General features: G+C 45.4%; 24 protein-coding genes across 41 annotated transcripts; 12 read left to right on the top strand and 12 right to left on the bottom strand.

The window, feature by feature from the left end:
* Positions 1 to 23,950: 23,950 nt before the first annotated feature.
* On the top strand, positions 23,951 to 39,463 carry LOC111077232 (adenosine deaminase 2-A). The gene is made up of 4 exons (XM_022371423.2): positions 23,951 to 24,056; positions 37,184 to 38,139; positions 38,206 to 38,388; positions 38,447 to 39,463. Exons 2-4 carry the CDS (start codon positions 37,294 to 37,296, stop codon positions 39,071 to 39,073), a joined length of 1,656 nt encoding a protein of 551 aa, XP_022227115.2. The 5' UTR covers positions 23,951 to 24,056; positions 37,184 to 37,293; the 3' UTR covers positions 39,074 to 39,463.
* Positions 25,151 to 31,112, bottom strand: LOC111077229 (mediator of RNA polymerase II transcription subunit 12). 4 transcript variants are annotated; one of them, XM_041591867.1, is made up of 16 exons: positions 30,852 to 31,109; positions 30,505 to 30,787; positions 30,244 to 30,441; positions 29,979 to 30,167; positions 29,722 to 29,922; positions 29,445 to 29,657; positions 29,164 to 29,382; positions 28,898 to 29,092; positions 28,719 to 28,841; positions 27,603 to 27,728; positions 27,386 to 27,526; positions 27,184 to 27,327; positions 26,958 to 27,122; positions 26,241 to 26,888; positions 25,691 to 26,185; positions 25,152 to 25,629 (listed from the first exon to the last, which is right to left on the bottom strand). In XM_041591867.1, exons 2-16 carry the CDS (start codon positions 30,637 to 30,639, stop codon positions 25,525 to 25,527), a joined length of 3,297 nt encoding a protein of 1,098 aa, XP_041447801.1. In that variant the 5' UTR covers positions 30,640 to 30,787; positions 30,852 to 31,109; the 3' UTR covers positions 25,152 to 25,524. The 4 variants fall into 4 exon arrangements, with proteins under 4 accessions (XP_041447805.1, XP_041447801.1, XP_041447797.1 ...); XM_041591871.1 differs by having other exon boundaries at positions 25,151 to 25,646; positions 30,505 to 31,112; XM_041591863.1 differs by having other exon boundaries at positions 30,505 to 31,109.
* Positions 31,266 to 32,872, bottom strand: LOC111077237. Its single transcript, XM_041591875.1, has 2 exons — positions 31,620 to 32,872; positions 31,266 to 31,587 (listed from the first exon to the last, which is right to left on the bottom strand). Exons 1-2 carry the CDS (start codon positions 32,855 to 32,857, stop codon positions 31,410 to 31,412), a joined length of 1,416 nt encoding a protein of 471 aa, XP_041447809.1. The 5' UTR covers positions 32,858 to 32,872; the 3' UTR covers positions 31,266 to 31,409.
* On the top strand, positions 33,653 to 35,669 carry LOC111077231 (adenosine deaminase 2). Its single transcript, XM_022371422.2, has 3 exons — positions 33,653 to 34,659; positions 34,723 to 34,905; positions 34,983 to 35,669. The coding sequence occupies exons 1-3, from the start codon at positions 33,739 to 33,741 to the stop codon at positions 35,589 to 35,591; spliced, it is 1,713 nt and encodes a 570-aa protein (XP_022227114.2). The 5' UTR covers positions 33,653 to 33,738; the 3' UTR covers positions 35,592 to 35,669.
* Positions 39,464 to 40,573: 1,110 nt separating the features above from the next.
* Positions 40,574 to 42,355, top strand: LOC111077235 (adenosine deaminase 2). Of its 2 annotated transcripts, none has more exons than XM_022371430.2 (2): positions 40,574 to 41,647; positions 41,708 to 41,848. In XM_022371430.2, the coding sequence occupies exons 1-2, from the start codon at positions 40,655 to 40,657 to the stop codon at positions 41,747 to 41,749; spliced, it is 1,035 nt and encodes a 344-aa protein (XP_022227122.2). In that variant the 5' UTR covers positions 40,574 to 40,654; the 3' UTR covers positions 41,750 to 41,848. The 2 variants fall into 2 exon arrangements, with proteins under 2 accessions (XP_022227122.2, XP_022227121.2); XM_022371429.2 differs by having other exon boundaries at positions 40,575 to 41,647; positions 41,728 to 42,355.
* Positions 42,356 to 42,964: 609 nt separating this feature from the next.
* Positions 42,965 to 88,548, bottom strand: LOC111077233 (basic-leucine zipper transcription factor A). Its single transcript, XM_022371426.2, has 10 exons — positions 87,961 to 88,548; positions 67,261 to 67,368; positions 61,825 to 61,923; positions 61,703 to 61,724; positions 56,710 to 56,789; positions 54,777 to 54,921; positions 53,731 to 54,056; positions 53,491 to 53,643; positions 51,524 to 51,832; positions 42,965 to 43,999 (listed from the first exon to the last, which is right to left on the bottom strand). Exons 3-10 carry the CDS (start codon positions 61,918 to 61,920, stop codon positions 43,556 to 43,558), a joined length of 1,575 nt encoding a protein of 524 aa, XP_022227118.2. The 5' UTR covers positions 61,921 to 61,923; positions 67,261 to 67,368; positions 87,961 to 88,548; the 3' UTR covers positions 42,965 to 43,555.
* Positions 44,560 to 46,179, top strand: LOC111077234 (spermine oxidase-like). The gene has a single exon (XM_022371428.2). It carries the CDS (start codon positions 44,587 to 44,589, stop codon positions 46,093 to 46,095), a length of 1,509 nt encoding a protein of 502 aa, XP_022227120.2. The 5' UTR covers positions 44,560 to 44,586; the 3' UTR covers positions 46,096 to 46,179.
* On the bottom strand, positions 47,548 to 49,389 carry LOC111077236 (spermine oxidase). Its single transcript, XM_022371431.2, has one exon. The coding sequence runs from the start codon at positions 49,291 to 49,293 to the stop codon at positions 47,833 to 47,835; it is 1,461 nt and encodes a 486-aa protein (XP_022227123.2). The 5' UTR covers positions 49,294 to 49,389; the 3' UTR covers positions 47,548 to 47,832.
* Positions 52,399 to 53,093, top strand: LOC111077238 (S-phase kinase-associated protein 1-like). Its single transcript, XM_041591787.1, has 2 exons — positions 52,399 to 52,506; positions 52,580 to 53,093. The coding sequence occupies exon 2, from the start codon at positions 52,604 to 52,606 to the stop codon at positions 53,024 to 53,026; it is 423 nt and encodes a 140-aa protein (XP_041447721.1). The 5' UTR covers positions 52,399 to 52,506; positions 52,580 to 52,603; the 3' UTR covers positions 53,027 to 53,093.
* Positions 88,549 to 95,351: 6,803 nt separating the features above from the next.
* On the bottom strand, positions 95,352 to 105,878 carry LOC111077222. Of its 5 annotated transcripts, none has more exons than XM_022371410.2 (4): positions 105,786 to 105,878; positions 104,016 to 104,188; positions 100,659 to 100,846; positions 95,352 to 95,582 (listed from the first exon to the last, which is right to left on the bottom strand). In XM_022371410.2, exons 2-4 carry the CDS (start codon positions 104,179 to 104,181, stop codon positions 95,379 to 95,381), a joined length of 558 nt encoding a protein of 185 aa, XP_022227102.2. In that variant the 5' UTR covers positions 104,182 to 104,188; positions 105,786 to 105,878; the 3' UTR covers positions 95,352 to 95,378. The 5 variants fall into 5 exon arrangements, with proteins under 5 accessions (XP_022227102.2, XP_022227100.2, XP_022227101.2 ...); XM_022371408.2 differs by having other exon boundaries at positions 105,758 to 105,859; XM_022371409.2 differs by having other exon boundaries at positions 104,016 to 104,183; positions 105,758 to 105,858.
* Positions 105,879 to 108,439: 2,561 nt separating this feature from the next.
* LOC111077221 (alpha-protein kinase 1) lies at positions 108,440 to 116,237 on the top strand. The gene is made up of 2 exons (XM_022371407.2): positions 108,440 to 109,785; positions 112,700 to 116,237. Exon 2 carries the CDS (start codon positions 112,713 to 112,715, stop codon positions 115,323 to 115,325), a length of 2,613 nt encoding a protein of 870 aa, XP_022227099.2. The 5' UTR covers positions 108,440 to 109,785; positions 112,700 to 112,712; the 3' UTR covers positions 115,326 to 116,237.
* Positions 116,238 to 121,184: 4,947 nt separating this feature from the next.
* LOC111077225 (selenoprotein F) lies at positions 121,185 to 121,964 on the bottom strand. The gene is made up of 3 exons (XM_022371416.2): positions 121,854 to 121,964; positions 121,681 to 121,799; positions 121,185 to 121,624 (listed from the first exon to the last, which is right to left on the bottom strand). Exons 1-3 carry the CDS (start codon positions 121,896 to 121,898, stop codon positions 121,246 to 121,248), a joined length of 543 nt encoding a protein of 180 aa, XP_022227108.1. The 5' UTR covers positions 121,899 to 121,964; the 3' UTR covers positions 121,185 to 121,245.
* A 1,127-nt stretch (positions 121,965 to 123,091) lies between these two features.
* On the top strand, positions 123,092 to 129,054 carry LOC111077226 (NEDD4 family-interacting protein 1-like). Its single transcript, XM_041592895.1, has 2 exons — positions 123,092 to 123,184; positions 127,316 to 129,054. Exon 2 carries the CDS (start codon positions 127,318 to 127,320, stop codon positions 128,101 to 128,103), a length of 786 nt encoding a protein of 261 aa, XP_041448829.1. The 5' UTR covers positions 123,092 to 123,184; positions 127,316 to 127,317; the 3' UTR covers positions 128,104 to 129,054.
* Positions 123,113 to 127,146, top strand: LOC111077227 (protein spitz). Of its 2 annotated transcripts, none has more exons than XM_041592901.1 (4): positions 123,113 to 123,184; positions 125,813 to 126,778; positions 126,822 to 126,841; positions 127,074 to 127,146. In XM_041592901.1, exon 2 carries the CDS (start codon positions 126,069 to 126,071, stop codon positions 126,762 to 126,764), a length of 696 nt encoding a protein of 231 aa, XP_041448835.1. In that variant the 5' UTR covers positions 123,113 to 123,184; positions 125,813 to 126,068; the 3' UTR covers positions 126,765 to 126,778; positions 126,822 to 126,841; positions 127,074 to 127,146. The 2 variants fall into 2 exon arrangements, with proteins under 2 accessions (XP_041448835.1, XP_041448838.1); XM_041592904.1 differs by having other exon boundaries at positions 123,138 to 123,184; positions 125,816 to 126,778.
* Positions 129,055 to 131,030: 1,976 nt separating the features above from the next.
* On the top strand, positions 131,031 to 139,530 carry LOC111077241 (zinc finger protein on ecdysone puffs). Of its 4 annotated transcripts, none has more exons than XM_022371440.2 (4): positions 131,031 to 131,200; positions 132,045 to 132,141; positions 132,241 to 132,652; positions 137,409 to 137,540. In XM_022371440.2, exons 2-4 carry the CDS (start codon positions 132,134 to 132,136, stop codon positions 137,445 to 137,447), a joined length of 459 nt encoding a protein of 152 aa, XP_022227132.2. In that variant the 5' UTR covers positions 131,031 to 131,200; positions 132,045 to 132,133; the 3' UTR covers positions 137,448 to 137,540. The 4 variants fall into 4 exon arrangements, with proteins under 4 accessions (XP_022227132.2, XP_022227130.2, XP_022227129.2 ...); XM_022371438.2 differs by lacking the exon at positions 132,045 to 132,141 and adding an exon at positions 135,346 to 135,581 and having other exon boundaries at positions 131,039 to 131,200; positions 137,409 to 139,530; XM_022371437.2 differs by lacking the exon at positions 131,031 to 131,200 and adding an exon at positions 135,346 to 135,581 and having other exon boundaries at positions 132,123 to 132,141; positions 137,409 to 139,530.
* Positions 139,256 to 144,061, bottom strand: LOC111077242. 2 transcript variants are annotated; one of them, XR_002608137.2, is made up of 6 exons: positions 143,397 to 144,061; positions 141,182 to 141,398; positions 140,928 to 141,120; positions 140,505 to 140,869; positions 139,888 to 140,434; positions 139,257 to 139,832 (listed from the first exon to the last, which is right to left on the bottom strand). XR_002608137.2 is itself a non-coding variant. In XM_022371441.2 (5 exons), exons 1-5 carry the CDS (start codon positions 143,624 to 143,626, stop codon positions 140,162 to 140,164), a joined length of 1,278 nt encoding a protein of 425 aa, XP_022227133.2. In that variant the 5' UTR covers positions 143,627 to 144,061; the 3' UTR covers positions 139,256 to 140,161. The 2 variants fall into 2 exon arrangements, 1 of the variants encoding a protein (XP_022227133.2); XM_022371441.2 differs by having other exon boundaries at positions 139,256 to 140,434.
* A 3,009-nt stretch (positions 144,062 to 147,070) lies between these two features.
* On the bottom strand, positions 147,071 to 156,305 carry LOC111077224 (integral membrane protein GPR155). Its single transcript, XM_022371414.2, has 13 exons — positions 155,570 to 156,305; positions 151,670 to 151,959; positions 151,470 to 151,609; positions 151,070 to 151,401; positions 150,844 to 151,009; positions 150,541 to 150,780; positions 150,290 to 150,481; positions 150,073 to 150,226; positions 149,204 to 149,296; positions 148,790 to 149,138; positions 148,346 to 148,720; positions 148,153 to 148,278; positions 147,071 to 147,806 (listed from the first exon to the last, which is right to left on the bottom strand). Exons 1-13 carry the CDS (start codon positions 155,761 to 155,763, stop codon positions 147,605 to 147,607), a joined length of 2,853 nt encoding a protein of 950 aa, XP_022227106.1. The 5' UTR covers positions 155,764 to 156,305; the 3' UTR covers positions 147,071 to 147,604.
* A 2,070-nt stretch (positions 156,306 to 158,375) lies between these two features.
* On the bottom strand, positions 158,376 to 158,958 carry LOC111077228 (pupal cuticle protein Edg-78E-like). The gene has a single exon (XM_041592921.1). It carries the CDS (start codon positions 158,936 to 158,938, stop codon positions 158,456 to 158,458), a length of 483 nt encoding a protein of 160 aa, XP_041448855.1. The 5' UTR covers positions 158,939 to 158,958; the 3' UTR covers positions 158,376 to 158,455.
* Positions 158,959 to 161,420: 2,462 nt separating this feature from the next.
* On the top strand, positions 161,421 to 163,289 carry LOC111077217 (mitochondrial inner membrane protein OXA1L). The gene is made up of 3 exons (XM_022371402.2): positions 161,421 to 161,727; positions 161,847 to 162,921; positions 162,984 to 163,289. Exons 1-3 carry the CDS (start codon positions 161,641 to 161,643, stop codon positions 163,160 to 163,162), a joined length of 1,341 nt encoding a protein of 446 aa, XP_022227094.2. The 5' UTR covers positions 161,421 to 161,640; the 3' UTR covers positions 163,163 to 163,289.
* Positions 163,258 to 163,945, bottom strand: LOC111077219 (MIP18 family protein galla-2). Its single transcript, XM_022371405.2, has 2 exons — positions 163,741 to 163,945; positions 163,258 to 163,686 (listed from the first exon to the last, which is right to left on the bottom strand). The coding sequence occupies exons 1-2, from the start codon at positions 163,859 to 163,861 to the stop codon at positions 163,337 to 163,339; spliced, it is 471 nt and encodes a 156-aa protein (XP_022227097.1). The 5' UTR covers positions 163,862 to 163,945; the 3' UTR covers positions 163,258 to 163,336.
* A 754-nt stretch (positions 163,946 to 164,699) lies between these two features.
* On the top strand, positions 164,700 to 166,627 carry LOC111077218 (histidine-rich glycoprotein). Of its 4 annotated transcripts, none has more exons than XM_041591744.1 (4): positions 164,700 to 164,808; positions 164,880 to 165,554; positions 165,684 to 165,798; positions 166,024 to 166,627. In XM_041591744.1, the coding sequence occupies exons 1-4, from the start codon at positions 164,797 to 164,799 to the stop codon at positions 166,494 to 166,496; spliced, it is 1,275 nt and encodes a 424-aa protein (XP_041447678.1). In that variant the 5' UTR covers positions 164,700 to 164,796; the 3' UTR covers positions 166,497 to 166,627. The 4 variants fall into 4 exon arrangements, with proteins under 4 accessions (XP_041447678.1, XP_041447676.1, XP_041447674.1 ...); XM_041591742.1 differs by lacking the exon at positions 165,684 to 165,798 and adding an exon at positions 165,828 to 165,909 and having other exon boundaries at positions 164,880 to 165,602; XM_041591740.1 differs by lacking the exon at positions 165,684 to 165,798 and having other exon boundaries at positions 164,880 to 165,602; positions 165,828 to 166,627.
* LOC111077220 (biogenesis of lysosome-related organelles complex 1 subunit 4) lies at positions 166,595 to 167,276 on the bottom strand. The gene is made up of 2 exons (XM_022371406.2): positions 167,098 to 167,276; positions 166,595 to 167,043 (listed from the first exon to the last, which is right to left on the bottom strand). Exons 1-2 carry the CDS (start codon positions 167,239 to 167,241, stop codon positions 166,675 to 166,677), a joined length of 513 nt encoding a protein of 170 aa, XP_022227098.2. The 5' UTR covers positions 167,242 to 167,276; the 3' UTR covers positions 166,595 to 166,674.
* Positions 167,112 to 170,242, top strand: LOC111077216 (ATP-dependent RNA helicase DDX42). The gene has a single exon (XM_022371401.2). It carries the CDS (start codon positions 167,413 to 167,415, stop codon positions 169,852 to 169,854), a length of 2,442 nt encoding a protein of 813 aa, XP_022227093.2. The 5' UTR covers positions 167,112 to 167,412; the 3' UTR covers positions 169,855 to 170,242.
* Positions 170,243 to 172,039: 1,797 nt separating this feature from the next.
* LOC111077239 (zinc finger MIZ domain-containing protein 2) lies at positions 172,040 to 190,409 on the bottom strand. 2 transcript variants are annotated; one of them, XM_022371435.2, is made up of 10 exons: positions 189,178 to 190,409; positions 175,955 to 176,624; positions 175,709 to 175,876; positions 174,619 to 175,495; positions 174,406 to 174,538; positions 174,102 to 174,315; positions 173,270 to 174,024; positions 173,070 to 173,199; positions 172,620 to 172,988; positions 172,040 to 172,533 (listed from the first exon to the last, which is right to left on the bottom strand). In XM_022371435.2, the coding sequence occupies exons 2-10, from the start codon at positions 176,609 to 176,611 to the stop codon at positions 172,402 to 172,404; spliced, it is 3,435 nt and encodes a 1,144-aa protein (XP_022227127.2). In that variant the 5' UTR covers positions 176,612 to 176,624; positions 189,178 to 190,409; the 3' UTR covers positions 172,040 to 172,401. The 2 variants fall into 2 exon arrangements, with proteins under 2 accessions (XP_022227127.2, XP_022227126.2); XM_022371434.2 differs by having other exon boundaries at positions 189,588 to 190,409.
* Positions 190,410 to 236,498: the final 46,089 nt, after the last annotated feature.

Raw genomic sequence — 236,498 nt, 5'->3', positions numbered from 1 at the left:
CTCTATCTCTATCTCTGTGCCAGGTGCAACTAGAGTGTGCAACATATTTTATTTGTGTTGCCGCTGGTTGAGTTGTTTCCGCCAGTCCTTCCCCCTGGCCTTTCTATCGCCCATACGCCACGTTGTCACATCGCCTTGATACGCGTTATTTACAATACATTTGTCATGGCTTCGACGTGGTTGCATCTGTTGTGAGGAGCTGCACACAGCAGGACAAGTGCAGGAGGAGCCGGAGGAGTATCCCAAGCGAGTGAAACTAATGGTTAACCACTTTGGCTTCATTCTCTGGCACTCAATTTGGTAGCGGATGGTTCGATGGGTTGCAGGGAGACGCCTTCAGTCTCTACACTCGGACGGATTTATTTGCAAGAGAAAATACCAGAGGAAAACTCGAACAAGATACTCCAGAATGAAACTTGGACTTCGCCTTGGACTTCATTGCATAAACTAATTGATTAAATGGACTGCATATACATTAATTCACTTCTAAACCGAGCAATGAAAAGATACAAGTTACCCGAAGATATCTGCACCCCAGCCATAAATATTTAAACAATAAACTGCGACTATTTGTTTACTCTCTCACCCCTTAGAACATGCGGAAAGGCAAGCCAAAAACTAAACCTGTTTATAGTCTAGCTAAGCAAATGCGTTCCCATTACTCCAAGTCTAACAAGTTTAGTACCTCACAGCCACAGGAACCTTGGAAAGAACTTATATACATGCCACAGCCAGCCAGCCAGCCTGCTGCTTATCGTCAGTCTCCTCGCTTTGTGGCTGCTGCTTTTGCTCTCTAATAAATTAATTAAATTGAGCTAAGAAAATTCACAAACGCTTGCTGGCAGAGAAAGTTGTTCAACATTTTGCACGATTTTTAATTGCATTTTAATGACTTTATTCCGCTGAAATATGCCCACACACAGGGAGAGAGAGAGAGCTATTAAGCTGATTACTCCATAGCCATTGACACCTTGAGGCTCTAATTAAAGTGCGGCACTGGCCAAAAGGTTTCCTCTGCCTCATAACTGGCAGCCTGAAACAAGAAACGAAATAAGCTGAGAGCGGTAAGCCAGCGAGGACAAAAAAGGAGCCTCAACTTAATATTGTAGAGCTCTGGCTGTCTGTCAAACGGGGGGGAGAGTCGCTGCGGAGAGTGAGAGACTCGAAATAGAACTAGAACATGGCCGTGTGGCATGTGGCACCAGTGGCACTGGCACTGCCACTGGCACTGGTACCATTGGCATGAACAAAAAGTAAGTCTGGCAATTGGCAGTTTCACAAAATAACTTTGTTGCCGCTGCCAGTGGTCCCAAAATAGCCGACACAGCATATATAACTAATACTCTCAGTTGGCAGCTGACCACAGAGCCAACCGGCCAACCGGCCAACCAGCCAACCAGCCAACCCATCCAAACCAGAGACGACCAGTCGAAAGAAAAACCCTCCACCAAAAACCCCACCCCACCCAAACCTAACCAAAGCAATGGACAATAAAACAAATCGAATAGAACTTCATTTTCTCCAACAGTTTTTTTTCTTTTTTTCTTTCTGCTTTCCTTCTATTCGTGCGAAATGGGGTCGTGTCTGTGGGGGTCCGAGGGGTGCATGCAGTGTGAAAATGTCCATAAAATGTGAACGGAAAATCAGTGTTTAATTAAGTTATCAAAATGTTTTGGTCACTTAAGCTCGGCTCGCGAGGAGGAGTACTTGCGACTGGGCCGACCTACAGAGCTAATGAAATGGAAATTTTTTCTATCGAGCAGTTCAGTTATTTATATGCTATATATTTTTGTTCCATTAAATAAATGAAAGAAAAGAATTAGTTAATTTGGTATTGGCATGGAATGTGAACACTTCGGATCTATATCTAAAGGAATTATTAAAAACAAATTCATTTTTATTTATGTATTTCCAATGTAAGCTCTCCTTTCGTACTGTGCTTAAGTATTAAGTATTTATTTGTATAATGTCTGCTGCTGTTTGAGTACTTGGGATAGAGTACTTGTCCAAGGTAATCGTGCACCCCTTCAAGTCAAAAATCCTGGCAATATTTTCAGGCGACACTCGAAAATTGCTGGCCACCACAACAAAATGTGCACAGGAGAGCAATCTCTTCATCTCTTCTGCAATTCTGCATTCTGCATTTTGTTTTTGTTAGGTTTCTTTTCGTTATGGTGAGGAATATTTATGAGCATTTATACCCAGTAATCGGAGAGAGCAATGGCCTAACTGGCAGAAGAACGTTTGATTTCAGTGGGCTGGGAGTTATCACACATAAGGCGGGGCCTTTTCCAGCCAATCATTGAGCTGCTTATACACCTTTTGTGGCTTTAGTTGATTGCATCTCAAGATGCTGCATGCAATGGCAAATTAAATATAATATAAAAGAGTACAAAGCGGAAAGAGGGTATCTGTGCAGTCGCCACCCCCAGGACTCCATGTCCGGCTGCAGCCTGCTTACGAGTATACTCGTACATGAAATTCGTATGAGCTGCTGCAGCTTACTTATTCTGCAACTTCTTCATCCGTTTCCTTATGCGAATGTGCATGCTTAAGCTGCTTTTGCACGCACACACACACACACACAGAAAATGGAGAGCTCGTTGGAGACTTTTTCTTTTGGCCTGGGGGGTGGGGCAAAACAACACATTGAGCCGAGCTTAACGGCTGGCGCATAAGTTTCAAAGTCAGCATGGAAGTAGTACTGGGAGCAGCAGGAGGAACTCGCCTCCACTGTCTTGCAACTTTTGCAGCGTCGTCGTCTTTTGGGGCGTGGGGACTGCCGACCGGGGGGACTGGGCAAAATTTATCTGGGCACGTCGTCTGTGTATTTCAAATGCAATCCATTGTGCTCCGCTCCTCTGTCCTTCCAGTAGTAAATGTGTGTGTGTGTGTGTGCTGCTTTATGTCCAGTCTGTTGTGTTTGTGTTACCAAAATCCCCCCCTGTCCATGAGAAATACTTGGCTTTGGGGCCGCTGCGCTTGCACTTTGTCCTGGCTGGGGTAAAACTCTTTTAAACGCCTCTCGGATACGCATTTTATGTTTAAGTCTCTGGAACGGCCATTGGCCTCTGGCCCCTGGCCCACAGCTCGTAAATCTTCGGCGCTATCGCTCCAACTCACAATAACAGAAGCTGCTTAAATGTTTAGCTGCATTTTTCCGGCATTTGCCATATCATAATCTATTGCCTCTTCGTTAGTGTTAAGGGTTCTACAGCCGAGCAACGAATCAGCAGATCAGTTGGCTTTTTGAGCAATGAAACTGCTTGAACCTACCCTAAAACTGGCCCTTTAGAAGCCGTTATTCCAGCCGAAATCAGATGCAAATGAGCCGCCAGTTCATTTGGCAAGCTGCAACGCGTAATTGCCACGGGCCTGGCCTGGTTTGATTGAGAGATTCGAGGGCGACAGATTGTAATCGAATTGCAATGGAATTATGCTGCAGCTGCTGCCAGACGATGAGGCTTTGTGGCACGGAAGGTTGACTAGCTTCAAGTGGAAGCAGGCTCGAAGTATGGGGGGGGACGGACCATCGCTAAAGGTGCGCGGCTAATTGGTTTTCAATTTGGAAATTAATTCAATGCTAATCATTGGCTAGCATGCACACAATAAACCCAATTATAATTATGCCACACAAGCAGCAGCAGCAGCAGCAGCAGCAGCAACAAACTTGCAACAAAGACCTCAATTAGGATTGCATAATGCATGCTGGCTCTTTCTGCTCTTCATCACTGTCACACATGCCTGTTGTTGTCTCAGCTCCATTTTGTTTTGGTTTCTTTTTTTTTGTGTTGCCTAATTAATTTTGCGTCGACTGGGGCAGGGGGCATGTAATCAGCATTTCCCCTCATTTAGTTGTGTCAACAAATTGCATTAATTTTGGACAAATGCATTATGCATGCAGGACGACAGGCCAGTCCCAGTTCCAGTCCCCGTCACTGTCCCTCCTCTCTCTCTCTCTGGGCAGCAGCATTCGGTGTTAATCGAGCGAGACGGCAAATTGTTTACTCTGGAATTTGGTGTGCAAAATGGGTGGGGGGGAGGGTGAGTGACAGGTGTGACAGCGGTACAGGCCATTTCTTAATGGGTAATAATTGTGTGTACTAGGATATTAATTCATATGGAATCAGTGCGACTTGTGCACACATCCCCGACAGCTGAATTGAATGCATGGTGGCTCCAACAAATTGAGCAGCATCTATTAATGATTCAACCGATTCAACTGAAGTGTCAACATTTCAATAATTCCATTGGACGGGCAGCAGCTGTAGCAGCTTCTTGTGCATAGTCCAAGGTTGTGCTCGAACCCCACCAATAAACATTAAAGTTTATGCAACAATTCTTCTGAGCTCAACCTGTCAACCGCATTTGCACTCACACACGCACACACGCACCCATACACGCACCCATACACCCATGAATGCATAACTTTTGGTTTTCGGTTTGACATTTTGTGGTTAGATTTTAATATGTGTGCGTGTGTGTGTGTGTGTGTGTGGCAAAGTGAATGAGAAGTTACGTAGGACCCAAAACGGGAGAAATGGCTAAATGCATTATGCCGCTGCTTGCTGCCGCTTGCCACAGTGAAAACTTTGGCCAGCTTGCCACACACTGCCACTCCCACTCCCACTCCCTCTCTCTCGCTTGACTCCATTCCTGATTGCTATCAGTGGCAGCTGGTGGTGGTGGCTGCTGCTGCTGCTGGTGGCATGTGTATGGCAAATTAGCATTCTTGCCACCAGAAATTCAAGTGTTCGTCTGTATAGTTTTTGGTTGTTTGTGTTGCATGCCTCACTGTCTCCTCTGTCTGCCATTGTTGGCTGTTTGTCTTTGTAGTCGACTCTCAGGCCCAGTGCCGGTTGCCGGTTGCCGGGTTCCGGGTCCTGGGTGCGGGGCTTATGCTGTCAGCGAGCTGCAGTTTAAAGCCTGGAAAACGCACAGCCACAGCCAGAGCTAGAGCCAGAGCCAAGACACAAAGCCGAGACCACATGGCGGATGCGTGACATTGCATAACTCACTTTGTCGAATCAGAAGCAGGAGAAGAGCTGAGGTGAGCTGCAGGGGAGGCTGAGCACTGGTCTGGGTATGGGTCTGAGTGTGGGTCTGGGTCTGGGTATGGGTCTGGGTCTGGGGGCGTAAATTACAACTTGAGCAGGGATACCTGGGGTGGCCTCAGGGGCCTCTGGAGGAAACTTTGTCTTGAGTGTCTCTGAAGTTGCAACGTCTGCAGCGTGCAACAAGCAAATGCATTGCAACTTTATTAAAAAGTCGTAAAACTTATAAAAAGCTACTAAAAGCAATGGGTAATAAGTTATTGTTGCTGTTATTACAATTATTATTATTATTACTTATTATTACTATTATTATGGCTGAAGGGGCGGGGAGGGCTTGTTCTACGAAACTTGTCCACTGTGGACAATGTTCAGCATCGAAATACGAGCTCCATAAATGCAAGCGAAGAGCTGATGATGCAGCACAGAGCACGGGGTGTTTTCTGTGTTATTTGATAGGTGCGATATGCAATGCTAAACTTTGTTATTGTTCCACGAGTCTCCCTCTCCCTCTCTCTCAATGGCGGCTGTCTGTTTTCCACACCATAACACATCTTTTGCTGGCAAGTGTCCTATCATTTGCCATTTGATAAGTGCGATATGCAATGGGAAGCTGTATTGTTTTGCCGAAGGTAGATGGCAGTAGGGGTAGGGCTGAAGTCCGCATTTCTCAGGTATATAAACCATGCAGGATGCAATGGGAGCTTGGGGGCATTATTGCCTTCGTCTCTTTCTCTCTTGAAACCTCTCCCACTTCGCTCAAACGTTCCCCCCTGATTGTGTCCAGGCATCGTTTACCGAGCGCATGGGGCACTCGCACATTTGTGCTTGCGTCAGCTTCTGTTGCATTTGCCGTTGCCGTTGCAATTGCAATTGCGGAACCGGATGCTGGTCTCGGCTTTTGTGAGGCATGAGAACGGGTACGGGCACGGTTACGGGTACGGGTATATGCATGCTTTGTTGGCCGTCTCCACGTTGTTTGTTTCGCTTCGAAATGTCATTGTTAAGGGCCTGGCGGACAAACGTTTGCCGGTTGCTACGGCTCTACGGCTCTACGGTTCTACGGCTCTACGGTTTGTGTGGTGAGCCTCGTTGTGGCCATAACAATGGACTTTATCGATGTTTATGGTATTAGAGGCCAGCATCTTCATCACGAGTTCGCTGCAGCAACAATGCCTTGCCCTTAAAGCGTGTTGTTTCTGCTTGAAAGTTTCCCATCCTGTGCTGCTGCTTCTGCTGCTGCTGCCATTTGTTGCAAGTAATAATTGCAGCAGACTCGGGCAGCCTCAAGATGGGATGCGGTGTGGGTGTGGTGTGGTGTGGTGCAGAGGCACTTAAAAATCCAGCAGCAGCTGCAGCTGCCACATGCTCAACGCTTAAGGCGGAAGGCGTGCCAGAAAGGACCGCAGAAGAAGCATCCATCAGAAGGGGCGAGGCGGGGCTGGCTCGAGCTCGAGCTCGAGTGGCAGCAAAGTGGCATTAACATCAGGAACAGGCAGCAGCAAAAGCAGCAGCAAAAGCAGCAGCAGCAGCAGCTGTAATAAGACAGCTTCTTGTTAACTTTTGCTCATTTGTGCCCCAAACGGCTGCAGACAGGCAGACCGAGGGGCAGGCACAGAGGCAGCCAGGCAGCCAGCCAGACAGTACGGACATGACTAGGTGTGGAAGCTTAGCAGCTAAACTTGACATATTAACGCGATCGCTTAGCGAACAAAGAGGCGGCTTTAATGAGCAGAAAGGCTGCTTGGAAATTTATCAAATAATCGAGTAAATATTTAAGTGTCTCCTGCCATTGCCATTTTCACTTTGCACAAAACTTTAGTAATTAAAAACTTTGCCAGGAGCCCAGCAGCACAACCAGACCAGACCCAACCCGAACCCAACCAGAGATCCCTGCTCCGAGCGACTGGTAAACCAATTGCCTCGATACTTGCAATTAAGTATTGCTTTAATATAAAAGCGCTCTTAATGAGCATTAAGATAATGTCTCACACATGAGCATGAGCATACATACATACACATACACATACACATACACATACATACTCATATATGCTCGCAAAGTAATATATTTTTAATGGGGCTGAACGAGCGTTGCGTTGCGTGTCCGATGTGAGTCGATTGACTTGTTAACTGTCACCGATTATCGGTGGCAATTTTTGATATAGCTCGATGGGGTTGGGGGGTTCGGCGATGTATCGCAAAGCTGTTCCAGAAAGCATTTTTTGCACTTTCTAAAGTCAAAAATGTATGAAATTAAACTATTAAATGAAGATGACTTACAATTGTGTGTACAAATAAATTATAAATAAAAAAAAAAAGAAAACAAAAACTTTGGGAATTTGTAGGGAAATTGCATTCTAGAATGTGAAATAAATGGGCTTAAAACGCGTACATATCAATTTCCAATATATCAGCACACACACACACACACACAGAAACCCATACATGCCAGTGGAAAATGCTGATACGTATACGTACATATACGGATGCGGATGCGGGCAATGGCACCGCAAGTGGCAAAATGACACTCAACGAGCGTGTAAGTGCATGTCAATCGTGTTTGCCTGGCGTCAATAAAAAGTAATTTCATTCCACATTAAAAGCGCCAGAGAACGGCAATAAACAGCCATCCGCACAGGTGAGTGCTTAAAGGCGCTGTTTAAATGAACACTTCAGAGATGCTTAAATGTGGTTAATTATAGCAGGAAATGGAGGAACCTTAAGAGGGATTCAACTGCCCGCCCAATGTTACTTTAAAGCAGAGCCAAGCAGACAAGCAACTGCCCCTTAAATATTCAATCTCTGAAATGCACAAATGCAATCAATTATTCACAAATACCCACAGATAATTCACAGATAATTCACAGATATTCCACAATGAAAAAAAAAACACCCAAAGTCTGCTCTGGTCTATCTGCTATGCGATGCAACACACTTTGAAATTAATTTCAAACCAAATGTATCTGGCACAACATGTATGCTTAAGCTCCAGGATAGGCAAATCATGAAATCATTTTAATTGCAATTTTTGACTTGGCAACAATCGCAAGATATTGGATAATATTTTCAAGAAATCAATTTTAGAGGCTTTTATGGATTAAATTGAATTTGGTTCAATGAAATTTAATGGCGTGAATTTTCTTTGGCTTTTCTAGTCCCATTGCCTGTGCCTATTTTCTAGGGATCCATTTAAAAAAAAAAAAGACTCCCAGCATGAGGTTCCCGCATCGCTGGATGGTTAATTAAATGCTGACTGGCTTCCGTCTTCCGTCTTTCGTTGCTGTTATTTTTTTCTCCATTTGCCAGCAATTGCCAACTGCTTTTGGGACCGCTAATGTTGTTTGTGGGCTCAAGAGTGGCGCCGCCAACTGTCTCCGAGTTGCTCCTGTTCGAATGGCCATTGCGTATGCAAAGTGTGGGGCCCCCTCCACACGCCCCCCTGCCGAATGTGTGTCTCTGCCTCAATCAATTTCAATTTATCAATTTTTACAATCAACTGATTTTATCAATTTTATGGCGCATTTTAAGGACACGCACAGACCATCGAAGCGGCGCAGACAACGCATATATCGCTTGAAAAAGCCTTCGGGCAGGAAAACCAGCAAAAAAAAAAAAAAGAAAAGGACATGCCAAGGAGGAAATTTGACTGCCAGTCACAGGCGCACAGAGAGATAGAGGTTCTATGACTCGGAGAGAGAGAGAGAAGCCAGCGAAACATGTCAATAAAATCAACAAATGTCGTTGCCGGTTTATTGGTATCTACTTGGCCCGATCCCCATGTCCTTCTCCCTGATACTCCCAGTTCCTGCTGCCTGCTCGTGGCCTTTTCTTTGCATTCAAATAAGCATTTTCCAACATTCTCTTTATTGCTTCCAACATCTTAAAGCACACACACCACGCCACAAAAGAGGAAATGTTTGATTCTCTGGCCAAATGCCAAGTCTGGCTGGCTGGCTGGCTGGCTGGGTCCAATAATCCAGAAGTAAGTCGCTTAAGATCTTGGCAACGTCTCAGTTTAAATTATCATTTGGTTTTTTTTTCTTTTTTGTAATCTAATCGCCGTTGAAGAAAATTGAAAAAATAACCACAAGCGACGAGCGAATCTTTTTATTCATTTAATTATTTCGTTGAATTTTTATTTTAATAATTGGTACTCTGTAATTCCATAGAGTATATTGGCTCGGCATACTGCACATATATGTATTTAAAATTAAAAAGATATCCCAAACCCCTTGAAGCATTTCCGCTTTAAGAGAAAAATCTGCTATGGTAGCCGGGCTAATGGGAAATTGGGAAAGTGCTCGTATTTCCCAGCGAATCATATTGATGCCCGGAACCTGGCCAGGCTCAAAACTTCAGCCATTGTCCGTAATTAACGGATAATTTGTGGGTCGGAAAAAACATGGCATCACATGGCATGGCCCGGGAAAAGCTCATTTGGTTGCCATTTCACTGTCGTAGTGGGGGGGAGGGGCAGCATGCGAATGAGCGCCTGAAAACTCACTAATTAAAGTCAACACTCGTGACTATGACCTCATTACTGGCAAATCTGCCAGAGAATGCCAGAGAGAGAGAGAGAGAGAGCGAGAGAGAGAAGGGGCAAAAGGGAGGTGAAATAAAGGTAAGGCTGCTGGCTGCTGGTCACCTGGTGATTGTCTCCGAGTTGTTGTTGCTGTTGCCCGACACACTTTGACTTTGTGTACACCCGATACTTTTTTTCAAGTTCATTAGGGTAATGAAGCAGCCACAGGCCGCCTACCGACTGACTCGTGCCGCCTGCCGCCTGGCCAGACCTAGACCTGTGGGGTAATACTAGAACTACTAAGGCAAGAGAATGGCCGAGAATAAAGTGGCGTGTGCTTTACTTTACTTTACTTTACTTTATGGTCCTCATAACCATGTACCCCGCCCGCACTCTTCTACTTTGAGTATCTCCGCTCCAGTGGCTGGCTTTTTGCATAATGAATGGACATAAACATGGCACAACCACCCACCCCACCCCACCCCGCCCCAAGGAAAGTTTTTTTTTATCCCCCAAAGTTCTTTGCGTCTACTCTTTGGCGCACATGACTCCGCTCCATGCTGGCTATAGCCCCAGATATAATTTTAAACAAGTACATATTATATTTACTTAACGCCATTTACTTAATTAATAAGAAACTTTCTGTTGCTGGCTCTGGTTCTGTTTCTGTTTCTGGTTCTGGTTATGTTCAAGGGGGGGGGCTTGTCTGGAATTTGAAAGTTCTCTCTCCAGAGTTTGTCCATGCTTTGGGCCAAGGGGGAAATTAGTTTTTCCAATTTAATTTGGTTGCACAAGTGGGTAAATAAATGAGCAGAATTTATTTTGAAAGCATTTCTCTACAAATTTAATTAGCCCAAATACATAATACTCTTATTGCGTTAATTTGAATTGTTGCAAATGCTAATTAGGAGCAGTGCAGAAGCTAATCTTTGGTACAATTAATCAACAATTAGATGCAGATATTTTCAATGAATTTGAATATTGATTTAAAGACTTTTCAGCGTGCAGCAATTCAGAATGTGGCAAGTAGCAAAAAGTATCTACGGAAATCAGCATGAGGCACAGTCAAATCATATTCAATGGATCGAACACAAACTCTTTTATTATGGAATTATAATCCGCAGATTTCCGGGCATTGAATGCCGTTCGGGAAATGCATAAGCACTCGAAGCCCTCGAAGCCCTCGAAGCACTTCCATTTGACATTCCTTCATTTATTCACTCATTTATCAATATTCGAATGCTGACGTATATTCATTTGGAAATTGCTTAGTCAGCAATTGGATCTGATATTCATATAAATAATTGCAGAGCCAAACAGAGTGGATTTTGAGCTGCTTACATGGTGGTGGCTGGCCTCAGGAGGAGCTGACTTTGATGAGCATGGAAATTGTGGGGCCATCGCAGATGCTGATGCCAGCCGTTTGGATTTTGTGGGGCCAAATGATTTTTGGCATATTGCCGGGCCATGGATTATTGTCCAAACCCCTCCCCTCCCCCCCTCCGAGCACTCATAAATATGCACATTTGCAGCAATGGAAAATGTTTGCAAATTTGCAAATGAAATGCGGCCATCAATCAGGGGCAAATGGCAGCCATCCAACAAGTGGCAAGCTGCCGATACCCATGCAACAGACACACGCAGGCCAATGGCAGATGGTCACCCAGACAGACCGACAGACAGACAGACAGACAGACAGACAGACGGAGAGACGGAGAGACATACATGGCGTATGTGCAATTTGAATGATGATTTAATGCCATTAAAGAGCAGCGAATTATGTGCGCTCGATGTGAAAAATACCCAATAAATAGGCACATATTTTTTCAACCACAAGTTTCTTGCGTGTTCTATATCCGTACTGCCCCAGCCCCCGCCCCCGCCCCTGCCAGGGCTAAAATGGTTTGCCTATTAAATGTGTTATTGACATTGAGGCCACGTGTCCACGTGCATGGGAACGACTCCATGACCTCCATGAATAATAGTTGAGCAGTGCGGGCAATCAGCTTTAGCCTGGCCGAAGGTTCGAAGCACTCCAAAGGGTAACACAAAAAGCAGAAAAGGGCAACCAGACCCCAGGCGTATAATTGGCTTATGGTTTATTTATTTAGCGACCTTCAATTATCCAATCAATTGCTTTAAATGAAACTCATTCGATTAAATATAAATATAAATATAAATATAGAACTATGCACCGAATCCTAATCGAATTTTGCAATTAATTATATAATATTATATAGGGACAGGCACTCAATCGTTCGATTGTCACTTGAACTTTGGCTGGCCAAACAGAACCTTGCAGTTCGCATGGCTAATCCCCACAATTGGCTCTAAGCCCCCAAGACCACCATCCAAACCATAATCTAATTAAAGCAAATGATGTGTAATGCTGTCATTCCAGCGGCTTAGCCTGGCCTGGGCTGCTCTTCAAATGCGATTTACGTAACTCGATACAGATTCAAGTTATGAAATTAAATTTTTCAATCTCTCTCTCTCTCTGATTTCCAGTTTGTCCTTTAGATAAATTATATATAAATAACAAAATCAAAGTCACTCGTCTGGCAGCTACGAGGGGCGCAGGCACAGACACAGACAGTCAGTCAGTCAGTCAGTTGCTGTCCTTTGCTGTGCCTTTTAGCATTAAATATAAATTAGAGAGGGTCCTGCTGGGCGTGGAGGTTGCAGGTCAAAGGCAAGCCAGAACAGGGCCAAAACAAAAGCCAAGTACAATGTCCTTGCATGCAAATGCTGCCCGCCTGCCTGCCTGCCCGCCTGCCTTTGACAGCCAAAGGATAACAATATTGATTGTGGGTTCGGTCTGTATATGGATAGGTGGGCTCCATGTTTACCGTCTGGCTTGTCCTTTTCTGCGTTTCCCAGGACAACGGTATGACTTTGAGACCTCCTTTGAGTGTGTCCTCGTCCTCGAACTGTTTTCCTGTGTCTGTCTGTCTTGTGTGTCTCTGTGCCCTGATGCCATTCTAATGGCTTTTTAATTGAAGCACAGAATTCATTGAATGAATAAATGATAGTTGCCACAGCCTTTGTTTGTTTGCCACACTCACCGCCAGCAGAGAGTCGCACAAAATAAATATCAAACAAAGCTAAAGATGAAAGCAAAGAGTTTCAGTTAGAGTTTGAAAGTCAGAGGAAAATCAAATTTTCTAATTGAGTTCAACTTTTGGCGGCATTATGAATACGAGCGTAAGGCTAGTGGCAGAGTTCCCCCCCTCCACAATATGTCTGCCGCAGCAAGTGCTTCCAATCCAATGAATCGCCACAAGAAGTTTCGAGTTCGCTCAATAAAAATCAAATCAAAATGTGTGTGCCACAGAAGCTGCTGTCTGAAGATTTATTAAAGTATATTCAGCTTAGATAAACTATCTGTTTGTGACTGTGGGATTACGGATGCAAGAGCCACGATATCCCTTGATATGAATCCATTTCAAGCTGCCGCCTGCGAAGTTAGCCCCAGCATTAAATGGAAATAATCTGCAAAGAAATCAAAGGGCTTGTAATTATAATTGCTGCCCAGTCACAGTCAAGTTCCAACTTATTTGCAACGTTCTGTAATTTCAAATTACATCAGCAGCCAGCCAGGCCAAGTCCGGTCTGATTTGATTGGAATATTCAGCATCGAGCAGCCCAATTCAGTTTAAGGCCACATTCTTGAATGATTCTGCTGAGGCATAGTGCGCAATTAACCAAATCGAAACGGACAAAGCTGCTCGGTTAGCCAGCAAACAGAGGACCGGGGCCACGGGAGCCGGACTGGCCCACAGACTGTTGCCATTTGTTGCTGTGGAAGCACGTGTTGGTGCGGTTTCCTGCCCAAAACTGTGGCATTCTGTGGTTGCCAAACCCCAAGCCAAGCCCCAAACCAAACAGCAGACACGGACACACAGGGCCTGACTTTTGGCAGTTACTTTGCACAACTCATTAATGGTCATTGGACACTGAATGGAATTTAAATCCGTAACTAAGATGTAATTACATCATGCATGGCTCCGCTCCAGTGCCAGCCCCAGGGGATGCGCACCTCATCAGGATGCGGTGATCCCCCCCCCCCAAGCTAAATGAGTTCTGGCCGCCCCTCTTGGGTGTCAATTGGCATCATCTTCATTATTATCCTTCATAGACAACTAATAATTTCGCACTGCTGCTGCTGCTGCTGCTCTTTCCATTTAATTACAATTTTCTATGTGATTCCACTTTGATTGGCGATTGAGGCACAGCTGCGTGAAATGAAATTGAACCGAGGCGCGGCTTGGTGCCACTCGTGCCACTGCCACACACTCTCACAATCATTTTCGTGGTCACTGAAATGTTGTTCGCTTTTAATTTCAAATGTACGTGACTTGTTTTAATTAGTCAGCGGACAGGGACTAGCTATACAGCTATATAAATTATATATACGGGCCGGGAGTATATAGTACTCGTATTTATGCTTTTGTGTAATGTACAACATCCGCAACATTCGCACTTTAATGGGTTTTCATTGTGCGCCACTCTCGTATTTTGCGGTCCAATGAATGTGACAGCTCGTCTGGAGAAGTTCGCAATGTTTTACAGCCAAGCTTAGACCTAGAACTAGGTATATACCCTGGGGGAGAAGTATTGTTGGTAGAGCAGCTGTCAATGATACGAGAATATTTTTTAGATGCTCAGTTACTTAAAGAGATCCCCCCTTAAGCGACACTTAAGCAAATGAACTGAACAAAATGGCTCATCAAACACTTGAAGACTTGAGACTCGTTCCAAGTATCAGGCAAACAATGCATATATTATGCCCCAACTGGGGCTAGATGGACATGGAGATTGACTTGGTCCAAGACGACTTATAATACCAGCAAATTTTCAACTACTTGGCTAGAAGTTTTCGTATAAAACGGCATAACATCGCACAAAAACAGCCAACAAAAACAAGAAGAAGCCAGCTGCATGCCGCTTGCTGCATGCAACTTTCGCTTGCCAAGCTGTCGATAAAGACGGCAAACCCACCTCTCACTCTCACTCTGCCTTGCTGGGCACCCAGCTACCACCAGAAACTTGTTAAATAAGACTTCTAAATTCATTTGGTCCATACGCAACTTAACACCGAGAAAAACCCAAAGCGGCATCAAAAGTTTTCTACCAAAAAAAAAAAAAGGACTGCAGTAGAATCAACCAACAAAAGAGCCACGAACGAAGTATGCCTTACCCGGACTTAATTTACACAGCTTTGCAAGCAGGGAATGTCCAGGAAGGAACGGAATCAAAGGAACAAAAGGTAAGCGGCTCAAAGTGCAAGGAGCTCGAAGACCCATACAAATGGGCTCGGTGCCCAGTTGAAGTGCCAGTTAATAAATAAAATGACGCTACAAACATCTTGCCAAAGCCAGTGGATCCACACTGATCCCACGTAGGGTATCAAAATGAGCGAAACACAATAAACAACTTCATCAAATGGCTGTGGCTGCGGCTGCAATTGCTCGCTGGCTCGCCGGCTCCTTGCTGTTTTGTACGAGGAGCTGTGCAAATATTTTGGGCAATCCCGAAAGCGTAAAGAAAATAGAAAAGCCCCGGAAAAGTTGTACGCAGGGCTGCAGCTTAAATAAATAGCGTCGTTGTGTTGTAGCGGGGGCAGGGGCAGCAGTCTGAGGCAGGCATCACAATGGTCGCTTGGCCACCTAAAAAGTATGCAACACTTTCTCAAGTTATTTTGGTCCTTGCCAGCGCCTGCCTGCCTGCCTCCCTGGCTGCCTCTCTGGCTGCTACGCCTCTGATCCTTTGCAAGTTTTGTTTCTTGTGCATTTTCATTAAATAGTGTTGTTCGCCCCCATTGTTGCCGTCGCTGTACTTTGCATATTTTAACTGCTGCTTATGGCTTATGACTCGTTCCGACACGCCTTCGTCATACAACGCACACCCCCGCCCCCGCCCAACAGAACATTGTAATAAAAAATAAACTTTCCTCTTTGGGTCCTCCACTCCTGCGATGACACACAACAAAACTACTTTTGTCTTTGTTAATATCGTGTCGGGGGCTGCTTGCCTTTGTTTTCCAGGGGCAAATGCGAGCACGTACAAGTGGAAAAATTAGTTCCTGCTGCATGGAAATCGGGCATTCCAATTGCTTACATGGGCTACAGGCCATCATCGAATCATCAATCAGAAGAAATGTGTGCTAGAAGTTAGTGGCGAAAGAATACAAAAAACATTGATGACGAAAACAAAGCAATTTAAAGCATACAACTACGAATAATTCCCGTAAAAACGGTGACATCAGAGTGAGGGCCATCATTCTGAGTGTAACAATAAACAAGAACAACAACCTGAACAAGAAAAGTTTCAGCATTTTCATTTTCATTTCCATTTACGCGTCGCACCGTGCAGCCAGAAACAATCCGTGGAAAGAAGTGCATTGTTCGCATTGTAATTTGTTTCATTGCCAATTGTCTTGTCGTGTCTTCTCTCTTGACTTGCTTTTTATGACTTGGCCAGCGGCGGATTTTATGGCGCCCAGACGCCCCAGAACACGCCACTCCCCAAAAATAACAGCGACATCAGCTGTGGCAGGGTCTTCCATGTGTCTGTCTCTCTCTCTGTCTGTCTGTCTCTATGTCTGTCTGTCTGTGGCTGTCTGTTTGCAAAACTTGACTGCTGTCGAGGGCCCTGCTTCATCGCTGCTGTTGCAACTGTCGGTTGGTTAACTTAATTTGCAGTCACTGTGGCCGGCTTTGAGGTGTGGCCGCGGCCCTTGGTGCTGCTCCCATCTGGATAATTGGCTTATGTGTCCTTCCCCACAGTCTGCTCCACATGCTGAAATAATTATTACAAATACGAGTATCAGCTTAGCGCAGTCAAGTGTTGCACAATTAAGTGGGGCTCGTTAGTGCACCAAAATTCGGGCAATTCCCCGGAGTCTCTAATCTCCAAAGCACTTCTGACGTTGAGCTGTTTGCTGTGAACAGCTTTTAATTAGCATCAAATTACTTTTGTTCACACGCCAATGCGCCTGTCCCGGCCATATGCTGCACCTTTTATGCTCTTCTCCAATTTTTCTGTTTCCCTTGCCCAACGCATAGGCGAACGATCCCCTTTATGGTTAATTAATCCATGGGATTACATGGCTTTAAACGTGGTCTGGCACGACACGGTAATGCTAGGGTTAATTGCTGCCTTTGATGCTTCAAGTTGCTGCTGATAGAACGGATTATCCAGCACATCCAGTGGAATTAGTTATTGATGAATGGCTTAGTTATGGTCTAAAACGTCTCGTTAAAACCCTCGTAAAACTTCACATCTTTCACTTAGAGCAGCTAAATATTCGAAAGTGTGAACTCAAGGACGTTCTCCCGTTAAGAACCTGCCCAGAACCTGTAAAAGTTTAATTGCCGAAAATGTACAGCTAATTATATAAAACCACAAACAGGCCACAAACATTTTTTGCTGGCTGCGTCACAAATCGAGTTCTAGTTTGGGGGTAAAAATGGTACGCGCCACATTTGAGTGCCACATGTGGCTGGAACTGATTGGCAGGGGAGGCGCAACGGCGGACCCCGGGCGTATGCGTAATGTGTAGGGGGAGCCAGCGTTGCGTATGCGTAACATTTAAACTGCAAAAGTAAATTAAATTAAAGGCAAACTAACAGCTGACAAGCGGCGGCAAAATGTCAAACTAACAAACTAATATGCTGGCAGGGCGCAAAGGCTGAAGAAGGGTGAAGCCTGGAGTGGCATGGCGTGGCTGGGGCGGGGGCGGAGGCGGGGGCTTGGGTTGCTTGGTACAGTTTTTAATTAACGATGCACGAAACTAAATTGAAAAATTTGATTAAAAAGTTTTTTTTATTTTTATTTTCTGTAGCAGCGGCCATGCCGGCGGCAAGAAGATCTTCAAGTACGTATGTGGGGGGTGGGGAGCCTTTGGGTGGGGCCATGCGAGATATGTGCAGAGGGGCTTGGGCATACGGGATGGGTAGTTCTAGTTCTAGTTAGTTTGGCTTTGCAAATGTTTAAGCAAAATTTTATTTGCAGCATGCAAAAACGGCAGCTGAAAAACTTGATATGCCCGTGCCACAGCCACAGCCACTGCACTGGCTTGCTGTATGTGGGTGTGTGGGTGTGTGGGCGACTGGGCGTGGCTGGCATTAACACTTGTAGTGTCAGTGTCGCATGTCGCATGTCGCTGCATGTGAAACGGTTAAACTAAATACGCGCTGTCTGGGCTCCCGCCTCAGTACACCCGCGAGTGTGGCGCTCTCTCTCACTGTGTGTATGTGTGTATGTGTGTGTGTGCCGGTTCGTTGCATCCACAACACACACACACACATATACAGAGGCAGAGGCAGCCACGCTTGCCTGCTTTGCCCACATTATGTGTCATATATACTCGCACTCAGTACCATGTACCATATATACTTTCGGGTGGTAGGTGTGGCAGCCACGCAATTAGAAGTTGCTCAGTTTATTTTCATTTTCATTTTCTTTTTTCCATGCCCTTCAACCCCTCTCACATTTGCACCCGCTCCGCGTACACCTTTGTGTCGCGCGGTGAGCGAAACTTTTATAGTTTGTCACGCATATGGAAATTCAGATAGGGCTCCGACAAGCTCCCGACAAGCAATCAACTTGAGCACCAAAGTGGGGAGCCAAACACAAGCAAATCTGTACAGTGTACACGAGTATATTGTAGCAGCGAAAAGAAAGTTAAAGCATGCAAAATGCACCAGTATATCCACATCCGCAGACAAGATTTTACCCCAACAAACACTCGTAGTTGGAGGCCAAAACGATGGCATAAGAAACATATAAAATCAATTAGATTTATTTATTATAGAAAAAGCAAAAGGCACAGGAAAATGAAGCTTCAAAGATGCCTTCTGTACGGATATACGGATATATGCAGCAACGCTCTGGCTTTAATTCTTTATGTTTTTTATAAGAGAAAATCCAGCCTCATGTTATGGCTTAACATGTGCTAGAAAATGTGAAATTTTCAAATTAAACGAAGCAGTTTTCTTTATGGCAGCTTCCCCACAAAATAGCTCCGATTGTGACAAAAGGTTAAGCCACGCAGTGCCGTGCCGTGTGCCCTGCCACAATTCGTTTGCCACTTTGGAGTCAATCAGAGTTCTGCGAGTTGTTGGGAAATGCCGAGACGTTTGTCAAATCAATGTGAAATTGATGGATGTCTGGCGATGTCTGGCTGTGTGTTGGTGTAGCCAGTGCACTGGCTAGAGCCCCGGCAGAGCCCCTGCAGAGGTGCCAGAGATGGAGGACATGCTTAGCATACTTATTGGGGCACACAGATCTATGTATGCAACCCACAGGCAGCCATTTGCATTTGCGCAGATGTATTAAACATGATGCAAATGAAAAGCGGAAAAGCGGAAGTGCCAACCGTGTTCGGCGAACAATTTTCGCGGTCTCTTCTGCTGATGCCAAAAGCCAGAGAGCGAGAGCGCCGCCCACCTAAATGTAGGAAGTGCCTCCATTTGGCTTCCCTCTGCCACGGTGCACCGCGGTGTTTTGTGGCTTCATTTTGTCCCCCTTCGCATTTATTACGCATGCAAAGAATGCACCAAGTAAGCAGCGTGCACCAAGCTGCTGCTTGGGGGCACGACAAGAGGCGGCATGGCTATTGGCGTTTTGGGGCAAGGATTGGTGCCAGCGCCCCTTAGTGTGTGTCTGTTTGAAATTCATGACTTGTTTAGTGCACATGCCGCATAATGTAGCATGCATTTTGGGCGGTTGGTGGTGGCGCCACGGCGTATATTGCAGCTGCCACTGTTTGTCGTTGTTGTAGTTGTTGGCATTGTCTCTAAATGAGAAGCGCAGCGCCAAATATGCAAACAAATGCAGTGTGCAGTAAGGTGCGTTACGAAAGTGTAAAACTGTTCAAATAGCAGCAGCAGAATCAAAGGAATATATGTGTACACCTATACAGGCTATAAGTAGGAGAGATTTAAGTGATGGAATTGCTGCCGCACTTAAAAATTGTTTATAAATTGTACGCTCGGTTCTATTTCACATTACTGTAGTGTCAGTAATGAAACGCACTGCTCGCAAATAGACAAACACTCCATAGGGCTACATAAGTATGTGTGTGTGTGTGTGTGTGTGCATTTTGGGTAATATTTATGCGTTTTCCCATAAATGTACTCGTACCTACACACACTCGTATTCACTGGCGCGCTGTGTGTGTGTGTGTGTGTGTGTGTGTAAGATGTGCATTCATGGCTTTGACTTGTTTTGCATGCTAATTGCCTTTGCCGCCATGTGAGGGAGAGCACGAGAGAGCGGCAAAGGTAGGGAGAGAGCGAGAACGCGGATAGTGGTATCCGCTCCACTCGCAAATTGGCTGCATCCATTTGATTATGTGCGAAAATGGTTGACGGCGAACGCCGCCTTGATTAAACCACTTTGGCATGATAATTCTTTCTGTATTAAAAACATTGCGAAAATTATTTCTATTAACAAAATGATTGCCTAAATATGTAAATGGAATGCCATTTGAAGTTCTTCAGGTTTTCTGGCCCATTGATAAATAAATACAAAAAATCAGCTACTTAAATATGTACAATCAAGTATTTTTTCCATGTTATTTGTTTGCTTCATTTACAATAAAACAAAATATTTTCCATTGAAATTGCATCTGTGGGAAAATCATTTTCCAGCTGCGCCCCGAAAGTATGCAGCAATCGAATTTGTGGCATGTGCAGAAAAGCAATTTACATTTGAAATGTTTCTTTAAAGAAAACAAAAAAAAAATGGGCGATGAGCGAAATTTTTACAGCAGAAATACATAGCTGCAAGCTAAGGGGAAGGGTCGGGCATCTGGTTGCATAATTCACTGCAGGCACTCGGCGTGTGGCTGGCTGGCTGGCTGGCTGGGGTGGAGTGCTGCCAATCGTATGCTGCTACCCACCGTTGCCAATCCGTTGCCTGCTCTAATGGCATTCTGCATATTTCATCATATTAAGTGCCAAAACAAGGCATAATCAACTTCCTGTGCCGCATGCCCTGCATGCCCTGCCTGCCCCAATCCTCCAAATAGTTTGACAATGCCACAAATGCGTGCATGCGTGTGTGCGTGTGTGCCGGGGTTTATTTGAAAGTAGCAGAGGCTGGAGGGCTGGTAAGAAGCACTCTCCGTATAACTGCATCAGGCCCCGGCCCCACACACACCAAAGCCCAACCGAGCACCGCAGATTGTTGCAAACTGAAATTTCGCCAAATCATCAATGCAACAAGGCTGAGTGCCCGCCCACTGCGTGTAAGCCCTGCACATCCACCCACCCATCGCGTGCACTAATTACACAGCTAAACAATTTTGTATTTTGGGGGACTTTTGTTTATGCGACTCGCCGAACTTTGTATGTATCTGCCCCGCGCGTTTCGTGGAGCGTCGAATGGCTCAAATTGGTTGCGTAAACATTTACGATGCTCGTTAGATCAAATATTGGGTGTATTGCGCAAACACTGGGGGTTTGCCACTTCCCTGATTGGGTGGTATCTGCCATGGTGCCATGGAGTGTGCTGTACATTTGGCTAACGATCGAAATGTGATTAAAACAATGAGAATTAATGCCCTTTGGAAATCCAACTACTCTGACTGGGAACTGCAATCAGTTGCAAAAACAACTAAGCAATAAAACTAAGCTGAAGATTGTATAAAAACTTAATGGCCAGAACTTGTAAAACCTAAAGCCAAACTATTACTTTTAATTTGTAGTTCCCGAATAATCCATAATCATCTCAGAAATTTGTTTTTCAACAACTATCATCTGTAGATGATGATGCAGCATGAAAAATGTTCTATCCATTTGCCTTGCAATTTCTGGCCTTGCGCATCTGGCTAAGAAATGGATTTATTAGCGAACGGTTTGATTAATTCTGGACTGCGCTCAGGTATGGAATATGATGGCTGCGATGTGGGTGTGCAGCGATTTACGTCATGGACTGTGGAACAATGCAAATCATCTGTTGATGGACAAGAGCGTGAGCGAGAGAGAGAGAGATATGATAACGAATATAATTTGTATTCGAAAAAACAAAATTATACAATTGAATCATTTCCAAGTTGCATTCTTCAATGCGATTTGTTCAGCAGCATCGATGGAATGAGTTTGCAAACAAAACGAGGAGAGAAATTTCCTCACATCAATCACAGCAACAGGGAAATTATTTGTGCAATATTTTTTTATTTTTTGTTTTAACTTTTAGTTGATGGAGAGCAGAACTTTGATGAATGATGTTCGCTTGATTTTGCATTTCCTAACAATTAGTCATATAGTAATATAGTTAACTGTCGGGTGAGCGGTACTCATAACGTATATATGTACATACATATATGTTTCCTTAGTCAACAGATTCCTATGGTGTGACATCAGAGTCGGGACAAAGGCGAACAATGTGAAAGGGTTCAGCCCTGTAATTATGGGAACGGTTGAAAGCCCTCTTAGATTAGCACATGCCATAAATTCATTTAAGTCTGTCTAATCCCCCCACACAAACACACACACACACACGAACATAACCATAAAGGCACTCATATATTTGCTTAGACATTGCTTACGGATCCGGGATCCGCTTCCCCTGCATATGCAGCAGCATTTTGGCCCTTGAAATTTGCATAGGATGCAGGTTTGAATTTATTTATGATCCTCTCTCGGTCCTTAGTCCTGTCCTCCCTTCTCTGTCCGCCCTCCTCCGTCCAGACATTCGCACGATGCTTGTCTGCATCTTTATCTCGCCCACTGTGTGGCTCCACCTTTGATTGTCTGCTGGGTACATTTTACTAGCTCTCTTTATGCATATTACAACACTTTCCCTACCCAAAAATAGACATCCATATACATATATACATGTACATATGTATTTATGTGCGTCGTCTTCTTCTGCTGCAATCTGCAACATTTTTATAGCACGGCCATTAATTTTGAAACAATGCAAATCAGAGAACTTTTATTGTAAGCAAAATATTGTCTAAAATAGCCGTTGAAAATTTGTACCAAAATAGAACAGAATAGAATTCGCTGCACTAGAATTACTACAGCATTTTGCTTAAAGCTGGGATTCTATAGGAACTTTATGTGAATTTACATATACATATATCTTGGCCATTGTAATTGTCCGCTAAAAGAGCTTGCGTATTATTTTAAAGTGTTTTTTTTTTGAGTATTCCATGCCCCTTTTAATCAATTAAAATACTTTTTTTCTGCAATTCTGCGGTACTTTTTCAACGGAATATTCCTATTTATCTATGACAATATATCAATAAAATGTTATTCTTTTCCCAATTTTTCGTTGGTAGTGTTATTTTTCTGAAATACTCGTATTCAATTGTTTTTGTTTGGAGCTTGGTGGGTGGTCCACTTTATTTATAATTATTTTTCGCGTTCATTCCCGAATTGAATATTGTTTACAGCAAAAAATAGGAACGATTATCTGATTGAATAATCTGGTATTTTTGGCACGAATTTTTTGCAAAAACAGCCGTAAAAATAGTTTACGATTTTCCACAGAAAATGTGTTAAAAATATGTTTGGATTCCTCTCGCATCAAGAGCATCAAAGAGAACCGAAGAATTCATACATTTAAAAGGGATTACCTTTATGTTTAGTTGTTTAATTAATCATAATGTATGGCAAAATCTTTATTTATTTGATCTAATTTGATTTTTGGATGATTTTGCTGGCGTGTGCTGTTTATGGCGTGTGCCAAACAAATTTGTCAAAGCTAAAGTCGAAAATTGGGAGAGCCAGCGCACGCTGAATGACAATATCACTCTCTCTTGCTCTCTCTCTTTCTCCCTCTGTTAGTATTTATTCTTACTGTAGCCGGTCTCTTGCGCCGCGCCGGTGCGCAATGCAGCATGAGAGCATGTCATGACATGTCTGTCTATTCACGTGTGTGTGTGTGTGTGTGTGTGTGTGTGTGTATAAAGTTTGAGGCTTTTGTCGCCTTCTTCATTCTTTCTTTCTTTGCTTTATCTTTCACGTCTGATAGTGCACGAAGAACGAAATTACGAATTACTACAGCGCAGCTGTAGTTAACATATCGACTAAGTGATACCCTCAGCTGTGAACATCCATAATACCTGCCCATAGCTTATCCAACCGATGTCTATGAATTCTTGCAGATCAGTGCATAATGTCCATAGGCACATGAATAAAATATATTTGAAGCTTACCCATTTTTTACAGTGAATTGCAGCGACACATCTGTGTGTAGCCCAATATACCACTGCCAGCCAGCACATGCACAGGGTATGCAAACTGTTTACTGCCCTCTATGGGTGGAGACAGCCAGGCCACCGACTGGGAGTCTGACGCTGGCGTCGACGTCGCTGCCTGGTCATGCAGTCGGGAGGGAGGCCGCCTCTCCGGTTCCTTGGGATCAGTCTGTGGACTGAACTGACGTTTGCCGTGTCGATCGCGGTCCCAAAAATTCTCGGAGCAAAAACTGTTGAACTTTGTGGTGTGCCTTTGTTTGTGGTAAAGTTTCGTTTCGTTCAGAAAACATAACAAATTAAATATATGTAACTGTATTGAATGAGCCGCTTAAAAAATACATACATAAACTTGTGCCCTCAACCGGATAATGCCATAAAAAAGGAGACAATTAAATAATGCTAATTAAGTACAACTACAAACAAATTGATTTAACGAATTAAGTGCTATTTAACATAAACAGAAAACAGGAAAAAACGCAGTTGGTATTGAAAGTCGCATAATTGATTCATTAATGCATATTCAGCAGAAATATTTATGAATATTCCCCCGCCCAGCCAGTGTAAAGCAAAGCCCATTAAGACCCGGGACCCCATTGCTGGTAGCAACAAAAAGAAGAGCTGAACTAGTTGCCATTTCAATTTATGAATAATATTTAGCTAACTATACATGCAAACAAACATATTTAAATCAGCTTTTTGTGTGCGCAAATTGGTTTAAGAGTCCGGAAAAGAGAGCGAGAGCGGGCGAGCGGGTGAGCGGGTGTCTTTGTTTGAACAATTGAGTGGCAAAAGCCGACAGCTGATTTCACGTATCTTCGCTCTCTTAAATATCACCAGTTGTTGTCTCTTAAGAAAAGAATTTCATACATATGCATGTTCAAATAAATATGCTCTCCCACTGCTTGTTCCTTTTTTGTACCCTTCCAGAGGGTCCCAGGGGGGGAGGCATTTCCGGTATTAATATTTCTTATTTCTTATCAGCATGAATTTGCTTCTTTACTGGGCAGCACATACATGTAAATATGAACCAAATTAAAATACAAAAGTAGGGTAATGGTCCGCTAACTTCTTGAGATCTTTTGACATAGATGCAACATAGCCTTGAACTTTAATTGACCAAAACACACGAGTATACATAAAATAAGATGGAACACAAACATTTTGGTTTGTTTACTGATTCTGGACTGAATTCTATTTGTGGCAACCACACCATATGGATAGACTTGGCTAGCTAAATATTTTCTTTCAACAGGCAATCCCAAAATTAAAACATCAGCAAAAGCAAAAGCAAAAGCTTCCTTTGGTATACAAATTTCTCCGTCTTCTTATAAATTTTGGTAGCAAATGAAAAATGAAAATTGAAATTACGAAATATTTTATTTATGACTTGGATTTGCTTACTTAATTGGTCAGGGAGTCCATAAATAGGGGGCGATAAAATGATTTCGGAAGGTTCTGACGCATGAAATACGAGGATGATGTGGTGACTTTTTGTCGATAAAGATCGATCAAACGTGCTAATTTTATGGGGGCTATATGCCTGACACATACATATTCTATAGTTCTAACCGATTAATGATAGATTGTTGGGGTCATTTTTTACACAACCCCATTAAAATACCTCATCGATGCGGCAATACTCGTACCATTACCAGTAATGGAATTTGCTTCCTTTGATAAGTTAAAATTGGAATGAGTGACTAAGCCGAGCCCCCGTTCAAGCATTCGATTCAATGATTCGGATCCGTTGTGGCCGAATAAATATTCATACGAATGCTGTCATTGAAGAACTTCGACTCAAATGAATGGACACTCGCATTGAAATCAGTTGCGTTCTATGGGAGTTGATTAGCTACAAATAGTTGCAATGTAATCGGCTTCATAGTGAAAACTCACCGAATCCGAATGAGCGCTGGCGCGATAGTCGTTCTCGGCCTTCAAGTAGGCGCACAAACTCTGATTGACTTCAGATGGGTTCTTCGTCTTGAAATGCTGGTCAATGTCTGCCGTATAGATCACCGGCCGCTGGCTGGAGTCCTGTCTTGCCGACCGATCCTTGGACCGAGTTCTGTCCTGTGCGGATCTTTCCGCCTGGCTGAAGCTTTCCTTAGTGCCATAATTATTGCGAATCTCCTCCCGCTCATACTCGATGCGCATCTTGATGGCCTCCAGCATGCTGATGGGATCGACGAGGCCCAGCTTCTCCGGCAGCACGCCGGCGAAGGCGATCTCATAGGCATAATCGTTGAAGTTCTCGCGCCCATTGAGTGTCTGCTGTATGACATCGTTGCAACAGCTCTCCTTGACCATGGCCTGGAAGTACAGTTCTCTGGTGCGCACGGCAAACCCTTCCTCTGCTGTGCTATTAGCGGGCGGGCAAAAGCAAGTCTGCTGAAGAAGGTAAGGCTCGCAATAAATTGAAGAAAACTCTAGAGACATATCTTACATCCGAACCGGATCGATCGGTATAGTCGATCGTCTGGGTAAAGTCCATGGTCGGCTCCTTACCGCCATATGGCACTGGCTGTGGGTGCGGTGCACTGCGTGCATACGACCTGTTGCCCTGACCGCGCGATTGATTGTTGTACCGCAGTGTCACTGTTGCATCGGCATTGAATCTGTCCGAATGCATGCCGTATGACTGTTCGGTTGTCTGTGGTGCTGGTTGTCCGCCTTGGCTGGTATTCTGTGCTGGTTGCGCACTCCCTTTGTATGGCGTACTCTGCGCCTGTGGTGTGCTCAGGTCTCCCTGACCACTGGCTGGACCGCCGTACATCTGATGCGTGGACTCTGATTCAACGCTCCGATAGAATGAACCTTGATTCGTGGGGCACAATTCATTCCTACAGCAGGGTGGCGCCTGGTTGGGCGACTGGTTCATGCTGCGCTGCTCCATGGGCGACTGGTTCATGCTGCGCTGCTCCAAGGGCGACTGGTTCATGCTGCGCTGCTCCATGGGCGAAGCCGTCTGATAGCGCGACGTCTGATTCATACGCTGAACACCTCCAAATGTTATATCCGACTGCTGTGCTTGCCTCTGTGCTGGCGTCGCTGGCTGGTCAAAAGGTTCAACGTCCTTGAAGATATCCTCAGACTGTTTTGGGCGGGCATTTAGTAGAGTAGATGAATCTGGTCCCAACTCGACCGGGAATCTCTCACTTACCTGTGGAGGACTCTGCTGCAGCTGTATTCTCGCGGTTTGAGACCTTTGCAGCGCCGGACAATGCGACTCACAAAGCGACGGCTGGCTAGGTGGCAACGGTGCACCCAGATATGGACTCTGACTCTGCTGCGCTTGCGACCTCTGGGGCGGTAGTGGCGGCTGATACTGGGCGGGGAGGGATGCTTGGATTAGGAGCTCCTAAATCGTTGCATCAATGCTCACTTACATGCTGGCTGGTCTGCTGAGATCGGTCCCCATAAAAAGGGGCATTCACGGACGATGGCAGCTGCTGGAAGCTCGTCTCATTCTGTACGGAGGTGCCACAGCTCATCTGTTCGCCTCGAGGAAGCTCAGCCGAAGTTTGCATTGACTAGGGGGCAATGTGGCGGGGGAATACAAGGCGGAATGGCACTTATTACAGCACTTACCATTTGCCCGAGAGCCGCTGGGCTGCGCATGGACTGCGGCTGTGACCGTGACGGCGGCAGGCGGCTGCAGCTTCCAAGGCAAGTCGGCACACAGGCTTCCCAGGAAACATCTCTACCCACCGTCGTGCAACTGGCATCGGGCTTTTATCGGAATCGGAATGGGAATAAAATTGAAAGTGATACAAAATTCAGCAGCTTGCACACTTCGCACACTTACAAATCTTTCGCTGTTCTCGTGGCTTCTCAAGGGAAAATTTGCCTGCTGTTCTCGCTGCTGCTGCGACTGGTTCATGGTGTTTCGACTGCACTGTGCCGTACATGTCTGTATGCAACTGCGTTCGGGCTTCATTGGGAAAACAATTAAAATCAAAATAAAAATGATCAAGGCATAAATTACCTGCTGCTGCTGCGGTGTACCGCGGCCCGACTGGTTCATGGTGTTTCGACTGCACTGTGCCGTACACGTCTGTATGCAACTGCGTTCGGGCTTCTTTGGGAAAACAATTAAAATCAAAATAAAAACGAGAAGGAACGTGTGAGTCGCTTCTGGGGACGCGACTCTACTTATACCCGTACTCAGTCAGTATATACATTTTTGAGCTTATGATTTTTAAGAATTTTAGAAAAAAAAAAAAATTTTACATTTTACATTTTAAATTTTTTTGCTACATATGCTATCTACATCTAGATATACAATGTATATTCTACATCTAACATGTAGATTGTACATGTTCCAATTAGATTCTACATCTCCTCCGCTAGGGGTTGCTCGCGCACTGAACGCGGCAGAGTGTGCGAGCGAGAAGGAAAATGAGTTGCGTTGTTGTTGGCAGGAGGGGGCAGGGGAAGCAACAGAAAATTAATTTCTTCATTCTGGCTATAATTATGATCCGATCTAGTTCAGATTTGGCAATCTGGTAGATATGGGCATTCTCTACGATACTCTACGATTTTTAGTTTTATCGTATCTTCAAAAGTGTGCCTGCCACAGATTTTCGTTCTTTGTGGGGGCGGAAGAGGGCGGGGCGAAATTTTGAAATACACTTGTATCAGTGTGATATCACATGAGTCTGGAAACCAAATTTGGTTGCCCTAACTCTTATAGTCTCTGAGATCCAGGCGCTCAACAAGACGGACGGACGGACGGACGGACGGACAGACAGACATGGCTATATCGACTCGGCTATTGATGCTGATCAAGAATATATATACTTTATGGGGTCGGAAAACTTTCCTTCTCTGCGTTACACACATCCACTTTTACCACAAATCTAATATACCCCTTAACTCTTTTTTGAGTACGGGTATAAAAAATGATCAAGGCATAAATTACCTGCTCTGCACTCCGTGCTGGCTCTGGCTGCTGTGGGCGACGGCAAAGGGCGCGATTGCAGTGTGGCTTACAGCGCTCCCGGCAATCCACTGGACCTATTTTCGTGCTATTCAGTTCGGGTTCCTATCGGCACATAATTCGTAAATTCAGCAAAAACTTTGGCACCTTTCCACACTTACAAATCGCATGTCGCATGTCACATCGTTGTGCATCAAAGGAAAAGTTGTCTGCTGCTGCTGATGCTGCTGCTGCCTCGGAGTATCAATGGACTCGGGATACTGTACCGACTGATCCATGGTGTTTCGACTGCACTCTTCCTTACAGTTTTCCCTGCAAACGTCCGAACCGATATTCATGCTATTCACATCAAATTCCTATGGAAAGATTCGATTCAGTAAAAGTTCAACAGCTCCGCTCCGCTCTGTTCCACACTTCACACACTTACATATCTTTCGCTGTTCACATCGTTGTGCAGCAGGGGATAATTTGGCTGCTGCTGCTGCTGCTGATGCGGGGGAGTTCCAAAGGACTCTGCAGCCCGCACTGGCTGTGGCTGTGGCTGTGGCTGCTGTGGTCGGCCACATGAGGCCACATAATTGCACTGCGGCTTGCAGCGCTCCCGGCAATTCAATGGACGCATGTTCGTGCTATTGAGATCGCGCCCCTAGTGGAACATAATTGCGTGATTAATCATTAGTTCAGCAGCCTGCACAGTTTCACACTTACAAATCTGTCGCTGGACTCATCGTTGTGCATCAAGGGATAAGTCGACTGTGGCTGCTGCTGCTGCTGCTGCTGCTGTTGCTGCTGCTGCTGCTGCTGCTGCTGCTGCTGCGGCTTCGGGGTACCAAAAGACTCTGGACTGCTTCGACTGCACTGTCCCTTACAGGTTTGCTTGCAATCCATTGCACCAATTTTCGTGCTATTGAGATCGGGTTTCTATCGGCAGACAATTCGTCAAATCATCAAAATTTAAGCCCTTTCTGCAGCACTTTACACTCACAAAGCTGTCGAAGGACTCATCGTTCTCCAAGGGGGGAAAATTGCCCTGATACTGCTGCTTAGGCTGCTTTGGCGGGGAACCAAAAGACGCTGGCACCCCGGCCGACTGGGGTGACTGGTTCATGTTGCTGATGTTGCACTCTCCCCAACAGGCTTCCCGGCAAACCCGAGGAGCCAGCTGCGTGCTATTGAGATCGGGTTCCTAACGGCAGACAATTCATCAAAATTTAAGCACTTTCTGCAGCAGTTTACACTCACAAATCTGCTGTGGGAGTCATCGTTGAACAACAAGGGAGGCAGTTGCTGTTGTTGTGGCTGCTGTTGCTGCTGCTGCTGCTGCTCCCTCTGCTGCCACTCACCGTAGTTCATGCCAACACCTGAACTTTCATTCATGTTGGCATTGGCATTGGGATTGGGTTGGGTATAGGCAGTGCAGGTTTTCGGGCACTTTAGGCGATTATTGGAGAGGGTAATTGGAGCCGTAGCACTCGCAAGTTCTGTAGATAATCCCATGGATACTCACACTTCGAGGCTGCGGCTGACTGTGCTGGCTGAGGGGTAAATGTGCGGCTTGGGTTGTGCGTTGTATCTCCAAGCTAAACGATTGCACGGCCTGCAGAAAACGGGGTCGGCTGTCACGGACATTCGCATGCTCTGACGTGTCCTTGGTGTCCCTCGGGGCCAGATTGAACCTTTGTGGCGACACGTTGCTGCTGTAGGACTTTGGATGGCAAAGAACAGATCAGATCGGACCACGTCCAAGAACCTGCTGACTGAGACTCACTCTGGGCCTGGGGCCATTCTGCATGGGGCGGCTCTGTGTGCTCTGAGGCCTACGATTGGGCAGCTGACAGCGCTTGCAGCAAGCCTTCAGTTCAATGTTGGAGCTGGACCGCATAGTGGATCGACAGTTGCGCATGCAATCAGTCTCTGCGATATTGTTGCTATGGCCAGGGCAGGGGTTGTCCGCCTCGGGCCTGGTCGATTGCTGCTCGTTCGGTTTCAGCTCGTTTCCCAGAAAGCGACTGAATGCCGAGAACAGCTCATCGGGCAGCAGCACAGAGTTTCTGAGAGTTCAGTTTGGGAGACAGAACCATGAACAATCCTCCGCAGAGGCCCCCCTCTACTTACACAGCGTCGTTTGCACCAGAGAACAGCTTGAGGTAATTGTTTTGATCGTTCGGGGGGGAATATTCAAATATTTTTGCATATAGTGTGGGCTATAGGCTATGTGTAGGTGTAGTTGTAGTGTAAATATGTTGCATTAATTAATTTAACCGCTGCAAACCGAAAGAAAACATTTTATCAATAATTACTAGGAATTTTAATTTGATTTTTTGCTGTTCAAATGCTTTGTATACAGACAGAAAAATCTGAGCTTAAATGAGCGAAAATTTTGTGATATTTATATGGGTAAATAAGCTGGAGTATCCATATCCAATAGTTAATCCTCAAAGCAATTGCTGGCATTTGCCTTAGGTATAGTTAATTGCTTATAAATAATAATATAATTATGCCAAAGATTTTTTGAGCATTTATTTATACACTTAAAGACGTTTTAATGGCACTACTACGAGTATTACTTATTTTGTGGATATTTTAAATACTTAAACAGGATGTAGAACACTTCTAAGTACAGAGAATGAAAGCAAGGACATTCAGTTTGCTGTCCCTGGGCCATCCGGTGCCTCAGCTCTGGCATCTAACCGGTGCCCGCTTCCGTTGTTCATTAGACAAGTGCTGCAATTCCAACGCGACAAAGGCCAAATCGTTTGTCTGCGCTGCATCCGCATCCGCATCAGCATCCGGTCTTGTATCTGGATCCAGATCCGTGTGCGGTGTCCGTGTAGCTGTCATCCTGGGGCAGGCATCATGCCAAACGGAAACCTGCTGCTTTGCTGCTCCCTCAGCAGTGACAGGAACGTGGGCGTGGCATGCACATTACGCGTGAAATCCAATTCACGCAAACTGTCCGCCTGGCCGGCGAGGAAGGGCAGCAGGGCGTGCGCCACTCGCGGCTGCTGTGGCAGCCACTTGATGCTGCCATCCGCAACATCAAAGTGCACCGTCAGCTGCGAGTGCCAAGCGAAGCGATGCAGACGGAAGGTGTCCCCCGGGCCCGCCGCCGCCATGAGACGCAAGAGGCTCGCATCGAGCTGGCACTGCAAACGGAGACCCACAATGTGGCAGGCTCTCCTGTGCTGCAGTGCCTGCAGGCACGCCGCGATGGTGGCGCCGGCATTTGCTTTGTCATCGTCCGTGTGCCCGTGGCAGAGGAAACCCGTCAGGCGGCGCAGTCGGGGCAGTTGGAACAACTGCGTGGCCGTGGCACGCACCAGGCACGCCGGCAGCTTCAGCGACTCCAATGTCGCTCCATACTTGATGGCCGTCCAGGAGCGGGGGCAGCTCCAGCCGGGCTGCAGCTCAAACTGCCGCAGGTGCCGCAGCTGTCCGAAGAGCAGGTGGAGATCCGCCGGGGTTATGCCTTCGCCCAGACCCAGCTGCAGGTGCACCAAGTTGGGGCAGACAGCCGGCAATCGATGCAGCAGCCAGGCGCCGCTCTCCACAAAGCTCAGCCACTGCATGTGCCGGTGGACGCACTTCCGTTTCCGGTCATACAGCCACTGGCGACAGCCATCGCTGCTGCCATTCAGGTTGAGCAGCGCCCTCGTCCGGGCACTCAGCAGCTGCAGCAGTTGACTCTGCTCTTTGGCACTCAGACGGCTGCTTAATTGCTGCTGCTGCCAGTCAAAGTGCTGGGCATATTTGCGCCTCCAGATCCGCAGCACCAGCTCGGCCAGGCGCTCGTCCTGCAGCTGCAGCAGACTCCACTGGTCGCCCATCGACAGCCGTTCGCATATCAGCAGCAGGCAGTCGTCGTTGAGTTCGGTGAGTGTTGGGCTGACTCCTCGGCGAGCCCGAGCCTCTTCTTCGCTGCTGAATAGTATCTGTCTGCTGCTGCTCAGTCGCATTCTGAAGCTACTTTCCTCGCTGAGTCGACTCTTCGCACTGCGAGGAGCGGGGCGGAAACGCGTGTCATGTCTGTGTCTGCCGCCACCGCTGTCTGTGTCTCTGCCACCCTTGTCGTGAATCAGTGTGTCGGCCCTGCAATCGCAGCTGTGTCGCCGCCCGCCCATCTGGGTTGCAGTGCGTGCGAGGCGACACCACCAACAGCAGAAACATGCCGCACACACATGGACACGCACACGGGAATCATCCACTTTCCACTTTCCACTCTCCACTTCCCACTCGTGATTGTGCAGATCTTGCGGCAAACAGAGTGCACAGCACAGTGGAACGAACTATTGCTTTGTTTTCTTTATTTTTGTCTTACATATTTTAATCTTTTTAAGTGCAAAAGGCAGCCACAAACATTACTAATTAGTGCGGTTATTAGCTTCAGTCCCATTGCACTTTTATTCCCCCATTTCGCGCCACTGTTTGCCGCCCGCTGAGTGCCCTGACACTGGCAGGAGAGTATCTCCTCTCCTTGTCTACTGCTGGTGGTGGTGGCGACACCGATTCGAACATAAGTGCAACCCCTCGCTGACAAAGGCGATACCAGGCTTTACATATCCACACTGCCTCTACCTCTCTCTGCCTCACTGTCTCTCTGCCTCACTGTCTCACTGCCTCACTGTCTCTCTGCCTCTCTCTCTCTCTGAGATAGTCTCTTGTCGGTATTTTCAATACCCTGCCCGATAACTGCAACGCCAAGGCCAAGCTGGCTCTGTGGGCGGCACAGGCGTTAGGGTCCAACTATTTCGCGTGGAGTGGAGCCAAAGAAATCTCGATGGATCGCTGGCCAGCAGCGTTTATCTGCGCTGTCGTGTGGGGGGACCCACTGATAAGGCAAAGCTTCGGACCCCACCCCCCACTGTGTTCCTTGTTGTATCAGCAAAGTGCTCGCTGAGTTGTGAGTCACAGCAGATATCTGTCATTCGGTTTTGGATTAATACCCTTTTGGAGCAAACGAAACAAAGTTTCAGCAAAATTTAAGCCAAAATTGAAAGTTTAAATGGCCAGCAAAGGATTATCGCAGAGTCAGGGCAATGGCCGTGCCAGTGCCACTCCCCTGCCGGCGAGAGTGATCCGGCTGGACGTTGCGGGCCACTTGAATGGCAGCCCACAGCTCAGCCGCAGCACACTCAAGTACGACACCGTTTGCCTGAACGTTGCCATTTCGCTGGCCCTGTTTGCCACATGCAGCATGATGGTGGTGGCTGCGATGCTCTGGCTGGCGCCGCTCAAAGACTTCCAGGCCACGCCCGCGGAGCTGATGGCCCGCAAGCATCGCAGCATTGTGGCCAAGGAGCAACGGCTGCGGCTGGGTGGCAAGCTGCATCTGAGTCCCCTCGAGGAGGTGGCCAATGCGCGGCTGCTCGAGCAGCTGGACGCGGAGGTGCAACGCCTGTGGGTGAACTACTCGATGAACACGCCGCCGTTCCTCAGGCACCACAAGATCAGTGAGACGGATCTGTACGGGATGCTGAGGAGCATGCCCAAGGGCGGGCTGCTGCACATCCACGACGCTGGCATGATGCAACTGGACGTTCTCATCGAGCTGTCGTACCGCGACGACCTGTGGGTCTGTGTCGGCCTGGATAACGTCTTCGAGAACTTTCGCATCTCCAGCGTCTATCCCCACATGCCGCCGCCGTCGTCGGACGACGCCAACTGCATCTGGATGCTGATGAGCAACTTCCACACGTTCGAGTGGCACGACCGCTACGAGCAGCAGCTGCGCGATAGCTTCACCATCCGGGAGGGCGGCTACAAGAACGCGTCAGAGATGGCACGTCACATGCGGCGCAGCCAACGCCTCATCCACGGCCTGGTCACGTTCCACACGCTCTGGTCGAGCTTCCTGTTCCGCATGCTCGAGGATTTCCACAAGGATGGCGTGCAGTATGTGGAGCTGCGCTCCTCCCTGCCACTTGTGAGTGAAGCAACCCACGGCAACCCATCGGTAGTTCTCCCTATCCTCAGCCTTCTCCCCCAGTTGTACGACCTGAAGGGCACCAACTTCACCATTCTGGACACCGTCAATGCGATCGTTACCATCACGCGCCTGTTCAAGTCCACCTACGGCAGCTTCATTGGCGTCAAGCTCATCTATGCGCCGGCCAGGGACCGCAACGACAGCCACATGGATCAGTACGTGGCAAATGCCCGCCTGCTGAAGGTCCGTTACGGTGTCACCGTGTTGATTGGTCAGCCCTCTCTAATCTAGCCCTCTTCTGCCTACCCTGCCCGCATCAGAGCCATTTTCCCGATCTGTTTGCGGGCCTCGATCTGAACACCTTCGGGGACGAGTGCCAGCTGCCGGGACTGGGCGAGGCCACACAGCTGCTGCACATTGGCAAGGATATCGACTTTTACTTCCGGGCGGGCGAGTCCCGCTGCCCGGACATGACCAAGCCGCATGCGAATCTCATCGATGCCATGCTGCTGGGCAGCAAGCGGATCGGGCATGCCCTCAATCTGCCCCTGCATCCGGACATCCTGCGCACCATGCGCCACATGCAGGTCGCCGTCGAGGTGTGTCCGCTCTCCAATCATTATTTGCAGTATGTGCAAGATTTCCGCCAGCATCCGGCTGCGTATTTGCTGGCCGCCGGCTATCCCATTGTCCTGGGCTCCGATTATCCACGTTTCTGGAACGCAGCGCCCCTCACCGACGACTTCTATGTGGCCTTTGTGGGCATTGTCATTGGGGAGGGCAATCTGCGGCTGCTCAAGCAGCTGGCCCTCAACTCCTTCCTGTACAGCTCCCTGAGCTGCGCGGAGCGCACGGCGGCCATTGACCAGTGGAGTTGCAGCTGGAACAACTGGATCACAGAGTTTGTCAACCAGACGCTGACATTGTGACAAAAAGAAATTACCCCGTGATCCATGGCGAGGGGGAACATGACGTGTGTTGGGTGTTGGCCTTGGGCTTTGGGCTTTGTGCTTTTGGCTTGATTATTAAATTTGCTCAGCTCAGTGAGCTCAGAGGCTATTCAATTAATGCAAGCAAGGAAACTTCTTTCACAGGAGTAGCGCTCTATAACTGTGTTTCTCACTGTGCAGTAGGACTGTACAGTGCTGCATAATTTTCATCGAAATCTCCCTGTTTGGTGGTCCGTCGAACATAGTCAGTGGTGCAGCAGTAGACTAAATCTCTTATCTATTATAATAGTCAACACGAGAATTAGGCTGTGGCTAAAAATATAGATTCTTATAGATTTCGGGGTTTAAAAATAATAACAAAAATTATTGTTCGTCATTTATACTGTCCACTGGTGCCCACTGCAGCCGCCTATGCAGCCGTTCTCTTTTGCCTCTGCCATCGCCTCTCCTTTGCTTTGCCATCGCTCTCTCTATCTGTCGCTCTATCGCTCTCTCGCTCGTATTAGGGCACGGGCAATTTCTGCGCGCCTGCTCTTGAAGTCAGTCTGGACCTAGCACTCACTTCTGGCATATCGTAGACCTGATCTTCAAACCGACACAGCCTTGAACCGGCCCCGCGTCTTCAGTCGACCCCGTCTGGAATGGATCAATTGACCCATCGTAAACTAGCCATCAAATCTATTACCTCTCGCTATTTTTGGATACTACATACATACATAATATACTACACTACACTAACCTGTGACACTCCCCATTCAATCTTCAGTTGAGACATTCAGTAATTCTTTATTTTGTATTTATTATTTTTTTTCTTTTTTTTCTTTGATTAGTTGAGTCAGTCAGTGAGTCGTTGAGTGGCTGAGTCGCATGTGCAGGACGCACTCTCGTAGATTGGTTTCTTTCCGTGTTTCGAATCGTATCTCTAACACTCCTTTTTGAGGTTATGTTTTTGCCGACGGCGCAGCTGTTTTTTTTCCAACAATACAGTTACAGTACGAATTACTGGATTTATGCTTTGCTCTCTTTTGTTTTTGTTTTATATTTAATTTTATATTTTCAGTAGGGTAGCCCTCAGGTTTCCTCTTTTTGGGAAGCAAAGTGCCAGTGTTGCACAATTAGTGCTGCACAACGTTGCTTTTGCTTTTGTGTGTGTTTTAAATGAGTTCTTTGAACTAAAAAGAGTTTGGAAAAGGGTATCTTAAAGCCCTCCATCTGGTGCTGGTGCCTTGCCTTGCACTTGGCGGAGGCTCGCGTGTTTTCCGGCTCCATAAACTCAAAGCACTCGCACTCGAATGTCAGGGCCAGGGCTGCATAGCTACGAGTATACATAGTTACACATACGCCAATGTAGTTATGCAATCTTATCTGTGGTCCCTCGTAAATCAAGATGCCTGCCTGCCTGATTGGCTGCCCAGATTAAGCCCCCAGAGTCCCGGTTACCAACCCGCTGGGAAGTGGCTTCTCACTCGCTCCGCTGCTCGCCTTCCTCTCCATCGTTATGCTTATCGTTTGTGAAATCCGGTCGAACGCGTGTTAAATCAAAGATAATGCCAACTACGGAATCATTTCAGATAGCGGTGGGGGCATCGAAACCGAAACCGAAACCGAAATCGGAGCTTCTTGAGTGCCACCAGACATCAGTCGAAGCACGGACCTACTGGGGATCAGACCAACCATTAGAATGCCTCGTCCAAGCCAATGCAATCTTATCGCAGTGCTCGCCGTGGGCCTCTGCCTGTGCGTCTGCCCAGCTGCGGTTGAGTCGCGCACGCGGAACAAGAACGTGGACGAGAGGCGGCTGATGTCGCTGTACGGCAACAATCCGCACGTGGAGCCGCTGCTGGGCAGAAGTCGACCCACGCCGGACACCTACAAGACGCTGCGCAACGCCTTCTTCCGCTACGAGGAGTCCCGCTCCCTGGGCTACGACCTGGAGCTGACGGCTCGCGAGCTCCAAGCCAATGATACCATCATGGCAGCCAAGCTGCACGAGTACACCGAGGGACTGCTCACGCCGCATCTGTTCAAGCCCTCGCAGCACATCTTCGATGTACTCGACGGCGTCCGCGACACTCAGCTCTTCCACTTGCTCAAGAAGATGCCCAAGGGCGCGGTGCTGCACGCCCACGACACCGCTCTCTGCAGCACGGAGTCCATCATTGCGCTCACCTACTACGACAGCCTGTGGGCCTGTCTGCAGAGGGACGACCTCGACTTTTCCGTGCTACGATTCGCCAAGGAACAGCCGCAGGCGCTGGACAACTGCGACTGGTCGCTGCTGGCCGAAGTGCGACAGAGGTACGGGCGGGAGAAGGTGGACGAGTATCTGGCGGAGCATCTGACGCTGTATCCCACCAAGAAGTTCGAGGACAACAACGCCGCCTGGGCGACCTTCATGGACATCTTTGGGCTGCTCGACGGCCTGGTGATGTATGCCCCCGCCTGGGGCGACTACTACTACAACGCCCTGCAGGAGTTCTACGACGACGGAGTGCAGTACCTGGAGTTCAGATCGCTGGTGCCAACGGTGGGTGGGCTGCTCCCCCATAACTTCCGCAAAATAATCCTCGAATCTCTTGCATTTTACTTGCAGCTGTATGATCTGGAGGGCACTGTCTACACGCCCCTGGACACGGTGAGGATCTATGTGGAGACGCTGGATAAGTTCAAGCGGGACCATCCCGACTTTATTGGCTCGCGGATGATCTATGCGCCGCTGCGTAACACCAATCCCGAGGGCGTGCTCGGCTACATTGAGACCCTGAAGCAGATCAAGGTGAGTACTCGGCTGGATCCGTGCCTGGATTGATCTTTAATCTTTGCTTCATTGATAGGCCCAATATCCGGACTTTATAGCCGGCTTCGATCTGGTGGGACAGGAGGAGCTGGGGCGTCCGCTCAGCGAGTTTATCGATCAGCTGCTGGAGATTCCCGACGACATTGACTTCTACTTCCATGCGGGCGAGACGAACTGGTTTGGCTCCTCTGTCGATGAGAATCTGATCGATGCCATTCTTCTGGGCACGAAGCGCATTGGGCATGGCTTTGGCCTGGTCAAGCATCCGGTGGTGCTCGACATGCTCAAGAAGCTGAACGTGGCCATCGAGGTGAATCCCATTTCGAATCAGGTGCTGCAGCTGATCACCGACTTCCGGAATCATCCGTGTGCGCACTTCTTCGCCGACGGCTATCCCGTGGTGATCTCCTCGGACGATCCGTCCTTCTGGAAGGCCACGCCCCTGACGCACGACTTTTACATCGCCTTCCTGGGCATTGCCTCGCAGCACGCCGATCTGCGGCTGCTCAAGAAGCTGGCCCTCAACTCCATCCAGTACAGCTCGCTGCCGACGGAGCAGCAGTTCGAGGCCCTGGAGAAGTGGCAGGCCAAGTGGGATCAGTTCATTGCGGATGTCAATGAGGAGTCGCCGAATCGTGGCTCAGCCAGTCAGCACCTGGATTGACTAGCACGGGTGGTGACAGCGTTCCTGGTCGCCGTGTTCTCCCTGCTGAGCTCTGGCCTGCGACGCTAGTCGGTCCCATATCCCCCTGCATCTGCATTCGCATCTACATTTGCATCCCATCTGCGCGCCATGTCCATACTCAATATATATCCCATATGCCAGTTTTGTTGTAAGCTAATTGTTATGGATTAGTCTTTAGTTAGACTTAAGCCCGTTCTATGTTCTATATCTCTCTCTCTCTCTCTCTCTGTCTCCATTAACCCACTCTGTGTCCAACATACTCGAACCAAAGAGATTGTGTGTGCTTTGAGGGTTCCTCCCTGTCGCCGGCAAAGGCAAAGGCAAAGGCACAGCAAACTATCGCAATAAAGAACTTTTGCTAGAACGAGAAGCTAGACCAGCGACTAGAGTCCATGGAATTTATGTTGCCAGCTCAAACGCAGAAAGGCTGAGCAATAATCCTAATGAGTAGTTGGCGGAGATGGCAACGTGAGCTGCACTAACATTTTACTCTCTTTATATGAAAGCCAATCATATCTTACCTCTAAAGATTATACTGCTCGGAATCTGTCCTAAGTAATCATCGACTTCCTTTCCAGATTGGCTTCTATCTCTCTGTGATTTATGGCAGCTCCACCGCCGGCATTGCGCATTGGGTACATCAATTTGTAGTCACGCTGCCATCGCTAAGTGAAGCCTCCCTCATGTATAATAGTGGCTGCAGCAGCCAAGGCTGCCTCCGTTTTTCCTGTTTTAGCCCCGCATAAATCTCTCATTGCCACTCGCTGTGTGCGGCTGCTGTGCCGAGTGCACTGCAAAGTGGATACGAATTTTAATGAATATGCGCTATATGGTCGTTGAGTCACCACACCACCAACCCATCCAGCCATCCATCCAGCCATCCATCCGACCAACATCCCTTTGAGCTGTGCTCTGCTCTGCTCTGCTCTGCTCGTGGTAGCCATACAAATGCTGCGAATGTTTCAATTTTACGTGCCACTGTTTAGTGGCAAAGGCTGCTTCTGCCTCTGGCATCCTGCAACCAAACCGGGTTCGATTTTGATTTGGCTCGCGCTGGTAATGAGCTGGGAGAGAGTTTTATGGCCCGGCAGCAGCGGATGCAGCACCAGGTTCGAGGCTCGTAGCTCGTAGGGGGCCCATAAAATTGATGGCCGAATGTTGCGAGTGGGTGGGACGGGGCTAGGGCATATCATCTGCCACAGCCAGTGTGCGCGGCAGCCTCATCAATTTGATGTCGTGCACATTTAATGTGGTGTTGAGGGTAAGCGCGCGGATGCATAAAAAACCCAGTGCCCAGGCCCAGGCCCAGGCCGGAGCAGAGAGCTGAGAGCCAGTGCCAGTGCCATAAATTACTAATAAAATCCGCGTGGTGTGCGAAGGGATCACGGAAATGCGTTGCGGCCGCCTGTTTGCGAGGCGCTAACAAATGTGCGGCCTATTGACACATTTCGACACGACAGCGCACCGAACGAACGAACACACGTGACAGTTTCGTGCGAGTTCAGTAAATAAATTGAGTAAGTCGGGGGATTTTTCGTTCGATGAAAAACTGAATGACACATGTCCAAGTATTTGCCACGCCTGGCGGCACCCTGGAGGGGGCGGCCATCGCTGATGGCCCTGCGCCATGCCACTACCGACTGTGACAAGATCGCCCACACGACGGTCTCGATGGGTCGCAGCCTGCGCAAGACCTCGCCGTCGGCCTACAAGATCCTGCGCACCAGTGTGGCCAGGCTGGAGCAGATGATAGGCATGGGCCACAGGATCAGGCTGAGCGAAAAGGAGCAGGCAGCCAATGCGGTGATCATGGCCGCGAAGCAGAAGGAGATACAGAGAGGGCTGCTCGATCCGTCCAAGTTCTCGCCGGGCAAGCACATCTTTGAGACGCTGAGCAGCATACGCAAGTCGCCGATCTTTCGGCTGCTCAAGAAGATGCCCAAAGGGGGCGTGCTGCACGCCCACGACACGGCCCTGTGCAGCACGGAGTTCCTCATTGCGCTCACCTACCGCGAGCATCTGTGGATCTGCACCACGGACGAGGGCTGCAGGGCGATTGCGTTCCGCTTCTCCGTGGACAAACCCACCATGAAGGCCATGGAGGCCTGCAACTGGGAGCCAATGGAGGAGTTTCGTCAGCGGCGCGGCGAGGAGAATGTGCGACGGTACCTGCAGCAGCGCTTCAGCATGTATCCGTTCTCGAACTTCACTTCGAACAACGAGGCGTGGAGCCACTTCATGGGCATCTTCATCCTGCTGGACGGGCTGCTCTGCTACGCGCCGGTGTGGGGCGACTACTACTACAACGCCCTGCAGGAGTTCTACGAGGACGGGGTGCAGTATCTGGAGCTGAGATCCCTGCTGCCGCCGCTCTACTGCATCGGCGGCGAGATGCTGGCCATCAGGGACACGGTGGCCATCTACCAGTCCGAGATGAAACGCTTCAAGGCCTCGCATCCGGACTTCATTGGCTCCAAGCTGATCTACGCGCCGCTGCGTGGCGTCGAGCCCAAGGTGGTCGACGAATATGTCAAAACGGCGGTGGAACTGAATGTAAGTTGTCTGGCTTGGCTGGCCCTGGGAACACACACACACACACACACTTTAACTTAGCCTTTTGCACGCCACTGCAGAGGGAATTTCCCGACTTCATGATCGGCTTCGATCTGGTGGGCCAGGAGGAGCTGGGGCGACCGCTCATTGAGTTTGTGGAGCCGCTGCTGAAGATGCCCGAGCACATCAACTTCTACTTCCATGCGGGCGAGACGAACTGGTTCGGTTCGCCCATCGATGAGAATCTGCTCGATGCCATTCTGCTGGGCACGAAGCGCATTGGGCACGGCTACGCCATCACCAAGCATCCGCTGTCGATGCAGCTGTGCCGCCTGCTCGACATCGCCGTCGAGGTGTGCCCCGTCTCCAATCAGGTGCTGCAGCTGGGCGTCGACTATCGCAACCATCCGGCGGCCCTAATGATAGCCGCCAATGTGCCCATTGTCATCTCGTCGGACGATCCCTCGTTCTGGCGTGTGGCCCCCCTGTCGCATGACTTTTACTTTGCCTTTCTGGGCATCGCCCCCATGCAGGCGGATCTGCGGTTCCTCAAGTGCCTGGCCCTCAACTCGATCAAGTACAGCGCCCTGCGGGGCCACGAGAAGAAGGAGGCCTTCGCCAAGTGGCAGAAACTGTGGGACAAATGGATCGATGAGGTGATACAAAAGAACTCGGCGTAGCTTTCATTAAATTTCGCATTTTATTTGATGTGTATTTTTTTTTTGTTTTGTTTTGCATTGCTCTCGGGCCACTCGCGTGCCAGAGCTAAGAGCTTGAAACTTACATTGATATTCGTACAATTGATATGGCTATGTGGGGGGGTAGGGGGGTGTATTTGTGTGGGTGTATAAGCTTCATTATATGACTTAAATCAGGGCTGATAATCCAGTGGGTGGGGTGGGTGTATGGGGGATATGTCTGGTAGTGGCCAACAGCCAACAGCCTGGAATATACATTTACATTCATTTATTGCAGCCATCTAAATTCATTGTTAAGCTTACACATTTATGTACTGTACTGTACTGTACTGTACTGTACTGTATTGTATGTATAGGGCATAGTTTTGAATACAAGTGAGTATATAGCACAGTTATAACTTGAATGCACACCAATTAGCAGTTGCAGTTGCTTTCCAGGGGGTTCACCTCCCTCCCTGTCGGCAATTTAGACCAAAATACGCTCCTCGAAATTGTTCAAGCCATTTACTTTACATACAACTAGTTTTTGTTTGTTTGTTTTTTGTTGTTTAAATTAATATTACTAATTATGTGTATAAGTACGCATTTATTGTTATTATTATTATTATTATTATTATTATTATTATTATTATTATTATAGTATTGGGGGAAATTATGCATCTTCTTTTGCTTCTTTGTTGCTTGCAAAAATATTTGGAATTGGAATTGGAATTTTAGTTGTGTGTGGTTTTTTTCTGTTTCCTTTTCTTTTGGTTTGACTTGCTTGCCGTTTTTTTTTTGTTTCTTTTGTGTGCCCCCTTTTGGTGTTTCGATTAACCCTATCTCATCCATTCACATACCTAAACTTACGGCCTCGATATGTTCAAATCCTAAGTATAACTTGCATCACCATTTCCGAATTTTCCACTCCACTCCACTCCCACACGCGTATTCCTACTCTTTACAGTTCCATCACCATCCATCCATCCATCCATCCATCCATTGGGAATGGGAATGGGATTGGGAATGGGAATGGTCTTTTTGTTATGTATCGCTATGCTGTACAAATCTTAAACTCTACTCTCCTCTCCCTCCCCTAGCCTACTACACCTTCTGATCCCGATCCCATTCCTACTGCTGGTTTATCCTCATCTCCCACTGATCCTGCCGCTCTTTTTCCGGCCCTGCCCCAACGACTTTTCCTCTATCGCATGTGAGATTTATGTTTGGGCTATGTGAAATGTTGCCAGTGTTGCTGCTGCTGCTGTTGCTGCTGCTGCTGTTGCTTCTGGCGTAGTTTTGCGGTCTTCCAACTGGTCTCGCCCACGCTCAATGGATAGGGTATTATATCAGGCTGTTGTTCCGAGGACGAGCTGTCTATATCGTTGTGGTCTACGTCCATTTTGCTGTTGCCCACATCCGCATCCACATCCGCCTCGTTGTTGTCGTTGTTGTTGTTGTTGGTTTGCTCATTTGACTCGCCATTATTTTCGTGGCTATGCCGCTGCATCAGCCTCTGCCTGGGCTCCGATTTCTGTTGGCCCTCATTAATGTGGTTTTTGTAATTGCTGTAACCATATTTATTCGTGTTAGACATGTTGTCACGGGGTATGTTGCTGCTGCTGCTGCTGCTGCTGCTGCTGCTGTTGCTGTTGCTGCTGTCACCGTTGCAATGCTGCGAAACGAGAGTGGGCAAAAACGTGTTCAATTTTAATATAAATTCGTGCAAAATGCATAATGCACATTTAAGGGAATTTTATTACATTTTTACATTTGTTGGCTGTTTTTGTTAATTAAACAAAAATATAATTATGAAACAATTTGCGAATTGCTGCACGAATATTTCGAGTTTTCGATAATTTAACTATTAATATTTGTGCGCTATATATATACATATATGGTGTGTATATATGTATGTGTGTGATGTGTAGCTACGAGTGGCCTTATAGATTATTTGCACTGTGTGCTTTCGAGCTCGCAGATAAGCAGGCTGCAAATAAAGACAACCACAGGAACTGCACAAACAAAGAGCCAGATAAAGACTAAAGACAAAAAAAATACGAGTAGAATCCAAATTATAAGAACTAGCAGTGCCCATGCGTCCTCCTATATATATATATATATATATATATTCTAGCTATTAATGTACCCATATTTCATATGTAGCTGATGTGAAGCGATAAGCGATAAAGTAGCCCCCAGCAATGTGCCAATGCCATGATAGCGAAAAAAAAACCAACCACAAAAAGATAAGCCCACAAAATGGGCAGCATAAAACGCAGCACTTTCCAGCACTACGAGTATTACAAGTCGCTGCATGCCCCCGGCAACAACATGAGTCTCTGCACAGCAACTGCAACTGCAACGTGGGGCAAGAACAAGGAAACCGCTCGGATTGTGATCATTGGAGCCGGAGCTTCGGGCATTGCGGCTGCCACGCGACTGCTGGAGCAGGGCTTTCGGAATGTGCTGCTGCTGGAGGCGGAGGATCGCATCGGGGGCCGCATCCACACGATTCCGTTCGCGGATAATGTCATCGATCTGGGTGCCCAGTGGTGTCACGGCGAGCAGGGCAACGTGGTGTACCAGCGGGTGAAGGATTTGGATCTGCTGGAAAAGAGAGGCGAGCCAGCCATGCACTTTTTCCGCTCAAACCAGGAAGCGCTTGCGGAGGACCAGGTGAAGGCTCTCAGGAACTTCATGGACTCCTCCGGCACCCTTACCGATGCTGACTACGAGGGCTCTGTGGGCGATTACCTGACCCACAAGTACTGGCAGAGCTTCCCAGCCATGGAGCGCACCGTGGCCAAGGAGGCGCTGGACTGCATCAAGAAAATGATCTGCAGCTACGATGCCTGCGATCATCTCTTCGAGCTGTCCCCGCAAAACCATTTGACCTTCGCCGAGTGCGAGGGCGATCCAAACCTCAACTGGCGGGACAAGGGCTACAAGCAGTTCCTGCGCGTCCTGATGGCTGTCCCGGACGATCAGCCAGAGGATCTGGGCGTGCTCCGGGGACACGTGCTGCTGAACAAGCGCATTGCGGAGATTAACTGGCAGGGGGCCGACGAGCTGACGATCCGCTGCTGGAATGGTGAGATCATCACAGCGGATCACGTCATCTGCACCGTCTCCCTGGGCGTGCTGCAGGAGCAGCATAAACAGCTCTTTGTGCCCGCCCTCCCCGCGGCAAAGGTGCGGGCCATCGACGGCCTTCGATTGGGAACGGTGGACAAGTTCTTGCTGGAGTTTTCCGAGCAGCCAATGCCAGAGAAAATGCTGAGCTTCAACTGCCTGTGGCTGGAGGCGGATCTGCGGGAGCTGCGCGGTACCGATAACTTTTGGCTGGAGGGAATCTGCGGCTTCCATCGCGTTGCTCACCAGCCGCGTCTGATCGAGGGCTGGATCATTGGAGCGCATGCGCGCCACATGGAGACTCTCAAGGGGGAGAAAGTGCTCGAGGGTTTGCTCTGGCTCTTCCGCAAGTTCCTGCCCTTCGATGTGCCCCCTCCGAAGCGCTTCCTGCGCACCCAGTGGCACTCGCATCCCAACTTCCGTGGCAGCTACAGCTTCCAGCCGACGTACGCGGACGAGCTGCGTACGGGTCGCTGGGATCTGGAGTCGCCGCTGGCGGATGTCTCTGGCCGTCCCCGACTGCAATTCGCGGGCGAGGCCTCCAGCAGGACGCACTTCAGCACGGTGCACGGGGCCACAGAGACGGGCTGGCGTGAGGCGGATCGCCTGAATGAGTTTTACGCAGCCAGGGCCTGAACTAGGCCTGGAAAACATTCTGGGAATCCATACAGAAACTTTGTTAATCGAATAAAACCTCTCAAAGGCAAAGGCAAAGGCAAATCAACTCTGACCAAGTGAGTTAGTGACACAATTAAGCCAAATGATCCACGCCCAGACACTCACCAGCCCCATCTCTGACTGCATATCCATTCCCATTCACATGCCCATTCCCCATCCCATTTCTATTCCCATCTGCAAACACACAGAGCAGAAATACTTTGCCAGTCATAACAACCATTAACTGGACCATAACATAAGCACACCAAAGACAGGAGCAGAACAGAATAAAACGAACAGGAGGAGGACAACGACGACTCTTTGGGCTGCCAGGTGAATGTGTGTCTGTCCGTTGGTCAAACAGAGACTTGTTTAACATTGTCACTCGAGTGCGAGGGGTAGAGTGGGGCGTATAAAAACCACGTATCCGGCTGGCTAGACACCAAAGCCAAAGCCAAAGCCGATGCCAAACGGAACTAACGACTGTCGCCGCTGCAGCGCATTAACCGGCAGACTGCGAGCCAGGAGGCAGGAGGCAGGCACAAAGCTGCAGCAGATGTGGCCAACTTGTAGGAGAGAGAATTTTTTTTCTTTTTGTTGTTGTTTCCTTCCAACTGGAAGGGCGACAAAGTCGCATATGTAATTGGACTGCGGCGGCTGGGAATGGGGGGGTGCTAAAAGCAGGATAGCCAGAAGCAGATACCAGGACCAGGGCGACATGCAAACAAACAAACAAAGACAGACAGACAACCGGCCAGGGACAGGGCCAGGATCGGACTTGAATGGGTGTAAGGACCCGACCCCAAGTGGGCACCACGAGTCACATCAGAGCAGTGAAATTTGGAATGTTCTCTGGCCCCGTTTTGGCATAAATTTGAATTTTCAACATGGACAACCAAAGTGCTGCTGCTGCTGCTGCTGCTGCTCGAACCGGCAATTGTTGGAGCATTTTGCAGCAGGCACAATCTCATGGCCAATGTTCCTGCTCCTACTTCTGCTCCTGCTTCTGGTACGGCTGTTGTGGTTTTTGTGGCCATGCCTGGCTGTTGGTTGTTTTGGCTTGGCCCTTCGCCCGCACCCAGCTAAACTGATTTCTGCTTTCCGTACGAGTATTGCTCTCGTAATCTGAACTTTTGCATGTGTGAGCACGCCCCCTGCCCAGCGCCAGGGATGCCAACTAGTGAGTGAGTGTTTGTAAATGCCCCGAAAAACAGGCGCAATTACAATGTTGTTTGGAGCGCTCTCGCTCTCTCTCTCTCTCTCTGTCTCTCTCTGTCTCTCTCTGTCTCTCTCTGTCTCTCTCTATAGCTGCAAATGAGTTGGTCAACATGGTTTGGCTTTCATTCTACTTTCCATTTGGCCAAAGCCAAACCCAAATGTTTTTGTGATACTAAAAATGTTCCACTGAAACTCTTGAAATTTTCAAAGCAGAAATCTGCTCCTCCTTTTCAGCCAATACAATTATTTATTTATTTACTTAAAGTATCCGAGTGGAGCTCTCGCTGGTTTGCAGTGTTGAATTGCTTTCATGGTATAGTCCAATAAATGCTCAAATCGATTAAATTTGATCTTATCAAAATCTGTATTTAAGTTGAACAGCGCTGGACTCAGACCCGTACCCGTACTCGTACTCGTACCCCTACCCGTACCCGTACTCGTGCTCGTACTTATTGTATATTTTTTGTATGCCCCTTTATGGCCCTTCTGCATTCTGGCTCACAGCTGCGACGTTCGATGCCGGTAGTAGGCATTCAGACGCTCCGCCTCGCGCCAGCCCGTCTCCACGGCCCCATGCACGGTGGAGTAGTAGTGCTTGTGGGTGGACTCGCCGGCGAATTGCAGGCGTGGCCTGCCGCCAATATCCAGCAGCGGAGCTTCCAGATCCCAGGCACCGGTACGCAGCTCCTCCGTGTAGGTGGAGCGGAAGGTGTAGCTGCCGCGAAAGTTGGGATTCGCATGCCACTGGGTGCGCAGGAAGCGCTTCGGATGGGGCACATCGAACGGCAGGAACTTGTGGAGCAGCCAGAGCAAGCCCTCGAGCACCTTCTCCTCTGTGAGGGTCTCCATGTGGCGCGCATGCGCTCCGATGATCCAGCCCTGTAGAATGCGTGGCTGGTGCGAGACTGGATAGAATCCAAAGACACTCTCCAGCCAAAACAGCTCCGTGCCGCGCAGCTCCTCCAGATCCTTCTGCAGCCAGAGACAGTTGAAGCCGGGCCAATCCTCGGGCAGGGGCGGCGCAGCGAACTCCAGAAATAGCTTGTCCACCGTTCCCAATCGAAGGCCGTCGATGGCCCGCACTTTTGCCGCGGGCAGGGCGGGCACAAAGAGCTGTTTATGCTGCTCCTGCAGCACGCCCAGGGAGACGGTGCAGATGACGTGATCCGCTGTGATGATCTCACCATTCCAGCAGCGGATCGTCAGCTCGTCGGCTCCCTGCCAGTTAATCTCCGCAATGCGCTTGTTCAGCAGCACGTGTCCCCTGAGCACGCCCAGATCCTCTGGCTGATCGTCCCGTACAGCCATCAGGACGCGGAGGAACTGCTTGTAGCCCTTGAGCCGCCAGTTGAGCAGCAGTTCGCCCTCGCACAGCCAGTACTCCAGATGTCCGCGGCCAGACACTTCGTACAGATGATCTGCCGCCTCCACAGATGCCTCAAACTTGTGGAACACTTCGAGGAACTCCTCGGCAATGGTGCGATCGATGGGCGGCAGCTTGGCCAGCTCCTGCCAGTACTTCATGTTGAGGTAGTCGCCCAGCGAGCCCTCGTAGCCGCCCAGATCCGCCTGTCGCTCCGGAATCGAGTCGAAGGCGATTTTCTTCAGCTGGTCAGCAATAGCCTCGGGCAGCACCTCCCCGTTGGAGCGCACACACTTGAAGTTTTCGTAGTGGGGGTCCGTCACCTCCAGCATTTGCTGATCCTTCACCCGCTGGTACACCACGTTGCCCTGCTCGCCGTGACACCACTGGGCACCCAGATCGATGACATTATCCGCGAACGGAATCGTGTGGATGCGGCCCCCGATGCGATCCTCCGCCTCCAGCAGCAGCACATTCCGAAAGCCCTGCTCCAGCAGTCGCGTGGCAGCCGCAATGCCCGCCGATCCAGCCCCCACAATGACAATGCGGGCGGTCTGTTTGGTTTTGCTGAGCAGGCGAAGGGTGGCGGCACTCATGTCAAAGGGGTAAGGTAAGGCACACGCGGGCACACTTCTGCGTCGTCCAATGTGCGCGACTTTAATAAAAACTCTTTGCGCTCGATGGTGGCGACTAAATTTAGTTTGCTCACTTTCACACGCTGACGGATAGTTGCCCTCTCCCTTTCTCGCAAGGTGTATTTATATGGGGTGAGGCGCTCTCACGCAACACGTGAGGCCGCAATAAACCAAACCGAGAGAGCAATTCCACAGAGAGCGCGCATGCTCAGCGTTACATTACCGCACTCCATTTATGAACCTAAAGCTGCTCTCTCTCTCTCTTACGCTCTGTCTCCCTCTTTCTGACGATCTTTCATGCTCTATTGATTCACCGCTACGGCTCCGTCTCTGGCGCTCTGCTTATTACGCACTGCTGCTGCGACAAGATCAAACTTGCCGATTAGCGCAGTTTCATTGCTCCCGCGCGTGAATATTCGTGTTCAGCTCATGCAATAAAATCCGCGCAGAACAATTTCGTTATCGGCAGTTTTTATCGGCCTGCAATAAGAACGACGGCGGAGCAGCGCAAAAACTAATAAAGAAGAGAGCAAGGCCGCCGCCGCTCTCTTAAGTTACTCAAGAGCAAGCTCTTAGCACATGGGCTCTAAGTTCCGTTACGTTTTCACATACGAGTTATCGGCTGTGCCTTTTCTGGCGGCTATGCTATGAAATTTCTAATAAATCAATAACATTTTTAGTATTTTAATATACTAATGTTCTGATTTATTGAAAATTGAAAAAAATGTTTGGTAATTATGTATATAAAAATAAATCCAATCGACATAGAAATAAATTCAAAATAAAATAAATTCGAAGAAAATATTCAGAATTATTTACTGGCCAAAAATGTAACTGTAAAATCATGAATTGTGAAATTTTGTGAATTGTTGCCGATTAGAATATGAAATTGACCTGCTGACTGCACATTTCCATAAATCCATCGATTTAGGCCATTCAACTGCAGCATTTTGTCAATCGACAATTGTTTGAAGTCAACTTCATTGCAACAAAATCCCCATTCAGAGCTTAGCAAATGCAAAACAAATGCTTCACTTTAGGCAAAAGCCAAAACAATCTCACAGACAAAGCACAATCACTGCCCCAAATATACTCACAATACTCACAAGAATCGACTGCGAATACGTAACGTACATACATACATGCATATGTACATATGTATGCAACAAAATGTTCTGTTTTGGCTCCACTACAAAAGCCATGCCACTGCCACTGCGGCAGTGGCAAGCCGTGCGAGGGAGCCAAGGAGCGCCTTTGATGAATGTATTCATAAAAATCCAATCATTGCAATTGCGGAGCGCACTCGCAGCGAAAGCATTCGCATTCAAGATGAATACGCCGAAATAATGGGAAAACACAACGGACAGCTGGGTGCCGTGCCGCCAAACCACCTAACTGTGTGTGCCCCCCAGGCCCACCCAAGCCATTCCTTCTACTCCTTGCCCTTTGTTTCCCTTCGCTGGGAAAATACAAAAAATTGCAGCAATAATTTTTTTTCGTTTTTGCGGAAAACAAAAACACTTTTGTGCATAGAATGGGAAAATAACTAGAGTTGAGCTCAATGAGCATGAAGTAGACGACTGCGGGCATACCCTCAGCAGGAGTAGAATTTTGGTTTGAATTTTTGCAAAGAAATAAACTAAAAAAAAGTAACTTTAAAAATCAGAAACAGTTTGGTAAGACAGACTGTAATACTCCGTCCAAAGTTGACATGTTGCCAGCTGTTCCCTTCAGCCTAATACACCCCATCTTTCTGCACTACAAGGGGTATCTGTTATAACAAGAGAGGAGCGCTTACAGAACGTTTACAACAACAAAAGATGCGATTAAAATGACAAGTGAAAGCAATTTTCGAAAGCATCTGCTGCTAAAGCGCTAGAGGGAAACAGGGCGACAAAAGGAGACACGTACAATACAGAGTGAAAAGGAGAGAGATGACTGTCGAAGTATGGACACGACCGAATGATTGCCTCAAATGGAATGCGAATATGGCTGCCCAGAGAAATACGATAGCGCCCCTTACAGGGGGCAAGGGGCTCCTGCATCAAGCCAGGATACGGACACCCAAGTCAAGCCCCAGCGGGAGTTTGCCACCTGCCACCCTGAACAGCAGCAGGAGCAGGAGCCCCCCACCTTGAACCCAATCACACCACACCACACCGTACAATCCCTCTGCCGCCCCGGTACTCACATTCTTGCTGCATTCACATTTCAGTATCCATTCGACGGCAATGAATTTATTCTCAATTTGTATCTGATGTGATTGCAGGAATTCCTGATCGATTGGTTCCAGCGCCACGGTATCCCATAACTGTGCACTTTGCTGCTGCTCCTGCGTCCAGTTCTGCCCCTCCTTGGGCTCCTCTGTATGCTCCTCCTGCTCGCCATCGTCGTCATCATCATCATCGTCGTCCTTCTTCGTTTGCCTCTGTCTGGCCAGGACCCGCTGTTGTACGTAGTTAATTGGATCGACAGCATTTAAGGGACACAACAGCTCGACCTGAGACACCAAAAACGGAGAAAGAACAAAAGAATGGATGAAACAAAAAGGATTAAAGATGTGAGAGTCTGAGAGTCAGCGTCCAGAGGTCGGCTCCTTCTGTACAGGATGGTTCGCTCTCTCTCCTGCCAGGGAGGCGGGCGGTGCTAAATTGTTTCTGACATCGACACAGCATTTGACTTTTAATTATGCCGCCATTTGCCATTTGGCATTTGCAACTGCAGCTGCAAATTGACGTTTTAATGCAATTTGCTTTTTAATTAAAACTAAAAGGCGGCTAAAAGGCAAAGGCCAATAAACAACACAAAAACAGAAAGCAGAAAACAGAAAGCAGAATCTGTCTGTTGTCCAATGCGAGTAACCGACATGGGGATATCCTGTCAATTAGTTGTTCGAAATTAAACCCAGCGAGAGCAAGAGTGAGAGACAGAAAGCGAGAGCTAAGTCTGATTTGGGTCAGCTAAATGGAGAATAAAAGTTTATAAATTTTCTATTTTTCAGTGAAAATTCAGCTAAAAATAAATCAAGCGATATATCGATATCTATTTGATTATCGTTAGGTGTGACCGAAGATTGTCGGCATTGTGCAAGTGTGACCAAAGACTGCACGCACTGCGCTTCCGACGCTTCGGTCACTTCCTGTTTCTGCCCAACATACGCCAGCGGCCCCACAAGTAATTAAATTAATCTGCTTTTATCCACGAAATCAATAACTCTTCTGCTGTTTTCTTGCCAAAATACTCACAGACAATCCACAACGCATTCAACACGATGCCACAGATTAAACTGCGCACCGCCGATGATGTTATTTTCGAAACTGAACGCCGGGTTGTGAGGTGCTCCCGCACCATTCTGACCGAACTGGGCTCTGATGGGAAAGATGTCTGTGTGCCGCTGCCCAATATTGATGCAAGTAATTTGCGAAAAATTCTGGAATGGGCCGAACACCACAAGGAGGACTACGACAATCTCATTGATTACGAAACCAGCGAAATGACAGAGTGGGACGCCGCATTTATGCCCGCGAAGATATCGGAGATTATAGAACTATTTTCGGCAGCTATTTACTTGGACATCAAGGCGCTGATTGATCTGTGCTGCCGGCAGATAGCGCTCAAGATTCAGGGCCAGACCATGGAGCAGATGCGTGTGACCCTAAATATCAATCCGGAGGGCGATAAGGAAATTAAATAATGTGAACATAACCTCAGCTAAGCTTCGGAATGCAAATAAAAGAACAGAAGAAAAATAAATAATAATATTTAACATGTGCATATAATATTCTATGAGCCATCTCTGGATGCTACCTACATATACATATCTCTTTCAAGGGGTATCAATGCCTTGGTTGGTTGCCGCTGGGATTGCATCGGAATTAACGATTATTTAATTGAAACAGACAAATGGCAAGCAACAAGCAGGAACGCTACGAATGCAAATGCGGAAAAGTGCCTGCCCAGATGGAAATGAAAATGGCAATCCGGCTAAAAGAGAAACGCGCTGCAACGGTCTGCTGACGCTGCTTGGCGCTTAGCTGCCGAGAGCGTCAGGTGGGCTGCGACTTAATGCTCAGTTGAGTCCCTCTTAGCCCCGTTGATTGTTGCTGGCTGCTGACTGTTGGGGAGGGAAATCTTATTCTTTTCTTTGCCTGCAATCACCTGTATCGTGGTGGACACCGACGGGGCACAGCACTTGAGTGCGCGATGGCAACGTCCGCATAGCTTCGGTCGATACAGCTTACGGGAGACGCACTGCCCCAAACGAATCCGTGCCGGCCCCAGGCGCTGTATGCTGCGGCACTCGTGGCCCTTCTGTGGAGCAACCAAGAATAAATGCGGATTAGTGGGGGTGGGGGCACGGGCAATCCTTTAAGAGTGCTCCATTTGTTTGCAACTCACTCGTATCCTGTGGGCTGGCTCCTGGTGCTCGCTATTATGATGATGATGGGTGTGGGAATGCGGCGCTTTGGCATGCCCGTCCCCATGCCCATCCCCATGGTGTTTCCTTCTCTTTGTTAATGAGTGGCTGCTACTCCTCCGCCTATTGTTGTCCGGCTGGTTGTGGTCGCCGTCACACCTACGATTCTCGCAGAGCCGCAAATTGCTCAATTGATGGCAGCCCGCGTGGGGGGTGCTTGTCTGCCTGGTGGCCGTGCCGAGGCCACAGCCACGGCTGCAGGCGGTCCAGTTGCCGCTGGTGGTGCTGTTGTGGCAGGTGGCGTAAACTGCAACGATTCGAGTGGAAAAGAGTTGCTAATGGTTATGCTTATGCTGCTTATGCTGTTGATGCTGCTACCCATGATCGAGTGCCGCTGGCTCCATTAATCATGGCCACATGGCAGACACGAGCAGAGGACGACACAAACCCGCACAAAGTGTGTTGCTTAGAACAGGGCAACGAACCCGAAATACCCTAACTGCCGTTGGGCAGCTGCCTCTGATTCGAAGACTTAAAGTTCCACTTCAAGGCTTGCCATGGACAAGTAGGACAGCAGCAGTAGTAGTATACCCTATAGCTGCTGGCAGCAGCGCTTAATATCTTGTTTATTTATTGCATTCTGCGCGTTTAATTAACACTTAATCCTTGTGTAAGTAATTATGCTGCCGCTCCTCGTTCTGCCAGTGGGCCAGCTCTGTTGGGGGTCTCCGGCTGCTGATGGAATAATTCATCTTCATAAATATGCGCTGCACTTTGGACTGGAGCCCGGACTAAAGACGCCACTGGAATCCGGACGGGAGCCTCGTCTGTACTGTGGGGGGACGCTTAAAAAGCATTAAGTTACGCCTCGAACACAGCCACGGCACGCCCCTGAGCGCCATTAACTCGGACGAGCGGACCGTGAGGAGTGGGAAGTGGGAAGTGGGATGATGCCACAACCATAAACACACTTATAAAACAATAAGAAGGCCATGGTGGATGTGGGATGTGGGGATGGGCGACTTACCATCAGCTGTTGGATTCTCACAGAGCCACATCTTGCAGCAGTGGCCGGGCACCTCGACGAGACGTGGCGATCGGCAGGAAATGGTGTCCTCCGGCGCCGGCAGCTGCTCGTTGGGACATAGCGTCGAGCAGGCGTGGCGGCCATTCTGCAATGCCACCATTAAAATACATTAAATGTGGGCCCATTCACTCTTATATTGTACATAGTACTACGTTCTCGTTCTCTTTCTCGTTCGCGTGCTAGTTGTTGTCGTTGTTGAGGTTGCTGTTTATTTAGCTTTGGCCGGGCAGCCGAAAATAAAGTCATAATGTAAAGAAAATATTGCCCAAAACGAGCAGGAGTGGGCCCAGAGAGAGAGAGAGAGAGGGGGCGAACTTGGCAAGCAACTCGACCTCGACTTGGCCAAGAAGTTTGTTTGTGTTTCCTCCACCTCCACCTCTACCTCTCCTACCACTCTCTCTCTCTCTCTCTCTCTCTCTCCTGCCAATGGTTTTGCTTCTGTGTGTGTGTGTGTAAAAATTAACATTTTTTCCTGTCCGTGTTGGTCCGGTCCGTGTGCTTTATTTGTAATCCACTTCTTGCCCTCTGACCACGATGATGGTGTATTTTTTTTTTTGTCACTAAATTGCATTTCATACATTGCCACGCCAGCCACATTCGTGTGTGGCTAGCATGCCACATGATAAACTGCCGCCGCAGCTGCTAACAAGGTGCAAGGTGCGAACCAGACGTGGACCAGGATATGGAGAAATCACCGCTTGGCCATAAAGCAATGTCACGGATTTGGTCTTTCCATTGTTTGCATTTGGATTTTTCTTGTAAATGAACTTAAATCGGTGTGACCGGCAGACTTGCAGTTATATTTTTTTGTTTATTTTGTTTCGTGTAGTTTTCAACCAAGTAAGTTCAGAATTTTAGCGGGAAAACAGAGTATAATTCGAGACAATAAAGATCTCTGCATATCTTGCAGCGAGCTAACAGAGACAGACAAACGTGTGCTTACAAAGCCATGTTAATTTAGCAGCGAGCTAACAGAGACAGACAAACGTGTGCTTACAGAGCCATGTCAATTTAGCAGCGAGCTAACAGAGACAGACCAACGTGTGTTTACAGAGCCATGTAAACTGCCACGCTGCTCTGCTACATTGCAATATATGTATTATATGTTTAAAAAATAGCATTATATACATATGCCTACATAAATATGCACATATGCATGTACATGGATGTATGTATTTAAGAGGATTTTTTTCGAATTTAAGTCTTAATATTGAATTGGTTCTAGCGCCTGAGTGCACAATAAATTACTCACACGTTCCAAATACAGAAAGTTTAAAACCGAATTGACTTTGACTAGCCTGAATAACTTATTTAATCTTGACATTCACATAGAAATCCTGCAATACAACTACAACAGTGGACATCGTGCTGAGCCCTTCCCTAATCCCTTCAATGCCGGCTCACATCAAAAACTACCGACTACCGGCACCAAATGCTATTTAGAGAGCAGTTCACACTTTATTTAAATTTTAATTAAAAACGCTGCCATGCAAAAGCAATTCACATCTAAATGGACCGAGTGTTAGTGTTAATCCCCCAAAAATACATAGGAGTACGGATAAAAAGAGTAAATGCCAAAGGGGAGACGGGCAACGGGTCTGAGCACAGGTTAAACAACAGCAGCGGGCTGCTGAAACGGGATTCGTTAAATAAAACTGCACTTGGCCTTATGGCTATGGTAACTGTGGCCCTGTGCATAGTCCTGGTCCTGGTTCTGGTCCTGGTCCTGGTTCTGGTTCTGGTCCTGGTCCTGGTTCTGGCCCTGTTCTGTGGTTGTCTGTGGCTGTCTGTGGTTGTTGTGGCCAACTCCAGTTGGAATGGCCATGGCCCCTCCAGCCATCAGCCATCAGCCGTTGCCCGGACCCAGACTCACCTCGCAAACGCATTGGGTTTTACAATCCAATTTAAATGTGACTCCATGTGCGAATGTTGTGTTGCCAACACTGCAATTGGCTGCAGGCGACCAAGGAGGTCGCACAGATCGAAATCCGCAGCCACATCCACATTCACATCCACATCCAAGACCATATCCAAATCGAGTCGCAGATGCCGACAGAAGTCGTTGAGGGGTTTCCATTGTTGTCGCGTTCGCCAGAGCCCAAAAAATAGTTGCATTGGAGTAAAAAGAGAAAAGTCAAATGAGCATAAAAATGGTGAAGCAAAAACTGTCAAAGCGAATAGAATTAAATTGAATTGAAGTTGGCGGAGAGACTCTTTAAAGTGGCTCCGTCTGCTGGTGATGGTACTTAGGACTAGAGGCAACTTCAGACAGTTCCTGACAACCTTTGAGTCGACCCACAAACAGATCCTTTGCCTATGATACATTTCATTTCATTTCGCTTCATTTCATTTGGTTTGCTTGCTACTAATTTATGTCATCAAATGGGTAATGTAGATACTCACATGTCGTATGTGCAATGTCAATGAATGGGAAGCCAATTAATGTCAGCGGCTGTTTGTTATAAATTTCGCTGGAAACGCATATTTACGAGACAAACAATAGAGCAAACCACCCACCATTCCATTCGATTCCATCCCATTTCGTGTCTCATCAAAATTGATATTGACAAATGTAGCTGCTTTATGGCATGCCATTAGGCCGCAAAAGTTTGCTTTTGCCCCGGCTGCGTGGCTGCTTCGCGGCTCCTTTGGCCTGGCCAAAAACTCGTATGTGTAGCCGCCAATCACAATTACATGGGTGCTTGGCGGGGAGGGGGCAGCAGCAGGGGGAAGCCTGTGCAATCGCATTCCGGGAAGCTGTTACCTCATAGACAGTCAGCAGCATAGAGAAAGGATCCACCCACTTGTGTGTGTGTCTGTGCGGCTGTGTGCCTCAAAATGGGTGCCTGGGTACGTGCTCTGTACTTTTCCACTTTGAATTGATTTCACTGGCGACGTGACTACGCCAGAGGCACGCAGGAGGAGGGGCACGGGCAGGGGCAGGGGCATCATCATTCATTTGGCATCAATGGTTAATGTGAAAATTGGCATTGCCAGCGAGCTGATTGTAATGAATATGGGCACGTTGTCGCATCTTTATGACATTAGCAATTTGGCCTTTACATATTACTCACAAAAAGTTGCCACCGTGCGTCGGACGACAATGCCGGAAGTATCTCCGTGCGTGCTCTGACTTTGCCACTGCATCTTTCACTTTGCCAGACGATACAGATAAGGTGGAATTGTGTCATTTTCGAAAGTGCAATCTGCTTAATGTACTTTGGCATAAGAAGACGCAGTCACAGCCACACAACACGCGCACAAAGACAAGCCACATCCACAGCCACATTCACACACACATGCAGAGAAGAGAAGAAAAGAGAAGCGTGCAAAAAGCTTCTCGTGCAGACCGACTCTGCTGTCAATGGCTTCCATGCATGCACCTGTCTGTCTGTGGGTGGAGGTGTGGGTGTGGGTGTAACAGAGTTCGTTACAAGCAATCGCTTACCCCCTAACGAATCGGGCTGAGCAAAGACGAGGCGGCACACCAGGGAGACGAAGCTGCTATACCCTAGCCTAGATTAACAATATTTATAGTCGAAAATTAATCATTTACTCTTGACATTGAGACAAAAAAGCATTAAAAAAGCTATCGAAAATAGGAGAGATGGAATCTCTCTCTGTCTTATTTTTGGTATTGCTTTGAACATGAAATTCTTATTTAAAGTCAGACGAATTCTCCAATTATTCTCGTATTTAGAATTCAAAGATTATTAATTCATGTTCCTTCTAAACAAAGGCTACATTGCATGCCCTGCAATCCAACTCAGACCGAAGAAAAGAGAGAGAGAATGCCAAAGAAAGCCGGAAGCGAGTGCCGGAATGTGCAATGTGAGCACTTTTATCTACCGTTCGCTGTCAACATTTAAGGCCCTTCCTCTCAGCTGAAGCGTACTTGGGTGCTCCATAGATGTCTACATATACTGCTCTACTCCTATACTCTTATGGCATAGCCCCAGCTAAAGCCGATGTCATGCCTCATACATTTTCTTGCTTGCAATGAACTCCTTGGACACCTTGTCTATGCTTTGTGTTTATGTTGGTGTTGGTGTGGCATACATATACATATACGTATACGTATGTATGTATTTTTTTGTGCCCAGTGTCCCTTTGTTGGGGTCACAACGTTGTCACCGTTGTCGCTTGGCTCTGTTTGGGGTCACGTGTGCGCAGTTTATTTGTTTTATGCGGCCTCTGTGTGTGTGTCTTCTGACCCGGGGCCCTTTGTCTGCCGCTCCCCAGTGTTGCTGTTGCTGTTGCTGCTGCTGCTGTTGCTGCTGTAGTGTTTGTTTTACTTAGAGTTTTAGATTTACTTAAGTCGTTGATGACCATGACCAAATAAAGTTTCATTTTGTGCAAAGATTTACAACACTCGAGCGTGTGCGACAAGTTTTGACTAGCCCCTGTCCAATGTCCCATGCTGCATGCCACTCTTGTCCACATATACCCGAACAACAGGCCAAAAGATGTCCAAGTTCCCCAAAAGTTCGGCTCCATGCTGCGTATGCGCAATTTTTGCGGCTCCAGTGTTTGCTTGGGACACGATGTGATTGAGTGCTGGAAACTGTTCCCAATTCTACTTCAAAAACTTCAAAAATCTGCACTAAAGATTGCGCCTGCCTGCCTGCCTGCCACCCACACTCACTTGCCTAAGATTGCCGCCAGGAAATTGGAAAGGATTAGCAACTTGACTGGGGGCCAAGCAGCCTGACGCAGAAGCCTTTTAAAGCCTGAAATATTTTCCGTGTACCATGCAGGAGAACAAGTTTTGCCAGACTCCTAACATGATTTGTGTCAACTGAGTGAAGGAAGGTCAATGAAGTGCTTAAAAGTAATTTCATAAAATGCATAGAGAAAGAATTATTTTATTTGAAACGAACGGGAAGTGCCAGTTCCCCGCCCCCAATGGGCTGATGTTATTGCTGAAAAATAAATAATCTAATTTCATGAAATTTCCAAGAGTAAAAGTTTTCCTTTTAAAGATTTTTGTGTGATTCTCTGGCCCCTAGGCACTGGCACTGGCACTGGCACTGCATATGATATCCACAGAGTAATCTTTGCAGGGATGCCTTTGGGCGCTGATGCTCTGCATTTCTACACGTATTCGGAAATATGTTTTGGCCAAGTTCACAGCGCCTCGGCATCATTGCTGTTCCGATAACTTTCTGCGTGCCGGGCGGGGGTATTGCCGGGGATTGCCGGGATATAAAGAACAAGTTCTACAGTTTAAATAAACTTGTTCCGTATTGCCTGGATGGACAATGCATCACAGCAGCGTAGTAGTATGTGTGTTTGTGTAAATCCAGATGCCATAGAACATACAGCAAACGTGTGGAGCATTGATATTGGGGGGTGGGGCCCTGGGCACATACACACGGTGGACGACTACGTGCGAGGTCCTGGGGCTCGGCTCAGCGCTGCAGAGCTCTGGTAAACTTTTATTTCGGTCGTACACAAACTGTATTGGCATTTGACTCAAAACTTTTGACTTGAATGGTCGGGCGGCGGACACGAATGAAGTATGAGCAGGGCCAATTTTTCGTACTACAAAAAAATTTTATTTTATATAGGTATATGCATGAAAAATGTCTAGTTAAATATTTGCTGTAACGCCCTCGAATCGCAAAAGTTTGTGTGGCCCAGTTCGGACTCCTGCTGCTGTTTAATTTTGAACATCTTTCTACGACACGGTGGCAGGGTGCCAGGGTGGCAGGGAGGCAGCATAAGTGCCACATGTCGAAGAGAATTGAACACATACTCGTACATACATATAACAAAAGCAAAAAGCAAAAAGAATCGAACATAAAACCATTAAAATCACTTTGCTCGTTAGTTAGGTGGGTGGGGGGGGAGCTTGGGTGAGTGTCCCCTGGGCGCTGGGATACTCGTATCTGCTAAGTTAGGATCCGGATTCGACTATACGAGTATACGCCTGTGTAGGTGCACAGCGAAACAGCCGGAAACGGGTCCCCAAAAACTTTGGCCAAAGCATGAGCGGAATTGAAAATAAATAGAACATTTCCTCGCTGCAAGTTTTAATGAAATTTTTTGCCCTGCGATTGTGTCCGGTTCTTTTGTGCCCACTGTTACCCTGTAGTGGGTCTGCCAAGCCGCCTAATTGAAGTAATGAAAATAATTAATGGTTTCCTCAAAATACCTTTTGGAAGTCTAATAGGAAATTTGGAAAATGCATAAAGGCAGCTCCTAAGGGACTTCGTTTCGATTACCATTTGAGTTCAAAAAAGATTTTTTGGTTTCTTTGGAAAAATCAGCTATAAAGTTCCAGGATTATCATAGTCCCATGTTAAATTTCTACAGATAAATTCTCTAAATTACTTTAACGTAAGAGGCAAATGCAAAGATATTTTTAAAGCGACTCCCATGAGGAAAAAAAAAAAGAAAAAATGTGCGGAAAACATACTTAAATTACAGGATATTTGGCATGTTTTCATTGCCTTTCTTTTCAAAAGGTAAATCTATGGCATGAATATTTATTCGGCATAGACGACCAGTAAATGGAGAAACAAGATTTAAATAGATTGCCTGCCAAAATGAGTACATTTTTCTGCTTTAGCTTAATGCGCGTTTTGCTGTTTGTTTCACTTTAAAAAGTAATTTTTTGGCTGCCCAGGCAGTGTGAAGTGCCAGGCACTGGGAGGGTGATGCTGATGCTGATGGTGATGCTTGATGATGTTGGTTCGACAGGCCTTTGATTAATGAAGCACAAACTTAATGTAATTCGAAAATTTCCATACCCCAAATCGATGGTAAATACCCATTGAGTGTTTGCTTTGCTTTGCTTTGGTTCGTTTTAGTGCAATTGAAATTATAAGCTGGAAGCAAAATCAAAATCATAGGAAACTTACCCGGATTGGGATGGCGGGGCAACTGTTCCACACGGATGAGGGCGGGTGCGGATGGATAATTAAGAAAATATCATTAAGGGCATTCATAAAAATGTTCATGGCGCTGGTAGGCTCAAACTCACTTTGATGGCCTTAAAGCCCAGACTCAGGCTCGCCTCGACGACTCCAGCAACGAGACCATTGCCAAATATCCCCAGCAATGGCAGCAGTATCAGCATTTTCTGTAAAATATATACATACACATAGACACATTATATAAATGTAGAGAGAGAGAGAGAGAGTAAGAGAGCGAGGAATACAAATTTGATGCCTTCTATTAAAAAAAAGAGAGGTCCTAGCAGTCGCAGTCGACTTTATTAAGGTCAATTCAATGTCTGGCTCGGTTTTTGGTTACGGCTAATGGTTACGGCAACGGCAACGGCTATGGCTAGGTCCATGGTTACGTTCGCCCCTTGTCCGCCCCGCCCCCTTGTTCCGTGCCGTGTTTTACATTTCAGTTTGGGTTTTTCCTTTCCATTTTCTAGAGGTTTTCACGCCTGCACAGCGATACCTTTAATATGCTTCGCTTCAAACTTTTTCCAGCCAAATTCTGGATGGAAATATTTCACAAACTGTACGGACTCTGCCATTATTTAATTCTATTCATTAATCTCTTAGCCTCCAGGGTATTCTACAGTCGTACCTTTCATACTGTTCGCTTTATAGCCTGCAAGGTTGAATGAAAGAAGAAAAAATAATAATATAATTGCCGAAAGGAAACTTGTTTGAATGGCCAGCACAGCGGCCTGACCTTGACTAAGTTTCGCCCGTGGAAATGGAAATGTTGCCGAAAGTGAATACATGAATAAACATGAATAATTCGCTTGGCTTTAGAATTTACGAACTATAAAAGAAAATTTAAGACACAAAACTAATAATGGATGGGATTTTTGGTACATTTTTATGAAGCGAATTAGAAAATCTTTGAAATAAACATTGCCAAACTTCTTGGCCAGTTCTTTGTCGAAGGAAAATGAACGTACGAGTATTATGAAATAAACTTATTCTTTATTCTTTATTTATTTATTTTATTATTTATTATATTTATTCTATTTATTTTATTTATTATTCTTTATTTTTCTTTATGGCGGAATATTTGCTTGACAATTTTCTGGCTGCAATTTAATAGCCACAAAAGGCAACAAAACTAAAGTTGAAAAGTTATTTGAAGCCCACTGGCACATAATTGAAAACAATAAATTGAACAGTTTCTGCCCGAATGATTATGCTAATTGATGGCTTAACAAATAAAGTCTGGCAGATGCTCCAGGGAGCATCTCCGAACTGCAATCGAATCCACTGAGCACATTAAATTTCCGCTTCCTGCACACTCGTCGCCATGCCCCCAGGGGGCTTAAGAGCCCCCCCAATGTCATCAGCGTTTTCACACTTTTACGAATGGAAAGTGTGTGGTTTCCTGCTGGTGCTGCTGCTGTTGCTGCTGCTGTTGCTGTTCTTTTGCAATAAATGTGAAAATGAATTCCGATATATTTATGTGTGCCTGGGTGCATCTCTTACGCCTGGGAGTGGTAATTATTTTACATGAATGTGTCTGAAAGAGAACGTGAACGGGGGCGTAGGAGGGGAAGCGGACTTTGTATGCAATCAATTTACGCGCTTTTTAATGGCTAAGAACACGCATACGACGTGTTGCCCGTTTCCTCTCGTTGGCGCCGTGCCGTTTACACACAAAAGGCACAAAATCTCATTAAAAAATATTTTCCCTCCATGCGTGAACATTTTAAAAAGGTATTTAATTAAAGTTTAATAACAAACAAACAATAAGCGGACCGGCTACAAAGTGCAGGAGATGCAGGGGCTCGGCCTGGGTATGGTTCTGGGAATGCGGATTAATGCGAAAGATTTCAATTAACGACACGGACCTGGTGCGGTACTAAGTGGATAAACAGTACGAGGACACCGAGTGGGTCGTGAGTCTGCAGAAGGATGCTGTTAACGGATGAGTGGCCATCACTCAAACCGCCACCACACATGAGCCACAAGGAGACTCAGGCAGAGGCAGAGCCACAGGCAGATGCAGAAGCAGAAGCACTGAGGCACTGCATCAATGGTCCGGCTATGAATGCATTGAATGCTGCTTCATTAAGGTGCAGCTCTAAGGAGCATCCCCACCCACCAGCTCTTGTTGTAATTATCGTAATTACAATGAACGATGATGATGGAGATGGTTATGGAGGGCGGGCAGACAACAATACTGTTGAATCACAGGCAGGACCAGCAGCACCATTGACTCTCCTCGAACATGGAACATGCAAGCTGCTGCTGGAATTGAAAGGTTCCCTTTCAGGCTAGCAGCTCCCCCAGCAGCGTCTCCATCGCTCTGATCTGTTAATTGCGAAAAGAAAGCAGAGTGCAAATGTGGGGCAACATATTCTGCTGCCACATGTTGCTTGCTTTGAATGTAAAAAGCAACGACAGGAGAGCCAACCTCGTCCTCAATCTGCCGCCCATCCATTTAACGAAGCATCCATACTGCTGTCTGTTTTTGTTTATAATTATGATGAAAAGGGGCAGAGAGCAGCAGCTTCCTTCCCAGCATCCTTTCCAGCATCCTTCAGAGCTTTAGAGCAGGGAAAAACTATACCCATTCAGACAGCCGGCCCCGAGGGGCGTACAAGGCAAAAATTCTGTGTGTGTCTGTCACTTCGGAAATGAGCAAAGCATGGGGAAAGCTTGGAGCAAAGGACAGTGATGAGAGCTGAAACCGTTTAAAAATCTAACCAGAAGGCACTGGGGGAGGATGATTATTTCAAAACATTGCAAAGAACAACAGGATGACATAGTTTGGGTCGGGGCAAAATAGAATAATAACTCTAGGGAGCTATATCATTAAGTTTAATGAACAGATAACATACACAACAAAAAAAAAAGGAGACAGGAACTAGCACGGGAAAAATCTTTGCTGCTGCCCAAAATCAGGCTAAAACTTTTCCAAAGTTGTAAAAAGCGGAGGCGGCGCTGACAGGCTTTTATGACCTTTTTAAATGGCTCTTTATGCATAAATTGATTAATGATAGGCACATCCCCCTCTTAAATGTAAGCCCCTAAAGCGGTTGTGTCCCTTTGAATATGTTTGCCCTGGCCAAATGAAATTAATGATATTGTTAAGCCGTTTTAAATGAGCCAACAAATTAATCTTGTTTAATTTTTGAATGTTACCATAATGGGGAACAGGCATTAGTAGGCAACTGATGGCTGGCATCGACCTGGAATTTATCCCACTGTAAAATCAGTGGATATTCCCACTCCTCATTGATCATTCCTTGAGGGGCAAAGGGCTGATTGTTTGACTGCTCATCATTCATAAGCTTGAAGTGCGATTACGGGCTTGAATCCTTGAGTGTGCCAGAGAGTAAATTGCAACGTTGTCTTATTATTCAGGGCACACACACAAACACACACACACACACAAGCAAGAGGATGAGTGGGAGCAACGACCGCTGTCAGCTCATGATGAGGATGTTGTTGCCTTGCCACTTCTCTGGCTGATAACAACGCGTGACAACAATGCTGACACATCGAAAGATTGTCATTCCATCAATTATTCAGGAACACGCAAATCATCAGCAAAACGCTCCACAATCCAAGAGTCATACAGCCTCGCCCCGCCTCGCCTCTACCACTGCAAAGGGATCATCAGCAAACAGGCAACGTCAACGTCAACATGCAACACGAATGTGGGGTGCGGGGTGTGGGGTGTGGGGTGTGGGGTGTGGAAACAACAGGATTGGGGACAGGAAGTACAAATATTAAGTGATACAATTTGTTTTTGGGTGGAATTCTAGCCGCAGGCTCCTCTCCTCGATGAACAATCGAGTCTGAAGACGGAGAAGGCTTTTGGGGAAAACAGAAAGCAGAAAACAGAAAGCAGAAAACAGAAGATGAAACATTGGAATCATTGGCATGAATATCTGAGTGTTTTTATTTATGACTGCGTGTCAATATACTGTCAGACGAGACTGTGTGTGTGTGTGTGTGTGCGGCAGGGTCTTAGCCTGCTCTATGGGGCCCACTACAACAGAAATCAATCAATTCTGGCCTGAAAACCAAACACAGCCAAACACAGAACTGCTGACTAACTGGTGGGGGAGTACAGAAATGTAAGGATGTGGAGTGCTGGGAGTGTATACTCGCAGAGTGTTCAGAGGGCTATAAATCGAAGCCTGACATGGTTAAGTGGAGGTGCTTAACAACGGCTTAGGCCAAACAAGGGAGGGGAATGTTAGCTCGAACTGCCAAAGAGAACCCACTTTTTGAGCTCCACAAGCGATAGCAATCATAATCAATCTCCAGGTGAATGTAAAGAAGAGAGCAAACTCCATTTCAGTGCGGCACAGAGAACTCTTTTATCTGGCCGGGAAACACTTTGCGTTGCGTAAATTTAATTTTGCAGCTAATTGAAATTCATTTGGGCGACATCAAATTAAGTCAAAAGTATAGCCTGTCGCCAGTGGTACGTGTCCTTGGCCCCCCCCCCCCGAGCAAAAACTCGGCGCAAAGTGATTCATTCATAACGATAAATTTTAGGGGCCAAGCCAAGAGGCTGCCGCTGCTGCTGAGAGTGTCCCTCCCAGGGGACATATTCTCATACAAAACTTGAGCACTTACACTCCCAAAGCGGCTACATATATATATATATATGTATATTTAAATGTAAATGTATATCCTGTGAACGTGTCCTGTCCAATAAATATCAACAGTTTGCCCTATATTTTTCTACTTTTGCCTGGCTCTCCGGCTGTGCCCCCAGGGAATGGTGGGGCTGGGAAAAACTCAATTATAAAATATCAGAAAATCGCAAACAAATAAATTAAGGGTACAAATCCGGCTAAGGGCTGCGGCAAACTTTGGCTCAAAATCGAAATGAAATAGTGACACAGACGCTGCCATAAAACCAAAGGCAAATACAAAGCCAAAGCCCAAGCCGCACAAAAGCTAAAAAAGGTTAAACCAAATATTTATCCAGCAGCCAGCCAGTCAGCCAGCCAGCCCTAGGATACGGATGGTTAGGGATGGCAAATCCTATAGTCTGTTGAGTGTAGAGTGTCGTCTGTATGTAATTACCAAGGCTTGGACTGCAAGTACAGCTGTGCCTAAGCACATACGAGATAGAGGAACAGGAACAGACACACACACACACACATCAGCACATCTATGCCTCGTATGCATGTCTGTGGAGTGTGGAGTGTATGTCTGTGTTTGAGCGTACGTGGCTTTATGCTTAAATAAACATTTGTCCGGGTCGTCTACGGGTCTCCATCTACGTCTCCGTCTCCGTCTTTCTCTCCCCCGTCTTTGCTGTGTGGCTGGTTTACATAGCACCCAGCGGCAGTCAGAGCCAGTTTGCCCCGGTCAAAGCCAAATCGTTGATTGCATAAGTTGATGGCCAACACATGTCCAAGATATATAGTGTCGATATAGTGTAGTCCCCCGCACACCCCGTAGACCCACATGCATGCATGCATACGTATACGTAGGCACACCCTCGAGTTACTCACGTGTGGTTGGCGTTCACTTCTAATGATGTCTGTGCAGGTTGCATTGGCTGCTCCTCCAGCGCCTGCCTCCTGCTGCAAGACTGCCGCTGCTCGAGCTTCTCGAGTGACCTGCAAAATGGGGGGGGTTAAAAAAAAAGAAAGTTTTGAGCCCGGGTGCCACTGATTGCTTTATTGAGATAGAAATCTTCTAGATTTATCTTCCACGAGTATCTACGGGCCAGAGTGGGTGCAAAATGAAGTGCTGGAAGGCTGTAGACAAATTGATTTGAAGAACTATTTAGTTGGGTGGGATGGGTGTGATTTTAATTGCTTTTTGGGGGTGGACTCAATCAATCAATCGAAGGGAAATATTTAAAATTTAATGGGTACCAAAATTATGCCAACAGGATATCAACCCAGTCGGAACATACATATAGTAAAGCATCGAAATCGATGAAACATTTGGATATTAAATTGTTCACTCCACCCCCCCGCCGCTCCCACCGCTCGCTCTTCTCATATTTGCTCATTGTCATTTCTTTGTCGCAAGGTGTTTGTTATCGTTTGTTATATTGCTTGTTATGTAATGTAATTTATACACACGCACACACACGCACACACACACAGAGGGAGGGGAGTCAAATACAATGTCATAAGCGGCAAGGACACAAAGGCAATTCCGCATGGCATTACAGGCAGACAAAACAAACGTCGGGGGGGGGGGCTGGAGGAAGAGGCGGACTAAAAGCCAAAAAGTACGCGTTTGGCATAAATGATAAGCTGGTAACGCAGCAGGACAGTGGGAGGATGAAGGGAATGGCTCTGGCTGGAGTTTGGGTTTTTGCCATAGCCATAGCCATAGCCATAGCCATAGCCCAGACATGCGAACAGGGCCAGGGCCCTGTGTCTGCTTTGGTTGCTGCCTGCTTGACTTTTGAATACTTAACAGGATAATGAAATGTCAAAAGTGCGCAGGCGGCCAACGAAAAGCGTGTCCTGTCCTGTCGTGTTCTGTCCTTGCTCTGGCCCCATCCTGCTGCTTCCTGTCCCAACTCATATTGATATTCTGGCTCTGGCTGTGCCGGAGTTTTATTGTGTTGTCGTCCATGGGCCCAGAGTGAACGTCACGGCATGCCGCGCGCATTAAATCATAAAGAAAATGAAGGAGCGGAACTCTAGCTGTTGGATAACGAAGAGAGTATACGAGTATGTATTTTTCTCACTTCATTTGAGAGAATTTCGAATACTCTTCAACGGGTTTTCTCACATTTATTTTACTAGATATTCCATTTGCCAGTCGAAAGCGTGCAAATCCTTTTCCAACTTTTTCCAATGGACCAAACTTCGCACCAGCTGTCAAACATTTTGTCCTGCCCCAGGCTTGCGGGCTGCCCAAATTTATTAGCCAATCATTATGCCCAATAAAAACAAAAAGCGCACGAAAGGCCCATGAAAAATGTGATATCCAAGTGGAGTGACCAGACCACATTTCTCATGCAGTGGGGGGGGAAGGGAGTTGCTCTTTTTTTTGGTTGGTTCGTTGGTTGGCCATTTTATGTTTACATAAATTTAAATTGACACAAATGCGTTTTGGGTGCCCCCACGCGCCCTGCGCCCTTAACCGCAAAAAGGAAGAGAGAGAAAAAAAAAAGAAAGAAACCAGGAAAATGATAAACTTCATAAATTATGACAGTTTCATGCCGCCCTTCACTTTATTTATTTGTAGTGATTGCCAGACAGATGCGAATTGAAAATTTATTTATGCAATTCCCTGCGATTGGAGCAGCAAAACAAAAGCGAGTACAGGCAATGGAAACTGCCTCGCATTTGCCCACAGAAAATCAGGTTTAATCAGGGCAACTTTTGTGGCAACTTTTGTGTCTGTATATGTGGCAAACATTTGCTACATCCTCTACCTCTGCCTCTTGCCCCTTGCCTGTGGTGGTAGCATTGTCCATTGTATACCGCAGTATCCTGCTAGTTATTGTGGTGGCCATTCGCCCCACAGCCTGTTGTGGCAATCGGAGAAACAAGAAAAAGTTGTAATCAATAAAGTAAATGACCCAGGCACTTCAGGACCATGTCCTGGCAAATGTGTGTGTGTGTGTGTGTGTGTGGGGGGGGAGGTAGGCCAAGTGTTGCCATGATTGATTTCCATGCATCAAAGCTCCCAACGCATTAGAGTGGTAAGCAGAGATATAATACTTAAGGCAATACACAATCCAATACTCTTGGATATTTAGTTAATCAAGTTGGTTTTCGCTGTACTTCCTGCAAATGTTATCCTTGGGGAGCAGCCTGCAGCTAAACGATTTTACAGATCAATCTTTTTCAGTGCCCACAAGTGTACAATGTAGTTGGGCATTCCCAGATCTCTCAGGCTATGGGTCTAATGGGAAGCAAAGGTGTTCCATGGCCTTGAAGCTTCTGTCTCAGCATCTCGTAGGGTATTCCAAAGCTATGAGTATGCATTGCATCAATCATTCCAGAGAACGAAAGCAAACAGAAATAACTTAGCACTCTGCAAAAGTGGAAAAGTAAAAGAATCTCCACTGAATACTTTGGGCCTAAATCTTACCACAAAAGTTCCATTCAATTCAAGTTGCGGGCCCTTATGCATTGTTAACATTTTTATTAATTAACCAAATTGACCAAGAGTACAAATACACACACACACACACACACACCACACTCACAGCCAACACACGCAAGCATAATTGATTGAATGCGGCGCCTGGAAAGTAGGCAACATTTGGCGCGCCCAGCGAGGAACGAGGCCCGAGGCCCTACTCCAGTGCCGGAAGCACTGCCTTCATTTTGTTAATGAACTTGAAACAGTCTCTGGAGGGGAAAAGCTGCTCTGACTACCAGTCTAATTGAAGCGAAATCAAATGAAGCAGCCATTAAAGCAGCGCCCGCCCCATGCCACACAACAATGAGTTGTAAAATATTCAATGGCAGGAATTCACTTCAATGGCGCTCGAAGCGCTTATTGACTCTTTTGGGCTGGCGGTGGGCCAATTATGAGCCACAAAAACTACGCACAATGGGTGGTGGGGGGGTGGTAAGGAATGGGGGCAAACTTTGGCCACAATCTCAACAAGAAAATCTGTAAATTACACGCCACAAGCACTGAGCTGAAGCTAAAGAGGCAGACGGCAGAAAATTTCCAAATATTTATACACCTAAATAGATTTGATGGCATAATTGAAATTTGTTGTTATTGGCTTTGGGCCTGGCCCTGGCTCTGGCTCTCGATGTTTGTGTATTTTTGCAATTTGCATAAATGCCAAATGGCAAATGGCAAGTAAAAGTTTATTAAAAGCATCGCCGAAACTTTCGCCCCGTAATAATGATGAAGGTTCCACTTTGGGAAATTGTGACACATAGCTGCGGGCTGAGAATGGGAGAAGGTCTTGGCTGTCCTAGCCCCGGCCATTGTCCTTGTAGTCTGACACAGTCTGACAGCCAGCATTTCTGTCCAGCAACAATTTATTTTCCTCTTTTCCTTATTTTTCGTTTGAGATAATTTAACGCTTTTTTTTTTTTGCTTGCAGCTGAAAATTGGATTTGTTGCCACTGACTTTTCAGAGCTGCCTTCAACGCTTGTAACAAATGTTGAAAAGCAAGGGGAAAAAAGAAAATGTTTTGTATTTTTCTAATTGCAAATGAATTTCTCCAGGGATGAAGCCAAATGAGATTGCAGCTGGAGGCCACATTTCTGAACAGACTTATCAGGTTATTTAATATTCATTTCTACACACAAAGCAGCCACAACAAATGTAATTGTTTGACTTTGAATGGTCTTCCGGCTAACGGCTTAGATAAGCGGCGAAAACTTCTGCTAAAAAGTTAAAACTTTTACTAAAAGAAATGACTACATTAGCCAAGCCATTTGGAGATGTTTGATAAGGGGAACCTTAGGCTAGGAAAGGCATCTTAAATCAAAGAAAATTGTAGTAAGTGAAGGAAGGATAGGGAGTTTGAATACCTGGACATTGGATGCATCTCTCTTTGATCTGTGCGCTGAGAATTTGAGCACATCTCTCAATTTGAGAGTCTCTGCAAAATGAATTTGTCCCCATTTAGCATTCACTTCAACCCACCGTCTGAAGCCATTAAACAAAATGATAAGACCAACTTGTCTGGTTCCTAACCGACCTACAAATCGCTCTCCAATTAAATCCTTTTTTGTTTTTTTCTTTTTTGTTGTATTCTACATAAACTAACTTTGCATTTGAAACTTTTTCATGCTGCCTGACAGACCCGCTTGCTCCCTCCCATCCCATCTACCATCCCAATCTGTCCACCGCCCCTGGGGCTATATGTAGTATCTTTTCAAGTCCTGCCTTGTGAACCTTTAATAAGAGTCCCACCGAGTCCAAGTCATTTAATGTGCCTACATTCATTTCGTTTTAAATCTGTGATAAAGTGGGGGCCGCTTTAAGCTTAGTAGACCCTTCGCTCTTCTTGCTGCTGCTGTTCCAAGTTTCCCACTCCGCCTCCCACTCGCCCTCTCTCTCTCATTCTCTCTCTCTCTGTCTCTCCGCTTCCACACGGCATGCTTAGTAGCCAAAGTTGTCGCCGTGTCGCGACAAACGCCATTCTTTACACGACGCGAGTTCTGTGCGCTTTTTGAGTTTCCGCTCGTTCGTTGCTGCTGCTGCTGCTGCTGCTGCTCGGGATTTTTCTTATGTTTCTTGCGCCTTTTTGTGCTTCCGGTTGTGTACGCGCTTTCTAGATTACTTTTATAAGTGAATTTGTTGCGGTTTTCCGCAAAATTTACAAGTACGTGAGAAAATTAGAGCTTAGCCTCTTGGAGCCACCAGCCACCAGCCGCTTGTTGCGCCGCGCTGCCTGTTGGCTGCCTTTTTTGCTCTTTTTTTTTTGTTCTTTTCGTTTCCTGTGCTCAAGCCCTATTATGGGGCTCACCTCAGCAGCTTAAAGGTGTACAACGTGGCGTATGCTTAATGCCGGCTTACACAACACTCATACGCCGCCGCGGTTGCAGCAGGCACTGACACTGGAGCTGGCAGGGCAAATTAGCAAGTTCATTATTTGCTTAGCCATCGCCTTTTGCCAATTTAACGCCAATCCTAAATACGTCTCTCTAAAGTGTAGCAGGGGAGAGAGTGAGCAGGGGTGGTGGTTGGGGGGAATTCTACTCTGACATGAAAATAAATTCGATGGCCCGAACTCTGTTCCACGCTGAAATAAAGTTTCATCTTAGCCTCCGCGAATGAGCAGGACAAAGTTTTTCTTCTGCGCTCGCCCCCTCCGTCTCTCTGTCTCCGTCTGCCTCCGTCTGCCTGTCTGTCTGTCTCTTTCTCGCTCTGTCTTTGTGTGTGTGTGCGTGTGGGAGGGTGCGGTTTTGTCTGTATTTGCAGAATTGTTAGTTTCACGCTTTGTTTGTTGAGATTAGCTGGCGCCCCCTCAAGCCTCATCCTCATACTCGCCCGCCTGCTGACAGAACTCTGCCCAGGCCGACACTCTGGAGCATGGAGCATGGAGCATGCCCGAAACGCACGAAATAAAATTGTGCAGCTTACTTTACTTTATTTGCCCCAACTTATGCCACGCCACTGCGCTACACTTGTTTTATGGATGCCCTTCCTCTGGGGGGGTTTTTGTGGCGGGGTGTATAATGAGATCGTCATCAGCTCTCTCTCTCTCTCTCTCTCTCTCTCTCTCTCGGCTCTCTAACTCTCTGGATTTCTCAGCATAGACTGTGCATGAAATGCACAAATTCGTCAACAAAACTTTTAGTTTATAATGTAAACGTGATTTATCTTAAATCTTTGAATATTTTTCATCTTTTTTTTTTGTTTATTCCAGCTATAGATTTTTTTAACCTTTTTTCTGTTAATATTAACCTGATGCTGCTGCTGCTCTCCCTTTCTGTGAAATCTACCCACTCAAATCTCTGCCCAGAGAGAGGGTATCTAAAGTTCGTCTAAATCAATTGCCCAGCACACATTTCACTTGGTTTATTTGCTCCGCTTGTTTGTTGCCTTTTCGCAAGAGCAAAGTTTGCACGTGAAAATTGCGTTCACATGTCTTTCCCAATTGTGTTTGTGTGTGCGTACATCTAATCTATCTATTTGTGTGTGTGTGTGTCGCTCATGTCTATGTGTGTGTGTGTGTGTGTTGGTTGAATTGGTGGCGCTAAAATTCGCTGGCGTGTGGAAAATTGATGCTGTTGCTGAAGTTTTTGGCTTTTTGAACTGACAGCTGCGATTTTTATGCGTCCCCAGCAGCGCAGGGAAACGGCAAACTACGAAAAATAATTGTAATTGTGAATTGTATGACCCGGCTAACACCCTACCCTACTCTTATCCCCCCCCCCCTGCTACCCCTCCTCTGTGTATTAGCCCTAATCAGAATAGTTGTGGGGGTGGAAGGGGGGGAGCATGGTGTGAAGTGTCTGGATATTATTTCGGTTTGCCGCCTCCGTCTGAGCGATGGGCTTCCATCTGCAACTGCTTGCCCCCTCTGGATCTGGGATCTGGGATCTGGGGCTTATTTATGGTTGAGTTTGTCTGGAATTGTCTTTCCCCCTTGGCTAATGAGAATTTATGGCTAATTGATGCTGTTATGCGTGTGGCCCGCACTGAAAAGGAAAGCAAATTAGGGCACACACACACACACACACACACACACACACTGCACAATTGATTTTGGGTAGAATATTTGCCCCTGCAACATAAATTAAGCGCCGCGCCGGTCAATATTGAATGCAGCAAAATGTTGCGCATTTTCATATGCGATTGTGTGCATTTAATTAACTAGAATTTTAATTCATAATTCATAAATGGCCAGCAGCAGCAGCAGCAGCTGACGTCACGTACTCGTACTCGTTCGTATTTGGCCAACAGCTGGTCATGGCTAATTCACATGTTCCTGCCCGGCCCTGCCCTGCCCTGCCCAACTATCGATCGCTCCTTCCAAGCGAATGGCTCCTGCGATGGGGCAATGTTCTCACAGGACACGTGTGCTATGCAAATTACACAAAAGTATGGGTATAATGCAAATGGGGGCACGGCACCCAGGGAGAGGCGGAGGCGCTGGTTCCTCCTCACTTAATTAGCCAGCGAGTTTATTTATTATTCACCGGCAATGCCTCACTGGCTCCGAGTGCCTTGTGCTCCCTTGCCTGCCCCACTGCCTCACTGGCTGACTGACTGCTTGCCTACCTGCCTGCCTGCCTGCCTGCTCTGGCCTAATGAATCACAGTTTTTGTAGTGGAAATTTTAATTTTTCATTAGCATGCAAAGCAACAAAGCGACACGAAAATATATGACCTTGTGCCGCGTAGTTTATGCACCTAGAAATTTGGGCGCAGAAAGGTATGTTGTGCTCTTGCAACCATAGCAAGGAAACGTGTGGAAGGTGCAACATAAAATATAAAAATAAATAAAAGCAAAAAGTATACCAGAAATAATCTCAATGGAATAAATAATCGAGAAGGTAAAGAAGCGTGTCTTCACTTTCGCATTGGATTTACTTTGATAGTTTCCGAGTAGTGGGTATCTTGCAGTCGGAATGTATAGTACATTTTTTCCCAGTTGTTTTTGCTGTCATTTCTCTACATGCCCGGAACATTTGTCACCAGGTGCTGAGGCCCGGCCCTGAGTGATTGAGCGAGCACATAGAGAGCGGAGCGGAGCGGAGGGTAAAAGAGCACAAGAAAAATGTGAAAAGCATGTTGAAAGGATTAATGCACACATCATTTAACCAAAGGGAAAAGCCTCTCTCTCAGATAGGTGAAAGTCCATCTCCATCTACTGCCTGCCCCCCCCTGCCACGTGGCTGCACGTTCCATTGAAGGAGTCCCAAAATGACAGCTGCCCCAGACCCAGTCTCAGACCCAGACCCAGACCCATCCCTCCATCCTGTCCCATCAAGTGCTAGACCAAGTCCACGATTATGAGCCTGAAGTTGGCTTTGGCCTTTTCTGGGGATTTTGTGGCTGACCAAAGTAGTTTTTGTTTTTGTTTGCGGTCGACTTGGGGCTTGTTGTTTTCTCCCAGTGTAAACTGTTCGAGTTGGCTGAGTTTCAGTTATTTTTCTGCACAATTTAATCTTTGTTTTAGTTATTTACATGCCGGTGTGGCTAAGGTATTTGTGGCTAACTCACAGGCTACAGAGGCCAAGCAGATGGATGGAAAAATTGTTTACTCTTTGGGGGAAACCATAAATATTGATTAAGAAATCATTTAATCTAAAATCAATAGAAAGAATTATCGTAGCTTAAGAGTTAATGGGATTTCAAGTGGCACAAAAAATGCATACAATATTTATTTACTTAATTATGAAAACATTAAATAACAAAAAAAAAAAAAGGGAAATTACGGATGATCCTTATGATTGGCTGTAGCCAATCTTTATATATTATGCTTGTTAAACATTGCATATAATTCCATTATGATTTCCATTATGTTCGCATCACTCATATTCCGCGTGGCGCCTGCCAGCCCGTCACTCCCCACTTTGTGTGGCAGCCAACAATTAAGCTGTTCAATATGTGCTGCACAAAAAATGGATCGACAACAGTTAAAACTGAAAACCAACATCAAACCGTTGGTATACCGAGACCCGACCAGAAACCGCAGCCATTTCATTGAGTGACCAGATAGCCGACTGGTCGCTGGGTCACGTTTGCTCTGCTCTCCCGACTCCCCACACCCCACACCCTGCACCCTGCTCTCGACTGCGTATGCAACACGCTCCGTGCTGCGCGGTCTGCACGCCATTTGCGGCTCATAATTCAGAGTCGGGGCCTGATTCAGTAAATTGCATTACCAAAATAATAAATCAATAACAATTTGATGGAGCTAAATGGGATTACTGGCAGGCGACGAGGCTTGGCATTGGGTTTTGTGTCTGTGTCTGTGTCTGCGCCTGTGTCTGCGTCTGGCGCTCTTTTATGACATAATTTAATTCATTTCTTTAAAATCATTTCCAGCGAATTGAAATACAAAACGTAAGCAGATAAATAAATAAATAAATGTATATTCTGTGCCAAATTGATTTTATTTACCCGCCGCTGCCTGCATGAAAAATTCAACTGATTTTTATCTTCAATGCCAACAAAGAAAGTCAACAGATTCGAGAGCGTTTCACCCGCGGATGCAAATAATGCCAAAGGAAATTAAGTGGCGGGCTGAAGCTGGGACTGGGACTGGGGCATGAGTAAAGTCAGGGACAGTGACGGCAAATATGGCAGCAGCAATTGCCACATCAGCAGAGGCACACTTTGAGGCGGGATATTCCAGAGTCGATTTCTCGCACATTTCAGCAGGAATTAAATGTGCATTTCAGCTAATTCAAAACGAGACTCTGTACTTATGGATAGATATATTCTGCCACCTGCTTAGATTGTCTACGCCCGTGTATACAAATCTGCCTTCAAAACTGAAATTTCAGTAGCAATTTCCTGCCAAAAGTTTTCTTTCAATACGGAATATTCATTTCCAATTGGTTTCGCAAAGTTTTCCGTTCAAAGAGATTGCCAGAACACCTTTTGCGGGAACTTTTCGACAACTTGTCGAAGCAAAAAACGCCAATGAAACTGAAGGATAGCTGGTGGGTGGTGCTGGTGCTGCTGCTGCTCCTATTTCGGGTTTCGGTTAATTTTATTTGCATGTTTTTATGCCTTATTTTTATTCATTTTCGTGGATGTGCTGCTCTTGCTTTTTTTTTCCTGCGGTTTGTTGCTATAAATATTTAACATCGCCGAATGACAGCAGTGCCGTGCAGCACGTGATTGAAGCCAGATAAGCCAAACACACGTACAGCCAGTCACATATTTTTACATGCGAGTATATACATATATATTCGATTGACAGACCCGCCTCTGAGTCTTAGACTACTGGCATCCAGAAGCGATTCAATGGAATCCCCAGACCCGGCGACAGATATGCCCCACAACTTGCATGGGCATAAATTTCAAATAAATTTCGCTTTATACTCGTACAAGGCCTTGGGTGTGGATGCTTCAGTGTGTGTGTGTGTGTGTGTGTGTTTGCTCCTTTTGCAATAGGCAATGTGGAAATTTTGATTTTTCGCCCGAGTTGGCAGGGCGACGAGGAGCGGGTTTAGTTTTGTGTCTGACTTACAGCGAAATCAAATTAACTTGTGCACACTTTTAGGCGCATAAAAGGAAGGCAAGCAGGCACCAGAGACCGAGAGACCGAGAGACCCGGCGTCAAAATGCTGCGACGTGACTTGGGCTGCTTGCCGACCCTTCCCCTTGTGCGACACTTCCCTCAATGCAAATGTCGAACGGAAGTCGTGTGTGTCTGCATGTGTGAGTGTAGGTGTGCTGTGCATGTGTTTGTAAATTTATTCACTGATGTTCTTTATAAAAGGCAATTTGAAACATTCTGTCATTAAGTCGACAAATTTTTAGAACGTTGCCAACATTTGGAGCCCGAGCTAATTACAAAATGAAGTGCACGTGAGACACGAGAAAGAAAGCCACGAGAAAATAAAAAGTGTGCCATTAAACGAATATAAAAAGGAAACGCAGCAGCAGAACGAAGGGGCAGGGGTAGACAGGTAGGGAGCGTGGAACAGACGTTAAAATGAATTTTTGTTTTACTTTCTTTTGCAGCCGAATATGTTTTGAATTGCTTGATATCTTTTAATGGCCGCAACGGTAGAGCAGTTGCCTGATGAGCTGTGGCTTATAAAAGTACACACATACACATGTAAAAGGAAGCATGTAAAAGGATTATTGCAAAGGGATCTGAAAAGGAAGAAAAAATATATTTTTCGTGTTGCTCTTGTACGCTTAATGCAGACAATAACCTGAATCGGTTGCATGTCACAAGAGAATCAAAACAAATATTATATAGAACCAAATCAATAGATTTATGTAAAAGAAAATCTGCTGTCTGCTCAGTTCAGTACATAATTGTTCCGAAACTGTTTTTAATGATTGTCGCACCCGCACCACAGCTATGAGCACTCGCAATGGGGACTGAAAGAGGCAGACATTAAGGAAAAAAACACGCAACTATTAACACCTACATAAATGCCAGCCACATGGAGGCATAAATCAAAAAATAGCTTCATAAAATATTTATGCCCCTCAACACATGCACACATGGGGCATGGGGCATGGGGTAGGGGCAGCCACCACCCAAAATAAAAGGCAGCCACCCACTCGTAGTGTTAAATAAAAATGGGCGCCCATTTGTAGGCAGCGGAAGCGGAAATGTATAACAATTGAGAACACAACAGGAAATGGCAGAGAGAAATAGAACGAGAGAGAGAGAGGCAGAGGGAGAGGAGAGGGAGAATAGAGGGTAGAACTGGGCAACTGGGCAACTGGTTGTCCATTGGGGGGGCAGGCATGTAGAAAAATGTGTCGGAAAAACTGAAATAAACTGCCAGGCACTGACAGCAGTCGATAAAGGATAAAGGATAAAGGCAAGGGGTTCCGTACATCCTCCAAAAAATGTTCGCAAACAAATTAAAAATTAGCCATAAAAAAATAATCATACGGCGGCTTGTGCCAAAGCAAACAAGCGACATTAAATTGATAAAAGTCGAGGCCAGAAGGGGAAAGGCCGCCAATAAAGCACACAGAGAATGGAGAGCCATGTGAGCGGGCCCAGGACAACGATAAAGACGGCCTCGAGGGCCGAGTCGAACACTTGAGTGCCAGTCCTCGTCCTCGACTGGCAGACAACGGCAGCGGCAGCGGCAAATGCTCGAACATTTTTTTGTACGTATTAAAAGCAACTTCCAAGTCATTAACCCGTTTATGACGCTTAACTTGGCCGCTTCTTTGGGCCAGGCGATGCCAAGCCAAGGCAAGCCCCGCCACTTGGCCACAATAAAGCGGCAATAAAAGGCCTTGCACGCAAAGGGCACACACCAGCACACATGTGTGTGCGGATCCTGGGCAACTTTAAGCGCTTAACGGCTCATTTATTGCAGAACGTAGCCTCAAATAAAGGGGAGATCTAGAACCAGAACCAGAGCCAGAGCCAGAATGGCATAAATTGTTATTAAAAACGCGACGCAGCCTTAGCCACAGCATGGCCGGGGCACGCGCCCATTATGTGTTTAATCTTTGACCGGACAGGCCTCCGCTCCCCACACAAACACAAAGAGGGAAGCCCACACACAATGGCAGCAGGGATGAAGAGAAAGGAGTGCAGGAACAAAGTGGAATGAAACGGAAGGGCATGCATGACGTACGGAAATGGTTGCATCAATGTCCTCGTTGGCCATTTTATGCCAGATCGTTTCGCATAAAATACGAACCGACGACTGACTGCATATAAAATACATCTGAGAAAGTGCAGAGAATGAGAGAGGAACAGAGAAAGAGATTGCTAATGAGACAGGGAGACAGGGGGACAGGAAGAGATATTTATTTTGCTTTAATGGAGAGAAGATGCTCCGAGTGTGGCCACGAATATTTCATGGCTTGCCTGCAAATTACACAGGAAAAGAAATACTGAAGTCTGGCATACCCTTGCACATGTATACCGCCCAAAAGGTAGAGCATCTGAGGTTTGAAATTGAAATATTATACGGGAAATATTAACATAATAAATAAATAAACATTGAACAGAGAGACATATCAAAAATAAATTAAATACGCATCTGTCTGTGTGTCGCTCTGTCTCTGATCAGTGGATAATATTAATATTAATCCATTAATATTTCTAATCAAAAGAAATGATGCTCTCTGATCTCCAACCCACATAAACCGCTATATAGCAACCCATGTAGCGGGCCCTGTAGAGCCTCCCGCAGCATAGGGTATCACAGCCAAGGAATTTACGGTTGATGTGGCTTGTCTGTTTACGGCAACGGCAGCAGCAGCAGCAGCAGCAGCAGCAGGTTGTGGGATGTGCGACTGCGGGGCTGTGGCTAGCTCCCCCGCTGCTGTTGCGGGTGAGACGCTTCCTGCCTTGCCACGCGCCTCTGCTCACCACAAGCGGCTTTGGTTTTGTTATCCACACTTGCACACACACACACAATCACACGCACATTATGCTAATATTAGCCCCGGATAGTGCTAGTGGGTTAAGGACATTTTTATGCACGCGTATGCGTATGCCCAGGCACAGCGGCATCGACAATCGAGAGTCGGCGGCCATCTGGCTGTTGTTTGCCTGCGTTCGTGCATGTTAAATGGGCGTAATGCCCACTATTATTGGACACATTACAAACAAAATGAGAATGGGGACACACAACCCGCCTGGCCCCGCCTGGTGCCCCCGTCCGTAGAGCATTGTCTGGCCTTAAAGCTCTCTTGGCCAAAGAGAGAATATATTGCAGTGGGGCATTAAACTTGCATCAGAAAGTGCACCCCCACAATTGAGTAAATCGATGCTGCTTGGCCAGCAGAGAGAGAGTGTCCCAAGGCGAATCAGGTGTGTCTTCGCAATTGATGGGGAATTCCCATTTACTTGAGTATTATCCACATAATGGAGGGGCACTCAAAATGTCTTCCCTTTCGATTCATTTCGACCCACTGCCAAATGAGCAGCCGCAAAAGCCCATTTGGATCTACTCAAGCATCGTTACCTGTCGTTCGCTATCATTACCGATATCGGGCATCGATTTTTATGCCCCAAGTAATTTCCACAAAACGTTACCGAAAATCAACAGAGCAAGGCCAAAGCCATTGACATCTTTTCAACCACATCCACATCCCAATTCCCATCATCATCATCATCGCGTCTGGGGAAAAAGTGAAAACATTGCCCCACACAACAGAAACTTGGGAATAGGTAGAAGGGGAAACTAGTTTGGTGCTGGAAAATAGTTACCAAAAGAGAGCTTCGATTTTGCAGCAATGGCTGCTGAGGTGTTTTATCGATTCGCACCAACCACAAATACATTTACCATAAGAATAACGCACACGGATGGGTCCTTTCCGCTTGACAGCCATGAAGAAATGTATGTGCCCAGTGGAACCAGTAGCAGGAGGAGCAGGAGGAGCAGCAAGAGCGGCCCAGCCCCACTTTGTGTCACATTATGGAGACATCAAGCACACAGACGGGACTCGTATATACGAAATACTCGCAGCAGCGTGGCGATTAAAGTGAAAAAATACTGCCCCTAGGGGACCCCGCTGGCTGTGGCAAAGGAAAGGCACACAAATTTCGAACTTAAATCCAAAAATATCACGGTATCAGTAACTACAAAAGCAGAGAGACAGAAACACGTAGAGAAGCAGCCTGCAAGGGGGATTTAAGGGGGGGCTGGGAGGCGGTGCAGAAAATCATAATATAAGTATAAATCATAATTTCAGGGCAGAAATCTCTAGAGATGAGCTTTCAGCGGGGTGTTCAGTGTGGCATGCCACGCCCACCGTCTGGGCTCCCTTGGGCTGCCTTGTTTCCGGGCAGGTATAATCCCTCAAAGCGAAAACACACAACTCAAGCATTTTGGACGCCTCTTTCAAACTTCACTTGGCTTTATATGTATGGCATGCGCTGTATGTTTTATGTTGTATGCTGTTCTATGTGTGTGTATCGGTGTGTGTGTGTGTGTGTGTGTAAGACGAGCCAACAATTTATGCGCTTCGTCGCTTTTCGTCTACTCCAAAATGATTTGCCTTTCAGCCCAGACCCCAAGACCCCAGACCCCAGAACACCGACCCATTCCCATTCCCAGTCCCAGATCCCGCCCCATCCATCCACTTTGCCTCAAGTTCAATTTATTTTGCGCATAAAAAATATAAGAATGTTTTTTTTTTTGCCAGGCTTCTATGTATTCGGGGGCCTCGTTTTGTGTCCATGCCATGGGTTGTCTTTGTGTGTGTGTGTGTGTGTGTGTGTGTCTGCAAATTCAAGAAATTTTTGCCTATTCAACTAAAGCCAACGATAGAGATGAGCGCAGACATAGATAAGATTTGATGTTTATAAAGCTAATTGCTGGAATTTATGGGTCTAGCTCGAAATTTGGAACTTTATTTGGGCACAAAAATTATGAAAAATTGTTTTAATTTAATAACTTTATAATTGGAAGTGGGCGACTCTGCCTGATAAGTACAGCTGCCTGCTGGTATCCTCAGGGGATCACCAAATATTTCTATTCCCTGAACCCACCCAAACTATGAACTCATCTCTGACTCAAATTGCCTTGGCCCGCCTGCACGCTAGCATGCAACATGAGAAATTGCTTATAAATCATGAGCAGCGCCTTCCGCCTACCCCCGGACTGCCATGCGAATGCATGTTTACTGATTTACCGCCTTGGTTTTTTGTTGCCATCAAAATCTACATATTACACACACACAAAAATCCATACAAGTACCTCTAAACCTCTGAACATTGTTGCTGCCACATATGTATGGAGCGGGAGAAATTAATTATTGAATAAAATGCTACCTGCTGGGGGCCCAACTATTTGGTCTATGAAAATTTGTCAACGCTTCGTCAACATTCAAGTGACATGCCAAGTAATTTGCTGCTAAGCAACGCCGATATACAAAGGGCAGGGCTACCCGGGACCACTGAACCACACGACCAGCAATACGCCCAGGCGAACCACCCGAAAGGCTACTCCAGCCACCGAACCACCCGAACAGCTACTCCACCCCGTCGAACCACCGAAACAGCTACTCCACCCCGTCGAACCACACAACTAGTTACTCCACCCACTCTCAGTCACCCAAGCAGCTACTCCACCCACTTTCAGCCACCCAAGCAGCTACTCCACCCACGCCAACCACCCGCAGAGTAAAGGTTTCTTTTTTTTTTTGGCTGTTTGACAATTCAGAAAGTGCACAGGGTGAACAGGGAGTGCTCCGGGCTGGGGTTGTATTTGCTGGAAGTTGAATACTTTTTCGGTGCTGAAAAGGTGCCATAGGTACTCGTGCACAAGTTCATTAATACGTGAAAACTTGAAGCGGCTTTGCTTGCGCACATGTTAAAATTATGATTGAAAAGTAAACTTAAACTCGGCTTTCTAATTTGATCAAATTCTGCATTTGTAGCTCTCAATTATGCAACGATCACCACTATTCGATGGAGAGAGTCTAGTTCGATAAACTTTCATTTATTGCTGGCCATTCCCTAGAAACTATGTGTACAAATTCTTTGTGCTGAGTATTGTCAGGGTATTATCAACTTCTATCCACCAAAGCTCTTGTATGCTTTCTCTTTTTATAAGTTTCAACTTTTCGGTGAACACATGTCAGGGCATTTAGGATTTATATATATGTATATTTTTTCTCCATTTTGCAGCTGGACCGTGTCCATAGGCAAAATTGTTGAGCTGCCTGCTGCCATCCATGCGGCATTTTGCATGCATTTTTGATGGGCCTGGACGTTGGGGGTTCGGCTGGCTGGAGCCGTGTGCAGGCAATGCTTTTTTAACGCGCTTTCATGGTTAGCTGCATTCAAGTGGGGCTCTCGCTGCGCTCTCCTTTATTTACCCATTTTTTTTTTTCTCCGTAGTTTTTTAGCATTTTAATTGTCAGGCAGTCGGTGGGCGGCGGTGGGTGCACCCGGGGAATTGGTGCCAATTGAAAGGGATTTCGCTGTGTCCTCAAATGGGAATTTAAGAATTTTCAAGGAATTAGCTAACCAAACTGGCGGTCTGAGTGGAGAGAATAATACGCAGCGCCAATAGAGATTTATCATGGGGAAAACCAACAAGAATTGAAACTGAAATCGGCTTAAAGCTGTTAGGGTTCAGACGGTATTCAAATTTGATTCAAATGTGGGTCAAAAGTTAGGATTCAAAATGGGTTAAGGGGCTTGCCTAAAAGGGGAATACAAAGAGCAAGGTTTAAATTTCATACACAAATCATGGAGGAACTTTCGTGAACAAGCAACATCGTACACATCATATTTGCAATTCCCCCAAAGCTGCACCCAGGCCAATTAGCCACCCAGCAGACTTGGCCATATATGAATCACAGTCCAATCACAACTTTCCAGCAACAAATCCGGAAAATGCAACATTCCAACGCACATTCAGGCACGGGGCTAAGCAGGCACGGCACACCGTAGAAAAGTCTTTAAAACAAACAATGGAAAATGGTAAATGGAAAAACTAAAAATGAACAAAACTAAAAATGAAAACGAACACGAACACGAAAGAGGCAGACAAACAGCGACCTTACCATTTTTACCTTGGCCGCTTGGCACGGTGTGGCACAGTAGCAGGCAGCGAGCACAATGTGAGGCGTACAACACTGCGTATGAATGATGCGGGCACTTTTAAATTATGCAAGAGTATTTTCCGCTCAGTGGCAGCTGGGCACACACACACACGGGGACTCATGTGAGCAAGCAAATTTTCCACACAATAAAATTGTTCACACTTTTTATGCACATGCGGCGGAATGGAGCAGAGGAAAACGATGATGATGAGGAGCGGAAACAAAGAACTTCTCGTCACTGCCTTTGTCTGTGTCTGTGCCTGGGCCTGTGCCATATAAAATAAATTAGAAAACTGGCAAATTCTAAATTCAAACCATTCATTAAAGCCCGGCTAGAGCCCGGTCCTTGATAAATTATGAAAATGCAGCTAACGAGCCGTGTGGAACCTTGACATTTGCCCGAGTCCAAATCCAACACTCTCGGCGGCTCTCTGTTGGCTGTCTGTCAGCCAAAGCACACAGCTACATTCACATCCACATCAGCAGCAGCAGCAGTGGCTTAGTTCTCCCTGGAGTGCATATTAAAAATGTGTAAAATTAGATGTGCTGAGTGTCACTCAGTTGGCGAGCTGAAAGAAGGATAGGGCCAGAGCGGATGACTTTAAGTTGTCTTTAAGTTTGCATTCAGAATTTACCCCGCGATGGAGCTGCAAGTATGCGACGATAAATGACAAAGCTAATGCGCTTTCAACGTTCTGGCAAACGCACCACGGAAATGTCTTGGAGGCAGCATTAGAAGAGGAGCTCTGTTGCTGGCTCTGCCACAGCCATTGCGATGCCACTCAAGGCATTTGCCTGCTGACTGCTGCCTGCTGCCAGCGGCATCTCGTGCCATAAATGTCTGCACATTGTTGCAGGTGCGGAGGCGAGATGGGGGTGCGGGCGGGACATGGCTTGGCATACCCCCAGGCGCGTTGCAGCTTGAGCTTGACATTTGCCTGACAATCAGGCGACACATTTTCCCACTCTGCCACACTCTGTCTCACTCTCGCTCCTCCGCCACACTGGATTTTTCTGCTGCTTTGATTTTGAATAGCTCACTTACTAGACTTAATAAACGTTGCACAGCTCTGCGACGGTTTTGCCCACTCTGTTTGCCGTGTCCTGTCCTGTCCCGTCCCGCCTGTCAGAAGTGTGTCTCCTCCTCTTGGACTGTTTTTAATGCTGTGTAAATTCAAGTTTGCATTTCCAGGCTTCTTTGCAGCTCATCCTCTTAGATAAGATCATTACACATGGCACACAATAATTCACTGAAAGCGGAGACGGGGCCATCAAAAGTAAGTGCAAAGCCTGTGGAATTAAAATGGCAGCGAGCGGAGTACGAGCATTCGGGACCTTTTGATTACCTTTTTTTCTGCTTTTGAATTTTTAAATTTATTTATTTTCTAGAAATTCTACAGCCAAGCCAAGTCTGCAATTAACAACTGAGTTTTTTATCGTTTAATCCTCCCCAAATGTCGCATGTACAGGTGTGGTTTCTAGGGAAAACTCGAGCTTTGCATTAGCCGTGTATCATATGTATAGCCCCAAGGCATTCCTCAGATCTGTCAGCAGCGCACAAATCCACCCTGAGGCAACAATCAGTCCCCCAGGACTGCCAGCATGAAGTTGGCAGCTAAATTTATTTATTGAGTCACTTACTTGGCAAAGAATCTCACACATCACCCACTCTCTCACACACACACCCGAAGGATGTGTGCGCTTGAAATTTATGTGTATTTTACCTGCTGACTTTAACGTGGCACTCTTCATCACTCTCCCCCTGGCAATTGAATTAAATTTCAATTAATGCAATATGCTTGTGGCTTTAGGCAGATTTAATATAGTATTTTATTTTTATTTTGTTTACTGTCTTTCAGTGTTTGCTTTACCCTTGAAGGCGCCGTCAGAGTTCTTTATTTGCAATTCTTTTTATTTTTTGTTTGCTATTGCAATCGAAGGGGACTGTGGGTATTGTCTTTATTATTGCTGCTGCTGCTGGGAGTGGGAGGAGGGTGGGGCATATAGCAATTTGGTTGGTCATAAATTTGAGCGAGACGGCGGCACAAATGAAAAGCACAGCGCGTAAGGGAAAATATTTAAATTTTCTCGCGCGTTCTTCTTTTTTTTTGCTGCAGCCCTTTTTTCTTGTTTGGGTCTGAAGGGAGTCCTGTGGAAAAAAAAATCTGCTTAAATGTACTTCCGTCATAAAATAACGGTAATGCAGAGAGCGAGAGAGCAATGCTCCTCTGTGTGTTTGTGTCTGTGTGTGTTGGTGTGTGCCTCACGTAGCAAGAAAAACCTTTTTATAAATGTTGGTTCGCAGCTTCCGCAAAATAATAAAACAAAGCGCGCCAACACACCGAGAGAGAGAGAGAGAGAGAGGGGAGACTGGCAGCTGCCAGGACATCGCCAGGACCTGTGCAAAAGGCAACCCGGCAAGAATGCTTTTAAATTTTGACACACACGCACACACGCACCACTTGGTGGGCAAGAGCCACAACAAAAAAAAAACACCAAAAAATTAATAAATATGTGCAACGGGGAGACGGCCAGCAGCCCGTGCCTTCGAGGCACACAGAAAGACGCCACCGACCCATGAAGCCACTGCCCCGCTCCCTCTGCTTCCTCTGCTTCCCTCTGCACACTTTGTTTATTTTAATTTTTGTGTAGTCCTTTTTTTATGTTTTGCTTGTAGATGATTTTGATGGCCCCAAAAACTCTGTGCGGCGACATTTGTTTGAAGTTTATTTTGCATATGTTTTATTTCGCTTTTTATTTTTATTGAGTTGCTGCAGCGGCACTGCAGACAGTGGGGGCTGGCTGATTAGGCAAAAATTCTACTCAACTGGAAATGTTAAACAAATATACTTGCTTCCGAGAGTTGCAAAGGCATTTCGGTTGAACCGCACACAAATATTGGAGTCGATTTGGGACATTCAAAGAGATGAATGAAATGATCGAATGACATTTGATATTGGGTAAAAAAAAAGGAAACTCTTGCAATGGAATACTGAGATGGGAATGGAGGGTAACAAAATTGTTTTAAAAGTATATTTATGGGTTCCCTGACTTAAGCCAGAGATAAAATGATCTAAAAGGGTGGAGGCATGCAGCTCGGGCATACCCTTAGAGCTAGCCCATAATATTGAAGTCTCTCCTCCCACTTGAACTACATATTATAAAAGCCAATTAAGGCCATCAATCTGCCTGCCAACTTCAATGCATACAACTTTTATAGCCACACATCCCTTGCTCCTAATCAGCCATCAGCACATTCAACTGATTCATTGATTTGTGCTCTACAAAACGCATTCATATCAACCAAAAAAAAAACCAATTAAAATTAGCCACTAACAAAATTATCAGCAACGCACTCGCTCAACCACAAACAAAAGATACTTAACAAATAACAAATTTAATTCGATTGCTGCGAAAATTTACGCACTTGTGAAAATTATTATTATGAGAATGCCCATTAAAAAGTTGTAATAATTGAAATGAAAACAAATGGAAGGTTTAGTGCAATAGCAGTTTAATTGATGAATGAGTATTATATATACATATGTACATATATATGTGTGTTCAACTCTTACCTTAGATTAGCTTTAGTTTGGCTTTAGTGTGGCTTTAGTTTGGCTTTCGTGGAAGCTTGAGTGTAATCTCCTTGAAGTTGTCGCGTGCTGCTCGTTTCAGTGAATCTCTTGGGAGGTCTCAGTACACCTTACTGCCTGCCTATGTCTCTGTCTCTGCCCCTGGTACTTGGTTTTGTATGTGTATCTTTTTTTCCGTTATTTTCCTTGTCGATCCACCCACAAACACACGTCAATTAACCTACTTTCGAGTTAGCAGGGGGCCACTGGGCTAAAACAAAACATAATAATGGCAGCCACAGAACCAGAGCCAGAGCCACCTTCTAACGAATGCTCCAAGTTAATTTTCCTCGAATTTGTTTCGTTTTTTTTGTGTTGTTGGTTTTTTTTTTTTTGCTTCTTTTCTTTTCTGGTTTTTTGCCTTTCGATTACTCTAAGTATTTCCGGCAACACACACGCACGCGGAACACTTTAGCCGGCTTTTTAGACTACTTGCGCCAAAAATCCAATCAGACGTAGCAGCGGGCCAACAGCCAGACTCAAGGGACCACAAAATATAACGCATACGCCGCTTGGGCCGACCAGAACGCACGAGTGGCAAACACGAACTGAAACTGTGGCCAGAAGTGCAGCCAAATCGGAGTCCGCTTTGTGTGCGTGCCAGCGGCGCATGCGTCACATTTAGTCAATGAAAAGCTTCGTGGCACACAACATTTGCCGCCAAGTCGAGTCCGAAAGATGCCTTCGTCCTGCCTTTGGCAGCTGATGGTTTTTCGGAGTCTCGTCTGTTGCTGTTGCTGCTGTTGCTGCTGTGTATGTTGCAAGGGGTATTATGATTTCAATCAGATGTTTGTGCAAAGGAGCGACAAGTGAGACTCTCGATCTCAGATCTCAGATTATATTTGCTTGCAGCTAGTAGCAAAGTTATATCAGATCTCGCTTTGTGCTTTTACCCTTACTATATCTACCGTAGAGTCATGGATTGGAATATCTTGCGGCTGAAACTATTTATTCCAAATATAATTGACGAAAAGTTCAAGGCAAAAGTTAATAAATATATCACCGATAGGAATAATTTATTTACAATTGCCTGCCTCCTATAGTTCCTGTGCTCCTGTGGTTTCGGTGCTCCTCTTCGCTGTTGTCGCTGTCAGCGCGTGTTGCTCACTTTGGGGGCAGACGACAGACGACAGCCGAGGCGCAGACACAGACACAATTACAGACACACGGACAAATTCAGGGCGCAATTCGCGCAACGTCATGTCAACGAGACAGTCGAGACAAATGCCACAGATCCAGCCTGCCCCACGCTGCCACCCACTTTCACTGCCGCATCCCTTCGCCCAACCATTGCCAATTGTCTCGGGGGCTTAACTTTCTTTCATTTCTGTGTTTCCCTTCTTCTTCTTTTTTTTTGTGTGTGTGTTTAATTTCTTTTGCCAACAAGCGGCGGGCTTTGGGACTGGCAAAGGACTGTTGTTCCTACGCCTTGTTATCCTTTCAATTGTCATTTGCTTGTTGCGTCGCCTCCACTCGATTGGTTCTCGTGTCCGGTTTGTGCCCCTCTCTGTGTGTCTGCTGCAAAGCCTCTTGTAATCGCAAGTTAATTTGATACACAGATGTCGATTCTGGCTAAGAAAATCTTCGAAATTAAATTGATTTCTCAGCGGCCAGCATTAAGCGTTTCGAACTTGCTCCTGCTGGGATATTTAATTTGATTTTAATTTAATTTTGCATCAGTTTGCCTGTGATAATTGGCATTGTACGAATTACCAGATTTACTGGCAGAACTAAAAGAGAAATCTCCAAGAAATTGTGTGGAACCACTCCCAATGAACAGTCTCCTGACCCTCCTGCAATGAGCTCAAGCCACGTAACCGGTCAGGTAAAGCCCTTGTAATCGCCTGTTAACTTGACATGACGATGCCTAACTGATTTATATGTCTCATGGCTAAGTCCCAGCCATGGATAGGACATGATGGATGGATCAATCGATGGCTAGATAAACAGATAGACGAATGGATGGACTGGAGAAAGCCGCTCAGCCAGCAGCAAAATTAAAGAGAAGGCCAAAAGGAAATGAGGGATTGGTATTGTATTTTTTTTGGTTTGGTTTTTCACGAATTAAATTGTCCAGTGGAGCATTTTAAATCTGATTGCTGGCCGGAATTGCAGCCTAACAATTTCGGTCTCTTTGCACGGCCTCAGACTGCACTCTGCAGCTGCATCTTTACTTAGCAAAATTACTTGCTTCTCCCCCCTATATAGCCAACAGAAAGGCGCCTCGTTTATGGCTGAGTGTAGGAGGCCAGGAGATGGAGCCAATGCTGTCAATACTGGAGTATAAATTGCGGTCTTTTATGTACAAAATTTTGGTTTATCAAGCAAACAAGATAAATTATGTAAAAATACACACACATACAGACAGGGACAGAGAGGAAGACTGAGGGATTGCCACTTGTTGAGATTTCACTGCGGGTCTGAGTCAACACAATACATATACATATTTACTCGTATATATATATATATATATGATATAGCACAATGGCATTATGCTTGATTATGCTCGTGTAATGCCTGGCAAAGACTCGTTATTTATTATGAAAATCTGCTGGCTCAGTATTTCATTTAAAAGTTTGACGCTCACGGCTCGACAAAACTGCTGCCGCTGCCGCTGCTGCTGCTGCTGCTTCTCGGCCTAAAAAAGATGGCAAATACAATTTGCAATTTCACAATTTTACAAGGGAACAAATCTTAAATACGACTCCAGCCACGCCGCAAAGTATGGCCTGGACCCAGGGCCGAATGCTGCTCCAATCTAAGCCATGGCCATGGCCATTTTAATCCCTTTTAAATTGATATTGTAATTGGTTTCTGTGTGTAGTTACGAGCATGAATTTCAATATGTCGACTCCGGGGCTAGGCTTTGCCCTTTTAGTTGTCTGCCTCTTGCCAGCCCCTCCACCCTCTCTGTTTTCTGTTTGTCTTTCACGGCTGTGTGCTTTGCTGCCATATGAATTATGTGCTTTTCGTTGGTCTCCATCTCCATCTGCTTTGTTGCCGTAGCTTATGTAAGGCAATTTGTATTTGCTTTTGTGGTGACTAGCAGCATATATTTAATGAATGTGCTAGGGGTATATCAGGCAGGCATTTTCAACCACATAACCACATGAATATAGTTTATTTTTTTTATATTACATGCAGCAGCAAAGCTCGAATTATTTTTTACCATTAACCTCCACTTGATCGGCTTGAACGAAGGAGTAACAAGTTGCATCTACAAAAAACAAAGATGTTAAAATACTTGATGGCATTCAAAAAGTTTAAAGCCCCCCGCACCTTAATTTGCAACGGCTTCCAATCCCCCACTGAAACTATCAAAAAACTTGGTGACACACAAGAACTTTAAGCAGCAGAAACACTCCCAGAAACAATATCATTAAATTGATGGGAAAAGTATCAACTGAAGTTCACGCCACGCCGCACGACATTAATAAATATTTGAGGAGCCACTAAAGATGTCGCTTAAGTAATTACGAGCTGGGTAACAATTTCAGTGCGACATCTTCACATCAGCAACGCGGCCAAAACTAACACAAAAGTGACTGACAAAAATCTTTTGATTGCACTTTGGGGACCCATTTAAAGGTGTGAATTTTACAGCCTACCCCGCAGCCCGCAGCCCGCTCCAACCAACTCTCTTGGCCAAACAAAAGTCGTAAGGGACTCTATGCCTCTAGTTCGTTTTTCTACGGGGTCGGTGGGGCTTTGGGCCACGCACCAGGTTGCCCATTACACGGCATTTGTCCTTATTTACCGTTCCCCTCCGCCACTTGGTTTATAAAGCACCTGCTTAACCCTTAATGCGGAACCCACAGCAGCCAAAAAAAAAAAAGAGAAGAGCAAGAAAAAGGCCAGGCAAGAGTGGAGAGTAGACAAGAGGCAACGGCTCCGGCAACGGCAACGGCAACAGGAAGCTGTGGCAATAAAAGCAAATCCGTATTCAAGGTGCACGAGGCGTCTGAAATCTTTTGGGAGCCAGAAGCAGGCCGGATCGGAGACCTGGGCCCAAAAGCTGCAGCGTCGACGGGTTCGAGACGCTGGGACAGCAGATTATGTATTTACAGTCAGATAACTCCCGTTATGGCAAAGTTTAGCCCGGGTTGTCCCCCCAGCCAACATCCCTAGCCCAGCTCCATGGACTGGCTCTCTATTGTTGTTGTAATAAGGCAACTGCCTAGATGATTGCCGGCAATTGTTGACCATGGCCCAAAGGCTCTTAGACCCATCCATATGTGTGCCTGTGTGTGTCTGCCTGTGTGTGTGTTGGACAAAACTTAATGCTGACTCAGGCCGAGCGCGGCGGCCATTTTGTTTATCTGCATAATAAACTCACCGCAAATTATTGGAGCCCGCATTTTGGACACGTTCCTGTCGTCGCCAGGTGAAATGCCCCCCAATGGGACATTGCCCGACCTCTGGCTTCTGACATTGCCATTGTTCGGCCGCCCAACAGCCCAAGAAGACACACGGTAGATGGGTGGATGGGTGGATGGGTGGCTGCGAAGAAGCCAACAAACTTCTCAAATTTCGTATTTAAGTGCTTTAGGTAATGTATTTCCTACAAATTTAGCAAACTATCAAATGGCAGAAGCAGCAGCTTGATGGAACTTCATTTGGAATGCTGTGAGGAATATTAATCACAACAGGAGCAGAAGTGCCGATTAGGCAGACTAAGTGGGATGCACAGCAGCGATTAAATAAGCCCGGCAGAGGAAAGAGAACACCCATCCATTGTGTGGCTGATGAGAAGAGTATCCAAAGGATCACTTTCCAACTGAAGTCTTCAATTTAACGAGGTCTAGGCTGCATTATGCAATCCACAGGCAGTTGGCAGCCATTTTATGTACATTTTCAATGGCCCCTCCTGCGGCTTAAAAAATTAAATACGCCTCTCCTTCTTACATAAGCCTGCACATGACATCTATGCCTGTCTGTCTGTCTGTCTGTCTGCCTGTCTTTCGTTCCGTGGAGCTGCCATGCTGCGGCTTTTTTTTTTTTTTTGGGAATCCCCGCTAGGCTGCAGTCAGAAATGTCACAGGGCGCGATGGTGCTGCTGCTGCTGCCTTCCCACTCTGTTCAGCAGATCGGCGAAAATATTATTTAATGCCCTCTGACAGTTGAGTGAAGCAATATCGTTTACATGAATTACCTATACTTACACATAGTATGTGTGTGTGTGGGGGCGCATGGCACTCACACAGATTGCCATAATGGAGATGGGTTGATGGCAAAACCTCTCGTTAGCTTTAAATATGAAAAACCGAGAGAAGGGGACAGATACTGCGAACGAAAGCCGGAAAATCGTTGTACATTTTGTGTGTGAACATTTTCGATTGTCAATGTGTTCAGTTTTCATTTTGGGTTCGCGTAGTTCTTTAATTAAATATAAAAAGAATACAGAGATCCGCTTTGGAGCTGTTTCTTTTAATGAACCACGAATATATATATACATATATATATATATATATATATATAAATTTATTTGTTCAATTTTTTTCCGTAATCTCTGCAGCAATTTGATAGTTTTGTTTATTGCATACATGATGCATTTTCGCATACTTTTTTTTTTTGTCTGAACTGAAAACTGAGCTCTCGGCTTACAGTCTGTGAAGCTATTAATTATTTTTGTTACTGTGTTTTTTATTACGTTTGTTATTTCATATTTGTCCTTAAATTGAAATCGCTTTATCAGACGCAAACATTTTTCTGGCACATTTTTAATGCCACCCAAAAAAGATCGCAACCCAAAAAAAACAAACAGAAAACCAATTAACATAAACCATTTAACAAAAGCACAATTATCTAATAGGTATAATTACCAACGGTACAGTCAAACAAAACGAATCAATAATACTCTTCTAATGGCAAATTCAAAAGAAATAAAAAAATCAAAAACTAAATAAATTGAAATTTAAACAAAAATGTCAAAAACTGCACGAAACTGGAAAAAAAAACTCCGAAAACACACACACAAACATATGCATATATGAATGCCGTATATTTAAACAATTTGATCAATTAAAAGCAATTTTGCAGCAGACAAAAAAAAAGCGATTGAAAAATATTTCATACAATATAAAAAACATTTTACTCACTCAAAATTCAATAAAAAAAACATATATATACATATAGCAAAAAAAAAAAAATGAATACAAAAAAACTGCAACCCCTGGACATATTTTTTTGCGGGCCGCACACTTTCTGGCACACAAATTGCCCACCAATGGCGCAGGATTGTGGAGGATGGTGGGGGTGGACATCAGAGTCCGTGCGGGCAGTCCGAGTGCTTGTGCCCGTGCCCGTGCCCGTGCTCGTACCGATTGAATGAAATTTAACGCTGGAAATCACATTGTTTACCAGCGAAACAATTGCGCGACGATGATGGCGAAAAAACACACTCACAGCGCCACATGGAAGGAAAACTTGCAGCGGGCATCGAAGCACCAGATACACTCAAATGAAAACTTAAATTGGGACTTTGAAATACCCAAATTATACGCTCCCCTAGATGGATTTCCTTCGAGGGATTCTCGCATGTTCTATTTCTATTTTTACCAAACTCCTGGCTGCACTATGCAACTCTCTGCCAGGGTATGCCGGGGATAAAGGCAAAAGCAACAGGAAGAATAACTGACATTTGTTGCTGCTGTTGTGTTCTTCGTGCTTCTTTCGCTTTCGCTGTTGCATGTTGATTTTCGTTCGCGTTGCCAATGCAGTTGTTGTTGGTTGCTCGTTGCTGGTTGCTGGTTGTTGTTGTTGCCTCACTGTGTATGCAAATTTGTTTCTTTCATTTTTTGTTTTGTTTTTGCTTTGGCACGCATTTGGCAGAAGGGGAACATTCGTTGTCGTTGATTGCAGACACGCATAAAGAGCTCAAAGCGGCAATGGAGTAAAATTGGCGAGGAAAACTGAGACGACTGTGCAATGCTCTGCAATGGAATCTCGTTTGGATCAGCGCTTCAACCGAATTTAAGCCCAAAACTAAATATGAGCACCCTGCAAGATTTGTTGTTGCTGTGCTGAAAAATCAAAATCACAAACCCATTTAGTTGGCCAACAGACAGAAGAGAGCATTAAGCGCCAGCCGTCAATGCAGTTGTCAGCTTCCGCTTTCGATTATGGCCCACACACACACACACACACACACACACACACACACACATCTGGCCAACAGCAACGGTTTTCGGACGGACACAACGTGGTCGTGGTCGGCCGCAAGAGCAACGGCTTTTAATGGTCCCATTGGGGACAATGCCGCAACTGCCTGGCAATCGATGGCCGTGCCGCTTGTGTGTTTGTGTGTGTCCCAGAAATTTATGATTTCCTTTCGATTGTTTTTCAACGCATTTATTGAGAGCTCAGAACGGACAGCAGGCGGTGACGATTTGGCTTACTTGATAGCACTGTCCATCGGCGGCGCAGATCACTTGGGTGGCACTTCCCGTGCCGCCCCTGCTGCGGGCCATGTGCCAGCTGCGGTACACATCCGTGGCACTCAGGCCGTAACTACCAGCCAGCCAGTGCTGCAAGTCGCCTGCAAAAGTCTCGTATACCGGCACATTCTGCAATCAAAAAGGGGTAGGGATTATTATGTGATATATCCGGGAAAGTAGTAGTCCGCCCCCGCGCTCTTTTCTGGCCATGACATTGTCAAGGAAACTGCTCGAACATCTCCCCTTGCTTTGCGCTTACTTTCCCACTTTTACTGTTAAAGCGCACGGAAATTAATTTCCGGTGCAACGCTGCGTATGAGCGATGCGAAACGATATATACGATGGCAATTACAAGCGCAAAATGGAATTAATAAGAGAACCAGAGCGCAAAGGGGGTAAGGGAAAGGGTTAGCACTGGCACGAGTAAAATGAACAAGCGGCGATAAAAATGTGCAAGTTTGTCAACTAATTAAAAAGGGAAGCTGCCAACAAGGCGACAGGTGCCGACAGCGAGGGGCTGGCACGGACATTGGCAGCTTAATTGAAAACTGCAGTAAACAACGGCAAAGCAGTTTAGCCATGCTATACATTTGATAACGAAAGAGGGTTCATTTACGAATATCTCCATTAGGTATGGCTTATATCTAGCTATATCTCAAAGTTCACTGTGGAGAAGCTCAAACGAGAACTATTTTCAGCAGTTCAAACCATAGAGAAGCAGCAGAAATGGCAAAGGTCTGCTAATGGCTGGCTAAACTACTAAAACTTCCCTCGCTGTATGGCCTCGGTTGACTGGCATGGGAAGCGATGCAGAGTGTTGCATTTCCGTTAACGTCAGAGCTAAGGCGGAAGGCAAACTAAAGTTTCCTTTGGCCAAAACAGAACCAAAATCAGTGGCAGTATGCCAACGGGCAAGTGCAAGTCCTAGAGCAGAGCGCCAGTCTATAAATTTACCTAGCCAAAGTGTATGTATGTGGCCCTGGAAAACGTGCTTATTAAATTTGAGCAGAAAATGTAATTTCACACTGCAGTGGGGAGAACAAACACAATCATTCGTGGGCCCCGATGACCGGGCGAGCCAGGTGACCAGGCCACCAGGCTACCAGGCCACCAGTAGAATGGCTAATTAAATTTACCAATTAGACAGACAAACACTTGTTCTTGAGAGGCAGCCACACAAAAGACCAGACTCAGACAGAGACACAGGCAGGCTGTGAGACTGAAAGATAGAGAGTCCTTCAGGCTGGCCAGACAACGTTAAGTGTTCCTTTTGATTTGGTTAATTTTGCAGGCTGCAGGCTGCTGGCTTCAGTAAACAGCTCAGGTAAAGTTGCCTTAACTACATAATTGAAAGAGCTGTGAGTTCTCTGTGATTCAGCTGCGGATAATGGACAATGGAAAACCCCTTTTGCATTCGTCGATCATCTCATCTATTATGATTTCCCAGCCTGCAATGTCTGCCTCTACTGCTTATATTTGTATTTTTGCCGAATAAACATCAAAGTTAATTAAAAATACATAAAAATGCACAACGTTGCTGCTCATATGGAGGGGGTGCCCTCGGGGCGTGGCAGCAGCATCATTAAGTGCCGTGTCGACTTAATTATGGAAACTGTCATCAAAAATGCTGAGAGTCGTTGAAAAATGTCGCTGTGAAAAATGTGCGATAATTATTGCCACAATTTATCTCAAGTCAACGCGACCGAACACAAAAAACCAAACGAGAAAAAGGAAGAACCGAGCAGCGGATACCCTTGCAGCTATATTTTGCATTTGATAGTACATATTTTGTATTTTATTTAGCTGAAATTTCATGAGTAATTTAAAACCACATATAACTGAAATTTGTAGCAAAGTTTCAGTTTTTAAAAAGCCTCCAAAACCTCTGATAAAAAATAAAATACCCGCTGAAGGAACGTTTTAAAGGCGAGTCTAAAATAACATAATTATTTATGAAACATTAGGCTGAAAGCAGGAGAACGTGATATGCGAAAGAGGAAGCAATAAAAAGTAGGAAAAGTGATAAATAGGCGACAGGGCAGCCAGAGGCGTACTCTCTCTCCCTCTCGCTCTCTCCCAAAGCTTCTTATGCGTAATCACGGAAGCTAACGGAAAGAAGGAAGATGGAGGATGGAGGATAAGAAGAGACGAAGAAGAAGACTATGGGAAAGCGGAAGTCCTTTGTTGCTGTTTGCTGTGTTTAAAGCACGTGCATAAATAAGCAGCAAATTATTGAACGTAAAAGTTGCCAAATCAGCCAAGGGGGGAGACCTGCAGGGCAACGAATAAAGACGCTCCTGGTGCCTGGTGCCTGCTGCCCTGCCTCAAGGCCCCATGCCAAACAAAACACTTTTCAATTAAGCAACTTGTCAGGCCGGATCGGCCACTGCCAGTGGCAAGGCGTGTCACGCCCACCCGGATACCCAAGAGGCAAAAGGTTTAACACGAGAAAAGCACACAGAGAAGCACAAGCACACACACACACACACACACAGATGCTAAAAGGGGAGACAGATGACAGAGTATATGGGGGATAATAAGTAGACCAAGGAATACCCTGTGATAAAATAATTCATTTGGAGCGAATTCGAGCAAAAGAAGAACTGTAGGAGAGGATTGTAGAGGAGGGTAAATCAAGGATTAAACAGAAGAAACTTCAGGAAGTTCATTCCACTATTCCACTATTGCTATAACATTAAAGTTCTGTTGTACTTCCTGTTACATCTAAGTGGAATTTCCCATGCAAAACAATATGCCCCAGGCAAACTGAAGCATTCAGCTGATTTGTCAAGGCATTTAAACCAATCAACCTTACTTTATAAATGTAATAAAAAAATATAATTTTCGACAGCGAAACCCGCTTCCACTTCCACTTCCAGTTCCTCTGCCAAGCCCTAAGCTTTAGACATAACTCAGCCTAAACGGAAACCGTCCGCCATGTCGCCCTTCCACCCACTCCAGAATCAATTAACTTTCACTATGCTAACCCGCTCGCTGTCACAAAGCCGGCGCTCAGCCCAGGCACAGTCCAAGACTACAGGGGCCTCCAGGGTGTGGCCCCAAAAACAAAAAAAAATGTGAAAAGGACGAACGAAATGCCTGGCATACTTTTCGGCGCAGGCATATTTACGTTGCATGTACGAGTACGAGTATTTGCTGCTAACGAGCCGAAGAATTATGACTCCATTAGGATAGCACAGTGAGGGGTAGGGGGGGCAGGCTTAGAGGGTCCTTCGCCTCCGTCATAGTTAGCCTTAAAGTTGTTGCTTTTTTTTTTTTGCCCGGCCAAGGAAGTGACGCCATTTTGTGCAGATTACGCTTTGATGAACTCCCTGGAATTGGGCTAGAGCCAGAAGAAATGGCAGAAGGTAAGGCAGCCGTACAGCAGGCGCAGACATCGGCGTAATGACAACGTCAACAAGACGCCAAGAGATTGAATTTACAGAACAAACAATTTTCATTTGCAGTTGAATTAAGCAAAGTAATCCCAAGTGGACATTTTTCTTCCAGCATTTTCTTAATGCCACAGCCCAGACAACAGCATCAGAGTGCGGTGAGTGCAGTGCAGTGGGTGGGCTGGCAGAGGGGCAGGCCTGAGCCGCGGTTGGAGATGGCACACGACTGGCAGCGGTTTTCCACTTTAAAAGCTAACGACAAGGAGAGCCCATGGAAACTCTCTTGGATTAGTCAAAACTATGAATTTAAAGCTTGCAACTTTGATAAGAATCTTTGGATTTAAGAATAAATACTTTAAAGAAATAATTTAACCTTATAAACTGTTGCTTGCGATAGGGACAGAGCCACAAAACATCAGATGGTTGCCATTTGCACCAATTACGAGTAGAAGTTACAAAGGTTTTTTGCGCTGGAGAAGTCTTACGTGGAACAAGTTAAAGTACAAGATACTGTATCGGTGCCAGAAGGTTTTCCCTTGTCAATATGAAATACATATTTGAATGCTTAACAAGCACCAAGAAAAGCGCTTTTAGAGCGTACTGGGAGCAGCCAACACAAAAGGCAGACGGTCAGACACGCACTCCCTCTGTAGCACTCCCTATATACCAGTCCAGTGCCCCCTCTCTACCGCCTATCTACCCCCTATCTGTGTCGTTTGTTTTGCATAAAATTTGCATTTTTTTGGAGCGAGAGACAATCTACAAAATTGAAAGCAGATGTCTCTAAGCAGGACAAGCCACAAGGAGCAGCAGCAGCAGCAGCAGCAACATTGCAAAATGCAATGCATAAAAAGGCAGAGACCACCGGAGGTGTAGCAGCAGCCATCGAATCTCAAGAACAATTCCCTCCTTTGGGGATACTATTTAAATTTTTCACCCAACAAAAAAAAGAAAAGGAAACCCCTAAACTTATTTGGAAAATAAAATGGAATGCCCACAGGGGACGCTGTCTGGCCATAGATAAGGCATCTATTTATGCTGTCGATAATTAGAAACTTTCTGTGCATCCCCCATAAGCCGAAATCACAAAGGAGAGTTTGCTGCTGCACCTAAATTGGTTTGGCATTGTGCAAAGTGTCATAGCTTGTGCCTGGATGGGGAGATTTGGGTGGAGAAACATAAGAAAACTCCGCCTAGAAAGCGAATCGTTTGATGCACAAAGAGGCCACAGATGCCTTTATTATGTATACCTCATATAAATGATTTAGTTGAAGCCACAAATTGAATTGTAATACTCTGTCATATGCATTATTCTGGCTGGAGGCCTACAGACTTGAATGATGAACCGAGGCTCGCGGCCTAATCGGCTATCATAGCCGTGTTCGATGGCTTGTTCAGGCACTGATAAATCTTCAGCGGCTGCCTGATTGTTTTCAATCCTGCGACAGAGACGTGGCGTGCCTCTTGGCTGTAAATGAAATCCTGGGGCACTGAAGCGTGACCACCGAGAGGTCACGTGCCCGGGAAAAAGAGACGCCTCCACGACTCAACTCCCACAGCCCCTCCTCTATGCCAGACAGGCTCTGACAGATATCCGGGGCAAAAAGTTAAAAAAAAAATAAAAATAAAAAGGCAGGCCAAGCCAGAATAAGAATCCAGAAGTTAAGCAGCAGCAGCAGCAACAACAACAGGGGGAGGAGGAGCGTGATTTATGTTGGCAGGAGATATCTGGCTTACCGATTTCGACACGGGCATGGGCATGGGCATGGGCAGGGGCATGGGAATGGGAATGGGAATGGAAGCTCTTTACCTGATACTCATTTGCCATTGCGGCCAGCCAGTGGGGATCCGTGACCGTGTTCCACTCCTGATACAGCTGCTCCTGGTGCTCCTGCTCCTGCTCCACTGCCACCTCGACTTCCTGTATCGTCTGAGGTTCCAGGCCCGCGGCTGAATTTATGGCCAGGGCTAATTGGTAGAGCAAAAAACTGACGCGTCCTGCAACAAGCAGAAGAAAGTGCGGTAGTAATATTGGCCATTTTCAAGTGTCTGGCCAAGAAAGAAATTTAATTTTAAAACACTCCAATCCCTGGTATCCCAGCCACTTCCACCTACAGTCTTAGTCGCAGTCTCAGTCTCAGTCCCAGTCTCAGTCGCAGTCTTAGTCCCAGTCTCAGTCCCAGTCTCAGTCCCAGTCTCAGTCCAAACCAATTCCCAAAGTACTCGACTATCTGAAGCCTGCTTCAGAGCTTGTTTTGTTCTCAGATTGTGCGCCGAGCATTTTGTTTGAGTTCAACAGCTACTTACTGTCAGTTAAGTGCAATTGCCACAGAAAACAAGCAGAGCAGCGGGAGGACAGGGTGGGCGGTAGCGAAAACCCAAGGAAAATGAGCAAAAGAAAAGAAGAAAGAAAGAAAAAAAAAAAACAGAAAGGAAATTTGATCCGCTGTGCAGGTGATTGGCAAATGCGCACATGAATCTTTGATAAGCGTCTCGAATTGCAGTCATTAGACATCTTTTGATGGACAGACAGACAGTCAGACAGCCAGACAGCCAGACAAAAAGGCTCACAAAAAGGAATCACAATGCCAGCTGGCAATCAATCGAACATTTAGACGAGCGAAGAACATTCTCTCGCTACAATCATCGGATGAAATCAAATTGCTTGGCAATCAGGAAAAAGGCAAGTACCGATGATTGACAAAATACCCCAAAGGGTCTGAGAAGGGTTCTGTTCTGTTCTGTTTATTTGCAGTCAGGGAAATGCCATTAGGCAAAGGCAATGACTTTCTAATTTCCGCAGTTGAATGGGGGAAGGGGAATGGCAAAAGAGTTTTATTGGATTGCCCAAGCAGGACTAGCTGCATTAAGGTAACAAAAAAATCTTCACAAATCTGCAATCAATCAACTGAATCCAGAACTTATCTGCCGCTTTTGCCAGCACATAAATTGATTGCAGAATTTATTTAGTCTTGGCATCTGCATTAGGCTTTTGCCCAGCGAACTTATTTAATTAACTTGTGTGCGATTTATGTTGCCGTCACTTGAAACTCATTTCCCAACTGCAGTTCAGATTTTGCTTTGCCAGGAACTTTTCCTTTTCCTCTTCCTTTTCGCTTTTCCAGCTTTGCCAGCTTTGAGCTGTCGCTGAGAGGCTGCTGCTGCTGCTGCTGCTGCTGCTGTTGCTTCCATCCACTCCTGCCCCCGCTTTGGCCGTCAGAGTCCGCGCCGCGCCGCGTTGACGTTAATCATACGCCATGTTTAACGCACCGCAAAAACTTTCCGCTGCATCTCTACGGCAATAAATCACACATTTTAAAGTTGAAAGTTTCCGGAATAAGCACACACAAAAAATCCAAAAACAACAACAACAACAACAACAACAGAGAAACACGAAACACGAAACAAAAACTGAGCGCAAAATTAATGCCACAGCTGACCCAAAATGTCAGACGGCCAAATGGAAAGCGGAAAATGAGAAAACGAAAGCGGAAAAGCCCCAAACAAAGAGTGAGAGGAACTTTTTTTTTAAAAACGAAAGTCGCCGATGATGCAGTGCCCTGCCGCTGCTCCTGCTGCCGCTGTTGCTGCCGCTGCTGCTGCTGCTGCTGCTGTTGTTGAGTTAGTGTCAGTCGGTTGTCATCGTCGTTGCTTTGAGGTTGTTTATGAGTATTATACCCTAGCAGGGGGTATTATAGCACAGACTAGAGCTTGGTAACTCAGCGGAGGAAGTACTACACCCCTAGATAGATGCCCCTGATAAAAAGAAAAAAAAGCAACAGAGTCATGGCAATCGAACTTTACCTTAGAAGCATTCAATCAGCCAGGGTATACCAAGATTCTGTGCCCAGGGTTTCCACCTAGTTCTATTTTTTGTGTGGTTTTTCCACTGCTTGTTTTGTCTCTGTCGCTTTATGTGGGCCAAGCTGAATTGCAGCTGTGTTGTGAGGGGTGTGGGGTGAGGGTGTTTGTCAAAGTGTTTGCCCAGCCTCATCACGTGACCACTAGAAATTTGCATTTTAATGGCTTTCGCCGGAATTTGGCACTACTTATTCTCGATTGTCCTCGTGGGGGTGGGGTGGGGAGGGGGTTGGAAGCGGCGACTGGTGTCAAGGGGGTGTGGAGACAGAAGACGGAAGACAGACAATGTGGCAACAATATGTGTTAAGTGTTGTCGTCGAGGCTTAATGATGCCAAGAATAAACTTGCCGCGAAGGGAAGCAGCAACATGCGCCGAGTGTATGTGTTGACACGGCAAGACGTGGCAGCAACAGCAATGGCTGTGCAACATAGGGCACGCATCGGTAAGCAAACAAACAAGAAGCAACAACCAACAGCCGCAGCAGCAGCAGCAGCAGCAGCAGCGACAACGCGTGACAAATGACACTAGTGACATCAAAATGGTGCCCCTTGCAGCGCTTGCTGCAACGGAAACGGTTGCAAGGCGGCACAAGATGCGGCGAAGGGTGGGCACTGCTGAACCAGCCAAGGGCTCGTGTCAGCGACAGCAAGCGGATGCAACAGCAACAGCGGAAAAGCAAGCAGAAAAAGAACTAGAAGCAGAAGAAGTAGGGATAATAGTGTCACACAAAGAGCGCGACCAGCAATAAAGGTACAGTCCTCGCTGACTAACAGGAACAGTGCAAAAGGGTAGATTGATAGGCTAAATTCCCAAATGGGAGAGAAAGGTTTTTGCTATTTATCTGCTCCCCAACACCCACGAATATTTCCCTCAAGCCGTGTGTCTACTGTCGGGCCAGCATTCACGCTCGGTTGAGTGCCTGCGCTGCTGCTGCTGCTGCACTTCACTGCCTGCCCGCCCCCCAGTGAACCCTGAACCCCACCCCGTCCCGCACTCAGCTAAGCTCTACCCTCTCCCCCTTCGTCCGCGAGCTTGAGCTGGCGCGAGTGACACTTGAGTTATTTTCGGGCTCTCCATGGAATAGAATGGAACAGAGAAAAAAAACGAGCGCTCAGATTGAGAACTGGCACAGCAAAATGTGGCTGGAGGAGACCGAAATACCAATTAAGAATTCGTCGTCGTCCGCCCCTCGCCACAGTGTGGCCTCTCCACCTGACCCGCCACTGGAGACCACAGTGCATATGCGTGATAATTGGAGCATCAAGGAGTGGCATGGAGTCTGAGAGTTGGCAGGAGGATGCTTACCTGATGCGGGCACTGCAGCCAGAACTTCCTGGCCTGGCATTGCCCCCTGCTGGGGCAGCCACCTTGGCACCTTGCCTCCCGTTGCACTTCCCCCCGGTAATGAAGCCAGCAATGAGGCAGCTAGAAAGAGCTGCAGCAGCCCCCAGCTATGCCCGTTGTCTGCCATTTCTATCCTAGAACGAACGAGAATTAGAAAATGTACTCTCGGCTCAGGCGCAGCGTTAAGTTATTAATAACAACGAAGAGGCATCTTGGCCACTGCCCGGGCATTGTGTGGATGAGCATAATGCGACGAGGGAGGAGGAGGCAGAAGCAACAAGAAGGCAGTTGGCCTTCGGCTGGCTTTCCTTCCCGTCAATTTATTTGATAGACAGGCCAAAGAGGGCGGACAGTAAGCGGCAAGCACCCAACGATCTTTAGATACTCTACTGGAGATTGTTTATAACTGGCTGGGTAACAAAAATATGTACAAACAAGCAAGGAATTGATTTTTTAAATGTGTATAAATATAAATTAAAGCCGTTTTAATGTTATTTGATTGACTTCAATATTGCTTTAGTTTTATATCTTCATGCGGAACAGCTTGAAACTTTTTTCCAAATTCAAGAGTCTAAAAACGTTTCGTTGTCGCCCACGAAATAGCCCAAATTGCCTGACGACACGCACTGCGGTAGAGTAAAGCCTTTTGCACGGCCCTATCACTATCTGCCCGCTTCAATTTACCCCTCCCCCGCACTCTGTGCTGACAACCAGCATAGATTGCCTGCCACTCTGCACGCTGCGCTGTTGTTGCAAGTGTCTCGTTGTTCCCGTTCCGTTCCGTTCCCGTTCCTGTTTTTGTGGAGCTTATTAACGCTCCAGTGGGCTCAACTCTTCACCGATGAATTCCATTTTTTTTTTTTCTTGCGCTCGTTCGACAGCCGCACAATGGACAAATCCCAGCCATCAGGACAGCAGCAGCGTGCAACGTCTTGGCCGCCATTGTGGCATGCCATCAATGGCGCAATTTGAATGGCGAAGATTTATGGGGCGGGCAACGGGCTAAGGGCTGCCAGTCGTGTGGCCAGACTTTAACTCTTCAAGACTTGGAGCAAATTAGCGGGGAATTCTGAACGCCCAGATAAAGAGCTTCAATTGACACCGTGCACATTTTGATATAACTCTTTAAAACTATCAGCAAATAAATTATCCTCCCCCCCACTGCACCCCTGCAATCAATTGAAGATAATTCTGTTGCGTTTTTCTCCTTCCTCTTCCTGTCATTAAAATTTGCTGTTTTTGCATTGCATCGTTGTGCTCCTTCTCCTTCCTTTTGGCAGCTTTTACTGTTGATTTAAGCTTGACGGACGCTCCATCTCGTTCACTCCCACGCACCCACTCTCCCACTCTCTCAAGCGCTCCCACTCTCTCAAGCGCTCCCACTCTCTCAAGCGCTCTCTTTGCTTAACAGCAGTTGTTTTTGTTGTTGCTGGACAGAGTATCATTAATATTTTTGCATTGAATTGCTCCTCTCCTCTCCTCCTCCTTCCTGCCGCGTGCCGTGCCGAGTCAAGTACTGGCCAAACGAGACAGCAGCTGCCTGCCAGCAGCCTGCGTGTGTGAATAAGCCAGCAGCAAGCCTCGTTTGGACAACACTTAACAGTCTCACGCCTCTCCCACTCTCTCACTGCTGCTCTTTCACTGTTGCTGTTTGCTCATAAAATTAAATTTCACAGCTGGTTATCTTTTTATTACACACGCACACACACAGGATCGGGAATGGTGTGGTACCTCCAATCGGTCGTTAGTTTTAATTGTTACTGCTCCCGAAAAATGCAAACGCTCGACTGAGCGCCACACACAAAATTTCCAATAAATGAGGAAAGGAGGAAACAAAAAAAAATGAACTAAAACTGAGGAAGAGGAGAATGAAGTAGACAAAAAGACGAAGAAAACACTGAACTTTGATTGAAATTTTCGAGAAATCAATGCCCGAATATTACCATTTAATGTCAAGTGGTGGTGAACTGGTGATTGCGCGGGGGCGGGGGCGGTGCTGGAACAATATCAAAAGATAACGGAGCAGGCCGAAACGATGATAATACGAGTATATTGACTACGCCACAGGCCATTGTAAAGGGAGGCACAGATGGGAGAGTGGGGAGGGGGAGGCAGAGATAAAGTAGTTGAAAATTAATATGCGTTAAATGGACAGAAAGCACTCGTCTAATTAAATGGTGGGGGGTGGGTATTGGGGCGGCGACTGCTGGTTGAATTCTGATTGAAATGGAAGCGAAAAGAGAACTTTTGATAATTGGTTGTTGCTAAATTGGAAATTAAACGATATTTTGGCTAAAATTTATTCATATAATGAGATTATTTAAAAGTAGAAAAAGGGGGTAATGGGTGCTAAATTGGTTCATTTTTATTATTTTTATGTTTAATTTAATTTTAAATTTAATTGGTGGCAAATGAAAATAGACGAAAATTCTTGGCATCGATACGTTTCTGACCCAATAATTTATATGCTACAGAAATTGCCTTGAAATGATTAATTTCCCATACAACGAAAATCAACTAAATAACTTACAACAAATATATGGTATGTATGTGCCCCCAAGCCCAAGCCCTGTCCCAATTCATTTCAATAATTGAGCGTTTTTGTCGACCGTCCTTTGCGTATCCTTGAATGGGGGGTGGCCGCATAGACCGACCGCTCTATTAGTTATGACATTCATTTGACAGTTTGATGAATGAATTATGTACACAAAACGCACAAATATACATGGCTATGAAAGCTATGGAACAAATGCCGATAGAAGGAGGAACGAACGAAAGTGTGTGTGTGGGGTGCGGGAACACACAGAAGTGGCCAAGAAAACATGCAAAAGTGGCCGAAGAAAGGAGCAAGGGAGTGGGAAACAGTTCGCAAAAGATTTCCATCTCTTGCTCACATTTTACCTTGCAATTTCCACTTCTTCTTCTCCGTACTTCTCCTCTTACTTCTTCGACTTGTGCTGCTGGTTCTCATTGCCTTATTTCCTTGTCGGCCTGCCCTTAAATTTCTGGGTGGCCCCGAGGCCGCCAATTTGCTTCCAATTCCTGACTCAAGTGTCGGGGAAAACGAAAAATTTTCGCCACTCACGGATAGAGGAAGGGTGGGGAGGGGCGAAGAGAGATTCGTATCGGGGAAAACAATTTTAAATGGCGCACACAAAATGCCGGAAACCAGACACAAAATGTTAGCGGAAAAGGAAACAGACGCTCCCACACGCACACAGAGGCAGGCAGGCAGGCGCAGGCAGCCTGGCCGGGGGGCAGGCGGACTATTTCAATGTATTTGTTGATGCAATTTAAATGCCACAAAAACAGAACGATATTTTCCAAGTTTTATTTTCACTTCTAATGGGACTACATATCAAATTTTATTTGCCTTGATGAGATTTCATACTAATTCAGACAATTTATAGGAATAATTGCGACAGAATTTTGAGAATTGGAAGCATTTTTGAGGCAGAAGTTTCCAAGTTTGTATTCGATTACTCGTTAAAATTGCAAAAATTATTACTCGTTGTAGGCATATATTTATGTTGATTTGATTAAATATTAACATATGTATGTACATATGTGTTTATGTGAATGCATAAATATGTACATACATACATACGTACATTTTTGGACACACACCTGGAACTTAAGTATATGATCGGTTGGAGTCCGGGAAAGCTAATCAAATTACCGTAACATACGTTTATTGATTGATTGATTGATTTTCAAAGTTTCTGTTGTTTCATTGTTCACGGCGAACAAAAGATTACGCCACGCCCACATTGGTAATTATAATTTAAAAAAAAAAACGGTTTTTTCTTTAAAATAATCCTGCTACATGGATACTACACAGACGAGAGCGACACCTGACGACGAAACAGGACAATCAAATTTGATCTCAGAGCCACCTGTCGCGTCATACGCGAACCAATCGCTCTCTTTAGTGCCATGGTACATATAATAAAGGTAAGGTACAACTCAACGAGCGCCTAATAAATTTATATAACCAAGAGCTATTAGGAGAGTTTTATGATTGTGGATTCCCACAATACACGGATGCATATGATTATGATCCACTTTGGAGGAACATAAGCTTCCGATATAAGCTATAATGCAATCATGTCCCTTGAAAAGAGGCCGCTTGCTAAGTTGTCCCCACCTAACGTAGTTTCACCCTGCGGTTGCAAGCAACATTCAAAATACTCATTTATGAGCGTTGTGCTCTCTTTTACTCGCTTCCTCCCAATCACCAAACCCAAGTACTTAACAAAAACTCAATAAACAAAACTCAGCTAAAATTTGCGAGAAACTCAGATGATTTCCGTGGAGAATATCGCACAAATGTATCGATATGGAGGTCATATATATCGTTGATTCATCAATATATATACATCATCCCTAGTCTTAATTCAGTGTTGGTTAAAGGCAGCAGAGGAAAATATGAGAAAAATATGAGGAAAAAACAAAACAAAAGTGCAATAAATAGTGAAAAATAAAACGCGCAATAGCGGGCAAGGTGTAAAGAAATATAGCCCACAATAGCAAAGGCCAGTAAGAGGCAAAAGCAGAACGAAAAAGGCAGCGAAAAAGATATGAAGATGAGCGAAGAAGAAGAGAAACGGCAGCAGCAGCAGCAGCAGTGAGCAATAATAAGTTTTGTTCTGTGCGCGAGAGAGTGCAACGAAAATATAACAAAATACACGAAAATAAGGCAAAAAATCAGGAAAAGTAAAGGGGAAGCAGCATAATAAAAGATTGCTGAAAGTGTGCCCTGGCCCCACTCTTCCCCCTTGCACACACACATCCCCACATCTTCTGCACCCAAAAAAAGTGTGTGCCTGTGTGTGTGTGTGTGTGAGTGCCTCTCTCTGTGTGCGTGTGTTTGTGTGTGAAAAACAAAAGACAAATCGGAGCAGAGGCAGACAGACCCCCTAAGAATAACTGTATATCAAGGAAATGCAATATAAAAGGGGAACGCGACGCCGTCGCTGACGCTGACGCCTGCTGCTGCGCCGTGCTGTAATCCCCCTGCCCACATCCCCCTCAAATTGTGCAAAGTGGCAAGGGTTCATAAGGCAACAAACGAAATACAAAAAAGAGGTCAAAGGCGCAACAAAAAAAAGTTTTTGGCGGCGTGCGGTAACCAAAAGAATATACAAAAAAAAAGTGCCAAAAGCAGCTGAGAGAGAGCGCAAAAACGAAAAGAAAAACACAAACGTCGCAGTTTTGCTTTAAAAAACAATAAACGTGAGCCCCGCGCGTGTGTTTGTGCAAGCGAGCAAACAACAAAAAGAAGGAATACGTAAAAAGACTCCAATTAGAAGCCGATTTTTGTATTTAATCACTTAACAACAACAACAAAAATAACCGAAAATCAAAGCTGGTTTTAGTCCAATCAAAATATAACGCTTAAGCAAAAACCAATAAGAAGTCTCAACGGAATCCAATAAGCAACACAAAAACGCGGCAAAGTAACAGAACGAGAAAAATAAGCAAAAAGAGTTAAACAAAAGCAACAACAATAAAAGCAGCAGCTGCGTGCCAAAAAAATAAAATTCTTTTAAATAAGATTTCAATCGGGAAAAGGCAGTAGGAACAACAACAGCAAAGCTCAGGTCCAATTGGAGTTGACGGGTCACAGAGAGGGAGAGAGAGAGAGAGAGCGCGGGACTCCAAATACCGACACAGAGAGAGTCGCTCTTGTGCAAGGGAATTTTTGTTGTCTTAGCCGCGCGCTTTGCATGTAAGTACCGTACAACTACCCTTACCACCCCCACACACAGCCCCCACCACACGTGTTCGTTTTGTTTTTGCCGCCTCTTTTTCGCTGTGTATTTTTCTGTGCTATATCGCCGTTGGACAAATAACGGTTTCTGTTGCGTTTGCGCCGCGCGATAAATTCAATTATTCAAAAATTCCACGGAGCGCAGCTGATAAGCAAATCAAGAGGAAGAGCGAAAGAGAAGGATATAAATAGAGTTCAGTGGAACACAGAGCGAGGGAGAAGGCACGATGTAGATCTTGCCGCACACAGGGGGAAAGAGAGGGGGATATAAATAGAGTTCAATGAAACACAGAGTAGAAGAGAGGAATAATAAGAGCGAGTGGCATAGAGAAGAAACACCGGAGAGTGCAATCGGCAAAGTATGAGGAGATCTTTGAAGAAAACAGAGTGACACAGAGGGATATATGTACATATGTAGAGCGGAGCAAGGACTAAATCAATATTATCGTCCCGCTGCTTATTAAATGTCACTATCGATTTCAATCTCAGTCCACCCGGCAACGTGCCGCTGCGTGCCGCCCATTGTCCGGGGGCCTGGTCCGTGCTTGGCCTTTTTATGGCCACAATTGATGTCCCCCGCCTTCCCCTTCGAGAGTGTGTGATCTGAATGGCCAATGCCTTTAGGCCGAAATTGGCTTTGTACTTCCGATATCTGCGGCGATTAGTCATCGAGATGGCGACTACAGATTGAGAGTGGACCTTATTTGATTGAGAAAAGCGAAAGCCTTTTTGGGCTATACCATAGAACAAAAGAGGAGTCTTCATCTTTTTGTCTACTGTTTCCATTTCCAGGCGGCTCTGCACGTGCTATCGTTGCACTCTCGATTAATCATCGATTTGACCACCACGAGTAGCAAACTCTATGGAAAATGAATCCGTAAATGAAGCTTGTATTATCGATGGCAAAAAATCCAAGCCCAAGCTCAGGTTAAATGCGTCATCATTTAGCTAGAATTAACAAGTTCGCTCAAATATTTCCAAACAACAACAACACCTTAGTCATTTCTTCGCCAAACGCGTGTTAAGTCCGTAGTCAAGTTCCCTAGAAACTCTAGAATGAATTAATTATTAAACTAAAAAGTGGGACACTGGCTAACCTCCAATGAGGGTAACGAGGGAAATATTCTTTGTAGTAGATGGGGGAATTTCTTGGCGAGCAATGCAATCCTTTAGCTTGGCTTTGGGGAATTTCTAGGTACTGTTAATCGATAAATACAATTACTTCCGCTTTGGGGAAATTGTGTGAGAAATTGAATTACTTAAGGGAATTAAGTGCCCCACAGATTGGGAATTTCCTTGCTATATATGTAATTCCCAGCAATGAACCTAATTTGCTTAAAAGAATGTCAGATTTGTCATCGTTTTCTGCATACATATAAACTTTACTCACATTCGCTTTGAAGTTCTAAAGATCGCACAATGTGTACATGTGTCTATGGCCGAACCCTAGATAAGAGCCAGAACCCATCAGCAACATGACAGTGCATTCTACTGCTGCTGGGTGGACTCTCCTCCGATAGCTGTGTTATGTCTTGTTAAAGATAAAGATAAAGACCGATTTCGGGCGTGTTAGATTGCCAGCCAGCTTGTTGTTCTGTTCTGTTCTGTTCCGCTCGCTCGTTCTGTAGTCGCGCGATCTGTTGAGCGCTTTTTTTCCTCCAACCTTTTGTGAGAGCTGCTCGGTCGCTCCCCCCTCCCCACCCCCCATCTGATGATTATGATGATCATCATCTTTTTTTTTGTTGAAAAAGTTGTCACAAAAAAGTTGCTGTTACTGAAACTGGTTTATGGCCAGGTCTGGGGGACTGGGACTGGGGCTGGGCCCTAACTCGGATCATATTTGGAGCATAATCTCCCCAGCGTCGAACAAGCGGGAGAGCGTGGCTAAAAGTGGTTTTGAAATGCCCTTCAAAAATAAATGGAGAAAAACCTCAACTTTGCACTGCCGCGGAACCGGAATAAATTAATGCAGCAAAAAAAAAATAACAAAAAAGAAAGAAAAAATTATTTCGTTTGCTACGCAATTCGCGACATTTGCATAATGCAGCTGCAGGTGGGGCACCGCTCTCTCTCTCTCTCTCCCTCTCTCTCTCTCACTGGCTTTGCCTCTTACTCTCTCTCTCTCTCAATACCGCTTGGGGAATCACTCAAGCTGGAGGAGACCTTACTCCCAAGACACCAAGACCGACCGTTGTTCCAAAGAACTATAAAAACTTGTTGTTTACTTTGCTCGTCGGCAACGTTTTTCCCGCCCTTTTTCAACACTCACACACACACACACACAGAGGCACAAAGCGACACGCACAGGCATCCCATACAAGACTCGTTATGCAATGGCATTGAAAGGAGAAAGAGAACGCATGAGCGGCAGCGGCAGCGGCATCGAAGACCGGGTACCGGGTAAACGGTAATTGTGCGAATCCAAAAACTCAAATTCGAATGCGAATGCGAATGCGAAATTCGAGTCCCATGATTACATACCCCGTTAGGTGTGCCCTGTATCTGTATCTGCGTTATCAGCCAAACCGTTCCACTCGCAAATTGATAAAATACAGAAAAAAGAAGAGAAGAGAAGCCACAGGTTAAAAAAAAACACGTCCATGCCCTTCTCTAACAGATAAAGGGAAATGGAACGTGAAGATACGTGAAGAAAATATAGATCAGATCAGACTCATTCAGAATAGAAGATGCAGTCCCTCTGCTGTAAAGATATCCCTCTGCAGGCAGGTAGAACAAAGAGCTTTTCCATTTCCATGTATTTTTCGCCATCGTCCAAGCAAACTTAAAGCGAACACCCAACCCAAACTCTCGTGCAATAGATACCCAACCCTATGATAGATTTGTACTATAATCAAAGAGATTCTCTCCACAGAACCAGCGGGACAATGGCCAATCCTCGCAAATTCAGCGAAAAGATTGCGCTGCAGAAGCAGAAGCAGGCCGAGGGCACGGCAGAGTTCGAGCGGATCATGAAGGAGGTGTATGCCACGAAGCGGGATGAGACGCCGGCCACACAAAAGATACTGGAGTGCCTGGGAGGCGGCCAGGAGGTAAGCAATTCCTCGCCAGGAGCGGGAAACGGATCGGGTGGAGGAGGAGGAGGAGGCAGTGGCTCTGGTAGCGGGGCCAGCGGCGGTGGCGCTTCGCCAGATGGCGTTGCGGGAGGAGGAGGAGGAGGATCACCGACAGCCTATCGCGAGTCGCGGGGACGCAGCGTGGGCGTGGGACCCATGAGGAGACCATCGGAACGGAAGCAGGATCGCTCGCCCTACGGCAGCAGCAGCACCACGCCACAGACGATGGACAATGGACAGCCAAATCCACACCTGCTGGGACCCCCCACGTCGGACAGTCTGTGGCGCCGCTCCAGCTCGGACTCGGCGCTGCACCAGAGCCTCAACATGGCCGTGGCCGCCGAGGCGGGTGGCTTCGGCCCGGACATGAACGCGCTGCATGCCAACTACCTGCAGCAGTCGCCGCTACAGCAACAGCAGCAGCAACAGCAACAGACAGTCCACCAACGATCTCACTCGCCACACCACCACATAGGCCGCAGCTTCAGTCCGCAGGCCCAGCGGAGAAAGCCGCCCCTGCTGCAGCCCCACCAGCTGCAGCTGCAACAACAGCAGCAGCATCTCCAGCAGCAGCTGCAGCAGCACCAGATGCACCAACAGCTGCAGTTGCAGCACCAGCAGCAGCAACAGCACCAACATCTGCAGCATCAGCAACAACAGCAGCAGCAGCAACAGAACACGCCATACAACGCCAAATTTTCCAACTCGCTGTTTCGCCCGCTCCAGGATCAGGCCAACTACGCCAACACCGGCTCCCTGCCCGATCTCACGGCGCTACAGAACTATGCCCCCCAGCAACAGCACCAGCAGCAACAGCAACAACAGCCACCGCAGCAGCAGCAGCAACAGCTGCAACAAACCCTTTCGCCTGTCATGTCACCGCACAATCACAGACGCGACCGGGATCAGTCGCCCAGTCCGTTTAGTCCACCAGGTGGAGGAGGAGGAGGGGGAGGAGCAGCAGCAGGAGGTCCCGGCTCGCCCTACCACCAGCAGCAGCACTCGCCGACGTCCGCCAATGCGACAGGGACGGGAACGGGAACAAGCAACACAACGCAGCAGCCCTCCACATCGCCTCACCTGTCGTTCACCAACCTGGCCACCAATCAGGCGGCGGGGACAAGCGGCACGTTCAGTCCGCTGCCCACCCTGGGGCCGCACAACAACTCTGCGTCCTCGGCCAACCTCACCGACTACCGCCAGCCACCGAATCCGCCTAGTCCACGCTCCTCGCCCGGTCTTCTGAGCAGCGTATCCGCCACGGATCTGCACTCGAGTGCACCGGCCAGCCCCATCCGCCAGCAGCAGCAGCAGCAGCCATCGCCGTCGCAGCAGCAGCAGCAGTCGTCCCAACAGCAATCCCAACAGCAGCAACAGCCGCAGCAGCAGTTCGATGCCTCCTACAACAGTCTGAATACCTCGTTTCACAATCAGTTTGAGATCTTCTCGCTGGGCGACAGCAACTCGTCGCCGGAACAGCAGGGATTCGCCAATAACTTTGTGCCCCTGGACTTTGACGACCTGAGTGGCGGCGGTCCCGGCAGCAGTAGTGTCAATGGCGGAGGTGGCCTGACCAACGGCACCAATGGTCCCTATCACAACAAGGAGCTGCTGGACTTTAACGAGTTGAGCGGCAGTCCCGAGGGCGGGGCGAATAACAACAATCTGAGGAGGCTGAACAACAACCTGAACAACAATGGGCACAGCAATGGCGTGGGATCGCCGCACAATGGTAGCAGCAATCTGAATGGAGCCGCAAACAATAACAGTAGTAGCACCGCTGGCGGTGGATCGAATGGCGGCGGTGACCCCCTGACCATTGCCGCCTCCCCAATAGCCTCGCCATTGGGATGCCCCAGCTCGCCGCTGCCCATACCCATGTCGGGCCAGTCGTCGCCGCAGCATCAGCAGCACCACCACCACCACCATCATCAACAGCAGCAGCAACAACAACAGCAACATCACCAGCAACAGCAACAACACCAGCAGCAACAGCAAATGTCGCTCTCATTGCACCACTCGCCACATCACTCGCCGATGCATTCGCCACATCACACGAACTCGCCGCTTTCAAGCAGCTCCCCAGTGAGCAATAACGCCTGCAACTCCAATGTACTACTGATGAACCACCAGCATCAACAGCAGCAGCAGCAACAACAGCAACAACAGCAACACCACCAGCCCCAGCAGCAGCAGCAGCAACACCACCATCATCACCATCAGACGAATGCGACCGCGAATATACCGGCAATCATATTCAGCGATTACTCCTCCAATGCGGACTTTTCGCGCGAGATCTTTGACTCGCTGGACCTGGACCTCGGCCAGATGGATGTCGCCGGCCTGCAGATGCTGTCCGACCAGAATCCCATAATGATTGCCGATCCCAATATAGAGGACAGCTTCCGGCGCGACCTCAACTGATACTATGAGGAGGCTGTTGCGGCCATCGAGAGCGGAGTGCTGCTGGAGGACACCTACGAGGCGTTGCTGGACTCTGTGCCGGTGTCTACTGTCCTACCGCCCACCAGCATCAGCAGCAGCAGCAGCAGTGCGGAGGCAACAGCAGCAACAGCCGCGGATAGGGATAAGAAGGAACTGGAGTTGGAGGCGGTGGAGCTTCTCGTACCTGGGGTGATGGATGATCTGGTTGACTCCAGCGACCTGGACGAGGAGGTGCGAAATTTCTTCCTCTAGGTATATCGCCATTTTTATCGTTATTGTTCTCGTTATCGTTATCGTCATCGTCCGTGCTTTAGTAGTTAGCTCTTAAACAAAACAAATTGTTAACCCCTAAGTGTACTTGAGTGTCTTTTTACACCAACCCCCCCTCCCCACACACACTTCCCACACACAACAGCAACAGCAACAACAAAAACGCACCCCTAAAAGGAAGAAGAGAGAAAATGTTAAACCAATTTTACAGCGAGTCTCAGATTTTACTTAACTACGCACATAAGATCAATCTTTAAAAACCTCTACTTAAACCCTCATTTCTGTATATAACAATATCTTAAACAAAACAAAACAAAAAGATATAAAAGAAAACAAAAAAAAACAAACCGACTAAGGATTGAAACCAAAAAGTGTCTTAGACCAACGACCAAAATTATATTCTCTATACAAGAAGGAAAGATAGGATAAAACCGGGAAGCGGAAACGGTAACGGAAACAATGAAACTATTCCTGTACATTATCCAACTGTTCTAGCTATGCAGATATTAAATCTATTACCTTTTGCCAGTCTTCTATTCTGTTAACGAAATGATCCAGCAAAACAACCAATATACACCTATTATATAGAAGTGTAATAAAACCTTATCCATATAATCCCAATGTGCCGTCGAAGCAATTATTAGTATTTAAGACTGCATAAACGATACCCCGAACCGATCCTATCCAGTGCTGTAAAGTTTATATTTAACATCCAGCCCAGCCCAGCAACCCCCCAACCCCATCACCACACTCGCCAAGCACTGTTCGAATACAAAACGATAAAATACATTCGAGATCCTTTCATCATAAACGCAGTATCACAAAATAAATAAACGAGTATATAACAAGCAGACATATAGCTAAATAAATATATATATATATATACATACAGATATATGTATATAGTTGATAGATCAGACAGGGAGCTATAGCTGTCCCCAAGCACAAGTGCAGCTCACAATTGGAACAACTCGTTCCGAGCAGTGTCCTGCTACGACAAATTTTACGAAGCAAGAATCAAAATATGTAACGAACTCAAAACTAGAAAAAAAGGAACAACAAAACCCATTTTTTACTACCAATCTTTAACCTGAATACATAAATAAATAAATAGATAGTAAAGATATTTCCAAAACGTTTTTCAACACTTACAACAAAGTCTACCAAAACTCTGGTTATACGAAGTCCATTTCATGAATTCCACATAAAACTTGAAAAAGAATTCTTAAAATCTTTAATTGCTAAAATAGATTTATATTTTGCTAAAAACAGGGACTCATGAAATGCCTCGTGTAAACATTGTATAAAAGTTGTTTATTTTATTCAATTCAATACCTAAGGTAAACATCAAATGGCCTGCAAGAAACCATAAGGAGAGTGGAATAGTTAGGATAATACAGTGATCCGAAGCCCCATATAATAGACATTGTTTATAGATAATACAAGCCCCTGAAAATCCCCTGAAAAAAAAAAACCCCCCTCATTGCTAATCTACTTAATAAATGTAACAAACAAAAGAAAAAGCCACACAAAACTAAAAACTTCTAAAGTGCAAAAAGGAAATGTTTTATTTGATTCGAGTACCAGAACTTATACACATACGATTATATGCATACATATATCTACCGATAATCTAATTGTTAATATTAGTAACCGCGATGTTTTTGCAAGATTTCCCTTTTTTAATTATCGATGTAAAACCCTAGTTATAAACTAAACTTAAATGCGAGCAAAAAGCGAAATCTTTGCAGCAAAAAACACAAGAAAAAACCGACAAAAAAAAAGAAGAGAAATATATTTGTAATTATAAATGTAATTTATGTGGGCAACGCGCAAATTAAATAAATGAAATATACACAAAACAAAATAAAAAAGAAATATAAGTCTTTTGTCCTTGCAGTTTTGTGTTAAGCAAAAAATATACTTATAAATAAAAATGCAAACAACAAAACTTAAAGAAATATAATAATAATAATAACTATAATGGTTAAGAAAGTGAAATGCTAATTATAAATTACACTATTATTATACAAATACAAACTAGGTAATTGTGTATGTAATATATGATTACACCTATGAAATAACGATAAATCAACTGCAGCAACAAACAAGAAACCAGCCCGAGGAGAATCAGCCATAAGATTATATTCAATGTAATAACACAGTTATTTGTTTCAAATAAATCTTAAATTTGATTTTAAAGTCCAAGAAACTATCCATCCATTTTGTTGCATCTTTAAGAAGCCATCCGGAGCCACCTGTTCGATTTCGATTTCGATTTGAGGGCCAGCCCCCAAGGGAGAGCGCTATCCAATCCATCCCTCTTTTGCAAATGCCGTTTACGTGGGACGCATGCCATGCATTATTCAGTGTGCGAATAATTGCACGTAAAATTATGTAAATTTATAGAAAAAATAATAATCAAGCACATTTATTAATTGCTCGCTGGCTCACACTCTCTCACACACAGCACACGCTCTGGAGGCGCTTACCCACACTGGGATACGGGGGACATGTACATACATATGAGTAGTGTAGTTAGTGTCTTTGTTAATAAGCGCGGCGCAGTTTGTGTTTTGTGTGTGCTAAATTTTGTAGTCAAAGTTCAAAGCGGGAAATTGAATAACTGCCGGGGGGCCGGAGATACTCTACTCCACTTGATACCCATGCAGATCAACGGGCGACAGTTGTGTCTTTCTGGCAATGATCTTTAGATACTCAATTGTACTATAATAACTTTCTACATAATTCTCAATCTAATTAGAAGAAAAATCTGACTTTTCGCTTAGCTTCGAGCTATTAACTCTTCAGATCCGTTGTTTGAACATGTGCGACGGTGGGAGATAGACGGAAGAGACTCTGCCAAAGCGTCGAAGATTAAAGAATAAATAAAATAAATAATAATATGCTGAGGACGTCAGTATTTGGTTAATAAATAATACAAGCAGATATAGTAATTCCAAAATCAAGTTTTCGATATTTACAGCCGCAAAACCAATTAACAGGAGAGAGGCAGAGCAAGAGAGCCTCTCTCTTTCTCTCTCTCTCTCCTCGCATTAACTCTGACAGCAACAGGCTGCTAACGGTAAAGGGCAAGCCGCCGCACATGTGGTAATGGAACGAATAAGCGTGTGGAAGGGCGTGTGCTTTGGCACAAAGCGCAAAGGGGGTAAAAACAAACAGTTGAAGCTTGTACAGTCAGGCTTCATATGGAAGAACAAAGTCTAATGGAAATGTTGACAAAAATCACTTTGAAGTACGACAGAGACAATCAGCTAAATTATGCATATGGAAAAACAGTGCTTATGGAGTAATGCAATATTCAAAACTTTTTAGAGAGGTTCGACTGTAGCCAACTGTTAACCAAAGAACAACTTTGGCCCGCGCCAAAACTAAAACGTGGAGAATGAACCAAAGGCAGAAACAGAAACAGTGAGTGGGAGAGGGAGAGGGAGACCCACACAGATAGTGGGAGAGGGAGGGAAGTACAAGATTGCTAGCATTTGTTGATTATTATTTTTTGTTCATGTTATTTCTTAATTAAGTGCTAAAATGGCATGAAATCAAATCGCTTGCTTGATTAAGTGTGTGTTGGTGTGTATGTGTCTGTGTCTGTGTGTGTTAGTTAAAGATGACGCTGTGACGATAACGTCATTACCGTTATCAGAGCTCTAGCACTCAAAAGGCGCAAATGTTATCAGTGGAACGCAAAAAGCACGAGAGAAGAAACAACATCAGCAAGCAGCAACAACAACAACAACGATCTGCTCACTGCTCAACAGAATCAGTCCACTTTCAGTGCACGGCATTCGTCCATGCCACGCCACCCATTTCATCCATGGGGGGGCATGGACGATGGGGGACATTGACAGCGTTCGCTCTCGGCCTGCACTGGCCTGGCCTGGCCCAAGGTGTCTTTAAATGAGGTGATGCATTGCTTGTCTTGCAAGCTGTTTAAATTGAATGCCACTAGCGAATCTCTCCCACTTTCTGTTACGAAACTATCCTAAAAGCTCTCTCTCTCTCTCTCTAGTCACCCTATATTTATACTCTTTGTGCCTTTCCATATACATATATACAATTGTATGTATGTAGTTTCGGTGGCACACAACAGTTGAATGCACCCGAGTCCGAGTCCCCTTATTGATAAGGTTCAGGAGAAGAGATTCTCTCGTGCTCCCTCCCCTACCCCCCTGAAACTGTTGGAATAATCATAATGGCAAATAATTAGTATTGATTGTAGGTCGCACTTTCCCTTTGCCTACAGCTTGATAGTGGGGCGTGGTAGCCGCCTCCGAGTGTACATATGTATGTATGTACATATGTACATTTTTGTGATAGCAGTCGCTAAAAATAGCCCATACGCCTCAGAGGGCCCCCACGTCATTGCCGTTAGAGTTGGGTTTGGCACATGTACTCGCATTTATGCTTGGATGCATTGCCTCCTCGAGAGTGGCAGGATGGATATGGCGTTCCGGGAAATGGAGAATATAACGGATAAGATGGAGGAGGATGGCGTTCCGAGAAAATGGCGCTCCGAGACAAGGGTCCCTGTTCTGCAGCTGGCACTGAAAGAAGAACAGTGGTGCGAAATAGATTGCCAACTGCAGCAACAATCTTAAAGCAGTGCAAGCAGGCACTCTTTAACCCTGAGATGTGTTATTCCAACAGAGATGCTCACTCCGATACAACGGTACGTTGCTCTTCAAGCAGCGAGAGAGCGAGAGTGCAACCCAGAGATGAGCTAACGGAATGGTGCAGAGAGACAGTGCACACTTAACCCTGAGATGCTCAACATATGCAATTCATATTCATATTTGTCCACTGTGCACCGCAGACTTTGATTAAAACAATAAACAACTGCAACAGCAACAGCAGCACGAAGAAGAAGGAGAATGCAAGAAGGAGAAGAAGAACCAGTAAAGCAAATAAAAAACACAAATAGAAAACTGCATTGTAATGAAACGTAAACAGGCGATAATAATGCAAAAACATTTTAATTTGCCAATCAGCATGCGTCCTCTCTATCTTATCTCTGGCTGCATTTGAGATCCTCTGAACAAGGAGGCGAAGCTTCCTTCCGAGACTCATCAGCAGAGGGAGAGAGCCACCCGCCTCTGACTGTGCTGACTGTCAAGGCTGCGTCACAGATCGGAAATAGACATCAGTTTTGGCGGGCTGAAATACCTAAGAACTATTTGCATTTTCCGTTACCACAATTATTTAAACAGGCTGTTCAAATATTGGTTAAGTCGAGGAGCCGAGCCCTGGCCATGTGAGTCGACTGCGACGTCATGGCTGATTGCCTGATGGGGGGGGGAGTAAAGGTAAAGTACCGCCATACCGCAGCGATGGTGATGTCGCCGTGATAAGAATGTCGAAAACAATGGCCAGACATTGTGATTTGTTGTACAGGCGGGCCCCAATCCACCGCTCGCTCCAAGTCAATCGATGGAAAGATACCAAATAAAATGTATTAATTTATTTTTATGAATCAAGAATTTGAGAATTTCGGCGTCGCATTGCAGTAGCAGTTTCTCTCACCCTAAAAAGCTCTCTCTCACTCTCTCTTGTACCACTCTTATAGTGACTCTCAAACTGTGGAATTTATTTTATTGGAATTAAAATGTTAAACTTTATTCGTAAGCAGATAATCATCGTCATCGTCGTCGACTGCCTCCTCAACTACACTGTAGGAGCTCTTGCCCTTGCCATCCTTGGCCAGATGCGTCTCAAAGAACTCCTCGACGGTGTCCGTGTTCCACTTGGTTATGGACAGCGTCTCCTGCACCTTGCCAGCGGCATCGAGCAGCTTCACCACGGGATCCAGGCCACGGACATACTTGATCTGGAGATTGGGGAACTTGGCGGGCCGGCCGCTTTGGACGAAGGCTTGTATCTGGGGATAGGCACGGAATTTGCAGGTGCACACCTCGAGAATTGCCTTTGCATAGGTTCGCTGTGCTGCCGGCTGCTGATCCAAAGTGCAGCACTGCTTGCAGGGGGTCCTGTGCAATGGAAGATAAGATGTTAATGGAGCAATGCTACACGTACTGCCACTCACTTGAGGGTCTCCAGACCAAAGTCATCCAGTTTTTCGCAGCTGGAGCACATTAACTGGGCCTTAATAAAGCCCAACTCCCGACAGTCGGCAGCCGTGAATTCAGCATGGATTTGCTGACACTGAAATGCAGTTGAATTTTATCTCTTGCAGGCGGTGGCGCACTGAATACTCACACTAATAGCTAGCAAACAGCTGGTAAGAAGCACAAGTTTCTGCATAATTTTGGCTATTCCAATTAAATATAATATGTCCACGTCTGTTTACTTGTTTACAATATATCGATATGTCGGTATATCGGTATGAAATAGTATTTTTATCAATTTTCCGGAATATTTTGAAAATGGTAATTTATATTTTGGTATATTTGGGAAATATATGGGAAAAATTACAGCAAAATCTGGAAATGAATAGGCAGCATTGTTTTGCAAATTTTGGCACGAAATGAGCAACAATCTGCATACCTTGGTAAAATGTATATTATGGACTTGAGATTTTGTTTGTAATTTCAGGCTCCAAGTAATGCAGAAACTACTCAGTCTCTTATTAAAAGACATCAACTAAATTTTGTAGCTCATGGGTACCAATAATAGGTATCAGAACCGGGATAAATGTATATATAAAACACAAAACATTTGCATAGATAGGTAAAAAATAACTTAATCTAACGAAAATGCAATATTAATGTTTTAAAGCAGCCTGAAACAACAAATTTAACATCAATTAAAGGAAACAAGGTATACAAAAGTCCATACGCATAGAAGAAACTTGGTTGACCAGCAACAATGTCGTCACATTTAGTCAACAATTACGTTTTATGCTTTGGCCGTTTTTGTTCGAACCCTATTATCTAAGCAATCCCATTAAAAATAGGTTTGAAAACTAGCCAATCCCAAACAAAATTCATTGAGGAATTGCATAAAATAATTTTTTTAGGGCTGAGAGGGCCAACTAGCTAGTAATATTAAACGGAATATCAAAATCGAGGAATATCAACGTTGAATGTTTCGAAAAAAACAATCGATACTATCGTAATAGTATCGGGCTCAAATAATTATTAAAAAACCATTGAAACCTTTTAGGAACTTGTCCATTGTAAAAATTAGATGCCACCTGTCGATTTGTTTACAAATTTGTCTTCGTATTTTAGAGCAGCTAATCCAGCCAAACATATCAAAAGCGCAAAGACTGTAGCTCGATACTATCATGATAGTCTCAAGACCATCGATAGTAGAGGCTAGCAGCAAAATATCGATACTATGGATAGTGCCCTCTTTGGTTTGTTCAAATATAGTTTAAAGATTAAAAATTAAAAAGAGCAATAATCAATATACAGTGTCTGGGTCGCATCTGTGATCCGAGCCAAAAAACCAACAGTATTCTGTGCGTGTTTGGCAAACAACAAATTTTGTGGCCAAATCAATAAATTGGAGCGTGCGAGAGCGAGAGCTGCGCAAAAGAGAAAAAACGAAACCCGCAGCAAGCAACGCATAGAGGAGGAAAAAAGGTGAATAAATAGAACATGGCACAGAAAAAGGCAAAATGCAAGAAATCCGATTTAAAATTAATTAAGAAATAAGACGAGAGCATCGAAGCAAAGAGGTAAAAGATTGGGCCCAGAAATAGAGAGAATGAAAACGGTTATACAGCCTCAGGCTCCAGGAGAGCAGAAGTGTTCTTGTGTGTGTGTGTATATGTGCGTGTTTGTTTGGAAAATTAACATTTATAAATTATAATCCCACGGGATTTCGTAGTGAGGTGTTAAAAAAATTCACACTTGCTATAGTGTGTGTGTCTATCTGTTTATTTAATTTATATTTACTCAAGTAAATTAATTCGTTTGCCCTTGTACAAAAGCAACAACAAGAGGCTTGGAAACTTGTTCTGACTTGCAGTGCCGCCACCCACCCCCTCTCTCATTCTTATTCTACTGTTCACACACACACACATGCAATAACGCATTGTGGCTGTGCTTTAGCTGTTCATTCAAGCTGCCCCTTGAGTGGAGGGGACCTTCCTTCCATTCAGACAGCTTCCGCTTGCATCTTTCTCATCTCTCTTATGTGCACTGGTCCCGTTTAACGGGTTTGGCCATGGCAGCTGCCCCTCTCTCGCTCTCTCTCTCTCTGTCTTTCTACACCTGCTGCATATGTCAGCCCCTTCCAGTCGCCTTCCAGACAGCAGCCGTCCACGCGCTCAAATTTCTTATCAACAGGCGGCCATAAAGCAGAAATCCAAAACCAGGCCCAGAGACTGAAATCGTAAACTGCGTTATATTTTTTTTCTTGCTAATTTTTGCACGCCTTTGTCGTGCCAGGTTTTTGTTTGCTTTCTCCCTCTAGAGGCTGGTGATAGCTCAAGTACAATGTTACTCCCTCCCTCCCTCACACACACACACACACACACACACACACACACGCGCGCACTCTTGCTGTCGTGCAATTTTGCCATATTTCAAATACATATGTACATCTGACTCATCCACAGGTAACTGTAACTGTAATTACCCTAGCATCCACACACATGAAATCCACACTTGTGGAAGCCATTCGCCCACTTTATCAATGGCGTTCAAATCGTGTTGTTTTTTTTGGTGTACTAATCAGCATTCGTTTTGTTTTCACCTTCTGCCTCTCGCCGGAGGCTTTGATAAGTGCCCCAGGTGGCGGCCCATGGGGCTCGTCATCGAGTCTATTAGCTCACTCTTACAGGGTTTATTACGACTGTATGTCCGGTTCAAATGTATCGCCCACAATCACACACATGCGCGCATTTGCATGGCACAAATTAGGCCCAACCTCAATCGACTCCATCTCTCTCCTCTACTAACCCCCTCACCCTGCGATTGCTCCCGGCTCACGCAACTTCTTGATTGACTACAACTATTTTTGGGTCCCTTCCCTCCGAGTGTGTATGTGTGTGTGTGTGTGCTCTCTCTCCCCTCGACTCTGGTTTCTTTCCATTTCAATTGACCGAAAGGTCAACTTGATTGCATTTGTATCTTGGGCCTCTGTCAGCCGGCAGAAGGCACATCCCATTCTCATCCTCTCCTTGCCTCTCTCACTCTTGTGACTGTCAGTCCTCGTTTCCATTTCAGCTGTCTACTTTCGCTTCTAGCTGTGTGAGTACGTTGCTTGTTATTTATAGAAGCCAGAGTGTGCATGTATCATTGGGAGTGAGTGTATTTGGCTGTTCTTCTAGTTCCAGCGTGTCCTAACGGTTAAGTTCAAGGACTTTACTGTGGAAAGCAGGAGCAGCAAAACCACTGTACTAAAAATTGGGCGGTGTACGTATGTACAGGACATTAGCTGCACATAAAACTATCAGAAATATATTTGGGCAATCAATTGTGATTGCATTCATTGGTCGCTCCTCTTGGAGCAATTTGTGTTACTAGCAGTGGTATTCCACAAACATTGTTTGATTTGATTTTTCACTGAAATGATTCCCATATCAAAACTAAAGTAATATTGTTTTGTTTATACTTATAACCTGCGACTGGGAGCAGCTTTTACAAGTTAAATCAAATAAATCAAAATCAATTTGTGGAATACCCCATATGCATTTGTGGCCAGAGATGGGCAGACAGTCATGTCCGCCTCTTAAATATCGATAGTAACAGCGATTAACAATAGACCCAAGTAATCAGTTGAATCGTTGGGAAATTGTTTGGTTTGAATGATAAGATCTAACTGCTGGCGTGTTATCTGTGATTGTTTACACACGCATGTACCATACATAAATAAATATATATTCAAGTGTTTCAAGTGCATTTTTATGTCAAGTGCGTGACAAAGGAGAGTGACAAGAGAAATATTTAATGAATAAATAAAAACTGTGTAAATAAGTGCAGCTTGAGTTCCGCGCTCCCCCCTCGCGCTCCCCTTCAGGTAAATAAACGATGACATTTTGATACAAAATTTATGAAATTCGATTTTCTTGTTTTTGCTTTCACTTAGGTAGAGAAAGAGAGAGAGAGAGAGTTACAGGGGCGGCTGGCGGTATAGGCAGGCAATAATAATAGTCCAAGATTAAAAAAAAAAAAAAACAAAAACGAACGGTACCGTACCGAACAACACACACAAGTAAAACAATTTTGAGTTGATTTTAATTGCACTTCGTTTTTGTTTTGCAGCAGCACCAAAAACAAAACACAAGCCTGCCGCCCAGACAGCCAGTCAGCCAAAAGTCATCCAATCCAGTCCGTCCAGTCACAAAAGAACTCTCGAGACATACACAACACACCACACACACACACACACACACACACATACACTCTGCAACCCACATTCAAGACTGGCCAAAACACAAACACACATTCCAGCCAAGTAAACCAGAAATGCGTTAGATATAAGAGCGAATCCGATTCCGAATCCGAATCCCCCGTAAAGATGAGAGCCCCTGGCTTGCTGCTTGCCTATGCTCTAATCAGCGCCTGCTGCTTGACGCTTTGTGCCGCCTGCTCCTCGCGTCCCATGCCCAAGCCCCGTCCGGAGGCGCCGCCCAGCACAGAGGGACCCGGAGGTGAAGCTGGAGCCGTGCCAACACTGCCACCGGATAATGTGGCCATAACGACGCCGCGGCCGAACATCACCTTTCCCACGTTCAAGTGCCCGCCCACATATGCGGCCTGGTACTGCCTGAACGATGCCACCTGCTTCACCGTGGAGATCCACAATGACATCCTGTACAACTGCGAGTGCGCCCTGGGATTCATGGGGCCGCGGTGCGAGTACAAGGAGATAGACGGCTCCTATCTGCCCACGCGAAATCGCGTGATGCTGGAGAAGGCGAGCATTGTGAGTGGCGCTACCCTGGCGCTGCTCTTTATGGCCATGTGCTGTGTGATCCTATACATGCGGCACGAGAAGCAGCAGAAGCAGAAGCTAAACGACAGCGGCACCGATGTTGGCGATGTAGTGGGTGGCGGTGGCGGTGGCTGTCAGAACGATGGCATGGACGAGGTGGATGGCCGCAAGCCGATGCGATCAGCCCGACGTCCGTTCGCACCATGCCGGATCCTCTCGCTGGAGGAGGCCCACTACCAGGCGCTGGTCTCCAATCACCGCCCTAGGCACTGCAATTAATGCAACATTTAACACAAACTGAAACTGCAACTAATGATCGAACACAAGTGTTTTTATTTTATTTTTCTGAATGTCTAACATGTTTAACCGTCCCGTCTGTTTTTTTTTTTGTATTGTTTGTTTCTTTAATTCTATTTTTTGACAACGATTCGATAACGACTATATTAAATACTAGTATTAAGTACCCGCTGATGTGCCTCTAAAAAGATAGCAGAAGTATTACTGAGACGAGAGTCGATGATAGCCGCCTCTCCGAGGGAGTTTAGAGATAATCCAATGCAATTTTGGCAGCTAGCCGACCATTTATTTATTATTAATTTAACTTGATTTAACGCCCGCCACACGCGTAAACTATTAACGTTAATAAAAGCGAGAACAAAGCGAAGCGAAACGAAACGAAACGAAAGAGCCTAACTTTTAACTAAACAAAAACGTTGTTATTTCTTAATTGTTAAGTAAATTATAAATGGGAGAGCTAAAAGGCATGCAGCTATCACTAATTGAATCACCATACTAATCCCAGCCATCCATATTTCTGTTGCATCTTCCAGTCATGCCGCACAACAATCAAAATTCCGACGATGATCAGCTGGGACCACCCAAGGCCGATTTCAGTGCACCGCCACCATACGAGGCTAATGTGGGACCACACGGCACGCTGCCGGCTCAGATGCCATCACTGTCGCTGACCACGCATGTCAGCGGGCATGAGATGGGTGCCCAGATGCAGCTGCAGGGCGGCGATTTGGTGGGTCAGTTGCCGCAGGATATGCACGGAAAGCTGCCCACATACGAGGAGGTGCAGATGGAGAAGTCGCTAAATGGAGAGCTGCCGCCTGCCTTTCTGACGCTACCCTCGAACCAACAGTTGCCGCCACCGCCGAATCCACTGCTGCCGCCCAATCCGCTGCGTGATGGTGCGGCTGCAGTGCGTGCCGCCCAGCCGGCGCTGACGTTCATCGCCATCGATGCCAGTGATCCGGAGAACAGTCTCTCGACCACCGACAACTTGCTGGGCACGGACATCATGTTCATTACGGCCTTCATTGTGGCCTTTCTGTTCAACTGGATCGGCTTCCTGATGCTCACCTGTTTCTGTCACACAATCGCCGCCCGGTATGGCGCCCTCTCCGGCTTCGGCCTGTCGCTGGCCAAATGGACTTTGATTGTAAAGCACTCGACGGATCTGGCCTCCCACGAGAACTCATGGCTGTGGTGGTTGATCTGCGCCTTTGGCTTTCTGATTAGCATACGCGCCCTCATCCAGTATGTGAGCATCAAGCGGTCGTGGCGCCTCCTCTCGGCCTCGGCCCAGGAACGGTTGCTATTCTTCTACTAGGTGCGGGGTCAGGCGACGTCGCCTGTCGCGGATGCCATGTAAATACGTTAGATATACGAAGACAGACAGAGAGAGAGAGGGAGCAAGAGCAAGTAGTTTGGAATCGGCGTCCCAGGAGAGGCAGACGTTGCGTATGACCCCAACCATCCTTCCGACAAGCCTAATCCTTATCCTAATCCTAATCCGATCAGTCCTTCAGCGCATAACACACACACAAACACACACACGAAAACCAATATCGATGCGAACTTATTCTGGGTTAGTGTTTTCTCTAGTTAATGTGTTAAATAGCGCAACTTAGTCCACGGATCCCATAGATGTAGCATTAAACAAAAACGTTAAGCAAGCAGTGTGGAGGCGGGTGGTGCAGGAGACACCTGCCACCTGCAAACCAATTGAATCTAAATGTAAATGTAAATGTATGTGAATGTGTTAATGGATAATATCTCTCACCTGTATTACGCGTAGCTGGTTTACACCAAACCCAATACCCCGATCCCATCCCTTAGGCCAGCTAGTGGCGCCCCCGAGTCACGCCAACCCGCTCCAGCACTTGCACCAGAAACAAAGACACAAAACAAACACCAAAAACAACAACAACAACAAAAAAGCAACCAGAAGAAATGAAAGAAAAGTAAGAGGATAGAGGAAAAAATATGCCACCTATATTTTTTTGTTGATCCTACTTTACGCTGTGGTACTTAATTAATTAACTACACAAAAGCCAGCAGTAATACGGAATGCTAAAAACACACAAAACAACTATTGCTAGTATATATGTATGTACGATTATTGCCTATTATAACGTTTACAATTAATACGTTTAATCCCTTTGTATGTAAATTATACAGTGCATATGCATTGTAAAGGGCGCATCCTCCATTGTCCCCACACACAGGAGATGCGTCAGTTTTATGCAAATTCAATAAAAGTCGAATGAAGTCATTCAAATCCAGCGCGGTCTTCTTTTATATTTGGAGTTAATTGACAGTTGCAGGACGTTTATCTAACACACCATGCAACCGTCCAGCTTACGATAAATCGACATTAGCCAATCCTGAACAACATTTATTAAGGAATTGAATAAAATTATTGGTTTAGGGCTGAGAGGGCCAACTAGCTAGTAATATTAAACGGAACATCAAAATCGAGGAATATCAACGTCTTGTCGTGTCCGTCAGTATATCTACGGTATATTTTGATAATGGCATGGTAGATTTGGGTATATTTCTGTGGGTCTGGCCACTAACCATACAGTCATACTAACCATCGATAGTTTTGAATGTTTTGAAAAACAATCGATACTATCGTAATAGTATCGGGCTCAAATAATTATTAAAAAACCATTGACCTTTTTTATTTTCCATTGTTATTTACTAGTTACTAACTCGTATTTAATAGAGCGGGGCCAAGCCAATCATTTCATATCGGTTTCTGAGGTTCCAGTCCCACTCGACAAAACAAATCAAGTGAAATATTTATTTTTCCATATATGTACATTTGAAAATGACCGCCAATCTCATTTAGCTCACAAAAATATCGATATTATTCGCTCCCAAATCGTGGTGGTTTTTCAAAATTCGCTCTCAATTCGTGGTGGGTTTTTCAAATTTGCTCTCTTTTCAGTGGTGAAGAGAGCGTTTTTGTGGTGACTTTCCCCTCATTTTCGTGGTGTGAGAAACATGTTCTTAACGGGAACGCGTATGGAATGAAGATTCATTGTTGCGTCATTCCATACGCGTATGATACATTTGATTTGTATGGGAAAAATTTCAGCAACATGGGGAAATGAAGTAGCAGCATTGTTGTGCAACTTTGGCACGGAATGAGCAACAAGTCTGAATACCTTGGAAAAATAGATATTATGGACTTGAGATACTGTTTGTAATTTCAGGCTCCAATTAATGCCGAAACTAGCCAGTCTCTTTTGTAAAGACATAAACGAAATTTTTTAGCTCACGGGTACCAATAATAGGTATCAGAACCGGGATAAATGTATATATATAAAACAAAACATATGCATTAATAGGTAAAAAACATGTCAATCTAGTATAAAATCATAAATAATGTTTCAATGGAAATTGGAACAACAAATTTAACATCAATTAAAAGAAATAAGGTATACAAAAGTCCATACGCATAAAAGAAACTTGGTTGACCAGCAACACTGACGTCACATTTAGTCAACATTTACGTTTTATGCTTTGGCCGCTTTTGTTTGAACCTTATTATGTAAGCAATCCAATGAAAAATAATTCTGAAAACTAGCCAATCCTAAACAATATTCATTGAGGAATTGGATAAAATTCTTTTTTTAGTGCTGAGAGGGCCATCTATATAGTAATATTAAACTGAATATCAAAATTGAAGAATTTCATATCACAAAATATCACGGTATGGCAGCCCGCAGCAACTACGAATTGCAGGAGTCTGGTAGCGCCACAAAACGACGACACATTCGTTTTATGTTGTTTTTGTTTGAACCTTAATATGTAAATAATCCAATAAAAAGGACTTCTAAAAACTAGCCAATCCTAAACAAAATTCATTGAAGAATTGGATAAAATTATTTGTTTAGGGCTGAAAGTCCCAGCTAGCTAGTAATATTAAACGGAATATCAAAATCGAGAAATATCAACGTTGAATGTTTTGAAAAAACAATCGATACTATCGTGATAGCTCTAATAATTATTAAAAAGCCATTGAAACCTTTTAGGAACTTGTCCATTGTAAAAATTAGATGCCACCTGTCGATTTGCTTACAAATTTGTCTTCGTATTTTAGAGCAGCCAAACCAAACATATCAAAAGCGCAACCACTGTAGCTCGATACTATCATGATAGTCTCAAAACCGTCGATAGTAGAGGCCATCAGTAAAATATCGATACTATCGATAGTGCCCTCGATGGTTTGACACCTCTGAACACTGCTCTTCTTTTTTTCTCTCGTTCGGATGTGTGTGTGCGTTCCTGCGAATCTTTGAGTAATATTTTTCACAAGTCGGCCATATTTAAAAACTGCTATAGTTTGGCAGCAAGCAGTGTAATTAAAAAATAAAGTGCAATAACCAACGACTAAATAAACGCCGTTGAAAGTCGTAAGTACAAAATGTGAAAGACATCACGCAATATTTGCGTTTTTGTGGTGGTTGGTGTCCATGAAAAATTCTTTGTGTGTATCTGTTGGCAATTTTCCTGTTCGTTTTTTGTTTCTCCCTTGTCAGCCAGCTTGTCTGGGGCCGCTGAAAATAGTTATTATTGATTTTGTGTTAATGTATATCTGCAAGTAACGATTTAAAATATTTTCCTCGCTTTTTCGTCAATAATTGTTTTTGAGCAGGGGTAATGATGGTGTGGATGTAGGGGGTGGATAAGGTACAGCTTACAAAAGCCTTAAGTTCTAATTAAAAATCATCAACAGTTTCAGTTTAAATTATGTTTTATCAAAGGCATCGGCCTTTTTCTGCATTTTCATTGTGTTTTTTGTCTCTTTCTGGCCCGCATGGTCGCCCGGCCGGCTTTCTGACTCAATCAATTGCACACACACGTACACCACACATCTAGACAGCGTCAGCGCTCTGGCAAGTCGCCATCTTGCTTTTCTCTCTCCCCGCATCTAGACGGACGCACTAAATTTGAGGCTCTTTTTATTGACCATAGTAATTACCCTGCACTTAGGGTTGCTACCTGGAAACCGGTTTTAATGTAATTCTCTCACGTTAGCGCTAAAAGTGTTTCCATTTCCTCGCTGGAAGTGTCTTTTCTGCAGAAATTTATGTGCCTTTCCGTGTGTGTGTATACGCACGCTTGGTTTGGCTGTAATTGCCATTAGCGTTGCCAGACTAACGCAAAGTAGTAATAACAACAAACACAAAAAATCATCAACCCGCTTGAACCATTGAAAATTGCTTTGTTTTTATGTTTGTTACGATTTATTTTCAGCCTGTTTTATGTAATTTGCTCGCTTTAAACCCCAAACACACATCCCACCAAATCCCCAACACTTAACCCAATAGCAACTCATCAAAATTATGGTCAGGTATGCTTCATCCCCTCATCCACGCCAACCCCTCTGCTTGCTTGTGCTGTGCAGTTCCAGAATAATCTCTCCAACTAATCCTATCTTGAACTCTTGCAGCGTTAAAGTCAACGGAAACCAACAGCAGCAGCAGTATCAGCCCCATCGTTCAGTAAACTCGAGTGGCGCCAATCTCAAGGCAAACGTCAATATGGCATTCCGGGGAAATCAGAACCGTAATCGCAACTTTGGTGGCGGCGGCGGCGGTGGTGGTGGTGGCAATAACTACGGCGGACCCATGGGCGCCAACCGAATGGGCGGCATGAACATGTCACCCTGGGAGTCGCAGAACCCCGGCGGTGGACAGTTTGGCAACAATATGCGTCAGGGTGGTGGACAGATGAACGCCCAGGCCATAAATTTGGCCAACAATCTGCTGAACAACCTGTTCAGGAACCAGAACCCACCCTCGCTGCTGGATTTGCCGCGCGGCGGAGGTGGCATGGGAAACCGTAATCAACGTGGTGGCCCGGTATGTACAATCACTCCATTCGATCTAGTGTTGGATGACAAAATACAAAGAAAATATATAAATTGTATGTCTTAAGTATTATTATTTTTGCCGATATTCGTGTGTCAAACGTATATGAGATTCTGTGGTGGAGTTGAGGAGACAAGAGAGAGACCAGAAACCCCACACGAAATGAGATCTAATACAGGTGTTCCGATTGCTTACAAGCCAAATGCCTTTAAGAAAAGAGATAAATTCCGAAATGAAGAACTGAATGCATTTTTCAATATCAATAAACTTTATAAAATTTTATAAAATCGCCGCCAATATCAGGTTGGGAGAATTTCTATTTGAAATCAAAGTATGAACACTATACTGAATAATCCTTCTGAAGCGCTATACTCTCGTCAATCTTGTATACTTAATATACTTTGTATATTTTATCTTAACTTTTTTGGTTGTACCTATGAAGTACACTGTAAATACAGTTTTCATTCACCATGGTCCTATAGAAATATTTTGGGAAAAATATCTTTCTTATTTCAAGTACGGAAAATCTGATGGAAATGTTTTCCAAAGGCAATTTTGGAGCCTCTGAAGACGCGCCTTAGTAAATCTATCTCATATCCCCTACTCCACTGCAGAACAAACCACAATTATATTTTATTTATTTGTTTTAACATCGATTAGTTTGATTAATTGCTAAACGTAGTTATTGCTTTCCTTTTTAAAAGATAAACCGAACCACAAAAACCAAATATCAAATTGTAGTTTGTAGTTTACTAAAACCAACCAAAAACCATTCAAGGAAAACCTAACCCATATTTGCCACACTTTTTTTGTTTGTTGATGAACCTAAGAATCGTTAGAAAATAAATATGGATTTGTGCAGTTTATTGTAGGGATAGAATGATGATGTGAAGGAGGATGATTGTAGTAAAAGGTTTTCAATATAAAAAAGCATTTATTCCATTTAAAATGCAACTTTTGTTTTTAGTTTTCTTTAGCGAAAACTGCACAAATCGAAGCAAGAATAAAGTCAATAGAAAGAATTATATTATATATACACGCATATATAACGATACGAAAAAAAATGTACCTATAAAACCATGTACCGCCAACACTTGCTCCCATTCAACGAAGAAAAGAGTATGACGATGAATCCAGATGGAACGATAAGTAATTGATCTCTTACTAGATGTACTTAAGCATTTAATAATTACCTTTTTACCATAATTATAAATTGAATTTATCCAAACATTCAACCAACAAAAAACCAGATCCAATGCCAGTTCCTCTGGCTGGACTCTAAAACTAATTTCACAGCGCTTTTCTAATTTAACAATTCTATGTTTTTTATTCTCTCTTCCAAAACCGAAAAAAAACCAAAAATATGCCAAACAAAATTCGATGCTTTTCCAAAAAAAAAAAAAATACAATCGAATATCGAACCCGCATCGTGCATTTCGAATGCATTCTTCATATTGTTGTCGCTGCTCTCCGGCATATTATATATAAATAATTATTGCTGTTGCTGCTGCTGCGGCTGCTGTTGCATTTGTCGTTGTTGTTGCGTGTTGCGTATTGTTGATGCTGCATCTTCTTCTCAATCAACCAACATCCAACAAAAAAATCAAACCGAATAAAATATCAATAAAAAATTCGATTTCCTAACTCTTGGGCGCAACCCTGAAAATAATCGAAATGCAACACATGCACACGCACGCACGCATGCGCGTACGCACGCAATACTATGCCACACAAAATATGTGAATCCATCCACCCAACGATGCTGTCTATGATGCTTCCAATGCGACTGATTGATTGCTCGATCGATTGATTGACTGATTGATTGTGTGAAAAACCCTCTTCTAATCTGCTCTGCTCTGAAAACCGAAACAAACCGATCCGATCTGGTACTGGTACACTGCTTGATGGTGCAACGGGAAATACGAAAACAAAATGCAAAAACTGAATGCATATAAAAATACAATAATTATAATATTTAATATCATAATATCTATAAATGTCTAATGAAAATTCGTCGCCAATTCTTCTTCAACGTTCCTGCCTCTGACCGAAACATGAAAATATGTCAAATATGTTCCGAACAAACAAATATCACAAATCCGAATTCCATTTTTATCCACAAAAATGCCACACGCCCCACACTTGGCCGCCACACGCCAACGACTTCAACTGCACAAATATATATATCACAAATATATATATGTCGCGTAACATATCCCCGTCGACTGATTGACCGCTCTTGCCCCGCCGATCTGACCATGCCATCAAAAAAAAAATAATGTGCAAATTTATATACCATTTATATATAAACTATATATCTATGTATTTACTTGTAATACATCTTGTGCAACAATTTTCCCCCCCAAATATCTAAATTTGATTCTGTAAAATCACTATATAAATTACTCGTACAAAAAAACATTGTAAATGGCCCCAAAAATGCCATATTTGTTGTCTCATATATCTCTCGATACTCAAATACCGATGTTGAAATGAACTTTTGTGTCGCTTTCTTTTGTTTAAAATCAAAATCGAAATCAAAAACAAAAACAAACAAAAAACCAACCGATATTATTCTCATATGCCCCGTGCAATTTGTTGGATGAAATGACATGATGTATTGTGAAAATGTTAAATCCTTTATGATGATGATAAAATGATACACACTATATACATATATAAAGATGGTCAGTCGCGGCGGCGGTGCTGGCAATCGTCTCAACAATCGTCGTGGCCAGGGAGGCTTCCAGAATCGTGGCGCCACTGGTGGTGGCAGTGGTGGTCCCAAGCCCCCGCAAAAGCAGGGCGGCGGCGGTATTCGCAAGCAAAATGCTTTTGATCGTGCCAAGAAACTTTTGGCCAAAAATGCCAACCAAAATAAAAAGAAGGAACCTACTCCTGGCGAAAAGAAAATCGAGAGGTAAGACTAACTACAAACAAACTTTTCCAAACAAAAAAAAAAAAAAAAAAAAAAACCAAAAACAAAAATCTACCAACAGAAACAATTTTTTATACCCACCAAAATCGAGAGAATTAATTCTTTCACCAAATGAAAAACAAAATATATGAGTGTTATTTACATAAATAGATAAGTACTTAGGAATTCGAATTTCCAATCTTCAAAAATTGCGTTCCCTCATATGTGTACATCTCTATAATATATAGATCTAGAAATTGTTGTTCAGAAGGGATCCCTCCTACTTATCCCTTTTGTTGATGCTCTCTATCTCTCTTTACATTAGTGCAAGCGATTCAATGTGTCTGTATGTGTGTGCTTTGTACGGGTGTACCTTTATGGGGGGCGGGGATTGGGGGGACAGGGGAATGCGTAAAAATCTATAATATATTTATTACACATTTCTTACATATACATACATAGCCATATATCTATCTACTTAATGTTAATTTTTACGTAGTATTATTTTTATAAAAGTTAAACCTTAAGGTTGGGCTAAGTACCTGTGCCTGTGTGTTCATGTACAGTTTGAAACTCATTTCTGGGAATCGATACGAAGTCAAAGAGATAGATTATTAATATAAGAATCGGAATGAGGATTATTCTTTCATTGGGAGAACAAAAATGAATATGAAGATTCCTTATCACTCCAATCAATCCACATCTGTATAGTATATTCCTCCATCATTCTCAAAACTCAGATAAATTGCATGCGCCATCCATAATGCTTAAGGCAGAGAATCTTCATATACCACTTAATCTACTCAGTCTTAAATAATTTTAAAGAACGAACGTCAGTGCAATAGTTTTTAGTGTACTTTCAGCCAAAGCGATAACCAATTAAAAATGTTCCAAATTTATTGCAAAGAATATAATTTCTGCAACCAGTAAAAACTCTTTGACTTCGTAGCATCTCTCTTTATGTGTAGAAAATCATACTTTTTATGAGCTAAAATAATTTAAGTAATTAATTAATTTTACTATTCGTGAAACGAGAAATATGCCATGAAAGTTGAACACATCGAACTCTTTCCAATTACAAATAATATATTTAAAAAAATCTAAAGGTTCCTCAATACCAAACTTAAACTGTAAATCAGCAGTGGGGGCTCGTCCTTACTGCCAATTGCTCACACGGCATGGCTCCGGGATTTTTTCGTGGAAAACCCACCCACACCACACCACACCACTCCATCCAGACGCATAAGCGAAAAACACATGACGAGGCATTTGCCTGTTCGACTCGAGACTGGGACCAAGGCAAGGCTTGGTGCCACGAATCTAAAGACAAACAATATACATGTCGTGTGCATGAAGAGGCAAATTGATGCTCGACTCGAGTTTCGCCTGTATTATAAAACTTGAACTTAAAAGGCTGCCAACTCTTGTGGCATATTTCTCTGTTGATGTTCCATCAAAATTCACTTTCATAACGTACTCCCTCATCATCAAATCAAATCACCAGAAATTGATGTTGATCTGTGTATTTTATATAAAAATATATACTTATATATATACATAAATGTGTAAACCATCTGTTGTGGCCGCCTGCCTGTGCTGTGCTCCTACGTATCATAAGTATAATTTCAGCGGGAAGAGCTCTCTCCCTCTTCTGTCTCTCCCATTTCCATTTCCTTTAATCTTGTATTCTCTTCCCTAGAGCCAGACGAGACCTCAACATCCGTCCATTCCCCCCTCCCCATCCCATTGATTCGCCAGAGCTCATACTAATGAAGTTTCTTTTCTTTTTATTTATCCAATGACCCGACCCGTCCGTCTCCATATGTGTAGCCCCAGCAAGGACTCGCCGTATGCCAGCGTGCCGAATGACATGTTCTACTGTCATCTGTGCAAGAAGCACATGTGGGACGCCAACTCTTTTGAGAATCACATCAAGGGACGCACCCATCTGATGATGCGCGAGGGCATTGAGGAGAGCTACCGCCTGAAGGCGAACATGATCCGACAGGAGGCCAAGATCGCCGAGCAGCTCAAGTCGATTGAGTTCGATCGCCTGAAGCGCATGGGCAAGAGCAAGCAGCGCCAACTGGACTACTGCACCATGTGCGATTTGAACTTCCACGGCCATATATCGACGCACCGCAAGTCGGAGGGACATCTGCAGCTGAAGAAGTTCCTGCACCCCAAGTGCATCGAGTGCAACAAGGAGTTCGCCACGCGCATCGATTTCGACACCCATCTGCTATCCGCCGAGCATCTGAAGAAGGCCGCCGAGAGCAACACCAAGGTGGGCGAGCGCAAGCGCCAGACCTTGCCAATCAGCACCGAGGAGGAGGAGACGCGTGATTTGCGTCTGCCCCAGAAGCGCAAGAAGAAGCCCGTGAAGAAGGAGGGTGAGGCCGAGATCAAGAAGGAGCCTGGTGCCGAGGGTGAGGCAGCCGAGGGAGAGGAGGCCGAGGGTGAAGAGCCCAAGGAAGGCGAGGAAGCCGCCGACGAGACCAAGGAGGGCGAGGAGCTCAACGAGGGCGAGGAGGAGGAAGAGGTCGCCCTGCCCGTCGATCCCGAGGATTGCATTGTCGACTTCCTTGACGGCGATGAGATCCCCAGCGAGGTGGACCTCCGTCTGCCCAAATACAACTGGCAGCGTGCCGTCGGCCCCGGCCTCATCTCGAAGCTGGAGTGCTTCGAATGCTCCGTCTGCAGCAAGTTCTTCGACACCGAGGTGACCGCCGAGATCCACTCTCGCACGGCCACCCATCACCGCAACTTCCTCAAGTTCATCAACGAGAAGTCGAGCGATACCAAAATCGCCCAGAAGCGCGCTGCCGCCGCCCTGGAGGAGAACGAGCGGAAGAAGATTAAGATCGAGGAGGCTGAGGCCCCCGCCGCCGAGGGCACCGCTGCCGAGGGGGAGACCACCGAGGGTGGTGAGGGCGAGCTGTACGATCCATCGGAGGCCACTGGCGATGATGAGGATTTCGAGATGGTCGATGCCACTGCCGAAGGCGCTGATGGAGAGGGAGAGGGTGATGCTGATGCTGATGGTGATGGTGATGAAGAGGGTGCCGAGGGCGAGGATGGTCAAGGCGAGGACAACGGCGAGGAGGAGATGGAGGCCCAGGAGGAAGAGGAGGCCAATGCCGAGCAGGAAGCCGAGCCAGAGCCGGCAGCTGCAACCCCTGCTCCAGCACCGGCCACGCCTGCCGTCAAGCCGGAGCCCGCCAAGACACCGGCCAAGGCTGCTGCTCCGGCCGTCGCTGCCGCAGCTGCTGCCACGCCTGCTTCACCTGCAGCCGCCGCAGGCACTCCAGACGCATCCCCATCGCCGGCCAAGAAGGCCACGCCCGCCCGGGCCGCTGCCGGACCCAAGGCAACGCCGCAGCGTCAGCGCGCCCGTGGTCGCTACAACCGCTACTAGGCGGAAAATATGATCGATAGCAAGACGAGCATCGGATCGGATCGAGGAGAGTTAAACATAATTTAACATAATCTTTATCTATATAGAAATAACCGGAAGGAAGCAGCGCAGACACTCCATCTCATGGACCGATCAACCCCATCATCGCTCCCCCTCCCCCCCTTCCACACACGCCCACGAACACACACGCCACGCTCCCTTTTGACATTTTCATGGCATTTTGCACAAACAAAAAATGAGAGAATGAGAGGAAAAAGCTAAGAATGAATGAATGAGGGAATGGGAATACTTTTCCAATCATCGAGAGAGATGAAACAATTGAAGACATTGTAATTGAAGACGAACTTCTTGTCGGGGGAGAAGACAGACAACTTGATTGATTGATTGATTGATTTTCGCATTAAATGAAGCTCATGCCCGCCCCCGACCGCGCGTCCCCGTCCCCGACCCTCTACAATGCATAAAACACAATCCAAGAAATCCATTCAAAATATGTAATCATATAAATTTTAAAATAAACAAAAAGAAAACAAACATAGCTGTAAAGTAAACACTTTTTGATTTGTATATTGCCTGGATAAGGTTAAGGGAATCAGAATAGAAGAATTATTCCATGATTTGTATTTATTTATTATTTGCACGCAGAAGTGGGTGGAAAGGGCCCACAATTGCAAGAGAATTGCAAAGCGTAAAGGATAGACTCGGAGTCGAGTAGTCTAGCTGATAAGGCATTGTTTTCTTTCTGCTGTTGCTGTTGGACTGCTCCCAAGTGATGCACGAAGCTATTCTGTAATCTGTTTTGCATCCCAACGTATCCGAATAATTTCCAAAGATTTCTAGAATAGACACTAGTATTATAAAAATGCAGACACGTAGTGCATACATACATACATATATGTATATAGAATGTACATATGTATTGTTGTTTAAATCGGTTTACTTCGATTCTTAGATTATGTGATGGGCTGAGCGCAGCGAAGGAGAGAAAGCCTTGATATGGTAATACTCGTACAAAGTAAGTTATATTATTTACAGCTTACACGACTAGAAGAGGGGCTGTGGGGATGCTGCGCGAGTTGTGGGGCAGGTCGAGGGTCGTGGGTTGAGTGAGTGACATACATATACAGTTAAGTTACAGTTGCAGTTGGGTGCAGGAGCTGGAGACTCAATTGAAGTTACAGTCGAGAGTATTCGCCTCCGTCATGGTGGTGCGCATCCGACTCTGATCGCTCTGGGAGCGACGCAGTCCGCCCTGTCGCCAGCCGCTGCGCCAGCGCTTGATGCAGCTCAGCAGGGACCAGTTGATCGACTTGGAGCGACTCAGCACATAGATATACGGATCCGATGTAAAGTGCAGGGCCGTGAGGACATCCGCAATGAGAAAGAATACGTTTTTCTTGTCCACTCGATTCGGGCCAATGGCCAGGGGTATGGCAATCTACATATGGAGAAGACGCAAACGTTTTAGCTCTGGAAATGTAAAATTAAACAAAGGTTGAACCACCCACCATCTGTGGCATCCAGCAGATGACGAACGAGATGCTCAGGAAGGCCATCAGCTTGGCAAACTTAATCTCCACCGGCGAGGATTCGGTGCCCGCCATCGTTACACTGACGCTGTGCTGGAACTGGCGCGCGGACTGCCGGTGGGGTGCAGTGTGGTGGCTGCCGCCGCTGCCCGTGCTGTACTGCGTTTGGTAGAGTGTGGTGCCACTGCTGCTCTCCGGGTCGATGCTCTGCACACTGGCCTTGTCCCGACCCACCAGGTCGTAGTGCATGTGCCGCTTGGCCGTGCGACTCTTACCAATCACGCAGAGCAGGGTGTGCGCCACGAACAGGTTGCAGGTCACGATCACGATGCACAGAAGGGTGCCTGAAGCAGGGGATTAGCAGGGAGCGATTAAGCGTAAAAGATTGCAATGTTACGTTACCAAAGACCATGAATAGCACGGCGTATGCTTTGTTCCAGAAGCCATCGGCATCACGATAGCGTATGCACTTCATCCTGTCCGGATTCGACTCGTCTATGTAGGCACCAAAGCCCACAAAGGGCAGGAACGTGATGATCAAGGCCGCAATCACAATGCTATTGATGCTCTTGCGGATCAGCTCATAGGTGATGTGCTATGGTAGGGAATTAATGGAGAATCGAATGCGAATCTAGTACTGAAATGGACTATCCTACCTTGTGGTAGATGAAGGGTCGGGCCAGGGCCATCCAACGTTCAGCGGCCATTACGGCGGCAATGCATCCGGAGCTGAGACCAAAGAAGCGCCACACCACATGCCCCACACAGTCCAGCCGCATGTCGGAGTGGTCCCCCTCCTTGTACATGTTGTACTTCAGCAGCGAAGTGGTCAGCACACCCAGCAGAGCCACCAGATTGTTGGTGGCCAGGCAGCTGAAACAGAGACGCATTTTGGGTGTTAGATTCAAGATAGTCAAAGACCTGTTGCATTTGCCATCAATTACCACTTTGATGAGACGGAAATCTTTCAAGCTCTGCCCCATATGGGAGCTGTACAATCGAACGCCAAACCTTTTCGGTTTCACCAGACGTGACGAGAGTCACAAGCAACGCTCGCTCAATGGACTCCCCAGCAGAGGGAAGTGTATAATCGGACAATTCATTTTGCATTAAATAACAATAAATTACGATTAATAAACATTATAGAGGAGAGGAACACCTCTCTTGAAAGGTACTTAAAAGAACGGCGTGTGCAAAGATCTCTTTGGAGATTTTATTGCTTCGAAAATATAAACGAAACTATTGTCTTTGCTTAAACCAATAAAAGTATATTATATTTGAGCGAAATGACAGGAAGGAAGCACTTGAGAACCATAAATGTGTTACTGCATAGAGATTAGATAGTTTCAGACTTTGATGGAGGGTCCTAAATGAATGTTGTGTCCCCAAAGGAAACTCCTCTCTTAGTCACATTCCTTAGCTTCATTCATAGCCAAGTTTTCATTCATATTCCAATGGTTTATTCTCTTTATCTTATCACGAAACTGGAATAGTCCCCAGCTCTCCTAACAGTTTACACTTTATTTTGGGATCATAAAAGCCAAAACTAGTGGGAATTTTCTTTGTTTACTTTGAGCTGTGACATGCATAAAGCATCTGTCTGTCACAAAGTTAATAATAAAAATAGTGCATTCCCAATAATAGAATTATTATTTAAGGGGAGGGTTCACACTGCAAAGGCACGGCTAATTGCTAGGCATAGGCATGCCTCCTGCCATGTGGGAATAGAGTCATATATAGATACAGTATGTACAGGTACATATACTACATATAGTATATTATATGTATATACTTATGTAGCAATAAAACGATTATAAATAGAGATTTATGATGATGGCTGTAAATATTTCAGTGGCATCGGCTGAACGCAACTGTTCATTAGAGGGCGTGAATTGACTTTGACTATGCGAAATTTTCCAAATTTTCAATTTCTGAATGTGAAATGCGAAATCGTTTTTGGCGGAACTGCAATGGGCGAAATCATTGTTTATTTGTGTGATGTAATGTGAGGCGGCGATGTACTACACAGGGGGAAAAACCATTCTCCATCCCCGCGGTTTTTTTTTTTTTGCTGCTGATGTCATTGGGATTTGGGATTGGGTCTGATTTGTCGGCACAGCTCAAGTGTCAATCACTGGGCGCCTGCCATCAATCAAATTAAAGATCAAAGGGTCTTAGCGAAAGGAGCCCTCAAGTGTAAGGATTTTCTCTGGAGTGGAATTTACGCATATTACGACAGCAACAAAAACCATGGAAGAGGAAACGCACGAGTGTTCAGTGAATCTGGCTGGGTGCTGGCTTGTGCTGATTAAACGAATTTGAAACTGAAAGAAAAATTTAGGTTCACTCCCAGCTAAGCCAACGGAGTCTCTCAGTCTTTAGGAACTTTCTCATTAAATGCTTACGAAATAAATAGTTATATTCCCACTCGAAGGGGACTCCAAGCAACACGTGGCCAAATTCTATCCCATCAGTGATAAGATATGCCGTTGATCCGAGCAGAGCGAAATACTTCTAATTGAAAAATCCAGCAAAACAATTCCGAATATGTAAATCGGAGCCCGCATAGGCATTAGTGGCATAGTCGTACTAGTGGCGGGAGCCCCAAGAGCCAGAGCACGGGTTGAATAAACCCACACCACAGCCATGAACTGGCCGCCAACGGTGGCAAACAGTAAGCTAATAGATTTACTCCATACACTGCGAGAAAAAGCAGCAAATAAATTAAAGAAATATACCATAGAAGGGACTCAAAGGGGGGAATGTATAAAATATCTGATTAATGTGCAGTGAGTCGGAAAACTTTCGCTAATTTTTTGGATTTGTTTTTGCTTGCGGCCATTTGGCTGAGCAGTGTAGAAATGCACTTACCGCAACATGAGCGTATATTTGCTGTTCTTGTTGTGCTTTTTGCGCGCCAAAATAACCAGAGCCAGCGAATTTCCGAACACCCCCAGGCCCATGACAATGAGGCTGAAGATCATACGGTTCCGATTCGCATAGAGACTCCTTGCTGGTGGCGGCGGTGCAGCAGTGGTGCTGGTGCTGCCTAACAGCAGCAGGTCCAGCAGCGGAGTGGTGCTTGGTGTCTCCCCAGACATGTCGTTTATCTCAATGTTTGTTTCGTTTGATAATTGCACTTGATTGCAATTCAGGTGAAAATGTGTCTTGCCACAGAGCCGAGCCGAGCCGCAACTTAAATTTTTTCACAAATGAGCCTGCCACAACATACACACACAGAAACACAGGAGGGGGGGAAACACAGCTGGAAACTCGTTTCGATAGCCAAATTGAAACTAAATTAAGTTTTTGCTAAAACACTGCCTCATTAGAGATTGGAGTGTGTGGCCTGGCACCGCGCGACACTTGGCCAAAATGCGTTTGATTAGCCGTCCGATGCACTGCCCGCTTCGATCCCAAATACGAGAATATGTTTACTATTCCGATTCCGTGGTTCCGAGTGCGTCTGCAGTCAGCCAGGCGTCGAATTAGAATGACTGTGCCGCAAAGCACTCGGCTCTGCCTGTGCCACTGCTGCCGGCTGCTGCTGGCTGCTGCTGAAAGCTGTATTGGATCGATGGGATGGGTGGGTGCTGGAGAAGGTTCCTTCATGCTATGCTGCTGCTGCGTCCGCTCAACAGTTGGCAAACACACTCGGCTCTGGATCGCATCGGCTGAGGCCGTGCGGGGCTCGTGCTTGGTGTTGCTCGGGCTGGCGCTCTAGGTGGCCCACCCCTCGGCCACCTCACTGACAGCGGGGAGCCACCCCATCGAAAATGCACAGCTCGTGCCAACGTCTATGGACGTGTGTGTACGGTCAAAATAGCAAGTCAAATTTTATTGCTTTACGCGAATACCCTACAGCATTCCCAAGCGTCATACTGGCCCTCTCATCGCCGAGCAGCCGTTTACAAAACGGACCCTTATCAAACACGTTCCACGTGAATCACTGGATCACTGTATTATACTCGGATGATATCTTTGTAAGCGCTGAAAGAGGGAATTTCCTTATGGATGATGCCACCCACACAACCAAATCTTAATAGAAATTTAATAGAAAGTACTCACCAAAGCAAACTGTCATTCGGTTAGGCAAATCATTTTGACTAGCTGCAGGAAAAGTTTATTATATTTAATTTCAATTTAATTTAATTTAATTTAGTACGAAATCTTCCAACCCCTCAATGAATATTTCAGATCCCAGCTTTAAAGAGAAAGAGCATTCAATTTGCGGTTCTGAGTGATGGAATTTCGCCATGCCGTACCTTCGTCGGTCCACTAAAATTAACAATTAAGATTTTTTCGATTTGTAATTTCTCGTGTAATTTTCTAGCGAACTTTATGGATTTCGGTGGCGCAAATAAATCCAATAAAAACAGCAAAATCCAATTGAAAATACGCTTCAAAATCAAATTGAGAGATTTAGCCAAGAATTAAATGGTGTAATATTCGATTTAAGATGAAAGTCTCCCGCATACTATTCGCATTTTTATCGAGAAATTATGCAATGCGGCGAACCAAAGCGGAAGCCCCAAATCGTCATATGGCCAATGCCAAGATCCATTCCGGGAAGATATGACGCCGCGTATGCGCAACTACAAACTTAATGGTGCATCGGGAGGGAGAGGCAGAGGCAGAGGCTGTAGATGGCTGTTTTCCGGGTCAACTGGAAAGATAGAATTAATGAGTCTGCGGGGTGTGGGATGCTGACGTCGTCCTGCCGGCGAATTGGTTCTCCACATCCCTCCATCCCACCCGCTTGGACATCATGCGGCTTGGACTATTTTTAGTTAATTGCGGGCAAGAGGCAACATCAAAACCGCAATGTTTTCCCTGAATTTTCTATCCCTTGATATCCTCGTTATCCTTCTCGTAAGCATTTGTTTGGTGTCTATTAATTGTGAGGCCCGAAATTGGATGCCGGGGGCGACAGCAGTCCATATATTTTGTCCCCTCCTGCGGCCTACGCTTTGGGTTCCGTTGAAACAAATAACAATTGCTGTTTGGTCGTCGGCCCAAGGGTTGACTGACCTCTAACCCCCAGGAGACTCACAGACAGAGTTCTGTGCGTTTTGCAAAATTAATTTAATAAATAATAACGTACTATTTGTGGGACTGAGACATAAAGCGGCTGATTAATGGGTCAGAACTGTGTGGTGCATGGCACTCTTGAGGGCGGTGGCATGAGGTCATGGATGATTTCTCTGATTCCGGGTATTCCTACTGCTCATTTTCTAATGCCTTTCGAGTGGGTGTCACAAGTTACGTTATTTGCCAATAAAGATAAGGTTATGTCAAGAGCAGAGCTACAGGAATCGGCTCTATACCTTGCTGTACATACATACATATATGATGTGTGTAAATGTTTACCGTGATAGTCATTAACAAACAAATCACAGAATAAACAAAAGATATAGTACACGATTTATCAACGAATATCAAATGCTCTCCATCCAGCCATCTATTGAAAATAAAAAGTATTAGCTGTCCCAATGGCAGAGATTGTGGGAGGAAAAGGGAGATCTATTTAAACAGTTCGAGCCTTCTCTTGTATAGTGAATTCCCATTTCGATTATTCCCTTTCTTTCAGCTTAGATATGGTAAGCCCCATGTGCAACACCTCCCCCTGATGACAATGCCCAATCTTAATGACTCATTGGCTGCCTTGTTGCTGCAATTAGAACTTGCAATTGATACGACTATATATACTTCTTGCGATGTGAAGCCATAGCCGAAATGAGTCCCAGGACGGAACGATTTGACGACGATGCACGTATTATTTGCAATAATTTTAAGGAAAATTTGAAAGGGTAAAGCTATTATAGATGTGCCATAGAAGCCTAAAAGGTTTAAGCTGAGCGGGTAGGTCTAGAGGAAACATCAAAATACATCTGTCCAAAAAATAGTTTTGGGAGCCAACAATGCCCAGAGGGAGCCAGTGAATATTCTGCGATGATGCAGTGAAGTCAATTTGTTTTCCAGAGTTCCAAAGTTCAATAAAAACTGCATTCTACAATTATTTTGCATGACAAACAGACAAGAACTGCCAATTGTATTAAGAAATCTGTCCCAGAGAAGACTGGAGACTTCTCTCCTCCGCGAGTGTTTTATGGGAGGCAGGCGCATACCAAAAAAATTGACTCTGTGGTTCGTCCATAGAATATTAAGTTGGGTTAACAATTAATAGAGCTGCCGCGGCGTCCGGAATTGACTGACAGAAAAGATTCGATTCGATTGATATTTCCAACACGCAGACGTAAATTGTGCGACGCGTGCAAGACCAAAATCCGAACAAAAATGGCAAAACCTAAAGATACGCAAAGCGAAAGACAAACAAAAACAAAAGGAGACAAAAACCAACCGAAATCCCAAAGGAATACAATGTAAATTCAGATTTAAATCGAAATCGAAATTGAATGCGACACAAATGCATGGTAAAATGTTTTGTTCTTTGCGCCTCACGACTCGAGGTGTATATATGTATGTATATTTATTCATGGGATGGGTGTACACTATACTACAGGTACGCACATATATAGATAGGTGTGTATATAATAATATTATATATGTATATATATTAGATTCGTTTATAGCTTTGGTGATCATCCACAAACGTTTTATGCACAGTTTTCTCTTGTTTGTGACAAGGATATCGTTGTTTTTGTTTTTCTTGGGTTTAGTTTAGGAAACTTTCTTCTCATTTATATAGGTTAGGTACTTCTTACTCCGTTACGGTATTCGGAATTCTATATTGCACTATATAGAGTCTATATATACTGCTCGAGCCGGGTGCACCCGAGGCAACTACTTAGTGAATAAACATTAAAAAAATATAAACTTGGACAAATATAAACATTTCACTAGCTCTTCCTCCTCTATCACCTTCTCTCCCTCTCTCTCTCGTTCTCTCTGTCACATACCACCCACCCACACACACTAGGCTGTGATGTGTGTGGTGCGGGGCGCATACAATCACAGCAGACAAAATTACCTACAAAACATATAGTAAACAAGTAAACTAAACAAAAATCGAACTAAAATTTGGCGTAGTTGCTTAATCTTTGTGTGGCTTTGCCGTTTTAGATGCGACTGCAGAAGTTGTAGAGCAGCAGCTTATCCTCGAAATGATAGACATTGTTGATGTGTCGCAGTACCCGGCCATCGACCAGATGCCGGGCATAGTGCACCGCCTCCATGCGGTCCTTGGAGAGGCCCACCTCGATGAGCCAGCTGACAAATTCGCTGCCATAGAACACCTTGCGGTAGACACGAATGCGCCACCTGTGGAAAAACACAGACAAACACAAGAATAGGTTAATAACTGTTCAACGATAGATGGGGCTAGATAAGTACTAGGATCAGTCCAAATATCAAATGAAATAGGCAGGGAAGGAGCACCAAACGAGAGTTGGATCTTACCTACTTTTCCAAATTAAAAATGTCCTACAAACATATCTTCCAACTGATTAATCCTATTGCTGCTCAAATCACTAATGCAGAAAGGGTTGCAAAAATAACATAAAACACATTTCTCTACCGATGCAATGTCCTAGATTGAAAGCTAGTCCTACATTTGTATTGTGTATCTAGCTACACGCTATGCTTAAATCGTGCCACAACAACTTACCTTCTGTCCTTGGCAATGTCCTTCTTGCAGTTCTCCAAATGATGATTGCGAAACTGTTCGCAAATGTGCTTTGTTTCGGGACGAACGTTCGACCAGTGCGGCAGGCTGACCACATTCGCTCCATACCTGTGTATCAAGCAAAAGCAGATGAAAATCTATTCCCAAGTGGGTTCCCCCCCATCCCGTAACTTACCATAACTTCCGCCAGAGCTTGACCACTGGCATGAGTAGCTCTCCCATGTCCGTTATGAACACGGCCAGGACAATCAGACCCTGACCGAAATTGAGGAAAGCGTCGAGGAAACTCAGCTCCAGATAGATGCCCGACATGCCCTCCATCACCAAAGTCCAAATGGACACGGCCAGGCCCACGAACATGGAACACAGCAGGGCAATCAGCAGGACGGTGTGCTTCAGCGTCTGATGCTCGTCTACGTCGCTTGTGTGCTCCAGCGGCTCGAGTCCTCGTCGTGTCTGGTCCTCATAGCGTTCGATAATCGTCTGACAGCTTTGACGCGAAGTGCTGGGGCCACAATTGAACGAACTGCTGCACATGTGATTGCGTATCCTGCAACGAAAGCCACACATTAAGTACTTTACATTGGGCACATAGAGTAGAGAGTATTATTTAACATACTCTTCTGTTGTGGCCGGTTCGGTTTCGATTTTGTCTAGATCTTTTGGATTAACGGCATTGCCACGCTGACGACTGCGGCTCAAAAGATCCTCAATGTCCACCACCACAGTGCTGGTTGTGGTTGGTGTAGTCACGGCACTGCCTCCGGAACAGCAATTGCCATTGCCCGAGCCACAGCCGCCACTGCCATTGGCTCTGTTCGCTGGCACTCCCGCGGCTGTGGGTATCATCTCATCATCGTCCGACGAGGACGAATAGGAAGTAGTGCGCACGCTCTGCCTGAGCGAGGATAGATCTGTGTGGCTCAGCAAATTGGTTGTGGAAATGGTTGAATGCAAATCGGAAGCTTCTGGGGAAAGAGTAAAGCCATTAAGAGCTTGCCATCTGTGGCAGGGGGTATAGCGAACAGCTCACCTGACTCCGGATTGGACAGTTCACGGGAGTAGGTCATAAACTTCTCGTAGCGCTTCTTGTACCTCTGATGCAGCACCAGGCAACCGACGGTCACTGCAAAAAAAGGTTTAACCAAATCTCAGTTTACAAAGTTTTAACAAAAAGATTAAAAAAATAGCCAACAACAATTAAATCAGATTGAAAACTTTACATGCATCATATTTTGGTAACAATCGCCGGACCTCTTTCCTATGGCCACGGAAATATAACTTATTCCAGTGGCCATGTGGAAGGGCATCCAAACTATGCAACACCAACTAGAAACTCCACCCCTTTAATGCTGGGAAAAACATTTTCAAACACAGAGCGAAATCGGGAACAACACTTTATGGACGATGCATCTTTTGTTTGTGTATCAAAACAGCACGACACGCACATCTTCTTTTTCATTCACATTTTTCATCAATATTTTTTCTTTGTATATTTTTCATTGTAATTTTTCATCAATGCAATGCAAAATTACGATAAACACCGTTTCGACGGTGGGTAACCAATGGGTAGGTAGCATGTCGTATATTTCGATGAAAAATGAGACAAACGATTGCCCAATTATTGGATATTTCAAACACAAGCCACAGATACATATCCATATCCATATACTTTTCTCTTTCATTTTTTGTTCACTCGTGTGCTTTTCAATATTTCGCCCAGCGCTTAAATGGAGGGTGGAATATATCGCATTGGTTTTCGCATGACTTAAATGCACTCCCTAGAAGAAGGCCAAGACAGATTGTTATTAACTTATCAATGTATATTGTTTTATCATCATGTTGTTGTTGTTGGTTGGGGGGGCACTCCAAAAGTGTCTAAGCACTGCCCAGTGAACTGACCAATAAAGCACATGACTAGCATAAACACGGAGATGGCTGCCTGGGCATTTCCATACTGAAAGCTGGGATGATGCTTCTCTGCAGACGTCACATTCGAATCGAATGCCACCAGGAGACCCGAAATAATGGCAGGCACTCCCCAGGCGAAAACCAACTAAAATAAAAGCCACACTCTGATTAATAAATATCTTAAAATTAGTGAAAATTAATTGCTTACCATATAGGGCCACATTTTGAGCACAAAACACAGGCTGCGGCACTGCAGAAAGAGCAGCGAAATGGCCAGCAGAGCTGTCCACAGGCGAGTGCTGTAGGTGCCAATGTTGAACAGAAAGAACTGCAGATACAGGGGCCAACGTTGCACATGTTCCATCTTGGACCAGAGTATAACCCCTATGCAGCACATGAGCTATAATGAAAGTACATTAATGACAGATCCTGGCAGACCCGTAGCCATTATTTTCCCACCTGCGACAGCACCAGACAAAAGGTAATCCGCTGTGGCATGCGCTTAAAGCGCTTCGTGACAATCAACAGGGCCAGTACGCAACAGCAGGCGGCTGCCCCGGCAATGCTAATGTCGAACGAGAAGGTGTCCAGCTCGTGCAGATAATCCAAAGGCTTTAGATTCGTAAGCGATATCATCTTGGCCGATATGAACATCAGAGGCGCTGAGATGAACGTGCAGAAGACCATGCTACGAGCAACCTACGAGCATAAAGGTAAAGAGGTATACAAAATGGGTAAAGAATTACTTTTCCTACGCCTTACCAATTCCACTTCCATGTTGTACTGCGTGGCAATGACAAAGGCACCCGGGGCAGCGGGAAAAGTTCCATAGAGAAAACCGAAAGTGCTCAGCTCCGTTGTGTCATTGAAGTTCTGTCCCGCCTGCATGATGTTCACCGTCTGACGGATCACCAGAGGCAGCACCAATCTATATATAGAAGAAGATCCAATTAATATCGGAATTTAGAGCATTATAAGCACAACTCACATCTTGACTAGTATGAGAACGCCTGGCAATAGGAACCCTATGCTCTTGTGCTCGGTTCCCCTGCCGCCGACAATCTTCAGGCCGAGCAGGAACAAAGCGGTGGCCGAGAAGCTTTGTCCGAGGGTGCGCAGCGTGCTGGAGACCACTTCGGGCAGGCCATGTGGAAACAGAAAGCCCCCAGCCACGCCCAGCAGAGTCATCAACAGCAGCGGATTGAAGAACAGAGCCACGAGGGTGTTGAACACCAGTATTGCACGATCGCCAAAGCATCTATTCCGTTTGGTCATCTGCTCAGCTGGACAGGTTTCCGGACACAGCGGGGGATTTCGTGTCTGCAAAGACCAATGGATTATATGGATCTGAATCTGAACAGACAGATGCTCCACGCCAAAGTACTCACCACCTCCTCCTTGTTCTTGATTATCTTGGAGATCTCCATGAGCACCAAACCAATGGGATTGAGTATGGCCAGCGAAATGGGAGCCATCAAATACAGATACGCAGCATATTCGGGATGCACATCCTTGTACAGAGCCATAACTGGGGGAAAGACACGGAATCAGTCTTAGAGGAACCTTTTACGAGATGATTGAAACCCACCTATGGGATAGCCAATGGCAAAATCATTGCTCTGCGTGCAGAAAATGGCCATCAAACCGCCGCGGGCATAGTTGAGGGGCCTCGCCACCAGCAGTGAAATAATCAGCACCGAAAAGAAGACAATCGCCTTGGACACGAGCATGGCCAGGAGGAAGCTCCAGTTGACGGCATTCCAGTTGAGTTCCACCAGCGACAGGAAGATAAGCGAGGGCAATGCAAAAGTGCCCACAAAGGTGCCCAGTCCCTTGGTTTCCGCATTGCTGATGATCTTGAAGCGTCCGGCAATGTAACTGCAATCAAAATAAAAGAGAACATTTCTTAATCAATTTGTTGTATGGCTTGTAAAGGCGTGTCTGGCCACGCCCCACCCCTGAGGCAGTTGTTAAACAAGTCCCCCCGCCGCCGGAAAGGCGGAAACTCTTGATGCATATATATTTTTTTTAATTTATAATTTTTATAAAGCAATCACCAGAGCTACCGCACGTGATTCGGCTGGTAAACCAGTTTCGATTTCGGCGGCGTCTGGTCTCTTGGCTAACAAACGATGTGTAAACGTTTTCAGGTAAGATCCGTATTTCTGCCACACCACAATGTACTTCCCCTCCGCTCTGGACAGCTGCCTGTCTGTCTGGGCAAACTGGAGTAGGGTGTACTTCCCCCAATACGGCCGCTCCCCGCTTGGCATGACTCAATGCAAATTTACTGCAGTTCCACACAACATTAATTTGCTTGAGTTTGCCTGTCTGCTGGAAAGAACCGGAATAATCTGTTGTCTCTGGAAGATGTTCCAAGGGATTTTTATTCTTTAAAGTGACCTCTCGCTTGAACTCCTCGATGTGTCCACACATTTTTGGCATTCCTTGGAATTCCACAATTGTGTTTTTCTATCTGCTACAACGTGTAAACATTACTGATAAGAAATGGTGTCTTGCAAAGGTATAGATTAAATTCCATTAAAGTTGAATAGAAATATGAGACATTTTATCAAACTTTAACGGTATATTTCTCACTTAAAAACATGCAGAAACTGCACGTTTCAACAGATGTTCTTGAACGACACAATTGCTCACCTGATACTCAATTCACAATACAGAAACAGAACCTTAAGGTCTTGGGAACTCAACAACAACAAAAAAACAAAAAATGAAAGTAAATAGCATTTCCTTATTTACCCATTTATCTAGAGAGCGCGCTACAAGTGTTTTGAAGTCTTGGCAAACTTTGGGGTCTGCAAGACCCTGCTGATACTCTCGCAGCTTCCATCATTTCTAGATCTTACACTGCCAAGGATCGACTGCTCGGCTCAACTGTAAATAACTGACTGTCCTGCAAACTGCCGATACCCGTGCTAGATATAGTGCTAAAATCTTACTACCTGGAGCAAAAAGAAGGTTCTGTACAGCGTCTCAGGTATACCTAAAACTGAGGGATTAGCAACAGAAAAACCCTTGAAGTGGACAACTTTTATGGCAGCAATCACCCCAGGTACGTGCTGGCCCCTCAATCACAGTATTGAAGAGGTGCGACAAGACATTCGCATGAAATTCTCTGTGTCGACCTGTTAGGCAACTCTCTAGAAACACAGCCAGCCTCCCCGCCTCACCACGAACAGAAGAAACAGCTGCGTGTGTTTATAGATTAAAATTGCCAGTACTCCCATGACATATACATTACGCTATATATATAATATATATAGTATTCCGCACATGTAAGCTTAAGTGGCAGCCGCTCTGGTGTGGGAAATATTCAAGTATTCAGGTGATTACTAACTAAGCTTATCAGCCTATAGCCCGATCGAAAGTCTAGTAAGGAAATCCATCAATTCCACACGATGAAAAAGCCAATTAACACCGAATGAATCAAAATACGAACACAAAGTTCTACTATATAAAAGGGTGAAGTATAATTTCAATCTGATAATGGTCGTAAAATAAATTTCAATTGCATTACGAGAGATTACAAAAAACTTGAATTGAAGCGCTTGTTTTTTGAGTGCCAGAGAGCACACGGGGGGAGGAGAGGTCTGTTATATATACCGAGACTATATTCAATATAAAGAACCCATAAAACTTAAAGCTGTTACAGATCGTGTTCGGTAGTATCTATATATTTCTTTAGCAATTAAAGAAAGCATTTACAGGGCATCTATACAGTCGTGAGGCACTCCATGTAAAACCTTTTTGGGTTCTGAAACTGCCAGATGGCAATGTCAGCACCGGACAAAACTGTTGGGAAATAAAACAAATTACCGAACCAAACCCCTACCTGGAGAAGTGCAATATAAGTAGAAGCTACAATATATATGTATATTCTATAATTATTTGATTGAACAGTAGGAATGCTTTTGAATGAATGTCTACGCTGGGGGTGTAGCATGCATATCGCCAGTAATTGGCAGTCAAGTCGGTAATAGGCGCTTGCATAATCTAAATAAGTACAATACAAAACAGATACGATATTGGATAGATATTGCCTCAGGTGGCTGCGGCAGCGGCTACGGCTGCCTGCTGCAGCGTTTGGCAAGGTCATTTTTGTAATTGTTTTGTTGACTCTCTCGTGTTTGTATGTTGAAGTGTTTTTTCTCGCACTCTCTAAACGTTTTTACTTTCGATTATTGTTTAACAGTCAATTAGTTTTCGGCTCAGATGCATAAATCAAGATTTAACAAGAGAGACCCCCGTGGGAGATTGGCACAAGCTGTTCCCACAGCCAGAGAGCGGCACTCCATTTAATAGTTTCATTTGTGCCAACTTTGTTAATAGCTTTATGGTTGTTTCCCTGGAAAATTTCAACCGCAAGCGTTGCGAAATTGGTTCATATTTTTGGGTTAGTTTTTCGGTATTGTGATACAGTGGGAAGTAATGCAAAAATCTACAAATATCTATATTCGATCGCTACTTCAATGAGTCAACTTAAAATTCCGTAATCAAGAGAAAAACCCTACTGACGTTTTTTTGCAATAAATCAGAAATTCCACAAAGATCAGGCAGCATAAATTACATACAAGACAATAAACAAGGGGTACAGTGCGTTGCATAGCTATAAAAGCAGGGAATGAGGCTGAAAATATGAAGAAAAAAACCCGAAGGGTACAGTTGTGAATGTTGGGTAGATTTATCAACCCCTTGTGATAGGTAGGGATATAAACCAGTATGTATGCAGCTGCTTAACCAATCCTTTGGTTAGGTAGGAATACTCTCAACATATTTCGCCATCTTTCAGAGCTCTATCGCCTGCAAATTCCAACGACAGCTGCAAAAATATCTCCATAGTTAGATAAACAAACGACCCAATTCCAGAGAACAGTCATTAGCTCCATTTCAGTTTTATCTACTTATTGCTGGATATGCAAAATAATGCAGATCTCATGTTCCCAAAAAAAAGTATAAACAATCTAATAATAACAAAAACTCATTTAACTGATTGTTCAACCATTTTTGTTTTTGTTTGTGTGTCCGGAGTTTATTTGGAATAACAAAGGAATCAAATTGGATCATGACAAAGCAATTGGGCAGAAGATGATTAAAATACGAGTTGGCACTCGATAATTGGCGGAGCGAGGGGCCACAAATTAGCAAATCAGAGAATCAGATGAGAGTGGACAATGAATGGAGAACTTTCCTTTGCGGCACGTACACACTGATAAGGTGAGAAGAGCGTCACGGTGCCAATGCGTGGGATGTGTGTGTGTGTGGGATGGGGCAACTATCTAAATGAACTTTGAGGCCTCATATCAGCGGGCGAGAGTTTAAATAAAAGGTCAGCCACCCACCCACAGCCGCAGCCACAGCTTAACCCTGAACTTGGCGAGGCAGCAATGACAGTTGGAATATCGATTTTGTAATCTTATCATCTGCCCACGCGTACAGAGCCGTACTCTCATGTGACTGCTCTACTAACCCGCAGATGATGATGCCGAAGCACTGAACCAATGCCGGATAGAAATTGTTCATGGATACGCCGCCATCTTCGACGCGTGGCATGGCATTGGCCCTGACTGTCGTGGCGTCGGCCTCCATGAACGCTGCTGCCTCTGTGGTGTTGGCCACAACACTACCACTGTCCTTTGCGTAGTAGTACATAGCACTATCCATAGCGACTAATGGGATAGACACTCCACTATATAATCAGGTACTCTGGGGGGCATAAGATGCGCGTCACTGGTGCGTCATGGTGCACCACCCGTGAAAGACTTCGTTCTGCAGCTGGTGGCGCTGTGACGTCAAAAGGTGGTCGGGAGGGCACGCGCGACAAGCAGCTGCTTTAATATTGAATTTTTCGCAAAATCCAACTGGAGCAGGCTTTTAGCTTTCGCCTTAAAACCAGAGCACAGATGCTCTATTATTCAATTGGCTTTTTTACGCAGTTCTTGGCATGCCAAATTGTTGTTGTTTTATATTTTTAGCACTCGTTTTCATGTTCAAAGCACAACACTTGCGACGCCGACGAGGACGCTACTCTCGATTTCATCTGTTCGGGCGGTTGATTTTACGTGGGTTCATCTTATTCGCATCACACACTGCGCACGGCACTCGGCGTTAATTGTTTGCTGTGTTTTTTATTATTAAATTAACCGTAGTTCGTGTTAAACGTTTTTTGGGCGCCCCGTCGATGCGCTAGAGGTGTCAAACCAAAACCATCGAGGGCACTATCGATGTTTTGCTGCTATCCGCTACTATCGACGGTTTTGCGAGTACAAGATAGTATCGAGCTACAGTTGTTGCGCTTTTGATATGTTTGGATTGGCTGCTCTAAAATACGAAGACAAATTTGTAAACAAATCGACAGGTTGCACCTAATTTTTACAATGGACAAGTTCCTAAAAGTTTTCAATGGTTTTTTAATAAATATTTGAGCCCGATACTATTACGATAGTATCGATTGTTTTTTCAAAACATTCAACGTTGATATTGGTCCTCTCAGCCCTAAACAAATAATTTTATCCAATTCCTGAATAAATTTTGTTCAGGATTGGCTAGTTTTCAGAACTCTTTTTCATTGGATTGTTTACATAGAAATGTTGACTAAATGTGACTTCAGTGTTGCTGGTCAACCAAGTTTCTTCTATGCGTATGGATTTTTGTGTACCGTATTTCCTTTAATTAATGTTAAATTTGTTGTTCCAAGCTGCTTTGAAACATTAATATCTTAAGTATCTTAATATATTGAAAAATAAATATTTGATTTGATTTGTTTTGTCGGTGCTGTCCAGTGTGACTGGAACCACTAGCCATACAGTGATGTGCCAGTTCATACACCGAACGTGTCGCAGCTGAGTTTTCTGTCCCAGGTCCCAGGTCTTCGGCTGCTGGACCTGAGACGTTCGGGTCGTGGACCTAAGACGTTCGGCATTTTTTCGACATGTTCGATTCATGACTAGATGGGAAAGCAAGCCGAGAATCGCACTTTGTACACTGACACTACAAAATATTTATCAATTCTTATTTTCCGATACCGCGTTTGTTTTTAGATTTCAGATTTCGTAAATGTGTGTGTGCCATGTATTCTCACATACTGTGCTTGTGAAGGCTCTAAAATTTTTGGCCGCCTGAACCGAAATTGGTTTTTCGTTTTGTTTTGATAATATAATTAAATATTATAGTTTTTCGTTTCATATCGGTCAGCTTTTGTCAGCGAGCAATTATAATTTTTCGTTTCATATCAATCAGCTTTTGTCAGCACGCAATTATAATTTTTCGCCTCATATCAGTCAGCTTTTGTCAGCGAGCATTTTACAATTTTTCGTTTCATATCAGTCAGCTTTTGTCAGCGAGCAATAATAATTATTCGTTTCATATCAGTCAGCTTTTGTCAGCGAGCAATTAAATTTTTTTCATTTCATATCAGTCAGCTTTTGTCAGCGTGCAATTACAATTTTTCGTTTCATATCAGTCAGCTTTTGTCAGCGAGCATTTTACACTATTTCGTTTCATATCAGTCAGCTTTTGTCAGCGAGCAATTATAATTTTTCGTTTCATATCAGTCAGCTTTTGTCAGCGAGCATTTTACACTATTTCGTTTCATATCAGTCAGCTTTTGTCAGCGAGCAATTAGAATTTTCGTTTCATATCAGTCAGCTTTTGTCAGCGAGCAATTTGAATTTTCGTTTCATATCAGTCAGCTTTTGTCAGCGAGCAATTATAATTTTTCGTTTCATATCAGTCAGCTTTTGTCAGCGAGCATTTTACACTATTTCGTTTCATATCAGTCAGCTTTTGTCAGCAAGCAATTACATTTTTTTCGCTTCATATCAGTCAGCTTTTGTCAGCGTGCAATTACAATTTTTCGCTTCATATCAGTCAGCTTTTGTCGCATTACAATTTTTCGTTTCATTTCAGTCAGCTTTTGTCAGCAAGCATTTTACAATTTTTTTTTGTTTTATATCAGTCAGCTTTTGTCAGCGAGCAATTAGAATTTTCGTTTCATATCAGTCAGCTTTTGTCAATGAGCAATAAAAACATTTTTTTGGTTTTCTTTTTTTAATTTTTATTATTTTTAAATTTTTTCTACATTTTTACATTTTTCCTATATTTAAAAATTTGATGTACCCCCCTAAAGTATCGACACTAACCATACAAGTATATAAATTTATTGTTAGTTATTTTTCATTCATGTTCATTCATGTTCAATCATGTTTACTCATGTCCAGCGCAGATATAGCTGTCATTTCCGATCGCGTGCAGATTTTTAACCACATTTCAAATTAGTTTTCTCCTCAATAATATTTATTCATTTAAAAAGTGTAATAAAGCTTTTTTAAAACATTTGCATAATGCTTGTCGCTGCTTAACCGTAGACGCGCTTGTTCTGGACACGAGCGGGGCTGCGGTACTGCTGCTGCTGCACCTGCCGGTACTGCTGCTGTGGCTCCTGGTACTGAGGGTGAGTGCGGATGTACTCGAGGGACTTCAGGATGGCAATTGGGATTGGTGGGGGAGTGGGCAGGAGATCACCCTGGGGCTGGAAACCGTTCTCATCGGCCAGATAGGAGATCTGAACAAGCTGTCCCTCCGGCGAATAGTAGGAGTATCCACCCGAGGCCTGGTGGCCTCCAAGTCCAGACTCCTGGGCGGCGATGCCGTTGCTGGTCTCGTACTGGTACTGGTACTGTCCCTCAGGCTGGATGTCAGCGCTGTTCTTCACCACATATGCGGAGGCATCGGTGTTGTAGGAAGCGGCGGCATAGGCGCAGGCCAGGACGGCGGAGGCGACGAGCACCTGTATTGGATGGGATAGGAGCAGTCGGTTAGTTGATCTCTGGCAAACCATATCCTGGATACTTACGTAGCGGAACATCTTGGCAGAATTGAGGAGGAATTCGTTTGTCTGGGACTGTGAGACAACTCTGAATGATGACTCTGTGGCCAATTGCAAATGTTTTTATACCAAACACCAAACTGATTCCAAATTCTCAATCAACCGAAACTCGATCCACCCAAACAACTTTTACGCCGGACTGCAGGAAACACACATCTAAATAACAATGAGTTTTGGCCAAACTGGAGCATCGGCGGCGGCGGCGGCAGCGGCAGCTCCGATGTCTTCCAATTTCCATCTCATGCTGCGAGAGTAGAGTGCGATGTGTGTGTGTGGGTTGGGGCTCTGCAAAGAGCAAAAGTTAAAAGTATCTCCACATGCGGCAATGTCAATGTCGCCGCTTAGCCTAGGTCTGGTCCGGGTCTGGGTCTAGTCTGAAAAACCTACCCGGCACACCCAAAAAGACACACTTAATTAAATGCATTTGAAATGGCATGTAGCGTGCGGTACGGTACGACAGTCCCAATACGTATTTAGCATAATTTATGGTACCACTTTTGGCCTGGTCTGCCCAAAGGCTAAGCTTAATTTTTCCAGTTCGAGTTTTATGACGCTTCTTCGTCTCGGCCCTCGATCGATCCGTTGCCAAGTGCCGCACGAAGCTTTGCCCGTAATGTACATCCATTGGATAGGTGTGCGAGAGGCGCTGAAATGTGTGCGTTTAACAAATTGGCCCATAAAACGGAGTTAATACTTAATTAATAGTCAAAATAAGATATCAAACAGGATTTACCCGTTGCCAGACCAGCGCCCTCCTGTCCGCCTTATCTATTGACACAAAATGTCTCGTGTCTCTTGCGGCACCTTTAAAGATGTATTTTATACAAATATACACATATATTCTAGCGCCTGCACAGTGGATCTGCCACTCAAAAGGGTTGTAGTTAATGATATGAGGAAATGGAGGGATTAGATAGGAACTAAAGCATTCGGAAGTATAGGTTTTGTTTTTTGGGAACTACTTTGCTAAACTACAGTTTGTTTCCTTTGCGAAGTATGTACTTTCATTCCACTGTGCTGATAGCTGGTGTGAAGTGCGAACCACATTAATCAACATAGGTGGTCTAAGTCTAACCTTGAAGAAGAAGTTTAGCTGTTGAGAACACGAAAGTCGTAAAATTGAACTTTATGGCATGTACGGAAAGTGAAATCATCGAGCAGCTCGATGGGAACCATTGATTTATTTGTTTTTTAACTTTAAAATTTTAAAGCATAAGCTTTGGCTTAAAACTCCCTATCAATATTCCTTGTTGATTCTCTTTTCTTTATAAGGGTATCACCGCTATACATAGTATATTATACGTTATCGCCCGTCTTCACATTTCCGACGAATCGTAAATGCAAACTTAGGCTTCATTAATTAATTCCATTTTATATTGGCTACCTCATAAAAAAAAATGCCTAAAAGTGACGGGTAGGGAATCCATCTCCACATCTCTTTTCCAGCTGCATTGGCACTTAAATTCAACCTTCAACGCTGTGGAAATTCGTGAAAAATTTAAATAAATTAAAGGCGAACATAAAGACAGTTTAAAACATTTTCCCCACGAAATCATGGTAGTAAAATCCGTCAATGCTTAAAAGGTAATGCCAGATTCGGTGTCAATCCTCTCATCATGCGTTTGACATTTGACTATAGTAGCTACTTAGTGGCGATTATCTTCATTGTGTTCCATTTCATGTACAAAAAGATGCATCTACCGGCCACGCAGCAGCAGCAATACTCAAATCATATCCACCACATATTATACTCGTATTTAACTCAAAGTCAATAAACTAGTTTCTAAGTGATATAATATTTCGCTGTTCGACTTTGCATTTGTTGTTTCCCCCCTTCTTTAATAAACAAATTAGTTTTGCATGTCGAAGCGCGTCCATGCTTATGGCGGCTTTATAATAATTCACACACCGATTCTGGGTTGGAGATCAATACGCATTGTGAACACCTATAATCTCTCAGGTTTCAGCAATATGCAGATGAGGGCGTCCCAACAAGGCAAGATTTATAATTTATTTTTCCCATGCCAATCTTAATATAAAGTGTATCGTTATTTATAGTGAGAAATGGACCAGCACGAATCGGCAATACACTGACGGCTTAAGATTAGTTATTCGTTAGCTACTTCCAAGCCAAATGAGCGAGGCCTTAGCCATGGGAAAGGGTATCGAATTGAATGAATATTAATTAATTAATTTGACTAAAATTGAAGTATTTCAGTGACATAATTTTGTGTGCCAAATATGTCACATTGACTTTTAACATTTTCTTCTGGCTCTGGACAATGGCCAGCAGGAACGGAACCCGTTGGCCATCCGGGAAGTCTCTCTGTCATAAAATTGGCAAATATTTTTATGGCCTAGCGAAAGCAAATCGTAAATTGCTGAGCTAATTAATTCAATTTTCAAAACTAAATCAGAGCAGACCATTTTGTATAATCGCACTCAAAATCATATTTTAAGTCAAGCCACAGATTCAAACTTCAAATTTTACCGCCAAAGAAGCAATGAAAGTTCTTTCATAACGAAAAAACGCGCTATTTTCCCCGAATTTCGGTATTTCCGAAGCTCGCGCTGCACGGTCACACCAGCAGGTCAAGTTAAGTTTATGTTAAAACAAATTAGATAGATTTCCTAAATTAAAAACACACTGTACGATGCTGGTAAACAGGATGCAGCTATGGCGGGCAACCAATGCGGCTGCAGCATTCAACACTGCTGCCGCCCGCTTGACCACAACACAGGTAAGAAACAGCCGGTGCATAGATTGGAGTTCTCTATGACATAACCTGCAAACGCGGTAACTTGTTATGTTATGAACTTGAAGCACCGCACCGCAACTAATCATGAAATATATACACAGCACAACTCACCCGCCAACAGGAGAGACATGCACGTGGCCAGCCACAGGATTTGGAGCGCCCAGCTGGCGCGACACTCCATGCTGCTGCCCGCACAAAAGCTTCTGCCCCCAGCGCTGATGGGCGCTAGTGCTCTGCGCTTTGCCAGCACCGACGCCGAGGGCCTGCCGGAATTGGTGTCCACCAAGCAGCTAGTCGACCTGCCCGATATTCCAGCGGCACCGACACCGCCCGCATTTTCCCTGGAGGATATGTCCACAAATGTGGTGGACGTGGTGAATGCTGCTGGAGAGGCCACATTCGCGTCGATCGGACTGGGGGGCTGGACGCCCGTGGGTGTCGTACAAAACTGCATGGAGTTCCTGCACTGCACGTGGGAGCTGCCCTGGTGGGGTGCTATCGCCGTGGGGACGCTGGTGGTGCGCACAATCATCTTTCCGCTGGTGATTCTCGCGCAGCGGAACTCGGCCAAGATGAACAACAACATGCCACAGATGCAGTTGCTGCAGCTCAAGATGACGGAGGCCAGGCAGTCGGGTAATGCCATTGAGTCGGCCCGCTACGCCCAGGAGATGATGCTGTTTATGCGGGATAAGGGCGTGAATCCGCTGAAGAATATGATTGTGCCACTAGCTCAGGCGCCGCTCTTCATATCCTTTTTCATGGGACTGCGTCAGATGGCCAATACGCCCGTGGACTCCATGAGGGATGGCGGACTCTGGTGGTTCCAGGATCTGACCCTGGCCGATCCTCTCTATATACTGCCTTTGATCACTAGTGCGACGCTCTACCTGACCATCGAGATCGGCACGGACAGCGCCCGCCTGTCGGCCGCCAACATGAACACGATGAAGTACGTCCTGCGAGCCCTGCCCCTCGTCATCTTCCCCTTCACAATGAACTTCCCGGCGGCCATTCTCACGTACTGGGCATGCAGTAACTTCATCTCACTGGGACAGGTGGCCGTGCTGCGTATTCCCGCAGTGCGGGAATACTTCAAGATCGAGAAGATGCTGACGCATGCACCGAGTGCGCTGCCCACGAAGAAGAAGGGATTCGTTGGAGGCATGAAAGAGTGTAAGCTTGGAAAACACTCATTTTAAAGAACGATCTAGTGTAATCTTTGAACCCTCTTTCAGCCTGGGACAACATGAAGATCACCAAGGAGATCGAGGAGCGACAGCGTCTGGATGAAATCCGTTTTGCCAAGGCTGGCAAGGGGCCGCTGGTGAAGACCTTCAAGCACGATCCCACCAAGGCAAAGCCCCTGCCCATCGTGGAGCCACACATGCGGTTAAAGGAACCGCCCAAAGAATAACCCGATGATACATGCGAGTACAGCCAGTCGCCATGCGACGCTGTGTTTTGTTAACGTTTACCTTTTAGCCGATAGTTCATGACCCCAGAGAGTTCTGCTGCTAAAATATAATTTGTATTACCTAAAACAACATGGAACAGCTAGGGGGTAGGGTGCAGTGTAGGGGGGGTTGGTTCAACCCCTGGCCGCGATGCACTGGTTGATTACCTCGGCCAGATGCTTGTTCTCCAAAGCAGCGGCCACACGCTCCTTGTCCGCCAGCTGCTTGTTGACCGCCTGCTCCGAAGCATGGGTCCCGGGCGTAATCTCAACGGTGACCTTGAAGCGGGGCGGCAGGGAGCGCAGCAGCTTCACCCGTATGGACAGGCCGATCAGCGTGGCCATCGAACAGTGCGGAATCGTGGGTGTGAAGTTGATGAAAACAGAGTTCTGCTTGTTGCTGATGCGGATGAGCCCCTCCTGCACCACATGCAGCTCCTCCAGTGTGAGCGGGTGCTCCGGATCAGTGATGTTGCGTATGAGATCTACAACAGCAGCAGCGTTATTTAGCAATTGTAATATTTATCTTTATCGCTCACCGAAAATCTCGCGCTTGTCAAAGGGATCTGCTACGTTCTCGTCTTCCTCATTGGCTGTCGTCACACGCTCCTTAATCTTGTCATAGACATTGGGATTGATATTTTCAATTTCTGTTGGCATTTTCGCTTTGTTTACGGGCTTAAAAACGGGTTAATCGCAACAAATTGATCAATAAAAATGAGAGTGTCTACACCTGTGTGTGCGCATGTGGAAAGGCACTAAATTTGCCCAAGCGCAAAGTCAATATATTTCAGGTGTGTGCACACTGGACGAGAGCGTTATTTATTTGAAATTGAAATTCAACTATTCAGAGCAATTAGTCAATCAATCAATCAAAGCAGTGCCCCTGCTGCGTACATTTCCTGAAAATTAAATGTTAAATTGATTGACTTACACTTAAATATCAACAAAAATGTTCAACTTACGTAAAAGGGCAACAATTATAGAATCCTATTAATATTTGCATAGTTATTTATGTGCACTTGAAATTAGCTGCTACCCCAACTCCCATCTACTTAAGTATTTCCAGAGAACGAGCGACTTCACTGCCCAGCTCGCCTTTTTTTCTTTCTTGCAAGTCTGTGCTAACCAGATATGACTAACGGATCGGCCGGTATCGTATCCGTACCTCTATCTGATGTATTTGTATCTCTGAATCTAGGTCTGGGTTCCGACTCTGAATAAGCCTTGAGCCGATTTTGTTGTCTATGTTTTTTTTTTTTGCTAATTTGCTTTTTGATGTGATGAGATGCTGGACTTGGACGGTGATTTCCACGGCTTATAATTAGTCAGACAAATCAATATCAATGTGGAAAATAATATATTTGATACATATTTACATATGGGAACGGGTTTCGCGTACTTGGCGTGCATCTAGCGGCAATTAGCACCGAATTACAAACTGGTTAACAGCCCACCAGTCGCTGGGATGGGACGCTCGGCGCCTCGGATGGGATTCGCTCATAAAATAGGCTGCCCACGGTGCAAACAGCAACAGTTTGGGAGAAATTTCCCACCGGTCAACACATCACACACACCACACCCAGCAGACGAACATGAAGTCGATTGTGAGTCCACATCAGCAGACTGCCCGCAAAGTCAACTTTCTCTATGATTCTATTTTCGTTTCAATTCACAGATAATTTTCTTGGCCTTATTCGCCGCTTGCCATGCGGCTCCCACCACTCCGGCTGACGTCAAGGAAGCCGCGGTGGCTCTTTCGCGTCCAAGTCCTATCGCTCCTGATGTGATCAGCGATCCCAAGCCCGACGAGAAGGTTGTCCTCCTGAAGAGTGAGCCCGCCCTGCATCGCCAGAAGCGGGATGAGACTGCTCACCCCAAGCCCGACAGCGTGAAGGCCCGCGAGCTGCTGCAGCATAATCCCCAACGCCAGTCGGAATCGCCAGCCAAGACTCACGAACCTCTGCAGCATGATCACAAGAAGTCGAAGCGCGAGGCTCACCACGAAGAGGGTCATCACGAAGAGGCTCACCACGAGGAGGAGCCAAAGAAGGACGAGGCGAAGGATGGCCACTCTCATGCCGACTCCCACAAGCAGTCCAAGCGTGAGGCTCACCACGAAGAAGGCCATCATGACGAGGGTCACCACGAGGAGGAGCCAAAGAAGGACGAGGCGAAGGATGGCCACTCTCATGCCGACTCCCACAAGCAGTCCAAGCGCGAGGCTCACCACGAAGAAGGCCATCATGACGAGGGTCACCACGAGGAGGAGCCAAAGAAGGACGAGGCGAAGGATGGCCACTCTCATGCCGACTCCCACAAGCAGTCCAAGCGCGAGGCTCACCACGAAGAGGCTCATCACGAAGAGGGTCACCACGAGGAGGAGCCAAAGAAGGATGAGGCGAAGGATGCCCATTCCCATGCCGACTCCCACAAGCAGTCCAAGCGCGAGGCTCACCACGAAGAAGGCCATCATGACGAGGGTCACCACGAGGAGGAGCCAAAGAAGGACGAGGCGAAGGATGGCCACTCTCATGCCGACTCCCACAAGCAGTCCAAGCGTGAGGCTCACCACGAAGAAGGCCATCATGACGAGGGTCACCACGAGGAGGAGCCAAAGGACGAGGCGAAGGATGGCCACTCTCATGCCGACTCCCACAAGCAGTCCAAGCGCGAGGCTCACCACGAAGAAGGCCATCATGACGAGGGTCACCACGAGGAGGAGCCAAAGAAGGATGAGGCGAAGGATGCCCACACTCATGCCGACTTCCACAAGCTGTCCAAGCGCGAGGCTCACCACGAAGAGGGCCATCATGACGAGGGTCACCACGAGGAGCCCAAAAAGGATGCATTGCCTCATGCATTGCCTGCATCCGCTCCTGCAGTCACAGCTCCCAAGCAGAAGCGAAACTCTCCCCCGAAGCCAGAGGCCTCAGGGCCCGACCATCACGATATCCATCATCACGAGGAGAAGCATTCGGCGAAGCCAGACTCCCACGCTCACCACAAGCAGAGGCGCGAAGCTCCCTCCAAGCCAGCACTCGCAAGGACCCTCGAACTGGAGCTCGATCCGAAGCAGGCCGAAGAGCTGTTAAAATCCTCTGCGCAGCGTCATCAGCGTGACATTCCAGTGCCCACTGAGATCAAGTCCACCGCTGCTCCAGCCAACAACAAGGCCACAACAGAGCTGGCAATACCCATCCACCATCCCGTGTCCGTGGCCGAGTTGTTCCACAAGGAGAAGCCCGCCGACGCCGGTTCCAGCTCCGAGGAGAGCAAGGAGATCAAGACCTAAGACAAGGCCACAGCCTTGCACCAACCCTTGCTTATGTAACCGTGTGACGATAATTGTCCAGTCACGTTTTCCATAATGAAAACAAAGAAACTGCGAAATTGAAAAATAAACAAAAAATATTTACACACTTACATAAACGACTTTTGCTAATGAAACACTAAATATTTAACGGGTGGGCTCACGCCACTTGGGGCTCCTCTGGTGTGGCAGCGGCACCGAAGTACTCGTCGGAGCTGTAGATGGCAACCGGCTGGAATTCCCCGGAAATGAGATTCGTGCGGGGCTGGGACTGAGCGTTGGCTGGATCTGTGGCAGTCAACTTGGCTTTGAGGGGCTTGAACAGCAGTCCCTTCAGGCTGTAGTCCGTTACATTTAGCTCCTGCTCCGCCACGTCCACAGAGCGTTCCACATCATTGAGATTCGCACTTACTGCGCCCACAAACTTTTCCAGATTGTCGATGCGGGTTCGCAACTCGTCGAAATTGTCGCTGAAGCTGAGAATGCTGCACACATGGTTGGCCATGATGCCATTTGACTCGGCACGCACCTTTTTAATGGGAATATATTAGTGTAAATATCAAAATGAATAGCAATTTCTTACGGATGAAAGGAGTGTCTCGAACTCGTCGAGACGGGCGAGCATATCGTCGATGTTCGTGCACAGCGGATTGATCTCTCTGTCCAGATCGGCACTCTGTATGATCTTGGCATAGTCCTGAGCCACATTGTTCATTTCCGCAGCCATTAGAAAATTTTTGTTATTGTCAACAAATGCAATTGCAGGCAAGCTATCGATATCTGGAGTACTTATCGATAGCGACATTTTCCAACACTGCACAAGCTAGGAATGCTTGCAGAAATTGTAAACTTTAATTATTGATTTGATTTGTGAGAAGATTTTGCGGACTGGAGCATCATGAGCGGCTACCGAGGAATAGGAGGTGGCGGCTTCCCGTACAGGAAGCCGGCCAGCTCGGGCAACAACATGAACGCCGTGCCACCGCCACCGGTGCTGAATGTGAATCGCGGATATGTGCCCAGGGGAGGAGGTGCCGCCGGTCGGGGCATTCCACCGATTCCATCGGCCAGTGGCACATCCAAGCAGGGATACACGACGCTGGACTCCATCAGTCAGTACACCAATTCCACAAACTTTGTGGGGAAACGCAAGCAGCACACAGACGACGATTACTTTGATGACGATGATGAGCAGCAGCACAAGGAGCTGGAGCAGGCGTACATACCAGCACCAGGATCGCCTGGGGCGACTGCTCCGGACAAGAAGCAGGAGGAATCCGACTCGGACGAGGATCCGCTGGAGCAGTTCATGGCCGGCATCAATCAGCAGGTGGAGAAGGAGAAGGTCCGTGCGGCCACACAGCAGCCAAAAGCCACGAGCGCCCCGCAGCTGGAGAAGGGTGTTCGTGGCGACATCGATGACGAGGACGATGAGGAGAGCTACTACCGCTACATGGAGGAGAATCCCAATGCTGGTCTCCGCGACGATGGCTCCGACCAGGAAATCGAGTACGACGAGGATGGCAATCCGATTGCACCGCCCAAGAAGAAGGACATAGATCCCTTGCCCACCATCTACCACTCGGAGATCGAGTACGAGCCGTTCGAGAAGAACTTCTACACGCCGCACGAGGAGATAGCTTCCCTGGACGAGGAAGGGGTCCGTGAGCTGCGGCAGACTCTTGGCGTGAAGGTCACCGGGCCCTCACCGCCCAATCCAGTGACATCTTTCGGTCACTTTGGCTTCGACGAGCAGCTAATGAAGGCCGTGCGAAAGGCGGAATACACGCAGCCCACGCCCATCCAGGCGCAGGCGGTGCCCACCGCACTGGCTGGCAGAGACATCATCGGCATTGCCAAGACGGGCTCTGGCAAGACGGCTGCATTTATCTGGCCTCTGCTCATGCACCTGATGGATCAGCGGGAGCTGAAGCCAGGCGACGGACCCATCGGACTGATCCTCGCCCCCACCCGGGAGCTCTCCCTGCAGATATACAACGAGGCCAAGAAGTTCGGCAAGGTGTACAATATCAATGTGGTCTGCTGCTATGGCGGCGGCTCCAAGTGGGAGCAGAGCAAGGCCCTGGAGCAGGGCGCTGAGATTATTGTGGCCACGCCGGGCCGAATGATAGATATGGTCAAGATGAAGGCCACCAATCTGAGGCGAGTGACCTTTCTGGTGCTGGACGAGGCCGATCGCATGTTCCACATGGGCTTCGAGCCGCAGGTGCGCTCCATCTGCAACCACGTGCGTCCCGACCGTCAGACGCTGCTCTTTTCGGCCACCTTCAAGAAGCGAATCGAGCGCCTGGCCAGAGACGTGCTCTCGGATCCGGTGCGCATCGTTCAGGGCGATCTGAATGAGGCCAATCAGGACATCACACAGTCGGTGTTCGTCTTCCCCAATCCGCTGCAAAAGTGGAATTGGCTCTTGTGCCATCTGGTCAAGTTCCTCTCGGAGGGCAGTGTCCTGATCTTCGTCACCAAAAAGGCCGATGCCGAGACTGTGGCCAACAATCTACTCGTCAAGGAGCACAACTGCCTGCTGCTGCACGGCGACATGGACCAGGCGGACCGCAACAAGGTCATCACACAGTTTAAGCGCAAGGAGTGCGACATCCTGGTGGCCACCGATGTGGCTGCACGCGGCCTGGACATCCCGCACATCCGCAATGTGGTGAACTACGACATTGCCAGGGACATTGACACGCACACGCATCGAATTGGTCGCACGGGTCGGGCCGGGGAGAAGGGCAATGCCTTCACTTTGGTCACCGACAAGGACAAGGAGTTTGCGGGCCATCTGGTGCGCAATCTGGAGGGTGCCGATCAAGAGGTGCCGGAGGATCTCATGGAGCTGGCCCTGAAAAGCTCATGGTTCCGCAGCTCCCGCTTCAAGCAGGGCAAGGGCAAAAAGGTCACCAAAACATACACGGGACTGGGCTATCGCGAGCCGACACATGGCGGCGGTGGCGGTGGTGGTGGCGGCGGCAGAGAAAGGAGAGGATCCAGAGACAGAAGCGGTTCTGGAGATCGATCACCCTCACGCGGTAGCTCGAGGCCTGGCAGCAGCTCCGAAAATCCCTTCTCCAAGGAGCCAAGGCCCGCCTCCAGTGGCGGCCCCGCCACAGATCGCTATGCGGCGATGCGAGAGGCTTTCCGCAATCAGTACAGCTCCCAGTTTCGGGCCTCCAGCGATCGCACTTGGGAGGAGACGGTGCCCCAGACGGGGGTGTTTGCTGCCCCAGCACCGCCGCCACCACAAGGATCATCGTCATCGTCCTCCAGCAGCAGCAGCAGGGATGACTCGAAACGCGCCAAGAAGAGTCGCTGGAATTGAAAGAACGGAACGGGAAGAGAATTGAAAGTCTTGAGGAACTCTGTTTATTTCTTTATATTATTTAATGTGTATTTGCTTTTGTTCCATCATTTAAAATTACAACTTATGGACTACATTTAAACATATATATATATATGTATGTATATATATATTCCGATATATACCTTGTTCATTATAATTTACGTTAGTTAAATACTCGTATGTACAACGCTCTCCGCTCCTTCATCTTCTCTACTCCACTCATTCAAGCATCGCATCCAGATGCCGCATCATCAAAAATCGGATCTTCAGGAGATCCACAAAATAAAAAACCTTTCATTATTAATTGTAATCTTTTTATATGTGTATTTTATTTTGAATAAAATCACATTTGCGCATCTCTCGTCGTACTCCCTCCACAAGTATTTCTTCAATTCTTCTTTATTTAATTCATATTCTGCCTGAAGTGCGAGAGTTGGAATAGTCCCCGCCCCCACACCCCAAACAGTCGTGAGGGGAGGGGACTCGTTCTTCCAGTTATAGATCTTGAAGCTAATTGTTCTTTTTACGAAATATTGTTTTACAATGAAACCACTACGAATTTTGTTTTTCTTTCTTTTCTGTTTACGATATACATACATACGCACGTGTATACTATATAATAATTGTAATATGATTTCGTTTTTCTTTGATATAACATTGAGAGAAGAGATTTGAGATTCATTTAACTACCACATTGAGGCGATTTTTGCGTTTAATTTTCGATTTCTTTTTTTTTCTTTTAATGTAAGCGCTGGAACGGAGGGGAGGAAAAAGCTTTAAAATTTCGCTATATTTTTGAATATCATATCGTATCGGATTTCTCCGCTATATATATATATATATATGTATATATATCGCTTATCGCTCTCGTTCGGTGTGTGGGTATCATACATATATAGTCGTATATATATAAAAATTGGTCCATTGGTAACCACATCGTACGAAAAATATAGAAAAACTGAAAAACAAAACTTAAATGATATGAAAAAAATAATTTTTTAATTTGTGTTCTCGAAATAAAACCCAAACAAAGAAAAAATTTAAATCCCTTACCATTTTTAGTTTTTTGAAATACTTTTGTTTTTTCATTTATTATTATCATTATCATATATGTATATGTTTTAATTAGCTTTGTGTGTGTGTGTGTGTGTGTAGGGGAGAGGGTGTGTGTGTGGGTGTGGGCAGGGGGTATTCTTGTCGCATACATAACATACTATACATCATATTCCATTTATTTACAATATATTTTAGAGCTAGCATTAAATTTGATTTACACTTTTAATAGTTGTTGTTTCCCTCTACACTCCACTATACTCCCTTCACACATCCTCCATTTCTCTTTTCTCCCCCTATTTATGCGCTTTCTGTTTTAGTTTTCGTTTTTCCTTATTCATAAACTTTTTGTTTTTATCTTCTGTTTTCGCTATAATTAATATAATTCTTAATAATTTTTTTCTGCTTTTGTGCTAAATTTCGTTTATCCTTTAAATCAATTATTCTTTTATATTCTGTAGATTTAGGCATTCTAAAAATAAACTAAAATTATGCAACAATTAAAATTTAAATGTTTGTTTTTTGTTTTGTTTTTCATTTTATAAATGTAATAAAATTGTTGGGATTTTTGTTGTTGTTGTATGTATGTATGTATGTATGTATTTTGTATTTCTCATTTTTTAATGCTTTTTGCTTTTGTTTGCTCATGCTTCTAATCATCTGTGAAACTGTTGCTGATTTTCCATTCTCCTGGTAATACTTTGTACAATATATATAAAAAATAAAACAGAAACAAGAAACATTCCACAACAAAATTAAAATTGTTTAAAAATAGTAATGCAAACGAAAAACGTGTAGTGTGACATTTCTGAAGGGAAGTGATCTCGATTTCGATCTCGATATCTAAATCATATTTCTGCTGCTGCACTGCTGCTGCTTCTGTCGGAAAAAATTACACATTAAATTCGTAAATTTCATTGAAGGAATTTTCATGCTCTCAACTAAATGGTTTTTCTGTGCTTTTTCACATTCTCATTCTCATTTCTTTTTTTTATATGGTATAATGACTGTTTTGTTAGTTTTTTTATGCTTTTTGTGGTAAATTTTTTTACGTTTTTTTCTTTCATTTTGTTTGTTGTTTGCTTTTTAAATTAAATGCCAATTAATTTAATTAATTAATTTTTAAATCACATTTCATTGTTTTTCAAACACGGGGGCAAATACACAAATTGTTGCTGTCTGCTGGCCGCTGCTTGCTGTTGTTGTTGGTGTTTTCTCAATTGTTGCTTTTGCTTTTGCTTTGCTCTGCTGGTGTTTTTTGTTTGTGTGAGGAAACGAAAAATGTTTGAAGTACGCGACTTTTGCTCTGTAGTGCAGAATTTTTAGCTTTTGTTTTTTGTTTTTTTTTTCTTCATTAAAATTAATAATACTATATACAATTTATGGTATTTCTGCCATTACTCCATCATTCTCCTGCATTCTCTCTCTCTCTCTCTCTCTGTTGCTCTCGCGTGCTTGAGGATCAGGCTCCTTTTAGTCGAACAATGTGGCCAGCAAGTCGTCGCTGGCATTGTTGTTGCTGCTGCCACTGGAAGGAGGCGTATTGAGGTCTGGTTGGGGATCCAGGTACGAGAGAATTTCCATGGGATCCACATCTTGCAGAAGCTGCACAAAAAAAAAAGAAGAGGAATCCAACAATTAGCTTACAGTTCTGCCGGTTCTAGCTCTCTATCAGCTGTCTATCGACTTACATTCAGATCATGCGCCGTATCATTGATGCCTGCCGCTGCCGCATCGAAACTCTGCAGTTCGGCACTCAGATCCGTCTCCGTAAACTTCAGCTGCGTCTGGCTGTTCATCAGGCTGTTCAGGAGCTGCTCCTGCTGCTGCTGCTGCTGGTTCTCTGCACTTCCCATGCCGCCGGCGCCGCCCATGCGACTGGGCGTCCCTGGTGTCTGTGGCGAGTTGTGTCCCGTGCTGCTGCTGTTGTTATTGTTGCTGCTGCTGGCATTTGGTGTGCCGCCACTGATGGGCTCATTGTGGGAGGAGCTAACACTTGGGGGACCACCCGGGGTCATGGGATGGCTGGCTGCCCCAGGCGTGTGCGGTGTATGGGGCATCTATTTAAAAAGAGAAGAGAAGACAACAATAAGCGCCTGTCTATGGATCTGGCTGTCTGGTCTTTCTAGCTGGATGCTTACCTGATCGCTCAGAGACTTTTCCATGGCATTTAGTTGATCCAAAGAGTTGACACCACCATCGCCATTGGACAGACCGCCACTGCCGTCGCTGTGGTTGCCATTAAAGTTGTCATAGCTGCCGCGATTGCCACTGGAGAGAGAAGGTAAAATAACCAATAAATAACCATTGGACAGATGATGATTAAGGGGTTTGTACTCACTGCTGATTGCCCATCATATTCCCACTGGCAATGGAGTTCATGTCATGCATGTTGTAGGGACTCATCGCCTGCGAATTGTCCCACGTGGGTAGCTGTGTGGAGCCCGGGGACATCACCTTGGCCATGTCATCGCAGAGTTCCTGCTTGACGACAGGCATCAGCTCCTGCTTGATGGCGGGCATCACACTGGGACCATTGCTGCTGATGGGATTGCTAGTAGGAACATTCGAGGGCGTAGATGCCCCGCCACTGGCGGCCGAACCGCCAACTGCTGGGGCATTGGGCATGCCGCCGTTGTGCTGCAGGGCCCTCCAGTTGGCTGACGAATCAATGATCACCTCATCCACATCCGAGTTGCTCAGCGTATTGAGTATGGCCCAGTAGTACTGATCGATCTCCAGGGTGTCGGTGATGGCCGACTTGCTGCACTCCGGACAGCGCCAGGAGCCCCGCTCGCTGTTGATCATCAGATAGGCCTCCAGATCGAAGCATTGCACGTGCTTGCACTCGTGCCCCCTGGCGGGCAGGCGTATTCGAGACTTGGTAATGGGGCACTTCAATGAGATCTTGGTGCACTGCTGCGATGGCGCCACATCTGCGCCATTGCCCGCCGCTTGGCCATCGGGTGGCAGGCCCAGATTCCGCTTGATCTTCTGCACGCTATGCTCCAGCGGCAACAGATTGCGTTTGTGCAGCGTCTGCAGCACTTGACGCACCGATGGTCGATGGACTAGTTGCAGCACAAACAAATGCGACTGTGTAGAGAGCGGGAGGAATACAATGATTAAAGATTGTTGTTGTCCTTGGAGCATTGCCCATGATTTGTACTCACACAACAACAGGAACTGGCCGTCAGCTGTAGGGTGTTGCGTCCCGGCTGGCACACAGCCTTCAAGTAGAGCGGACGCAGTGCCGTGCTGTTCTTCTCGGATCGCTCGATATTCAGGGGCGTGGCATTGGCGGAAACGGTGACGGTATGCGGCCAATTGGTGTTCATCTGTCGATCATCCTGATGGAAGCACTTCAACTGCAGCTCCAAATCGGTGCTAAAAATGGCAAAACAAAAATAAATGATTAAATGATTAATCAATGAGCTCTGCAGTTCGGTTGAGTTGAGTCATTGCTATGGGACCTACCGGCACATCAGCGTATTGTAGACATTCTGCTTCAGATGGAACACATGATTGCTCACAGACAGATTGTGCAGCAGGCGGAACGGTGCCAGAATGATGCCATCGCGTACCGGGAATGTCAGTCTCATTTCTTCACCTACAACAAAGCAGATAGCAGAGAAAGGCGTTGGATTAGCTAACGTGCTGAGGAGTGGGTAAATCTCTGGGTAAACCTACTGTTATCCATGGGTGGCTTTATGTCCGGATTGGGGCTCACGTACGGGACACTGCAGGCGGGCGTCAGCGGCGGCGTTGGATTGCCAGGAACTGGACTGTGCTGATAGTTTTGCTGGAAACCTTGATTCTGGTAGGGATTGCCCGTTGTGGCCACGCCCGGTCCCGCCGGGCACATGCTGCCGCCGCCTCCCTGTGGCATTCCAGCGCCATTGCCGCCACCGGCACCGGGATAGAATGCTCCTCCCGGCCCGCCAGCGCCGCCGTATCCAACGCCGGGCACACCGCCGCCAGCTTGTGGCATGAAACGTTGCTGCTGGCTCATGCAGCCGGGACCGGGCCCCATGCCAGCGCCTGCCATGCCCCCAGGACCCATGGGTCCCATGACGGGTCCCCCATTCGGACCCATTCCGTTGGCGGCCGACATGCGGCCGTAGCCACCGCTGCCGGCAACCATTGGTCCTCCGCGGCCATAGCCATTCCCTGCTCCACCCGCCTGCATCGGCAGTGGCACGCCCCCTGCGCCGGGATGCATCTGCTGGCCGCCGTACATCTGCGGCGGCTGTTGCTGCTGCACCAGATTGGGATAGACTCCACCCACACCGCCAACGCCTGCGCCTGCGCCCGCCCGCTTCTGGGCCATGTGCATCTGCGGATGGGGATACGGGGCCATGCGACGCTGCTGCTGTGGGGGCGGCGCCTGCTGCGGATAGCCGCCATTGGCCATGCCCTGCATCTTGGCCATGGGATTCATGCCACCGCCGCCCATCTGCTGGGCCGCCTGCTGTTGCATGGGACTCATCCCTAGGCCGGCGCCATTACCGCTTCCCGGGCACTGACCCACCATCGACATGGTTTGCATTTGAGTCATGGGCGTCATCTGCAAGAAGGGAGACAAAAGATGGGGTTTAGAGCGGGGAAAATCAGAGGAAAATCCAATCTAGAGATGCAATCATCCGAATTTATCCATCGCTTAAATGTTCTGGAAATTCTGTTTCTGTTTCTGGCCCTAAAACAGCTGTCCATTGGCAATCTCCCGCGCTCTCTCTCTCTCTCTGTCTGGAAGTGAAGTCATTTCCTGCTGGGTACTCACTTGATGATGCCTCTGTGGTCCAATGCCGCCTCCACCATTGCCATAGCCCATGCCCATGCCCTGGGTGCCATTGTAGCCGCCCGCCTGTCCATTGGCTCCGCCGCCATTCATGTACTGGGCATTGGACATCATGCCGCCATTGCCGCCTGGATGCATGCCGCCACTCATCTGGAAGGGGGGGAGACAAAAGAAATACCTCGTAGAGAAAAAGTCTGGCAAATATTGGACTGCAGCGCGGATGCTCACCTGACTGTAACCTCCCATGGCATCCATGCCGGCCATGTGCTGTTGCTGCTGTTGCTGCTGCTGCTGCTGTTGTTGCTGTTGCTGTTGGTGTTGCTGCTGCTGCTGGTTCGCTGCCACCATGGCAGCAGGATAGCCCTGTTGTCCGCTTGTGTGGCCGCTTATGGTGCTCAGGCCAGCAAGAGAGGCAGTGGCAGAGCCGCCTCCGGCACTGGTGCCTCCGCTCGTGAGCGAAGTAAACTCCGAATTGGGGCCAAAAGTGTTGTTCAGGCTGCGCAGGCTGTCGCCTCCGATGAGCTCATTGCCGAGCATAAAGTTGCCACCTGCCACACCTCCTGCGACACCTAATCCTCCGGATCTCTGCTGCTGCTGCTGCTGGTGATGCTGCTGCTGTTGTTGCTGCTGCTGTTGCTGCTGCTGCTGGTAGGCCAGAAAACTTTCGCGTTGTTGCTGCTGGTATTGGTGCTGCTGCTGCTGCTGCTGTTGGCTGTAGTACTGCTGATGTTGCGGATGTTGTTGTTGCTGCTGGTGTTGCGGATGATGCTGCTGCTGCTGCTGCTGCTGTTGCTCGAGACTGTTGTTGTTTGTGCTACTGCCACCCGGCGGTGAGATTTGGCCCCCTGTGGCTGGCGCCCTTGAGGAGCCCGCCTGCTGGTTCATTTCATCATTTTTCCTGCAATAATCCAAGCAAAGGTAATACCACGAATTAGTTGGCATTTTGGCACGACTTCTACTATTGGGTTTCGATAGCTTTGTGGGCGTGACTGCCGCTGCGGCGGCCGCCGCCGCCTCTCTGCCGTATAGCATATGGCAGCCCTTTCCCCAAACATTAGCCAGAATGCAAAAATTTTGTTAACCGAAATTTGGGAGAGTTTTTAGGAGAATATGAGAGAGCATGACAAATGGGGAAAAGCCATAGAATTATTTTTGGATGGAATATCAACAACTACTGACGGAGACGTGGATTCCAGGGAATTCTTTTTGCATCTTTCACATCACATCGCATCTTATCGCTAAAGCTTGACTCATGTGGCGACCTCTATCGATGATGTCAGCCATGCGGGGGGCCATGGAACTTATGTTCATGTGATTTCACTCCCAAAGCAACCACCCCCCTCAGCCAACCCCCCACAATGCGCACCCATAGCCATATCTCCATCATCGTCATTGTCAACGTCATTCATGATTGTTGCTGTTGCTGTTGCTGCTGCTGCTGCTGTTGTTGCTGTTGTGGCAATTCCAATTGCATTTTCATTTTGTTTCTCCACCAATCATCTCCTCCTCTTTGCTCAAACTTTTGCATTGCACTTGCTCATGCCGTCCGTCTCTGTTTTTTTCTCCATTCTCCATCTCTCTCTCTCTCTTGATTTGCTGTGACATTTAAGCCCCAAATGTCAAATGGGCTCAGGGCTTACATTTGTTTTCCCCCCTGCCTGGCCCACCACACCACACTCTATCGAACCATCCTCACCACTGCACTGCGGGTAGAGGGCAACGGCAACTGCAACGGCAACGACAACGACAACCCTATTCCTAACCTCACATTGAAATTGAAATTGAAATTGTTGTCGCGCATTCGTTTTGATGGCGCGACTTTTAAGGTAAAAATAATTAAGCATATTTGCCAGGCATCCATTAAACAACAAAAGTAATATGAAAAGCATATGAGGCGACAATAAAAACAATGGGAATGGCAATAGAGAAACGGGGCGGGGTGGGGTGGGGTGGGGTGAGAACTGTACTGTACACAGACGAAGCTGCAGCTACCCTACACTTGCGCAGTCAGCGATCAGATCTAGAAGGCAGACTAGAAATCCAGACTACAAATACCCTACTAATGAGGATGGAACTACATACATATATTATCTGTAGCTTTATACTCTGCTTATAATAGCAACATTTTAGGCAAAGGAGAGGAGAGTATAACTGTACCAGAGACCAGAGACTACCTGCACGCAAAGAGCAATGCAAAGCAGAAGTAGCGAGAACCAAATACAGATTCGAAAATGTACGCAAGTCGAAGCTGAAGCTGAAGCCGAAGCTGAAGCTGTGCATATACCCTACACAAGACAAGTGACACTAATTCACTGGCTTGTGTCCTTTGCTTTGATGGAGAGAGTGAGAGTGGGATCTGTAGTCGAAAGCATCAGTGCCTGTGTACCCCAAAGCATCAGTGCAGGGTACAAAAAGCAACGGCTGATTCCACTCGCACACCAGCAAACAAAAAGAGAGTAACACGCTCCCAATAATTGCGCATCTACAAAAGCAGCTCAAAGCTACAACAGCAACAGCAACAACAGCAACAACAACAACAAACAAAAGCAAATAAAGTTGCTGGAACAAAAACTCACAAAACGTAACAACAAAAGGAACAAGAACAAGATCAAACAACAGCAACAAAAAGCGAAATGCAAATAAATAGCACATTGCTAAGCGATTGGCTGATAATCGCATGACGAAAAAGCCAGAGCCCGGCAAAGTCTACAAAGATCGAGAGGTTGAAGGCAGAGTACATTCAACAAAAAAAAGGAGAAGGTAAGGCAGAACACGGGAGTGGCACCACCTTACACTATTTGAGCTTCGGTCTCGGTTGAGTGTGAATGACACTGGGAAGACACTGAAAATACTGCCGGAAACTGGGACACTCACTGCTTGCAGCTGCCCTACCCTGTTGTTTAATATACCTTGCATGGAAAGAGTTAGTCGATGGAAAGGGGTGTGTGTGGAGGGGGGGTGTGTGGAGAACCTGAACCTGTGATTGCCGCGCGACTGTGACGATAAATTAGCATTGAGACTGCTTTTGAGAAGAGCAAGGAACGTGAACATGGAACGGCGGCAACCACTGGAGTGGAGCGGTAAATAAAGCAGTGCAAAGCAGGTCATTGGGTCGTCGGACAGTGCGGGCCGGGCACTGTGATGGCTGTGGGGAGGGTGGTGACTAGGATAGAATAGAGCCCATAGCATACCTCAAGGCTGCATGTGGCATAGATTGCCGCCATCTCCCTTTATCAAATATGACGAGTATGACAAGCGACCTTCGGCATTGCTTAGATAAAAGAGAGCAACGCAACCCACATAGATTGTAGCAGTAGAGAGAGAGAGAGAGAGAGGGGGGGGGGGGGGAAAAAAAGTTGTTTTTCGATCATATAATCATCAGCGTCTCATTATGTGACTTGCACCGACAGTTGGAGAAGGGTTCCACCCGGCGCGTGTGTGGGAGGGAGGGACAGACGACAGACGGACAGTCACATCTCCAGCTTGCTTTTGCTTTGTTCGAATTCTCAGTCTGTTTGTGTTTGTGTTTCTGTTTCTGCCTTTTGTACTTTGATTAGATATAAATTTCTTCATTGATTAGATAAAAATAAAGCAAAACAGCAGAGAGAGACAGCCAGAGAGAGAGCGCGCTCGCTCATAAGTAAAGCAGTGCAAAGGTGGGTGCCGTTCCATTCCGTGGGAGAGACGCGACACGTGCTTGGGCAGATACTGCTGCTCTGCTGCTCTGTGCTGCCTTCATATCGGAATCAGTGCACGATCTCTGGCTACCTCTCTCGCTCCCTCCCCCCACTCCCCCACTCCCTCTCTCCCACTCTTGTCAATCATCGCATGGCGCTCTCTCTCTTTCTAGTGTGGCTTGTGTAATTGTAAATTTGTGCGCACTTTGATTTGCTGTGGTAATAAAAAATTTTTTCTCATTTGGCACACGAAATGATTTCCGTATGTCCCACAGCCGACCAGTGGGGCCAGAGGCGTAGTCAAAGGTGTTTTTTGTCATCAGCTATAGGGGGCTGTCTTTGGCATGACCAGCAAAGAGGGGGTTGGTATGTCCAGCAAAGTGGGGGTGGGTTTGGCTTTTGTTTAGCCCACCAGACGGTGCTCTTAATTCCCCGATTTTTAATTGACTTTATTTTCACAATTTATGGCCATATTTCGATATGAATTATACGAGTTTTTCTTCTCTAGTTATTTTTTTTTTGAGCAATGCGACAGCAAGGCAAAGGCAAACAAGGGCCAAAATCCTTCATAGGATATATGGATAGATGTCTGGCAAACTCTATTGTATTTTTTTGTAGCTAAAAAATAATCTATCTTTTTCTCTTTTCTGATTTTGTTGCTTTTTTTATTGCTATAATTGTTTGCGTGTTTGTTCTTGTTGCGACGCTGGTCTCTCGTCGCTTGTGCGCTTTTATTTTTACAAACGATAGACGATCCAACGACAAACGACAAACGACAGTTGGCGTCATGTAACAAAAACACACACACACACAAGTAATATGCACAGCCGATACACACACATACATATGTATAGACCATCATATAGATTATGTAAAAGTGTATTTCCATAGGCAGATAGAGAGAGAGAGAGAGAGAGAGAGAGAGGGGAGACGAGACCCTGAAATATTGTGGAGACACGTGCGTGGAGAACCAAATGACAGAACCGAACATTGTTTTTAGACAAAAATCAATTTCGGGCAAAGAGTGAAATCATATTTTCCTTCAACGGGGTAGGGGGGTGGGGGGTGTTGGTGGGTATATCATCCCCATTACTCCCACCCATTGGTAGGGGGGTGGAGGGTACAAAGCAATAACACATCAAAAATGTTTGATTTGCTCTCTCTCTTATTTTTTCTTGTTGTTGTTGCTGTTGTTGCTGTTTTTCTGTGTTGCCCTTTCCATATGTCCCGGCACTCATCATTCCCTCACACTCTTCACCTCTCTCTCTCTCTCTCTCTCCCACTCTCCCTCTCTTATCCTCCCTTTCTGGTATTTTCATTGTTTCGCTGCACACTCTCCCTCCTTTCCCTCTCTTCCCCCCCCCACTCCATGACATGCGTTTGACAGTTGTTTTTCAAGGGTGTTTGAACGCCCTGATGCCCTGCCCTGCCCTGCCATGCCCTGTGATCCCCTGAACCACCCGAATAACTGATGCTAAAAACCCACCCGCTGCTGTCCGTCCCTCAAATACTACTACTACGTTGCATTGCACTTCCAAAAATACAAAATACCCAACAACAACAAAAAACAATCATTTTTTTTTAGTTTTTTTTTGTTGTTTTTTCTATGGCAGTTGTCGTCTCGTCTGCGGATTCATTTTTTTTTCTTCCATATTTTCACTGTCACGAAGCGTTGGCTGCGGTGGTGGAGGGGGGTTATTGGGGCAGGGAGGACCTTTGTAAGGGATAGTCCCGGCCTGAATTGATGGGTTTTCTACTGTTCCAGGGACTTTTTTGCTGTCTGTCATAGAATTTTGATGGGGCGCCTGCTGGTATGCAACACTTTCAGTCGGAGAAATTTTCCACTTTTGTTTCATTTTGTTTCGAGTGGCGAGTTTTCACGCAGAGCAGAGTTTTCCCTTGCCTTTTCCACTCTCACTCTTGCTCCTTAAATATCGCTTTTCATAATTTATTTGCCCCGTGCTACTCAACTCGCATAAATCGCAATGAAAAATGAAAAATAAAAATGCAAATAAATCAACATAATAGACTCTCCGACAGCGGAAAATAAAGCCAGCAACCACCAGGAACAGGAGCAGCAGCAGCAACAGCAGCAACCCTCTGGCAGCCCCATTCCATTCATTCCACGCCACTGAGTGGGGGTGTGAGGCGCATGAAGCGCATGCAACAAAATATATAAAAATCGAACCGAGACACACACACACAAAAAAATCCAAAGAAATGGCACAATTTTTGATTAAAAATTCGAATGCAAATAATACAGATGGTCAGAAGGAGTACAGAAGGAGGGGGACATGGGGCACGTACCACAGGGCTGTTGTTTGAAATATGTGCAAAAACATATTCCCCCTTAAAAGCGGATTCGATTCGATCCGACCCGGCAACAACACCAGACCCCAACCCCCAACCCCCCCTCCCTCTCCATCGAAATGTTGGCCTCAAACTTTTGCATTTTGCGGATTTCGAAAATGATTTTCATAAATGTTTTGCCGCTTGCGGTGGTGCATCCTCACCATTGAACAGGGGGGAAGGGGCAAGGGAGAGAAGGTACATAAAGGGAGTGCTGTGGGGTGATGTTGCCAACATGTGGCATGAGTAATATTTGAAATATTGTTGTGCTTCCTCCACTCTGTCTCTGATTTTGTGTATGAATGCTTTCGGCACCTGTAACTGGCTTTTATATTTATTGGCCAGGCCTAAATCGTAAACTGTGCGGAGCCCACTCTCTGCCCCGCCCCGCCCCCTCTTCCTACTTCTCCTGGCATGCCTCCTCTAGCCATAGATTGCGTATACGCAATGGCCATAAAACATTTGCCATAGTTTTAAGCCATAAATCGCAGCGTATCTATTGATTGTGTGTGTGTGTGTGTGTGTGCTTGTGGGTGAAAATTAGCATACTAAAATGTACAATTTGTTATGGGCCTCTACACTGTACTACAGTAGTCATTTGCTGAAGAGGAACCACTTGGTCATGGATTACTATTATTCATACACAGAAAGTATTTATTCTTCAGTAACTTTGGATGATCTTTTTTCGGTAGAGATGCCAAAAGCGTGCCCCGAAAGCTCTTTCAGTACTTTGCACACGTTCCAGAGATATCTCTTTGTATATAGGTATACTTCATATGCTCGTTCTCTTTGTGTCTTCCCTCTGTTTGTCTTTTGTTCAATTCTCAAATTGCATTTTGTCGTTTAGCTACTCCGATAGCCCATCCATTGTTTATGTCTAGCTGATTTCTCGTACTGGTGTACAATTATTGTAACCGAAAGCATTTCCGTTCTCTGATGTGATGGCTTTCGATGGGCATTCGTTGGGCTGATGGGTGTTGGGTTGGGTGGTGCTTTGGGTCTACACGAGGCGTTGTCTCCGCTGTTGGGCGATAAACAAAACTAACAGCAAAAAAAAAAACCCCACCATGAGTGGGAGTAAAGGGGGAAAGGGTGTGCTCTTCTTGTTACAACACACGCGCTAATCAGAACGCTAATGGACGGAGGGCCCCAAATGTGCATTGCTGCCCTGTGCTTCCCCTTCTGTTCGCCTATCAATCAGCAAGGGAGAGGACCCTGTGTTGTGTTGTAAGGTGTGCAAAAAATCACTCTCTAACACTCTTGTGTGTGGTGTGTGGTGTGCTGTGTATGTGGACGATCTATCTGGTGGTTGGGCTGGGTTTGGGTTTGGTTTGGGCTTCGATTTGGTTCAGGTTTTGTGCCGTTTGCTTTGGGGGCTATCTTATCTGCTGTGGTGCGCGTTTTTTTGCTTGAAACTAAATTTATGCCAGTGCCAGAGGGTGGGGTGGGGGGCAGTGGTGAGACACGGCATGGGTACTCCACCATACGCGAGCGGATCTATTCCCATTGTCATCGTCGTCATTGCGCTTTTTGGCATTTATCTAATCGCCAATTAAGCAACAAAGCAACAACAGCAGAGAAAACCCAACGAAATTCATAAACAATTCGGACGACCAGACATAAAACATTAAAAATAAATCGAAGGCTGCGGCGACTGTCAACGCTTGCAAATAAAATATAAAAAAAAAACACACACACACTGGAAATAAATGTATGAACAGAAATAAAAATAAAAAGAAGCTGCAATAATTTTTGTTCAAGTATTTTTGCACAAACAACGCTAAAGAGGGATGGGAGGGAGGTAGAGGGAGGCGAAATATACATAAATCACAATTTAAAATAAAACAAAAACGAAACGAAAATTGCAGCAACAGAGCAGGGGACAGACAACAACAAACAACAAACCAACAGAAACTCAACGACGAATCGACGAAGCAAAGCCCCAAAACCCAACGCATAAATCGCCAGCAGAGGCAGAGAGAGAGACGTCAACATCGACAGCGACAACGACAGCGACGTCGTACTTGAAAACCAGTTTCTCGAATAAAAATATGTCTACTGGAAGGTACAGCTAAAGGCAACAGACAAGAAACAGCAACAACAACAGTTGGAAGCAACATTAACTGCTGCAACAACAGACAACAAAAAGAGAGACCCCAAACGCGAGACTACCAAAGAAATAGTTCAAGAAATTTTATCATCGAAACTGAAAAAGGTCTCGTGTCTGCCAAAATAGATATAAAGATAGCAGGCAAAATGGGACAGGAAGTGGTGGGGAGAGGCGACTCTGATAAGCAGGCAAACCCCAGGTTAAGTTATTGAGAAGTGCATAGAGAGGCGCTCGTTCGTGGCATAAGGTGGATAGCCACCTGGAATGGAATGTGCAAGAAGATAACTCTTTCAGAGCGATCCTTCCTATACCAGATGGACGATAGATGATACTTGAAACATTTTGGTGGTTCATTCATGAACGATTTCGCACTCTTTTCAGCCACAAAAAGGCCTTCGCTGTGCCCCTTTTGCCCAGTTTATGGCTCCCTTCCTTTGCTAATCAGCGCTGCCTTCTCTCAATAAGCTCTCTTCCTCCGCCGCTCTCTTCCTCTCTTTGCACTTGACTTGATTTCCATTCACAAAAAAACACATTCCGGCCACCAATGCCAGCCACCATTTTGTGCAGTGCTGTGTGTGTGTATGTGTAAGTGCTACACACAACGAACGGTAAACAGGCGATAAGCAATTATCGATAACTGAACTATTTTCTGCATACCAAAGCGCAAAATTTATGTCGGCCAGAAGAAGCAACGGCAGTGGCAGCGGAAGAGAGACAGAGGCTGAAAGGTATTCCAGAGAAGCTCTGAAAACGTAGCGAGATATGAGATTGTGTTACCTATTCCCCCGTGGGCTGATAAGAGTTGTGGGTTACCTTTGATTTTGTTTCGGGTTTGGTTTTCAGGTCTCTGATTCTGGGTTTCGCGGGGCTCCCTATCGATTGTGTGTTGGTTCTCTGCTTTTGTGCTATCTAGTATGAGGTTGTTGTGGCGACGGATATAGCATATGTACATTTTCTACTATCGAATAACTCCGTACTTGTACTTGTACTCGCACTCGTAGATATCAATGCGAATGTGTGTGGTGTATGGTGTTGGTCGTTGCGTTGCGGTCTAGTTTTTTTGATATCAGAGGTACCGTCGTTTCAGGGGCCTTTTAATTGGGTCGTTAAATGTTTTCGAGTCGATTTTTGGTTTTTCCTTTTTTTTTGTTTTGATTCTTCTGTGGGGCTACATTTCGTTTCCAGTATGTTCTTTTGGAGTGTTCGGTGTCTTTTATCTATCATGTGACGACTGGCAGTTGCAGGGAAAGATCTCTCTCTCCAATATGTTGGATACAGAAAAGATCTCTTCACGGCGTCAAAAAGTCACCTACTTAACCCATTAATGTCCAATTAAATTCAAATCTCATGATAAGATATGCACGCAAAGAGAAACAGAGAGAGACTCTCAATCGTTTTCCCTCTCTCTCTCTCTGTCTCTGTCTCTCGCTCTCTCTTCGTGTGACCTTCAATCTTTGTTTTTGCTTGAGTGAGGGGTTAAAATGTTGTTTGATTTAGGGGTTGCATTGGCTTCGCCTGTGGCTGTTTTTAGATTTACATATGTAACTATTGTTGTGCCCTCGAGTGTGCATTTCGTTACGGGGGTTGCTGCTGCTGCTGCTGCTCCAGCCCTGTTTCATGCTGATGGGTTTATTAAGCGAGTAATATTCATTTCAGTCGATCCTTCCCCATCCATCCATCCATCTATCCTTTCTTGCACTCATCCATACTTCATGTAAGCTGACTTCCTTCCCTCCCTACATAGAATGCGACGCTCCTCGACTCTTCCCCACTGCTTCTTTGCTCTCCACACTCTCTCACTCTCGCTCTCACTCTCTCGTTGATATTTCTCCCTGCAATCCTCTCTCATCCACTCCCTCCCTTTCTCTCCCTAGAGGGTTGACGATTTGCAAATGGTTTTCCGCGTTTAGGTTTTGTTTTTCAGTCATTTGCTGCTTCGTTTGTATCACATTTTTATTTCCCGTGTGAAAATGGCAAACAGATGAGGCACACACCACACCGCACCGCACCGCACCGCACACACACAGAAACAGGAAGTGGCTGCCTGCCACACACACACACACAGACAGGAGAAGGGGCAGTCAGGCAGCCAGGGCAGGCAGGAGAGTTAGCAATCACATTTTTCAAGTCCTTTTTGGTGGTTGCTTGATGGGTTGTGATTTGGTTGCTTCGGTGGTTGATTGATGAATGATTGCTGCTGCTGCTGTTGTTGCTGTTGTTTCCCATCCTAAGATCTGCGGGATCGTATCGCATAGAGTGGCCTGGCGGGCTGGTGGGCTGGGCTGGGCTGGTGGGTTGGCGGGTTGAAGGGCTGCTGGTGATGGTGGTGGTGGTTCGTTTGATTACATTTAGAGGGTGTTTAAGATAAGCCCCTGGGCGTTAATTAACCGTTAGATTGATCTGCTGGCTGACTGGATAGATTCCATGATTCGATGATTCGATGATCATTCAATGATGAAATTTGTTTGAAATATGTTTCAAAAGAGTCTTCCCATTTCGGAAGTGGAAATTGATTTTTAAGTTTGTAATTTGAAAAGTTCATTGACGTTTAAAATTGTTGTGAAATGAGAACCTATGCCAAGGTTTCGAGCAGGAATTCCTATAGTAGAACTCTTTTAGTTCACTTCTAATCAGTTTCCAGATGATTACAGGCCGTATAAATATTTTAGGGTATACTTTTTGCATGTTATGAAATGAAATATGATGCTAAATGGATTGTTGCCTGATCAATTGATTGCTATTTAAGTTCCGCAAATACATTGGCTGTAAAACATTGCATTTTTTCTATACATATATGTATTTCTCGAACATTCCAGGCAAATTTGTCCTTTCAACGGAAGTGGAACATCTTTTTGGTGAATGGTTTTCCTTCTGAGAAGATGGAAGTATTTGTATTTGTAAAAGGTTTCCTTCGAGAGTTTTCCTGCGAACTGCCTGAAATGCCAGCTGTGTATTCAGGGGCATCATCAGGGGGCTATCTCGCTACCGCTACCTGTCTGTAAAGTATCTTTAGCCTCTGCCTCTGCGTCTGCTTCTGCCTCTGGATCTATCTTTTAGCTGTGTGTATCTTTTTGCCTGTACTATATCAGACATTTTGCAAAATGGGTTAAGGTTTACCTGTGGTCGGCATTTTTCTTTCTTTTCTGTTCTTTTCTTCTTGTTCTCTTACACACCCGTTAACCGTACGATTTTCCAACCATTTTTTTCAGTCTTTCATCTTTCAGCCTCTGTCTTTTCCCTCTCCCTCTCCTTACCCGTACTCTGTCTTTGCCCTCTCCTACTGCCTTTTCTTTTGCTACTTTTTCTTCGTGCCGTCTCCCATCTGCGATGCGATGATGAATTACAAGCGAACCGAAAAAATGTCTGCAGAGTTTTTCTCATTGTTACAAACAGAGCGTCGACCGGCAGACCGGCAGGGGTGCGCGGAGGGGTTTGTTGGGGCAGGGGGCAAAAATATGCGTGGCATGTGAGAAAAACGGCAAAAACAGGGAGACGGACGACACTCTGGTGTACCAGTCCGTAGGAGAGAGCCATGGAACGGGGGTCGTTGAGGTTTGTTGTAATGCTTCGTTTCGTGTGGAGTGACCTTTTTTTTTTTGTTGGTTTGTCTCTTTGGGTTTTTGGTATTTTTTTTTCGCTGCTCTTCGAACCTTTTCTTTTACAAAAGAGACAAAGCATGGGAGAAGGAGAGTGCGAAGAAGTAGGCGAAGAAAGAGCACAAGTAATACGAAAACAGAAACACAAGAAATTGGGCGAAAACATTGTCGAACTATGGAAATTGAGTGACTGACGGAGAACGGAGGGAGGGAGGGAGGGAGGAGGTCTGTGGTTGTAGTCGTAGTTTTCTTCAATTTGTTGTTGGTGTCATTTTGTTGAAGAGCCAGAGGCAGAGGCAGGCAGACGAATGTAGTGGCACGCAGTTGTGTGGCAAGGGGCAAGAGGCAGCCAGAATTTCGGGGGTACGTGAGCAAAGGCAGGAACAGCCGCAGCAGCAGAAGCAGCAGCAGCAGCAGCAGCGGCGGGGCAGGGTACACAAACGAAGCGGATCGTTGGGAAAATTTTCCCTTCTTTAAGTATCGATTCGGCTTGTACTTTTCTCCCACTTCTCGCTTTGCTGCTCCTGCTCCCACTTCTGCTTCTTCTACTTCTACTTCTTCTATGCTACGCTTTTCCCTGAAAATAGTTCAATGGAAAACTCCAAACACACACACACACAGCACACACACAGAAAGCAAGCAATAAAGCAACAGCAGTGCCAGCGCCAGTGCCAGTGGGTCGCAGTCGCACCAGACGACTTTTCTGAATGGTTTTCTGTGGCTCTTGGGATGGCGATGGATGGGTCTGGTCTGTCTGCCTGTCTCCAAGAGTATCTGTGTGTGTGTTTGTGTGTTTCTGTCTGCCTCTCTCTCTCTGTCTATGTGGGTGTGTGTGTGTGTGTCAATTATGGGTCAGCTGTGCGTGAGAGCGAGGCAGGCAGAAAGGCAGAGAGAGAGAGAGAGAGAGCGGCGTGTGCGACTAGAAAAACGGGGCGGCAGGGTGGAAACGGGGGCCAGATTAACAGCTGATGTGGGAATTTCAGTGCCAAAAAGTCGGTCAAAGTTACTCTTTAAGATGCACAACAACAAACCCATTTAAAGAGTGATGATGGAAGAATTATAAGGAATATTTCAAAGAGTTCTTAAACACAAAAAAAAAAATATGACACATTTGCTAAAGACTTTTGAGAGAATGTTTGCAAAAAGTATAGTACATTTTTCAGAGATTGTTTCCCCCCGTTCTGATTCCCATGAATTTGTTTAGCACATTAATTGCCACACAATTCTTAAAACTAATTGAATGCTACACAAAAATATTATTCAAATAAAATGTATACACTTATAAAATATAGTAAGGAGGAGTATTTATGCATAGTAGTATTTTCCAAACAACAAACAAAGCATATAAGGTACGAAAACAGTACACAAAAAAAGGAGAAAACTTGTACGTAAAAATATCTAAAAACAAAAGCACATTCCATTTAATTATTTTTTTTTTATTTGTTTTTTTTTTTGGGGTATTTTTCAAAGCACAACAATTAAAAATGTTAAATCAAAGAACTTTGTTGTGGGTACCTAAAAGTAAATTTGTATTGTTAAATTGTTCAATGTTTATTTTTAGAATTAGCTGGAGATTATTTTTAGAAGGCGAATGAATGGATTGTTGCTGGGATTTCTGTATTTTGTTCGGTATTTCTGTTTATATTTGTTTCTGATTTTTTATTTTTTTTTTTTCTGTTTCTGTTTTGTTTAAGTGGCATTTATTTTTAGATATTTTACCTAAGTTTTCTTTTTCTTTTGGGTTTTATGATGATGGCTGTTCGTTGTTCAGTTGTTTCTGGGTTCTGGATGGTGCGTGCGATTCGATTGTGGTTGCTTTGGTTGCTCGATGTTGATGTACGTCGATTCTTGTGGCAGAACGACAGGTGCTATCTCTTGTTGCTTCTGTTATCAGTGGATGGGTTTGGTTTCTCTCTTGTTCGCTTTTGCCTCTTGCTTCGTTCGTTCGTTGTTTGTTTGCTTGCACTTTTTCACACTCTCTGTTTTGCTCCCTCTCTTCGCAAGAGTCTTCCCTCTCTCTCTCTCTCTCTCCGCTCGCTCTATCAATCTTATCAATTGTCTTCTCTCTCTCTCTCTAGCTCGCTCTGTCTCTTTCTCTCTTCTTGTTTTGGGAGTAGGTTAAAACTTACTTTTTGGAATTGCGCTTCGTTGTTTGTTTGGAATACATGGGAATTTTGTCAAGAATCAATTGCATGGCATCAACAAATACATGGGACAGACGACAAACGTCACTTGTCTCTTGTCTATTACTCGTGTGTGTGTGTGTGATGTTTGTTTGTTTGTTTGTTTGCTTGGGTTGCTTCTTTCGCTTTTTCTTCGACAGTTTTCACAGCAACATTTTGTGGTTCAATTTTTGTGGACACTTTTGACACGTTTTAAGCTGCACTTTTGTGTACGTTTTTGGCTGTGGTTCAAACACTTTTACTTTTCCTTTTTTTTTTATGTGCGGTTCACTCTTTTCTTTTTGTTTATTTTCACTTTTTGCTTAGCGGCTCTTGTTTGTTTAATTTTGGGTTAAATTTCTGCAGCTTTTTGTTTGTTACGCTTTCACAATTTGTTTGTTGCACAACTTGTTGTTTTCTTTTCTTTTGTTTTTTGTTTTTCCTTTTTCTATTTTTGGTTGCCTAGCAAATAACTTTTTTGTAGGTTTCAATATTTGTTGTTAAATTTTTTGTCGAGTTGATAATACTGTTGTTGTTTGTTGTAGTAGTAATCCAAATGGTTGTTGTTGTTGCTGCTGTTGTTGTTTGTGTTGTTGTTGTTGATTGCAACAGGAACTAATTTTTAGCACTTAATCCAAAAAATGTGCTCGTTGTTTGTTTGATTAAATTTTTGTGTAGTTAGTTTTTGTTCACTTTTGTTCACTCAAGTCACAAATAAATTTCTTTAGTATTTTCACTGAATATTTTTGTTGTTTAAATAATAATACTCAAACGCACAATTGTATTTTTTGATTTTGCATTTGTTCAAATAATTTTTGATCGCGAAACACACAGAGAGATTTCTCGGGTTTGGACTTGTGTTTTTCTGTGATGATGATGGCCTTTTGGGTCGGACGCGTGCTTCGGCCGGAACGACGACGACAACACTCGACGGCAGCCAGAAAGGAACTTGAACAACGCAGCGCTCTGACCGTGGCGACAGCCAAGTTAATACAAAAAATTTCCGTTGTTTCGTCAGTGCAAACAGCATGTTCGATGTAACATGTTCGATGTACAGTCGGCTGCTCACCCTCTCTCTCTCTCTAAGTCTCACTCTCGCTCACTGTCTGTGAGCTGTTCACTGAAAGAGTGGTGCTCTCGCGAGAGTTGCTTATTTGCATTGCGTTGCCTACAAAGAACCCCGAGCCGAACCCCGAGCCGAACACCGTACGAACGACAGTTTGGGCCACTTGTGTGAGTGGGAATTCCTCCTGCAGCCCAGAGTCTGTAACATGTTCGATGTTTGCTGCTCTCGTCTCTGCCTCTCCGTCTCTCTTGCACTCGCTTGATTTATTTCAGGTCGGACATTTGTATTTCGTATTCATTTTGGTCTGTGTTAAGGGGCGACGACGCGCGAGCACTTAAGTAAAATAATAATTACGTATACGTATGTCAATTTGTTTGACTTTTGCTTTGCCTCTGCTACGCTGCTGCTACTATTAGTAGTAGTAGCAGCAGTAGTAGTAGGTAGTAGATTTCTACTACCTTTTTGTAGCGGCGTTTGTTTTGAAAGCGCTCGTGTGTGTGTGCGAGTGTGTTTGGAGAGCGTTAAGTAGATTTTTCAGCACATTTGTCTTAATTGTTGTGATTTGTGGTTGATTTACGAATGATTTACGGGCGGGCATGCAAAATATGCAAATTTCGCTTTCGGGCGGAAATTAATTGTTTTTTAAATGTTTTCGGGGCTTTGCATAATTCATTGAATGAATATTTAATACATGTGTAATAAATATTTATTTATGGATACAATTATTTAGTAGATAAATATATGTATTATCTGCAAACACTCCAACACTTATCGCTATCTCTTTCTATCCCTCCCACACACACGCACACACGCATCTCCCCATCCTCTTCGCACTCATTCACGTTTGAGTGGCCGCAAAATGGAAATACTTTAATTAGCCGAATAAAAAACATTTAACAATTTAATCTGAGCATATCAATTGCCCTCTCTCTCTCACACACACACACACACACACACACACGTACATACATTTCACGCTCGCACGCTCTCTTGGTTAGCTGCTCTCTTTCTCTGCTGCTGTTGTGCTGTTGCTGCTGCCAAAATCCACTCCCAATTTATCACTCAATTAGCACAGAAAAATGTAGCAGTGTATTTACTACGCTTCTGCAAGCCGCTCTCAGCACTCTCTCTCTCTCTCTTTCTCGGCTGTCTGTCCCTCTCTCTCTCTCTTTGGTTCGATGGTTGTCGTGTGTGCAGCTGCAGCGTAGTCAGTCTCGTCGGCTTTTTGGTATCGGGTGTTCATCTCAATGAAATTGTAGCATATTTGTTGCCATATCGAGATTAAATTTTCAAAACACAAACGAGCACAGCACGTTGTCTGAGAGAAAGAGAGAGAGAGAGATACTTAGTGCGAGAGAGAGAGAGAGGGAAGTTCGTTTGTATGCGTGGCTTGTAAGCTTTTGTTGCTTTTGCTCGGTGGGTGGTGGTGGTGGTTGAGTTCGGTTGCGTTGCGTTTGGTTTGGTTTGGGTTCGTTGGTTGGGGTCGCAGCGTCGCGATTTATTGATGATGTTGACGCCAGCGTCGCAGTCGCAGTCAACGGCGCTGCTGCTGAATGAGTCTCTTGGGTCATGGCAGAGGATGGTGTGGGGTGGGGTGGCAGGGGCAGTGTTAATGTGTTTGTTGCTCTGCCATCAAATTATGTTTTATTTTATTTAAACATGTTCTGCCTCGATTTTTGGCAGTCCTTGTCATAATTTTGTGTGCGAGAGTGCGAGAGAGTGGGACAGCGAAGCAGTGAGTGCTAGCAAGGGAGTAAAGGAGAGCGCTTCGTCCTGGCAGAGGGAGTCTTTTTTTTGTTTTTGTTTTCAGGTTCGAGTGCGACAGCAACAACGACAGTTGCGCGATGTTGATGATGTTGAATGTTGATGATGATGATGATGGCACAGCGGCAGCGGCAGCTTCATTGGGTTATGCTTATGGCTTTGCCACACACACAGATACATACATACATAAATACATAAACACATATACATATATGTATGCTATGGCTGTGTGTAAAAAGGAAGTGTACTGCGTTGTAGGCCGTCGTCGACGTTGTAGTCGTCATCGCACGCTGTCGCTGTCGCTGTTTCTGCCGCTGCCGGTGTCGGTTTATGCACGTGTGAGGGAGGGTGGGGCGGGGGAGGTACAATGGGTTTGCTGGTTGCTCTGTCTGTCTGGTTGTCCGTTTGTCGGTTGCCTCTGCTGCTGCTCCTCCTCCTGCTCCATCATCACTCAACGAGTATCTGTATCCGTATCTGTATCTGTGTAAATGCGTTGGTTGTTGGCTTGTTTCGTACTCCTGCCCCCACACTTGCCCCCACCCCACACCACACACTGAGTGGTCTCAGAAGCCTATCCCTTGGCCCTGCGCTCCTGTGCGTGGTGTTATTGTGTGTGTGTGTGTGTGTCGTGGCTGTTTATGTGCGTGTTCATTCCTGAATGTTCCTGTTCCTGTTCCTCGTGCCTGCTCCTGTTATTGTGACTGGCAGTCGTAGCAGGGACATGACATATAGGGTGTCCCCTGGCATTAGCTTATTCCTAAGCTGGGGAACACCTTCATACAGGGCGTCAAAGGAGGAAGAAGATCCTGTGTAGCATACAGGGTGTTTGATTGTCAAAAAAAAAAATCATATTGCACTGCATGATCAAGAAATCATAAATACAGCCTGCCAAAAGGGGGGAGAATTGGATCTTAAACAGAGTCCCATCCCGTACAGGGGCTTACCCGCACAACTTCCCTTCATTTAATTTACATTAACATTACATCTCCATTATTTGACCCTATTGTAGATACAATGTCACCACCCTGTACCCTGTACGTCAGCTAAAAGCGGCTGTAAAAACAATTTAATGCATAAAACGACAAAAATCTGGTTTTCACAAAACCAAAACCCGAGAGCCACCAAAACCAACAAAAGCAGCAACAAAAGCAACAACAACAACAAGAAGCGTCGAAAGTGTGGAGTGAGTGTGGGCAGAGGCAGAGGCAGAGGGAGTTAGGAAGTTGCTGCTGAAATGAAAGAAGAACACTCACAGCAGCAGCGGCAGGCAGCAGCAGCAAATGTTGAGATTACACTAAAAGTAACTGCCAGGCAGGCAGCACCAAAAGCAACAACAACTGCAGCAAACAGCAGCGGCAGAAGCAGCGACTGCGACTGCAGCGCATTCGAGAGAGTGCAGCAGCAAGCAGCACTAAAATCAATTATGTAGCCAGAGCAAAGCAGTGGCAGCGCAGCAGCAGCAGCAGCAGCAGCAGCAGCGTGAAAATAGTAGTGGAACAAAAAAAGAAGAGAAATAGCAAAGCAGCGCAGACGACAGCACAGAGCAGCAGTAGGCAATGGATAGGAGGGAGAGTGGTCGGTAGGGAGTAAGGTATGTAGAAGGAGAGCAAGCAAGTGTCTGTTCGTCGTTCTGTCGTTCTGTCGTTCTGTCGTCGTGTCGTAGCGTCAGTCGGCAAATATGTTGCGCATTTGTAAGCGAGCGAGTAAACGAGATGGAGATAGCCAACGAGGGAGCGCGACTGCTGGCTGTTGTAACTGTTGTTTTGCCGATGTTGTTGTTGTTGCTGTTGTTGTCGGGGGAGTAGTAGGTTGGCTGCTGGGGGCCGAAGACAAGGTATGCCAATCAAAAGGTAAGGCATGTCGGTAGCTATTCCACGACCAAAGCTGCTTTCCCCACCTTCCGTTGAATATTCCCTTGCTGAAAGCTAGTAAAATGCGTGCAAAGGCAAAAGCCAAAAGCAGCAAAAAATAAAAGAAAACACTCACAAAGCAAAGGCAAAGGCAAAAGCAGAAGCAGTAAACGATGAACTTTGCTTGTCTTGCTTTTGTTGTTGCTCGTCTCGGCTCTGCCTGCCTGCCTGCCTGCCTGCGGCGCTGCTGCTGCGGCTGGTTTGAGTTTACGGCAGAGACACCTTTCCACGTGCACGGGCAGAGTCGCCTCGGCGGGTCGGTTCAGCCCCCCCCCGTCTCACCCATCACTGCACGCCTGGCAAAATAATCAGCGAAATACGTAGGAGAAAAAGAGCGTGCAAAATTATGCTGAGTGCTTGGCTGGCTGCCACACAAAGTGAAAGAAAGGCAACGACAACGTCTTCACCACCGCCGCCCTCTTGGGCTACACCACCCCCCCACTGCCCACCTTAATCAATCGCTCTCTTTCGCTCACTCTGTCTGTGGCGCTCTGCACTGCTTGTACTGTGTTCGAGCAGCATAAGCAGGAGAGAAACGGAGATCGAAGTTAGGGATACCCTTGGATATCGACAGCAGATCGAGATAACGGTGCAGATAACGAATTTTAAGAAATGTTCTGGAATGTTTCTTCAGTTTTGCATAGCTCGTCACAAAATCATCAAGCTCCTACTCTATCGAGGGTACCAAAAAAAAAGAGCACAGAACGAAGAAAAATCAACGAGGGACTTGGAGCAGCAGCAGCCACAGCAGAGAGAGGAGTGGGTTTTAGTGGGCGGGGAGTGCGGTGCTGTAGGGGGCGCTTGCCGGCAGATACTTTGAGATTTTTGTTCTACTCCCTACCCCTGCAGCAGCCACATCCCCCCCCTGCCATACACTCTCCATCTCCAGAGTTGTTGTTTTCATGCATTTTATCAGTCGACGCTGACGATTTTCTTGGCGTTTTTATTTTTATTATTTTCCATTGCCCCTCTCTCCCTCTCCCTCTCCCACCCTCTCTTTCTGGGTCTTTCTTCGTTTCTTTTTGGTATTTTGTTTTGTTTTTATTTGGGTTCGTTTGGTACTTTTGTTGTTGTTGTTGTTGTTGTATTTTGGTGTGCGGTTGGGTTCGGGTTCGGGTTCGCGTTCAGGCGGCTCTCGGCGGTTCGGGGCAAATGTATCTGTATCTGTGGCTATAGTATCTGTATCTGCTGTATCTCTATATGCGGCTGGTCTGGCCTGGCCTGGCTATGTTGTTGCTGTATCTCTTTTGTATCTTTTAGCGCTGTTTTGAGTTAAGCAATTGATGGATATGGTTTATTTATAACGCTTGGCGACCGACACCGAAACCGAGGCACAGACCGAAGTTGAGCAAAGGAAACGCGTCGCCGAATATCATCGTCATCATCATCGCCATCATCATCATCATCATTTGGAATGCCGACGACGAGTGCGGCGGTGGCGGTGGCGGTGGCGTTGGCCGTGTATCTGTAAGATACTCACTCGCTCGCTTGAATATCTGGCGGCGGCGGCGTTCGATAAACGCGAGCGTAATAATATTTTATTGAAATTTGTTTTCTTTTTTGTTTTTCTCTCTGTGGTGCGGGGGAGAGGGGTGCGTCTGCATCTGTATCTTTAGCCCAGTACCCAGTACCTGCAGCTGTGTCTGTTTCTGTGTGTGTGTGTGTGTGTGTGTGCGCGCGTATCTGCAGCTGTATCTGCATCTGCATCTGTGTGTGCGCCACAACTGGAGTCGAGTGCAACGCATTTTGATTGTTCGCCTGCTCTTTTGATGAAAACATAAATATATCCCAACAAAGAGAAAGACAGGGAAGGAGAGAGAGAGAGGTAGAGAGAGAGAGGGAGGGAGAGGAAGAGCCTCTAGAGATCGCAGAAGTGGAGGAAGCATTCATTGGAATTTCCCCCTCAATGCCATCTCATCTCATCTCTCTTTTCCACAACAACTCAACTCAACTCGACTCGATTCCCCGGTTCTTGTTCTTGTCTTTCGGAATGAATGAAAATGTTGCCGCCACTGCCGTTGCCGTTGCCTGCCACTGCCACAACTTCTCTCTCTCTCTCTGGGGCGGAATTCTGTTTGGTTTTCCATGCTCATGTTGTGGTGTTTATACGGTTTTTCCTTCGTGTTTCGTGTTCCTGTAAATTGATATGGCCATGGCGGATTACCACGAGTGGCAGGGCGGGGCGGGTACGCAACGACTTCTCTCTATTAATAAGCCTAATTAAAGCCCATGAAAAAAAAAACAGTAACAGTAACATTAATCTGCAGGATCGCTCATGTTCAAAAAGGGAAACTCCCTTCGTGTTTAAAATTGGGATTTTAATCTGATTTTTCAGCGTGTCATAACAAGATGATATGTGGCGATGTGTACCCACAATGAGAACTGTGTAATGGGATCCATTGATTGGCCTTTAAATCGAATTTAAACAGTTTGTTGTGATTTATGGATATTCCAACCCTCAAGGGATGTCCACCTAAAATTGCTTCAAATTGGCTTAAAAGTTTTCGAAAATTCCTTATAAACAATCGTTGGATTTATGCCACTGGGGAATTGCCACTTCCCCGCAAGGACTGGCGTCTTTTGCCCTCAAACTAGAAATAGTTTTGGTACATGGCAACAAAAGTGATTGGAAATTATCCTAAAAATAAACACACACAGAAATTCAAGAGAGGCAAAGAGAGTAATCACTTCCTCCTCCGACTTCGACTCCTCCTCCTTCCCTCCTTCCACCCTCTTCCTGTGGCTCTTGCCCTCTTCGCTTCCACTTCCCCTTTCTCAACCTTCGCCATTCACGCTTCCTCCTCCCTTCGCATAACTTAATAATTATTCATGCAGTTGCCCCCCAAACTACAACAATTACAACAAAAGTGGCTGCCACATGCCCACGCTTCAACAACAACAACAACAATACCAACAACTTCAACAACAACAAAACAACAACAAACAACAACACTTGGAACAACGATCCACAGCAAAACAAAACACCAGCAACATCGAAAAAGTGCGTTGTACATAAACGAAATCGAAGCGAAACGAATAATAAATGAATGCCACACCAACAACACAGGGAAAGATATATGTACATAAAAATAGCTATAGCCTGAACGAATCTGTAGATACTCTTGTGGATACAATGCTTTGATTTATTTAATTATTGGATATTGCTAAAAATTTCATGTTTAAGAACACTCAAAAATAAAAATAAACATCTTTGGCAGCAAAAAGGATTTAACAAAGATATTTTACCAAACTATTACGACATTTAACTGGTAACTGGTAAACAGGAATTTAATGTTACGATTCTGGGACGGCACACGTGCTGATCAAAGCCATGATACCTCTTAAAAGGGTACAACCAGAGAGCAGAATGAACAAGCGGCCGAGTAGGAACGACGACAATACTTTATATAGTTGAATGACTGAAAAACTGAACAAACCCGTAAACCACAGCAGCAGCAAGCAGCAACCAAAAATTAACACAAAAAATACTTATACGCAATACCAAAAACACACAAAAAAAAAAACACACACACACACAACAGCAGCAGCAACAACAACAACAACACACACAACAAAATTACCTTAAAAACACCAAACAAGCGATGAAAAAAAAGAAACCAAAGAAGAAAAAATACGAGTGGAGAGAGAGAGAGAGAGAGGGAAAAAACAAAGCTGAAAATAAAAATACATTAAACGAAATAAGATGAATACCAAACAAATAAAAAATTTATGCGCTGCACTTGGTTGTGGATAGAGAGAGATGGAGAGGGGGGTGGGTGAGAAACAGTTTGCCAGCGAGGGGCAGCGAGGGGAGGTTGGGGAGAGAGAGAGAAATTATGCCACAATCAAGTACAACACAACAGCAACAAGAGGCAACAGCAGCATCAGTGGCAGCAGCAACAACAAATAGAGAGGAAAATTCCTCGGAGAAAAATGCGTGGCAGCAAACGTTGGAAAATTAAAGTAGAGATGGCAGCGTGAGAGAAATTTAGAAGTTTGAATGGAATAGGGAATATAAATAGGATAGGAGATTGATCATTCACTCATTTCTACTTCGATCATAGCTTTAGGCACCGAAGCTTAATGGGTATTAAGATCACTGCAGATCACTGCAGATCACTGATCACTTACTTACGTATAGAAAGCCTGAATGGGGAAGCGTGACACATGAATAGTGTGGTTTTACGGATCAAGAAACATCTTTAGAATCATCTCCAAAGATCAAGGAACCATTAAATAAAGTTGTTATATGGCAACCACGCGTCTCCGGACTCTCATGCCCGACTCTCTGCCAGTAAATGAAGACTCTATTTGGACTAGCATCTAATGATCCATCAAGACAATCCACAGACGATCAAAACACCATTCAACTTTGCCTCAAGATCAGTCACATATCACATCAGATCAATCAAATGAAGGATCAGATCAGTTCGCTCACGCAATCATCGCCATTTAAAAGCAGATCCCAAACGATCAGATCTACTATAGAGAGAGAGAGAGAGAGAGAATCCACCTCCAAAACATACAAACAGAAGGCAGGGCAGGGCAGATAGATATGATGACGAGAGATGCGCCTCTGGCCTCTGGCCACTGGTCCATCGGTTGCACTCAATGATGATGATGAAGATGATGACGATGATAATGATGTTCCCCATTCAATCATGATCATTATCAACGGTCAATGATAATTCCATTTTTCCCCCATTTGTTTTTTTGTGTTGCCTTTTGCATGCGACGCTCGCAATCGGAATCTCTGAATCTCTGACTGACTCTTCAACTGTTTGCTCTATGAGCTATGTATCTGTATCTGTGTGTGTGTGTGTGTGTGCTGCCTGCATCTCTGCCGCTGTGTATGTGAGGCAAAAACAAGATGCTGATGCCTGAGTAGAAGATGCTCGAATGCAATGCCGCTGTCTGCTTACATTCCATAGATACACAAAAATAAAAATGCGGCTACAATAAATAATAAAACCAAAGAGATGCAAGAGAGACAGAGCAAGAGAGAGAGAGAGAGGGAGACGACGACCGACTGACCGACCAGAAGATACATTTGTATCTGAGAAAAAACAAAAAACAAGGCAGGCACAGCGGCAAAAATAGGACAAAATGCTGACAAGTAGGTAAAAAACCAATTTTCCCAAGACTCATTTTTTCCAGTTCAATCAGAAACTCCGACCCAGCCCAAAATCCTAGATATTTGTATCTCTCTTCCGTTTTACTACTTCACGTATTTTCCCTACCATACCAATCATCATCATCATCATCATCATTATGGGCAACACCTCTGCTGTGGCTCTTTGGCTCCGTGGCTCTTTGGCTCTTCACTTTAGCCTCCTCTAATTGCTTAACAAAAGCTTCAATTAAACACTTCAAAGAGCTTATTACAAACCAATAAACCGCACCAGAGCACCAAAGAGCTAAAGTGCGTGAACCATCATAGTAGAGCAAAAGAATCCACAAGCCAGCCAGCCCATCCATCCCGAGGTGGAAACCCGCTTGACGACTGCAAATGTCAAGGATATCCTACAACAAAGCCAGAGCACGCTCCACTCCACTCCACTCCACTCCATTCCATTCAGAGTGAGAGCGAAGAGAAGAGATACCTCGGTAGCACTCCACTATACACAGAGGCACACACATCCCAATGGCATCGCATCGCATCGCATCGATGCTCTATGTGCCTCCTGTTTTGTTCCGCTTGGCATATATCGCTTTACACATGGATAAGTGTCGTCGTCGTCGTTGTCGTGACTGCTGCGTGGCAGCTTGATAATTGTCTGTTTTGTGTGTGGAATGAATGTTTGTTGTCTGTTGTGTTGCCTACTCAACTACTGTTCCTGGTTGTGGTTCTTGTTTCTGTTTCTGATAATGTTCCTTCTTTCAGCGACAGCAGAGCCTGCCTTTGCGGCCTAATTTCAACGACAGCAGAGCCTGCCTTTGAGGGCTACTCACAGCTACAGCAGAGTCTCCTTCTAAGGGCTACTTGATGGCCGAAAATACCCTTCGGTTGGTGCACTTTTGGTGGTTGCTACTGCCACTCTCTGCTCTCAGCAGGCTGATCCTGCTGTCTCTCTGTAGACTCTTAGACTCTTAGCGGTTCCTAATGTGCATCCTGTTGCGCTCCGAAGACAGGGCAGGGTGACGTCCCTCAGTGACTACCTGAAGCACTTCCGGCTTAAACGAGCGCGCTCCTCTGTTCAGGTAAAACTCCTTAGCCTATGGATATGATCCACCCTCTAGAGAGCACGGCAATCGGAATCTCTTTCAAGTTCAAAGCTCAGACAGAGTTATGCGAAACAATCATCATCATTCCCATTCATCATCATCATCATAATCATAATCACAATAATAACTTCCCTAAAACATCCACACACACACACACCGACACGACACGTTGCAAGGGTTAAATATTCTACGCTATGAGGTGTGGGTAGAACACTCCCATCCCCTCCCCACTCTCGCTCTCTTCTGCCATCAGGCAGCAGCCGCAGCCCGTTTGCTCCTGGGGGTAGCTTCCATCTCGGGGGTAATACTCGTCGTATTCGTATTCTTTGAACTCTTTTTGCGTCATCGTTTCTGATTAAATATACGCAGAAAAAAAATCATCAGTAGTACACACACACACGCACACAAAAGGATATGTACATGTATGTATGTATACCTAGAAATGTACATATGTATTTTTTTATTTGAGCTTTTACTTTTCATCGGTTTGTTCGAAGAAATCCTTTTCTCTCCGCCTTTTTTTTTTTTGTTGCTGCGTAAATGCGAACCTTTTTTCGGAATGGTAAGGGGTATGGTGAGGGATATGGTATGGGGGGAGGGGTAGGGGAAGGGTTTCTCTCTGGTACACACGCCAAAATGTAACCTCAAAGGGTTAAACACGCAAAATGCAAAAGCTAACAACAGCAACAACAACAACAACAACGATAAATTGGAAAGAAATAAATAAAATAAAATACAGGAAAAATATGAAAAGCAATAACCAGCCGACGCCCAAGCGGGTGGGAAACCAAACCCAAACCCAAACCCAAGCCCAAACCCAGGCCCAAAATACATAAAACATATGCATGGATTGGACCCAGAGGGTTGCTCAAGGAAGTGCCCTGTAAAATGGGGAAGAAATTATGGTAAAAGGGTATAGTATGGGCAAATAGTACGAGTATGAGTCAAGCTTATGGGCAATCAAAGGCAAGAGTAGAACTTGAGACAAAGGATGCGGGGGGCTCGACACAAAAGATACTTATTCCTTACTCCTAGAAAGTGGATGAGCGATTATACATGGGTATGATAGGATGGAAATTTATTTAGGGAATATGGAAATCCCATACACTGATCTACAGATTCCTTATTCCTTATCCAATATAAATAATATGTATATTAATAATTTTTTATGCGCAAACGATCTTTGCCTTAACGTTTAATTCCTGATCCCTTATCCCAGCATGGGGTTCTGCTTCCATAGCTTCTTAAGTAAACCAAAAATAGCATAGAATTCTCTTCCCATAGAGCATTTCAACTGCCATTCAATCACCGAGTATTTCCTCAGCGATCCACAAACGATCTTCATTCTTCCTTTTTCTTAAAGTTCAATCCCTAACCCCAATCTGTGTGTGTCTAAACAAACACGAAAGATATGAATCTTTGTAAGGGTCGCTTCCCACCCCGCTACTCCACTACACTCTGCCCCCGGGGGTATTTGTTGTACTTGGCTTGGGCTTCACCCCACCATTCAAGTTCCAGAGATCGCTTCATTATCATTGAAATCGCTGGCATTATCAGATAATTAGATGGAACAATTGTCTCATTTATCTACACTCAAAATATCGTGTTCTGTGTGTGTCACGGTCCCAGTTCCACAACCCTCCCTCCCTCCGCTCGCCATCTCCCTCTCTGGGGTTTTTTTTTTCAGTAAATTTGTTTGCTAATAGAATTCCGAAATGGTAGATTTTGTTCATAGGGAGGAAGTACACCTTTTGTCCAGGCTCTTTCCCCCGTCAGCGTCGTCGTCTCAGTCTCATGGAAATTTCTCAGGTATTGACTTGAAATCTAGATTATGGCACTGTTGGGGTTAAAAACTTTCAATTTAAATTCAATTTCCGTGCAAAAATGGTCAAAAGTCTAAGGCGACAAAAGCAACAAAAGAGGGAGAACCGTTCCACACACACACACAGAAAGAGAGAAAAGGAGCGAACGAGAAAAGTAAATACAAAAATAAAAATAAAAAAAAATAAAACCCACCACTTAAGGGCGAGAGAGACGTCGGAATCGCAACCGGATATCAAAAGCGTAGACGACAGTGAGGATAGAGGAGGATATTCTCGTAAACAAGGAAGCGCAAACAGGATGCATGACCATACAGCAGGCAAAGTCACTTCATTATCGAGATTATCGGCGCAAGTTCAACCCTGGGCACAAGGCACATCAATCCCCTACTACTACAACATTCAACATCCTTCCATTCAACATCTACCATCTACCATCTACATCCACATCCACATCCTTCCATCCTGCCATCCTCATTCCCATCCTTGCAGCCTTCTACTTCTCATTCACATCATCATCGTCCACATCCTTGTGTGCATACGTTCGCGCGTCAGCACAAATGTCAAACCACTCAGTAAGGCTCTGCTGTGGTGGTGCTGCTGGCTTTTTTTGAAAAAAGGGATGGGATGGAGATGGTTGGAGGATGGATGGCTGATTCTCATTCTGATTCTGATTCTGATTCTGGTGGTGGTTCAAGTTCCTTCAGCAAATGCTGTGCGCCTGTCTGCCAACATCCTTGAGCCCTGACTTGGGCTCTGCCTCCTGCCTCCTGCCACCCTTCGCTGTGTGTTTGCCATAAGGACAGGCTAATAAAATTTGCCTGGCAAATCCGCAACAAACCCCCCACCCCCCGCATTAAATCTCTGGCTCTGTGCTGTGTGCGCCTCCAGGCGATCACTTGAACGATGCGCAGCCTGAGCAGCAGCCTGAGCAGCAGCCTGAGCAAATTAAAAGTGTTGAAAGTCACTTTTGGTGAAAATTGAAAATCATAATAGAAGGAAATTATACGAAATTACTTAAATTTGTGTGAGCAGGAGTTGGGCTTGGGCTTGGGGTTGGCGTTGAATTTAAATGGTTTGTAGGGCAAGGGTAAGGGTTAACTAAGCGTTGATTTTGGGTTTGAATATAAATAAAATAAAAGTCTCAGGTAGAAGATGATAGATAGCATTTGGTTGAATATTTGAGTGGCTTAGTGGAATGTGAAAGATCTTCACTTTGGGCATTTATAAACATGTAATTAATGTTGCTATAATTGAGGTATTTATCCGAGTTCAAGGGAGTATAAATGAGAGTTCTTTATGGGCGAAAGATTCGCTGAATATTTGGGGGGTATCCGTTGAGCATTTACGGACAGAACAACCGAACTTAGTGATTAACTAACTCCCCAATCGAGGATATATATATATATTCCTTCAAGCATTCCCCTAATATACCCAATAGCATTTACTCATCCACTGATTGAGTGTACATACACCACACACCACACTCGTAAGTGTCTCGTATCTGAGGTCTGTCGCAGGTTTTCATTCAAACGTGGCGGGGGTGGGGGTGGGGAAATGCTCATAAAAGTTAATTAAATGCAAGGCAAAGCAAACAACAAATAAGAGGCAGAGAGCGGAAGAGATAGTGAGGAAAAGTGAGGAAGCACAACAGCTACAACAGTTGCAAATGTGGAAATGGTGGAAATGGTGGAAATGGGGGAAATGGTAATGGAAAAACGAGAGAACAACGAGCAAATCAATGGGCTAAGTGAAGGCAAAACCTAGCTAATCGATTCATTTGAAATTCAATACACAAACACGTAAGACAAAGACACAAAACCCAATCGAAGAGAGAGGGAGAGAGGCAGAGAGGGAGAGAGGGAAGTGCGACTGCTGCTGCTGCTGCTGCTGCTTGTGGTGGTGTGGGGGAAAATCAATATGAAAAAGCATAAATGGCAACACGCCTGGTGGCCAAGTGTCAGGCCAGGGCACGGGGCACCCTTCTCCATTCTCGGATTCCTATTGTAAAGTGAAAATGCAATTGCAATGGAAACCGAAAAAGCCGTCAACCACCAGGCACACACACACACACACACACAGTGGCTGCAAAATGTTGACAGACATATAGGAGAAGGGAGGAGGATATATGTATGTACACACATGTATGTATGTACATATGTATGTATATATGTAGCTGCACTCGTGTAACGTACCTCTAAAAATGTTGAAATACCTTCTGGTTTATAGACACAGACACGACCCTGGCTGTCTGCTCTCCGCCCTCGTACACTCTCCTTCGTTGGAAGGGGTTGAGGGGTGGGGTGTCTGCCATTTTCAATTTATTGTTATTATTAATTTTGATGGCCGAAAAAGGGATGCCAGATCCATTAAAGTGGGTGGTATGGCAAGGATATACAGAGAGGAGGGGGGTATAGAGAGAGAGTGAGAGGGCAGGGCAGGGCAGGGCACGGCACAGCAGAGCAATCGACAGTCGACGAGTTTATTTGTGTGAAATTTCAAATGTAAATACTTGAGGGTGCTTAAGGGTGTCTTTAGGGGTTTAATGCTCGAACTGCTACGCAATTTTTGCGCCCTCCCCTGCTCCCCCTCTTCTTCTGCTTCTCTTCTTCTTCTCGTTTTGGGTTTTTCGGTTTTGGTTTCGGTTTCGGTTGCTGCCTTTTACGCTTTTGCGTCCTGTGGCCTCTGTTTCCTCTGTATCCTCTGTGTGTTCTGTGTGTTCTGTGTCCTCTGTGTTCTGTGTCCTGTTTGCTGCACTCCCAGTCGAAATGTGGAATCAATCGATGCCCGCACGAGTGCATATGGAAGGAAGGAAGGAAGCTAGGAAGGAATGACTTTACCCTCAGGAGGGTTGAAATGCACATAGAATGTGGAGGGGTGCGGTGGGGTGGTCGGGGGGTACTACTTGTGGCACTTTCATTGGTATCACAACTGTGATTGGAATGTGACTGCGGTAGTGGGTGAGGGCAGTGGGCAGGGGGCAGGGGCTGTACAATGCCCTGCAGCAAGTGCCATTAAAAGGTGTTCGAAATGCTTATTCTGGATTAATTTGTGGCTTTGATTTAATCTACAATTTATGAACAGCATTCAACGCTATGAAAATACGAATTTTACAGAACTCTTAACGCACTGGAAATTGTATGCCAAGTGACAGATTCTTGGGGTTCTTGGGCAGCCATTCCACGGCTCGTTTGTCCACAGAAGTCTTTCGCAAATTGTGCTCCTGTGACAGGAGCTTTTTCCAAATCTCATTCTCATATACCCTGCCCAGGGAGCAAGAGAGAGCGAGAGAGCGAGAGAGCGAGGCAATCCCCAGTCCCCAGATGGACCCACCAAAAGTCCCCTGTCTGAGCCTGAGTTCTCCATTGTTCCACAACAATTTGGTTCGGCAAAGACGCCGATGACGACAACAAAAGCCACCGTCAAAGATTAGTCATACGCGCACAGCGAGTGCCCAGCAGAAAGGAGGGAGAAGGAGGACAGTGGAGATGACGAGGACAACGACTGCGGGATGCCGGGGACCCTGGCGACATTCATTTCAATTGACACGTGCACAAAACGCCCCTTACCCCAACCCTGCGCCAGCATCAGCCACTCCCACACTACGCATATCCGATCTACCACTCCCCCCCCCGCCACATTTCGGGCCATAAGACAGCGTAAAAATGTTCGAAAATCAAGCGGAGCAAATGAGAGAAGCTGAAACTTCAAGATGGGATATAGACACAGAGAGAGAGCGAGAGAGGGAGAGACAAGCGTCTCATGAATATGAAAATGCTTGACGGGAACTAAGTAGATGTCTCCGCTCACCTTGACAGGGGGGGTTGGATGATGGGGCACAGGCGGCGGCGGGGTAGGGCTGGTAATCTGTGGATATGCAGGGTATGTTATGTGGCAGGTGAGTCCATAATTGAGATGAGGTAAGTACTGCCACACCTCACCATTCAATATGCCCTGGAATGGAGATGAATGCCAAACAGATGCAGAGGGTTCTAATGCGGATTCAGCTTGCGTCAGACATTAGCTCAGAGCTGCATGCCCCCGCCCCTGCCCCAGCTACCATATCTCTCTCACACTGTATCTCCTTGTGCGCCCCCCCCCTGCTGTTGCCGCTCTACGCATTTGACATTTTTGTCACCCAATATGCCACAGCGGGTGTCCAAACAACCCCCACTCCCAATCCCACCCTGCCCCATGCCCCATACCCTTATGTTGATCTCTTGGCAAATATTAAAAAATTATATGCCAAATCGGAATTGCATGTTAAACATCAAAACAGCAACAAAAACAAATGCAAGGGGGGGGGGGGTGGAGCAGGGGGTGGGGAAGGGGATGGGAAACTAGCTCTAATGCCTTTTTTGTCGCCGATCACCCGCTGAGAGGCGCTGATGCTGCCCAGTCTCAGCCGCTTTGTAGACTTGAACTTTTATTATTCCCGTTTTCGGGGTCGGTTTCGGTTTCGGCTTCGGTTATTCGAATTTCAAGTATTTTTTAACCCTTAAGTGGTGCGACATTTATTGCCATTTATGAGGTTCATTTTGGGGGTTACGCCATATGATGTTCTCGAGCCATTGTTCTCACTCTCTCTCCTCTCTGCCATCCGTTTCGTTATTTATGGATATGTGCATTTAATAAACTCTCTATAGAAACAGCAAGAGAATTGAAAATTTGTTCATTTGCTATGCCAAATTATATGCTTCAAAAGGGAGAGCGGAGTGAGCAGAGGGAGAGCTGAAGAGATTTTCTATAGAGTGCGAAGATCTATGGTTTATTGGCAGATGAATAATTGTTATTGAACTCTAAGGGATAACCAGAGAATGGTATATCATAGTTTTGGGGTTTCATAGTAACTCTAGAATATATTTGTAGAATCTCTGGAGATATTTTAAATATATTCAAATTGTTTTTTAATGGCTTGGCAGTTTACTTTAGACCCGAGAACTTTTACCACAGTCGGGCCACGTAATTCCTTCAATTCTTTATCTGTCATATTCCATTATTTCGTTAGCTTTTGCTCTTTCATAACCTTTAAGATAGAAACTTCGCCATTCAATGGAATATTATGTCATTAGAGTCCAGTCCACCAGTGTCCACCATGGCGTTATTGATCTTTAATTAAGGCAATTAATTATCGTAAGCAGTTAATTTGCCACCAACGAAGTGGCACACATAGTGTCACCCACTTTCCTCCTTGCTTTGAATACCCTGTAAATTTATATGAAGTCCGCAGTCAATTTCCAGCACATTCCAACCCACATTTTTGTGGGTTTCTTCGTTCTTCGAGAGGTTTGCTCTTTCTGTTCATAATTTCCTAAGAATTGCAATGTTTTTCCATTATTTGTCCTAGATTTATTGACCCTTCGGCTCTGAAGGGTTCCCTTCGACTTCCCTCTTTATTGTATTGGGTATTGCTTATTCGTTTACTCTTCCCATTTGCCCCAAGTGCTTCAAGTGACTTCTGGTGCCTGTCACTGTGTGCTTCCTCCCTCCCTGCTGCTCTTCAGTTCAGCGGCTCCCAAGCAGCTCCACAACTGTTTTGTTTGTGATTTTAGTGCACGTCATTGGATTTTTAATTTGCTTTGCCACCAACTTTGTGCCAGCCCCCTTCTGCTTGCCCTTACCCGCAAGTGACCCCCTTCCCCAAGTGACTGCCAACTGCAGTTAATTCCACAATTGCAGCGACGGGTGGCGGCTTGGCGGCATGGCTTGTTGTCGTCGTCATCGTTTTCTCCTACTCTTTTGGAGGCCCTCTATTTCTGTTCTTTCTTTGGCGATTTGCATAATTTGTTCTATAATTTATGGCATGCAAAACCCTCTTTTCGCTTTAACATTACTCTCGTATTGTTCTTTCGCTGTCACTCAAGTCAACGTCTGGGACGACTCTGATTGGCCCCGCCGCCACTCATTCGACTCTGAGTCTGAGTCTGAGTCTCAGTCTCATTCTCATAGTCTCCCTCTCGGATTGAAATTGCTTAATTAACTAAACGATGCGCCTGGAATTTAATTGCGGATTGTGCGGGGTGGGTGGAAAACTTAGAAGAGACTTCCGCATTCCTATGGAAAGTTTTAGTTGTAGTTTTTCGGTACATTTCCACGCTCATTTCGTACCCCAATTTGTTGTGCGCGCAAAACGATCTGCCTAATGCCAGATGGCTTGAATTTATTTTGTAAATTATTTTCCATATTCTAAAAGCCAATGAAAACACACACACACACTCTCCCTCCACTCCCCACTCTCCCCACTCCCATACTCTTTTCACTCTTTGGATATTTCTGTACACAATGATTTTGTTTGATGGAAATCGAAATCGAAATCAAAGTCGGTCGAAAAGATGAGCGAAAGAGCGAAAAACATTGCCAGAACATTGCCTCGAAAACAATAAATAAATATACATCGTTTTTTCCCCCTCTCGTTTTTCTAAAGTCTATAATGAGGGAGCTATAAATACCCTGGGCAATTGGTTTATTGTTAGTGAAAGTATTTGAGAAATAATGTGAATATGTAGCGTAGGGAAATATGTGTGTGTGTGTGTGGAATGGGGTTTGTACTTTGAATAAACTGCGTATTCGATTTGGAGTTGGAATGTTCTGTTCTGTTCTATATTGAATTTCTATGCTGGTTTTCTTTGCTAGTTTTAATTTGTTTGTGGTTTCAGAAAGCTTTCAAATTGCTGTGCTTAGAAGGTGGCTCCTGCTTGGGACATCCTTGCTTAGTTTGCATAGCATATTTTTGGGCGCCAAACCACTCTATTTTAAATCTTTGATTACTTAAATTCCCGCAGATCTTTGAACATTATACTTTTCTGAATAAACTTGAGTTGAAACCCAAAACTTGAATAAACCATCCTAAATTAGTTATCTCTTTGGAAAATCTCTTGGAAGTTTCACTCAAAACATATAAATTGTTCTCAGAATTTCTCTAATTCCAGCAGCAATTATGGGTTTTGGGGCAGGACACGGACACGGACACGGACACGGACACTGGCACTCTGTGTGGCACTTGAAAAATTAAAGAGACAAAAGTTTTCATTGGCATGCCGGAGGGTGGGAGTTGGGTGAGGGTACTCGTCCATTCCCACTACCCCCACAGCTCATCTGCCACCTTATTATCTTTATCTTTGAACTTTTCCCCAGTTCTCTCTCTCTCTCGCTCTCTCTTGCTCTCTAGTCAATATCAGAAATTCCTTACTGTTCCACTCTCTCTCTCTCTCTCTCTGTCTTATTTTCCTTCCCATTCCTTCCTTTTTGTTTTAATTGTGCTGCTGCTGCTGCTGCTGGTCGATGATTCTCGGAATAATTTTCCATTTTGTTGCCTTTGTTTTTGGTTTGGTTTTTGGTCTTTTGCCTTTTAATTGAGTACACAACACAAGCACAAGAAGAAGAAGAAGAATAAGGAGGAGGAGGGGAAGGGGAAGGAGAGGGTGGTGAAGAGGAAGAAGGAGATGGGCAGAGAAACAAGAAGAAGGATGGTTGTGTGAGGGTGAGGGGGAGGCAGCAAAAGAAGAATAAGAATAAATAGCAACTAAAATTAAATTATGTGCAAAAGAGAAGCAGCCAGAAATCTTTTCGGGCGCCTCTTTGAATACCCTCCAAAAAGGGAGGGTTAATATGATTTTGCACACAAGTTGGGCACCAGCGGGAACAAAAGGAAGTGCAAGAGGAGATCTTTTATCTATGATTCAAAAGATAATTAAATTAGGCTCCTCAATAAAATAAATAAAATAAATAATAAATAAAATATATCATAATAAATAAATAAATAAAATATATAAGTAATATAATAATAAATAAATAAATAAAATATATAAATAATATAATAATAAATAAATAAATAAAATATATAAATAAATAAATATAAATAATAAATATCAAATATGTATCGATAAATGACTATTCCAAGGTTCATCCTTTGCCGCGATTCCCCCTAGCTAGCCCTAGCTACCCATTGAATTCAGTCTCTGAATTTCATTTGAAATTCACTCAAAAAAGCAAAACAATTATGAAATTATTTATTAAATATTGTGAAATCGTTCAATGCACATAGGCTGTGAGGCTTGAGGCTTGAGGCTGTGCCACACACACAAAAATGAAACCTTGAAGTGTCGCCACGTCTCTATATGTATCTGTACGAGAGTCCATATCTGTATCTACTTAGGGGGGGTTCGGTGTGTGTTCGATTGAGGGGGAGGCCAGAGGGTCTGGGCAGCATTTCGATTCTAATTGTCGACAGTCGTCGTTATTGGCGTCATCATCCAATCCATTCTCTGTCGCTTGTCGCTTGTCGTTGGGGTGTGAGATTTAAGTCGATTTTGGTTTGGTTTTGCTTATTTGTCGCCGAGAGCCCCCCCCCTTGCCGATCAATCTGTACTACTCTCTGTGCCCTCTCCTCTCCTCACCCCCTTGGATCTATAGCCCCAGCTATCCCTTCTCTACTCTATCGATCACATCACATCTTTTGAATGCGTGTCGTCGTCTTTCTGTTCAATTCGGATGCCTTTTCGTACGTTTTGTGCTCTGTGCGGTTCACGCGGCGCGTATTTCTTCAATAAATTTTCAGTTTATTCGGTTTATTTATTTACTTATATTTGCTATTGCTCTTTACCCTCCCCCACCCTGCTCTAATCCCCTGTTTGTATCTCCTACCGTTTGGGTCTCCACTTCATTTCACAATTCCCTTTCCATTTTAGCTTTTTGCTTTGCTTTGTTTTCTCGTAGCTTTGTGATTATTTTTCTCAGTTTGTGCCGCCGCCTCCTCTTACCATTTCCCACCTCTCTTATCCTCACCCCAAGCCCCATACCCCATCTCCTAGCCTCTCTTAGCGCCCCCCTTATGCTTCTCATCTTTGCCTTCATCGTTGTCGTTCCGCCGTAATTGAATTTCAACTTGTTTGCATTGTCGACGACGACGACGGCGACAGCGACGACGACGACGATGATGATAATTCGTCGGGGTATTTTGCGTATTGAGATCAGGGCCTCATCAATTAGTAAATTAATTTTATGCTCAGCGTTTTATGGAAAATAAAATGCGCAGAATGAGGGAGCCAGAATGGAGGTTAAGGCGATTGAGAGTTAGGCGAAAAATTAAGGATAAAATTTCAGATATCAAATATATTTACATACCTATTTAAATATGTATGTATGTATGCATATTGTTGACTTGTTTGGAAAATATAAGCTGTGAATTCTTAAGATATTTTAAGCTATAGAACATTCATGGATATCTTAGTCAAAATTCCCTTATTAAAGATTTCAATAATTCCATTTCCCTCAACATTTATCGCATCGTTTTCCATTACAAAATATTTGATTATAATCAGCTTTTGATTCGCTTAAAATATGGCATACATTTTCCGATTTTCCGTGGCCATAAACCAACCCCGCACTTTTGGTTCGAACTGTTTGCAATTATCATATTTGAGAGTTTTTTTTTTCGCTTTTGATTTTGCATAAATTCTGTGAAATTATCACCGCCGCAACTATTTTTGTTCATTTCGATTAATATTTCTGTGGCCGATGATGGTGTGGTGTGGCTGTTTTATTTTTTTCTTAACCAATTGAATAAAATATCTATTTACACGCATCGGAACTCAAATTTTTGTGCTATTGATTCCCAGTTTTTTGCGGTCAAAAACGAAATGTTCAACAAAAATTATTGCTGATAAATTAATACGAGTATACATATATACATACATATATTTATAGCATGTGGAATGTGGCACATGGATGCTGCAAAAATATGCGAATTGTGACAATTCAATCATAAATTGAGAGATACAGATACAGGTACTCACACACACTCTCTCTCTCTCTTTCTCACTCTTTCTATTTCTTTCTGTGGGTGTTTGTGTGCGTTCAAATGCAATCTTCATTATTTAATTTGTTTGAATTTTTGTTGATCTGGTGATAAATATTGCTGTTTCGACAGTGTTGGGGTTATAAATAAATGTATGCAAATGCGATTAAATGTTGCCATTGGAAAATGTATTTGTTCATCGATTTGATTGGGGGATTGTGGGATTGGGGGATGCTGGATGCTTGAATTCTGGTTAAAGCAAAGTGTTACACAGGGTGATAAATTCTGAATATACTTTAAGTTGGGAAGGCTACACAGGCTAATGATATATGTACATATATATGTATGTATTCTCTGCTTCCAAGCATTGCTGCTTTCTCTTAACAAAACTTTAATCAATCTAAAGGGCTCTCCCTTACGTATACTTAATATGCTTTGAGGCCTGGCTTCCTTCTGGCACCTTTTGAATATTTAAACAGTTTTGGCACACTTTTGGGACGACATTTAGACTGGCACCATGCCCATTAATCCAGAAATATCGATGCAAATCTCATAGAATCAATCGAAAATCGCATGCTGGCAGCTTGGCTTTATTTTGGGTTTCACTGAGGGGTTGATTGTTCAATTGATCTACATATAGTCACATCTTTACCATGCTGCCCCGCATAGCCCCAGGCAGAAAAGTAAGCAAAGGCAAAAAGCAGAGGGTTTCAAAGCTAACCCAGTTTTATATCTTTAAAGTTGTGGCTGCCTTTAAGTACTTTCAATATTCGACATAAAAGTGTTCAGATATTATTTGATGTCTACGAATATTTTGCGTGTGTGTTTTGTGGCTTCTAGCATCAGCATACCCTTTTGTTTCGCCATATACAGGGCATAATGAATTACAATTTCTGTGGAAATTCCTGGCAATTTTAATCCAAATGCAAATCTGTTTGTATGTTGTGCAAATCAATAATGAATTCAAAACTTATTAGAACAAACAAGGATTCATTAGGCAGCAGCAGCAGCCGACGCTGTCTGTCTCCTGTGTTTGTGTGTGTCTTTCCTGTTCCTGTACATACATACATATGTACATACATACATATATCCTCTTGCATTTCTAAATCTTCTTCTTCGTTGTGGCTCTCCGCATCTGCACATCTCAGTTGTTATTTATATCGATATAACAAGGTAATAACTGCACACTTAAGTATGCAAATAGCCAGCCCCCCAGCACCACCGTCTCGTCTCTCGCTCTGTCTCTCTCTGCTTGTTTGCACATGCAAATGTTATCATTTGTGATTAGTTACAGTCTCCTGCAATGCTAATGCCCGCCCCAAGCGAACCACCACCGCAAGACAACTCACTTTTGGAGTTGACTGTATGGGGGGCAGGCAGCAAGCTTCTGGCTTTGCTCTCTCATGAATCAGAGTCAGAGCTCAGCGACCAAAAAGGGTTGAGAATTTCGCCCACAGCTATGGGCAAGGCAAACATTAGGCTTCGCCTCTCAATTATTTACACAAAATCCAAGCTGCAATTGTCGGTCAATTTGCCAATTGACATTTGAACATAATTGATGGTAGAATGGCTGTGCGGGTGCAGTTATCCGAGGGAGTATCTCGGTATCTCGGTATCTAATCTATTCACTTACTTGTCGTTGCCTTTGAGGGCCTCTTGGAGTTGCTTCAAACAGCGATCGATCTTGCGTTCACGCACTTGGGAGCCATATTTGGAGGCAACGTAGGGATCGAAAATTAAGGGGAAGTACGGATTAATGTCAAATGCGAACTGACAGGCGGACTGACTGGATGCACTCTCCTTCGAAGATATTCCTTCTTCTGTCACTCTTTCCTTGGCTTCTGCCGCCTCCATTTCCATTTCCATATCGATTTATTTTTTATTTTCTGTGTTTTTGGTTTGTTTCTTCTTTGGCTGCTTCCAAACGCCTCAAACTCTGCGGAACAACTGCCATCGTCAGGCAGTTCTTTGTCCGTTCTGTGTCTGTGATTGTTTTGTCGGTGCTATCGTCGCCTCCAAGTGCCAGGCGGCAGTTATTACAGTTGGCCAACACATCCATCGACCATCCACCATCCCACCAACATCCACTAATCCAATGGCAGACTTAATCACCATCGTCATCAGCAGACGAACAGACGGACAGACGAACAGAGCGATAGACGGACAAGACTGTTGCACTTGTGCTGCTGGCATGGCACCACAATCCAAGGCCAAGAAGTGGCACTCTTTTAGCCACACGTTGCGTATACGTCATGGTGGCCACAGCAGGGTGCAGGGTGTGGGTGTGGGTGGTTGCGTTTCTCAGGTTACGTTTCGAGGTAAACTATGGAAAATTCCTGGTATTGTCATACGATCCAATTGCGAGCGATCAACGACTGCTGTGTGTTTGTTCAGGCAGCCATTCCTGATTTGTATATATCAACAAACGATATTTGTGTTTATATTTGGCTTGTTGATGCCACAACAGAGATCGATCTTCTTGCCATCGATTTTACATTGAATTGCCATAATTTGATCTTCTTTATGTAAACTTGGGCTATTTTCTTGGCAATATATAGAATTTATTGCAGTACAAGTTTGCAGTTTGTTTAGGGGTACATGCAGCATAATGTCACTTGATAGTCTGCCCCTGACTCTTTTTGGGATTGTTTTTGTTTAGGGTTGTTGACTTCTCAAGGTTTATTGTACATCACATAATATGTGTGATTAATGTAAGGAAAGAATAAAATCTGAACTATGCATATATTTTATTTACCCATCTTAAATAATTCTTGCAGTTAAATTAGGAGAGTATATATATTTAAATATAATATAATTTAAATATAAAATTATTCTCTGCAGCAAAATATGGGGAAACATCGATTTAAAACGGCAACTTTCTTTAGTGGAAATTTATTTCTGTTTATGTTTTCTTGAAGGGAAATCACTGGCTAGCATCAATATTATGCTTCTTTCATTCAGCTACTGTTCATTCCTAAGATAGCCATGGAAACTATCCCTCTCTGTGGATTATAGAGAGATATTTTTGCCATCCTTCACCTCGGCGTAGACTGAGTTAATGCCACAAATATTTTCATTATTTGCTGGCTCCGTCAGCAATAGGAAAAAGCTATGGGAACGCCGTGACAGTGGGATAGCTGGATAGAAGTGTATAAAAAAGTGACCTCATTCGGTGGAGGAGAACCTCAGGAAAATGTACTCGCCCGCTGACACTACAGCACCACAGATCCCCACCCACCCACGCGGATCCCCTGCTCTCACTGCTCTCACTGCTCCCTGCTCTACCTCACATTTCTGTCTACCACATTTAAGTGTCCTTTACCATTTCGTCCTGCGGTGGGCGGCTGATTCGCTCCTTCGCCCACATTGTGGCTTGCCTTTCTTTTGTTTTCCCTGCCTCGGTTTTTCCGCTCCGCTTACCGCTCTCTCCTCGCTGTGTTTTGCGTTTTGTGCTCATGTAACTTGCTGGAAAATTAATAATAATAAAAAAACACCTACACCAGATCCCCCCCAGAGTGTGGGTGTGCGAGTGGGAGTGGGCGTTGGGTGGTGTTGGTGGTGGTGTTGGTGGTACACGCGTGACCCTATTAAATGTGTGCTAATAAAAGCTTCGAAGGCTCCGAATAAAAAACAGAGTACGTGGGCGGTCAGAGGCGGTGGACGGCAGGCAGCGTGGTACAGGGTGGCATGGGCTTGGGGATGTCTGACCAAGTGCGTAATGTTTGTGGATGGAAAATTTCAATGCTTGATGGTGGAACTTTCGCAGGGAAAGTAGCAAGAGTCCTCCGCCTGCACGAAAACCAAAAATTTCTCAAGTGTTTCGTAGGGAAAATTACTTTTAAAATTCAAAACGAGAAGCGGCAAAAACACAGACGATGATGAGGAAAGCAAAATCAACGCTCACAAAAGCAGAACAAAATCATTCGTGGGTAGGTTGAGAAAATAAAGGAAGGGCACTAACAGCAGTGGGTGGGCGGTGGTGGGCGAAATTTTCTATTTACGCTAAAGGTCAACTTTTTCCATTTGCAGCGGCGGTCGGTCATTTATAAAATCTTTGGGCATTATTAAGCAAAGCGAAATACCAACCAAAGAGGAAGGCCACAAAGAAGCAGAGCGAAGAGCGGGCCTGGGTGGGGGCAACAACTAACGAAAAGTCTAAGAAAAGTCTAAGAAAAGTCCTCCTGTACAAAGTACATAAAAGAACCTGAAGAGGCAGCAGAGGCAGCAGCAGACCATCAGAGTCCACAACTCCTGCCCACGATTTATCAAATTAATGAGTATCATTTTATTTTCATTTCATTTTCCATGCGCCAGCACAAAAAACGAAATGTACAAGAAATCTTCTTCGTGGGCAAAACAGCGAAGAAGGAGAAGGAAAAAAAAGCTAGAAAGAAAAGCCAGTGGTAGCGGCGCAGCCAGCAGCAGCAAAAGTGGAATGAAAATTAAGGTAACTTTTTGGGGCCACAAAAGCGGAGAAGCAGAAGCAGAAGCAGAAAAAGAAAAAATCTATATAAAAAAGAAATCAAAATAAATGAGAAAGAAAAGGACAAGGACACAGGTCGAAAATCCAAGGAAGGAAGGAAGCGTCAGGGAGCGTCAGCAAACTAATGCGAGGCGATTACATAAACACAGGACACATGAAAGGACGAACTCCGCCGGAAAGACACACCCACAAGGCAAATAGCTAGCAAAAAAAAAAAAAAAAATAAAAACCAACCAACATGAGCATACAATAAATCCTGCAGCCGAAGCAGGACTCTGCCTCTGCCGCTGCCGCTGCCTGTGTGCCGCAGGAAGAAAAGGATACAAAACACTTTGCATTGGGGCTCAAAAGGTACAAACAAATAAAGTGACCAAACCCCAAAGGAAGCAAAGGATACACCCATGCCACACACACACATATCTCAATAAATAAAATACTTGTGCGAAATAAGGTGAAGACGGGCGCAGAGCAGATCCCCTGGACAAAGGGAAAGGAAAAGGCTATGGAAACAGCAGAGAGATCCCTCGAAGAAAATGGCAATGCTGAGGCAAAGCTAAAGGAAACGTTAAGGAAAGGACAGCCAAGAAAAAGGACAGGACGCCAAAAAAAAGCAACGGAGAAAAAGGAAGCCAAAGCGAATTGTTTTATATCCCTCATTTGTCCATTTAATGGCAGAAACGAGCCACAGAAACAGAAACGGAACCGAAACCGAACCCCGAACACTAAGCTCAATGGAACCCAAATACAGGAAGCAGGAATCCAGCAGAAGGACACACACACACACACACACGACACAGAAGGACGTGGCAGGACACGACACACCAGAGCAAACAAAGCAGCCCAAAAATGGTAGACGGGGCTGGGCTCTGGGTTGTGTGTTGTGGGTTGTAGGAGTATAACCCAAAAAAGGATGCCTGGCAAAAACGCAACCAAGCAAAGTGAAAAAGAATATTGAAACACTAATAAAAATGAGGATAAGCAGGGAATGCATTAAGTAAAATATAGAATAAGTGCCCCGGGTTGTAGCAGGGGTGTAAACGGGACAGAGCAGCCGACGGACAAGCTGTGGGAAGAGGCTATGGGCAAGGGTTATGTCGGGTTTACGGGTCTCTCCGCCCTCACTCTTTGATGGTTTAGACGTCTAAGGGTTGCTGCTCCTGCTGCTGCTGGTGCTGCTGCTCCTCCCCCGATCCGAACAATAATTTACCCTTTTTGGCAGAAGGGATTTCCACAGTGGCAAGGCAAAGCGTAGTTCAAGTATTTTTTGGTACACCCTGTGCAACAGATTTATACGCGAATATATGCCACATATGTGGCTACTTTTGTTTCACTGTGTACACTGTATAGAGTTACCATTCCTAAAATATGCCTTTAAATAATCAGCTCTCTGTCTGTCATGCAGGGGCTTAAGTAATTGCTTCTGCCGTAAGCGGAGAGGAAAAACTCCCCGGGGGCAACGCCGATTTCTGCTCCGCAAGCGGACTTAGCGGCATTAGCTTTCCCCGCCAAAAAGAAACAAATAAATAAATGAACGGCAACCATTGATGGAATGCTCCTTTTTGTGTAAAAGAATCGGCTAAGCCTAAGCTCTTTTGGGCGCAAAGAAAGTTCTCTCTCACACGTTCTAACTGGAACCCTAGAGGATAGGCAAATATACATATATTTATTTTATGCATAGATTTGCATCTAGCAGCAAACTTATAATAGTTCACTTTTGTTCCCATTGCCAGTTTAGGAAGATTTGCAATTGAATTTCTCAGAGCTGAGCCATTTCCAAGTATTTTTTGCTGCCTTCAGTAATCTTTCGATACCCAGTTCGCTCCCCTGAACGACGTGTCGTCCGTCGTAGTTCCTGGAAGTTCTCTAGTTAGTTTCCGTTTCCGTTTTAATGCCACCATTTGCTCCTCGTTTGCGGTGAATGTTTTTCCAACTCAAATGTCAACTTTGTCACACTCGCCCAGCGCCACAGTGAAGCGTCCAGGCCGTGGGCGGACAGGTGGCTGGGTGGCATATTGAGGCGAGAACTGTGTGGGTGTGTGAACTTTCAGTGGAGTGGAGCGAAGGGTGCGCTGTGTGGCAGGAGCTTGCACAGTTTGCAAAGGTTGTGCCCCCTGGAACTGAGAAGCGAGTGAACATTTTTGTGCAGTTTTCCCAGGGAAATAAATGGAAAGGAAATGCAAGGAAAGAAGGAAAGAGAAATGTAAAACAAAGTTGGAAGCCAAACAGAAAAAGGAACAAAACAGAGAACAGAACAGAACAACACAGCGCAGAAAAGGGTTAAAGGGGCACGGCATGGAACGAGGGGGGGAGGTCGTGGGGGAAAATAAATTTTAAACGAATCAGAAAATGGCCAAAATGGAAATGGAAATGGGGGGGAAAAAAGTAGTTTGTGTGGCGAACATATTTTAGCTGCTGCGGCTTTGGGGCAAACAACAGCAGAAAATAAAGCGAAAAAAAACTTACAGCAAAGCGAGAAAAATATGGAATGCAAAATGCAGAGCCGAGAACCGAGAGCCGACAGCCGAGATCCAGGGTGTTGCCAGGCTGCTGTGTGCAGCTAGCAGGGAGCGATGGAAGCGGGTTGGCGGGTTGGCGGGTTGGCGAGATGCACCATGAAGTGTGGCAACAACGCGAACGTTTTTTTCTATTTTCAGTGGGAGAGAAAGGCTGCAGCATAGAGTGGGGAGAGGCAGAGGAAAGGTCTGCACATCCTGGGTAGCTGCATGGGTTGCAGCAGCAGCAGCAGCAGCAGCCAGCAGCATGCAACATTCAATGCATACAAATGGCATTTAAGCTTCCCTCCCAAAAAACACGGACACGGACGAGCTCTAAGCGGAGCTCCAACACACACACACACAGATAGAGAAAGAGGATGATGACGATGAAGGGGAGGTAGAAGAGCAACGCAATTTATATGCGTTGATAGAGAGAGAAAACGGGTGGATAGCTGGAAGGCAGGGCAGGGCAGGGCAGGGCAGTGCGGGGGGAGCGGCACCCACAAAGTTAAGGGGACAAAGCGAACTTAAACCGAGTCAAACAGCCGGCAAAAGCTACTAACTTACACACACAAACACACATACACTCCTACGCTTGGTGGCGAGGAGGGGACAGAGAGAATCAACACACACACATGCTGGGTGGAGTGAGTGGGAGGAAGGGAGGTAGGACACACACACACACCGCACACAAGTTTTCGCTTCGACATGGCCGGTGGCCAACGACAGACGCGGCTCCTCCATTGTGCATAGGCATGGCTCTGTATAATAGTGGGGAGCACAGCACTTGCCTGAGGGGTGCTAAGCAGGGGGAGGAGGCGGTGAATAGAGTAGGGTGGAGCTTAGAGGGTAGTTAGGCAGGCAGGCAGGGAGGCAGGGTGCTGCTGCTGCCCGGCAGAGAGTGTCGGGCTGGGCTGGGCTGGGCTGTTGGTTATGGTCATAAAATAAACCAAACAAACAAGCCGGAACCATGTCAGAAGGCAACAGCATGTGTGATACGTGTATGCGAGTCTGTGTGTGTGTGCATGATGTATGAATGTATTAGTGTGCGTATCTGTAGAGTGTGTAGGGGGGGGGGGGACAGTGTGCAAGTGCGGATATATCAAGGACGAACCAACGGATAAGCAGCACAGTGGAGCCACGTTTAGGGCAGCAGCAAAAAGTTAATGAATGACATAAGGTAAAAGGGGCTTTCAAGGGGGGGGGGGGGGGGTTTGGAACCAGCAACCAGCAGTCCCAAAAATAACCCAATGAATGGGAGGGAGGGAGCATTAACTCCATTTTCACAGAGCCACAAGAGTATTTCTTTCTTCGAAGTTCATTTTGCTGATCTCTTATGCTAGATATTGCCACAAAATGTTAAACTTTTACCTACCTTTGTTCCACTGTACACATACATATATTTTCCCCGTCTTCGATTCACTGTACCACTGTTTCTCTCGAAAAGTTCCAGCAACTGAAATGCGCAAACAAAGAAAAACTACGTTTAATTTTTATCAAATTAAATCCCACTGTGCAGGCGCCTGTTATTGTTATTGCTATTTTTGTTTTTGTTGTGGTTGGTCAAGGGGCGGTGTTTTGGTGGGACGCGACCAGGGACTAACGGTGCGAGCTGTTTCATAATTTTTTATACACTTTCGTTGTGCTGCGCTGCGCTGCGTTTTTGCGGTTCGGCATGGACACGACCCCAATCACACACACACAGACAGACAGTGGGGCATGGGGCGAGGGATGGGAAGTGTGTGAGCGGGAGAAAGGGTAGGAGAAAGGCAGGGTAAGACAGGCAGAGGGACCCCATATACATATGACATACATACATACACATGTACTCGATTATTCCCTCTGAAAATCACCCAACAACCTTTCCACTCTACCCACCCACACCCGCTCGACCGCTCTCTTCCCTGCCCATTCTTTAGCTTTCTCCTCTTTTTGCCCCCCTACCACCCATCTATACATATGTACATATGTATGTACATATGTATGTGCATATGTGAGCGGATTTTATCAATAAAAATTCTCTCGTTGTTGCTGTTGTTGCTGTTGTTGTTGTTGTTGACTTTGTGGCTTTTTTGTTTTTAATATTTTCACCGCTTTAAGTGTTAAAAGGATATCTGGCATTTAATGTGTGTGTGTCCCCTGTATTCCCTATATGTATGTAATATGTGCTGTGTGTGTGCGTGTATATCCGGTGAACATTCCCTTGGTCCTGCGGGCTCCGCTACCCCATAAATGGGTTGGGAGGGGGGTGGGCTTTGCTTATCGCCATAAATATCATATTTATGGCTCACTCTCTCGCCTCCCTCTATCGCTATCTCTGCTTAAGTGTGTGTGTGTGTGTGTAAGCGTGCTAGCACAAGGTACATACAGCAGCAGGGTAGGGCAGAGTCTGAGCCTGAGTCTGTCCAGCATTTGCCTTGACAAAATTCCCAAAATTTGGGCACCCCTTTAAGCTGGTGGGACTGCCCTCACCCCATCTGCAATATACCTTGGCACTGACTATGCTCCTCGCACATTAAGTATACGCAGTGTGTGTGTGCGGAAGGGGGGGCCAAACTACGTTAGCTGCTTAGTGGGTGGGGGTGTGCGGGTGCTCTGTGCATTTCATTAGTGCTGCTGACAACGAGGGGCAAAGTTATCCTGCCACTCCCACTTTCCGCCCAAATCCTTCAGATTTACTACTCTTTTTTTTTTTTTTCCCTTCCCTCGCTCTTCTCGTGCCATTTTTGGTACATTTTATTTTATAATCTGACTTTATTTCTCGAGTGGATGTTTGTCATAAAACTCTGTCCTCCTCCTTCGCCTCATCCACCCCACTCTCCCTACTTCTGCCTGCCCGCTTCTATCATTCTCTTGCCATCTCGCCTATCACTCCTCTTGCTGGCATTTTGCCCCCCCTTCTCCTCAATTGAATGTGGGCCGCGAGGTGCATTTGGAAAAATGCTCTCAACTTTGTTGAAGAGCTTGCCATCGGGAAGCCAGCGGCAAAAAGGCAAAAAAAGGCAAGCGAGCGCTGAAAAGTGTTTAAATTTTTAAATATTGCAACAAACTGTGGAAAAAGAACAACCAACCAGCAAAAAGCATTTAAAATGGTGCCGATTCAAGAGAGTTTCAGAGAAATTTTTGGGAATTTAAATGCGCAAAATTTAAGCGTAGATTTACCCGATTTAAAATTAAAACAGCGCTTTAATTATGACAGAAAATTCATTGAGAAAATTCATTGAGAAATATCAAGAAATAAATGCCCGGATCTTTAGTCATATTGGTGGGGGGTTTCTCTACCCCAAAGGAGGGGTTCCATTTGTTCCCTTTCTCTTCCTCCTGCCTTCATTTCTGCTTAAGAAAATAAAATCTTAAGACCAAAACAATTCCACACTGTTTGCTCATTTTAAATTCGTTTAATTTGGGAACCAATTTTGGGTCGGAAAAGCGCTCCTCTCCGCCCCGCCCCGCCCCAAGCAGAAGAAACAGAAGCCTGCTCCCCTACACATCTTAATCTTCTTTTTATCGCATCATTATTCTTTCCTTCCTTTCATTTCGTTGTCTCTGCACCACTCATGCTCCGCTTTCTCGCACTTCCTTCTGTGTGCGCTCCCTCCCACTCTCCCATTCCTTCGCCGTGTAGCTTTCATTCCGCAGCGTACCATTCCCATATTCCCTGGCATTCTCTTCTGGCAATCATCGTCAACGCATTGCTCAAGGTGTCATTTCCGGCTGCCCAGAAGGAGAGCAGACCCATACCCTTACCCATACCCATCCTCCCTTACCCAATCCCCATGGCATACATCATTCCAAGGGTCAGAGGAGTGTCAGGAGCAGTTGGTAAGTAACAAAATTAATTCTCGTACAATCAGGGAACAGGCAACAGGGGGGGGGGGGTACAAAAACAGGACAGGGGCCCACAACAATGGGAAGCAATAGCCAAAACGTTAAAAAAGGTGCAACCAAGCAGAGAGAGCAGCAGCTTTATCTAAGGAGTGTGCCCCGTGCCCGTGCCCTCTGCCACTGCCACTGACTCTGTCCCACACCCCCGCCTGCTCTTGTGCTTGCCTTTTGTCCATTGGAGCATGGCAAAGCGGCTCCTTGACTGGCAGCAGCAGCAGAAGCATCAAAAGCAGCAGCAGCAGCAGCAGGAGGAGGACGAGGAGGAACAATCGCAGCATTTTCAACATGTACTAATTTTCCACTCCACACCCAAGGAACAATCACTTGTACACATATACATACACGCCACACGCATACAGATACACATGTACACTCGCAGAGAGAGAAAGGACAAAAGCCATGGACTTGACGCGTTTTGGTCCTGCTGCTGCTGCTGCTGCTGCTGGCACTACAAGGGATTAACCTCAAAAAATCTCATCAAAGTCAAAGCCAAGAGGAAGACAACGGCCAGAGAGCGAGCAGCAAAAGAAACAAAAAGAAAGGCAAGTGCGGGAGTGCGAGGAAACCAGAGAAGTCCAGCAAAAGGGAGTGGGAGGGGGCTCCCACGGGGATGGAGCCATAAAAATAAACCACCCAAAAAGTGGGCTAAAATGAAGTTGTGTGTGCAAAGAACAATAAAAATGGCAAAGGAACCAGAAGATGTGCAGAAACAGCAAGGGGGGGAGGGGAGTGTGCGAAAAGAGGATGAAGGAGAGTGGGCAGAGGGCTGGGCGGTGTAAGGAAGTGCCCGAGAGGAGCAACACGATGATGATGATGGCTAAAAGTTACAGCCTCAAACAGAATGCAGGAAGAACGACAAAAAAAAAACCAACCAAGAGATATTTCTGGAATCTCAGACACAACGACGTGTTGAATGCTCTAACTGATGCAGCGAATGCTCTACGTACATTGGAAAATTATGGCAAATGCTCTAATGGAATGATAAAAATCCTGATTGGAATAAAGGAAATTAATGACGTGGGATATTATAATATAATGAAATATAAAATAAAATAAAATAAATATAATAATATATGTACATAATTATAATTAAAATATATAATAATAATAATAAACCCTCTTCCGCATTTCCAAACATCTTCGAAAAAGTGCAAGTACCTTTCCGCAAAGGGCATGTCGAAAAATAAAAGAAATCTCACACAAGAATCCCAAAAAGGAAGCAATGAAGGAACGAACGAAGAAGAACAAATGGGGAAAAAAAGACGTGCCACAGCAAGAAGCAGACACCAAGGGGGGTAGCGGAGGGTGGTGTGGCACAAATGGGTGGTGGGTGGTTGTGGGTTTGCTGCCACCTTCTGTTGCTGCCAACTGCCACTGCCACTGCTGCTGCTACTGCTGCATATTCAAGGCATTCCAAGGGGATGGATGGCTGGAAAGGCGACAGAAAAAAATTATACAAATACAAAAGGAACAAAAAAAATAAAAATCAAACGAAACGAAACGCAACGCAAAAAAAAAAGGACAATGACAAAAGAAAAATAATACAAGCGATTGGGTTGAGTCTGTATATGTGTGTGTGTGTGGGTGGTGTGGGGGGATAGGGGTAGTGGTACCCTTACGAGGGTTGCAATGACGAACGTCCGATGACAATGACATTTTTTTTTTGTGTTGTTTTTTGTTTTTTTTTTTGTTTTTTGTTTTGTTTTTTTTTTGTGTTTTTGTTCCTTGAAACAAACCCGAAAACCTGTGTGCATATTGCAGCATAAAAATATATTTATATCCAACCGCACCCCCCGAAAGGCAGGCAACACAGCAGAAGGAGGGGCATATCCTGGCAGCTTGTCAAGGAGCTCAAGGGTAGAGCATCAGCGCGAGAGTGAGAGGAGAGGGAAGTCACAGTCTTATGGAATAATATCCCAAATATGCGTAAATTCATTTTTCTCCATTTTCTCCTTGATTCATTGTCCTATGCAAATGAGGCAGAATCCGAACGAACAAAAAACCAAGAGAAAGCTCGGCAAAAGGTGTGGGTGAAAATGGATAAATGGAAAATGGAAAATGAAAAATGTTCACGAAGTAACGAAGAAAAGAAAAGAAAAAAAAAACTACAGGAACTTTTCTTTTGGGTCCCGAGAGTCAAGCCAACAAATTCCTTGCCACTTAGCGGCAGCTTCGTCATCTTGTGGGTAATTGGAAACTCTGTAGCTCTCTCGCTCTCTCTCACTCTCTCTTGGCGAGGGGGGTGGTAAGGAAGGGCTGCCTCTGCTGCTCTTGTGGCATGTAAGTTGACTATTATTTTGACATGACTACACAATCAAAACCTTCAAATTTCCCTTCAAGCGACTGCTGCTGGCTGTCTGCTGTTGCTGTCTCTATCGTTTGACGCCCACCCACACCCCACACCCCACACCCACACCCCACACCCCACACCCAGACCCAGACCCACATAAATGCCAAACGACCTTCGCTGGCACAGCCCCCGCACAGTGGGTGCTCCAAAATACATAGATGCCCAGCCATGTAAAGTGGTGCAAATTCCACCTATTCGATTTGTTTGTGTGGGACCATTGTTTGGATTCTTTGGGTAATTCATTGAGAATTATAATCGAAATATTTATGCTAATTATGTGGAATATTTAATTATTTATTATTATTTATGTTTAATATTATTTATTTAATTATTTATTTTTTTATATTGAATCTAGAAATAGATATAAAAACTCCTTTATTTAATGAAAATTTCTTCCTTTCATTAGCTCTTTGGATCTGCACAAAATAAGTGCCATACAGTCCTTGAACCTTGCTCTTAGCCTGTACATCGTGCAGCTCCTTGTACTACTTGCACCCCATTGAGTCCCCATCAATCCTCAAGCTCTTCTGACCACTGTGCCGCTGTGGCTGTTCGTCTGTTTGTCGCTCTGTCCGTTGCCGTTGCTGTTGCTGTCGCGATGCCTCAACTCTAAGCCAAACATTGTGTTGACGGCTTTTAGGCATGTGCGTGGTGTTCTGTGTTCTCTGTCTGTGTAGGTGTGTGGGTGGATGGTTGGGGGTGGTTTATTCTTGGGTTATGCTTTGGCTTCGCTTTGCTTTTGCTTTTGCTTGGGTGTGCCAGAGGGCTGTAATAACAATGACGACGACGACGACGCCATCTCTCAGTCGCCGCCGTTGACAATATGAGCAGAATGGAGAACAGAGAACGAAGCACGGAGAACCCACTGCCACCCACAGAGCCACCCACAAGTCGCGTCAGTCTGTCCCCTAATTTCTCCCACTTTTGCCCACACTCTGGCTACCACTCCAGCTCCCTCTCTGCTCCCACTCTCGGCTCCCACTCTCGGCTCCCACTCTCGGCTTCCTCTCTGCTCCCTCTCGACTCCCACTCTGCTTTCATTGTGCCCACTCTTTGGTCTCTCTTCCTTTTACTCCCGTTTTCATATTGCTGGCAATTTTCTATAATCCTTTTTGCCTTTTGCAAACATTTCCACAAGTTGTTCTTGTTTTTTCCCAGAGTTTTCATTGTTGTTGCTGCTCCCCACCTGCTGCCCGCCTGCTCCCTGCCTGCTCCCTGCCTGGCTGCTGCTGCGAGGAAAGTTTATGAAAAGTGACTGCGTTAGCAGAAAATATTAGGCTGCCAGCGGCAATGACTCCACAGAAAAACACCTACCCCCCTCACCGCTCCCCACAAAAACCCATGCCCACCCACCCACTCTCGGGGAAAACTGAGGAGCAACCCCCCCCCCCCCTCTTTTGCTACAGCCATAAACTCTTTTTTATTTGATATTTTTTAACCTTTTTTTTTCCCTGAGGGGTGGGCTGTGAGGTGGTGGGGTGAAGGCAGCTTCAAGTTTTTGTTGCTTCGAAAAGTTTTTAGCTTGGCCCAAAAGTTGGGAAAATGTTTAAATTCAACAAAAAACGCACACACAGACAGATACAAGACATATGTCTTTGTCTCAGAGCAGGTGTTGGCCTTCCTGGCCTGTTTGATATACTACACCTCTTGCTGCTCCTCTGCGCCTTTCCCACTACTCCCCACCCCTCTCCCCCACCTGCTGCCTCTGGCCGCTCTGTTACCCTACTGTGCCTCCCGCTTTCTGCTCTCCAAAAGGCAACCCGAAAAACTTCCACAGCTTAAATCAAACTTTTCGACCATCCTCTGGCCTCTGATGCAGACAAAATGGAGAGCAATGGGCTAAAAGAGTGGGCCAACAGTGTGGGGTGTAGATTGAGGGATAGAGCGGTGACGGGGGGGTTGGTTGGGTGGTGGGGGGGGGTCGTCCCAAAGTCCTTTTAGATCTGCACTTCAACTTTTGGGTCAACGTCTGTTTGTCTATTTGTTTGTTTGTTGCTATCTCTGGTCGTACGTCCGTCTGTCTGTCGGTTGTTTGGGGTTTCTCTTACCAATCATCCTGTATCCTCTCTGCATCCCCCCACCCCTCCACACTCTTTGTGCATCCCTTCTCTACACTCCGCCCGCCCCCTTGTGGCACTCAATGTCTGCTCGATTTGTTTGTACATTTCCCTTCTCCCCCGCCCCAAACAAAAAAAAAAAACTCTTCGACTGACCATTGTCTTGCTCCATCTCTTTCACTCAGTCTATCTAGTCTCTCTCTCTCTCTCTCTCCCACTCTCTATGTCTGTCTCTGTCTGTCTGTCTGTCTCTTTCTCTCGCTTCGACCTTTTTGTGAAAATTTTGCCTTGACTGCTGTCCCCTCCACCCTACATGTCCCCCTACCCTACAGCGATGTTGCCTTGGCCCCACATTCTGCTGCTGCTGCTGCTTCTGCTGCTGCTGCTTCTGCTGCTGCTGCTTCTGCTGCCTTTCTCTATTAACTTTTCGTTTTAGCTACTTTTTCTTTGTCCTGCCAGAGTCCGTCTATCCATCTGTCTGTCTGTCTGTCCTGCCAGTGTCTGTCCTGTGTGTCCTACCGTCTGTCCTGTCCTTCTGCCCGTCCGTCCGACTGTGACCTGCAGAGAGAGAGAGAGAGAGAGAGGGAGACTGATGACCAAAAGGTTCCACAGCAAAGCAGAAATGGGTGTGTGGGGCCGGGTGGGGTGTCTCATCGTTGGAGTGTCGCCACAGCTGAAGGGGCGAAAAATGATTTGTGGATGGTTAACAAGAGGTTGAAAACTATTTAGGGGTTGAACTGTTGTCGCTTTAAGCAGCTCCAGGGATCAATGAATCCCCCCAGGGATACCGAAAGGAAGGAAACAATGGCCATGGGGATTTACTCAGATGTCGGGCTGTTATTGCAATTATTTTCGCTAATTTGCGTTGACAATTCTCACAGGTATTCCACTCACAGATGCTGTACTTAATCGTGTTCTGATTCTCATTATTATATTTCTTCTAGCAGTATTATTTTATTCCACTGGATATATCTAGTGCTCTACAATACCTAAAGCAATTCTTAGATCAATTTTCAGGGCTCTTTCTTTTCAAATATTCTGCACAAATGTTATGCCAAAACTCTGCCACAAATTCTTGGAAATATTTCCACGATTCGCATAGCCATTTCGTTGCCCTATTCTCATTCCTTTACCATTTCTATACCCTCATATGCCTGTAGAAAACATTTTTTCCTCTTATTTCCCATACCCCCACAGAATTTTCTTCAATTATTCAATGCGAAACAGTTGTCCAATTCGTATACCCAATCACCAACCACAATTCCTTTGAGAATTCTTCTCAAATTCTGCCCAAATTCCCCATATTCATTTTCCAACTGTGGCTGCGACTCTTCGTTCTCCTTGACAATCATAATCTATCATGTACAAAAATTATAGCCCCACAAAAAGACATCATATTATTATCATCATCTTATGAGGCATATCCACCACACCACACACCACACCACACCACATCACCCTGCCACTAGCCACTGCCCCCACCGCTGCCAATACTCGATTACATTTCAGATTCGTTTTGGGGCAGATGACAAAACATAGCACCAGAGTCCGACACACAGTCCGACAGAGTGCGACAGTCAGCGTCACAGTTCAGATTGAGGCCTTATCCAGAGCGTCGTCACTGGGAGAGCCACAAATACAGCCATTCGGGCAGCAAACCATCCATGGCCTCCCTCCACCCACCACCCACCCACCACCACCTGATGCCTGTCGCCTGTCGCTGCTGCCTTTGGGTTGGAAAAACCATAGCAATGCCATAGTCCACGCTCTTTGCAGTCCACACCCGTACGCTGCTGTTCAATGTTCTCCGTACACTCCGGCGCCCTCGCCCTCGCCCTCTTGCCGTTCTCCTCTCTATCCATTATCCTTAGTCCGAAAAAGGACATGCTATAATTTGCAACAAAAACAAAAACAGCAGAACAGAACAAAACAAAACAAAACAGAAAAAAAAGGCACAGAACACAACCAACAAAAGTAACCAAAAAGCAGCAGAGGGAAAAGCAGCAGAAGCAGCAGCAGCAACAACAACAATAAAAAAACACAGCAACAATCCCGAAAGCAACTAAAAACAACAACTACAAGCAACTTAGGCCATGGACAGGACATGGAAGGACATGGCTCCGGCTCCAGCTCCAGCTACCCCGTGCGACCAGAAAAGCTCGCCCATAGTTGTCCTTTGCCGCCAGGCTGTCAGTCCTCGAAGGACGACCCCCAGTGCCACCGTGCCACCGTGCTGCCAATCCTGCAGTTATCCTTGTGTGTTGGTATGTACGCTTCGCTCCACTCCGCTCCACTCCACTCCTCTGGTATGCCATCACGCAAAATGCTCTCATTCCTCCAAATTGTGCTGCCTCCTGCCGCCTGCTGCTGCTGCTGCTGCTGCTGGTTCTCTGGGTTCTGCTGCCTCGTCTCTTAATGGGTGGCTTGACAGGGCTTAAGCTCTTTTACGGGGCAGATTGTGTTTCTGCAACAGCAACAGAAGGAGAAGCCAGCAGCAGCAGCAGCAGCAGCAATAGTGGCAGCAACAGCTAGCGCAAAGTGGAGGAGATGGGAGGAGGTGGGAAAATCAGCAGCAAAGAAAACTGGAAAAAGGTTGCATTTGATGGGAGAATAGGCGAAGAGGTTACAGCGCGAACTGAGTGCAGATAGAGATGGCCCTTTGGGGTTGGTGGTTCTGATTCTTTCCTGCCCTTTCGTGTCACGAAGCCCTTTCATTTTAATCCCTAAAATTTCCTATAAGTAATCCCCACCTATGCAAATCGTAGTGCTTACTTCTCCTCCCCCAGCACACTCTTTGGGGGGTCTCGTTTTGTGTCACGATGCCTTCTGTCATCTCTAATTTGGGCAGGAAAAGGAAAAAGACGACACGACACGACGCCTGGCGGAAAATAAGCTGGCAAAAAACTTGATTCTACTTTGGCGCACAAACTTTCTTAGCTTCGTCTTCGACTTTAGTTAGTTGTTGGCTCTCTCTCTCTCTCTATACACTCACATCCGCCCGCACCGCACCGCACCCGCACCCGCCCACTCCCTCTCGTCTTTCCTATTATCCTTCTCCGTTTCGGCCTCTAGTTCATGCCCCCTGTTGCTGCTGCTGCTGTCGCTACTGTTTGTTGCTTTTGTAAATTGGTAAAAGTTTGAGTTTAATTCAATTCGGAATGGAACGAAACGGAACGGTAGCTGTTGTAGCTGTTGTAGCTGTGGCGCTTGGAGTGGTAGCTTCCTAAAGGATAACGAAAATGTTGTTGCCCGAAGGGGCAACTTCTTCTCAAGATACATATATAAGTATGTATGCATGTGTATGTAGGTATCTGTGTGTGTCTGTGTGTTTTTGTGTGGGTGTAAAGGATATCACGCGCAAATTGGGGCACGGAGCGGCGGCACACAGCGGGCGGCAGCAAAACTTTTCCAATGCCGGGGCGGGATAGTTACGGGGCACGGGGCGGCATCGTTGGCTTGTTGCTCGCAACATGCAACTCTTGGCACGTAGTCGCCTCCTCGAAATGTGGCATGTTTATAGGGGGTGTGGTGGTGGTGTAGGGTGGTTTGTGCAGCTTGTTCTGTCGGTAGGAGCCAATACGAAAAACAAATGGAAAACACTTTTGGGACAAAAGTTCAACTCAAACTGGCCCCAAACACCCCCCCCCCCTTGGAATATTCTGCATTTTATAGATTTTGGTGGCCACCCACACAGCCACACACCTACCCCCCCCCCCCACATTCCCTTTTTGCACTGCACTCCTTTTGCGAGCAGTTTTATTAGCAATTCCACACCCCTTGAAGGCAACGGCTGGCCTCCCACCCACCAGCCGCCCTCAGCCTTTGTTGGTTCTGTTGTCGCTGTGCATTAAGTGTTGCCAACTTTATTTAATGGCATAACAGTTGACTGGCAGTCATTGGCCCCCCACCGCTCCATACGTCGTTCTCCGTACACACCACTAAATATGCTCCACTGTATATGCCACTCTGCCACGTTGAGTAGTGTTGCTAAACGTGAAAGATATATTGGTTAGGCGGCTCATTCCATTCATGACTTCATGATGCATATCTTGGTCATATCTGTTAGTGATTTTACGCTACTAAAATACACTCGCCATGCCATTGCACTCCGCTACAGTCGGTTATCAAGTGCTGCTCAGCAAAACAATAACTAATCAGTGTTGGTAAACGTGAAAACGAAATGGTAGTTGTATGCAAAATATCAGAGTTATAAAATAATAAATACTAAAATAATAAAAAATAATAATAACAATAAATAAATAATAATAATAATAAATAATAATAAATAGATAATAATAATAAATAAATAATAAAATAATAAATACTATATAATAAAATAATAATAAATAATAACAATAAATAAATAATAATAAATAAATAATAAAATAATAAATAAATAATAAAATAATAAATAAATAATAATAATAAATAAATAATTGATATACATATATATTAATAGATAAACAGTGTTTGCTAATCGAATAAAAATGTTAATTCCTTGTCTCATTGGAGTCCTGTGGGTTCGTTGGTTCATTGGTTCATTGCTTTGTGGCTTGGTGACTTTTTCCATGTGGTTGTTCTTTCTGTTCTTCGCTCTGCTGTTTTTTTGGTATGTACTTATGTACTTATATACATATGTATGTACCTATGTATGTAGCTGTTTGGGTGCTGTCATGGGATGGGGTGTTCTGTTGGGGAATTTTCCATAGGGCTGGGGGAGGGGGCGCAGTAGCAGCGTAAATTGTCTATTAGTCAGTGGAGCAACGAGAGAGAAATTGCTGCACATTTTTATTATGTTTTCCTTTGTTTTTCTTTTTTTTTCTTTTTTTTTCTTTTTTTTCTTTTTTCGTTTTTGCTTCTGCCAGCGACTAAGGGATGAAATTTAATTAAGATACTTTGACGTCTCGCAGATACACAAACAGAAGGCAAACACACACCCACACACACACACCGAGAGAAACATTCAGTCTTAGGGATAATTCAATTTGTGTGTGTGTGGGTGTGTGTGTGCATTGGTATGTGTTCGCGTGGGTGTGGAAAATCATCAATATACAAAGACAGCAACGAAGAAGAAACGTTGACAATGTCACGGGACCTACCCCCCACCCCCCATTTCCCAGCATCTTCCCAGCATCAGTGGGTAGAGCAGGGGTTGGGTTGGGTTGGGTTGGGTTGGTGGTTTTACTCACTTTCGTTTAGTCATTTCGATAATTTTCGCCCAGTTGGTTGTCTTTGGATTTGGCTTCATTCATGGGGGATAGTTGGGGGGATGGTTTAATGGGCATAGAAATTAATAGAATTTCGGGGGAGATTTGGTCATGGACATAGCCCACAATTGGATGTCCTTTGATAAGTGGTTATCGAAGGAAATTTCCATTGATTTAGTTTTGACTTAAGATCGATAAATCGAATCGAAAGTAGATGATACAAATGGCATCAGGAGATAAGTTTTGCTATACTTTAAAATGGCATAATTTATCTGTACATATTTATATATGTATCAATTGTTTATTATTATTATTTATTTATTATTTATTTATTTTATTATTTATTTATTTAGTATTTATTTATTATTTTATTATAATAATTAATAACTTCAATTCTAATAGGATAAATTACTTAATTATAAATTTAAAATTCACAAAAATATGTACATGACATGCAAATTGGTAAACTTATCGATTACCCAAGTAGTTATCATTCTACGCTCATTCTAGCTCTGTTGCACACTCCCCAACAGCCACTGTAAAGCGGAGTTAATAATCGAAATGCTTTGATCTGTCTGCCAATTTGTTCCATGGGTCAGCCTCCTGTCAAACGCCTCCAGCCCAGCCCCTCCTTTTCCACCCATTAAACCTGATGGCTTTGCAACTTTTAGCAAGAGGTGCTGGTGGTGGTGGTGGGGGGCAGTGGAAGCTGCTGAGGTGGCTCGTTGGCGTTGTTTAGAGTGAGGGGCGGGGGGGAAAAGTCACTCGCATGACGCAATCTGGCAATTATCTGCGATGCCCCCCCATCCTATCCGAAAGTTTGCTTCTACTTGCTTCCCCTCTCCACCCCTCCTGCTACATTGCTGCTGCGTCTCTCTGTGCCACAAAACTTTTCCATTTCCCCCATCGACGGAATCATCTTCGAGGAGGGCGTCGTCTTTCGTTTGTTCTATTGGAAATTTAATTAGGTTTACATCATTTTCGTGCATTTCCCGCCAGATGGGCAGCAAACCCAATGAGGGGGGCGGGCGTTGTGGAGTGTGGGCCAGAACAACAGTTGGTCAAAAACAACTTTCACTTCCTGGGTTGCAGGGGGGCGCGACTCAATTAGAGGCATGGCATTTACAAGTCAAATATTTTGACTACCGATTGCAAGAACAATAAGAAGAGCATCGCTTGTCGATTAATTAAACTTGTGCCACCCATCCACCCCCTTGGCACACTCCTATCATCCCCTCTGCCACTCAAGAGACACCACCGACCAAGAAGAAGAAGAGAAGTGGCCTTTGAACAACAAAATGCATAAATATTGTCCACAAAACAGCAGCAGCAGCACCATCCAATAAAATATTAATGCTTACAATTATGTGCTACGTGGCAGGGATAATCAAGTTCGCAAGTTCGCCCGCATCCTAACGCAATTACAAAGCAATCAAAAAAGGAGGCAGAAAGGCCGTACAAAACGTACGATTTCTATATAAATGCCCCCGACGACGACGACGCAGTGGAACTAATTTAATGAACAGAACACAGACCGACCCAAATGGCAACAGCAACAACACCAAAACCCCCGTCCCACCAAACGAATGTGGTTCGCTTGCAACCCAAACAAGTGGGGTGGTGTTGGATCGGTGTTCAGATCGGACTTGGACTCGGACTCTCGCTTCAGACGGCGGGGGTGTGAGTGAGAAAGGAGTGCCGCCACAAGGACTGACTGGCGAGGAGGTCGTCAAGTTGAAACATGGCCCGGCCTGGCCTCCTGTTGTGCGCTGAATAATTCCGTAATGTATCTAACCTCGAAAACCTAATCAAGTCCAGTTAAGCAAATGTGTGCACAAGGAGACTTGGAGTAGGAGAGTGGATGGATGGGATGGGATGGGACGGGACGGGAGTGCAATTACCAACAAAACACACACACTGTGCGAAAGAGTGAGAGAGAGGGAGAGAGAGAGCGCAGCGCAGCGCTCAATCAAGTCCGAACGTGGCTCGCACAGAACGTCACACACGAACGCAACACGCTGCCAATGGAACAGGCGAACAGAAGATTGAAGAGAGTGCATTTGCGGTCGGTCGGTCCGTGCGAACTCAGACCAAGCCAAGCGACCAAGCGAGGCAATCGAACGAAACGACCGAACCCGAACCCGAACCCGCACCCGAACTTGGAGACCGAACGAACAAACGTTCGATGCCTGCGCTCTAATGCTTTCCACATTGTGTGTCTGCCATCTCCGTCACACACACACACACACACACCACATCCCCGGCTGCATTTAGCTGTGAAAATTATTCTTATGCCCCGCTACAGCCCCAACACTCCTCTCCGCTGTCCCATATATTGACACAGCTCAGCGGAAAATTCACTTTTCGCCATCGCTGCGCACTTGTGCCGAAAGTCAGTCGGGCACGTCCGCCCTCTGAAATGTCCGCCTGACAGAGACTGAGAGAGAGAGAGATAATGAGAGTTTTTGAGAGCGAGAATTGAGTGCGGAAAGAGCCGACTCCACTCCACTCCACTCATCATTTGTTCGCTCATTCGATTTTACCGTTTAGTGCGCCCTTTTGCGCCTTATCAACGTTTCATTTAATTTGCCCTGAAACCTTTTTTTCTTGTTTCGTTTCGTTTGGTTTTTTTTTTTTGGGTGTAACGAAGCGAGGGACAAGGGGTCAAGAGGGAGGGTCCTGGAATCCGGATTTCGAATTGGCTTTCGGATTCCGATTTTGTGGAGTTGTGGTTGATTAGGTGTTATCGTTATGATTAGTGGTCGCTCCAGTGGAAGGCCCCCCCCTCCGTCCGTTTATACGGGAAGTTGCGGTTTTTCAGAGTGTCGTCCATGGCTGGTTTGGCGGCGGGGAGTGCGAGTGGAATGTGGGTGGCAGTGCGGAAGTGGATGGGCGGTAATGCGGATGATTAGTTTTATGCACGGATAACACCACTCATGGCAGAACTGGGGGGGGATGATAAGGAGGAGCGAAGATGAATATTTGCTAATATGCCCAAAGAACAACTAAACGTGGTAAACGCGTGGAAAAGCACCCCAAAATATTGAGAGTAATATTTGTACAAGGATTGCTAAACAAATAGCAGCACAATAAAGGCTGTAACCATCCATTGCAAGCTCTGAAAAGAGATCTAAGTGAGGGTTGTGAGCTGAGTTCTGCTGGCTTAAACAGTTCTATATCAAAATTTCTAGTTAATTGGGCAATATCAACCGACAAATCAACCCATTAAAAAATGAAGAGAAACATTGAACTATTTCCTGAATAAATATCCCTCATTTATCGTGAGTAATCTAATAGGAACCCTGATTTATTTCCAATTCAAAGTTAGTTACTGCCACTTGATTTAACAATTTTACACATATTGCCCCCCTCCCTGATGCCCCCTCAGTGAGCGTGAACATTGCCCACATTTTTCTGCTGCTGCCGCCGATGTTTTTCCCCTCCACACATTGCTCATACGCCGCATGGCACTCGGCAAGAAGAATATGGAGAGGCAGAAAGGAGAATGGGACAAAGGTGGGTGGGGCTGCCGAGAGGAGGATAAGAGCTGGGGTGGTGTCCCACAGTGGCGCGGATTTATTAATATTTTTTCAGCGTTGCTGCCAGCACCCCATACTCCTCCCTCCCCTTTTCCCTCTTTTTTTTGCTTCTCCTGCAATTTTTTTCCACCATTTTTTTTTTTTGCACACATTTTGTAATTTCTTTGTGAAACTCTTGCCCGTTCTCTTAGCTCCTCTTAGTTCTCCTGTATCCTCCTCTTAGTTCTCCTGTATGCTCGCTCTCTCCTTTTATTCATTCATTTATTTGCTCTTTTCTACAT

Source organism: Drosophila obscura, unplaced genomic scaffold (assembly GCF_018151105.1).
Source record: "Drosophila obscura isolate BZ-5 IFL unplaced genomic scaffold, ASM1815110v1 contig_1, whole genome shotgun sequence".
Classification (NCBI taxonomy): Eukaryota; Metazoa; Arthropoda; class Insecta; order Diptera; family Drosophilidae; genus Drosophila; species Drosophila obscura.
Note: the sequence above shows the minus strand (reverse complement) of the source record. Positions and strands in the feature narration are given on the sequence as shown.

Excerpts from the sequence above, each read along its gene's own strand:
- LOC111077229 (XM_041591863.1), bottom strand. The coding sequence starts at position 30,639 with ATGCGCAACTGTCGATCCACTATGCGGTCCAGCTCCAACATTGAACTG. Across the intron at positions 27,527-27,602 it reads ACGAGAACAGCGAAAGATTT|CCCGATGCCAGTTGCACGAC; the intron begins GTAAGTGTGCGA and ends TTCCGATAAAAG. Across the intron at positions 25,630-25,690 it reads CCAGCGCTCATTCGGATTCG|AACGCAACTGATTTCAATGC; the intron begins GTGAGTTTTCAC and ends CAACTCCCATAG.
- LOC111077237 (XM_041591875.1), bottom strand. The coding sequence starts at position 32,857 with ATGGGCGGGCGGCGACACAGCTGCGATTGCAGGGCCGACACACTGATT. Across the intron at positions 31,588-31,619 it reads CTGTCACTGCTGAGGGAGCA|CTGCCCCAGGATGACAGCTA; the intron begins GCAAAGCAGCAG and ends TTGGCATGATGC.
- LOC111077231 (XM_022371422.2), top strand. The coding sequence starts at position 33,739 with ATGGCCAGCAAAGGATTATCGCAGAGTCAGGGCAATGGCCGTGCCAGT. Across the intron at positions 34,660-34,722 it reads TGCGCTCCTCCCTGCCACTT|TTGTACGACCTGAAGGGCAC; the intron begins GTGAGTGAAGCA and ends CTTCTCCCCCAG. Across the intron at positions 34,906-34,982 it reads CAAATGCCCGCCTGCTGAAG|AGCCATTTTCCCGATCTGTT; the intron begins GTCCGTTACGGT and ends TGCCCGCATCAG.
- LOC111077232 (XM_022371423.2), top strand. The coding sequence starts at position 37,294 with ATGCCTCGTCCAAGCCAATGCAATCTTATCGCAGTGCTCGCCGTGGGC. Across the intron at positions 38,140-38,205 it reads TCAGATCGCTGGTGCCAACG|CTGTATGATCTGGAGGGCAC; the intron begins GTGGGTGGGCTG and ends TTTTACTTGCAG. Across the intron at positions 38,389-38,446 it reads AGACCCTGAAGCAGATCAAG|GCCCAATATCCGGACTTTAT; the intron begins GTGAGTACTCGG and ends CTTCATTGATAG.
- LOC111077235 (XM_022371429.2), top strand. The coding sequence starts at position 40,655 with ATGTCCAAGTATTTGCCACGCCTGGCGGCACCCTGGAGGGGGCGGCCA. Across the intron at positions 41,648-41,727 it reads AAACGGCGGTGGAACTGAAT|AGGGAATTTCCCGACTTCAT; the intron begins GTAAGTTGTCTG and ends ACGCCACTGCAG.
- LOC111077234 (XM_022371428.2), top strand. The coding sequence starts at position 44,587 with ATGGGCAGCATAAAACGCAGCACTTTCCAGCACTACGAGTATTACAAG.
- LOC111077236 (XM_022371431.2), bottom strand. The coding sequence starts at position 49,293 with ATGAGTGCCGCCACCCTTCGCCTGCTCAGCAAAACCAAACAGACCGCC.
- LOC111077238 (XM_041591787.1), top strand. The coding sequence starts at position 52,604 with ATGCCACAGATTAAACTGCGCACCGCCGATGATGTTATTTTCGAAACT.
- LOC111077233 (XM_022371426.2), bottom strand. The coding sequence starts at position 61,920 with ATGCTGATACTGCTGCCATTGCTGGGGATATTTGGCAATGGTCTCGTT. Across the intron at positions 54,922-56,709 it reads AAACCCAATGCGTTTGCGAG|AATGGCCGCCACGCCTGCTC; the intron begins GTGAGTCTGGGT and ends GTGGCATTGCAG. Across the intron at positions 54,057-54,776 it reads TGAGAATCCAACAGCTGATG|TTTACGCCACCTGCCACAAC; the intron begins GTAAGTCGCCCA and ends GAATCGTTGCAG.
- LOC111077222 (XM_022371410.2), bottom strand. The coding sequence starts at position 104,181 with ATGGCAGACAACGGGCATAGCTGGGGGCTGCTGCAGCTCTTTCTAGCT. Across the intron at positions 100,847-104,015 it reads GGCTGCAGTGCCCGCATCAG|GACGCGTCAGTTTTTTGCTC; the intron begins GTAAGCATCCTC and ends TGCTTGTTGCAG. Across the intron at positions 95,583-100,658 it reads CAATGGCAAATGAGTATCAG|AATGTGCCGGTATACGAGAC; the intron begins GTAAAGAGCTTC and ends TTTTGATTGCAG.
- LOC111077221 (XM_022371407.2), top strand. The coding sequence starts at position 112,713 with ATGGCCAATCCTCGCAAATTCAGCGAAAAGATTGCGCTGCAGAAGCAG.
- LOC111077225 (XM_022371416.2), bottom strand. The coding sequence starts at position 121,898 with ATGCAGAAACTTGTGCTTCTTACCAGCTGTTTGCTAGCTATTAGT. Across the intron at positions 121,800-121,853 it reads GCTGTTTGCTAGCTATTAGT|TGTCAGCAAATCCATGCTGA; the intron begins GTGAGTATTCAG and ends ACTGCATTTCAG. Across the intron at positions 121,625-121,680 it reads TTTGGTCTGGAGACCCTCAA|GACCCCCTGCAAGCAGTGCT; the intron begins GTGAGTGGCAGT and ends TCCATTGCACAG.
- LOC111077227 (XM_041592901.1), top strand. The coding sequence starts at position 126,069 with ATGAGAGCCCCTGGCTTGCTGCTTGCCTATGCTCTAATCAGCGCCTGC.
- LOC111077226 (XM_041592895.1), top strand. The coding sequence starts at position 127,318 with ATGCCGCACAACAATCAAAATTCCGACGATGATCAGCTGGGACCACCC.
- LOC111077241 (XM_022371437.2), top strand. Across the intron at positions 132,653-135,345 it reads GTAATCAACGTGGTGGCCCG|ATGGTCAGTCGCGGCGGCGG; the intron begins GTATGTACAATC and ends ACATATATAAAG. Across the intron at positions 135,582-137,408 it reads GGCGAAAAGAAAATCGAGAG|CCCCAGCAAGGACTCGCCGT; the intron begins GTAAGACTAACT and ends CCATATGTGTAG.
- LOC111077242 (XM_022371441.2), bottom strand. The coding sequence starts at position 143,626 with ATGTCTGGGGAGACACCAAGCACCACTCCGCTGCTGGACCTGCTGCTG. Across the intron at positions 141,399-143,396 it reads AAATATACGCTCATGTTGCG|CTGCCTGGCCACCAACAATC; the intron begins GTAAGTGCATTT and ends TCTCTGTTTCAG. Across the intron at positions 141,121-141,181 it reads GACCCTTCATCTACCACAAG|CACATCACCTATGAGCTGAT; the intron begins GTAGGATAGTCC and ends TCCCTACCATAG.
- LOC111077224 (XM_022371414.2), bottom strand. The coding sequence starts at position 155,763 with ATGGATAGTGCTATGTACTACTACGCAAAGGACAGTGGTAGTGTTGTG. Across the intron at positions 150,482-150,540 it reads TTTGTCTGGTGCTGTCGCAG|CTCATGTGCTGCATAGGGGT; the intron begins GTGGGAAAATAA and ends CTTTCATTATAG. Across the intron at positions 148,721-148,789 it reads GAACCGGCCACAACAGAAGA|GATACGCAATCACATGTGCA; the intron begins GTATGTTAAATA and ends CTTTCGTTGCAG.
- LOC111077228 (XM_041592921.1), bottom strand. The coding sequence starts at position 158,938 with ATGGTTTGCCAGAGATCAACTAACCGACTGCTCCTATCCCATCCAATA.
- LOC111077217 (XM_022371402.2), top strand. The coding sequence starts at position 161,641 with ATGCTGGTAAACAGGATGCAGCTATGGCGGGCAACCAATGCGGCTGCA. Across the intron at positions 161,728-161,846 it reads CCCGCTTGACCACAACACAG|CACAACTCACCCGCCAACAG; the intron begins GTAAGAAACAGC and ends ATATATACACAG. Across the intron at positions 162,922-162,983 it reads CGTTGGAGGCATGAAAGAGT|CCTGGGACAACATGAAGATC; the intron begins GTAAGCTTGGAA and ends ACCCTCTTTCAG.
- LOC111077219 (XM_022371405.2), bottom strand. The coding sequence starts at position 163,861 with ATGCCAACAGAAATTGAAAATATCAATCCCAATGTCTATGACAAGATT. Across the intron at positions 163,687-163,740 it reads TGACAAGCGCGAGATTTTCG|ATCTCATACGCAACATCACT; the intron begins GTGAGCGATAAA and ends CTGCTGTTGTAG.
- LOC111077218 (XM_041591740.1), top strand. Across the intron at positions 165,603-165,827 it reads AGGAGCCAAAGAAGGATGAG|GCGAAGGATGGCCACTCTCA; the intron begins GCGAAGGATGCC and ends CCAAAGGACGAG.
- LOC111077220 (XM_022371406.2), bottom strand. The coding sequence starts at position 167,241 with ATGGCTGCGGAAATGAACAATGTGGCTCAGGACTATGCCAAGATCATA. Across the intron at positions 167,044-167,097 it reads TCGAGACACTCCTTTCATCC|GTGCGTGCCGAGTCAAATGG; the intron begins GTAAGAAATTGC and ends CCCATTAAAAAG.
- LOC111077216 (XM_022371401.2), top strand. The coding sequence starts at position 167,413 with ATGAGCGGCTACCGAGGAATAGGAGGTGGCGGCTTCCCGTACAGGAAG.
- LOC111077239 (XM_022371434.2), bottom strand. The coding sequence starts at position 189,652 with ATGCAATTGATTCTTGACAAAATTCCCATGTATTCCAAACAAACAACG. Across the intron at positions 176,625-189,587 it reads ACGAAGCGCAATTCCAAAAA|GAAAAATGATGAAATGAACC; the intron begins GTAAGTTTTAAC and ends GGATTATTGCAG. Across the intron at positions 175,496-175,708 it reads GACCACAGAGGCATCATCAA|ATGACGCCCATGACTCAAAT; the intron begins GTGAGTACCCAG and ends CCCTTCTTGCAG.